Source organism: Molothrus aeneus, chromosome 17 (assembly GCF_037042795.1).
Source record: "Molothrus aeneus isolate 106 chromosome 17, BPBGC_Maene_1.0, whole genome shotgun sequence".
Classification (NCBI taxonomy): domain Eukaryota; kingdom Metazoa; phylum Chordata; class Aves; order Passeriformes; family Icteridae; genus Molothrus; species Molothrus aeneus.
This window is the reverse complement of record NC_089662.1, coordinates 829,335-1,106,751: the sequence shown is the minus strand read 5'-3', so window position 1 is coordinate 1,106,751 and position 277,417 is coordinate 829,335. Positions and strand designations below refer to the sequence as shown.

Genomic DNA, 277,417 nt, shown 5'->3' with positions numbered 1-277,417 from the left:
ACCTGACAAAGAAATTCAGATGGGACTTTGAGGCAGAGCCTGATGACTGTGCCCCTGTGGTGGTCGAGCTGCCTGAGGGTGTGCAGGTGGACTGAGCCAAGGGCCCCTTAGGAGCAAACAGCTTCTAAAATGTCCCTTTCCTTCTCTTCTCCAAGCCTGCCAGCTTCTTGAGGGCTGTGTCTGAAGCTGATCCTCTTTCTGCTGCAGAAGCAGATGTGGAAACCCAGGAGGATGCTGAGCTTTGTGAGGAGCCCAGAGGTGTTGGAGGAGTTTGAGTGGCAGCTTTGGACACGTTGGGGTTCTCCCAGCCCTCCTGCAGTGTCTCCTAGAACACAAGCCACAAACAAAGTCACAGAATCATTCAAGTTCCAAAAGACCTTTTGGATATCATGGAGTTCAACCCTAAACCTGACAGTGCCATGATCCTCCTGCACTCAGCTGTGCTCTCATCCCTGCTCCCCTCTCCTGCTGGGCTGGAGCTGACGCCCTGCTTGGGGAGCACCTCTGCTTTAGGGCTGTGTCTTGGTTTGAACAGACAGGTGTCTGCTGAGGAGGGCAGGAGCCTCCCCTGAAATGGAAAATGTAAACCCCCTCCCTCTGAATTGTCACAATTTTGAAATTAAAGGGCTCTCAGGCAAAGATATGGGAGCAGGAATAACAGTTCTTTATTAGGAAAATTAAAAATACAAATGCAATAGTACAAATAAAGAAAACAAACCCCAGCCAGAGTGAGAGCAGGCCCTGTCCCCTGTGTGTCAGGGGGTGGCACAGCCCCATCCCATGGGGGCTCAGCCCTCCTGCAGTGCCAGCTGTGGCTCTGCTGGAGCAGGGATCCTGCACAAGGGGGGAGTTTTCCTCTGCAGCTCCAGGGCTGCTGCAGATGGGCCTGGGCTCCCTCTGGCCATGCAGGGCAGCAGAAGCTGCTCCTCTGGGAATGCACTGGGCAAAGGCTGCTGTGCTGTGCCAGGCTCACATTGGATCCAGGTAGGAATGCTTGGCTCCTGCCCTGGGCGCAGCATCTCCCCATGGGATGCTGGAATTGGATCAGCCCTGCAGGGACACTCAGTGGCCATGGACAGAAGATAATTAATAATTAATAATTAATGGCTCATGGACAGCAGAGATCTCCTGGAGGGAGGATTGGTTGTGGAGGGGATAAAACTGCCCCATGGACAGAGGATAACTGCCCCAGCTCTGCCAGATGGCAAATGGAGCACACACACATCTCTTACAATCCCGGACAGCATCCAACCCCCAAACTGCTCTTCATTCCTTCTCCCTGCTCCACAGGCTCCCTGGTGTTGGACAGACCAGAGTTTTCAGTCTCAGGGACAGTTTCCTGGTGTGGGGCCATGGATTGCTGCTGCTTGTCTCATCCACCTGCAAATCCAGGCACGAGGAGTGTGCTGCCCTCCTGTCACAGTGTGGCACAACTCCCTTTTTTATTGGTGTGACAGGTGAGCAATGCCATGGCTGACTCTCACAATTAAAAGGCAAATATCCTGTGTATATGTTAAGAAAAGTTTTGTAGATTTATAGTTGTGTTTTACCCCCTTGTGTTGTTATCAGGGGTGACCTGGGTTTGGGACATTTGGGAGGGTCAGTTTGTCACTATGGCATCAGCTGACTTCCAATCAGGATTTAAGGCAGTGAACTCCACCACTGGACAGTGAAGGAGGAGTTGATGGACAGAGCTTTGAGAGGAGCTAAAGGGTTACAAGGTGAAACCCCCATTGTGTGGGTGAGCACATGGTGAGAAAGATCCTCTGCTCCTGGCACTGTAATATTGTCTCCATTCAGTCTTCTGTTGTATTTTTGATAAGGTTTTAATAAACCTTTTAAATGTTTTGAAAGTGAGTATAATTTCTCACATTGGGGAGAAATAAAAAAAAATTAAAGACATATAAAGCTTTGCTCAACCTCATCTGAGGTGTTGCTTGGGCCACTCCCCCATTCTGTTGATGTAGAATGTGTTTCAGAGCATGGTGGGTCCTTTCAACCATTGCCTGACTTGTGGGGGAATAGGGAATTCCAAAAGTGTGGTGAGCACCCCAGTCCATCAGAAATGTGGCCAATTTTTGAGCTGTGTACGTGGGGCCATTGTTACTCCGGTGGTGACTTCCCTGTTACTGCCACCCCCTCCTGCCCCTGCCAGGGCACCAGGGAGGGCACCTCGGTCTCTTTTGGGGGGGGTTGGTGCCCCTGGTTCCACCCTGGCACTGGGACTCTCTCGGGGTGGTTCTGCAGCCCAGGCTGGGTTTGTGCAGCCCCGTGGCAGCTCTGGTTTGTGGGTGTCAGGTGTGAGCCAGGGAGGTTCCTGCTCTCTAAAAACAAAACTGAAGGGGAAGGGAGCAGGTGGGAAGGTGCAGAAAGCTTGGCAGAGCTGTGGTTTGGAATCTGAAGTTAGCTCAGGGTTAAATTTTTTTTGAACCAGCAATTCTTCCTTGGGGAGAATTCTCTTGTCCTGCTTAAGGGTAAGTTGAATTTCGGTTCTTTGCTCAGTGTTTTGCTGTGGCAATCCTGCCTGTCTCTGTCCATTCTGCATCAGTTCCAGTCTTTTTCAGGTTTTATTAGGTTTTTCTGGTTTTTGTTGTTACTGTAACCTTATTTTTCTTCAGAAATAACACAATAGAAATCCATTTGTGCCTCCAACAGCTCCCAGGAGGGAGAGGTTTTCCAGGGTCTCTCAGACACACACCACCTTTGTTTGGAGCACTGTTTATATCTGCTGTGCTTTGGCAGCTGGACAGGGCCTGCCCCAGCTGCTGCAGATGGACTGCCTGGCACCGAGCTCCTGGAATATGGAAAAAGATGGAGTGGAGCTCCTTTCTCTGAGAAGGAAATAATTTACTTCTGGTACTGCTGGAATTGTCCAACAGTCTCAGTGCTCCTTGGGCAGCCCTGCTCCTGCAGAAGGGATGTGCTGGCTCTGGCCATTCCTTCCTGCCCTGCTCTGCTGGATCTGGGAGCTGCCCTGGGGACAAGGGGGCACCAGCCAGGCTGGGGTAAGACAGAGCAGAAATTATCCAGAGTAAAAATCTATTTTGATTTAGGTGCAATGTACATCTTTGAGTTAAGTCTGTAGCTTGCAAACAGCTCTTTAGTCCGACTGCCTGTCCTCATAAAAAGCTTATGCTGGGAGAAACTGCTTCAGCTGAAGGACAGAAATAAGGGGGGGCAGACAGAGAGACTGCTATGGAGAGCAGGGCAAAATGGCCCAGGAATTCTTTCTGATAAAGAAGAATTAGCGGCAAATGTCACGCAAAGTCAGTAGAATGAATATGTGTGAACCTATTGTGAAATTGCATGAATCTGTGTTTGAGAGGGAGCTAAAAGGAGATCTGGAGTTCCCAGAGGCACCCATGTCATTTTAGCAGAACGATTCCCACCTGTGTCCAGTGCTGTCATAAACACACCGGCTTTACAACTGTCACAAATGGTGGAGTTTGTTTGCTTCAGCAAATCACGGCTGGGGATGCTCCACAGAGCCCAGGAGGCTTCACTGCAGGGCCCTCATTAGGACAGCGCTAATGAGCTGCAAGGCTGCCTCCATGCAAATGAGCCCCATGTGGGTCAATCAATGGCAGGAAAAATCCCTGGGGCTGCTCTGGGTGCCCTGGTCCTGCCCTGCCAGGGGGGCTCCAGTGGAGCTGCAGCACGAATGCCCTGGGTGAAAAACGCCAATCACTTGTTTGTAAAATTTTAAAAGTTTAATCGTAATAAAATGGTTATAAAAGTAGCAATGTAATTAGAGTAATATTTTGGACAATTTGAGTTAGGACAATATGAGACAATAAAAATTTTGGACTATATGGATTAGGACAATACGAGACAACAGAAACAAAGAGTTACAGATGTCCAGGTACATTTTCTGGGCAGCACGAGCCCGAAAAAGGTACCCAGGTTAACAGAGGATTAACCCTTAAAAACAGCAGCCTGTTGCATATTCATACACCTCATACAGGATGCATAAATTCCATTCAAACACAGGATTCTGTCTGCTCTTCCTCTGTGTCAGCTTCTTCCTCTGAATCCTATCAGTGTCTTCAGGGCTGAGCAATGTGGGAAGAAATTCATTTCTTCTGATAAGGGAGCAAAATTAATTTTCTCTGAAAGATTTCGGTGTCCTGTGGCTGCTCTCTGGTGCCAGTACCTCATTCCTTTCTTAAAAAAAATCCCACTTACATAGTCCCTATTTTAACTACAAAACTTACCTTTTAACTACAAAACTACATCTACCATACTATTAAAATGTTAATACAGCACTACCAATCAATGCAACACAAGAGATAAAGTAAATATCTGCATGGAGCCATTTAATATGCTCTTCTCACACCCTGCATCCTGCAGGGCTGGCACCTTCCCTGGAGCTGAGCCCCAGCTGGCCTTGGGCACTGCAGCTCCACTGTTCCCATGGACTGGGCAGCAAACCCTGAGCCACAGCCCCTGCCTGGCAGGAAGGGACAGGGGACAGAAGGAGGCTCCCTTCCCTGCCTCCATCCCGGGCAGTGCCCCCCATCACTGCCATATTTGATAAAAAATCCCTTCAGCAGGATTTTCCTCCTGAGAAGCTGAGAAGCCTCAGAAAAGAAATATAAACAATAATTATCTGATTGCTTGGAATGGGGTTTGGAGGTTGCTCACCAGCAGGTGCAGCTTTGATTTGTTCCATGTGAATTGTTTTAACTCAATGACCAATCCCAGTCCAGGTGTGTTGGACTCTCTGGTCAGTCACAGGGTTTTTATTATTCATTCTTGTCTAGCCTTCTGATGTCTCCTTTCTCTTTCTTTAGTAATATAATATAATATAATATAATATAATATAATATAATATAATATAATATAATATAATATAATATAATATAATATAATATAATATAATATAATATAATATAATATAAATAATACAGTCTTCTGAGAACTTGGAGTCAATTCTCATCTCTCACCTCGTCCTGGGGACCCTCTCATCAACACCACAACAATTGGTGACCACACCCCGGTGTCCTGCACAAGCTGGAATGTGTCCCACGCTGCTGGGAACGCTCCCAGCCCCAGAGCCCTGAGGGCACAGCCTGGAATGTTCTGCTGGGTGAGGGAGCTGCAGCTCTCCCAGTGCCAGGCAAGGCTGCCCTGGCAGGAGGGAGGTGCCCGCAGCTCCGGTGCCCTCTGCCATTTGCTGACGTGTCTGCCTGGACAGATGATGTCTCCTTCCAGCACAGCCATCAAATAATTGAGGAAATCAGCTGGTGTTTGTAAAGCAGGGTTAGTGAAGAGTGGGAAGATGAGGGAGGGGGCCTGGAGCCCCTCAAACCCCTGGGCTGGGGTTGTGGGGCACTGGTTGCCCCTGGCACATGTGGGGCTCCCAGAAGGGGTGTAGTTCTATCCTATGCTAAAGGATTTTTAGCACTTTTTAGTGTTTTTTCCTCCTCCCAAGGGCAGGTTTAGCAACATTTGTTGTTTTTTAATAGCAAAAGCTGCTTCTCCCCCAGCTGTGATGGCTGTGCCTGCACACTTTTGGGGGAGGGCAGCATAGAGAGGATTGCTGTGATTTTTATACATTACAGTAAATACAAAAGTAGGTTTCAAGCTTCTAAATAAATAAAATAAAAGGAAGATGTCTTTGGTTTTTATTCAAAAATCCCTAATTTCTCTCTCAGCTGAGGAGCAGCTGGAAGTGCAAGGAACAGCCTGGAGCACCCAGGAAAGCTTAACCTGGGTGTAGCTGTGAGCACACAGGAGGCTGAAGAGGTTTGGAAAAGAGTTATGTCATGGATATTATTGAAAAAGCTGGGTTTGGAAGAGACATCCCTTCCCAGCAGACGTGGATTTGTGGAGGTTTCAGATGATGCACAAAGCAAGAGCTGGACAGAATTGGGGATTGCACTTGAGCAAGCAAAAAGGTGGCCATGTCTGTTGGGAAAGGATCTCTGGGGCACAGGAATTTCCTTGAGAATCTGACCTGTTTCATCCTGACAAGATTTTTTTTTTTAAATGAAATTATCTTTGTTTAAACAAAGGCATGAAGTGACAGGACAAGGGGGGATGATTTCCCACTGCCAGGGAGCAGGGATGGATGGGATACTGGGCAGGAATTGTTCCCTGTGAGGGTGGGCAGGCCCTGGCACAGGTGCCCAGAGCAGCTGGGGCTGCCCCTGGATCCCTGGCAGTGCCCAAGGCCAGGCTGGACAGGGCTGGAGCAGCCTGGGACAGTGGGAGGTGTCCCTGCCATGGCAGGTTTGATCTTTAAGGTCCCTCCAACCCGAACCATTCTGGGATTCTAAACAGTGGGAATTCCCAGAGATTGTTCCTCAGGAGTCAGTGTTGGGTGCCCTGGCCCGGCCAGGACAGGAATTCCCCTGGGATTCTGCCCTTCTTGTGCCATTTGCTCATCCCCTCCCTGGCCTGGCTAGAAGCTCAAATGTCCCAGGAGCAGTGCTGTCAGTGGGGAGAGTTCCTCTTCCTTCCCAAAAAATCCCTTTCCATGTGTGCTGGGAGGGAGGGAGGGGCTGCCTGTGCTGCCTTTTTGGGAGGGTTCTCATGAGCAGCATCCTCAGGGGCTTCAGATCCAACTTGGCTGCTAAAATTGGGCTGCGGAGAGGCCGAGCTGCTGTGGCAGAGCAGGAGAGCGACCTCTGGGTGGCTCCATCCTCACAGGTTTGGATGTTGGGATTTGTGAATCTGTGCTGCAGGAACGTCTCCGTGCTCCTGGTCTGTCCCTGTCCCCGTGTTCAGCAGGGAATCTGGCGCTGCCCAGCACAGCTAGCAGGACACAGCCCCTCTGCAGGGCGGCAGCAGCTCTCTGGCCACAGAGACAAACAGAAAACATTCCCAGAACCGTGCCAGGGAGGGGCTGGGAGAAGATCAGAGAAAAGAATGAGAAACAATTCTTATCTTAATCTGCTGCACCTGCTATTGTGAACATGTGGTGGAATGTGTTATGGAGATTTGTTTACCAAAGGATGGTTTCTTAATTAACCAATGGTGATGGTGTTTTAATTAAAGGACCAATCAGGTCCACCTGTAGCAAACTAAAGTATAAAAGTATGGGGTTTCTTAATAAAGGTAATACATGGAGTCTATATCAATTATTACCCAGCCAAGGGCCTGATTGCTGTTTCACTGCAGCCATTCCAAGGAATTGTTATCCCAGGGTTATTCTGGGAGTGCTGTGACACATCCTGGGCTGTCCTGGCTATCCCAGCTGGGAGCTGGTGCTTCCCACATGCCCCAATTCCTGCTGGTGTGGAAGGAATCCACCAGGTCTGCCTGGCCCATGGAGCACCAGGGTGTTGGGTCACACCTGAGATCATAAGACAGTGTCATCAATGGAGCTCAAAATGCTGGGTTGGAAATTTCAACATAAAAATACAAACAATCTCATCCTTCTCATGAGACTAAAAATAGAATAAAAATTTTTAGACACCCCTCAGTTTTTAGACCTCTCATCTCTGGGTCAGCAAAGAGAATAATCCATCAGCAGGGCAGGCTTTGCACCACAGCCCTGGCAGAGCCTGATTTTGGGTCAGCTGCTCCCTCCAGGCAGAGCCCGACTGCTCCCAGTGACAGAAGTGAATTATCCTTTAATAAGGTTTGATGGAGGATTTTATGGGGCCACATTAATATGTATTCACTCAGTGCTGAAATCCTTCTCTGGGAAGGTTCTCAGGCCCTTCAGAGTGGTGTGAGCTGCTCACACACATCCATGGGATGGGATCCCTGCTCTGCCACCTGTGGCCAGCAGCTCCAGGGCAGGGCAGTGCCACAGGGACTGCCTGAGCACCCCTGGGAGAGACACAAATGGCCCTGGGGTGAATTCCTGGCACCTGGGCAGCAGGGGCTGGAGCAGGATGAGCTGGCAGAGGAGGGGAGAGGGAGAGGGGTCAGGCAGAATTGCTGGACACCCCCGTGGGCTCCATTTTCCCTTTGTGTGAAGCACAGCCTCCTGTCTGGGGGTATTTTTGTTTTGTTTGTCAGACAGCCACTTCAGGATGTAAAAAGCATCACTTGAGAGTCTGCTGAGCTCCACAGACTCTGAGAGACCTTGGCAGGCAGTCAGTGCAGCAGGGAGCAGTTAAACATGTCACCCAGCTGTGCTGCTGGTCACTTGGGGGCTCTAATGGCTTTATTTCATGAGCACCAGCTCACTGGGGAGGGCTCTGCGTGCTCAGCACTGCTGAAACTCCTCACTGCCCAGGAGTGTTCATTTAATGCACTGAATTTCTTAACAAGCCCCATAACCAGTGTACCTAATGTTCCTTCCGGGGCTCTCGCTCGTTTCATTCCTCAGCAGAATCGGGGAGGTCAAGAGCTCTCCTGCATCAGCAAAAGATGTTCCACCTTCCTTATTATCCACTGTTCCCTGCAAAGATTCTTTTAAACTTCCAAGGGAAAAGCCACCTTTGATTTACATTTTTTTTTTCTTCCTCTCCCTTCTTCAGTGGCAAAACATTTATTGCTGCTTCAAAGGATGAGACAACTCCTCTGATTGTGGCTGGGGTCCTCACCCAGGCCTAGTGAGGCTCAATCATCAGCCTCCCCACACCTGAGGAGTGGGAGGACATGGAAGGAGATGGAAGGAGATGGAAGGAGATGGAAGGTTTTGTCGTGCACCAGCAGTAAACCATTTTTTTTCCCATGGTCACCACCCAGTTGTCACCAAAGCTGCAGGAAAAACAAAATCTCTCCAACATTTTCAGTGTAAGAGAATCAAGGCATTACTTCATTCTGGCCAGGATGTGCAACAGAAATCATTGCATCCACACATTGCCCAGGTGTGCAGGGGATATCATTCCATCACATATAAACTTTCCCAGAATTTTTACATACACTGTCACAACCCATAGAAATTCATTGGTTCAATGTTCATTGGTCCCACGTTGCTCAGTTCTCAGTATTTGGTTTCCTATTGCTTATCAATCTCTTCACTTTCAATGTTAACTAGGTTCTCTTTTTTATCTCTTTTCCCAGGCCAGGTATCTCTGACCAAGCCAGGGGGGATGTTTGGTGTTGATGGTCATTAATGGCTGTTAATGGTCATTAATGGCTGTTAATGGTCATTATCTTTTGTGTACCTTCTGTGCCACTCCCAGTCTGTTGAGTTTTAAGCTCATCAGACCTTGCTGGACCAATCCCCTGAAAAGAAATTCCCTTCCCCCATACCAAGGGCAAACAAAACTGACTAAAGCTATAAAATAAAACAATTTAAACTTGGTATATTTTCCAAAACAGTGAAAGCATCTTTTGGTGTGCACCCAGGAGGGTCCCTCAGAGCTGAAGCCCAAGGTGCTCAGTGCCAGGAAAATTAATCCACAAACATCAGAGGTTTATGTCCAAAACAGAGACAGAGGAGTCCTTTTACTTTATTCAAATAAAGGGAGAGGCCATGGGGCATTCCCCTGGGATCTCTCAAACTTTTGGAGGACGCAGCCTCCTTTTTATCCCAATTTCCAGCCACATTTCCCTTCTCTCTTTCCCCATTGGCTGAGGTACTTGGGAGGTTCAGACTCCCTAATGTGCCTGATACCAAAGATTTTCCTCTAATTTATAACCCTCCCTTTTAATTCTTATGGAATTTAGGGGTTTTCCCCATTGTTTCTTTCATCTTTCATATCCAATTTCATTTATCAGCAAACCTAGAGTTTGTTTGTAAAGGCAAATATCTTTTTCCATTCATCAATCAGTGCAATCCTTCCCGTTGTTTATCTCCCAGTGCAGTTTTATCTACCAGCAGACCCACAGACTGATTGTAAAAGACAAACCTGTCATTCCTCTCATCAGGAAGGGCAGCTCCTCTGTGTGCATCGCTCAGCTGAGGGCTTGGGCAGGCAGTGGGGTTTGGGCTCAGCTTCTACCCCTGGTTCTGCCCAGTGCCCTCAGAACCTCCCTGTTCCTCCTGTACTGGAATTAAATACCAAAATAACCGGGTGGAACGTGCCTGGGCTCGTCTGGCCCTTGCTGCTTGACCAAGGGTGGCAGCTGTGGTGTTTCACCTCAGAGACACCTTTGGCTAAACTGGATGTGTGGTGTTTCACCTCAGAGACACCTTTGGCTAAGCTGGATGTGTGGTGGTTTCACCTCAGAGACACCTTTGGCTGGCTGGATGCTGCAGCTGGCACTTGGGACAAGCCCAGGCATGCAGGAGCTCAGGTTTACCTCTGGAGGAAAGGCTTTAGGTGAGCTGAAGGCAAAAGGACTCAGGTTCTGCTGGAGGCTTTAGACCCAGAGCTTTATTCCTGGCCCACAGGCCTCTGAATGCAGCACCAGCTCCAACAGAACCACAGCGTGGCTGCTGTGTCTTTGAACCCCAGGGAGAGGGAGGGAAGGGGTAGGGATGCCACCAACCAGGTAAGGGGGGGCAGTCTCAGGGGACAATGACACCTGGATGGATGGCCCAATGTCCCCAGGGCTGAGAGGCAGCTTTTGAACTTTGCCAATCACTCGACGCCCTTGCTGGAATGCCAAGATTGATGGGCAGCACTCAGCAGGGGCAAGGGAGGGGAAGGGAGAGGTGATTGCACACCTGGGGAAAGAACTGGGATGACTGAGACAGGCTAACACATCACACTGCAACACTGCTGTGCCCCCATCCCCTGGGGCTGCCCCGCTTCCAAAGCTGCTCCTCCTCCTCCCCACGGCCCTGGCTTCTCTCTCTGCTGCTCATCCCGGCCTCTGCTGCTCTGTGCCCCATGGGAGATGCAGGGCTGGGGAGCTCTGCGTGCCCTCCTGCCCCTGGTGTGACAGGTGAGCAATGCCACGGCTGACTCTCACAATTAAAGGGCAAATATCCTGTATGTATGTTATGTTTTGTAGATTTATAGTTATGCTTTACCCCCTTGTGTTGTTATCAGGGGTGCCCTGGGTTTGGGACATTTGGGAGGCTGGGATTGTTACTATGGCAGCATCTGAGTTCCAATCAGGATTTAAGGAAGAGATCTCCAGCACTGGACAGTGAAGGAGGAGTTGATGGACAGAACTTTAGAAGGGGCTAAAGGATTGTAGATATGAAACCTCCATAGTGCGGGTGAGCACATGGTGAGAAAGATCCTCTGCTCCTGGCACTGTAATATTTTCTCCATTCAGTCTTCTGTTGTGATTTTTGATTAGGTTTTAATAAACTTTTTAAATTCTTGGAAGTGAGGATCATTTTTCTCCCACTGGCCTGGCTTCCTCCCCAAGGGAATGGGAATGAGAGTGGAGGCTGCCCAAGGTACCTGCCCTCGTCCACTGGCCCTGCTGGTGTGGTGCTCTTGGATTTGTGGGGTTCCCAAACTGTGGAATGATGAATCTGACTCCATGTTCTTAGAAGGTTAGTTTATTATTTTAAGATACTATATCATGTAAAAGAATACTGTCCTAAACTATACTAAAGAACACAGAAAGGATACTTACACAATGCTAAAAAGATAATAATGAAAACTCCTGACTCTTTCCAGAGTCCTGACACAGCTTGGCCCTGATTGGCCAAAGAGTGAGAACAACTCACATGAAACCAATGAAACAATCACCTGTGGGTAAACAATCTCCAAACACATTCCAAAGCAGCAAAACACAGGAGAAGCAAATGAGATAAGAATTTTTTTCCTTTTTCTCTGAGGCTTCTCAGCTTCCCAGGAGAGGAATCCTGGGCAAGGGGATTTTTCCAGAAAATATGACAGTGACATGGTGGCTGCAGAGACCTGGCCCCAGCACACTCCTGGTGCCAGGAGCCTGTCCTGTGAGATGGGACACAGATGTGTGACCAGGATGGTGCCACAGCATCCCTGGAAGGGCCCTTTGCCCTGGAGAACCTGCAGAGGCCAAGGCAGGGATGGGGGCACACATCAGAGCTGGCTCGCTGTGGGGTCAGTGTGGGGAGTGCTGAGCACCAGAGGCACCAGGGCTGGCCTGAGGAGGTGCTTGGAGGTGTTTTGCTCCCTCCCAACCCTGTGTGGCACCAGTAGCCCAAGAAAACACCCAGTGGGATGTCCAAGAGAGCAGAGCCCCTGCAGGTCTGGGGAGCAGAGCAGTCTCTGGAGACCTTCCCAGATGGGGATGGTGGCACCAGGACATGGGGCAGGAGCAGGTTGGAGGAGGTTTGAGGAATGCAGATGCCTGGATTTAGCAAGAGGACATGAGGAAGGCAGTTTTGGGGGATGTCTGAGGGGGTGAGGTGGGATGGGGACCTGTGTGGGCAGTGGGATCTGGGGGAGGTCAGACAGGGGTGTCTGGAATGAGAAAGGACAGCAAAACCTGACAGGGCTGAACAAGGGGATCTCTGCCTCCAACTCCACAGCTCTTCCTCCCTGGGATGTGCTGGGACAGGCTCAGCACCAGGGCTGGGAGCAGCCAGGGAAAGGTCTCTGCAGCAGGGCCAGTAGCCAGGGGAGGCCCCAGCTCCACACTGGGGATGAGAAATGTGCTGGTGGGGAGAGGCACACAGGGTGAGGGGGGGTGGGAGCCCGTGCCAGGGCTGGGGCAGGGCCACAGGGACATCCCCCTGCCAGCTGGGTGTGCTGGGAGCTGGAGTGACACGTGTGTAAGGAGTGACCCTGCCCATGTGTCTTGGTTTGGAAAGACAGGAGTCTGCTAAGGAAGGCAGGAGCCTCCCCTGAGATGGAGAATGTAAACCCTCCCCACCCCTCTCAATTGCTATCAATTTTAAATTAAGGGGCTCTCAGGCAAAAATATGGGAGCAGGAAATGACAGTTCTTTAATAGGGAAAGGAGAAAAATAAAAGGATACAATAAACAATGCAATACACGAGAACAACACTGCCAGAGTCAGAACCCAACCTGACACCCTGTGGGTCAGGCTGTTGGTGGCAGTCCCATTGGAAATGTGGCTGCAGTCCTCCTGAAGTATCAGGTATGGGTCTGTTGGAGCAGGGGGGTCCTGTAGAGAAGGATGGATTCTTGCTCTGACGATCCAGTGGAAGAAGAGGCAGCTGCTGTTCCTCTGGGGAATCCCATGGAGAAAGCTGTGCTGGTGTCTCCAAAACCTCTGGATTATATCCGGGTAGGAATGCTTGGCTCCTCCCTCTGGGCTCACATCTCCCAATGGGATGCTGTAGTTCTTATCAGCCATGCAGGGACATTCAATAGCTGTTATCAGCAGTGTCCCCTCCCAGGGAGGTGTGAATGTGGTCACTCAAAGAGAGAGATCAGGCAAACTGCCCACTTGACAAAGGTAATCTGCCCTACAGATGGGAATTGAAAACATCTTGCATTGCAATCTTCAGCACTAGGGGACACCTCCTGCTGCCCTGGACTCTGCGTTGGGCAGGAATTGGGTGCAGAGCAGGGGCAGCCCAGCAGTGCCACAGGCTGGGCTGGGTCTGGGGGCCCCTCCTGGCAGGACATGGGGGCATTGCTGCTTCCCTGTGCCCTCCTGTGGGCAGCAGAGGCCTCAGGCAGTGCAGTCCATGTGCTGGGAAGACTCCAGCCCTTCAGCAAGGAGAGCTCCTGGAGAGGACAACAGGAGGAGCTTTTCCTTGAGGTGACCTTTCCTGGAGTGCTTCTGCTTTCCTTCCATCCTGCCTGGACAACATCTGGTGGATTTTCTGTCTCTCCCAGCAGTGCCTGAAGCTGCTCCCAGAGGAGCCCTGAGCTCTGGTGATGCTGACTGAAGGCAGCCCTGATGTTTGAATGTGAGCTGTGCTGGGTGCTGTCCTCAGCCCTGAGCCCTCCCCAGAGGACAGCCTGGCTCGTGCCCAGCCCTGTGGTGGATTTCTCTCAGCTCTCCAGAGGAAAGAATTCTAAGCTGTTTCCAAAATATTGGGCCCCAAATCTCACCACACTTTGTGGGTGAGGGATATTTGTGGGATATTGCCCACAGGGATGCCCAGGATTTCTTTGGACTTATCTCAGGCTTTTTATCATGGTCTTATTAACCCAGCTAGTGGGAGCAGGCTTGCTATATCTGACAGAGAATGCCTCTACTATTTTAGGAAAGCTGCAATGGGAGTTTCTCCCAGTCCTTTTCTCCTCCATCCGTTCTCTCCTGCCCTTGCAGCTGAAATCAGCAGCAGCCTCTTTCATGGTGGGACTTTTGCTGATATGGATGAGCTCCTCCTCTGTCACCCAAACACTCCTCACCTTAACACAATGAACCACTCTGTGCAATTTCCTTCAAGAACCAGGAGCACCAATCAGCATGGATAAATCAACTCCTTTGCTGAGAACAAGCATCTGATTCTGGATACAGGATCATCACCTGGAGGCTGAACCACGGACTAATCTAAGAGCTGTAATAGAGAAAATTAAAGCAATGAAACTATTAAAGGAATGAAGATTAAAGGAATGCTTCCCCATTCGCAGCCCTTCAGCAGTTCCCTCATTTCCCTGAGCCCCGGGGCCCGGCAGGGCAGGACCCAGCGCTGCTGAGCTGGGGGAGGTGGGGCCACCACAGCAGGGCTGGGACAGGGATGAAACAGGGGTGGGACAGGGGTGGGACAAGGGTGGGATAGGGATGGGACAGGAATGGGACTGGGGTGGGTCAGGGATGGGACAGGGATGGGATAGGGGTGGGATAGGGATGGGACTGGGCTGGGACAGGGTTGGGACAGAGCTGGGACAGGAATGGGACAGGGCTCCTGTGGGGCTGGGACTGGGCTCCTGCAGGGCCACCAGCGGCCCCAGGGCTCTGCTCAGAGCAGGGACCTTGCAGCTGTCCCTGCCTGTTGGGAAGGATGAAAGCTTGACAAGAAAGTCTCACAGATATGTGTGCTTGGCAGAAAGATTTTGGAATGTAGAGTCTGAAGAAGGAATAGAGATGGAAGCAAGTTTTGATATAGAAGAAAAGAATTGCTGAGCCAGTCTGACTGGATAACCAAGGAGGCAAAGGGTGTGTTAGTTAGAAGGGGTTTAATGACTTTGAGCAAAGGATAAACCCACCCCAAACAAGAAGATGTTTTTACCAAGCAGGAAGAGAGAACAGGCAAACAAGGCAGCAAATGTTGCAAGTAGAAAAAAGGTCTCAGAATTTTCCACTGCAAGAAAACTGAAAACCAACTTCTAGCTTAAACTGTAATGTACTAGCTTTTAGTGGCTGGAGAACAGTAACATGAATATGGTAATTACAGTAGTTATGATAAGCTATAGATGATAGTTAAGGTACAGATTGGTTCCACTGTATTAAGATGCTAAGCAAAGAAAAGTCTATAATGCAGTGTAACCAAAACCAAAGGGTCTCCAGGCCTGCCTGCAGCTGGAGCTGACAGCTGTAGGCACAGCTCTGTCACCCACAACCCTGGGCTGCTGTAACCTCTTGGATGGAATAAACTGCATTTTGGATACAATAAACTGCATTTTGGAGAGCCCTGGAGTCTCACATCTCTCATTTCAGCTCTTACACCTGGGAAGTGTGGTGGAGTGTCCCCTGCACTAAAGGCTCTGTTTGTCTGCAGCTGGCAGTGAGTTACACCTGCATTTCTCTGGGGACATGGGGTGACACCATCTCAGCTTGCACAGAATGCCACAGAGCCAGGAGGAGCCCTGAGGCTCCTTCCAGCATCCTCCCAGCTCCTCCTGCCTCTCTCCCAGCACTGCCCCAGGCAGGCTGTGTCTGACTGCTGGGCGCCTCTGGCACCCTCTGGGTGCCACACCCCAGTGCCCCACTCAGGGTAGGGGTGGCCATGGTGCTGCAGGTGCCCTGTGGCCCAGCAGTGAAGCTGCTGCTCGCTTCCCGACCCCTCAGTGTCACACGGGTCCCAGAGGAGCCTGTGGCCCTGGCTGAGCTGTGCTGCCAGCCTGGCACTCTGCAGGCTGGGAGTGTCCCCTGCCCACGTGTGGCAGCCCCGGCTGCGGGGGAGCCGGCGAGTCAGCAATTGCTGTGTTCCAAAAGGAGAAATAAATAAAGAGCCTTTGCAAGGAGTGTCATCTCCTGGGGAAGAAATTGCAGCTCTGCTCCACCCACACCGTGCATGAGTGGCCTTGGAGCACTGACTCATTCCTCCTTTGGGGACCGTGGGCAGGGCTGGGGGCAGCACGGCCACCACCAGGGCTCTGTGTCCCTGTGTCCCCAGGCTGCAGGGACAGCAGGGCACCCGTGGGGCCTGCAGGGGGACTGTGGCCCTCCAGGAGCTGCCATGGCCACACCTGGCCAGGTAACCCAGCTGGCCTGGACAGTGCCCTCAGTGCTGTCAGCCTGTCTGTGTCCCCTTGGGTACTCCATGTGTGCCAGTGTCCTGTGTGTGCCAGTGTCCCGTGTGTGCCAGTGTCCTGTGTGTGCCAGTGTCCCATGTATGCCAGTGTCCTGTGTGTGCCAATGTCCCGTGTGTGCCAGTGTCCCGGGTGTGCCAGTGTCCCGTGTGTGCCACTGTCCTATGTGTGCCAATGTCCTGTGTGTGCCAGTGTCCTGTGTGTGCCAATGTCCTGTGTGTGCCACTGTCCCGTGTGTGCCAGTGTCCCGGGTGTGCCAGTGTCCCGTGTGTGCCAGTGTCCTGTGTGTGCCAATGTCCTGTGTGTGCCACTGTCCCGTGTGTGCCAATGTCCCGTGTGTGCCAGTGTCCCGTGTGTGCCAGTGTCCCTGCTGCTCTGCAGTGACTGTGGGGCTGTGGGGGGACAGGGGGATTTTGGGGATGCAGGGAGTGTGCCTGTGTCCCAGGCACCACAGGCACTGCTGAGACTGAGAGAGCAGAGAGTGTTGTGGTGTTGTGAGGGTCCCAGGACGAGGTGAGAGATGAGAATTGACTACATGTTCTCAGAAGGCTGATTTATTATTTTATGATATATATTATATTATATTATATTATATTATATTATATTATATTATATTATATTATATTATATTATATTATATTATATTATATTATATTATATTATATTATATTATATTATATTATATTATATTATATTATATTATATCATATCATATATCATCTCATATGAAAATGCTATACTAAAACTATACTAAAGAAAGAGAAAGGATACATCAGAAAGCTAGAAAGGAATGATAATAAAAACAAACCCGTGACACACTCAGAGAATCCGACACAGCTGGCTGTGATTGGTCATTAATTAAAAACAATTCACATGCTGGGTAAACAATTCTCCAACTCACATTCCAGAGGAGCAAAACATGGAGAAGCTGAAGCTTCCCAGCTTCCCAGGAGAAGGGATTTTCCAGAAAATATCACGGAAACCAGAGAGCTGTGGAGGAGAGGTGGGATCCAGGACAGCTTCCATTGAGCTGCTGGCAGCACCTGATGGCCTCAGAGCCTCCCTCCAGCAGCCCCAGGTGTGCCTGGGAAGCTCCTCACAGGATGGGGTACAGACCTGAGCTATGGGAGAGAAAACCTCCAAGAGCTTTGGGCAAACATCTGTGGCTGAGGGAACCCCCAGATGTGGCCGGCTGGGGAGAGAGAGAGCAACATCTGCCTTGTTCTGCTGCTGGGGGGTCTGTGGCTCTGGAGATGGCCCTGGTGAGTCCTTGTGCCCCCTGCTCTGTGCTCGAGCAGCTGCAGCACCAGGAGGGCAGCCTGGAAGGTGCCTTCTCTGTCCCACACAAGGCTCCTCTCTTCCCTCCCTGGATATTCAGGCTGGGAACTGTTCCTTGGCTAAAGGGCTTGTGCTCCCAGTGTGGCCCCTGGCAATGCCCTGGGCATTTGGGCTGAGGCTCCTGCCATGGCCTGTCCCTGCTCAGAACTGGCACCCTGCAGCTCCCCAGCCCTGCATCCCTTCTGGCTCAGCCCAGGTCAGGAGAGGAGCGAGCTGCAGGGCCCTGCTGTGGCACCTGGCCCTGGCAGGCTGGGCAGGGGCTCCAGGGGCTGGGGAGCACTGGGACATCCCAGGGCTGCTCTGCTCCATGTGCGACAAGTCCTGGTTCTGGCAGCCTCCAGTTACACCAGGGGAGGTTTAGATTGGACAGCAGGGGAAATTTCTCTGTGGAAAAGGTGGTCAGGCATTGGAACAGACTGCTCAGGGCAGTGGTGGAGTCACCATCCCTGGAAGTGTTGAAGAAAGGTGTGGATGTGGCACCTGGGGACACAGCTGAGTGGTGGCACTGGCAGTGCTGCTGGAACTGTTGGATTCCACGATCCTGGAGGGCTTTTCCAGCCTGACCAATTCAGCGGCACCTCCCAGGTGCCCCTCAGGGACACAGTCCCAGGGATGGCAGGAAGGGGAAGGGGCAGAATTCCCTTTGCTGCTCCTGCTGCTGGGCAGCAGAGCCATGGAGCAGAGCAGCAGTGCCCAGAGCCCTGCCCAGGGAAATGCCCGATGCGGCCGGGCAGGGGAGCCCCAGGGAGCCCCAGGGCACGCAGCCCTTCCCCCTGTGCAGGGCAGGGCGCTGGGAGCACGGGGAGGGGCAGACAGGAATACAGGAATGGGTAATGGCAGCAGGACGTGCTCTGGGCTCGTAGCAGCAGTGACAGACACGGCAGCATTCGAGGAGCAGAGCATCCCATGAGGGGAAAAAATCGAGAGGGAGATGTGGGGAGGAGACAGGGAGGGCTGGATGTGGCTGTGGTGGGATTGGTGTCTCCAGGTCAGGGCCAGGGACTGATCCAGCCCGGGGAGAGGAGGGGCGGGCAGGAGGCTCCTCCCTTCACCAGCCTCACCCGGGCACACCTGGAGCTCTGCCCCGGCTCTGGGCCCGGGCACAGGGTGCCCATGGGGCTGCCCCAGCCCTGGCAGTGCCCCAGGCCAGGCTGGACGGGGCTGGGAGCAGCCTGGGACAGTGCCAGGTGTCCCTGCCATGGCAGGGGTGGGACGAGTGACCCTTGAGGTCTCTCCAGCCCAGAGCATTCTGTGTTCCCACGGCTGCGGGCCCCTCCCTTTGGCTCCTCTGTCCCACGGCACGGAGGGGACAGTGCTGCTGTCCCTCCTGTCACACCCTGCTCACCACTGCCAGCACGGCTTGGCTCCCCAGGCCAGACTGTTTCCATGACTGCTTTGAGCTTTGTGCTTTCAGCAGAATAAACCCTTGGGTGTGCAGCCCTGCTCTGCCAGCAGGTTACTGGTGCCCCTGGTGCCCCTGGTGCCCCTGGTGCCCCTGTGCCCGGGGATGTTGGCTGGCAGGAGCAGCAGGGCTGGGGATGCCACACACAAATGCCCAGGGTGCAGACCTGACCCAGGCAGACAATGAGCACCAGGAGTGCCCCTGGGGCTGCTGCAGGCTCCTTTCCTCCCCTCCTTTCCTCCCCTTGTTTCCTTCCAGGCACCACTGCGTCACTTTTTAATTTTTTTTTTAATTAAAAGTGTATATCACATAATAGAAAACTTAAGTTTAAAGTTTTAAAATATAGCAATATATAAAAAACAAAATAGAAGTTTTAAGATAAAAACTAATCCTTCTTCTTAACCGTCTTCATAAGTTTAAGTAGTATTATATAATTAAATTTAAAAATCCACATTACAGAACACAAATAATTAGTTATTAAGTTAAAAATAAAAATAATTTAAATATAATTTCTTAATTAAACAATTCACCCTTAAAAAACCTTACAAAAAAGATGTCTCCCTTTTTACCTTATTAGAATAAAATACCATGAAACTCACAACTTCAAAATTATAATATAGTATAATATTATATATATCACTGTATATAATATTATAATATAATATAATATAATATAATATAATATAATATAATATAATATAATATAATATAATATAATATAATATAATATAATATTATAATATAATGTAATATATTATGTTATAATATTATATATAGTGATACATAATATTATAATATTATCATATAAATTATGGGCAGGAGCCCATCTATTATATACTAAAATAATATAATATGTAATGTATTACTAATATATAATAAAATATAAATAATATAAATAATATAACATTAAAAAAAATTTAAAAATTAATATAAATATACAAATATAAATAAATAAAATATAAATAAATAAAATTATAATATAATATAATAATAGCATAAATAAAAATATTTCTACTATAAAATAATATAAATAAAAACTAATAAACATCTAAATGTAAACAAAAATACCATCTCACAATTTAATCCCAACCTTAACAAAACAAACAAACAAAAAAACCCCATTAGTGGTCCCATCCCGTGTGAGGGATGAAGGCACCTCTGTTCAGCCCCTGGCTGCTCCCCAGGGCTGCAGGAGCTCAGCACAGCCCCTGGACTCCCTGCCCTGCCTCTCCTCCTGGCACTGGGGGTGATTTTCACAGCAGTGCCTTTGGGACTGTATTTTCTCTTTTCCTGTAGTCCCAGCTGCTCCTGGTGCCCCTTTCCCCCCGTGGTGTGGGCACCCCTGTGGCTCCTGCACTGTGCAGGCTGGGCTGGCACAGCAGCACCAGCGGGGCTGGGTGGCTCCTGCAGGAGGCTCCGTGCCCAGGTTTGGCACCATCCCTGGGCTGCAGCCCTGAGCTCACCCCAGAGGAGCTGAACCCTGGCCATGGAGCCCGGGTCTGACCCCAGAGCTGTGCCACCAAGGGCACAGTGCCCTCCTTTTGGTTGGAAAAGCCTTTAAGATCCTGGAGTTCAGCTGTTCCCCCAGCACTGCCAAGGGCACCACTGACCCCTGTCCCCCAGTGCCACAGCCACCCCCCAAGGATGGTGACTCCACCGTGCCCTGGGCAGCTGTGCCAGTGCCTGACCACCCTTTCTGGGAAGAACTTGTCCCAAATTTCCAGCCTAGATTTCCCCTGCTGCAACTTGAGGCTGTTTCTCTTGTCCTCTCACTCGTTACTGGGAGAGCCCCGAGCCCCATCTGTCTAAAACCTCCCTTTTTTACTTCAAATTGTGCCCACTGTTGGAGGCAAAAACATCTGAGAGCATCTCCAGGGAGCCTGGAACTCTGAGCAGCCACAGCCTCAGGGGCTGAGCCCCTGCTGCACCTGAGAGCAGCAGCCAGGACTGTGGGAAACATTCCCAAACATCCCCCTTGTGAAAAATGGGTATTTTATGATTGGCTTTTCACAAATATTAAAATGAATATTATATGTGTTATGTTAGAAAGTTATGCTGGATTAATTTTCTTAAGTAGTGTGTTAAATATAGTTTTAGGTTATGACAAAATGTTAAAATGGAAACGATGCTATGTAGGATACTTTTTTAAAGAGAGGACTTGCACTGAGATAGCAGCCACAGGACACCGAAATCTTTCAGAGAAAGAGGATTTATTGCTCTCCTATGAGAAGAAATTAACTTCTTCCTGCCTCACTTGGCCATGAAGGTGCCATCAGGGTTCAGAGGAAGAAGCTGACACTGCCCAGACAGAAACCTGTGTTTGAATGGAATTTATGCATCATGTATGAAATGTATGAATATGCAACAGGCTGTTGCTTTTAAGGGTTAATTCTCTGTTAATGGGGGTCCTTTTTCGGGCTTGTGTTGCCCAGAAAAGGTACCCAGACTGTCCATGACTCTTTGTTTTTATTGTCTTGTATTGTCCTAATCCTACTTGTCCAAATTTTTATTACTCTAATTATGTTGCTATTTTTATAACCATTTTATTATCATTAAACTTTTAAAATATTAAAAACAAGTGATTGGCATTTTTCACACCCTCATCCCCGGGGCTGGGGGCTCCCAGCAGGGACAGGTGGCACCCACTGTGGCACCCACTGTGGCACCCACCATGGCACCCACCGTGGCACCCACTGTGGCACCCTGGGCTCTGGGAGGGGCTGGCAGGGAGGGACTGGGGGATGAGGGCAGGAGCCCATCCCAGGCTGGCAGTGCCAGGTTTTGTCAGACCTGCACAGAGCCCCAGGCTGGGCTGTAGCAGGGCCCTGTGAGCAGAGCAAGGCTTTGCCTCTGGATTCCAGGTGCACAATTGTGTCCCCTTGGCACCCCTGCTCTGACTTTCCCTGTCCTTTCCTCTGCAGACACCTCAGCCTTTTTTCCTAGGAATTCTTGAATTGTTTAACCAGGGCAAACCTTCCAATTTTAGGGCTGGGAGGCAGGGCCTGCTTTCCTCCCTAATGGCTGCACTTGAGCAATCCTTCCTCCCAGAACCTGGGAGACTGGATGGAGGCCATCAGCCCCTAATGCAGCTTTCCTGTCCTCTGCTAATGCTTCCCAGGGAGGAGGGGAGCTCCAGCTCCTGCCAGCCAAGCCCTGCACTTGTCATTAAAGCCCTGAAGCAGCAAAATGCTGAAGAATATCTCTGAGGTGCTTTCCAGAGGGGGAGTGAGAGCTCACAGCTGCAGCACAAGATGCCTGGAGGAGCTCCCGTCCCCAGCAGATGGGACAGGCAGGCCCTGGACAGACAGGGACAAGCACAGTGCCTGCTTCCCCTGGGGCCAGGGCTGCTCACAGGGACAGGACAGTCCCTGGAGGGCCCTTGGCACCGCCTGGGGAGGTGTCTGTGTGCCACCATCAGTTTGTGCTGCCCTGCCAAAGCCGACTTGGGCTTCTCCATTGGTGTCCTGAAGTTCTGAACCAGGCTGGGGGACACGTCTGGAGTGTGATGGTGCTGCTGGGGTCCCTTGCAGAGAATTCTTACCTTTCCCTGAGGAAATAAGGATGGTCACTGTGCAGGATGTCTGTGGGATGTGTTGGGCTCCTGCCTCACATTCCTGCCGGGTTTGGAGCTCCCTGGGGCTCGAGAGCCAGAGCAGGGCTGGGCCAGGGGCTGTGGCTGCTGTGCTGGGGGGGCTGCACCAACCCTGGTGGGAGCAGCTCAGGGGCCCCCACCTGTAGCCATGAGATTTTATGAAAAATCCTTTCCTTAGGATTTTTCCTCCTGAGAAGCTGAGAAGCCTCAGGAACAAAATGTACCCAATGGTTATCTGCTGCTGTGGAATGCAACAGGTGCATCTGGGATTGGTCTCGTGTGGTTGTTTCTAATTAATGGCCAATCACAGTCAGCTGGCTCGGACTCTCTGTCCAAGACACAAGCTTTTGTTATTGATTCTTTCTTTTTCTATTCTTAGCCAGCCTTCTGATGAAATCCTTTCTTCTATTCTTTTAGTATAGTTTTAATATAATATATATCATAAAATAATAAATCAAGCTTTCTGAAACATGGAGTCAGATCCTCGTCTCTCCCCTCATCCTCGGACCCCTGTGAACACGGTCACACCCACCCAGGGCTGTCCCACCCCCGGGCACCCCCTGTCCCCAGGGCTGTGCTCAGGGCAGGAGGGGAGCAGGGCTGGGGCGGCCGTGCCAGGCACCGCCCGTGCCTCGCTGCATCGCTCATCCTCTCCTCCCTGCTGCTGCCCTCGTTTGGCTGCGTGCTGGAGATGAAAAGTGGCCTCTAAAATCTAGGACAAGGTCACGCTGCCCTCCCCGGGCGGGCGGCAGCCCCTGCACAGAGCCTGGAGCCCACACAGCGCTGCAGCCGCTGCCCGGGGGCGCCGGGCTGGGCACGGACACACGGACACGGCCCCGGAGCAGCTGGGCTTGGCCTGCCAGGGACCCTGGAGACCATCCCAGGTCACCCTGCCATGGCAGGGACTCCTGCCCCCTGACCAGGCTGCTCCCAGCCCCAGCCAGCCTGGCCTGGGACACTGCCAGGGATCCAGGGGCAGCCCCAGCTGCTCTGGGCACCCTGTGCCAGGGCCTGCCCACCCTCACAGGGAACAATTCCTCCCCAGTATCTTACCTAAACTACTCTCTTTCCATCTGAAGCCATTGCCCTTGTAAAATCCCTGTGTCTCTTTCTAATGAGCCCCTTAGCCCTGGGAGGGGATCCAAGGGGTGCCAGCTCCCCCCAGGATCTCCCCTGAGCCATGGCACTGGGGCAGTGGCTCTGCAGCACCCCTGGCCCAGCCTGAGCAGCTGCAGAGCAGAGTTTGTTCTCACATGAGCAGGAGATGTTCCTCCTGCTCCTGCTGCTGCTGCCAGGCTTTCCTTCCCTGGTGTGAGCTGTGGCACAGCAGGAGCCCAGCGGGGCTGCTGGAGCAGTGCCGTGCCAGAGGGGCACTCGAGGGTGCTGTCACCTGCATCAGGGGGGCCTGAGTCCATTTTATTGCACCCCCTGCTCCTTGCCCTGCCACAGACGCTGTGGTCTGACCACCTAAACCCTCCTGGTCCAGGAGCCAGCCAAGGCCAAATGTGCAAATGAACTTCCTGGGGAAGCTCCAGTGTCCTGTGCCCTCCTTCCAAGCATCAAGATATGGAATATAAAGGGTTTATTATTTCAAGGGGACCCAGGGGTCTAAGGCAAAGCCTCCCAGGAGCAAATGCTGAGCAGCAGCAGCCCTTCTTGATGAGAAACGTCCTCCTGGCCGTCCCTGATGGCTTTCCAGGTGGATGCCAGCACTCCCATAGTGCTTTTTGCTAATGGAGAAAGATAATCCTGATGTCCTGGCCAGCACTGTGTCTGTGCAGTGCCCAGGGCTGTCCAAGCTGCTGATGACTGTTCTGTTCCTTTGGCTGCTGTGTCCTGCCAGGATCTGCTCCCTGGCTGCAGCCCCTGGTGCCCCAGGAGAGGACAAAGTGCCCCCCCAGGCCTGGGGCCCATCCTGGTCTCAGGGGTGCCCCAGTGAGCAGGGGGGGCTGAGCCAGAGGTGAGGGGGCAGGAGGCCAAGGGCAGCCCTTGCCAGGGGGCTGGCAGCTCCCTCCTACCTGCAGCCCTTCCATGCCAACCTCCTGGCACAGCACTGCTGTCGCTGGAGAGAGGAGGCAGGTGCTCAACCCAAAATAACCAGATGGTGCTGGGCCTCTGAATGTAGGACAGGGGCACCTGTGGCTCCCTCTGCTCTTGGGCAGTGTCTGAAGGGCTCAGAGATCTGAACAGAAGTGCAGGAGCTGGCCTGGGGCTCCAGAGAGGGTCCAGGGGAGCACAGGGACCCACAGCCACGCTGGGGACACCGGTGCAGCCCCAGGACTGAGCTCAGCCAGCACCAAGGAGCTGTTCCTGCACAGAGCACAGCAGGGATGGCTTTGCCCTGGGCTGGGATCATTTCCACTCTGATTTCTGAGGGATGGAGCTGCATCCATGCCCTCACATCCCAGAGCCTGGGGAGACAGGGGAGGTGGGCACCACGGGCTGTGAGTGCTGGTGGCACTGCCAAGCTGTGGGCAGCTCCCTCCTGCCCGTGCCAGGTGAGCTGTGACACCCGTGTGGGTGTCCCTGTCACTGACCTGCACCCTCCAGGGGAGCCAGTGAGGCCCTGGCTGATCACTCCTCAGCAAGGACCCCCTGCCTCTGGCTGGCACTCAGATGCTCCCAGTCCATCTGGGAGATGCTGGCACAGTCCTGGGTGACTGCCCATGTCTAAGAGGTGTCTACCTGGTTCTTTGCCTCATGCCATTCTCAGGATGCCTTTGGTCCTGCAGCCCAGAGGCATTTGCCATGGACACCTCTCAAAGCCAAGAGTTCTGAATTCCAGACCTGTAACTCCAGTGGAATGTTCTGTTTGCAGCCTTGCTCCTTTCCTCTCAGGAGATGAACCCGTGGGGAAATGTGTCCCTAAGCAACTGTGGGTCTGTTCTGTGCCCTGGCATTGCACAGAGAGGTAGAGCAGTGCTCCTGCTGTGTCCCCCAGCTGGGGAAGGGAAACCATTGCCTTGCCCTTCCCCTCCCTCCTGCCACCTGCCTTGATCCATCTCAGCTTGGAAGGGACCAGGCTGGTGCCACACCTGAGCCCTGGGTGGGGTTTGTCACCTCAGTACCTTCCAGTCTCCTGAACAGACTGAGAGCCCCTCTGGCTCCCAGACCTTCCTGGGGGCTCTCAGATCTCAGCCAAGAGGTGCCCAGGGACCTTCTCCTCCTCAGATGCCATCAGCCTGGGGGTCTGCCATGCCCCAGTGAGAGCCCCAGCCGTGGTGGGACAGGCTCCAGCCCCACTCTGGGTGTGCTGGGAGCAGCCCTGGGGTGTGCCCATGGATGGGCTGGAGCCTGAGCCACTCTGAGGCTGCTGGGAGGGGGCTCCTGAGCCCCGGAGGGGCTCCAGGCTGCCTGGAGAAGTCTGCAGCTCCAGGCTGGGCAGGTTTGCAGCTCCAGGCTGGGCAGGTTTGCAGCTCCAGGCTGGGGTTTGCATGTCCAGGATGGGGTTTGCAGCTCCAGGCTGGGGGTTACAGCTCCAGGATGGGGTTTGCAGCTCCAGGCTGCCAGGTTTGCAGCTCCAGGCTGCCAGGTTTGCAGCTCCAGGCTGGGGTTTGCAGCTCCAGGCTGGGGTTTACAGCTCCAGGCTGGGGTTTGCAGCTCCAGGATGGGGTTTACAGCTCCAGGATGGGGAGGTTTGCAGCTCCAGGATGGAGTTTGCAGCTCCAGGCTGGGGTTTACAGCTCCAGGATGGGGTTTACAGCTCCAGGATGGGGTTTGCAGCTCCAGGCTGCCAGGTTTGCAGCTCCAGGCTGCCAGGTTTGCAGCTCCAGGCTGGGGTTTACAGCTCCAGGCTGGGCAGGTTTGCAGCTCCAGGATGGGCAGGTTTGCAGCTCCAGGATGGGGTTTGCAGCTCCAGGCTGGGGTTTGCAGCTCCAGGCTGGGGTTTGCAGCTCCAGGATGGGGTTTGCAGCTCCAGGATGGGGTTTGCAGCTCCAGGATGGGGTTTGCAGCTCCAGGCTGGGGTTTACAGCTCCAGGATGGGGTTTACAGCTCCAGGCTGGGGTTTGCAGCTCCAGGATGGGGTTTGCAGTTCCAGGCTGGGGTTTACAGCTCCAGGATGGGGTTTGCAGCTCCAGGCTGGGGTTTGCAGCTCCAGGATGGGGTTTGCAGCTCCAGGCTGGGGTTTACAGCTCCAGGATGGGGTTTGCAGTTCCAGGCTGGGGTTTACAGCTCCAGGATGGGGTTTGCAGCTCCAGGCTGGGCAGGTTTGCAGCTGAGCCTGGAGCCAGCTCAGGGCAGGGTCCCTGTGCTGGGGCTTTGCTGGGCAGTGCCAGGTGCTGACACCTGCCCTGGGTGCAGCAGGTTGGGCTCCCTGGGAGCACTGGCACACCTGGGCAGGACCACACTGGGCTCCTGTCCAGCTCTGTTGGCTCTCCCCAGCAGACTCCTCCTGGGGTGTAGGGACAGCATTTCCCTGGCTCTCTAACCCAGAGCAGCTCAGTTCAGAGCAAAACCCGACTGTAAAACCCAGAGCACAGCTTTTCACCATGCTGACTCATTTGCACAAAATACCCAGGAGTGCCCAGGGTTTCCTCTGCTGTCTCAGGAGCACAGCAGCCACGTGGCTCACCAGGCCTTGTTCCTCATGCTGACAGATCAAGTGGAAGAGGCAGTGGGGACCAGAGCAGCCTCCTCCAGGGAGTCTGCCAAGGAACTCTGCTGTGAAGTTCAGGCACCATCAGCCTTTATTAAACAGCATTAAAGTTGTCCCTGCAGACTGACAACATGAAAATTTCATGTGGCTTTTAAGTAAGGCTGGGTGGAGCTCTTTAAACATCGACATCTGGGGAACAGTGAAGAAGAAATCAGTGCCAGGCTGGGGTCTGGGGAAGGACCCCCCTGGAATGCAGCAGGAGGAGCTCAGGGTGGGAGGGGAGCTGCAGGGCACTGCCCATGGCTCAACCAAAACCAGTTCCTCTCTTCAGCACTGCCTGATTTTGGGGCAGGGGTTGGAGGCAGCAGCTGATCTCTTGTTGCAGATCTCTTGTTGCAGATCTCTTGTTGCTGATCTCTTGTTGCAGATCTCTTGTTGCAGATCTCTTGTTGCAGATCTCTTGTTGCAGATCTTTTTGCCTTGGAGTGAGTCCAGAGGAGATCACAAAGATGCTCCCAGGGCTGGAGCCCCTCTGCCCTGGGACAGGCTGGGAGAGCTGGGGGTGCTCACCTGGAGGAGGCTCCAGAGAGAGCTCAGAGCCCCTTGCAGTGCCCAAAGGGGCTCCAGGAGAGCTGGAGAGGGACTGGGGACAAGGCATGGAGGGACAGGACACAGGGAATGGCTCCCAGTGCCAGAGGGCAGGGATGGATGAGATATTGGGAATTGGGAATTGTTCCCTGGGAGGGTGGGCAGGCCCTGGCACAGGGTGCCCAGAGCAGCTGGGGCTGCCCCTGGATCCCTGGCAGTGCCCAAGGCCAGGCTGGACACTGGGGCTGGGAGCACCTGGGACAGTGGGAGGGGTCCCTGCCATGGCAGAGGGGGCACTGGATGAGGTTTATATTCCCTTCCAGCCCAAACTATGCTGTGCTCCAATGATTCTGTGATCTTGGAATCTCTGACTCAAGAAGATCCTTTTGTTCCTGTACCTGTAAGGTGGGGAATGAATGTAAAGGGTTTAAAGGACACTTGTTGTCCTGGTCCCAGTGCTGCTGACAGGAACAGGAGCCAGTCCATTGCAGAGGGAGTTCTGACCCTGTGGGCAGGTGAAGGCCCTGGTCCCTCTCCATCCTGTGTCAGTGGCTGTTGACTCCATGGAACAGGACAGACCAAACCTCAGAGCAGAGCAGAGCTCCTGTCACTCAGCATGAGCTCTGTTCTGCCTTCTGTGAGAGCTCCAGGGCTGGAAGGGATTTGCCCAGACTCCTGCTCTGGTTTTGCAGCTCCCACTGGCATTGCCAGCCCTGAGCCTTTACTGGAGAAAGAGCCCAAAGCTGCCATCCCTCAGAGGGGCCAAGCCCAGGTAAAACACCTGAGCTAAGGTGGAGGGGCTCACAGCCAGGCAGGGCTGCAGGGGAAGGGGAAGCCATGGGGGGCTCACTCACAGCAGCACAGTGGGAACTGTGGCAGCAGCTCTCTGGCTTTCCCAGGCCTTTCTGGGAAAAGTCTGTGAGAAGAGCAGAAAAAAATCATTAGAAACGATTCTTATCTTTTCTTGCTGCACCTGCTATTGTGCACATGTGGAATGTATTATGGAGATTTGTTTACCAAAGGGTGGTTTCTTAATTAGCCAATGGTGATGGGGTTTGGATTGGAGGACCAATTAGTCCACCTGTGCCATAACTGTCTATAAAATAACAATGGGTTCCTTAATAAAGATTATTATTGATCAGCCTTCTGTAATACATGGAGTCTCTGTCAGTTTTTACCCAGCCAGGGCCCCGTGGCTGTGACAGGAGCGTGGCCCAGGCCATGCCCAGGATCTCCTTGGCTCTGGCAGCCTCAGCCAAGGCAGCTGCTCCATCCTGACCCCTCCTCATCACTCCAAGGCCTCCTCAGTTTGGGAGGACCTGCTGCTTTGGGCCTGCTCATGCTGGCCCTGGTCCCCTCTGTGGGGACAGTTCCCCCCAGCCTGTGTGGCCTCATCTCCTCCAGGGCTGGCACGTGCTGGGCTCTCCCCAGGGCTCGGCACAGGAGGGAAGTGGGAAGGAAAAGAGAAGCTGCCTGGCCCTGGTGGCCTGTGGCAAATGGCCCCAGTGTTCAGTGCCCTCAGGCTGCACAGGTCCTGCAGAGCCCAGGGAGGAGGAGGGGACAGGGCCCACCCTGCCACACATCCCCAGGGAGCTCTGGGAACGTCCTGGGGTGACTCCAGGGGAGTTCCTGGGGTGGGAGCCAACTCCAGTGGAAGTTCTGCTGAGTGCCAGAGATTGGGGTTGAGCTGCCACCTGTCAATAATTAATGCAGCACTTCCTTTAATGAGTGCCCCTAATTGCAGCAGCTCAGCCCCCGTGTGTCACTGCAGCCCTGCAGTGACCCAGGTTCCCCAGGTGGCACTGGTGACACTGCCCTGTCACACAGAGGGTCCCACACTGCTGGAGCAGCTGGTGCTGATCTCTGCAAGCACATTTGGCCTCTCCATGCCCCTTGTGGCAGAAGCTCTCTGGCCACAGAGAGAAACACAACATTCCCAGGCATCATTCTGGGAAAGGCTGAGAGAAAATCAGAGAAAAGAATGAGAAACAATTCTTATCTTCACTTGTTGCACCTGGTATTGTGCACATGTGGAATGTGTTATGGAGATTTGTTTACCAAAGGGTGGTTTCTTAATTAACCAATGGTGATGGTGTTTTAGTAAAGGACCAATCAAGTCCACCTGTAGTGAAGTAGGGTATAAAAGCATGGGTTTCTTAACAAAGATTATTATTAGCCTTCTGAAATAGGAAATATATGGAGCCTGTGTCACTTGTTACTCAGCCCTGGCCCTGAGTCCTTACTGGGGCTCTCTGGGGTCCTCCCCCTCCTGGGCCACAATTCCCAGGTGTGGCACAAATGCCCCCACATGGGGGACAGAGCAGGTTCTGGCATTTCAGGGACAGAAACAAGTTCCCCTTTAGGGCACAGGAAATAGGGGTGAGACCCTCTGAGCACAGTGGGATCACTAAAGAACCCAGAGGAGCAGGGAGAAGCCTGGGAACAAGAGGAGAGCCTCTTGCAGATGTGCCTTCCTTTCACTCCCTCTGACCCTACCTGGATGCTCCTCCTGGCCTGTGGAAAGCTCTCCAGAAGGTTAAAATCATCATTTTTTGGTTTTTCCAGCTTGAGCTCTAAACAAATAGTTAAATAAATATTCCTGGTGCGGCAGTTGTTTCCAACAAAGGCAGCACACAGTTCCTGAGGCCCTGCCATGGGGTGGGGATGCGTGGAGGGCAGGATCCCTCACTGCCTCCAGTGTCCTTGCCCCTCTGGCTGAGCTCAGATCCCCGTTTCTTCCAGGCCAAAGCTGCACATGGCTGTTAACAGCCCTTGGCCTGAGCAGGACCTTGCTGTGCCCCCAGCCCTCTGCTCCTCTCAGGCTGGCACTGGGGTGGGCACAGCTCCCGGGCTGGGAGAGATGGGAAGGAGGAAAGCTCCAAGGAGGGCACCCCAAGGAGGGGCTGAGGGCTGTGAGCCCCCAGCTCTCTGCACCCCTTGCTGTGGCCATCAGCTTCCTTCCCTGCCCATGCTGGGGTGGCACCTGCCTGGCCCTGTGCCCTCCTGGGGGCTGCCATGCCAGGGCCCGTCTCCTCCTGTACTTCCCTGGCTGGAATGCCCTCCATTCCAGGCATTTGGAAATCCTGGCCCTGGCCTGTTCCTGCTGCCACCTGCCTCCCCCTTGTCCCCTGGGGTCCCTCGTACCCTGGCTCCAGCACTGGTGGCTTTTCATGTCCTCTGCAGAGCGGGTTCAGGAACTGCCCCTCAGAGGGACACAGGGAGGGACCCACGGTGCCCCTGGGGATCCATCAGGTTCCTGAGCCCAGGACTGGAGGGTGGCAGGGGAAGCCATCAGACCCCCCAGTGCTGCTGGAGCCCAGTGGGATGGACAGACCCCAGCACTGTGGGGGTGGGCACAGGGCGTTCCTTGGGAACCTCCTGTCCCTGTCCCCCTCCCTGGGACCCGGCACCCCCAGCCCAGGGCAGCCCCGGTGCCTGGAGCCCCCACAGGAGCACGGCTGGGCTGGGGGGGCTCAGAACCCCCTGGCTCCTCCTGCCTGCTCAGCCACAACAGCCCCAGACACGGACACGCTGCTGCCTCTGCCTCCCCTTCCTCCCCTGGCCTCGGGGGCTGCTGCTCCCCTCACCTGCCAGGGGCTGCTCACAGGCGGTGCCAGCCACTGCCAGCCCTGCCCTGGCTCCTGCAGCCTGTGCCCAGGGGAGGCACTGCCAGAAGGGCACTGTGCCCAGGGGGGCACTGCCTGGGCTGGACACGCAGCCTCTGCCCTGTGCCACTGTGCCCAGCCACGGGCAGGGCTGTCCCCACTGCTGGCAGGGACACCAGGGCCAGGTGACAGCGGGCTCGGAAAGGTCCTGTACCCCTGCAGCAGCTCTGCCCTCCTGCTCCCAGCCTGGCAGAGGGGGATCCCACCCCAAAGGATGCTCCTCACCCAGGAGTGGGGCTGCCACTGTCCTGCCTGCCCAGCACACAGCTGGGGACATGTGAGGTGAGGGAATAGTTCCCTTGGAGGTGACAGCAATGCCAATACCACCAGTGAGAGGTGATGGAAACCCTGTCTGTGCCTGGCAGGGGGTGCCAGCTCCCTGGCAGCCTCCCTGCCTCAGTTTCCCCAGTTGTGCCATCCCTGGCTTTGCTTTAGGGACCCACAATAATGTGAATTTTCCAAACCTGGGAGCAGATGTGATGCGAGCCCCCATTCCTCTCCTCAGCCTCCTGCCAGCTCTCCAGTTCTGTGCTCCCATGGCAAACCCAAAAGCTTCCTCCTCCTCCTCCTCCTCCTCTTCACTCTTCTCGCAGCTGCCAGAAGAGCACAGGGCCCTGATCCAGGACTCAGCAAGCTGGATCTGAGCTGGGCCTCATCCGTGCTGGGGCTGGTGCTGTGCTGCTCCTGCAGCTCCTGGGTGTGGGGGCCAAGGCCCCTGCCGGCCCTCCCCTGGGGCGAGGCTGTTTTCTCACCACATCTCACTTGTGCTGAGCACCTCCCTCTATTCGTGGACCTTCTGAGCATCATTTGCTTCCCAGGCATTCTACCCCCACCCCCTTTATTTTTAAATTAAAAAGAAAAAAAGCCATGTTTCCATAGGAACTTGGAGAGAGGCTGATCCCGACCTCATTATTTGCTCAGTGAAAGGAACTTTATTTTTATCTGTTTGTGTACATTGTCAGATTTTGGCTAAACCTACTTTCCTGACTTTGTACAGTGAGTTCTTTTAATCTTCATTTCAGATGCATTCATCCCGGGGCTTAATTTATCCTGTATTGTGATCAAATTTAGCTGAAAGCGATCTGCTTTGCCAATGCTGAATATTCATCAGCTGCCTCATTCATTCAGAGCAGCGGGCGGGGCTGCCCCAGGTGCTGCCCGAGTGTCGGGCCCAGGACATTGCTCTGGCTGCCCTGGGTGATGAGAGACCCTGGCAGGGGCTCAGAGACCTCGGCACAGAGTCAAAAACACCTGTGCCTTTGGTTTTAGCCCATGGAAACAATTCCCAACTTTGTGTGAAGAGTTACAAGCCACAAGAGTTTGAGTAGAATGATAGTTAATGTGTCAGAGGGTGAAAAAGTAGAATTTTGGGGTTTTAGAGTGGGGGTTCAAGAGGCAAAATGGAGGAATCTGTGCATGTCCTGTCCTTCTTCTTCTTCTTGTCCTCCATCTTCTGCTGTGATGGTGGCACTTCTGGATTGGTTTAGAGTAGAGACAGACTGTCTAACATAGGTGATAGGTATTGGAAAACTATTGTAAATAAAGCACACACAGTTCTTAGTATAAAAAGCCAACACCACCCCAAGGGCAGGGACTGTGCCACAACCCGACCTGCTGGACAGATCTCAGCAGGTCAGAGAAAGAATGGAATAGATAAGAGAAAATAAACAACCTTGAGAACCAGAGCCAAGGAATCCTGAATTCTTCTTTGGTCTCGGGGCTGGGGAAAAAAACTCTTTAATACCTCGGGAGCCATTTCAGCAACAGGAAACCCGAGAGCCAAACTGCCCTCCCTGCTCTGGGAGCTGCTCCTGTCCTGTCCCCACTCGGGACTGCCCTGCCCGCCACTGCCACCGCTGGAGGTGGCCCTGAAGGAGCAGGGACACACAGGGACAGCCACAGGGACACACAGGAGGGAGGATGGATCATGGAACCCAGAGTGGTTTGCGTTGGAAGGGATCTTAAAACTCCCCTGGTTCCAAGAGAGCTCTGAGGTATCCCTGGAGCCTTCTTCTCTCCAGGCCCAGCTCTCTGAGCCTTGGAGGCAAGGCTGGGAGAGGTGCCCCAGGGCCTCAAGGGGCTCAAGGAGAGCTGGAGAGGGACTGGGGACAAGGGATGGAGGGACAGGACAAGGGACACTGCCAGAGGGCAGGGTTGGATGGGATATTGGGAAGGGATTGTTCCCTGTGACAGTGGTGAGGCCCTGGCACAGGGTGCCCAGAGCAGCTGGGGCTGCCCCTGGATCCCTGGCAGTGCCCAAGGCCAGGCTGGGCAGGGCTTGGAGTGCCCTGGCCAAAGGGATCCACCAGTGCCAGGGGCAGCACCTGGCAGGGGAGCCGAGCACTGCTGCATCCCCCTGCCTCTGAAAAGGGCTGGGGTGAGGTGTCTGGAGTGAGCCAAAGCAGAAATTCGTGCCTAATGCTGCCTCCAAGCCTGCCATGTAATCCATCCCTCTGTATTAATGCCACTTGGCAGCTCTTCTCCTGGAGACTGCAGACATTACTGGCAGGGAAGCCCTGGTGCTGTGTCCCTGGTGCTGTGTCCCAGCCCTGGGCCACCTCCACCCCCCAAGCAGCTGTACCTAATCTGGTTTAGCCAATCCAGCCCAGCAAAGCCCCTAAGTGGATTGGCTTATCTCTCCTCACTAACCCAATCTGCCAATTGGATCTGGCTGGGTTTGCCTGGTCTACAAGTCTGGCCTGGATTTATCCAGGAGATCTGCCCAGATGCTGCCTTGGAGGCTCAGTGCCCTCCCTGAGCCCTCTGGTTGCAGTCCCCTGATGCCACCACCAGTGCCAGTCCTGGGCTGCAGGGCACGGGGCCATGGTTCTGTGTGCCCATCCCTGCAGAGCCACAGCACCTCCCACCCTTCTCCCTTGGCTGGCACAGCCATGGCAGCAGCAGGACGAGCCCCTGGAGGGTTCATTCCTGTCTCTGCAGCCTTGTCCAGGCCCACAAGCCTTCAGAGCCTGGGAATGCTGCAGGAGCAGCTGGGCTCTGCCCTGGATGGGGGGAGAGGGAGGGGTCAGCAGGGTCACTGCAAGGTGGCTGGGGACACTGCTCTGGGTAGCAGAGCCCACGAGTCTGTCCTTGGGATGTCCTGCTGGGATGTCCCTGTCCTGCTGGGATGTCCCTGTCCTTCTGAGAAGCTCCAGCCTCTCCCACCCTTTGAGGGGCAGGGCTGGCAGGGAGCACAGCCATGGATGCTCCCAGCCCTGGGGACAAGCACCCAGCCCTGCCCCAGCCTCCCTTTGCTCTGGCAGCCCCAGGTTGCTGGGATGGAGGACAGGGGACAAGGGCTCCATTTGGGCCAGAGAGCCCAGGCTGGGCCCTGCAGAGGCACAGCTGAGGCACAGCACTGTCCCCACAGCCCTGCAGGGCCCTGGCAAGGACACAGTGACACGGAGCCACCTGCCACCACGGCTGCAGGCACGGCCCAGCAGCAGCACTGTCACAGAGCCAGACTGATACAAAACATCCTGCACAGAAAGCCAGGGCTGATGAAGAAAAGTGGCTGCAGCTCAAAGCATTCTCCCTCCCAGGGGCAATGGGGAAGGAGGGCCCCAAAGCCCCCAGAGTCCCAGCCCACCCCATCCCTGTTCTGGCAGGGACAGGGATGCTCTCCCTGCTGTGTGCCCGTGGTCAGGGACACTCTGGGACCCCTGCAGGCCTTTCTGATCCCTGGGCTCACTCCTCAGCAATCCCTGCTGGCTTTTTGATTTCCCAGGCTGTTTGCTGGGCAGGAGCACACAGCTCACTGGAATCAAGTGAGTTGGGTTTGTTCCTACTGCACAGACCCTTTCTTGGGTGTCTTAAAAGAAAAAGCTTGCAGAAACAGGTTAAAGATTGCTCAGCCCCTCAAGTGTCAGAACTCAGTGCATCCCTCTGGGTGTCCAGAGTTGCTGGGACCCCGCTGGGGAGCTCAGAGACCCTGGCACACAGCCCAGAACACCTGGGGATTTGATTAGGACCCGTGGAGGAAATTACCAGCTTTGTATGAGGACCTGAAAGTCACAGAGGTTTCAATAGTGTAATAATAAAATTATCACAAGGTGAAAATGTAGATGTTAGGGTTTTTGGTATGCGGGTTATGGGGACAAGATGGAGGAACATGGGCCTTTGTCTGGCCTTTCTCCTTCTTCTTCTTCTTCTTGTTCTCCATTTTCTGTAGTGATGTTGGCACTTTGGGATTGTTTTAGAGTAGAAGTTCACTGTCTAACATAGGTGATAGGTATTGGGAATTAAGTGTAAATATGTTATAAGTAGTTTGTAGTATAAAAAGACAACACCACCTCAGAGGCGGTCAGAGTGCTTGTGGCTGCCCTGCTGAGCAGATCTTGGCTGGGCAGGAAGAAAATTTTATAGATAAGAATTAATAAACAACCTCAAGACCAAAAACTGAAGAGCTCTGACTCGTTCTTTGGAGACACAGGCTGAAACAGAGACATCCTGCACATCTTGGGGCTGCAATTAACAACCAAACTCTGAGACTCAAAGCTCCAATTTAGATCAAGACTCTCTTGCTCTGAAGGGAAAGGTCAGAAGGGAATAAATTCTGGCCAGCTCCCTCAGTTCCTGTGAGGGCTGGGCTGCAGGTGCAGCCCCCCAGGTGCTCTGAGCACAGGGGGCTGCAGCAGAGGGGTCTCAGCCCTGCTTTTCTCCCAGCAGCACCAGAGCCTGTCCAGAGCCCTGCTCTGGGGGCTGCTGCTCTGAGCTGGGCTGTAGGAGTGATGAGGGCAGGATGGTCAGGATGGATGGAGACAGAGATCTCTGCAGCCAGGGCTGGAACTTGGGGTTTATTGCAAAGGGCCTGGGGGCAGGGCCCTGCTGGGAGCTGCCAGGCACAGCTCAGAGCAGGACTGAGAGGAGCCCAAAAGGGAGAGAGAGAGAGAGAGAGAGGAATAAAAGCAAGAGGGAAAGAGAGCAAAGTTCCCTTTACAATACAATAAATCTAATTATGTGCTGAATATTCTGATTCTCCCTAACCAATCTAGTACAAGACACAAATCCTACAGCATTTCCATACAGCCTATAAGAATCACTACATCAGCATACTGTGTTACATTTAAACCCTAAAAACTCCTCTTTGGGCCCTTCTGCCAAGCTGGCAGGGTCTGCTCTGACCCTTGGGCCTGTCTGCAAGCAGAAGGTGTTGTTCCATCAAAAGGGGATCACCTTCAGTGGCCACACCATTGTTTTCCAGTTGTTCAGTAACTGAGGTATCTCAAAGCTTGCTTTCATTTCAATCTCGCTTATAGTTTCTATATTCTCAAAATCTTTTGCCAGACAATCATATTGATAAGGCTTTCCTGTTTCATCTTCCCCAACACTGGGCATTCAGAGCTGACACAGCTCCCCCCTGAGACGCCCTGGTGTCCCCTGCAGCACTGCTGCTGTCCCTGCTGCCATCACTGCTGTCCCTGCTGCCACCACTGTCCCTGCTGCCACCACTGCTGCCAGCACTGCTCCCGTTGCTGTCCAGCCGAGCCTGAAAGCAGGGCTGACACCTCTGGGGCCCAGCAGCCTCTTCTGCAGCCAGCCAGGGCTGGGGCAGAGCTCAGCTCTGGCTCCTGGGGCCACTTGGGACCTTTGCAGCTCCTGGCAGGGGCTGAGGTGCCCTCGTGCCCGTGTGCTCGGTGCTGCCTGTGCCAACAGCAGGGCACCGCTGCCCTGACGTGATGCTCCCTGGCAGAATGAGGCAAGAGCTGTGCTGGGCAGGACCTCACCTGCCTTCCTCAGCAGTGCTGCGAGGAGGAGGAGGCACAGCAGGGGCAGGAGGAGGCACAGGGGGTGCAGGAGGAAGCCTGCTCCAGGCTGGGTACCCTCCCTGGCTCTTCTGGGGGAAGCAGGAGGGAAGGGAGCCTGTGGCACACTGGTGGTGACAGGGGTTTGATGCATCATGGACAATGTCACTATAGGACACGAGATAACACAATGTGGACACACTGCTCTTTTCAAGGTAAAAGAGTTTTTAAATTTCTGACTCCAACATTTATAGATTTCCAAAAGTGACAGTGGATTGGAGGGTGACAGTGCCACCTCTCCAATGACACTGGACAAACCAACAGTCCATAAATTTCTCCTCCATAAAAGAATGCAAAACAATGAGTTATTTACATAAAGTGTGAGAGAAAGTTTGTTACAAGAATGTAAACATCAGATGGCTTAGAAAATCTTAAAAAATCAGGGCAACATGACAACTCATCACAGCAACTCCCAGTATCTGGTGATTTCCAGGGATTTGGGTGACCTTGCAGAAGGAGGGCACAGGAGGGTCCCAGGGCTCAGCCTGGAGCTGGTGCTGTGTCCCCTGGGGGAGCCAGTGCTGGGCAGGACTGTGGGGCTGTGATGGCTCTGAGAGCTCCTGCCCTGTCCCTGCACAGTGAGTGCCATGTGCCCTGGCCACGCTGGCAGCAGCTGCTCCTCAGCAGGGCAGGGACAGGTGACCTGTGTCCTCAAAGCACCCACATCAGCCTCACCCCACACTGCTGGGCACTCTGTGCCCGTGCTGGCTCTGGGGCACGGGCATCAGTCACTGCCAGCTGGTGAAGGACAGGGAGGTTTGGAGCAGGCCCCATGAATCCCAGGGGTGAAGTGGTGTTGAAGATTGCAATGCAAGATGTTTTCAATTCCCATCTGTAGGGCAGATTACCTTTGTCAAGTGGGCAGTTTGCCTGATCTCTCTCTTTGAGTGACCACATTCACACCTCCCTGGGAGGGGACATCTGCTGATAACAGCCATTGAATGTCCCTGCATGGCTGATAAGAACTACAGCATCCCATTGGGAGATGTGAGCCCAGAGGGAGGAGCCAAGCATTCCTACCCGGATATAATCCAGAGGTTTTGGAGACACCAGCACAGCTTTCTCCATGGGATTCCCCAGAGGAACAGCAGCTGCCTCTTCTTCCACTGGATCGTCAGAGCAAGAATACATCCTTCTCTACAGGACCCCCTTGCTCCAACAGAACCACACCTGATACTTCAGGAGGGCTGCAGCCACATTTCCAATGGGACTGCCACCAACACCCTGACCCACAGGGTGTCAGGTTGGGTTCTGACTCTGACAGTGTTGTTCTCGTGTATTGCATTGTTTATTGTATCCTTTTATTTTTCTCCTTTCCCTATTAAAGAACTGTCATTTCCTGCTCCCATATTTTTGCCTGAGAGCCCCTTAATTTAAAATTGATAGCAATTGAGAGGGGTGGGGAGGGTTTATATTCTCCATCTCAGGGGAGGCTCCTGCCTTCCTTAGCAGACTCCTGTCTTTCCAAACCAAGGCAAGTGGCCACCTGAGCCCCCAGTGAGTGCTGTGGGATGGGCCATTTGTGCCATTGCTCTGCTCGGGGGGGCTGTCCTGGTGCTCAGAGCTCAGGGGCTGTTCTGGGGCCGTGGGGATGGAGCAGCTCAGAGCAGCCCTGGCTGAGGCTGCAGGGAGGGACCCCGTGCCAAAGGCTTTGCTGGCCCTGTCCCCACCCTGGCTGCCCACAGGGCATCCACTGCCTGCTGTGGGGCTCCAGGGCTCTGCAAAGGCACCCCCAGTGCAGCAGGGCCCAGGGGGCCTCCCCTCAGCCACCCCAAACCTGCTGTGCTCCTGCAGGGCACTGCAGGGACCCCAACGGGGGGCTGAGCCCCAAATTGGGGGCTGACTCCAAAGCAGGGCTGACCCCAAAGCAGGGGCTGAGCCATAAAGCAGGGGCTGACCCCAAAGCAGGGCTGACCCCAAAGCAGGGGCTGAGCCATAAAGCAGGGGCTGACCCCAAAGAGGGGGCTGAGCCACAAAGTAGGGGCTGTCCCCAGATCAGGAGCTGTCCCCAAAGCAGGACTGTCCCCAGATCAGGAGCTGTCCCCAAATGGGTTCTGTCCCCAAAGCAGGAGCTGTCCCCAAATGGGAGCTGTCCCCCAGGACTGAGCAGGGCCAGGCTGCAGGGCTGTGCCCAGCCCGCTGCCAGGGGGTGATGCCAGGGCTCCCCCAGGGGCTGCAGGGGTGCCAGGGGGAGGAGGCCAGCAAGGAGCTGCACAGGGCTGGCCAGGGCACAGCCCCTCAGGGGGAGCTGGATCTGGGTCGCTGCCAGCTAGGGAAGGTGAGGGAAGGTGAGGGAAGGATGAGGAAGGAGCTCCTCACCTCCTTCGTGGAGCCCAGGATGTTTGTGGTGCTCTCCATCAATGGAGGCAGAGGAAGATGATGATCACGGGGAATGGTGGGAAACTGGGGAGCTCTGTGCCCCTCAGAAAACCCAAGAAGCTGAGCAGCACCTTGGCCTGAGTGCAGAAATCAGCACAGAGGATTTGTGGCTCTTGTGAGTCTGAAGAGGAAACGCTGCCAGGGCTGATGGATTCCTCAGAAGAGATGAGGCCTTTCAGCAATTCAGAGATGAGGAAAAACTCAAACAGCCACCAGAAGGACACAGAATGAACTCAAAACGATCAGGATTCAGTCCCCAAAGGTAAACACAAAGACTGGCTCATGGAGCATGAGCTGCCCTGGTGCTCTTGACCTGGCAGAGGCTCTGTTTGTGCCAGGGAAGGACACGAGGTTTGCAAAGAGCAGCACGTGGGGCTGCAGGGCTGCAGACACGGTGATGGATGGGAGCTGACTGGGAGGGGGGAGAGCCCTGAGGGGCTTCACGTGAAGTGGAGCATTCAGGAGGGCAGGACAGAGCCCAGGGGCTCCACTGGGGCCTTTTCATCCAAAGGCAGCCAGCAGAGACACCACAGAGCTTTGGGAACCATCAGGAGGTGAAGCAATGAAAAGGATGGAGCCAGTGAATAACAGGTCTGGGGTGATGCTGCACAGTGAGGAGCCAGGCTTGGCTCTGAGCAGTCACCTACACACACCAGTGACACCAGCGACACCAGTGACACCAGGGACACCAGCGACACCAGGGACACTAGTGACACCTGTGACACCAGTGACACCAGGGACACCAGCGACACCAGTGACACCAGGGACACTAGTGACACCTGTGACACCAGTGACACCAGTGACACCAGGGACACCAGTGACACCAGGGACACTAGTGACACCTGTGACACCAGTGACACCAGTGACACCAGGGACACCAGCAACACCAGCGACACCAGGGGCACCAGGGACACCAGGGACACCAGTGACACCAGGGACACCAGAGACACCTGTGACACCAGTGATATCAGTGACACCAGGGACACCAGGGACACCAGCAACACCAGCGACACCAGGGGCACCAGGGACACCAGGGACACCAGGGACACCAGAGACACCTGTGACACCAGTGACACCAGTGACATCGGCAACACCAGCGACACCAGGGACACCAGTGGCACCTGTGACACCAGTGGCACCAGGGACACCAGTGGCACCAGTGACATCGGTGACACCAGGGACACTAGGGACACCAGCGACACCAGGGACACCAGGGACACCAGTGACACTTGTGACACCAGTGACACCAGGGACACCAGGGGCACCAGGGACACCAGTGACACCTGTGACACCAGTGACACCAGGGACACCAGCAACACCAGCGACACCAGGGGCACCAGGGACACTAGTGACACCTGTGACACCAGTGACACCAGCAACACCGGTGACACCAGTGACACCAGGGACACCAGTGACACCAGGGACACCTGTGACACCAGTGACACCAGGGACACCAGCAACACCAGCGACACCAGGGGCACCAGGGACACCAGAGACACCTGTGACACCAGGGACACCAGCGACACCAGGGACACCAGTGACACCAGGGACACCAGGGACACCAGTGACATCGGCGACACCAGGGACACCAGGGACACCAGTGACACTTGTGATACCAGGGACACCAGGGACACCAGTGACACCAGTGGCACCTGTGACACCAGTGGCACCAGGGACACCAGCGACACCAGTGACACCAGTGGCACCAGAGACACCAGTGGCACCAGTGACATCGGTGACACCAGGGACACCAGGGACACCAGCGACACCAGGGACACCAGTGACACTTGTGACACCGGTGACACCAGGGACACCAGCGACACCAGTGACACTTGTGACACCGGTGACACCAGGGACACCAGCGACACCAGAGACACCAGTGACACCAGTGACACCAGGGACACCGGGGACACTAGGGACACCAGTGGCACCAGGGACACCAGTGACACCAGGGACACCAGTGGCATCAGTGACACAAATGACACCAGGGACACTGGGGACACTAGGGACACCAGTGGCACCAGGGACACCAGTGGCACCAGGGACACCAGCACAGGGAGATCTGGCCCTGGCAGAGCGGGCAGGTTCACCCTGGGCTGTGAGGGTGGGGACCTGAGGGCTGTCCCCCCTCGTGTCCTGCACCTCTCCTGGCTGGTGCTTGCTGGGAGCTGGATCAAGGGTGGAGTCAGAAAGGACAGGACAGAGCCAGGGCACCAACCCTGAGCTCTGTGCATTTCCAAATGTGCCCCCACTGTGCCAGCAGCACCCCCGGAGTCGCCTCTGGGGTGCCAGTGCTGGGGGCTGTCCCTGCCCTTACCCTGGCACTTCACTGGGGTGGCTTCACACCAAGGTTCTGCTGCTCCCCAGGAGCTGCTGCTGCCAGAGAGGTGAGCACAGGCAATGTCAGTGCCCTGGACGTGCTCTGGGCAGGGGAAGGGGCTGGGGGTGACCTGGGCAGGGCAGGTTCCTGCAGGAGCCTGTGCCACACCCTCGTGTCCCAGCTGCACTGCAGGCTGCTCCTTGGGCTCTGTGCTGGGGGAGCCCCAGTCCCCCCTCCCGGCATGGGCAGGGTCCTGCTCTGCCCCAGCTCCTCCCTGTGATCCTGAGCCAGCCCTGCTGCTGCTGCCCAGCCCCTCCCTGTGGGTCCTGCCCCATCCCTGTGATCCTGCCCCATCCCTGTGGGTCCTGCCCCATCCCTGTGATCCTGCCCCATCCCTGTGGGTCCTGCCCCAGCCCTGTGATCCTGTCCCATCCCTGTGGATCCTGCCCCATCCCTGGGATCCTGCCCAGCCCATCCCTGTGGATCCTGCCCCATCCCTGTGGATCCTGCCCCATCCCTGTGGATCCTGCCCAGCCCCTCCCTGTGATCCTGCCCCATCCCTGTGGGTCCTGCCCCAGCCCTGCTGCTGCTGCCCTCGAGCAGGACCCTGCTGCCCCATCTGTGCCTCCTCCACCACTGCAGTGCTCAGATGTCTCAGGGGAGGTTTGTGGTCAGCAGTTTCATTTCATTTGGGGCTTTTTATATCCAAACTTTGGTATCCCAGGGGCACAAATACAAACAACAGAGTTTGGTGGGAGTTTCTTGGAAGGTCCCAAGGAAGACAAACCCACATTTTTGTGTTTTCTTGTGCTTTGAGGAAGACTGAGTCCTGTCCTGGAGGAGTCCCCAGGCTCATTAGTGCCATACCTGTACCACAGAGGGGTGATATCAGTCCTTGGAGCTGGGGGTTGTGACAGCAGGGTCCCCCACCCCAAGGGACAGTGCTGGATGCACTTTGAGGACTCAGGTTCCCATCCAAGCCCAGCCCAGCTCTGTGATTTGGGGATGAGCCATGACTTGCACTGCAGCCAGCCTGGCCCAGCTGCCTCCCAGGTGGCTCCTGCAGGTGTTCCTCAGTGCTCCTTTTACCCCCAGCACATCCCCTGGGCTGCAGCTACTGCAAAACACAATGAACAGCCAGGTCCTGGGCAGTGTTTATCTCTGGGGCACTTCAGCCAGCAGGGTCCCAGGCCTGGGACAGGCAGGGTGGGCTGGGAGGGGCTCTGCACCCCCTGCCATCAGCACTCCCCAGCTCCCCTGGCACGCTCCTGTTCCCTACCGGGCTCTGGAGGTTTCCTGGGAGCAGCTCAGGGACATTTCCAGGTCGTTCCATGGGGACAGCCAGGTGCACTGCTGTGTTTGTGTGATGGGCAGCCTCACCCCAGCCCACCAAGGCTGCCAGGGGCTGTGTGACCCCAGAGCTGAGGGACTTTGTCCCTGGGTGCTGGCAGTGCCTGTGCCAGTGCCCCTGCCAGGCTGAGTCGTGTTCTGGCACCCAGCAGCCACAGGGTGGTCCCAGAGCATCCCCCACAGGAGCTCCCCTGGTGAGGCTCCAGGGTGTCCCTGTCCCTTGGGGCCCTGGGTGCAGGCCCAGGGCTCTGCAGGGCTTTGCTGAGGGCTGATCCCCTCTGTGGCACCGTGCCCTGCCCTGCACCCAGGGCCTGCCTGGCTCCTGGGCCCCTGCCCTGCCTGGGTTGGCTCCTGGGCACTGGGCTGAGCCCAGCCTGGGCCTGCTCCCGGGCTCACCTGGGCCCTGGAGCTGTGCCTGCACCAGGAACTTGTCTGATCACTGTCCTGGTTTAGGGCAAATTTGGGAGAAAACCTCCAAAAGGGGCCCCTCCAGAAAGCAAACCCACACAGCCCCTCCTCCCAACCAGGAGGGGAGGGATTCCTTGGAGAGAAGTGGAAAGAACCTGTTTATTTACCAGGCACAGCACCTCCAGCACACAGAATGAACAATACCAGGGGACACCACTCTGTCACTGCTCTGAAAAAGATGACAACTTCAGAAAGTCTCTCTGGGGGTGGTCACTCTGTTCTCAGTCCCTCCTGTGCTGGGTCAGCTGCTGCAGCCACAAGGTGCAAACTCTCGGTGTTTCCCTGCTCCCAGTCCGGAGCAGGTTTGAGTAGGTCCAAAAAAGGGAAAGGAGAAACAGTCCAGGGAAAATTTGGGCTGCTTAGCTAAACTAACTAATGAGCAGAAGCAAAAAGCAAGAGCAAAGCAGGAGCAAAGCAGAAGCAAGAGCAAAGGGAAAAGCAAAGCAAAAAGCAAAAGCAGCACCATGCACTGCCCTGTCTGTGTGTCCTGCCAGCCGTGGGGGAGCGGCTGAGAGCAAAACCAAAACAAAACATTCGCTCTTAACAGCCAGTCTGGAAGGCACAGAACATGATATCCAGCATGAACAGAACACAGGAATGGGGATACAGCATCAGAACCTCACCCTAGGACAGTCACCCATGGAATCATTAGGGACAGAACAACCTCTGAGATCAGTGAGTGCAGCCAGGACCCCACAGCACCCCCTGCTCAGTACTAACCCTGGTCAACACTAACCCATGTTCAGCACTAACCCTGGTGAGCACTAACCCATGCTCAGCACTAACCCTGGTGAGCACTAACCCTGCTCAGCACTAACCCTGGTGAGCACTAACCCTGCTCAGCACTAACCCTGCTCAGCACAAACTCATGGTCAGCACTAACCCTGCTCAGCACTAACCCTGGTCAGCACTAACCCTGCTCAGCACTAACCCTGCTCAGCACTAACCCTGCTCAGCACTAACCCATGTTCAGCACTAACCCTGCTCAGCACTAACCCTGGTCAACACTAACCCATGCTCAGCACTAACCCTGCTCAGCACAAACTCATGGTCAGCACTAACCCTGCTCAGCACTAACCCTGGTGAGCACTAACCCTGCTCAGCACTAACCCTGGTGAGCACTAACCCTGCTCAGCACTAACCCTGCTCAGCACAAACTCATGGTCAGCACTAACCCTGCTCAGCACTAACCCATGTTCAGCACTAACCCTGCTCAGCACTAACCCTGGTCAACACTAACCCATGCTCAGCACTAACCCTGCTCAGCACTAACTCATGGTCAGCACTAACCCTGCTCAGCACTGACCCTGCTCAGCACTAACCCTGCTCAGCACTAACTCATGCTCAGCACTAACCCTGCTCAGCACTAACCCTGCTCAGCACTAACCCTGCTCAGCACTAACTCATGCTCAGCACTAACCCTGCTCAGCACTAACCCTGCTCAGCACTAACCCTGGTCAGCACTAACTCATGCTCAGCACTAACCCTGCTCAGCACTAACCCTGCTCAGCACTAACTCATGCTCAGCACTAACCCTGCTCAGCACTAACCCTGCTCAGCACTAACCCATGTTCAGCACTGACCCTGCTCAGCACTAACCCTGCTCAGCACTAACCCTGCTCAGCAGAAACTCATGCTCAGCACTAACCCTGCTCAGCACTAACCCTGCTCAGCACTAACTCATGCTCAGCACTAACCCTGCTCAGCACAAACTCATGGTCAGCACTAACCCATGTTCAGCACTAACCCTGCTCAGCACTAACCCTGCTCAGCACTAACCCTGCTCAGCACTAACCCATGTTCAGCACTAACTCATGCTCAGCACTAACCCTGCTCAGCACTAACCCTGCTCAGCACTAACCCTGGTCAGCACTAACCCTGCTCAGCACTAACCCTGCTCAGCACTAACCCTGCTCAGCACTAACTCATGCTCAGCACTAACCCTGCTCAGCACTAACCCTGCTCAGCACTAACTCATGCTCAGCACTAACCCTGCTCAGCACTAACCCTGCTCAGCACTAACTCATGCTCAGCACTAACCCTGCTCAGCACAAACTCATGCTCAGCACTAACCCTGCTCAGCACTAACCCATGTTCAGCACTAACCCTGCTCAGCACTAACCCATGTTCAGCACTAACTCATGCTCAGCACTAACCCTGCTCAGCACTAACCCTGCTCAGCACTAACCCCTGTCCCCAGGGCCACATCCACACATGCTTTGAACACCGCCAGGGCTGGTGACTCCACCACTGCCCTGGGCACCCTTTCCCTGCAGAAACTCTCTCTGATGTGCCCTGCAGAGCTCCCCTGGCACAGCCTGAGGCCATCTCCTCTTGCTGTGGTGTTGGTGGCTCTGGGCTGAACCTGCCCTGCTGCCCTGCCTGGGTACCCTGGGACAGACCCTGGTGACAAACAAGGCCCTGCCCCGCTGGCCATGTCCCCCAGCCCTGGCTGTGCCCCAGCAGGCAGTGCCACGCTGAAAGGGCTCTTCTCCTTTGATCTGTGGTGCAGAATGGGCAGAGCAGTGAGGCCAAACCCTGCTTTATGTACCTGAGGTGAATGAAACATGGCTTTGTGCTCCTGGCTGACAATTCCTGCTCTGCCTCTGCCTGGATCAGCAGCCAGGGCAGGCACGCTTGGGCAAGCATGGCCATGCCTCACACCTCTCTGTCAAAGATCAGAGACAGAGAGGGGCACAGGGACACCCTGCACAAAATCCAACCCTGTCCCAGGCTGTGGGCTGGGTTCCACACCCTGAGCCCACTTCCCATCCCTGGAGGTGCTCCAGGGCAGCTTGGATGGAGCAGCCTGGTCTAGTGGGAGGTGCCCTGCCCATGGCACAGGGGGAAACTGAGATGAGCTTTAAGGTCCTTTGCAACCCAAACCGTTCTGGGATTCTGGGACAGATTTGCTGTAAAAGGAGCTGCTCCAGAGGATGGAGGTGGCAATGCCAGGGTGTTTGAGGTACTGAGGAAAGGAACCTCCAGACTTTGCTGCCATGAGAGTCTGTGGCCAGCGGAGGATGCTGAGGGAGAAGGGCTGGGACCATGAAAAGCAAACTACAGCTGCCTCCTTGAGGTGCCACTGCTGGGCCAGAGACTGCTGGGACTGTGTGCACACCATCACCCTGGGTGTTTGACTTCCCCCACCCCAAATCCCCTCATTCTCCATAATTCCCACACATGTTTGTGGGCAGATCCTGCTTTTTGCACGTTTCAAACCCTGTGTGTGGCAGCACCTGTGCTGCATTAACTCCTGTGCTGAGACAGTGAACAGCCAGTGCTGCCTGTGTCCTGTCCCCTCACCTCCCCTCCATGCCCCAAGGACCCTGCAGGAGCCACCACAGCCTGGGCCTTTCCTGATGGCACAATTCCCTGCCACTCTTGCTTCTCCCCCCAGCACAAAGCCTTTGCATTGCTGCCTCTGTGAGCATGCCCAGGAGCAGGGCCCATGGTCTGGTTGACGCCCTCCCCAAGGGGGTGCCAGGGTCATGCCAGCCCTTCCCTGCCCTCCTCCCCATGCCCCCAGCCCCTTCTCCCTGGTCCAGGCCTGGATTATCCCACAGCTGAGTGGCCAAACCCTATGGAAGGGGCTGGAGGGAGCAGGGAGGCAGAGCCCAGGCTGAGGAGTTGCTTCGAGCTGCCTCCTGCAGCAGCAGAGAGCCCAAAGCCAGGATGGGGATGGAGCTGAGAATGGAACTGAGAATGGAGCTGGGTGTCTGGGTGAGCACAGAGATGGAGCTGGGTCAGCACAGGGATGGAGCTGGGTGTCTGGGTGAGCACAGAGATGGAGCTGGGTCAGCACAGGGATGGAGCTGGGTGAGCACAGGGATGGAGCTGGGTGTCTCAGTGAGCACAGGGATGGAGCTGGGTCAGCACAGGAATGGAGCTGGGTCAGCACAGGGATGGAGCTGGGTGTCTGGGTGAGCACAGAGATGGAGCTGGGTCAGCACAGGAATGGAGTTGGGTCAGCACAGGGATGGAGCTGGGTGTCTCAGTGAGCACAGGGATGGAGCTGGGTGTCTGGGTGAGCACAGGGATGGAGCTGGGTGTCTCAGTGAGCACAGGGATGGAGCTGGGTCAGCACAGGAATGGAGCTGGGTCAGCACAGGGATGGAGCTGGGTGTCTCAGTGAGCACAGGGATGGAGCTGGGTGAGCACAGGGATGGAGCTGGGTGTCTCAGTGAGCACAGGGATGGAGCTGGGTCAGCACAGGGATGGAGCTGGGTGTCTCAGTGAGCACAGGGATGGAGCTGGGTGTCTGGGTGAGCACAGGGATGGAGCTGGGTGTCTCAGTGTGCTTTGTGTGCCATGCACACCCTCACACTGAGGGGCCATGCCCAGTTCAGGCTTAGGGAACCCAGCGAGGTGAATCACTGGGATCACAGGCTGGATGAACACGGGGGCAGGGGCTGAGCACGGCCTGAAAGAGCCTTTCAAAGCCTCTCATGGTTCAGCTTGTGAAAAACACGTTCACTCTCCTGTGAAAATGTCAAAAGTTCAAGAAAGGACAATGGGAGACCAGGAGCACAGAGCAAAGGTTATCAGGGCCAGGTGCATCTGGGCACTCAGCCAGGAGCACACTGCTCTCTTCGGGGATCCCCCTGAAATACCTTGAATTACCTTGAATCAGCCTGTTGCATATTCATAGCTCCTTATGCATATCCATAAAGTAGTTTGCATATTCAGGACTATTTTACATGGCCTCTCCTCGTTTCTGTCTTTTCAGAGCATGTGTGTTTCTTGGCTGTGGTTTTGGCTCCTTCTCTTTATCATTTCCAGGTTTTGGGCCCTGGCCCACACTACCTTCAGAGGGTGAGTGCTGATGGTTGGCAGGTCTGTCCAGGTGTGCTCATCCTGTGTGCATTGGGTTTTATCTCATCCAAGCAGGCAGTTTAACACAAGCACACTGATATCAGCTATTTCACTATTATGTCTTAAGCTTAATTAACAGTATAAATAAAAACTATATACCAAAGTTACTTTAACACCACACATATAGAATCCATGTTAATATTTGCAAAAAGCCAATATTATAATGTGTATCTATAACAAGCTGGAGTGCAAAACCCGAGCCTGTCCCTGACAGGGCACGTGTCTGTCTGCAGGAGCTCAGGGATGCACATCCCACATTAACCCAGCCACACTTTGTGCCCCAGAGCAGCAGCACCAACCCTGAGCCAGGTGGGCAGGGGGGGAACAGCTCAGTTCTGCACTGCCCAAATTTCTGCCCTGCTCCTCCACATCTGAGATTTCTGCTCTTAAAGTTGAGCCTTTCTCTGAGAGTCACAAAATGGATATTTTCAGGCTGAGGACAATTTAAATCATGCTTAAAATTCTTCTTAAAATTCCTTTTCTATACTTTTTCCCTGGGATTAGAGAAACTGGCAATTTTTAGTGAAAATATTTGTAGGATTTTGCAAATATGTTGTGGAAACAGGATTGTTGTGTTCCTAACAGGGATGAAGAGCCTGGCAAAGACCATCTCCCTGTTCCACTGCACACTGGGCACTCCAAGTGGAAAAAAGGGACTTTTACAGGTATAAAGCAAGCAGAGAAATGAACATAAAGGAAAAAGGGACAGGTGAGGGACAGAAAAGGGGAGAAATAGGGTGGAATTCAGGCAAAGTGTAAAAAATTTGAACTGGGGAAACAACAATTACACTCAAAATGAATTTCAATTTCAAGCCTCTAATTTTCACTGTTGTTATTATTTTGATACTGGACCAGCACACAGATCCCACCCAAAGCCTCATCCCGGTGTGTACAAGCACTGCTGGTAAATCCTGATGGAATTGTTCTGTAGGGAAATGTTTTGACACTTTGAACAAGATGGGAAGACAAGCACACAGCAAGTTAATGAGAGGACCAGCAGCTCTCAATACATTCAATAATGATTTCCAACAAACGCAGAGCTATTGTGTCAAAGTATTTCATTAAAGCACAAAGCAGCACTTTGATCTGGAAAATAAGATGCTTCAATCAACACTGAGTAAAAGCTGTTCTGAATACTGTAAAACAAATACAGCTATAGGAATAAATTAATGGAAGAGCAGGAATCCTCTGCCCCACCATGTACCTGGTGCATGTTACACAGCACTGCTGGGTGAGAGAAATGGAAAGAAATACCACTTGCATCCCTGGGAAAGGGATGGAGTCAGCATTTTATTCTAAATGTTGTGCATTTTATTTTAAAACTCAATTTGCACTTTTGCTTTCCCAGTTAAATCCATTTTGGAAATGCCCTCTTTAGTGAAGAGTTTCCCCCTCGGCTGGGATCGATGCAGGTTCCAGGTGGTGACAGTTTTTTATGAGATGCAGTTTCCAAGGCTCAGCCCCTGCCAGGTGCAGGTGGGTGCCACCCTTTGGCTGTGCATTGCTGTCCCCATGGGCTGGTGGCCAGGGGAGCTGGGGATGTCCCCTCCTGCCAGCTCTGCTGTGACACCGACCCTGGGCACTGCCCCGTGACTGTGACACACACAGAGACTCTAAAAGCCAAAGACAAAGTGAGTTATAAAGTAGGAATGTACTTTGGGCTGGGCTCAGGCAGGATACCTCCCCAAAGACATGTGCATCTCCCCATTCTCAGCATTCTTTTTTATCTTCTAAAATGTTATATATACATTAGGTTTTGCAATACATCAATGCATATTTATTTCCTGGCTCCACCTTGTCCCGCTTCATATGTTAATTATCTTATCAGTTAATTACCTTATCAGTCCCCTGTGCCTGCATACTTGTCTCTGGTGGTCATCTGGGGATCCTTGGAGGTCACAGGGGGATGAAGTAAGTACTCTTCATCAGAGCTGACCTCTTCACCTCATCTTCTTGCACATGCTTACTGATTCTTTGGTCACAGTCCAAACCACAAGGATGGTTTGATCTAGTTGGGGGTCCAGAGAAGCCTTGTTATCTTGGTAGCCTTGTAATTTTGTCCTGTTTGATGAATATCATCCTTCCCTTATCACACATCCCTGCATTCTTTGATGTTGCTCTCCCACATATACCTGGTCCCCCATATCCTTGTCTTCCCTTTACAGGCAGCTAGCACAGTAAAATGCAGCGAATATTAATCAATATTTCATCTAAATATCCATTTCTAATCAATACCCCTCCAATTCCTAGCCCCATGTCTCAGCTGTGCCCAGCTGTTCCCCCTCACCCCTGCCCCAGAGGGGCTGCACAGAGGGTCCCACCTCCCTCCTCTTGCAAGGGTGGGAGCACAAGGGGGTGGAGCAGGGGCTGTTCCACATTCCAGGCTCCTGTCCCAGCCCTGGGGTGGCTCCTGCAGCCAGAGCAGTTTGGGAATGCTGGGATTCCCCACACACCGTGGTGGAAAACAGCATCCAAGGCGCCTTGCCCAACCTGTGCCATCCCCTCTGGCCCTAACTCTGTTCCTGGCTCCAGAGCCCAGGCCCAGCTCCACCAGGAGCCCGTGGTGCCATCCTGGAGCTGCTGGGAGCAGGAGGGAGCATCATGTCCCTCCTGCCACACGAGGACCTGCTGCCCTCCCTGTGTTCTGAGGAGCAGGAGGCAGCTGGGGCCCTGGTGTGGCATTAACTCACTCCTGGCTGCTCTGGTGCCTCCTGGAGAGCCAGAAAATCTCCTGCCAGAGCAGCTGTGCCTGCCCTGTCCCTGGAGTGTCCAAGGCCAGGCTGGACAGGGTTTGGAGCACCCTGGGGAAGTGTCCCTGCCCAGGGCAGGGGCTGGAACAGGATGAGCTTTAAGGTCCCTTTCAATAGAAGCCATTCTGGGCTTCTGGGGCTCCAGGCTGCAGGGTCACAGGTCCCTGTGCCCTTGTTTTGCCCCAAGCCTCTGTCACTGTCTCCATCCTGGCCACTGCTCCTGTCCCAACACGTGCAGCAGCTCTGACAGGCCCTCACCTGTGGGCTCTGCACCCAAAATGTCCAGGCCTGGCATTCCCTGTTCCACCAGGGCTCCCTGGACGTGCTGAGCAGGTGATGCTGGCAGGGGGACAGAGCCCATCCATCCCCACCTGCTGGGGTCTGCCACTGCCTCCTCCTGCTTGGCAGGGCTGTGCCAGAGCCTGCTGGTGCCACCAGAGGCCACAAAGGTGTCAGAGGAGAGCTCTGGTGGCCAGAGCTGCACACAGGGAGGCAGAGCTGCCCCTCCTGCACGTGAGCCCAGCCAGGCCCCTCTCCGCCCTCCCTGGCTGGGTGCCAGCCTGGGCACTGCCTCTGCCCTCTCCTGTCTCTCCCAGATCCCAGCAGAAGGACCCACAGAGGTGCCAGCCTGACCTTCCCTGCCCACACTGGCCTGGCTGCTCAGGGAGCTCCCACAGAGGCAGCTGAGGGCTCCCAGGGCACAGGGACACCTGGGCAGCCCCCTGGCAGTGTGGCACTTGAGGGGATGCTGAAATAACCTTTCCACCTGGGCAAGAGTGTCTTCAGGGTCCCTGTCACTGCACAGATGCCCATGCAGGGCAGCAGCAATCCCTGTGCCCATGGAATGCCACCCCTGGCTCCATCTGCAGCAGATGGGGACAGGAGGGTGCAGCAGGCAGGCTCCCAGCTGGAGTGGCTGTGTCCCAGCTCCAGGGGAGTCCTGTGGGTGCTGTAGTGCCCTTGGAGGATGGGGACACCTCAGCTGTGGGTGCTGTAGTGCCCTTGGAGGATGGGGACACCTCAGGCTGTGCCCAAAGGTGCCTGGCTGGGTGCCCCAGTGCAAAGTGCTTTTGGCCCTGCTGCTCCCAAGGTCTCTCCTGCCTCACTGCTCATCCCCAGAGCCACCTCTGAACTTCCCTGGACCTTGGGCCAGGCTCTGCTTCTCCACAGGGAGCTCAGGAGAGGCTCTGGGATGTGCTGAGCTTCTGCCATTGATGCACCCAGGGAGCAGCAGCCAGCAGGAAATGCATGGAATATCAGTAAAGGAGAACAAGTGGCTGGCAGGGAAGAAGTGTATCTGGCACTAAAAATGGCAAGGTCATGAAGGGAAATCTCCTTTGTGTCCTTTGGCTGTAGGATCTTGTCGGTGTCAATGCCTTGAACACAGAATGGGGATTTCACAGAACAATAAAATCACAGAAGTTTTGGGTTGGAAGAGACCTTAAAGCTCATCCAGTCCCCTTCAGCTCATGGACTTCACAACACAGACTTGGTCTCTGGATATTCAAGACCAGGATTTAATTTATTGTCTGTGAATTTAATTTATTTCCATTTATTCACTTTTTACTCTTGTGTTGTGCTGTCACTAATTTCTCTTTCAGGCTGTTCTGCCTCTGTTCCTGTTCACTCTTGGCACCTTCACACCCTGTGCCAGGGGTGCCACAGCTCTGCCCCTCAGCCCAGCCTTGGGCTGAACCTTGCTGCTGTTGGGTCCAGGATCTGGACTGGGAAGGTGTCCTGGGCTGTAAGAGATGTGTGTGTGCTCCATTTGCCATCTGGCAGAGCTGGGGCAGTTATCCTCTGTCCATGGGGCAGTTTTCTTTATCTCTCCCACAACCAATCCTCCCTCCAGGAGATCTCTGCTGTCCATGGGCCATTAATTATTAATTATTAATTATCTGCTGTCCATGGCCACTGAGTGTCCCTGCAGGGCTGATCCAATTCCAGCATCCCATGGGGAGATGCTGTGCCCAGGGCAGGAGCCAAGCATTCCTACCTGGATCCAATGTGAGCCTGGCACAGCACAGCAGCCTTTGCCCAGTGCATTGCCAGAGGAGCAGCTTCTGCTGCCCTGCATGGCCAGAGGGAGCCCAGGCCCATCTCCAGCAGCCCTGGAGCTGCAGAGGAAAACTCCCCCCTTGTGCAGGATCCCTGCTCCAGCAGAGCCACAGCTGGCACTGCAGGAGGGCTGAGCCCCCATGGGATGGGGCTGTGCCACCCCCTGACACACAGGGGACAGGGCCTGCTCTCACTCTGGCTGGGGTTTGTTTTCTTTATTTGTACTATTGCATTTGTATTTTTAATTTTCCTAATAAAGAACTGTTATTCCTGCTCCCATATCTTTGCCTGAGAGCCTTTTAATTTCAAAATTATAATAATTCAGAGGGAGGGGGGGGTTTACATTTTCCATTTCAGGGGAGGCTCCTGCCTTCCTCAGCAGACACCTGGCTGTTCAAACCAAGACAGAAGGGCAGCAAGGAGCTGGACACTGGGCCAGGAGTCAGCCCCAAGCTCCTGGGACAGCACAGCTTTCCTTTTCCCCTGCTTGGCCTTCCTATTTCATCCCCAAAATGTGCCTTGTGTGCTTTCTCTGCCTGAAAAATACAAAAAAATAAACAAACCCAAAAAACCCCATGGCATCTCCACACTGCAGGGAGATAATTAGACTAATAATGATCCGTGTTGTAAGTGATTTTAAAAACAAAGCACAGCTATTTCTATTTCTATTAGGCTTTTATAAAGCCTTTATAGGCTTTTATGAAGCTTATAGTTGGCTTTTTTGGATAATTAACTCCAGGCCTGTGGGATGCTGATGCTGCACCTCTGAACAGCCCTATCCCCCATCCCATCCTGCCAGGGGACACCCCAGCATCCCAACCCCAAATCCTCAGGAATAATGCTCTCACATTTCCCCTGCACTGGGGTAGGGCCAATTGCTCTGGGGTAGCCCAGTGACCCCACAGGTTGTGTTTGCTCCTTACAGCCTCTGGAAATTCAACTTCTCTTGAGGGAACTCCAGCCTGACACCTGGAATCTGCATATTTCCTCTCTCCAGCTAAAGGTTTGGTCTTTGCCCAGCTTTCTTTTCCCAAAGAACCCTGCAAAACAAGGAGCAAATGCTGCTTTGTCTGTGCTTCAGCCTGGAATTGGATTTTGAGACAGAATTTGGAGATTTTAGAAAGGCCAGGAAGCGCTGAAGGATGAGAGTGGAGCAAACCCAGGATTAACTAAACCTGACTAACTAGGTTTGTCCATTATGCACATGATGGAAAAAAGATTCCTCTGTTAATTATTGAACACTTTGGCCTCACTAATTAAAGGATTATTTTATGGCATAGGGGATGTAAGACCTTGAGGGAGAAGAAAAGTTCTTGGTCTATTTATGACAGAATCCAGACTGGTTTGGGTTGGAAAAGAACATAAACCCCAGGGATTTCTGGGGCAGGGACACCTGCAGTAGCCCAGGCTGCCCAGTGAAACATCTCCCACCCTCCCCAGCCCAGGGCTCTGCTTTCCACCTGAGGGAAATCAGGCAGTGAGGTCCTTTGGATAAGAAAGCCTTTTCCAAGGAAACTGGGAAAACTTCAAAGCAAATGTGTTTGGCATGACCTGCCAATCAAATGTCTCCTGAGATCAGCTGCAAGGAGACAAGGGAGGCAGAGGATGGAGAGATGAGCCTGGTACCAGGCTGATCTGACAGGGTAAAGCCCCCTGGAGGGGCAGAGCCCCTGGCCAGGCTGTGCCCTGGGGCTGCTCCAGTGCCCATCTCCTCTGGGTGCCCCCCATGGGCACTGGGCACACTGGGGCTTCCTCCAGTCTGAACTGGGTAAACCAGCACCCCCAGCCACCATGCAGCTGGAGCTGCCTGCCCACCCCTGCCTGGCTCCATGGATGACAGTTTCATCATTTTTTTTGAGCATTTTGGTTTGAATTCAGTCAGGTTGTAAAAATATTCATTTTATCCCTAGCTCAGATGTGGAAATTGAATGTCACTTGGAAGCAGAAACCCAGAATTATTCCGTGAGAAAATGCTAAAAAGAGGTTCTGCAAACTTCAAAAAATAAACTGCCTTCCCCAGTGAGGCTGTTTGCTTCTGTGAGCCCCGTGCTGGCCATGGCCTGCTTGGCAGGGGGCTGGACTGGGGCTCCCAGTGCCTTTCCTCCCTCTCCCTGTCATTCTCATGGAGCAAGAGCATAGAAATACAAATGCTAAAGGTTCAGATACCAGAGCCAACATTTGAATTTTTAATCTCCCCAAATCTGCAATCCAATGACATGGATTTAAAAAACGAATTTCTTTTACTGCACTTTTCAGTGGGTTGAGTTTTTCATGCTCCGACTTTACCATGGAGTTACCTTCTCCTTCCTGGAGCCACAGGGGCTGGATTTGCTGTGGCCCTGCCCAGAGCAGAGCCAGGGACCAGGTGCCCTGGACAGGTCACCCCAGCTGAGACCCAGCTCCCAGCACTGCAAACACCACTTCCCACAAGGAGCACCACCTGGGCAGGGCTGCATGGGACATTGGGAGGGAATTCTCCCCTCTGAGGGTGGGCAGGCCCTGGCACAGGGTGCCCACAGCAGCTGTGGCTGCCCCTGGGTCCATGGCAGTGCCCAAGATCAGGATGGACAGGGCTGGAGCAGCCTGGGGCAGTGGAAGGTGTCCCTGCCATGGCAGGGGTGGCACTGGATGAGCTTTAAGGTCCCTTCCTGTGCAAAATATTCTGAGGTTTGGTGATTTCCAGGCATCACTGCCCAGCACAGGGGCCCAGGGGACACAGGGGTCCCCAAGGAGGGACTGTGGCCAGGCTGGCCCAGGGTGCTGGCACTGCCCTGGCACAGGGGCTGCCCACTGCTCAGTGCCCTCACTCCCACACCAGGCCCCAGCACTGCCCTGTGCCATGGATTCCCACCCCACTGCCCTGCTTTCTGTGCCTGGCACCCTGGCACCCTGCCATGTGCTCCAGGGGAGCTTTCCTCACTCCTGTTTCTGGGTCACATCTTCCATCTCCCTTCTTTTCAGCTGGCATCTGCCTTTTTTAGCTGGGTGCCTCCTGCTCAGGCCCTCCTGTGCCTCCCTGGCTCCTCCCTGGCACAAGCCCGGCTCATGCCCAGGTGCTGGCACACTGTGGGATATTGCCATGCCCCCCAGCTGAGAACAGGGTACAAAATCCCAGGCTTTGGGGGGGCTGTGCAGGTTTTGGGTGCATGGTTTTAATTAGAAATTGACATTTCTAAGCCTGTGGCTGCCAAGCAACGAGCATCCAGCAGCTGATCTCTGCTGTGAGATGGTGGGACCCGTGTTCCCAGCCTGGGGAAGGGCCAGCCTGCCCCTCCTGCTCGGGCACTCAGCCCTGGGGACATGGGCAGGGGCACTGGGTGGCACCCAAGGCACAGGGTGACCCAGGGCTCCATCACCCCAGAGCTGCAGAACTCTGTGTTCAGTAGGGTGGGGGTGAAATTCCCCCCCAGAGGAGCTGGGATGCTCTGAGCCTGCAGCCTGATCCCCCCATGAAGGAGCCCAGGATTCCCAGAGCTGAGGATCTGACCTGGTTCAGGGGGCAAACAGGAGTGGGTGGGCTGAGCTGCCACACCTGGAGCCGTGGGGACAGGGCAGGAGTCGGGGCACAGGGAGGTTTGTGCATCCTGCTCTGGCCTCATCCTTACACAACAACCACCTTCCTGCTCCTTTTCTCCTTCCAGAAGGGATTCCTGCCTCCCTTCAGCCACTGGCTCACTGCACTCCTGGCACTGCCCTGCCCTGGCACCTCCCCAGGCTGGCAGCACAGGGGAGCACCTTGAGCTGGGCTCCAGGGGCAAAGCCCTGTGAAGCTGTGGTGCTCAGGGCCATGCTGCAGGTGCTGATGGGCACAGCAGGACCCCCTGCCCTGCCTGGTGCCCCTGCCCTGCCCTGGCACGGAAGGGAAGGGGCTGCAGCTCCTCAGGGCAGCTGCTCCCCAGCCTGCTGTGAGTGGGGCAGCACTGTCAGCTCCTGAGCTGTGCAGGGAACACTGGAGCTGCCCTATTCATGTCCTCCTTCTGTTCTGGTACAGGCTCATTTCTCACAGGTCTCACTCAGAGCTGTGCAGATGCCACATGCACTGGACAGTGGCCAGCTGTGTCCTCATGCCCAGGCCATGGTTTCCTGCTGTAAAAACCTTCAAACATCCCACTGGAGCAGACTGGTGCCCTGTCTGCATGTCCAGCAGTGGCAAACAGTCCAAAGGAAGTCCTTAAATACACCTAAAGCTCTTCCCCCAGAGGGTGCTGGCACTGCCCAGGCTCCCCAGGGCATGGGCACAGCCCCAAGGCTGCCAGAGCTGCAGGAGGGTTTGGACACTGCTCCCAGGGATTGCTGGGTGTCTGTGCAGGGCCAGGAGTTGGGCTGATGGCTCTGGTGGGTTCCTTGCAGGACATTCCTGACTCTGGGCTGCAGCCCTGCCCTGAGGAGAGCTCCTGGCTGCAGCAGGAGAGCTGCAATCCCTTCTGTGCTTCCTCCCGGGGCCTGAGGAGGCTGCAGATGCTCCTCTGCTCCCTAAGCACCTAATCTTCCTCCTGAGCCCTCCTGAGCCCTTCCCTGCAGCTCTATCCCATTACTGCTCAGTGCTCCTCCCTAAGCAGAGACACTCCAGCCCTGCTGTGCTCGCTCCTTGGCTCATCCTGGGTGGAACTGAACATTTCACATGGGACAGCTGGACTGCCTTCCATTCAGTCTCTCACCCTGCTGGGTATTCAGCCCTTGCTGTGCCTATTTTGTGTGTGCTCCAAGAACAGGGCACAGGACATTTTTCATTCCAAGATCTCATTGAATGGAGATGATGCATTTTGTCTGCATGGAACATGTCTGTCCTCAGTAGGGCTGGTGGCCTCCAGATAGGGCAAGACCCCCTTGATCTGCCCAGAGCTGCCCACAGAACAAACTCCCATCTGTGCTCAGAGAGAATTTCAAACCTTCAGCAGAGCCACATGGCCTGGAATGAGCCACTACCTGCTCAGGAGGAATTCTGGGACAAAGGGTAGCACAGGCTGCTGTGGCAGAGGTTCCTTCATGTGGACCAGGCTTTGGAGGGGCTGCCACATCAGAGCAAGGCAGGGGCAGGGGGACACTGAGGTTCTGGGCACCAGGCTGCCTCAACAGGCTGCTGCTCACCAGTGTTTGACTGCAGTGAGGAGCAGAAAGGGCAAGATTTGACTTGTGAGAGATTTATGGGCAGGAGAGCAAAGCAAAGCAGGGCAGTGCTCTGCCTGGTGGGGAGGAGGGGGATATCTGCACCCACCAGGCACATCCCTCATCTCTTACAGCCCACCTCAGATTTCCTACCCTTCCACCCCTCAGTGGTCTCCAGAGGTACCTGCAGCACCCTGAAGTGCAGAAGGTTGCAGGATCTCCCTGGAGGGGCTCAGAGCTTGCTGAGTCTGGGGGAGCCAAGTGCTCAGTGCCCATCCCTGTTCCTGCCCCTCTGTGGGGGTGGGAGCTCTGCACCCTGCTCACCTGCAGTGCCTCCCCTGCCTTCACTTACCTGCTCTTGTCCCCAGCTCCTGGGCCAGCCCTGGCTGTTTGTCCCACAGCCCCAGCAGTGCCTGCTCATGCTCAGCACTGTGTCCATCCCTGGGCACTGCCTCCTTCTCCTCTCACCTTCCACTCCACACATTTTCCCCCAGTGCCTCTCCAGCTTCCTGGAGGGATCCAGACCCATCATTTTCTCCTGCTGGCATTGAAGATCTGGCCCATTATAACTGAACTGGCCATTGTCACATTTCACCCGCTCTGTCACCCCTGGGGACAGCAGCAATGCAGTGCCAGGGGAGCTGTTCCTGCCTCAGAGCAGAGTGACACCCCCAGCCTGTCCTGTGGGCTGCAGAGCCACCACCAGCTGAACCCTGCCATGCCAAAACTTGAAACAGAAGGGCCTTGGTGTGACCTGGGGGGTCACACACTCCCTGTGCCCATGGGGCAAACCATAGCACAAGATCCCAACCTGAGCCAACTCCTCAGCTCCTCACAGCTCCTCTGGATTTGCTCCCATCTCCTCCTCCCTAAAGGACCCTGCTCCTCTCAGCCCTCCCACACAGCATCCTCCATAAGGGATGCAAGGGCCTCACCCTCCTGTGCTGTGCCCTGCTGCTGTGCTGGGACTCTTCTGGATCCCTCTGTTTGTCCTGGCAGCACCCTCAGCTCCCAGCCACGGGCACAGCCTGATCACACCTCCCCCTGCTCTGCTGTCCCCATAAGCAGTGCCAGGGCCCCTCAGGTTTGCAGCACAAACATCTCTAAGCCTGGAGAAGTCCCCTTGGATTGCTTGGATTGCTGCCCCATCTCCCAGGCCTTCTCTTCTCCACCCCACACTCACACTGTCCCTGCCTTCTGTCCCCCCTGCCCAGCTGAGTCCTGACCCTGTGTTTCTCACAAAGGTTTCAAAGCTCTCTGATTTTTCTCCTGCTCTCCACACATTCAGCCATGCTCAGAAAGGCTCAGAAAGCCTCTCTGATGCCCTTCCCTTGTTTCCTACGTGCCTCTGTCATCCATGCCTGCCTCTGGCCTGGCTCCCTGTCCTGCTGGCTGCCCAGAGCCCTGCCTGTCTCCTCTCCCAGCCATGGCTGGTGATCCCCAGCACCCACCTGCTCCAGCCACATCACTATGGTGACTCTCAGCTCCCCCGTGCTGTGCCAGCCTCGTCTCTTGCCCTGACACCCAGCCAGCCTGGCTGCCATTGCTGCAGGGACAGCCCCTGGGCCCCGCCTGAGCACAGAGTCACCCACCCTGTGCCCTGCGAGGACACGGCCCCTGTTCTCTGTGTCCCCTCATGAGGGACAGCCCTGGAGCCCAGAGGGACACACGGTGCTCAGGATGCTGAGTCTGGCCTAGTGCTGAGCCCAGCGAGCTGAGAGGTACGGGATGGACCCGGGGTGGCTTTGGGATGGCCCCGGGGTGGCTTTGGGGTGGACCCGGGGTGGCTTTGGGGTGGACCCGGGGTGGCTTTGGGGTGGACCCGGGGTGGCTTTGGGATGGCCCCGGGGTGGCTTTGGGATGGCCCTGAGGTGGCTTTGGGAGGGCCCCGGGGTGGCTTTGGGATGGCCCCAGAGTGGCTTTGGGATGGCCCCAGGGTGGCTTTGGGATGGCCCCAGAGTGGCTTTGGGATGGCCCTGGGTGGCTTTGGGATGGCCCTGGGTGGCTTTGGCACTCCCAAGGGGCCCGGGGGGCACAGCCCCGGCTCTGTGCGTGTGCCCAAGGGGCAGTGGAGCTCTTGCGGGAGCAGCCTGGGGAAGGGAAGCTGGAGGGTGATTCAATGACAACCCTCCCTCCGTCTCCTGGCGAATCCTGCGCCACGCCCCACAAAATAAAGTTATGAAATCTGCTGCCCATTGCCCATCCCTGCTGTGCAGACACTGCTCTGCTCCCCCTGGAGCCCAGGCATGCCTGAGTCCCTCCTGTTGTGCCATCAGTGCTCCAGGTGTGTCAGTGCCTCAGGACAGCACTGCCCTGCTCAGGGACATTGCCATTGCACTGGGGCTGCCCTGGCCTGGCAGTGAACCAGGGCTCACCACACCAGCTCCTGCAGAGATCATTTCCCCTCTGCCTTGAACTGTGTCACCCTCCATTCTCCTTCCTGGATCACCAGGAATGAGAACCATTTGTCTTCACTTGGAGAAGCCTCTGGAGCTGCCTAAGCCCCCTCTTCACTCTGGTATAGCTGAGAAATGAGGCTTTGGGCTCTTTCACAGGACAACCTCTCCAGCTGCCCTTCATTCATAGAATCCCAGAATTCCAGAATGGTTTGGGCTGGAAGAGATCTCAAAGAACATCTTTGTTACAACCCCCCTGCCCTGGGCAGGGAGACCTTCCACTATCCCAGGCTGCTCCCAGCCCCATCCAGCCTGGCCTTGGGCACTTCCAGGGATACAGGGGCAGCCACAGCTTCTCTGGGAACCCTGTGCCAGGGCCTGTCCACTTTCACAGGGAGGAATTTCTTCTTAAATATTATAAAATAATGTATTCCTAAATGTCTTCCTAAATTCCCTTCTTCTCTTTTCCTCCACACAGCCTTTGCTGGGCTGCTGACTGAAAGCCCAGCAGGGGCTCCTGCAGCCTGCCAGGGCTGCTCCATGCCCCTGGCACTGCACCTGGCCTGGCCAGCTCAGGACACTGAGTGACTTTCTTGAGCAGCACCCGGACACTCACTGTGAAATCAGCAGCAAACATCATCCCTTGTGCCTTCCTTTCATGTCCTTCCAGCCACTTGGAGTGGCCATGAGGCTCAGGAATAGGCAGAAGGATGTCAGAGGCATTGCTCCTCACAGCCAGAAGGTTCTGGGCTGCCTGGTGCCAGCCCTCCATGCCCTTGGCATGGCTGGAATGCCCTGTCCCCCTGGGGTGCCCTCCAGCACCCACCCAGCTCCTGCTCTGGCTGTGCCAGTGCCTCTGCCCCCCAGGCTCCATCATGGACAAATAACCTGGAAAATTACAGTTTAAGGGGAAAAAACTATACATTTGGAAGCTGATAGCTTTTCAGAGAGGGGGGTTGGAAGCATGAGGAAAACCTTCACTGCCCTGCAAAGGGAGCCAGGCACCCCTGGAATTTGGGAGAGGAAAATTCCAGGGTTGAGAAAGACTTTGGAGGGTGCAGAGAGCACTGTGGGGCTCGTTGTTCCTCTCTGCTGGGCCATTTCCCCTTAGGGATGAACTGAATGGTCAATTCTGTATTCAGGACTGGGAAGGCAGCTGCACTTTTGCTGAATCTGCTACAGGAAGGAAAAAAAAAATCTGTATATTTCCATTTTCCTTAGAGAATGAAGCCTCTTCCCCAGAAAGCCAGCTCTCCATTTGCAAAAGCACCAGGGCAAAGGGATGGGAAAATCCCCATGGTTGCTGCTCCCACACGGTGCTCACCCCCAGGCCAGGCTTTAAGCAGGTGCAGGGACTGCAGAGGTGTTTCACAGAACTGAGCAGTCCTGGCTCTGAGCCCTCACTCCCACGGGGCAGCCCTGGCCAGGCATCCCAAACCAGCAAAATCCACGGGTTTGGAATCACCTCTGAAACCACCAACACCTGGATCAATACCTGGATTGCCCGAGGTCAGGCTGGGATCCCTGGCAGAGGGAAATCCAGGAGCTCTTGCTCTGTCCTGCCTGGACCCATGAAGGCTCCTCACCTGCCCTGCACACACCTCCAAGGGCAGCCAGAGGGACAGGCTGGTCCCCAAAGAGGCTCCTCAGCCCTCCCGCGGGCAGAGCTCTGTGCCCTGGGCATGGGAATGCCATCAGGGCATGGGAATGCCATGGCTGCATAGGAATGCCATCCTGGCATGGGAATGCCATGGCTGCATGGGAATGACATCCTGGCATGGGAATGCCATGGCTGCATAGGAATGCCATGGCTGCATGGGAATGACATCCTGGCATGGGAATGACATCCTGGCATGGGAATGCCATGGCTGCATAGGAATGCCATGGCTGCATGGGAATGCCATCCTGGCATGGGAATGCCATGGCTGCATGGGAATGACATCCTGGCATGGGAATGCCATCCTGGCATGGGAATGCCATGGCTGCATGGGAATGCCATCCTGGCATGGGAATGCCATCCCACCAGGAGAAAGCAGCCCGAGATCTCAGAGCATGTCAGGAACAGGCACTGCCCTGCAGCCCAGTCCGGGCAAGGTCACCTCCACTCCATGGCAAGGTCACACCCAGCCCAGGGCAAGGACATCACAGGGCAAGGACATCACAGCCCATGGCAGAGTCACCCCCAGTCCATGGCAAAGCTGGGCATGAGAATGCCATCCTGGCATGGGAATGGAGAAAGCACCCTGAGATCCAAGAGTGTGTCAGGAGCAGGCACTGCCCTGCAGCCCAGCGCTGGCAAAGTCACCTCCAGTCCACATCAAGGACATCCCAGTCCACGGCAAGGACATCCCAGTCCATGGTAAGGTCACCCCCAGTCCATGGGAAGGGAGACACACGTGCACCAGAGCGACCAAAAGCCCTGAGCAGAAGAGGAGCAGGAAGTGAACAGTTGAGCCTAATTTGTGCGAGGCTGTAAATGAATTTCACTGTGGCAGATGGTCAGTGGATTATTTTCCAGAGGGTTAGGCAAGACCCAGATTAGGAAAAACTGAGAAATTTTGATGTGGCGTGCAGGACGTTATCCTGGGGCTCAGGACCCTGGTGCGTGTGAGGGGCTCCTGACTGTGTGTGAGGGTCAAGGGGGCCCATCTGAGCACAGCTGGGCTCTGCAAAAATGCAGGTGTGGGCCAAGCGTGCAGCCCCCATACACCAGGTTGGCAACACCACCAAAAGGTGCCCCCCAAGCTTTCCATGCCCTTAAAGCAAAGCTCCTGGCTGGGGAGGTTGGTGTCCCCCACCTGGGTCAGCCCGGTCTCAGGGGGGACATCTGGGTTGGGCAGGGGGGCCGTGCCCTGCCCTGGCCCCGCTCGGGGCCGTGCCCACCGCCCGCAGCCCCCAGCCCCTGGCTCGGCACCGCCGGGAGCGGGGCTGGGGCTGCCGTGCCGAGCTGGGCGGGGGGTGCTGCGCCGGCCCCGCTCCGCTCCCTGCCCTGATTTCCTGGTGGAAATCCCAGAGTCTTCTCCAGATCCAGCTCTGGTTTTGGGGGCAGCCATCTCCCTCTCCCTCTTTCCTCTTCCCTCCTTCTGCTCTCCTTCCTCCTCCTCTCCCTCCCTCCTCTCCGCACTGTGCTCTCCGGGGGCTCTGGGTACCGCTGCAGCATCGCCAGCCCCCTCCATGCAGGCGGCTGGGGCGCGGGGCGGAAGGGGAGGGCTGCGGGGGCCAAGCTGAATGAATGGGCATCGCCTCGGTGCCGCTCGAGCCTCCGCATAGGGGCGAGGCGGCCGCACCGCGCCGCGGGCAGGGGGGCAGCGGGGCCGGCCAGCGGCCGGGGCCGGGGCCGCGGCCGGGCCGGGCCGGGCCGAGCCGAGCCGGGCCCCCCGCCCAGCCCGCCGGGGCGCTGCGAGCAGCGGGCGCTGCCCCGCCGCGGGACCCGCACAGCCGGGCCAGGTGAGGAGGGGCTGCGGGGGGCCGGGGGCGCCGGGAGCGGGGCGGGAGCGCGGGGCGGGGATGGACGGTGCGGGGCCAGGGCACGGACGGTGCGGGGAACGGCTCGGCCGGTGCGGGATGGAGAGATGGACGGTGCGGGTGAAGGTCTGAGAGGTGCGGGAAGGAGCTGGCCGGTGCGGGAAGGGGCCGGCCGGTGCGGCAGGGGTGGCCGGACGGTGCGGGAGGGATGGCGGGACGGAGCGGGGTGTGTGGCCGGACGGAGCGGGGTGTGTGGCCGGACAGAGCGGGGTGTGTGGCCGGACGGAGCGGGGTGTGTGGCCGGACGGTGCGGCAGGGATGGCCGGACAGAGCGGGGTGTGTGGCCGGACGGTGCGGGAAGGGGCTGGCTGGTGCAGGGCTGGGCTGGCTGGTGCGGGAACGAGCAACAAAGAGTTAAGTGGCTGCGGAGCAACCGGGCTCAGAGCGTGTGTGAGTGTGAATGTGTGTGTGTGTGTGTGTCTGTGTGTGAGAGAGACATCCCGCACCCCGGGGGCGTGGCCCAGCCCACCCCACGCGTGTCCGTGCGGGGCAGAGGGCGGCCGGCTGCCGCTGCGGGCTGCGGCGTGGCGGGGCCGCGGCTGCGCAGGGGTGCGGGAGCCACGGCAGAGCCCGGCCCCGCCGCTGCCTCGCTGCTTCCCGCATCACCAATATCACAAATATGTGCGTGTGCGGGAGCCCCGGCCCGGCGCGTGTGCGGGGACCCGCTGCGGAGCCGTGCCGGCTGCGGGAGCCACCCCGCGGGGCCGGGGTTGAGCTGCGGGGCTGAGGGTGGCCCCGATTCCCGGTGCGTGCCCTCCGCAGCGAGCCGGGGCGGGGGAGCGGCCCCAGCCTGACCATGCGGGTGTGCGCGGCCCGCGCCTGCGTGTGCTCCCATCGGCGAGCGTGTGTTCCCCTTGGATATGTGTGTGCTCCGCTCTGGGTGCGTGTGCACTTCTTGGGTGTGCGTATGTTCCCCGTGGATGTGCGTGTATTCCCCTTGGATGTGCGTGTGCTCCCCTAGGATATGTGTGTGCTTCACTTGGATGTGCGTGTATTCCCCTTGGATGTGTGTGTGCTTCCCTTGGATGTGCGTGTATTCCCCTTGGATGTGCGTGTGTTCCCCTTGGATGTGCATGTGTTCCTCTTGGATGTGCGTGTGTTCCCCTAGGATATGTGTGTGCTTCCCTTGGATGTGCATGTGTTCCCCTAGGATATGTGTGGGCTCCCCTTGGGTGTGCGTGTGTTCCCCTTGGGTGTGTGTGTGTTCCCCTAGGATATGTGTGTGCTCCCCTCGGGTGTGCATGTGTTCCCCTAGGATATGTGTGTGCTCCCCTCTGGTGTGTTTGTGTGTCCCTCTGGGGTTCGTGTGTCCCTCTGGGGGTGTGTGTCACACACACGCGTGTGCAGCGGTCGCTGGTGATGTCCCTGTGGGTGTGCAGGGCACAAGGCTGGAGCTGTGTGCCAGGGAACGCTCAGGGGTGATGGAGGCAGCAGGCACGTGTGGGGAGCTGTGTGAGCACACCTGTGCCCAGGCCCCAGCCTGGCTGCAGCCTTGGTGGTCTCTGGGCACCTGTCCCCATGTCACGAGTGGCCACTGGCACTGAGCATGGCCTTGGCCTGTGTTTGCCGTGCCTGGGATGTGCCCTGTCCTTCCCCTGGCGGGGATGGTTTGCAGTGTGTGGGCAGTGGCTGCGGGCAGAGCTCCCTGACCTTCACCCTGTGCTCGACCCTCACCCTTCTCCCAGTGGATTTCCTGTGTAAAGGTGCTCCAGGCTGCCCAGAGCTGGTGGGGCTGTGGGCAGCAGTGGAGCCCATGGGGAATGGAGCTGGCTGGCAGTGAGTGGCAGCGCCTGGCAGGTCAGTGCCTGCTGTCCCTGTCCCCGTGTGCCCCCCCCAGTGCCGCTCCAGCTGCACCAAGGGCCGGGATCAGTCCCAGGATTGTGGTTGGGTTGTTGCACTATCATTAGGCTTTTGGAGGGGCAGACAAATGTCCCCTCCTCGTGCCAGTCCCCTGCAGGAGAGAGGTACCACATAACAAACTCTGCTCTGGGCCTTTGCCGTGACGCACTCTGGAAGCTCAGGGCCAGGATGAGGCCCAGGCAGGAATGGGATTCAGAGCCTTGTTGCCATCGTTTCCATTGGAGCTTGGCACCAGCATGCCTTTGAGAAGCAGAGCCCTGCTGACCTTCCTGACCCCATGCCTGGTGTGGGGCTGGCACCTGCAGTGCCAGGGGCAGCCGTGTCCGTGGGGCTGGCATTCCACAGGACCCAGGCAGCTTGGAGCATTTCCTGCAAAATGGACTCTCGGAGCCTCGTGAATCCACCTCCACTGCTTCTCCTCCGAGGAAGCAGAGCACAGAGCCAGCCCAGGGGCTTCTCACAGGAAGCTGTCACCTGGTAGGAGCTGCCACTCCTGCTCTGGGACGTGGGGCTGCCGCCTGTGCTGGCAGGAAAATGGGGCTTTTCCAGCTGTGGGCTTGGCAGATGTGGCTCCGTGTCTGCAGCAGCCCGGCTCCCTCGCTCCTCTCCGTGTCCGTGACGCACGGTACGGTTGGAAGCATGGCTGTGAGTGGTGAGGAACAGAGCAGCTCCAGGGAAACGTGCCACTCTGCAGCAGGGGACTCCTGCACCTTCCCACACCCTCGTGCTGGGCCCAATTTCACCCTCGGAGCATCAACATCTGGTGAGCCAGAAAAAAATGTAAATCGAATAACCATCAGGAGTAATTGGAGACCCGTTTGGAAATTGGTTTGCTACCTGCATGCCTCCCAGGCAAGCTTTTCCCTGTTAACCATTGTGCATCTTTGCATGAAAAACGAGGCTTTATTTCCAGCCTGGGTAGCGGCAGCGCAGCAGGATCGGGATGAGCACGCTGTGTCCCCTCTAATCTGCCCACAATCAGCACCGAGCGCTGCTGCCACGCCGCAGAGATGGAGAGCCCTGGATCCAGATGGCAGCTGCCTCCCCGCATCCTCCCGGTGCCATCCGCAGCGCAGGGCACAGCGCAGGGCAGCAGCCAGGACTGGCCCTGGCAGGGCTCTGGCCTCGACAGCCACCTGCGTCCCCCGTTTGCTGCCCAGCCCAGGCCAGGGCCGCCAGCCCCGGGCAGTGCTGGCTGCCAGGAGCTGGGCTGGCTCCCATTTGCTCCTGGATGGGCTTCAAGGAGCTCATTCCGAGCTCGTGGGGTTTTTCTTGCCCTGTTTCCAGGGGGAATCCTGCCCAGGATCCACAGCTGGCTGTGCTTGGCCCAGCCATGCTGGGGTGGGCAGCCCCCAGCTGCAGCCCCCCTGCCCCTCTGTGCTGGGCACCCAGGGCAGGCTGAGCACTGCCCACCACCCACCAGGAGCCTGTTGGAGGCGGCCTCTGGTCACACTCACTGAGGCAAAGGGGCTGCAGGAGATCTCAGTCTGTCACTGGGGGGCTCAGGGGCAGTAATTTTGGGCACTGAGGCTGCTTTGTTGTTCTCATTTCAGGGGTGTGTTTAGCTCTGTGCAGAATAAACAGAGGTGAAGGTTCTGCTCAGGTCTGTGAGGGAAGCCCTTGGCTCAGGGTTTGAGGTGCTGCAATCTGGGTCCCCTACAGCAGAGTTTTGCTGAAGCCACACTCCAGGGGTTGGCACCAAGCTCCTGCAGCCCAGGCTGGGCCTGTGCTGCTCTCCATGGCAGGGTTTGCAGATGTCTGTGTTCCTCACCTTGTAGCTGCCCACAGCTCTGCTCTGGGAGGTCCCTTGGGTCCATCTGTGGGCACAGACTGTGGCTACAGCAACCATGCAGCTCCCAGTGGGCACTGCTGTGGGCTCTGTGTGACCCCCGGTTTGGGTGTGCAGGAGAAGGTCCTGAGCCTCTTCCTGCTGTAGAGATGTTGTAGAGAGAAGGTTCCCACCATGCAGAGCCCTCCTGTGCCAGCTCTGGCTCTGCTCAGGAAGGCTCCCATGTATGTCAGCCTTTCCTGTGCTTGTCTGGTAGCTCTGGACCATGGGCTGTCAGGAAAATTGTCTTTCCTGAGAGCTTTGCCTGGCTGCAGCTCTTGGCCAGGAAAGCAAAGCTGCTGCAAGGAGGCACAGCACAACTTCCAGAGCTGTTGTGGAGATCTCGTGGGCAAGGGTTGGAACTAGATGATATTTAAGGTCCCTTCCAACCCAAACCAGTCCCTGATCCCATGGTTCTGTGGTCTTCTGTGGGTTTATGCCCTCTGGGGTTGAATGGGATGGAGGCAAAGAGACAGACAGCCCCAAACCCACGCTGTGCTGGCTGTGGGATGGTTTAGATATTCCTGGGCCTGGCTTCTGCAGTCCCTGGGATGTGTGGACCCTTCTGCACATCTCTTGATCGACTCCCACAGGGAAGGACCCCATTTCCTCAGGCCTCCAACAGCTGCCTTTGGGTTTGGTGTCCCCTGCATTCTCCCGTGCTGTCCATAGGGCTGCTGCTGAGGACTCAGAGCAGCTGAGCTCTCTGCAGGAGCTCTGAAGTGACACTTGTGCTGAGGAGGAGTGGTGAGGCCTGTGGTGAGCATCATGAGAGTCTCCTTACGTCAAGTATTTAATATCCCAGCCCCTGAGCTGTTTGTCTCGTGTGTCTCCACAGGACTGGGACCACCCACACCATTTTCCCTGGCAGGTGACAGACGGGTGACAGCACCAGGCTCCAGCCATTCCAGGGGGGGCTGGACAGTCTGCCTGGGGGTGGGGAGGCTTGGGTCCCTCCCCACTGCTTCCCTCTTATCTGGGCTGAAGGGTTTTCTTCACCCAGTGTCTCAGGGCCTTGGTAGAGGAGCAGGTGCTGGAGGTGTCACTGATTCCTCATGTTGGTCCTGGGCTTGCCCAGCTGATGGCCAGGAGTGTGCAGGGAGCAGCTTCCCTCCGCTGGGAGAGCTGCAAAATGCCTGCAGCAAGTGTCCCTGGGGTGTTCAGGGCATCCTCTGGTGCCCTGAGGAGCCTCTCTTGGTGCCTGCTGTGGTGTGAGAGCCCTTCTGTGCCTGGGGTCCCCCTGGGGAGGCAGAGATGAGCTGGTTCTGTGCCAGACCAGAGTCCTCGGCTGCAGCCACAGGGACCCTCAGGATGTGCTTTGGGAACCCCCTCATTCCCTTACCCCTGTGCTCCTCAGCTCACTCTATGCCCCCAGGTCCTGCCCAGCTCTTGCCCTGTGCCCACTGCCCGCAGTCTGGGCTGGCACAGCCCTGCCATGCTGTCCCTGACCCTCAGGCTGAGCCCTCCTGGGGTGGGCAGGGCCATCAGCACAGCAGCACCCCAGGGTATTTATAGATAATGGTATATTTATATAACATTATTTATATATTTATAGATAATGTTATTCCCTGCCAAACTCCCGGAAATGGCTCAGTGTGTGTCAGAGAGAGAGGATTCGAATGGCTCCGCTCTCACTGCGGGAGCGAAGGTGACGCTCCCTCGCTGCTCGCCTGACCGACTCATCCTCCCCATGCCGGAGGTGGGATGGTGGCTGGGTGGCTGCTCTGGGGCTGCAGCTGGGCCACGTTGGCTTGGGCAAGTCCTGGACACGGGCACCACAGCCAGGTGGGACAGGGACCTACTGCCTTGCACCAGGATCACCTCCCTCCTGGGCAGAGCTGCTGGGGCAGCCAGGGCTCGGGGCTGGGGTTAGGACTGACCCAGTTGATGGACAAGGCCCTTTGTCCAGTGATTTTCTTGTTCTGAACAGTTTGAGGCAATTTTCTGAACAATCGGAAAGGGCTGGTTTGGCATTTTCTAAATATCCCACCCTCCTTCAGTCTCAGCTGGGCACTGCTGCTGGTTTGGGCAGAGCTCAAGGCCCAGTGACAGTGTTAGATGTTTCAGCTGGCTGGAGAACGGAGGAGCAGTTCTCAGCTGTCCCCTCACAGCCACTGGAACCATTCCCTGCCTGCCCTGCCTGTTGTGTGGAAAGCCTCTGGGATGGGAACACGGATTTCATGGCAAGCCAAGGTTGGGGTTGTGCTTTCCAAGCAGGATATATGGGAGGGACATGGACAGCCAGACCTTCACAACACAGAGGTGTGTCCTGCCCTGCTCAGCATGGAGTGACACTCCCTGAGGGAGAGGTGCTCATGGAAGGGATGATGCTCCCAGAAGTTGCATGCCCTCCATGACGAGAGAAGGGATGGGCAGGGATGGGGCACCCAAGCTCCCCATGAGCTCCTCGGTCCTTTCCTGGCCCTGGGCAGGCTCAGGAGTCCTGTCCCCAGCCTGGACTGGGGCTGTGAGCAGGGGACAGCAGCCCCCCTGCCCCCAGAGGAGCGGTGGAGGCCCGGCTGGGCTCAGAGCCCCCCATGTCACCTGGGGACAGGAGGCTGCTGCACTCTGGGGCTCCCCAGCTTCAGGGCCCCAAGGAATGGAGCGAGGCCTCAGAGCTGCAGGAGCCTCTGCCCATGTGCCCCCGTCACCCTCATGTCTCCCAGGCTCTGCTTGGAGCTGTGGCCTGGGATAACCTGCCCCTCCTGTGGCACTGCCCCCTGAGGAGCAGGCAGCTCCTGGGGCTGCTGCCCAGCCAGGGCCGGTGCCCGGGGGTCGGTGGCTCCCTGCAGCCCCCGGCCGTGCTTTGCCCACAGGCACAGCAGCCAGGCCCTGCAGAGGCAGCTCGGAACGGGGACCGCCTGATGTGGAGAAAAACCCCCTTCCCACACAGCCCAGCCTGTCCTCCCCTCCCCTGCCCTGCCGTGCTGCTGTGAGGAGCTGCCGCTCCCTGCCGGGGCTGCTGCCCTGCGGGCTGGGCACTCCTGAGCTCCAGAGGGTGCCGAGGGTGTCCCTGGGCCCATAGGTCCCCTTTCCCTCCCGCCCTGGGGGCGAGGCCGCTGCGATGGGCCTGAGGCAGCGGGGCCGAGCTCCTGCCCCCACGGCACGGCTCCCAGCCCGGCTGCCGGCCCTCGGCCCTTCCAGCCCGGCACTGCCCCGCCACTGCCCCGGCACTGCTTCCCCTCCTGGGTGGCTGCTGAGCCGAGATCAGCGCTGAGGCTCTCCTCCTCCTCCTCCTTCTCCTCCTTCTCCTCCTCCTCCTCCTCCTTGCTGCACTGTCCCTCAGGACGGACCGTTCAGCCTGCTCCTCCTCCTCCTTTTCCACTTCATTAGTGAGTCTCTCTGCACTAAGAAGTCGTGATAGCTGCCGGGGGAGCTGGCAGGTCTGTGGAGAGCAGCAGGGAGGCCACCGGCCCCGCTGCCGGGCTTTGGGATGCCGACACTGGGGTTGGGATGCTGTGGGGCCGCCTGGGTGCTGGCTGAGCCCTGGCACAGCTCAGCAGGGCTGGGGGAAGAGGGAGGGAACAGTCGGGGCTCTTTTGCCCACGTGCAGTGGCAGGAGGCAGAGAAAGCAGCTTGGGGCAGCTCCAGCTGCTCTGCCGTGGTTCTGTCCCATTTCTGCCATCCGTGGTGCTCCTCCTTTGGGGCTGCCATGAGCAAGGGGTAGCCACTGATGCTCCCACAGAGGCCTGGGCATCTCACAGGAGATTTGCACTGGCCCTGGTGGCCTTCAGGTCCCGAGGGCTGCACGTGGCAGAGCGCAGGGTCCTGGGCAGCCCCTGCCCGCACCCAGCGCCCGTGCCCAGCACGTGCCCGCTGCCAGCAGCAGTGTGACACCTACACGTGGTGCCTCACCAAAGAAGCTGGACTTTGCAAACACGTTCTGTGGGCATTGCTTTAATTTCCCAGTGTCTCAACACTCTCCCAAAGCTGAGAAGCTGAGATGGTTTCTCCTCTGCGGAGAGGGAGGCTCCTGTTGTCGCACTCTCACATACGCACGCATCACACACTCACAGGGACTCTGATTCCTCTCCCTTCCCACTTTCCTCCTCCAAATGACTTCAAACACTTTATGAAAATGTTATTTTCTCCCAAACTGTTGCCTTTCTGCCTTGCTCTCCTGAGAAGCCTGTTGGCTTTCCCTGGGCTCCCAGTCTGCAGGGGTAGGGATGTCCCTGCAGAAGAGGGAAGTTACTGGGGGGCTGAGCTGTGCTGGGGGGACTGAGCTGTGCTGGGAGGCTGAGCTGTGCTGGGGGGGAACACCAAACCTTCCTATACTTCTAGTGGGGCTCATCTTATCCTTCCAAGTCACTCTGATTGAATCACTAAATCCCAGAATGGGATTGAAAGGGTTGAAAGGACCTCACAGACTATCCAACCCCATCTGCCTGCCACGGGCAGGGACATCTTCCAGTAGATCAGGTTCGTCCAAGCCCTGTCCATCCTGATCTTGGACAATTCCAGGGATCCATGGACAGCCACAGCTGCTCTGGGCACCCTGTGTCAGGGCCTGCCCACCCTCACAGGGAAGATTTTTTTCCAAAAATCCAATGCAATAGAGCAAAACCCTCCTTCAGGGCAGTGCAGTGAGGACACGGCTCAGAGGTGCTCTCCACGCTGCTGTGGGGATCTCATTCTCCAGGAGCACGTGGGCAGATGGGGCCAGCCCCATGGCAGCCCGAATTGTCCAGGCAGGCCCTGTTCCCATGTCCATGGCAGGCCCTGTTCCCATGTCCATGGCAGTACCTGTTCCCGTGCCCATGGCAGGCCCTGTTCCCCTGTCCATGGCAGGCCCTGTTCCCGTATCCATGGCAGGAACCATTCCCATGTCCATGGCAGGACCATTCCCATGTCCATGGCAGGACCATTCCCATGTCCATGGCAGGCCCTGTTCCCGTGTCCATGGCAGGCCCTGTTCCCATGTCCATGGCAGGGCCATTCCTGTGTCCATGGCAGGCCCTGTTCCCCTGTCCATGGCAGGCCCTGTTCCCCTGTCCATGGCAGGACCATTCCCATGTCCATGGCAGGACCATTCCCGTGTCCATGGCAGGACCATTCCCATGTCCATGGCAGGGCCATTCCCGTGTCCATGGCAGGACCATTCCCATGTCCATGGCAGGACCGTTCCCATGTCCATGGCAGGCCCTGTTCCCGTGCCCATGGCAGGGCCTGTTCCCCTGTCCATGGCAGGCCCTGTTCCTGTGTCCATGGCAGGACCATTCCCATGTCCATGGCAGGCCCTGTTCCCCTGTCCTTGGCAGGCCCTGTTCCCATGCCCATGGCAGGGCCATTCCCGTGTCCATGGCAGGACCATTCCCATGCCCATGGCAGGACCATTCCCATGTCCATGGCAGGCCCTGTTCCCCTGTCCTTGGCAGGCCCTGTTCCCCTGTCCTTGGCAGGCCCTGTTCCCATGCCCATGGCAGGGCCATTCCCGTGTCCATGGCAGGACCATTCCCATGCCCATGGCAGGGCCATTCCCGTGCCCATGGCAGGGCCATTCCCGTGCCCATGGCAGGACCATTCCCGTGTCCATGGCAGGCCCTGTTCCTGTGTCCATGGCAGGACCATTCCCATGTTCATGGCAGGCCCTGTTCCCGTGCCCATGGCAGGACCATTCCCGTGCCCATGGCAGGCCCTGCTGTCAGAGCAGCCCTGGGCACGCCAGGCCCGGGCCAGGCTGGAGCTGGAGTGAACCCTCTGCTGCTGGTGGCAGGGGCTGACTCACGGCGCTCTCCAGTCACAAGCAGATGGATGATTTGATCACCTAGCAACCAAAATAAGTCTCGGATTAAACCATCATCCCCCTGGGTGGCAGGGGCCAGGCAGCCCCCAGCCGCTCCCCAGCCCCTGGGCTTCCCTGAGAGGGGCTCAGGGCTGTCCAGTTTGCAAAGTGGGGAGCAGGACCGTGCCTGCCACCCACACACCAGCAGCAGGGGGTCAGCGCAGGGCTCAGCTGGGTGCAGGGAGGGAGGGGTCCTGCACCTGGTCCTGGTCCCCCAGGAGCAGCTCCCAGGGAGGTCCAAGGGGCATCTCCAAGCATGCACAGAGGGACCAGGTCTCTGGCACCCCTTGGACAGGCTGCTGGCAGTGGGGAGCACCCAGAGATCCTCTGTCAGGAGAGAGAGGCTTGTGCCAGGACCTCCAGAGGGAAGTTTCTGGGAGACTGAACACAGAGAACTTTGGATGGGATCCGCTGACCTCTTGTCACCCCCTCCACCAGCAACTCTGAGCGTTCTTGGCTCCAGCCTGGTCCCTTGCCTGCTGCTGTCCGAGCCAGAGAATGATTCCAGCATAGCGTGTTCATTGCAGTTGTTCCATCAGGGGCAGGAGGGGTTTGCTCCTGGCAGAGCCCTGCTGCTGCCTGAGGTGCCATTTACCTCCTGATGGCTCCAGCCACCTCCAGAGGATCTTGGCACAGGGCTGCTATCCATGCCCCATCCCTGGCAGTGCCCAAGGCCAGGTTGGATGGGGCTTGGAGCAGCCTGGGACAGTGGAAGGTGTCCCTGCCATGGCAGGGGGTGGCACTGGATGGGCTTTAAGGTCCCTTCCAACCCAAACCATTCTGGGATTCTGTGATCCTACCACAGCCCTGAGGGGGATGGGCTCTCCTGGGGCACAGGCTGAGCTGAGCTGGAAAGCGAGTGCTGGACTGGGAGAGGGGCAGGAGGAGGTGTGAGGGCACTGTCAGGTTTGGAGTGCCCATGGCACCCATTTGGAGCCAGGGCAGTCCCTGCAGAGCCCTTTGTGGCTTCGTGGCTCCAGTGTCCTGTGGGAGGTGGGGCAGTGGGGACACAAACTGCAGTGTCCTGTGGGAGGTGGGGACACAAACTGCAGTGTCCTGTGGGAGGGCACGGTTGGGCTGGCTCCTGTGCCCATGGCACCGCTCTGGTGTTTGCACCTTGTGGCACTGTGGGATCACTCACAGCCTGTGGGGAGCCCAGTGTGAGCCAGGCCAGGCTGTCCCGGGTGCGGAGCTGTGCCAGGGCTGGTGCCAGCGCGGCGCTGCCGGCCCAGAGGAGGGCTCAGGAAATAGGGCAGCCCAGTGGCAGCTGCTCTTTGTGGGACACACTGATATAATTAGATGGGACGCCCTGTTCCGTGCCCGCAGCCCTACTTTGGTGGCACTGCTGGTCCCAGGGAAGGTGAGCCACTTCCAGTGGGAGCGCTGACTGCTGGGCTCCTCCCTCACTCTCTCCTGCCTGGGGGCCACGTGTCCTCTCCTTGCTGGGCTTTGGTGGCTTTGGGAGACCCTGTGACCTGCAGGAAAGGGTCAGGGAGGGGGTGGTGGGAGCTGGGTCAGCCCCTCATCCCACCTGGGCTCATCCCACCTCCCTGCCAGGATTGAAAGGGTTGAAAGGACCTCACAGACCACCCAGCCCCATCTGCCTGCCCTGGGCAGGGACACCTTCCAGCAGATCAGGCTCCTCTAAGACCTGTCCATCCTGATTTTGGGCACCTCCAGGGATCCAGGGGCAGCCACAGCTGCTCTGGGCATGCTGTGCCAGGGCCTCAGCACCCTCACAGGGAAGAATTTTTTCCAAAAATCCAATGCAATAGAGCAAAGCCCTCCTGCAGGGCAGGGCAGTGAGGATACAGCTCAGAGGTGCTCCAAATCCAGTGCCTGCCACAGCTGCAGGACATGGGACTGGTCTTGGAGCCAAAGTCCCACAGGCAAACAGAGGTTGGAGGGGTCACTCTGAGTCAGGCTTTAACCTCAATACACCCCAAACTGCATCTGCTCTGCCTCTGGAGAGCCCTGAACACCCATCCTGGTCTTCAGAAGTGCCCATGCCTGAGGCACCCAGTGTGGCTGAGCATCTCTGCTCCAGAGTATCCCACACATCCCAGGCTGGACCCTCCAGGACTGCTCATCCCCATGAGGATGAGTTTTAGCTATTAGGGAAATACCAGCTGGAGCTGTCAGGGAGGGTTGGGGTGGATATAAAGGAAAGGCTCTTCCCCAGAGGGTGCTGGCATTGCCCAGGCTCCCCAGGGAATGGGCACAGCCCCGAGGCTGCCAGAGCTCCAGGAGAGGTTGGGCAGCACTGCCAGGGATGCCCAGGGTGGGGTTGCTGGGGTGTCTGTGCAGGGCCAGGGGCTGGGCTTATGATCCTCGTGGGTCCCTTCCCACTCAGGATATTCCATGGTTGTGTAGGAACTCCTGCTTTGTGTGTCATCAGATCAAACTCCGCCATTTTTCCCCCTGCCAAGAAGGCAGGAATGTGTTTGGCATCCCCATTCCTCCAGCCACCTCCACAAGGATGGGCTCAGACCAAGCCAGGATCCCTCTGCCAGATTCCATCGTGGTCTAGGGTGGGTCTGTGGGTGCTCCAGGAGATCCCATGGCCCATGGCAGGAGCAGCCAAGGCTCTGTGGACAGAGGCAAATGTCAGAGCAAGCCAAGAGGAATTTCATTTCCACAAGCATCTGTTTACACTGAGCTATTGGTTTCCACTGGGGCTGGGAAGCTGCTGTGACCTTCCTGCCTCAGAGGGGTGTGAGGGGACATTCCCTGTGCCTTGGGCTCAGGGCTGCTCTGGCAGGGAGAGGGGCAGCAGGGAGAGGGGCAGCTGCTTTGACATCTGCCCCTGTGGGCGGGGAGTCACTCCCTGAGGGCTGCCTGGGCTGGGGGCACGTGGGGACATTCTCCATGAGGAGAAGTCACAGCACACGGTGGCCTTTGGGGAGTTTGGTGGCAGGAGGAGCCCTGGGTGCTGGCCCTGAGCAGTGCCCGGAGCTCTGGGGTGCACGTGGGGCTGTCCTGCCTCAGTGCTGGCGCAGGGGGGGCCCTGTAGCAGCCTGTGGTGAGGCCCCAGGGTAGGAGGGTGTTGGGAACCTCCCAGGTTTTCCTGAGACCCACCAGGCTGTGACAGAGCTGTGGGAACAGTGCCAGAGGAGCAGGGGAGGCAGCAAGGCGGGTGCTGCTGGGGGCTCCCATGGCACAGGCACCTCCTGCCCTGGCAGTGCTGCCAGAGGCTGGGGCAGGCTGGAGGGAGAGGCAATTCTGGTTGGAAAGACAGAATGGTGGAGAGCAAAGCACCAGTGTGGCTGGAGAGGACTCAGCTCTGCCCTGGACCCAGCTCAGGCACCCCTCAAAGGGGTCTCAGTGGGGGCTTTGGGGGCAGGGAGAGCCCCAGGCCATCCCTCACCCAGGGATCCTTCATCCAGGGATCTCTCACCCAGGGATCCCTCACCCAAAGATCTTCACCCAGGGATCTCTCATCCAGGGATCCTTCATCCAGAGATCCCTCATCCAGGGATCCCTCACCCAGGGATCCCTCATCTGGGGATCCCTCATCCGGGGATCCCTCATCCAGGGATCCTTCATCCAGAGATCCCTCATCCAGGGATCCCTCACCCAGGGATCTCTCACCCAGGGATCCTTCACCCAGGGATCTCTCACCCAGGGATCTCTCATCCAGGGATCCCTCACCCAGGGATCCTTCATCCAGGGATCCCTCACCCAGGGATCCCTCACCCAGGGATCTCTCATCCAGGGATCCTTCATCCAGAGATCCCTCATCCAGGGATCCTTCACCCAGGGATCCTTCATCCAGGGATCCCTCATCCGGGGATCTCTCACCCAGGGATCTCTCATCCAGGGATCCTTCACCCAGGGATCTCTCACCCAGGGATCTCTCACCCAGGGATCCCTCACCCAGGGATCCCTCACCCAGGGATCTCTCACCCAGGGATCTCTCATCCAGGCCATCCCTCACCCAGGGATCCCTCACCCAGGCCGTGACAGGAGCCCTCAGAGCCCCTGCCTGCCTCTCCTGGAGGAAATCTGTCCTGTCCCTAGGCATGTTTGAGCCTCCAGTGCCATTCCTGCTCCTGCCTGGCTCTGCAGGCGGGATGGGAAGGTTTCTGCTCAGCTGGAGGTTTTTGGGGAGGTGGCTCTGTGTGTGTCCTCCCCTGCAGGAAGGAAGGAGCAGCTCCCCAAGGGGCTGCTGGCACTGACACCTGGCTGGCATTGCTGGAAGGGCACAGGAATTCCACAGGATTCCCAAGGAGGAGGGAGGAACGAATCCAGACCTGTGTGTTTGAGGAGGTCATGCCAGGTTTAAATCCAGCTCCAACTCTCCTGTTTTCCCCAGTGCTGGGAAAGGTGAAACTGGAAAGGAGCCAGAGAATCAAATCCAGGCACTCTGTCCAGGAGTAACAGGAGATTGGGAAAATGATCCTTAGCTGGCAAAGCAGGCAGGGACCTGCTGGGGGCTGGAGGCAGCCCCAGCACAGCTCCTGCTGTGAGAGCCTGGCTGGCACCATGGGCTGGGATGGGAGCAGGGGGCACAGGGAGAGCCCAGGGCCAGGGGGCTGTGGTGGGCAGGGGCTTCTCAGCACCCCCTGAGCACCTCCTTCTGCCAGCACCATCTCCTCCCCAGCTGAGAAAAGACAGTATGTGTTTTTTCACTGAAACTCACTGTTTTTCTAACTTTTATCATAATGGGAACATAGGATCTCACTTTTCCTGGAAGGCCATGGATCTCCACATGTAACTGGCACAGTGGAGGGTCTGCAGTCTGCCCAGGGATGTTCTTCTTCCAGCTGCTTTGCTGGGAAATAGGTGGCTGCAAAAACCATGCTCAAATGCTGTAAAAAATGTGGCTGCAGGTCCTGTTCTCTCTCAGCTCATATGTTTATGGGCTTAAAGAGCTTTTAAAGGTAGATTAACTTCATTAAAATGGAAAGCATCCATTAATGGCACTGTAACTCCTCTGGTGATGGCTGGGCCAGGCTTTGTGCTGAAGCTTTTCCTCTCTGGGTGCCTGTGCCTGCACCTGAGGCTTCCCCCTTCCCTCTGCCTTCCAATGGCTTTGCAATCCTGTGCTGGGTGATGCTGTGCCAGGGCTGTGCCAGGGCTGGCCCAGTGCCCAGGGGCAGCAGGCTGGGAGAACCCAAGGGGTCCCAGTGGGCTGGAGGGCAGGGGGATCCCTGCCCTGGTGCCCTGGGGATGTGGTTTGTGCTGCTGGCTCTGGACTCTGTCCCGTGGGAGCTGAGCCTCCTGTGCCCAGCCCTGGGGTGGCTTTGGAAGGGCTCTGATGCTGGGGGATGGATGAGTTTTGGGAAGGCCAAGGCTGTAGAGCTTGGTGTTCCTGGGTCCCCCAAGCTCCTGCCTGACCCAGAGTAGGTTTCTCACCAAGGAGAGAGGAGCCTGGTCCTGTAGGAGCTACAGGGGACACAGGGGCCCTGCCAGGGACAGCGAGGGCTCTCCTGGCTGGGGCAGTGTCCCATGGCTGGGCACTGCCTGAAGGAGGGGTCCAGAGCAGCCCCCACACACCTGGCATCACCCAAACCCCACAGGCGGCTGCCCCCGTGCCAGCAGGCGGGCACAGGGCTGGGGGCTGCTCTCAGAGCCGTGGCCATGCCTGGCACCATGACCCAGGGCTCTCAGGGAGCCCAGCCCAGCACGGAGCTTTGCTCCTGGAGTGGTGCCCAGGCAGAGCCAGCCTCTGTCACACAGCAGGCCAGGGTGCCAGGGAGCTGCGGGGCTTGTGCTGCTGCCCAGCCCGGGGAAGGAGGCTCCGTGTGCCCCCACGGCCGCTGGGGTGGCTCCAGCCCGGTGCCAGCAGCAGCGGCAGATCCGATTTGCCTGCCCTGCCTTCGCCGGCCCCACTAAGCAGGGTTTAATTTTGTTAAATAAATACAGAGTAATGGCAGCGGGGCTGGGAGCCAAATGGCCTGGGGACATCCTCGGGAGCCGGGGGGGCTCTGCAGCGGGGCAGGAGCAGCTCTGGGAGCGGGGATGGGGTCGGGCAGAGCTGCTGGCAGCAGGGCTGCCCCTGGGGGTGGTCCCGGGGCGCTGCCGGGCTCGCTGCTGGAGCAGATGTGGCCGCTCACCGTGCGGTGCTCGCGGCCACGCTGCCTTCCCAGCCATTGCTAAATGGCTGCTAAACAGCACTGTCAGAGGCACACTCATCTTCCCGTCCTAATTAGTGGATCAGACAGTAATTTGTAATCCGTTTGGATAGGAGGATCGGAGCGTCTCGCCCTGGAGCCTGGGCAGGACGTGGGGGTGGCAGCATGGAGCAGGGCAGGGATGAGGGCTGTGCCCAGGGTCCTCCTGGCGCCTGCAGGACTTGCTCTGCCCTCTCAGGCTCCATGAGCCTTCTGCTTTCTTTGGAGTTTTGGCATTTTCATTTCTCTTTGTGGTACCCAGCACGGCATCCCCAGCAGCAGGGTCACCTCCTGCTGTCCCCACAGTGGTGGCAGTGGCAGGGCACTGTACCTGGTCACCAGGGCCCTTTGCAGCACCAGCTGGGCATGGCCACACCGGGGCTGGGATGGGCTGGGGCCAGGGTAACCCCCCAGGGCAAAGGCATCCCGGCAGGGCTCTGCTCTCAGGTGTGCTCGTGTTTGTGTTCTCAGTGCTGAGGATACAATGAGAGCTGGAACAGAGGCATGGAAAAAAGCCAAAAGGTTGAAAAACAAGACGTGAAAGAAGAGGGATTGAGGGTGTGAGGTGAGCAGACAAGGCAGAGAGCAGCAGCAGCCCTGAGTGGGATGGGCAGGGAGAGGCTGAGCTGGGCTGGCCCAGCAATGTGTGGAGCAGGAGTTTGGTGTGAGGCCACAGCTGAACCGTATCAGAGCCTCTGGGTGGGCCTGGGACAGAGCTCAGGAGCAAGGCAGGGCTGGGGAGGGATCTGGGCTCAGGGCTGGGCATGGAACTGGGCTCAAGGCTGGGCATGGAGCAGCACTCCCAGGGCTGGGCATGGAGCTCCCAGGGCTGAGGATGGAGCTGGGCTCAGGGCTGGGCATGGAGCAGCACTCCCAGGGCTGGGCATGGAGCTCCCAGGGCTGGGGATGGAGCTGGGCTCAGGGCTGGGCATGGAGCTGGGTTCAAGGCTGGGCATGGAGCAGCACTCCCAGGGCTGGGCATGGAGCTCCCAGGGCTGAGGATGGAGCTGGGCTCAGGGCTGGGCATGGAGCAGCACTCCCAGGGCTGGGCATGGAGCTCCCAGGGCTGGGGATGGAGCTGGGCTCAGGGCTGGGCATGGAGCTGGGCTCAAGGCTGGGCATGGAGCAGCACTCCCAGGGCTGGGCATGGAGCTCCCAGGGCTGAGGATGGAGCTGGGCTCAGGGCTGAGGATGGAGCAGCACTCCCAGGGCTGAGGATGGAGCAGCACTCCCAGGGCTGGGCATGGAGCAGCACTCCCAGGGCTGAGGATGGAGCAGCACTCCCAGGGCTGGGCATGGAGCAGCACTCCCAGGGCTGGGCATGGAGCAGCACTCCCAGGGCTGGGGATGGAGCTGGGCTCAGGGCTGGGCATGGAGCAGCACTCCCAGGGCTGGGCATGGAGCAGCACTCCCAGGGCTGAGGATGGAGCAGCACTCCCAGGGCTGGGCATGGAGCAGCACTCCCAGGGCTGAGGATGGAGCAGCACTCCCAGGGCTGGGCATGGAGCAGCACTCCCAGGGCTGAGGATGGAGCAGCACTCCCAGGGCTGGGCATGGAGCAGCACTCCCAGGGCTGGGCATGGAGCAGCACTCCCAGGGCTGGGCATGGAGCAGCACTCCCAGGGCTGGGCATGGAGCAGCACTCCCAGGGCTGAGGATGGAGCAGCACTCCCAGGGCTGAGGATGGAGCAGCACTCCCAGGGCTGGGCATGGAGCTCCCAGGGCTGAGGATGGAGCTGGGCTCAGGGCTGAGGATGGAGCAGCACTCCCAGGGCTGGGGATGGAGCTCCCAGGGCTGAGGATGGAGCTGGGCTCAGGGCTGGGCATGGAGCAGCACTCCCAGGGCTCCCAGCAGCTCCCCTGCACTGCAGGAGCAGTGGACAGGACAGTGGCCATGGCGAGGAGTGGGCTGAGCCCGGGGAAGGGGACAGGCAGTGGTGACAGGGTGGCCTCGGGTGCTGGGCTCACAGATAGCTCTGGGTTCCTGGGCAGGGGTGACAGGCAGGGTCAGGCTGTGACAGAGCCGGGGTAGCAGCAGTGGGACAGGGTCACAGTGCCCTCGCCAGGGTGGCACCGAGCAGCTCCGTGCCGGCCGTGTCTTTAGCGCCAGTGAGCTGGGGAAAAGCACAAGTGTCCTGCATGCATTGACCTTAGAAACGCCGCGGGCCAGGAGCAGCCGGGCAGCTCAGGGGAGCGGGGCGGGCACGGGTAGGGTGTCAGCGCTGGGGACACGGCCTTGGGGACACCACCCGCGGGCAGGCGGGGCACAGAGCCGTCCCGGGGGGCAGTGCAGAGATGCCGGGGAAGGCAGGAGCTCAGGCAGTGACTCCGAGGAGCTGCCCTCTCCTGCTGCATTTCCCTGCCTTCAGCAGTGTGATAATGGCAGCAGTGACTCACCGCGCTTTACTCACCGCTAATGACGAGCGGGGCTCCGCTGACTCCGGCTTAGCCAAACCCAGCCTCTCTCCCACATTGCCATTAGCAGGGCAGGGCCGTCCGGGGCGTTCCGAGAGGGCAGCTGAGACAACATCGTCCTGGCCGTGCTCCCCCCAGACCCCCGCAGCTCCCCCGATGCTGAGGATCTGCTCCAGAGCCAGAGGGAGGAGAAAGGGGAAAGGAGATAGGAGAAAGGAAGTGATTTTGTGGGGAGGCTGCAGTCACTGGAGGCTTCAGGAGCCACATGCTCCAGTTTTGGAGCTTGTTCTGGTAACCCAGCTATAGCTGCACCCCAGGACAGGGGAGAGTGAGAGCCCCCAGCTCCTGGAGGAACAGCAGGAGGTGTCTGTGGGATGGAGGGGCAGCATGGCCAGAGTAGGGAGTGAGGAGCCTCAGGAGCTGCTCTCACTGCAGTCCCTGCTCCTACAGAAAGTTGTGGGTCAGGAGAGGAGAGCTCCTTTGGGGGTGAACTGGAAGATGAGCCTCAAGCCAGGCCTGGCTGTGGGTGGCTTGCAGGGGACAAAGCAGAGGAGCAGGGTCACCGTGTGGAGCAGGGCCACCATGGAATAAGGTCAATATCCAGAGCAGGGTCATCATGGAGCAGGTCTCTGTCCAAGGAGCAGGGTCACCACAGGGAGCAGGGTCACAGTGTCACATCACCCCAGAGCAGGGTCACAGTGTGGGACAGGGTCACAGTGTGGGACAGGGTCACAGTGTGGGACAGGGTCACTGTGTGGGACAGGGTCACCCTGTGGGACAGGGTCACTGTGTGGGACAGGGTCACTGTGTGGAACGGGGTCACCATGTGGGACAGGGTCACTGTGGGACAGGGTCACTGTGTGGGACAGGGTCACTGTGTGGAATAGGGTCACTGTGTGGGACAGGGTCACTGTGGGACAGGGTCACTGTGTGGAACGGGGTCACCATGTGGGACAGGGTCACTGTGGGACAGGGTCACTGTGTGGGACAGGGTCACTGTGGGACAGGGTCACTGTGTGGAACGGGGTCACCCTGTGGGACAGGGTCACCCTGTGGGACAGGGTCACCCTGTGGGACAGGGTCACTGTGGGACAGGGTCACTGTGTGGAACGGGGTCACTGTGTGGGACAGGGTCACTGTGTGGGACAGGGTCACTGTGGGACAGGGTCACTGTGTGGAACGGGGTCACTGTGTGGAACGGGGTCACTGTGTGGGACAGGGTCACTGTGTGGGACAGGGTCACCCTGTGGGACACCACCGGGACCTGCTGTTCGCTGCCTGCTGGTGGCAGAAGGTCCCAGCCTGACCCCCGTGCTTGGGTGAGTGTCCCCCACACCCCACACACCCCCCAGCCCCTCCTGCACTGCCAGGGCTGTGAGTCATGGAGCCGGGATGAGCAAGAGCCTGAGGCAGTCACACGGAGCCTCATCACTGCCGTGGGCTTCCTGCCAGCCTGCCACACTTGTCACGCTCCCTGGGGACGAGTTGGTGGCCCCAAGCATCACTGGCAGCTTTAGGCAAAGCAGGGACTGGCCCAGCAGGACTGGTCCTGCCTTCCCTCCTGGCACTCTGGGTGCAGTGGCAATGGGGCAATGGTGGCAGCAGCAGTGGCAATGGTGGCACCAGCAGTGGGGATGGTGACACAAGCAGTGGCGATGGTGGCAGCAGCAGTGGCGATGGTGGCAGCAGCAGTGGCGATGGTGGCACCAGCAGTGGGGATGGTGGCACCAGCAGTGGCAATGGTGACACCAGCAGTGGCAATGGTGGCACTGGGTTGGATGGGCCGGGGTTGGTGGGGTCAGCCCCTGCTCCTCCATGTGCTGGCAGCACACACAGCTCTGGTCCTGCAGAGGGGGCTGGGGGTGGAAGGGTCAGGGATGTGCTGGGTTGGTTGTGGAGCCATTGCAGGAGCAGGATGTGAGGATGGAAAGGAAACGGTGCTGGGCTCTGAGAGGAGGGGAGGGGAAGGACAGGAGCTTTGCCTGCTTTCCTGGTGCTGCTCCCTGCAGGGCTGGGGGGCTGGAGGGGCTCCTCACCCAGCTGGGCTGCTCTGTCCATCCTCCAGGCTCATAGGGTGCCCTGTCTGCAGCAGGGTGTGACCCTGCTGGCACCCAGGGGAGACCCAGGGCTGTGGGAACAGAATTCTGTGTGTGCCCATCAATCTTTGGGTGCTGGATACATCCAAAGCCTTCCTAGGATGGCTCCTGCCTGTGCTCATCCCAAGCTCTGAGGGATTGGAGGGGGCAGCACTTGGTCCCTGGGGCTGGGGAGGTTTCCTGGGGCCGGGGGCTGGAGCCAGGGCTGCTCCCAGGCTGGCAGGGCAGGGCAGGAGCTCATCCTCCATCCTGCCCAGGAATGTGTTGGCTCACTTGGATCAGAGAAACCCCTCCTCAGGCAGAGGGAGCAGTGGAAGGTTCTGGGAGCCCCACAGGCACTGGAGCAGGGCTGGAGAGGGATGTGGCCTGTGGGGGTGCCAGGCTCATCAGGACAGCCCTGGCACCTGCCCTGCCAGCGGGTGGGGGCTTCCTGCAAATCCACCCTCATACTGCCTTAGGCCAAACCTGGGGTGGAGCTGCTTGGGTTGCTGTAAGGGGGCACTTGGCAGCTGCCCCACCCCCTGCCCAGGCTGCAAGGTGGCACTTTTGGGCACAGAGACCTGCCAGGGCTGCCCCCAGGGCGCAGTAGGGTGGGGGTCAGTGGGACCCTGTACATCCTTGGCTCAGCCACTTGGGAAGCCCAGCTTGTGTGCTGGACAGCAAGAATTCATGTGAAGATGTGTTTTTGCCCCTTTTCTCCCTGAATTAGCAGATGTGGGGCAGAGCTGGCTGTTGGTGTTTGTCACACAGGCACACAGGGCTGTCTGTACATTAGCCTGACATCACAGGGCTGTGTGACGTGTCTCTGGTGGCACAGGCAGGAGGGAACACGGGCTTTGGGAGAGAGGAGGGTGTTATCCAAGGCTTACTGACAGCTCCTGGAAAGGAGAATGAGGAATGAGGATGGAGAGCACAGAGCTGGAGCAACAGTGAGGTGCTAGAGAAGCAAATTTTTCCCTTGTCTTTTCCCTCTATTGCAGCAGGGCAGGAGTGAGCCCCTCACAGCAGGGCCTTGGTTGTTTTAAGGCAAAGGGATGTGCAGATGTGAAAGCTGGAGGGAGATGGGGGCTGTTTGGGGAGGAGACTGAAGGAAACCCCCCCACACAAACACAGCTGTGCCACGGTGGCTCGAGGTGAAGGCAGCAGCCAGGCAGGAGGAGCTGCTGAGCTCCTGGGAGTGGGGACACACCCAGTGTGTCACCTGTGTGTCACTGCCCGAGCCCCGGGGGAGTCCAGCACCTCCACACCGAGGTGTTTGGAGGGGGCATTTCCCCAGGTGCCACAGGAGCCTGTGCAGCTGCTGAGCCTTTGGCAGCCAGGTCAGGACAGGAAGGTGTGAAACACCTGGCCAGGCACTGCCCTGGCCCTGCCCCAGCTCCTAAGGATGGGCAGCACCCAGGACCTCGTTCCCTGGAGTCCCTCAGCATGTCCAGCCCCCAGCACTGCCTGTCCTGCCCTCCCTCCCAGCAGGGCAGGGGCCAAGGTGCCAGAGGTGTCCCCACGATGCCCAGCTCCTTCCCACACGTGTCCCATCACTGCCCATGACCTCAGCTGGCCCCTGTCCCTCCCTGGGGCCAGCCAGCCCTGCCTCCAGCCCCAGGCTGTGCCTGGCAGCCATGTGCCAGCTGACAGCTCCCTCCCATCCCGGGGAGCTTGGGGCTGTTCTGTCAGATGTCCCCAGGGGCTGCCATCCCAGAGAGCTTCTGTGTCTGCCTCCTCTCTGCTTCACCTCTCCCCATGCCAGGGAAGACAGGCTGTGACAGTGGCAGCGATGCCACCCCCAGGTGGCTCCCTAAAGGACCCCAGACCCAGCCCTTGCTCCTCCCGAAGCTCTCTACACTGAGCCCCCTCTCCATGGCACAGCTGGCAGGGGATGCAGCCAGACCTGGCTCAGGGCAGCGCTGCCACAAAACCGGGACAGGAAACTGTGGGAGAAAGATCTCCAAACCTGAAAGTGGGAATTTCTGCAGGGAGGCAGTGCTGGGGGTCCTGGGGGAGGTGACAGTGACCCCCAGCACGGGAGGGAGCCACAGGTTGGTGCCCCCGAGCAGGGAGAGCAGAGCTGGCAGCAGGGCTGGAAGGGCTCCTGTGGCTGGGAAGGCTCCTGGGGCTGGAAGGGCTCTGGGGCTGGAAGTGTTACTGGGGCTGGAAGGGCTCTTGGGGCTGGAAGGGCTCCTGGGCTGGAAGTGTTCCTGGGGCTGGAAGTGTTCCTGGGGCTGGAAGGGCTCTGGGGCTGGAAGGGCTCCTGGGGCTGGAAGTGTTCCTGGGGCTGGAAGTGTTCCTGGGGCTGGAAGTGCTCCTGGGCTGGGAGGGCTCCTGGGGCTGGAAGTGTTCCTGGGGCTGGAAGTGTTCCTGGGGCTGGAAGTGCTCCTGGGCTGGGAGGGCTCCTGGGGCTGGAATTGTTCCTGGGGCTGGGAGGGCTCCTGGGGCTGGAAGGGCTCCTGGGGCTGGAAGGGCTCCTGGGGCTGGAAGTGTTCCTGGGGCTGGGAGGCCTCCTGGGGCTGGAAGTGCTCCTGGGGCTGGGAGGCCTCCTGGGGCTGGAAGTGTTCCTGGGGCTGGAAGGGCTCCTGGGGCTGGAAGGGCTCCTGGGGCTGGAAGTGTTCCTGGGGCTGGGAGGGCTCCTGGGCTGGGAGGGCTCCTCGTCCCCCCTGCTGGAGGATCCTTGTCTGCCTCGGGGGAAGCCCGGGAGGCAGAGAGGCTCCTGCTGTCCTCTGAGCAGCCAAGGTCGTTTCTGGAGCCGGTGCAGAAGCCAGCTGCCACATGGCCCATGCCCGCAGGAGTGGGGGTAATTAGCTGGAAAGACGGTCAGGCAGCACGGGAAATGGGAAATGGGAAATGGGAAATGGGAAACGGGCAAGGAGAAGAGGGAACGGCAGAGCCGTGCCTGGACCGGCGGCTCTCTGCTCCAGGGATGCCTCTCCGTGCCCAGGCCTTCCCCCCGCGCTGTGGGGAGGTGTGGGCACAGCTGAGGTGTGGCTGGGGGCTGGCACTGGGTGCCCACAGCACCCCATGTGTCCCCACAGCACCCCATGTGTCCCCACACCCTGCCTGTGTCCCTACACCCTGCCTGTCCCCACACCCTGCCCGTGTCCCCCACACCCTGCCCGTGTCCCCCACACCCTGCCTGTGTCCCCACACCCTGCCCATGTCCCCACACCCTGCCCATGTCCCCACACCCTGCCTGTGTCCCCACACCCTGCCTGGCTCCCTGGCCAGGTGGGTTTGTTCCAGCTTGGTGCCCTCAGTGCTGGAGAGAGGAAGAGCCGATCTGACCCGACTGGGAACAGGGAACAGCCACGCTGAGGGAGGAACAGCCTGGCAGGGCAGGCAGGCATGGCAGTGCCCTCTGCAGTGCCAGTGCCCCAGGGCCATGGCAGTGTCCCTGCAGTGCCAGTGCCCCATGGCCACAGCAGTGCCCTGCAGCAATGGCAGCATCCCTCAGCAAGTACAGTGCCCATGGTGATGGCAGTGTCCCTCAGTGATGGCAGTGTCCCTTGGCAGTGGCAGTGTCCCACAGCAGTGGCAGTGTCCCATGGTGATGGCAGTGTCCCTCCCTCAGCAGTAGCAGTGTCCCTGGGCAGTGGCAGTGTCCCAGGGCAGTGGCAGTGTCCCACAGCAGTGGCAGTGTCCCAGGGCAGTGGCAGTGTCCCTGGGCAGTGGCAGTGTCCCTGAGCAGTGGCAGTGTCCCGTGGCAGTGGCAGTGTCCCTCGTCAGTGGCAGTGTCCCTGGACAGTGGCAGTGTCCCTCGGCAGTGGCAGTGTCCCTTGGCAGTTGCAGTGTCCCGTGGCAGTGGCAGTGTCCCTGGGCAGTGGCAGTGTCCCATGGCAGTAGCAGTGTCCCGTGGCAGTGGCAGTGTCCCTGGCAGTGGCAGTGTCCCAGGGCAGTGGCAGTGTCCCTGGGCAGTGGCAGTGTCCCTTGGCAGTGCCAGTGTCCCTGGCAGTGGCAGTGTCCCGTGGCAGTTGCAGTGTCCCTTGGCAGTGGCAGTGTCCCTGGGCAGTGGCAGTGTCCCGTGGCAGTGGCAGTGTCCCTCGGCAGTGGCAGTGTCCCATGGCAGTGGCAGTGTCCCTGAGCAGTGGCAGTGTCCCAGGGCAGTTGCAGTGTCCCTGGCAGTGGCAGTGTCCCAGGGCAGTGGCAGTGTCCCGTGGCAGTGGCAGTGTCCCTCGGCAGTGGCAGTGTTCCTCGGCAGTGGCAATGTCCCAGGGCAGTTGCAGTGTCCCATGGCAGTAGCAGTGTCCCATGGCAGTAGCAGTGTCCCTCAGCAGTTGCAGTGTCCCTGGGCAGTGGCAGTGTCCCAGGGCAGTTGCAGTGTCCCTGGGCAGTGGCAGTGTCCCATGGCAGTGGCAGAAGTGGCAGAGCTGCTCCCTGGTGTGGTGCCACCTCCGCCCTGGCTGTGCCCGGTGGTTCCTGCCTTGCTGCTCCTCCAGCTCTGGAGTTGTCCTGCCCTGGGGACTGGAGCTGCCCGGGGTGTGCAGGGCTGGCTGTGCCCTGCCCCCTCTCCTGGTTACATTTCTGTCGGGTTCAAGGGGAACCTGGTCCAGGGTGCTCCACTGCCCTGGGGCTGGGGCAGGGGCTGTGTCTGCCCTGTGACTCAGACCCCAGGGCAGTGTCCCCAGGCTGGGCACACCTGGTGCTCTGTGCTGGCTGCCTGGACTCCTGCAATATTCCAGCCTGGACTGTCGGTGCTCCAGGGGTGCTTTCGGAGATCCTGGGCATGCTGATCCTGGAGCTCTGCTCCACGGCTGGCTGGGGGCTGCTGCCCCTCTGCTCTGTGCTCTCGCTGCCCAGATGTGCTGCCCCTCTGCTCTGTGCCTCTCACTGCCCAGATGTGCTGCCCCTCTGCTCTGTGCTCTCACTGCCCAGATGTGCTGCCCCTCTGCTCTGTGCCTCTCACTGCCCAGATGTGCTGCCCCTCTGCTCTGTGCTCTCACTGCCCAGATGTGCTGCCCCTCTGCTCTGTGCCTCTCACTGCCCAGATGTGCTGCCCCTCTGCTCTGTGCCTCTCACTGCCCACAGGGTGCTGGGCATGGCCCAGGGCGTTTCTCCAGGCAGTGATGTCCCAGCCTGAGTGCTGCCATAGCCCTGTACCCCTCCCTGGGAGATGGAGGCTCCTGGGCTGCTCCATCTCCTTGTCCTCATGTGTGGGATCAAGGGCCATGAGCCAGGGCTTTGGGAGAGCCAGGCACCATCCCTGGCTCTTCTCTTGGCTCTCTGGGATCTCTTTGGCACAGCCTTGCCCCTCCATGCCCCATGATGTCCAGCTGCAGGCAGAGGTGGGGCTCACTGGCCATGCTGGGGAAGGGCTTGGTGCTGATGCCGTGCACTGCTGGGACCTGCAGCATGTGGGGACAATCACAGTGTGTGGGACAGCCTCATGCCACTGTCCCCAGAGTGCCCACTGAGATCAGTCTGCTTGTGGTTATCAGTCTGGGAAACCTCCTGGAGAATGCTTTGGGGCCTCCTGGGGCGTCCAGGGCACTGGAGCAAACCAAGGAAACCAAGTGGGACAGTGAGCTGCTGGGGCCTGCTGAGTGTCAGAGCTGGCAGGGAATGGTTTGGGAGGCTCTGGTTGCTGTCCAGGGATGGGGAACAGGAATTGCAGCCTCTTGGAGATGCCTGGATCCTGAAAGAAAAGGCAGCAGAGTGTGGGGAGATGGGCCCTGGGCTGTGCTGGGAGGGTGTGGAGGTGTCCTGGTGGTGGCCTCATCCTGGCAGAGAGGGTGGCACAGCACTCTGTGCCTTGTGATGAGCTCCAGTGACAGCTGTGGTGAGGCTGCAGGGGCAGGGTCACAGAGGGGAGGTTGGGGTGCTGGGGCTGTGATGTCCTCCTCTGACACGTCTGACCCTGCTCAGGTGGGCTCACCTTGGCTCCTCTGCTCTCCCCCAGCATGGATGGGACCCATCCCAGGGCTCTGCCTGGAGGAGTAGCCCCTGCTTTGGGGGGGGGGCTGGGTCTGCTCAGCCCCTCCTGCAGACCAAGCAATTGGGAGTTCTTCTGTCTTACAAATTCAATTTACTTTTCTCTGACCCAAATGTCTTTCCTACCTTGCCAAGGAAGCATCTGATCAGCAGCAATTAGCAAAGCAAGCTGCAGAGCCTCAGGGAACACTTGGCAGATGTTTGGAGCTCTGCGGGGGTAGGGGCAGGCCCTGGCAGGGCAGGGGAAGAGGCATCTCCGGGGAGGCAGCACTGGCACCTGGGCACCTCTCCACAGGCACAGCCTCTGCAGCCAGGGCAGGGGATGAGCCTGGGAAGGGTCCAGAAGCAGCTGAGGGAGCTGGAAAGGGGCTCAGCCTGGAGAAAAGGAGGCTCAGGGGGCACCTTCTGGCTCTGCACAACTCCTGACAGGAGGGGACAGCTGGGGGGGTCAGGCTCTGCTCCAGGGAACAGGGACAGGAGGAGATGAAATGGCCTCCAGTTGCACCAGGGGAGGTTTAGATTGGATAATATGGAAAATTTCTTCATGGGAAGGATGCTCAGGCACTGGCACAGCTGCCCAGGGTAGTGATGGAGTCACCATCCCTGGGAAGTGTTCAAAAAAGGTGTGGCTGTGGCACCTGGGGCCATGGGTTAGTGGTGGCCTTGGCAGTGCTGGGTTAAGGGCTGGATTCAATGACCTTAGAGGGATTTTCCAACCTTTATTTATCTGTGATTCCAAGCCCCCATGGCTGCCCAGGTTTCTGCCATGGTTTGATCTCAGCTCACCTTGCCTTGCTGCTGCTCACCAGAGCATCCAGGGAGAAGCTGGACTCAGGCACTGCCTTCCCATCCATCATCAGTGATGCTCTTTTCATTTACTTTTTGGGCTTCACCTTTTTAATCCAGCTGTCTCCTGTCTTACAAATGTTCTTCCCTCAATTACTTACACCAGGCTGCAGGGCTGGTTCCATCCATCTGTGGCTGAGTTGGCAGAGCACAGGAGGGGCCACCCCAGCCACTGTCCCCTCCTCCCCAGCCCCCACTGGTGCCCAGCTGTCCTGCCCCTGGCAGGGGAGGCCTTCCCTGAGCTCTCAGCACTGAGCCCATCCCGGGGGGCTCCTGCAGGGGGTGGGAGCAGGCAGCTCCCCTCCTCCTTCCCGGGGATGCAGGGGGAGCCTTCCCCTTCCCTGTGCCCCAGTGCTGCTGTGGGGATTCTCTCTACATGCACACGAGGAAGGTGCCTGCGTCTTCCAAAGAGCGAGCTGGAGAGCAGGCAGCTTCTTCCTGCCCTGTGGAGCAGCTCCTGTCCCATCCATCCCCGGGCACGGGCTGGGCTGGAGGTCACCAGGAGAGGATGGCTCTGGGGGAGGAGCAGAGCCCTGCCATGAGCGCTGTGCCTCCCAGCCCACGCTCCAGGGAGGGACTTCCAGAGAAGGGATCCCGTGGCTGCTTGGGGCTGAGGTGCACTCGAGGCTGGTCCCCTCGTGGAAGGAGGGGCTGGAGGACACATCCCACCTGCCCCGAGGTGTCCCACTGAGCACAGTGCTGTCCTTCCCACTTGGCATTCCAGCTCCTGCCGTTTGCAGCAGTGCTCTGTGTGCTGTGCCCTGTCCTGCAGCCATGCAGAGCTGCTCAGGTGTGGCAGGACCCTCCCAGTGCCAGGGCATGGCACAGCCATCTCTCCCTCTGCCAAATCCCAGAAAAGGGACCAACCCCACCATTCCTGCACCAAGACTGCTTCATCCCCTCCTAATGCTCTTATCTTGAAGGCTCCTCTCAGATTAAAGGCCCAGCAGCCAGTTCCCTCCCTGGATTTATTGCAATGCCGTTTTCTTCCCCTAATCCGATCCGGGTGTAAGCTGCTCTTTGGGAAGTGCATGGGGAGGACAGATGTGCCTGTCCCTGCTGCAGCAGCCAGGGTGGCAGAGGGCAGTGGGGAGGTGCCCTGCCCTTCTTGGTGCCATCTCTGACTCTTCTCAAGCCTTGAACCCCATTGCTCCTCAAACTGCTGAGAGCAGCTCTGTGGAGCCCCAGGTTGGTTTGGGCTCCTCACAATCAGAGTCCAGAGAAGGGAATGGGGCTGGGGAAGGAGCTGGAGCACCAGGAGCAGCTGAGGGAGCTGGAAAGGGGCTCAGCCTGGAGAAAAGGAGGCTCAGGGGAGCCCTTCTGGCTCTGCACAGCTCCTGACAGGAGGGGACAGCCAGGTGGGGTTTGGGTTGTGCTCCCAGGGAACAGGGACAGGATGAGAGGAAATGGCCTCAAGCTGTGCCAGGGGACGTTTAGTTTGGGTATTTAGGAAAATTTCTTCATGGGAAGGGTGCTCAGGCACTGGCACAGCTGCCCAGGGCAGTGGTGGAGTCACTGTCCTCGGAAGTGCTCAAAAGGCGAGTGGCACCTGGGGACAGGGGTGAACATGGTGGCAGTGCTGGCTGGATTTAGTGATCCAGCAGGTCCTTCCCACCTTAACAGCTCTGTGCTCTGAGGCAGGGCAGAGCCTGGGGTGCACCCACAGCTCCCTGGGCTCACGTGTGCATTGTCCCTCCTCAGCCCGAGCTGCCACCACCCACAGCCGGCACATGGGCCACCAGCGTCCCCCCGCCCGCCGCGGATGACGGCAGCGTCCTGCAGCAGCTGTGCCACCCAGGAGAGCTGTGCCACCCAGGAGAGCTGTGCCACCTGCAGCAGCTGTGCCACCCAGGAGAGCCACGCCCAGCCCGTGAGTGCTCGGGGCAGGATTTGGGGACACGGGGTGGCTCCGGGGGTTCTGTGGGTGAGGGGCACAAGGAGGCTGTGGACGCTGGGGGTTGTGTCCTCTCGTGGGGTGCTGCTCTCTGCCCAGTGTGGCAGCAGAGGTGCTGCTGGCAGAGCAGGGGCACGGGGCTGCTAAGGGGACAGGGCTGAGCTGCTGTGAGGGGCTGGCAATGCCCCAGCATGGGGACACAGGGTGGCTGGAGGACACTGCTGTGGACACTGCAGGGCACTGTTGCAGGTGTCCCTGGGGCAGGGAGGGCTGTGAGCAATGCCAGAGCCCGGGAGCAGCGGGGGCAGAGCCCACAGGGAGCCCCAGCCAGGTGGGGAGCAGACCCACAGCCCAGCATGGGCTCCCTGGGGCTGCCCTGGCCGTGCTTTGCCCTGGGCTCTGCACCCTCAGCCTGGGATGTGCTCCCCAGGCTCTGGGCTCGCTGTGGGCACGCTGGGCACGAGCAGGGTGCAGGGGCTCAGCACCATGACTGGCCAGGGAAGGAGGCTCCTGCAGGGAACGTGCCAGCCCAAGGGAAGCCTGTGCTCCCCCTCAGGAAAGGACAGGGCTCTGGGCTTGGGCAGAGCTGTGGCAGCTGCTGGCCCCTGGGGAAGGGACGTGTTCTGAAAGCACAGGCAGGGTGAACACACAGGCCAGACCTGCAGAGGAATGAATCCCATGGCTTTCCCACATCAGCAAAGATTTCCTGGTGTGTTCCAGAAGTGACACCAGCTCCATCAGCCCAGCCCACCCAAACACTCAAAGAGTCTGGGTTTGGCCTCCCAAGGGGAGAAGATGGGCAGAAAACCCAGTGAGCTTCCAAAGCATGTCAGGGGATTGTCCTTCACAGCCTGGCAGCAGCTGTGGGAGCCCAAGGGCTGGGAGTGCTGCAGGGGCTGCTGTGGGTGCCCTGTCCTGCCCTGGGTGCCCTGTCCTGCCCTGGGTGCCCTGTCCTGCTGTGCCACCAGCCAGAAGTAAAGCACAGCTTCCCCAGAGAGCTCAGTGTGGGGAGCTCAGGCGCTCCCAGCACGGCTCTTCCTCACTGCAGCTGCTGCTGTGAGTGTGTCACAGGATAATCCATGGGGGGTTTGGCCAAGCTGATCTCTTTGCCCCTCTTTGGGCCAATCCAAGGGGTCTTTGCAGCCTTCTGGGCCATTCTGGAAGAAGAGCTCTGCAGGCTGGATTCTGGAGGGCTCTCCCAATATCAAGGCTCTGGCAGTGGTGCAGGGATGTGAAGGAGATTTGGGGATGAGGATGGAGGTCAGACACCCACTCATGGGGTGGCTGCTGTGCTGGGATGAGGATTCAGGCCCTGCCCAACCCAATCACAGCCCCTCTGTATGGCAGGGAAGCCTTCCTCAGCCCTCCTCTTCCTCCCAGCAGTGTCAGCTGGGCAGTGCCTGGTGAAGGCTGGGACCCAGCCACACTCTGGGCAGCACCAGGGACAGGGACAAGGACAGGAGGTCGGGTGGGTTTGGGTGTTCCCTGGAGGTGACATCAAGAGGAAGCGTGAGACAAAACTTACTTTGGGATTTGGGAAGGAAGACCTGGGATCAAATCGTCCCAGTTCCCATGGGGCACAATGGTGAAAGGTTCACAGGACAGTGAGGTCCTTAGGGTGGGAGAAACCTCTGGGAATGCCCCTGGGTATTGGGGCGTCCCCAGACCCCCTGGGTGGGACTCCCCTCCCCTGGGGGACCCGAACACCATGGTGGGAGCAGCAGCAGCCCCAGTGCCCTGCCCCCAGCAGTCATCAGCTGCCTCCTTCCCTTCACTGCAGCTGCTGGATTTCTCTCTGGGCTGTTTTTTTAATGTATGTGACACATGTTTGGTTCAAAGCGCTTAATTGCCTCTTGGGATGCATTTCATTTATTCTTATTATTATTAAGAGAGAAATTGGAGTTGTTGGGTTTGCTTTATTTTGCTATTTTTTTCCTTCTTTTTTTTTTCTTTTCTCTATCCTGTAAGGAAAGGGTGAGGGAAAAAACTCCACATATGCCTCCAGCATGTGTGTGCCCAGCCTCTTTCCTCTGTGCCCCCCAGCCTCTCTCCTCAATTCCTTTCATCCTCTCCTGCTGCTCCTGACCAGGAGTGGTGATCCCTCTCCAATCCCTCTCCAATCCCTCTCCACCTGGGACGAGAGGGTACAAGAGCCCTGGGATGTCTTTGCTTGTGTTGCTCAAGGGTCAGGTCAGGGCTGTGTGCATGGGATGTGCTCCTGCCCTGCCCGTGCCACTGGGATACCCCTGGGTGGGAATGGTGGCATTTCCTGCTTTGGGGACGGGGAAAGGCCAGGATGGATGTTAAAGGTTGGTGTCTGTGGCCTGGGCCACGCTTTCAGAGCAGGGTCTGTGCAAGCAAAGCTCTGCAGATCCATCTCCTGGCTGAAGCCAAAGCTGGAGTCACACACCTGGGAAAAACCCCTGGGCACTTGGGAGGGGATAAATGGAGATTCTCTGGGATAGGCAGAGATCCAGACAGGCAATGGATTTGGGTTGTGTGGAGATAAAAGAGGAAACTGGACAGAGAGATGGCTGGAGGACAGAGGCAGGCAGGGATGGATGGATGGATGGATGGATGGATGGATGGATGGATGGATGATGGATGGATGATGGATGGATGGATGGATGATGGATGGATGGATGGATGGATGGATGAATGGATGGATGATGGATGATGGATGGATGGATGGATGATGGATGGATGGATGGATGGATGGATGGATGGATGGATGGATGGATGGATGGATGGATGGATGGATGATGGATGGAGGGATGGATGATGGATGGATCATGGATGGATCATGGATGAATGATGGATGGATGATGGATGGATGGATGGATGGATGGATGGATGGATGGATGGATGGATGGATGGATGGATGGATGATGGATGGATGGATGGATGATGGATGGATGATGGATGGATGGATGGATGATGGATGGATGGATGGATGGATGGATGGATGGATGGATGGATGGATGGATGGATGGATGGATGGATGATGGATGGATGGATGATGGATGGATGATGGATGGATGATGGATGGATGGATGATGGATGGATGGATGGATGGATGGATGGATGGATGGATGGATGGATGGATGGATGATGGATGGATGATGGATGGAGGGATGGATGATGGATGGAGGGATGGATGATGGATGGATCATGGATGGATCATGGATGAATGATGGATGGATGATGGATGGATGGATGGATGATGGATGGATGATGGATGGATGGATGGATGATGGATGGATGGATGGATGGATGGATGGATGGATGGATGGATGGATGGATGGATGATGGATGGAGGGATGGATGATGGATGGATCATGGATGGATCATGGATGAATGATGGATGGATGATGGATGGATGGATGGATGGATGGATGGATGGATGGATGGATGGATGGATGATGGATGGATGGATGGATGATGGATGGATGATGGATGGATGGATGGATGATGGATGGATGGATGGATGGATGGATGGATGGATGGATGGATGGATGGATGGATGGATGATGGATGGATGGATGATGGATGGATGATGGATGGATGATGGATGGATGGATGATGGATGGATGGATGGATGGATGGATGGATGGATGGATGGATGGATGGATGGATGGATGATGAATGGATGGATGATGAATGGATGGATGATGGATGGATGGATGGATGGATGCATGATGGATGGATGATGGATGGATGGATGGATGGATGGATGGATGGATGGATGGATGGATGATGGATGGATGGATGATGGATGGATGGATGATGAATGGATGGATGATGGATGGATGATGGATGGATGGATGGATGATGGATGGATGGATGGATGGATGGATGGATGGATGGATGGATGGATGATGGATGGATGGATGATGGATGGATGGATGGATGATGGATGGAGGGATGGATGATGGATGGATGGATGATGGATGGATCATGGATGGATCATGGATGGATCATGGATGGATGGATGATGGATGGATGATGGATGGATGGATAGATGGATGGATGATGGATGGATGGATGGATGGATGGATGGATGGATGGATGGATGATGGATGGATGGATGGATGGATGATGGATGGATGGATGGATGATGGATGGAGGGATGGATGATGGATGGATGGATCATGGATGGATCATGGATGGATCATGGATGGATGGATGATGGATGGATGGATGGAGGGATTTATCCTAAAGAGCTGCCTGAATCCAGAAAGGTGTGGTGGTGGATGCTGCGGTGGGAAGATGGGGCAGAGCCAGACCCACAGGCTCCACTGAGGGCAGGTGGATCCAACCCCACGCATCCCTCAGGGCTTCATCCCAGGGGCTTTGGTGCCTGGAATCCTCCCCAGGACCCTGCCCCAGACACGTCTCTGCCACCAGGGTTTGCTGTCCCTTGTTGTTAGGGTTTGATGTTTTAGTCTTCCTCCTCCTCAGCCCTCATCAGCATGAGCATTCCCATTAGGAATGGGTGAGCTGGGCCAAGCCTACAGGAATTTTCTGTCCCTTGTGAGAGGCACCCCCCTTCCTCCCTGCATCCCCTTTGCTCAGTCCCAGTGCCCAGAGCAGGAAGAGCCATGGATTTTAGGGGCAGATCTCCTCCTGAGGGGCTCCCTGCATTTCCTGAATCTGGGTTCCACAGTGCTCCTGCCCTGGGCTGAATCCCCTGAAATCTTGTTCCCTGGAAAGGAGGTTGCTGTCCCTGGATTCCTCCATCCACCAGTCCCTGAGGAACTCAAATCCAGTCTCTGTCTTCCTGGAGAGTTGTGCCAAACATTTGGGTGGCTCCCAAACCCCTGGTAATGAGGGATCTCATGCACCAGCAGATGTGGGGGTTGTTTCTCTGTGGGTCTGGGAAGATCTCCCCAGCCCAGCAGTGCCATGAGTCTGGGAGCAGAATGAGTTGCCAGGGTCTGGCAGTGTGGGGATGCATCAGCAGGCTGGGATTGGCAGTGGATGGCTTCCAGCATGGAATCACAGCTCTGGGAGGGGGCAGCCCTGCTCCTGGGGCTCAGCACCAACCCTGCTCTGTGCAGGTGAGCAGCTTGCCCAACAGCAGATGCCACATGGAACAGATCCCTCCACCCCCAGTCCAGCTTCCCCCAGACCTGGATCAGTGTCCCCATGGCCCAGAGCCCCCACAGCACCTGGCCTGTGCTCCCAGGGATGCTCTGCCCTTCGCAAAGCCCTTGTCCTGCTTCCAGCCAGCTGCCGCAGACCAGCGAGCCTTCTTCCCTCTGCCTTCTCCTCCTCCTCCTCCTCCCACTTCCCAGGTCTGGAGGGAGAGCTCAGCTGGGGCTGTCTGTGCCAGAGACAAGCACAGGGAAATGGGAACGGCTGGTGCTGCTCCCGCCAGGCTGCCTGCCAGGGAAGCTTTGGCTTTATCTCCCGAGCCAGGCACCCTGGGAAGGGAACCAAGGCCTGCCTGGGGCAGGAGGAGGTGCTGGTGCTGCTCCAGACCCCTGGGCTCGCTCCAGAGGGGTTGTTTTCCTCCCAAGCAGCACTGCAGCACTCACACAGAAGGATTTGCAATGCAGAGGAAACCTCCCACCCGCCACGCGGCAGCGTGGGCAGCGAGCGGAGCCGGCAGCGGCTGCACTCCCACAGGCTGGGCCCCACACCCTGCCCTGCCCCGGCCCACCCTGGGCCAGTCCTGCCTCTGGCACCCCCTCCCTGCCAGGAGGGACCATGGAGACCCTCTGGGTACCGTGCCCCAGGACAGGGCTCTGCCCTGGGACCACAGAGGTGATGCTCTGCTCCCTGCTGCTTTGGAGCTTCTGTCTCCTTCCAGCACTGCATTCCCTCAGCCACTGAGCAGGGACAGGGTGGCTGGCACAGCTGGCATGGCTGGCATCACTGAGTGCCTTTCTTGGCATCCTGGGCATGGGGAGGCAGTGCAGGTGTAGGACAGGGAGTCTGGGGTCTGGGATCCAGCAGATCTGTGTGTGATCCATGAGTGGGTGTTTGGCAGGAGGAAGGACCCCAAGGTGTCACAGGTCAGTCCCACATCCAAAGGCAGGACACGGCTCATGGTGCCCTCAGGTCTTGCTGGGAGAGTGAGGGTGGCTGGTGGAGGTTGGTTTTGGAGGGACAGTGTATGTCTGGTCCTTAGTGAACCAGGAATTCCCACAGGCTGGGTGGGAGAGAGAACCATCCCTGGGTTTGGGGATGTTGGTCATATCCTTTCCTGGGAAGGCCACCACGCTCTGCTCCCTGCAGAAGCTTCAGTGTCACCCATGGGGAGAAGAACACCCCTGCCAGGCCCAGAGCAGCTGTTTGTGCCCTCCTCAGTCCCTCCATGGGACTGGGAAGGTTTGGGTGATCTCAAGGTCACCCCTTTGCTCAGGCTGGGCTGAAGGACATCACAGTGCTTTGGGCTGCTGATCCTGGGGAAATGGGCTGTGGTGGCTCCCATTGCTTCCCCCTGAGCTGAGGGGGGTGTGGGGTGATCTGGAGGGAATGCCTTGGGATTTCTGGGCTCTGGCAGGACATTCAGGGTTGACCCAGGCAGGACATTCAGGGTTGAACAAGGAGTCCAGAGCACAGCCCCATCTCCTCCCACCCTCGTTGCCCCCACACCCTGCTGAGCAGGAGGCCTGAGCCCCATCCTGGGCAGTGGAGGATGCCCTGCTCTGTCCTGAGCTGGCACCTGTGCTGTCACCTGTGCTGTCACCTGGCTGAGTCAGGGTGGGAGCTGCAGGGACCTGTGCTGGAGCACTGGATTCCACTGCTGGGGACACTGCAGGACACATTTCCATGGAAGCCCAGGAAGGTGAAGGGGCTTTCCCTGCTCTCCTGGTTTGCCAGCACTGCTGGGCTGCTGTTGTCCCTCTGGACTGGATGCACATGGCAGGGGCTGGAGCTAGATAAGCTTTAAGGTCTCTCCCAAGCCAAAATATTCTGTGATTCTACATCAGGAGCTCTGCTCCCTCTCAAAGGGTGGGTTGGCAGGAGGGGAGGAATTTCTCCAGCTTCTGAGAGGAGGCAGAGCTCCCCCTTGGAGAGCCCTGGGGAGTGGGACCCCCGGGATGCTCGGCAGGGCTGTGTTTTCCTGTTCAGAGCACAACTGTCAATGGCAAAGTCTCGGCACAGACTTCAGTGCTGAGAAACACTGTGGGCTGGGACATTTTGGAAAAGATTTTTAGCTGCAGCAAAGAAATTTGGCAGCTTGGAAGCAATCTAATCATCCTCCTCCCATATGCTTGGTGCTATTTAAAAGGGAGCATGTACCCAATTCCTTCCGACCAGCACGCTGACATTTCCACAGTGCGTTTGGAAATAAATTTGGCATCCGCTGTCAGAATCTCAGACTGAGCCCAGAGTGGCTAATTTGGGCTCTGAGTGCCTCTGCAGAGCACCTTTCCCTGCTGGCAATGCCCAAGGAGCCACAGCAGGGTCTGCTTCCCACGGGCACTGCCAGCCTTGGGGACTGGGGGAGGCAGAGCCTGGGGCCTGGCTGGTGGCTCCAGCCCTTCCCAGCAGCCCCTCAAGCTGAGGAGGCTTCAGGGTGGGGCTGTGCTGGCTCTCCTGAGGCACAGCACAGAGACACAGGGAACCCTGAATGCCTGGGCTCATCCTGAGCCAGGGCTCTGTCCTGCTCCGGGCCCTGGGCTCGCCAGAAATCTCCCTGAAACCTCTCTGAAACCTCCCTGAAACCTCTCCAGAAACCCCTCTGAAACCTCTCTGAAACCTCCCTGAAACCTCTCCTGCCCAACGCCCAGGGCTGGCAGGCCGTGGAGGGGCACTTGGGGGGCATTTAGGGTCCCCCCAGCTCCCCTCTGCTGTCAGACAGCTGGAGAGCCGGGGGGATGCCCAAGGAGTGTGGGGGTGGCAGCGCTGGGCTCTGTGCTCTGCATCAGCTGCACCCGGGAAAGGGGCAGGAAAGGGGGGCTGCTGCCACCTGCCTTGGGGGGACACGTGTGGGGACCTGGGCACGACTGTCCCCATCCCGCAGGTGTGACAGCGAGGGTGGCTCCTGTCCCCATCCCGCAGGTGTGACAGGGAGGTGTGGTTCATGTCCCCATCCCGCAGGTGTGACAGCGAGGTGTGGTTCCTGTCCCCATCCCGCAGGTGTGACAGCGAGGGTGGCTCCTGTCCCCATCCCTCAGATGTGACAGGGAGGTGTGGTTCCTGTCCCCATCCCTCAGGTGTGACAGCGAGGATGGCTCCTGTCCCCATCCTGCAGGTGTGACAGGGAGGTGTGGTTCCTGTCCCCATCCCTCAGGTGTGACAGCGAGGATGGCTCCTGTCCCCATCCAGCAGGTGTGACAGCGAGGTGTGGTTCCTGTCCCCATCCCTCAGGTGTGACAGCGAGGATGGCTCCTGTCCCCATCCTGCAGGTGTGACAGGGAGGTGTGGTTCCTGTCCCCATCCCTCAGGTGTGACAGCGAGGGTGGCTCCTGTCCCCATCCCGCAGGTGTGACAGGGAGGTGTGGTTCATGTCCCCATCCCGCAGGTGTGACAGCGAGGTGTGGTTCCTGTCCCCATCCCGCAGGTGTGACAGCGAGGGTGGCTCCTGTCCCCATCCCTCAGATGTGACAGCGAGGTGTGGTTCCTGTCCCCATCCCTCAGGTGTGACAGCGAGGATGGCTCCAGGCACACGGGATGTTTGGAATGTTTGGAGGCTGTGTCTGGTGTCCCCTGCCCGCCTGTCCATGCTTGGGCCGGGGTCAATGGGCTGTCCCTGGAGATGACACCGGGTGCCACCTCCCTCAGCGGGATCTGTCCCCTCCCCTCATCCGCAATCCCAGCTTCCCTCGGGTCCCCAGCCCCGCCGAGCCCTGGCCACAGCCGGGACTCAGGGGACGCAGGGCTCTGAGCCCAGCCAGCCCGGGGGACAGCCTTCCTCCCCTCCTCTTCCTCCCAGTGCTGCTGTGCTGGGGTGAGGGAGGAAGAGGAGGGCAGGTTGGGAACACTGGTGGGCTGGATGGGGAATCCGTGCCCGGGAGCATCCCCGTGTCCCCCCTGTGCCATTGGCCTCGCTGGCGCCGCTGCAGCGGGATCAGAGCCGGTGAGCCGTGAGCTGAGCCCGCCAGAGCCGCTCCCAAGGATTCGCGTGAATTATGGAGATGGGAATCACGCAGCAATCCAGGCATGGCCAATGTCCTGAGGGGGCGGCAGGGCTGGAGCTTCGCCGTCCGGGAGGTTTCCTGGGATCTAATTAGTGCTCAAACAGCCCCTCCTGGATGGGCTCCATGCCCGCCCTCAGCGCCCACCTCCGGCTCTGGCCGTGGGGACAGGGGACACGGGCTGGCACAGGGGACACAGGGTGGCACAGGGGACACAGGGTGGCACAGGGTCGGGGGCCATGGACACAGCCAGGGAAAGACATTGGGGCAGGAAAAGAACAGATCCCTCTGGCCCCAGGTAGGAGGTGGGAGCTGATGTCTCCCCTGCCCAGGCTGAGCACTGGAGCACAGGGACATGCTCAGGACAGGCTGGGACAGGCTGGGGACAGGTTGGGGACAGGTTGGGACAGGCTGGGGACAGGCTGGGATAGGTTGGGACATGCTGGGACAGGCTGGGACATGCTGGGACAGGCTGGGGACAGGTTGGGGACAGGCTGGGGACAGGCTGGGGACAGGCTGGGGATAGGCTGGGACAGGCTGGGACAGGCTGGGGACAGGCTGGGACATGCTGGGACAGGCTGGGGACAGGCTGGGACAGGTTGGGGACAGGCTGTTCCCCTGTTCAGTGCCTGGCAGCCCCTGGGATGGGCCATGTGCTGCACTGGGAGCAGCACTTCTGCTCTGCAGCAGAGCTGTGAGTGGGGCAGTCCTGCCCTGGAGCCCCTGGAAGGGCTCCTCCTTGTCACCTGAGGGTGACAAAGGCTGGATCCTTCATGGAGGGAAGAGCTGGAGCTTCCTCCATGGGCCTGATGCAGAGGCAGCAGCTGGTGCAGGCCTTGGGGCCTTGGTGGCCCAGCCCAGCCCCTCAGGGCTGGCTCCCAGGGCCCAGGGCAGGCTGGCACAGAGTTCTGGGCCTGGATCTCTCCTGGAGCTCCTCTCCCTCCCTCTGCTCTGCAGGGACATGCAGTGTGGCATGTGCTGGCTCAGGAGCAGTCCCAGCAGTGCCCTGACCCCATGCCAGGGCCCAGGGGCGCCTCAGCAGGGCCAGCACCCCTGGGTGCTCTGTGCAGGGGATCCCTGCAGGTGCTGGGGAGGCTCCCCCAGGGCTGGGGCTGCAGCTCAATCCCTGCCAGGAGCCAAAGCCAGTCTGGGCTGCAATGGGAGGATCCTGATCCTGGCCACTCTAGCGTGTCCTTGGCTGAGGAGCCTCTGCCAGGCACAGCCAAGGGCTTTGCCCCTGCCTCAGGACAGGCCTGGGAGCAGGACAAGTCCTTCCTGCTCCAGGGGGCATCTGGGCAGGGATTCAGCCCTGGAGGAGCCATGGCTGCTCCTCTGGGCTGGTGTCTGCTGGGGAAAAGCAGCTGGAGAAAACCCCCTGGAGGGGCTCCCTGGGGCTGATCCCTTTGTCCTGCATCAGCCCTGTGTGGGGGGACACCCCTGAGCACCCACCCCTCACCCTCCACGGCTGGCCCTGAGCCCTGGGGGTGTCCCAGTGCCACCAGGCACGGCCCCACCTCCCCCAGCAGGCACAGCCACAGCCCTGGCACAGCACAGGGGGCTGCAGAACCCTGGGGTCACTCACTCCCCTCTGTTCTCAGCTTGGCTGAAAGAGGTAAAGCTGTGGAGGAGTGATGAAGGAAGGTGGAGAGTCAGTGAATTATGGAATCCCCAAATGGTTTGGGTTGGGAGGGACATTAAAGCTCATCCAGTCCCACCCCCTGCCATGGCAGGGACACCTCCCACTGTCCCAGGCTGCTCCAAGCCCCCTCCAGCCTGGCCTTGGGCACTGCCAGGGATCCAGGGGCAGCCACAGCTGCTCTGGGCACCCTGTGCCAGGGCCTGCCCACCCTCACAGGGAACAATTCCTGCCCAGTATCCCATCCATCCCTGTCCTCTGGCAGTGGGAAGCCATTCCCTGTGTCCTGTCCCTCCATCCCTTGTCCCCAGTCCCTCTCCAGCTCTCCTGGAGCCCCTTTGGGCACTGGAAGGGGCTCTGAGCTCTCCCTGGATCCTTCTTGTCCCCAGTCTGACCATCCTCAGCTCTCCCAGCCTGGCTCCATAGTGAGGGACTCTGAGCTGGCTCTGGGAATGACGTGGTGAAGCCCTTCATGTGCAACCAAGAGAAACATTGTGGGTGCAGTGATCCCCAATGGACCCACACTGGGGGTGGTTCCTCATTTTCCCCTGCCCCTAGACCCTCTGCAGAGACCTTGGAAGAGCCTCCTGCTCAGGTGGCCTCACACCAGCCCTGCAGGGCTGTGCTGAGCAGGGCTGGCTGCCCTGGGCAGGGCAGGAGCTGTGCCCAGCTGGTGAGGCCCTGGCACAGGGTGCCCAGAGCAGCTGGGGCTGCCCCTGGATCCCTGGCAGTGCCCAAGGCCAGGCTGGGTGGGGCTCCAGGACCCCTGCAGCCTGGTGGGAGGTGTCTGTGCCCTGGCAGGGGTGGAACAAGATGATTTTTAAATCCCTTCCCACCCAAAGCATTCTGGGCTGCCGTGGTTCTGTAGTGCCCAGCAGGTGCTGCCCTGACTGTTCCCAGGAGCCCAGAGAGGGCAGGGCAGGGAGGGCAGGGAGGGCACAGCTCTGAGTCCTGGGGCCACTGGGCCTGAGGGGAGCCTGGACACACAGACACAGACAGGACACACAGACAGGACACACGGACACAGACAGGACACACTGACAGGACACACAGACAGGACACACAGACACAGACAGGACACACGGACACAGACAGGACACACAGACACAGGCACACAGACAGGACACACACACACAGAGACAGGACACACAGACATGGACAGGACACACAGACACAGATGGGACACACACACACAGACAGGGCACACAGACACAGACAGGATACACAGACACAGACAGGACACACGGACACAGACACAGACAGGATACACAGGGCACACACACACACAGACAGGACACACAGACACAGACAGGACACACAGACACAGATGGGACACACAGACACAGACAGGGCACACAGACACAGACACACAGACATGGACAGGACACACAGACACAGACAGGACACATGGACACAGACACAGACAGGATACACAGGGCTCACACACACAGACAGGACACACAGACACAGACACTGACAGGACACACAGACACAGACAGGACACACAGACACAGATGGGACACACAGACACAGACAGGGCACACAGACAGGACACACAGACGGCCCTTCCCAGCTGTGATATCCACACTGCACAGGATGGATGTGCCAGGATTCAGTGAGCAGTGACACCTGCCCTGTGTCCTTCTGTTGTCACTGCTGTTCTCTTCAGCAGTTTGGGGAGCTCTCTGCCCTGCCCAGGCCCTGGGGTGCTCCCCCTTCCCTGGCTGCAGGCAAAGGAGCCACCCCAGCTGCTCTTTGGGGGTACAGTGGCACCAAAGCAGAGGGGAGGGTGAAATCTGGGGTGGGCACACAGCCCAGTGGGAAGGCTGGGGTGACCTGAGTTCTTTACCAGGCCTGGGGAGAAGTGAGTGACAGATGTGACAGATGTGGTTCCCATGACGACCCACAGCTGGCTGGGCAGGAGTTCCAGGGCAGGCAGCACCGTTTACCTCCTCCAGGGAGCCTGGCTCGTTACAGATGCACTCGGAAATGGCCATAGCCAGACGTGCTGGTGTTTTCCAACCTCTGGAGATAAAAGCATAGGGGATAATCATCCCAAAGGCTGCTCTGCTGGAGCTCCTGCCCCTGGCAATGTGTGCCCATGGTCCCCCAGAGCTGGGCTGGTGGGTGGGGATGGAGGAGGAAGAGGGCAAGGAGAAGGAGACAGAGACTGAGAAGGAGGAGGAGGAGGAGGAGGAGGAGGAGGAAGAGGAAGGGCTTCCAGTGCCAGCACATACACATCCTATGGTTTGTGCTGTGTTGTTGCAAACTGGGGGATCAGGAACATGCACTGGGCTCAGAGCCAGCTAAACAGCTGGGAATCCTAGGGAAATCCTAAAATGGTTTGGGTTGGGAGGGACATTAAAGCTCAGCCAGTGCCACTCCTGCCATGGCAGGGACACCTTCCACTGTCCCAAACTGCTCCAAGCCCCAGTGTCCAACCTGGCCCTGGGCACTGCCAGGGATCCAGGGGCAGCCACAGCTGCTCTGGGCACCCTGTGCCAGGGCCTGCCCACCCTCACAGGGGAGAATTCCCTCCCAAAATCCCATCCATCCCTGCCCTCTGGCAGTGGGAAGCCATTCCCCTTGTCCTGGCATTCCAGGCCCTTGTCCCCAGTCCCTCTCCAGCTCTCCTGGAGCCCCTTTGGGCCCTGGAAGGGGCTCTGAGCTCTCCCTGGCTCTTTCCTTTCTTCAAGCTGAACACCCCCCACCATGCTCCTCAGGAGCACCATCTCCTGGTGGAGCTCTGCTCCATGGCTGCCTTCCTGCTGGAGCCTGAGGGATTCCTGAGCCCAGAATCCTTCCCGAGCTCTGCTGAGCCCTGGGGCAGCTGCACAGAACCTGCCCCACCTTCCCTGGGGAGGGAAGGGGCCCAGCAGCGAGGGGAGGAACACACAGGGCCAGCCTCTGCAACCCCCCGTGCCTGTTATTGCTATAATAAGTCTCAGTCATGTGTCTGGAAGGGCTGAAGGGAAAATCTATTTTTCTCCTGTTTCCCGGCTCTGCCTGTGACAGGGGCTCTGCGGGCACGGGCTCTGCAGAGCCGGCGCCGGCTTTTCCTGGTGTTTGTGTGGGTTTGCACATGGCAACGGCACAGAGAAAAACCTTCTTTTATTTTTTTTTTTTTATTTTGAAGAAGAAAAAGCAAATGTGATTGTGAAAAGCAGCTCGAATTTGCAGGGAAGAGCCGGGAGAGGGGCAGGAATGCAGACAGGGATGGGAGCGCGCTCCATTCTGGCACTGCTGTGGTTCCTGCTCATCCCACACAGCCCAGCCTGGGGGCTGTGCTCCAAGGACACCCCAAACCAGTCTGGGCAGGTTCCTCATGGCCAAGGGGAAGCAGGTCAGCCTCAGGCTGGAATTCTGCAGGGAATTTCTGTGCTAGAAAGGATTCGGGGTGAATTTTTGGAGCATTTTCAATGCCTCAGTCTTCAGGTTGTGCCAGGGAAGGTTTGGATTCAGTATTAGGGAAAATTTCTTCATAGAAAAGCACTGGCACAGCTGCCCAGGGCAGTGGTGGAGTCACCATCCTGGAAGTGTTCAAAAACCGTGCGGATGTGGCACCTGGGGACACGGCTTAGTGGTGGCCTTGGCAGTGCTGGGTTAAGGATTGAATTCAATGGTCTCAGAGGGCTTCTCCAGCCTTAATGACTCCATCCTTTGGGAAGCTGTGGTGGCAGAGGGAATGGAGAGGTCAGGCTCTGCCAGGGCACCTGGAGCTCTGTGCTGAGGCAGCAGGAACAGCACCTCCGAGATCTGGTCAGCCCTGGTCACTGCTGGGGCTGTGGGGACAGTGGGCTGTGGGGACAGTGGGCTGTGGGGACAGTGCCACCTCGGCCTCCCAGCTGTGCCAGGCTCACCAGCTGCTCGTGCCAGGCTGTTTCCTCCGGATCCTCCTGCCCTGGAGCCCCCGCAGCCCTGGGGGCTCCTGCTCTGCCCGCCCGGCTGCAGCAGCCGCCGCTCCTCGGGAAGCGTTCCCGGCTCCGGCCCATCGCGTCCCTCCCACGGCTGCTGCATGCGTCACTTTTTTCCCCTTCCTCACACAAGTGCCCTTTAGATATTTATACAGTGTTATCCTGTTCCCCTGCAGCGCTGCCTTTCTAGGCCATACAAATGAGATTCCCTCAGTCTCTGCTGTAACTCATCCTCCCAGCCCTGCCTCCCTCCGGCTTTTTGCTTTTTCCTTCTCCTGCCTGATGTCTCTGTCCCTGTAAGAGCCTCCCTGGGAATTGTAGGGCACGCTCCTACCACGGCATAAAAATAGGATTAGGAGCTGTTTTGTCCTGTGAAGGATTGTTCTGGGCTCCCAGCTGCAAACCCTTCTGTGCCCTGTTCCCACACGGGTGCCCAGCTCAGCCCCACCTCCTGCAGCAGCTCCTGGCACTGGGGGTTCTGTGGGACACCCCCAGCTCTGTCCCTGTCACTGAGCCTCCATAAGCAGCTGGACAGGGACACATCCTGCCTGCCCCACCTGTGCCTCCAGTGCCCCACACCATTCCTGGGGTGGCCCCTGCCCCATGCCAGACCCCAGAACAGCCCCCGAGCCTGGCTGTGGCTCTTGCGTCCTCCAAGTGCACCCTGACCCCTAGATATGAGTCACAAAACCCCTCTGCCCCACATCTGAGGGTGATGGTGTCCCTTCAACCCTCACCTATGGGCCCCTGCAGCCCTCAGTCCCACACCTATGGAGCCCAAAGCCCCCCTGACTCCTCTCTGTGTGTCCTTGTTCCCCCTTAACCTCACATCTATGGGTCCAAACACCCCCCCAGACCCAGTCTGAGGGGCCCAATGCACCCCTGACCCCCATCTGTGAGGTTCACACCCCATCTAAAGATCCAAACTCTCCTCAACTCCCCACTTATGGATCCCAACACCCTCTGACCCCCATCTGTGAGGTTCACACCCCATCTAAAGATCCAAACTCTCCTCAACTCCCCACTTATGGATCCCAACACTCCCTGACCCCCATATGTGAATACAAACAACTCCCCAAAGCCCATTTATGGGGCCCAAACACCCATTTATGTGTCTAGCACCCCCTAAATCCCCACTTGTGTGTCCTGACCCCCCATCCATGCCATACTTATGGCTCAGGGTCACCCAGGCCGTGTGGTCCCACAGGTGACACCCCATTACTCAATTGTGTTGGGCTGTCTCAGGGACTTCATCTCCTTGTTGATGTCCTGGCACTTCTCTGGGACAGCGCTGAGGGACACAGGGAGGGAAGATGTGGGGCCTGGGTGTGGTACCAGTGCTGGTGTGCAGCCATCAGGAATTCCTGCCTGCATCTCCCAGGGTGCCCTCCTGGCTTGAGGCAGCCCCAGGTGGCTCTGGGGCAGTCCCTCCCCTGAGCTGTGACCAGGTGTGCCAGCGTCCCCCAGGCAGTGCCTGGCACCAGGGGCACAGCAGAGGCTCCTCCCTGGTGCCAGACCCTGGGCCTGGGGACTCAGGGGGGGTTGGGGCATCCTGGAGTTCCAGACAGTTTGCTTGGAGAGAGAAGAGAAAGGAGAAGAGAAGAGAAGAGAAGAGAAGAGAAGAGAAGAGAAGAGAAGAGAAGAGAAGAGAAGAGAAGAGAAGAGAAGAGAAGAGAAGAGAAGAGAAGAGAAGAGAAGAGAAGAGAAGAGAAGAGAGAGAGAGAAGAGAAGAGAAGAGAAGAGAAGAGAAGAGAAGAGAAGAGAAGAGAAGAGAAGAGAAGAGAAGAGAAGAGAAGAGAAGAGAAGAGAAGAGAAGAGAAGAGAAGAGAAGAGAAGAGAAGAGCTTGTAGGAGACAGGGCTGCAAGAGGCCAGCTGTGCTGTGGTGTGTCCTTGTCCCTGATCCCTCCCTGGAATGCAGGGATCCAATCCCTGCCCTCCCTGCTCCAGGCTCTGCCCCACGCTGCCAGTCTGGGGCAGTGGCAGGAGGGGAGCACAGAAACATCAGCAGCTCCATGGTGTGACAGAGGTCACAGAGCCCAGGCAGGGCTCCCCAGGGGCTGCAGCCATTCCCACAGCAGCCACGTTCCATTTGATTCCCATTATCCCTGGAAACACAGATTCCATCTGCAGTTGCTGCTGCTGCTTTCCCCTGGCTCTGGAGCTGAGTGCCCTGTGCTTGTGGGGTGCCCGTGGCAGAGCTGGCAGAGCCCCTGCCTGGCACAGACCCCAGCTCCCACCACTGCTCTGGTGACCAGAGTGACCTCTTGGGAGAAATTTGGGCATTCCCATCAATCAAAAAGGTTTCTGTAATTCTTGCATCCATCATTCCTGGGGTTTGTCCATGGATTCTGCCAGGCTGTGATTTCACCCAGGTGTGCTCCTGTGTTGGCTGGTGTTGTGGACAAGGGGATGAGCTGGGGTTTGACCCCACTCAGGGACAGGGTTTGTCCCTGTCCCTCCCCTGCAGGATTCTGTTCTCCTGTGATGTCTCCTTGTCCTTTCCTGACCCTTCCCTGTGTGTGAGCTCAGGTGTCTCATGGCTGTTGCCTGCAGGGTGTCCAGGCTCTGCAGGGAGCTCTGGGGGATGCCCCACCCTTCAGCACCCTGCAGCATTGCTCTGTGAGCAGTGTCCCCCCTCCTGGCACTGTGGGGCTGCCGTGGTCACACGGACAGGACAGCCCCAGGCAAGGGGAGGATGTGTGGTCCCAGTGCTGTGGGGCCTCAGGAGTCCCAGTCCCAGCTTCTGGGGACTCGTTCCAAGGGTCCCCCAGCTCCCAGCAGGCAGAGAGGGCTCACCAGCACTCAGGCCCTGTCACACCTCAGGATGCCCATGTCCAGCACTCCTGGTCCTGCCAGCACCTGCCCAGCTTGGCAGAGGCAGCCCTGGACTCAGCACCAGCCTGGAGGAAGGGCTTGGTACCCCCCACCCCAGCACTGAACACCCTGCAGTGCCCTGGGCTACCACAGCCATCCCCACCTTCCCATCCCACCTTACCCTGGGCTCCCAAACATTCCCACTGCCCCCATGCCATGCCATGCCATGCCATGCCCATGCCATGCATCCCATCCCATCCCATCCCATCCCATCCCATCCCATCCCATCCCTCCCCATCCCTCTCCCTGCCCAGCAGCTCTCAGGGGTCTCTGGTGTTCAGTCCCCTGAAATGCCACCATGTCACTGTTTCTCATCCCTGGCACATCCCTCTGTTCCAGCTGGGAAGGGGGGAGATGAAGAGCCTCCCCTGAGGATGAGGAGGACTGCAGAGGCTGGGTGAAGCCTGCAGCTCCCTGTGCAGCCCCCCTTGGAGCCACATTGGACTGGGCTGAGCTGCCCAAGCTGGTGGGGACACCAGGGGCACACGCAGGGCAGCTCCTGGGGCTTGGACACTTTACCAGAACCTTGGGGGCAGTTAAGTGCTGATTATCTGAGACGCTCCAAAGTGTCCCTGTCACAACAGCCTCTGGCCCAGAGCCTGCCTGGCTTATATTCCCTAAATTCACTCACTATCCAGGCAGCTGCTCCATGATCCACAGGCTGGTGTTGTGCATCCTGCCCAAGGGCTGATGGATCCCACGGGATCGTGTGGATTTGGGGGGGCTGCAGTGGGTTTGGCACTGGAGGGTTGGTTGAGCTGAGTGGGAGGGCACTGGGGGGATGCCAGGGCAGGACCTGGCTGTCCGTGGGGACACCAAACACAGCCTGTCCCCTGTGGGTGCCTCAGCCTGATCCAGCAGGGTCCCCTCCCATGCAGGGTGTGGCTCTAGGGTGTCCCTGGGGACAGACTTTGTGTTGTCCTTTGTGCCCCCAGCCCCACCTCACTCCTGCTGCTCTCTGCCTGTTCAGACCCCTGGCACCCTCGTGCTTCCATCCTTGTTTCCCTTGAAGGAGAAATCTCTGAAGGATTTGTCCTCTTTAAATCTGACAGAGGCTCTGCTGGGACTTGGAATGTCTCTGCCTTCCCCTGGCTCTGACAGGGCCTTTGATGTCTCTGTTTAATTCCCTCAGTGATGCCGGGGAGGTTCCTGCCTGCTGGAGAGGGAAGGGTTAACCCCCTTGATGGCCCTGTAAGCCTTTGGGAAGCCTTTGGAGCTGGGGACATTAATCCTGAAATGAAAAACCTGCATGGACAGGGCTGGCTGGGAAAGGAAACCACTGAACTGCTGGGAAGGCAGCGGAGCTGGGGGAGCACCTGTGGGGCTGGGAGCCCAAGGACAGCACAAAGGGGATAGGATGTGTTTTCAAACTCCCTGATTGTGATCTCAGTGTAGGATTTCACTGGCAGTGAGGCTCCTGGGTGATCCCTGCCATGCCAGACCTGAATCCCTCTGGATTTCCACGTTGTGGTTCAGATTTCTTTCCCCGGCGCTTGTGTGTTTCTGCTCCAGGGATAAGAGCAAAATGAAATCCTGCTTCCCCAGCTCTGGCAAAGCTGTCAGCAGCAATGGGAAAAGCACAGTGTGAGGGCAAGGAGCAGGAGCCTGGAGACCTGGATTCCCAGTGGAGCAGTGCTCAGGCTGGCAGGGCACAACAGGGCTCTGTGGGGCAGCCTGGGACAGCACAGGGACAGATCCTGTCTGTCAGGAACAGCCCAAGTGGGACAGTGGCTCTCCATCCCTTTGGCAGCACAGTTTCTCCATCCTTGACTTTTTTTGGACACAAAGCATTGCTCCCAGCAGGGGAGAGCTGGAGCCCATCACTCCACACACATGGGCAAAAGGATTTTCTGCAAGGCTGGCGTGGGATAACAAACAGTTCAGTCATTATAAACTGATCTGTGCCCCTGGGCCCTCCCCAGCAGGGTCAGTGTCCATGGGGGTTTGTGCCTGTCCCCTCACCATGGTGGCACCACAGCATCCCACCACAGACAGTGGGGTTTTCCAGATGTCTGCAGCAGGCTCCTCTGCCCAGGAGGGACATCACCCTGGGCAGGAGGGACACAGCCAGGGAAGGGCCAAGCCAGGCTCAGGCCTGGGGACAGGAGGGGTTTCAGTCAGGAATGGGGACTAGGAGAGGGCCAAAGGCTGTCCATGAAAAACCTCAGAGAAGTCAGGGACATGTGGCAGGGGCAGGGTCCTCCAGAGGCTGGTGAGGACCTGACCCATCCCTCAGGTGGTGGGAGAGGAGCTGGGGTTGGGCTGTGGAGCTGGGCTGGGCAGCTCTGTGCTCCCCCACACTGATCAACCTCTCTGTGCTTCCAGGACGTGGGGAAGGGGCTGCCAGGCTGGGCACAGCTGGTGGCACAGGCACAGCAGCCTGAGCTGACCCCTGGGCAGCACTGGCAGTGCTGGAGGGGACAGCTCTCCAAAGGCTGAGGGCTGGTCAGAGAAACCCTTCTCCTTGTCAGAGACAGGAACTGCCCTGCACTAAGGCCAATTAAATTTTACAGGCATCTAAAAATTTAATTTGAGTATAATCTCCTTCGCCAGAGCCACAAGTCCCTGATAAATATTTTATTTTCCTCCAAGTAAAGAAGCTTTGGGATAATTAAAGCAAACAATGAGTCCTCCTCTCCTGTGAGCAGGGGCAAGGCCATGGCTTGTTCCCGGTGTTCCAGGGCAGGAGGAGCTCCCTGCACTCCCTGTGCTGTGTGGAGCACTGGGAACAGCTCCCAGGGAAACACGAGAGTTCTGCAGCAGCAGGAGGAGAGCAATGAGTGGCAGGCAGGTGGGGAGGTCTCAGCCTCCACTTTTGAGGATCCATTTTTCCCTCAAGGGAAGAAGTTGCTGCTTTCTCGGCCCCGTCCTGCGTCCTTCCTTGGTGCTGCTCGCTGTTGCCACATTTCCCTTCACAGAGAAAAGCAAGGCACAATTCTTCCAAGGATTTCTGAGATTCACATTCTCTGAACCGCAGAGAAAGGGAAAACACAATTCTTATCACTTGCTGTGCCTGTGTGGTGCCAAAGTAGAAAGCAATATGGAGATTGTTTACCCACAGTGAGGATGTTTTGTTTCCTTGGCCTATCAGAGCCAGGTGTGTGTGTGTGTGTCAGCTGACAGTCACAAGATTCAGGGCAGTGTGTGCAGTGTGTGCAGGGTTAAATACTTAGCAGATTCAGATATATAAAATATCAGCAGATTTAGATATATAAAATAATATAGTATAATAATATAAACTAATATAGTATAATAAAGTAATTAATTAACCTTCTGATATCCATGGAGTCAAATACATCATTCTGTCCCCTTCATCAGAGTCATCTTTAATTTACAACAGCTCACTCTCCTCCCAGTGGGACATTTAAAAAACCTTCAGCTCCAAGCTCGTTGTGGTGGGAAATGCAGCAGCAGTTGGAGATGCCATAGGTGGCACTTCAGACAAGGAAAGCTCTTCCCACCTGGCTGAGGCTGGAAGGGTTTTCTGTGCACTCACAGCCAGGGTTCTGTGCCAGGTAACCAAGCAGCAGTAGCTGCAGGAAGATGGATGTGGGAGAAGCAGGTGTTCCAAAGGATTCGTGTTCCTGGCCTTGGCACAGCTGGGCTCAGTGCAATGGTTCTGTCACAAACTGAGTGGCTGCACTGAGCAGAGAAATGGGGCTGGCAGGAAACACCATCAGGAGCCAGGCTGGGAGAGTTGGGAGTGTTCCCCTGGATGGGAGAAGGATCCAGGAAACCCCAGAGCCTCTTCTAGTGCCTAAAAGGGGCTCCAAGAGAGCTGGAGAGGGACTTTGGACAAGGGTCTAGAGGGACAGGACACAGGGAATGGCTTCCCACTACCAGAGGGCAGGGATGGATGGGATATTGGGCAGGAATTGTTCCCTGTGAGGGTGGGCAGGCCCTGGCACAGGGTGCCCAGAGCAGCTGTGGCTGCCCCTGGATCCCTGGAAGTGTCCAAGGCCAGGCTGGATGGGGCTGGGAGCAGTTTGGGACAGTGGGAGGTGTCCCTGCCATGGCAGGGGGTGGGACAAGATGAGCTTTAATGTCCCTTCCATGAATCATTCCATGAATCTGTGATTCCATGAAAATCTTCCACTCACCCAGGTGTCTGACTGTGCCAGAGAGGGTCAGAGTAGGATAACAGGCATGGATGGATGGATGGATGGATGGATGGATGGATGGATGGATGGATGGATGGATGGATGGATGGATGGATGATGGATGGATGGATGGATGATGGATGGATGGATGGATGGGTGGATGGATGATGGATGATGGATGGATGGATGGATGGGTGGATGGATGGATGGATGGATGGATGGATGGATGGATGGATGGATGGATGGATGGATGATGGATCCATGGATGGGTGAGTTGGTGTCAGGGATGGCCAGATGGCCCCCACTGTCCCCTCCCCCTACATCAGCCAAACTCAGGACATGGAGTACAGGCCAGGACCCCGCAGACCATGCAGGCAAACCAGGCAAGCAGCCCCCAGCTTCCTCCAGACCTTCCTTTCTTCCCACCTGCCCCTCTCAGCACCCATCCAGTGACATCCCCAGAGCTGTCCAGCTCCCAGTCCCCATGGAGGGGCTGTGATGGGGACAGAGCCCTGGCACTGTCCCCCAGGGCAGGGCTGAGGGTGGCACACCCTGGTCTGCGGCTGTGCAGAGCCAGATCTGTGCACTGTGATGGGGCTTTCTCTTTCAACTTTTTTTTTTTTTGGCTCTCTAGGATCCTGCTTGTAAAAACAGCCATAAAGAAGTTAAAAAGCAATGTGCTGGCTCAGAGGAGTCGTTCAATATCCTTATTAAAGATCCGCAGTGCTGGAGCTGGAACAGCTCCTGGCGCTCTGAGAACACCTTTCATCTCACGAGTTCCAGGCACTTTACAAGCACTAATGAATTAAACTTCATAACAGCCCTGTGCACAGAGCCCCACACACCAATTATTCATCTGGGGACACAATGCGGGCATTAAATAAAAATAATAAGCTGGTTAATTCTGCCTCTGCTCCGGCCTGGGGATTGTCTCCAAGCTGATTTCAATTCTTTCCCATTCATCCAGTGCTAATGGTCCCTGGCTCTCCTGTGCAGGGGAGGTGAGCAGGAGCTACAGCAGGTTTGGCACTCGGGCTCTGAGCAGGGGCATGGTCTGGGGTCTGCTCTGCTCCAGCCAAGCACCAAACCTCAGCTCCTCACCCTGGCCCAGGACAGCTCTCAGCAGGTGAATCACTTCATGTGAGTCCTGGGGGTGTCCTGTGCAGGGCCAGGAGCTGGACTCGATGGCCCTTGTGGGTCCCTTCCAGCTCAGGAGTTTCTGTCATTCTGTGAGTTTGTGATTCTGTGATTCTTCCCTCTTGCATTGGAGCAGATTCCCTGGGGCAGTGCTGAGAGGGGCAGGGGGAGCTGGTTTGGTTTGGTTTGGTTTGGTTTGGTTTAGTTTGGCTTGGTTTGGTTTGGTTGGTTTGGTTTGGTTTGGTTTGGTTGGTTTGGTTTGGTTGGTTTGGTTTGGTTTGGTTTGGTTTGGTTGGTTGGTTTAGGTTTGGCTTGGTTTGGTTTGTTTAGGTTTGGTTGGTATGGTTTGGTTTGGTTTGGTTGGTATGGTTTGGTTGATTTGGTTTGGTTTGGTTGGTTTGGTTTGGTTTGGTCTGGTTTGTTTAGGTTTGTTTTGGTTTGGTTTTGTCTGGTTTGGTTTGGTTAGGTTTGGTTTGGGTTGGTTTGGTTTGATTTCATTTGGTTTGGTTTGGTTTGGTTTGGTTTGATTTGGTTGATTTGTTTAGGTTTGGTCTGGTTTGGTTTGGTTTGGTTGGTATGGTTTGGTTTGGTTGGTTTGTTTAGGTTTGGTATGGTTTGGTTTGGTTTGGTTGGTTTGTTTAGGTTTGGTTTGGTTTGGTTTGGTTGGTTTGTTTAGGTTTGGTCTGGTTTGGTTTGGTCTGGTTGGTTTGGTTTGGTTTGGCTGGTTTGGTTTGTTTAGGTTTGGTTTGGTTGGTTTGGTTGGTTTGGTTGGTTTGGTTTGGTATGGTTGGTTTGGTTTGGTTGGTTTGGTTGGTTTGGTTTGGTTGGTATGGTTTGGTTTGGTTTGGCAGTGGTAGGGCAGGCAGCTGGTGGGGCTGGTCCTTGTCCCAGCTCCTGAGCTCCAGGAGGGAGGTGCTGGCTCTGGGAGGGGGGAGCTGAAGGCTGAACACAGTGGGGACATGACTGGGCAGCTCTTACAGAAAATCTCACAGAATCATGGAACCATTAGGGTTGGAAAAGCCCCCTAAGATCATTGAGTCCAACTATCACCCAGCACTGACCACATCCCCAAGTGCCACATCCCCACATCTGTTAAATGCCCCCAGGGACAGTGACTCCCCCTTGCCCTGGGCAGCTCATTCCAATGCCTGGACCCCTTTCCATGAGCAATCTCCCCAGCTCCTACAAAGAATCCATGAGCTGTCACTGGTCCAGCTGAGGGTGACAGTAATAGCTGGGCAGCTGCCCCAGCAGTGCTCTGCTGAGGTGTCCCCTGTCCTGTGTCCATGTCCAGCCAGTGGAGAACCAGGGAGTGATGGCAGCGGGCACAGATGGCACCTGGCACCAAGGGCACCTGGCACCAAGGGCACAGCAGGTCAGTGCCAGCCCCAGGGGCTGTGCCACCCTGGGAAACAGTTGGTGCCTGCCCAGGCCCCTGTTCCTGTCAGGCTGTGCTGGAAGCTGGGATGGATGAGCCACAGCTGGGAGGTTGCTGGGACACCTGTCCTTGCTGGTTGGCACGGGGAGGTGGGGAGTGTGGACATCAGGGATGTGTGCTGTGCAGGCAGGGGCTGGTGGATGTGCCCAGGGAGGGCAGAGCAGCATGGGTCACAGTCAGAGCCACCATGAAGGGATGAGAGCACACAGAGCTCTGACAGCCCGGGCCAGGCTCAGGCTGTGCCCTCAGGGAAGGTGTCCCTGCCCATGGCAGGTTGCTGGAATGAGATGAGCCTGAGTGTCCCTTCCAAGCCAAACCATCCTGGGATTCTGTGACACATGGATGTGCTCCGTGGTGGCCTCTTGGTGTCCACGGAGATGTGAGAGGTGTCCCTGCTCCATCCCCTGTGGCAGCACCTCCGTGGGGTCAGGGTGTGATCCCAAAGCAGCAATGGCAGCTGCGGGGACACAATTGCCCTGTCCCAGGAGGATGGGCAGCCCAGCCTGGCAGTGGGGTGGCAGGACCAGCCCTCTGCAGCCAGGGGCTGCCTCCTCACAGCCAGACACACCCTGGGTCCCACTCTCAGAGCCACTGGGGTGATTCCTGGCGACACTGGGAGTGCTCCTTCCCATGCCTTCCTGAGCATCCCCCCTTTCTCCTGGTTTCCATGGCGAGGTTTTGGGCAGTAATTACAAGAGGAGGATGCTGAAGTCAGCGCTGTGTTCACTTGTGCCAAGGACGCCGTCCTCACACTGGCCATCACTGTAGCAATGAACAGCCAATAAAATAAATCTCCAGTTGGAGCCTCAGTCTGAGGACTTGGAAGGGACAAAATTAGAGGCAGAAGATCCCAGGAGCTGTCTGTTTTGCAGGGATGTGGGGTACAGAAATGCTTTGCCTGGTATTTGCCATCTCGCTGTGAGCTGGAGGATGCAAGTGTCAGATTCCTGAGCAGGAAGGAGGGGCACGGCAGGGTTTGGACTGCCGGGGGGGTTTGGACTGCCGGGGGTTCCCACTGCCCAGGCAGCCAGGAAGCACATCCCAGAGGGATGCTGAGCTCCACCCCAGAGGCAGGAGCAGGAGCAGCAGCCCTGAGACACCGAGAGCCAGCAGCTGCCTTGGGATGGAGCAGCCGTGTGTTCCTGGGCTGCTGTGGGGCCAGGCACGTGGAGGGAGGTGTGACATCGCTGTCACAGGGCTGTGCTGGCCCACGGGCAGCGCGGGCTGGGGCTGGGGCTGGGGCTGGACGCCTCTGCTCTGCCCCAAAGGATTTAAGGAATGCTGGGGAGCAGAGCCCCCACATTACATCCTTTTTTCCTGGTCATTTCCATGTGACTGACCAGAAACCAAAATTATTTCTGTGCCATTCTGACCATAAAGAAGTGTCTGGGAGCCAGGAGCAGAGTGGGAGCAGAGGGTGAGTGAGAGCGTGTGGAAATAGCGTGAGATTAATTACAGGAGCAACAACTACGAGTGTTGATAAATCCCTCCCGTCAGGAGCATGCCCGTGGTCCTGTAACTATCTGCCATTCTCAAGCTGGGATGAATGAAGCAGCTAATTGTTCACTGTGCTGAGAGCAATCCTCAGGGAGCAGCACATGCCATGGAATGAGTCAGCTCCATGCTGGCAGGGCTGTTATCAAATATTAGAATATTTAGCTGGGCGATCTCTACCCGGGCTCGGCAGCCTCAGAGAAGGGTGTTGTTTTCGTCAGCGTGTAAAGCAAGCAAGACATCAGATACTGCTTGTTTCCTGAGGAATGGAGATCTGGCAAAAAGCAGGATCGTTTCACTCGTTAGTGCACTTGTGAAATGAGTCATGTGTGCTTCAGCACCGCTTCCAGAAACTTAATTGAAAGTTCTGGTGTCTGTTGTTGTACGGGGAGAACCATATGCTAGTGAAAGACAGGGCTTGTTTTTTATAGTCCAGAACGATTAGAACTGCATCAAAATCCCAACTGTCGTGGCAAGGTGTGGGGAGAGCAGGGATAAATCTGAGAGGTTCTGCTGGAAGGATATCAAAAACCTGAACACAGCAACACAAGAGAGCCTGTTTGTGAGAGCCCAGCTTTGCTGGGAGTGTCGTGCTGGGAATGGGCAGTGCCAAATGCCCTGTGCAGGGGCTGGGACACTGCCCCAGGCTGCCCAGAGCAGCTGTGGCTGCCCCATGCCTGGAAATGCCCAAGGCCAGGTTGGACAGGGTTTGGAGCAGCCTGGGATAGTGGAAGGTGTCCCTGCCCGTGGCATGGGGTGAGTCTGGATGGGCTTTAAGGTCGCTTCCAACCCCAACCATTCCCTGGCTCAGTGATTCAGGGCAGCCCCTCCAGCAGAGGATGGGATGTGGGACACAGCCCTGTTTACCAGGTGCTTGTGCTGCCAGCAGCCCAGGTGCTGGCCCATCTTCCACAGTCCTGGTTAATCATCCCATGCCATCCCATTCATCCTCTTTTATGACTACTTGCAAAGCTCTTTTGGCTGGAGGATGGAGTCAGTGAATAACAAACAGCCCTGGTGCCGCCAGGCTGCAGCCAGCCACGGCTCTGCGGAGCGTGGCGCTGGGAACACTGCTCCCCAGGAACCCATGGAAAAGCTTCCTGCAGAGGAGCTGGGCTGCCTCTGGGACCATCTCATCCCAGGCTGTCCGCAGTGTCCCCACAGAGCCTTGCAAGCAGCCCCTGCACCCTGATCCCGTGGTGGCACCAGGAAATCCTGGCCCTGCCCGTGGGGTGTGAATGTTCCGGCCCTGCCGTGCGTGGGGTGGGTGAGGACAGCGAGGGGGGCAGGGGGGATTTGTGCAGACCCAGCCCCCTCCCATCTCCGGGGTGGCCACAGGGACACAGCCTGCCAAGCATAAGGGTCACAAGGAGCTCATTCATCTGGCTGGGAAGGAGGTTCACAGAGGGTTACTGACGTTTGATTCTTGGAGGTTTTCCCTGAAAGTCTTCAAGGGCAGGTGGGACAGGGCTTGGAGCAACCTGGTGTCCTGCCCATGGCAGGGGCTTTGGAACAAGAGGAACGTTAAAGTGTGTGTGATTTAGTTGGGATTTCAGCCTGGGGCCTGATGACAGCTCCATCACTGCCACCATGACCCCAGCACATCCCACAGCTCTCCCATGTCCCCTCCACCCACTATTCCATGTTTAGTCCCTTCCACCTGCAAGTCACCTTCAGCAAAGCTCTGACAGGTGCAGGATCTCAGGTCTCTGCTGAAGCCCCGAAACAGCAGCACACCCCACACACAGTGTCCTGGGAAAGGACATTCCCAGAGGGCTTCCCAGAGCAGGAGTGGCTGCAGGACCTGTCTGCAGGATGTGGTAGAGGGGAGAGTCTTTGCAAAGCCCTACAGTGCATCCAGGAGCAGGAACAGCCCTGGCAGCAGAGGTGACCTGCAGGAGCTCAGCCTTCCCCTAATTCTGCATTTCCCTATTTGTCCATAAGCTGCATTTGCCTGTATCAGACAGAAATCCATGTGGCATAACAATTTATGACATATAACTTGAGCACAGGGTCCCTATGGTGAGAGATTTCTTCTTATTTCTTTCTCTTTCTTTTCCTCCTTTTCAATGTTCATCCAACCCAAAATCCTCACTTCCCACAAAGAGCCAAGCTTTCATTGAAAAATTATCCAAGAAATTAATACAATGAGTGAAACTGGGGAAACCTGGCCAAAGGGGGGGTGTTTTATCACCCTCTGTTTTATCACAGAGGGTGATAAAACAGAATTCACTGCTTCTTTCAGCAGGCACAAATGACAGACATCCTCAAGACACAAACCCCATGGAAAGATAAATGGATCTCAGCACTTCTTTTATTTTGGGAGGATGTTTCTGACCCTCAGAGACTGTTTCACCTGGTTCTGAGGTCATTTTAGGTACAGTTCACCTGTCACCTTAACACCCCTCTGAGATCTTATGGGAACTAAAAGGCTGCTGCTATTTCTGGAGCTGGAATAGGACACCCAGCTACCCAGCTGGGAGGGGAAAAGCTGGGAGGTTCTACAAGTTTTTGTCTCAGGCAGAGGAGTAAAATGTCACCTCTGAAGGAGGGACTTTGTACCCCTGTGCTCTGTGAAGGTGAGGGGCCTCAGGTAGAAGAAAGAGTAACAAAAGCCAGGTCTGGCCCCAAGGGACAGGGCTGTGACCCTGCAGGCTGCTCTCAAGGCAGGAGAGGTTCTACTGGCCCTGAAAGCCCCAGATAGAGCCCCGAAGTACAGCCTTGGGAGCCATTGACTCCCATGCTCTGCTCCTGATCCCATCCCTGTCACCCACAGTGGCCACCCCTGGCAGGGCCCCAGCTGCCATGCTGTCCCCCAGGCTGTCAGAGGTCCTCACAAATCCATCATTCTCCTTGGAAATCAAGCTTTTCCTCTTCTCATGCTGCCATAGCAGGGCTGGGAGAACTCATCTGCTGCCCCTGCCCCTGTGAGAGCAGTGGGAGCACCAGCAGGCCCAGAGCTGGGTGAGGAAAGCAGGGTTGTAATGACCTGAGCAGGCTGTGGTTCCAAATTTATATGTATGAATATATATTAGTGCCATCCTGAGCCATGGCAGTGCTCTGGGACCTCAGGAGGCCAGGGAAGAGACTGTCTGACCACCTGGCAATTTGGAGATCTCCCCCTGGGCCAGCTCTGAGCTGCTGCTGACCCAAAGGATCACAGGAGTTTGGGGGGCTCAGAGGGCGTGGGCTGGATATCAGGAAATCTTCCCCCAGAGGGTGCTGGGCACTGCCCAGGGAATGGGCACAGCCCCAAAGCTGCCAGAGCTCCAGGAGGGTTTGGACAGCACTGCCAGGGATGCCCAGGGTGGGGTTGTTGGGGTGTCTGTGCAGGGCCAGGAGCTGGGCTGGGTGATCCCTGTGGGGATCACCAACTCAGGATATTCTGTATTCTGTGATTCAGTCTGTGCTCCTCTGGAAGCACACAGAGGAGTGAGACCTCTTCAGGAGAGGTGCCAGTGACATCTGGCAGCTCTGGAGGTTCCAAACGCTGCCAGGACTCCCATGGAGGGAGGGAATTGTGTCCAGCAGAGCCATCAGTGCCTGCCTGAGGAGCACAGATCTGATCAGGAGAGGCTGAGGGAGCTGGGAAAGGGGCTCAGCCTGGAGAAAAGGAGGCTCAGGGGGCACCTTCTTGCTCTCTCCAAGTCCCTGTGACAGGAAGCTGCAGCCAGGTGAGGGTCAGGCTCTGCTCCCAGGGAACAAGGGACGGGAGAAGAGGAAACAGCCCCAAGCTGTGGCAGGGGAGGTTTAGGTTGGATATTATGGAAAATTTCTTCATGGAAAGGGTGGTCAGGCACTGGAAGGCGCTGCCAGGACAGTGCTGGGCTGAGCAGTGCTTTGCCCACGTGCCAGGGCTCGTTCCCTCACTGCTTGGTTCATGCTTGTGTCTTACAGTGGTTAGAAGGGAAAGATGAGCCCAAGTCCATCAGGAAATGGGTGAGGTGAGACTTGTGAAGGCCACAGGTGATCATTTCCTTTGCTGTTTACCAGCTGTGCCTTTCCCCCAGAGCTTTAAGACAATGTTCTTGTCCTTCATCTCTTTTGTGGTGAAACACTGAGAAATCAAACACTCCAGAGTCTCCTTGCTCTCACTAAACCTTCCCTGCTGTGGCTGGTGCACACACAGCCCAGGGCAGAGGTTTATTGGCCATTTGCTGCAGGATCTATGGCCACAGTGATCTCTGGGTCTTGCTGACACAATTGCTTGGTGGATTTGTGGAGGAGACCTAAGAAAGTGAAGTCCTTGGGAGAAATCACCTGGAATGAAATTCCTGCTCATAGGCAGCAAGGCAAAACTGCATTTTTAGAGTGGGTGGGGCAGGGATTGATGAGGAATTGTGTAAGGAAACACATTTGTTGTTCAATGATCAGCAGTGATGGCACCTGCCATTGATCCTATTGATCCCACTGATCCCATTGATCCCACTGATGCCATTGATCCCACAGTGTTGTCCAGATGCAAAAACACTGAGTCCCTTCAGCAAGGTGTCTGTGCTGGGAACCCAACCTGGGAGCCCTGAGAGGGCTCTGTGCCCACCTCCAGCCCCCAGAGGGCTGGGACAGAGCATGGGACACGATGCCATGGGGTGGGCTGGCTCTGGGGACACCTGGGCCCTGGCCAGCTGCAAGCACGAGGCTGAGGGTTCTCTTCACTGCAGGGACTTTCCAGGGGTTATGGAACTGCAGAGACCCAGGCACAGCTTCCATCACCTCCCTCATTAGAGGGAGGTCAAGCCAGAGCCTGAGCAACACTCAAGCAGCTCCATCCTCCCTGCAGGGAGGGGAGGGTGGCCGTGGTGGGCAGGGGCACTGGTGGCACTCACAGCCTGCTCTGGGGACACCTGGGTGTCTTGCTGGCTGTTTCTATGAGCACTGCCAAGCCCTGATCAGCAGGATCTCGTGGGGATTGAGTCTTGCAGGGGAGCTCTGGAGTTCTCCCCACAAACAGGACAGTGCAGGGCTCTCCCAGTGCTGCCCAAGCTCCACCCCTGGGTGTTTGCTTGTGTTCGCTACTGGCTCCTGCAGTGGTTTGAGCCCTCAGCAGGCCTGGCACCAGGTGGAGGTGTTGTGGTGTCAGCTGGAGGACCAGGGTGGTTGTTTTTAGCTCTGTGGAGTGGCTGCTGTCACAGCCCTGTGCCCCCCGGCTGGCAGGGGAAGGGAGGCTCCGCTCCAGGCTGGGCAGGGGCTGAGCTGGAGCCCAGTGCTGGCTCTCAGGCCCCTGTGTCGCCCAGCACTGCTGGCTCCGCTGCAACAGTGCCTTCTGCTCACGCTGGAGCGGACAGGGGAGGGCATTCCCGATGGGACAGCCAGGGTACACCTGTGCCAGCGGGGTGGGTCACTGGGAACAGCCAGGGAGCCGCTCCCTGTCGGTCACCGCTGGGAATGAGGAGTGACTGCAGCTAAGTGTGGGGGTTTCTTCCCGTTTGTGAGAATAAACAGAAGTCCCTGAGCTCCCTGCTGCAAACTGTGCAAATGTAGACCTCGTGCATCAGAGCCTGTGTCTCTGAATGTCAGCAGATGTCCCTGGAGCTGCTGCGGGATCAGAGGCTCGGGAGCCTGCGGCACCTCCTGCCCCCGGAGCCGCGCAGTCCCTGCCTGCCCCCGCAGCTCGGGAAGGTGACATTGAGCGCGCTGTGACCCGCGCAGCTGGCACGGGCGCTGTGGCATCCCGGGCACTCAGCAGGCAGGACCCTGGGGCGGGCAGCTGGCCACGGTCCCGAACAAAGGCAGCCGAGCAGGGAGCTGGAGCTGACAGGGGCTGCGGGGCCGCGAGCAGCCCCTCAGCCATGCAGGGAGCTGTCACCAGCCCGGTGGCCTCTGGGGACTCCAGGGCAGCTCCCTCCATGTGCAATGAGTCCCCAGCCATGCCCTCCCCTCCGGCTGCTCCTGGCACGTTCTGCCCTGGGCAGTCCTGACTTTTGTCCCAGTGCTGGCACTCAGCCCATACCAGCTGGGGAGCGCTGGGCACCAGGGATGGAGCAGCCAGAGGTGAGTAGGAAGAGCCATGACAACGTGAAGGAGAACTGGGTAGGGCACATCTGGAAGGGAGCCCTTGTTTCTGCTCCAGGAACGTCAGGGAGCTCAGCCCTCTTCTTCTGGAGCTGTTACTCCAGGGAATGAGCAAAAGCAGGAATTATGAGGAGAGGCCAGTCCTCAGGACCAGCTGAGTGGGACTGGAAAGGAATCATCACCAGCCACGGGACAATTTGTAGCCAAAGCCTCAGCAGCTCAAAGCCACCCCCTCAGCAGGCACTGGGTCTGAGGGGGCTGGAGGGGCTGCTCCCATTCCTGGCAGTGGGTGGTGGCACAGAGCAGTGCCCATGGCACCAGGGCAGAGCCCATGGCACTGCAGGATGCCAGAGATCCCGGGGCAGGAGGTGAGCTGAGCACTGCTGCAAGGGACAGCAGGGGTGCAGGACTGGGGCAGGGCTGCAGGATCAGTGCAGGGATTCAGGATCAGTGCAGGGATTCAGGATCAGTGCAGGGCTGCAGGATCAGTGCAGGGATTCGGGATCAGTGCAGGGTTCAGGATCCATGCAGGGATTCAGGATCAGTGCAGGAATTCAGGAGCTGTGCAGGGTTCAGGATCAGTGCAGGGATTCAGGATCAGTGCAGGGATCCAGAATCAATGCAGGGTTCAGGATCAGTGCAGGGATTCAGGATCAGTGCAGGAATTCAGGATCAGTGCAGGATTCAGGATCAGTGCAGGGATCCAGGATCAGTGCAGGGATTCAGGATCAGTGCAGGGTTTAGGATCAGTGCAGGGCTGCAGTATCAGTGCAGGAATTCAGGATCCATGCAGGGATTCAGGATCAGTGCAGGGTTCAGGATCCATGCAGGGATTCAGGATCAGTGCAGGGATTCAGGATCCATGCAGGGATTCAGGATCAGTGCAGGGATTCAGGATCAGTGCAGGGATTCAGGATCCATGCAGGGATTCAGGATCAGTGCAGGGATCCAGGATCAGTGCAGGGTTCAGGATCAGTGCAGGGTTCAGGATCAGTGCAGGGCTCCAGGTCACTGCAGGGCTGAGAGCATCCCCTGCACCCTCCCCGTGCAGGTCCTGCAGGTCCAGGCGGGGTTGGCAGCTCTGGGACAGGCCCAGCCCTGGCTGGGCGGGGGGAGGACAGGGCAGGGCCTCACAGGGAACAGCGGCAGCCAGGGAGCTTTGTCACCTCTGCGGGCTCAGGAATGGCTGCTGAGGGACTGAGAGAAGCCCAGGGAGCTGTGCCCCTCTCTCTCCTGTGCCAGGCAGCAGAGGAGGCTGTGCCATCCCCAGCACAGAGCAAGCCATGGCAGACAGGGGTGCATCCCAGCCAGAGAGCTCTCACCCAGACCCTCAGTGTCCTCTGGAATTCCCAGCTGGCCTCCCAGGCTGGAGAGCTGCTGGAGCTTCCTGAGGGACACCACCCTCCCACCTGCACTGCTCCTCTCCAAGAGCTGTGCATTTTAACAGGGAGCAGGGGCATTTGGTGTGAGGAAAGTATTTTCTATAGGAAAGGGCTTGTAAAGTACTTCAAGAGTGAGGGTTGTTGAGCCCTGGCAAAGCCACAAACCTGCTCTGTGCTTTCCTGTATGAACAGGGCACAGAGAGCCCCAGGAGGCTGCTCTGTGCTGCAGCTGGGGCTGCACACCCTCCCCACCCTGCTGCCACTTGACCATTGCCATGCCTCTCCTCCTGGATCTCAGCAGGCACAAGCAGGGATCCCACAGAGGCAGAAGCAGACCCTGGAGCCATCCCTTGCTGTGCTCTTTGGGATGCTGATCCCTTTTCCTCAGCTGAGCCAAGGCTGCCCTGCATTGCTCACCTCCCTGCCAGCCAGGTGTGTTGTGGTGCTGCTGGCTGGAGCCCACCTGTGCCACAACAGCCCTGGGAGCCCAGGAGCAGGAGCAGCCTCGGTGCTTCCCCACACAGCTCTGTTCTGCTCACTCAGCCCACAGTGACAGGGACAGCCTGGGCTGGGCCATGTCCCCAGCCCTGGCAGAGAGGAGGCCATGGGCTGGGCAGTGTGAGGCTGGCAGGGCTCACAGAGAGCCTGGAGGTGCCAGACTTTGTCTGCAGGAGGAGAAAAAGGCCCTGCCTGGGCCATGTGCTGGAGAGGCTGGAGGCAGAGCTGGGGCTGATGGAGGGACTGGGCCTGACAGCAGGGACAGGGCTGGTGGCAGGGCTGGTGGCAGGGCTGGTGGCAGTGACCCCAGTGATTTCTTTCCTGGGTCCATGTGCCTTCTGGGGCAGTAAGGGACCCCAGAGGTGCCAGCAAACCTGGTGTCCTGGAGGGTCCCAGCACAGTGCCAGCCCAGGTGTGTGTGTGCTGCTTGGGCTGGGACAGATGAGCACTGCAGGGTCAGCTCCAGATCAGGACCATTTGCTGGGGCTCCCATGACAAACCAGGTTCCTGCAGGTGCTGGGTGATGCAGTGAATTAAACGCAGGTTGAGCTGAGGTTCTACAGGAGAATTATCTTCCAAAACCAGGGCTCTGTTATTTGGAGAGGGGGAGGTGTTTACTCTCCTCCCACCTCTTCTGGCTCAGGCACAGAGGCACAGTAACCCTCAATGCCCTGCCCTCAGGAGATGCTGCTGGGGGGCACGGATGGCTCTTCAGGGGGCCCAAACTGCAAATTCAAACCCTGCTCCCAGTCCTGGAAACTGGGCAACTGCAGGAGAGGCACGTCCCAAGGGATGCTGAGCCTCCAGGCACATCCCAAGGGATGCTGATGCCCTTCAGCTCCCCAAGGAGGCAGAGGCTTGCTGGGCACTAGAGCTCTGAGCTGAGGGTGGCTGCTGCTCTGCAGAGACCACAAAGCAGAGGAAAATTTAATGTAAGAATTGGGGTTCCAGAAGCTCCTGAGTCATGGTGACACCAAGCCCAGGGCCAGCTGTGTCCCCCCAGGCCCCGGCTATGTCAGATGTGGCCCCGGTGTCTCTCTGGGATGGGGCCCTGCGTGGGAGCTGTGTGGAGCTGGACTCAGAGGGAGGCAGTGCTGCCTCTCCAGGAATGGTGCTCTCAGGCTGCCACTGAGTTCAGCCCTGTCGCTTCTCTGCCTCCAGTTCCAACATCAGCTTCTTCAAAACCCCCCAGCTGATGGGGGTCACAGAGGGCCCCAGCCACAGCCCTTGGAGCTGGGGACTGGGTGCTGCTGCTGGGGAGGCAGAGGGAGGTGAGTGACTGCGTGTCCTTGCCCTTGCACTTTTGCACACTCGTGGTGCTTTGCACCGCCTGTAGCCATGCCTGGCGCTGGCAGCTGTTCCTGGATAGCCCCAGATGGCCGGGAAGCTGAGGCTGCTGCCAGCACAGACATCCCAGCTCTGCCCAGTGCTGCTGTTCCCTGGTCCTGCTCTCCATCCCAGCTGAGCTAGAGGAGACCAGGCAGCCCTGATGAAATGGCCCCCCTGCCAAAAATCTACTTCATACTCTTGGTGGGAAAATAATTCTTCCAAAGAGTCAGGCAGTGTTTAGAGTGGGATGCAGTGACAGGGTGAACAACTGGGGACACAGCCTGTCCCGTGTCCTGGGGATGGAGCACACGTGTCCCTTGTGGAGGGAGGGGGTGGCTCTGTCTCGCTCATCCTGCAGATGGTTTGTTCTGGGATTTTTGCTGATCAGTCACTCCTGACCGTGTGTTTCTGCAGAGGAGCTGCATTCACAAGTGCCACAGCCATTGCCTGTGTCCCCATGGGCTGTGAGAGTGTTCAGCAGGAGCCCAGGCTGCAGCAGGTCTGGAAAGAGACACTTTGATATCTGTGGGTCACAAAAGGAAACAGAAAAAGGAAGAAAGGACAGCTGGAGAGCTGCTTCTGAGTGGGCGAGGGCTGAAACGTCGTCCCCTGCCCTGAGCATGGCCTCCCTCTCATCTTTGCTGTGCTGCTCCTTCTTGGCACAGGTCCCTCTCCTGGCCCTCTGAGGGGAATGATGGCTCCATACTCAGCACAGGCCCCTCTTCCAGCCCTCTGAGGGGGATGCTGGCCCCCCATGCCTGCTCTGGCCCGGGCTCGTGCTCGCAGCTCCCTGGCCCAGGCTGTGGGAGCCCACAGTGTCACTGCCCATCTAGCCATGCTGGTGTCACTGTGGCTGCTGTACCGCTGGCACTGTGGCTGCAATGCCGGTGGCACTGTGGCTGCTGTACCGGTGACACTGTGGCTCCTGTGCCAGTGGCACTGTGGCTGCTGTGCCCACGCTGCAGGAGCCGTTCTCAGCTGCCTGGCAGTGCTGCTGTCTGGCAGATGCAGGCACAGACACCCAGCACTGCCAGGAGCACATGGAGCACTGCAGGGAGGTGCAGCTTCCACCCTCCCAGCCCCACAGCAGCCCTGGGACAGCTCCAGGCTGGGGCAGGGGCTGCACCTGGGTATGGGGACCTGAATTTGCCCTCCCAAGTCCACCGGGTGCTTCCTGCAGGATCCCAAATGGGATTAGCACTGGCTCCTAAACCTGGGCAAAGGGAGGGTGGAGCCTCCTGCCCTGTGGGGGAGCTGGGAAAGGAAGATCCTGGGTAGCAGCATGTGATGAGATGTCCCATCAGCTCCCACAGGGACCTGCTGGCTCTGATCATCTCCATGTGTGCAGGGGGCAAGGAGGACACAGTCAGGAGCCGTTTCCAGCTGGTGCTCTGTGGCATCCCAATGTTGGCCTGGCTCTGGAGGTGTTCTTGGTGAGGTCAGCTCACCCTGCCCTGCACTCCCAGCCAGCAGCATGAGCTGCCCTGATGACAAATGGTCCCAAAGACAGGACTAAGGAGAGCTCAATAAATTCTCATCTCACATTCACTCATCACTTCGAGCAGCAGCTTGCCTGGCCTGGTCACAGGGCTGCTGTGCCAGTGGGACAGTGACACCCCTGAGCTGCAGGACTCTCCCACAGCCAGCCCAGCACTGATGGGCTTCTCAGCCTCTCCTGTCCTAGGGGTCATTCCTGAGCTTGTCCTTGGCCAGGACTGTTCAGAGCAGTTCAGTGCTGTGGGCTGAAGGGCCCAGGGATGTGGTTGAGATAAGGAATCTCTTCCCAGCGCTGTGGCCAGGTCCCTGCTGGGCACACACCCACAGCCAGGGCAGGAAGCAGACAGAGGCACCAGGAACAGGCCCATCCTGCTCCTGAAGCTCACAGCTCAGGGACAAAGCCCCCTGAGCCTCCTTGGAATCTGCTCCCAGACCCTCAGTCTCCCAGGGTCTGACTCCAGCACAGCCTGCTGCACTCACAGGCCACGCTGGAGTTTGTGAACATCTCCAGTGACCACATGGGATGGACCAGACAGGAAAATAAGAAGGCAGGACAGCCTGAATGCTTGTTCCTCCCTTTCTACCAAGATCCTTCCCTTTCCACAGCTGTAACAAGTTTTGCACAATCCCCAGATTTCCCCAGGAGACACTTGGTGCAGCAGCCCCCTTACCCTGCTCACCCTTTGGAGAGTTTCTGCTGCTCCCCCAGGGGTGCAGTGCAAAGGGGTAAATGTTCAGCTGTGATGATTTAGAGGTTTTTAGGTCTGAGGGGGTGTTTTAGGGCTGCCTGAGGGGCAGCTGAGGCCAGCAGCACCTTGTTTCCTCAGGCTGCTCTCTGGTTATTCACATCCTTACACAGCTTTCCCTGGAGGACAGGCACAGGGACACAGCAAGGGAAGTGTGACAGGAGGGTGTTTTTAGGTGACCATCCTTCTCATTTGAGGTGTTGTACTTCTCCACAATGTAAATATGTGTGAATACAGGAGCACTGTAGCCCCCCTGCCTTGGAAGGGAGTTTTTCACCCATCCAGACTCCTTATTAAGAGTCTGTTGTCAGATAATGGCACGAGGTAAATTGGTGTCTGTGGCTGCCTGAGCTGAGCCCACCACCCCCGTTACATGGGAATGGATCAAAATGACAAAGAGGCCTTGGAAGGGTCACCCCTGCTCCCCTGCCAGCTCCAAGCACAGCAGCACACAGCATCAGGCTCTGCTTGCCACACACAGCACAGTGAGCACGTTAGTCCCTAATGAGGCCGGGCCCCACTGTGCCAGGCAGACAGAAATCCACATCCACAGGCTTTTCCAGCCCTGCAGGGCTTAGGAGCTCTCCTGCTAAGCCAGGCAGAGGAAATGGGATAAGCCTCGCTTTACCGATGAGGAATTGAGGTACCAAAAGGTTTAAGTGACTTAAAAGGGATTTGGAGAAGGACATCTTCAGAGCCCAGGTGCAGAAGCATCCCTGGAAGAAGGTGTGGCCTTTCAGTGTCCCCTCATTAAAAACACCGGGTGGAACAAGCAGGAGGTGGCCTCAGAGGAGAATTGCAGCTGCCAGCCCTGCTCCAGGTGCCCCCAGCTCCTCCATGAGCCCCCAGCTCCTCTGTGTGCCCCCAAATCCTTCAGCTGCCCCCAGCTCCTCCAGGAGCCCCCAGCCCCCCCGTGCCACGAGGCTGGTGGGCTGCAGGCAGCCCCTGGGACCTGGCCAGGCAGCAGCAGCCGTGTCCCCTCCTGCTCTGCTCAGCTGTCCCTGCCTGTGCAGGGCCACGCAGGGGGGCAGCAGTGCTGCCTGTGCCAAGGTTGGGAAGGCCACCGTCCTGCTGCCATCAGTGGCTCAGGGGGAGCAGCCCAGCCACCCCAGAGCAGCTCCAGGAGCCACTGGAATGTGGAGGAGAGCTCTGGAGAGGGAGCCAGGCGATCCCAGGGCGCCTGTCTGCCCGGGGCTCTGTCATCCTGCATGTCCCCCGCCTGCTGCTGGCACCTGAGCTCTCCTGGGCACATGCCAAGGGGTTTGTCTCCCTCTCCTTTGCTCCCCCTTCTCGTGGGCACTGTGGTGGCTCTGGCTCGTTGTCACAGCCCGGGGAATTGTGTCAGCACGTGCCCGGTGTGCGTGCCCATGTCAGCAGGGTTGCGTGGGCATGGGCACACGGGGACAGCCCTGGATGCCCAGCAGCATCCCTGCAGGGTATGGCAGGGGCTGGGGGTGAGAGGGGCTCACCTGGAGCAGGGTGAGTGCTGCCAGCCCGAGCACAGGCTGTGCTCACCCAGGATCCATCCCTGCCGACATCCAGGGCAGGGCTGTGTCCCCAGGGACTGGCCATGCCATGCAGGTGGCCCTGGCTCTGTCCTCCTGGCACAGCCCAGCCCTGGGCCCAGCTCTCCCGTGCTCTGGGGAGTCAGGAGTTGCTCTGCAGAGGGGCACTGAGGTGGGTTTGGAAATGGGCACAGGACAAGCATTGCTGGGTGCTGAGGTGTCACATTCGGCCTTCCAGAGAGCCAGAGAGGGAGGAATTTGTAAACACCTCATGTCGAGGTTTATTTGCTGCATTCTGACTTTCCAAGCTGTTTGGCACCCCGTGGGAATGCTGAGATCAGGAGGCCAGAGCTTTGCTGATTAAATACAGGACAGCAGGCTGGGGTGACCCCAGGAGCTGGGCATGGGGACCCCTCACTGAGTGTTCATGCACCAGAAAGTGCTGTGGGGAGGAGTAACCTGAGCTCTGAGCTGCAGAAAAGGTTTGGTAATTTCCTGTGGAAGTGCAAAGAGGCCCTGCAGTGTGTGGAGCTTGGCTGGAGAGAGGCTCCTGGCTGCCCTCAGAGATGTGGAGGGTGCTGTGCCCTCCACGGGGGTTTCTGGATGAACTCAGGGTATGGGGGGGATGCTCTCCCACCCAGAGGGGCTCTTGGCTGGGCTTAGGGTGTGGGGGCATTGCTGTGGTGCCCCAGAGGGGCTCCTGCACCCTTGAGTCTGAATTGCTGTGTGACAGAACAGCCCCTCTGCTTCACCCCCGCCCAGGCTGGGCCATCTGGAGGGGTCTCAAGGCCCAACAGCATCAGGCCAAGGCCAGGTACCCCCTCCCCTGTGGAGCAGTGCTCAGCTTTGCAAACCAGCATTTGCAAGCCAAAAAATAGAATTCTGGTGCTGTTTTCTTCCTTTCCTTTTATCTGAAGGCCAGGTGGAAGGTGCTGTAGCGATGGTGGGGACAGGAGGAGCGGGGGAGTTGCTGAGAGCAGGTGTGCCAGTGTAGGCTGGGGCTGTGAATCCTGGTTCTGAGACACTGTTGGAGGGATTTGAGGCACATCTGTTGCATATTTTGGGGTGAAAGGCTTTGGTTGTTTATAACCTGCCTGTCCTGTGAGCAGTCAGTGTCTCAGGTGTGTCCCTGCCCTGTTGGGGTGAGCCCAGGGCTGTTTCTGACCTCCCTGTCCCTGGACCCAGTGGATGTGTGCCTGTGGCTCTCCATGGTCACCCACTGGGCTTTGGGGCTGGCCCGGAGCCTCCCCCAACCCCTGCCTGATGTCCTGGTGTTCCATGGCAGCAGAACCTCGGGACACTGCCCAGTGTTTGAGGAGGGGACCCCAGCAGAGCTCTGAGCCCCAGGCACCAGGGAGGATCCACCTGAGCAGAGGAGGTTCCACAGGGAGCTGGGCACGGGTGCGGGGTGCCCACAGAGGAGCAGCAGTGCCAGGGAGCCCTTCTGCCACCTCAGCTGCATCCTGGGACTCAGAGTCACTGTGCCAGGACTGTGCCAAGCACTGGGAGAGGAGAACCTCCCCCAGCTCCTGGGACAGGCTGGGGATGAGGGCTCACATGAATTCCCTGTGATTTCTGGAGCTGTGTGCGTGCTGAGACAGCTGCATCCCTCCTGCATCCCACAGCCTGTCCTCCCACTGCACCTCAGCCCCGTCTGCCTCGCCCCGTGCTGCAGGAAAGCCCCTGTGGCTGTTCCCAGGCTGCTGGTGCCCACCAGTGGCTGCCATCGGCCTGTCCTGGTCACCAGGGCTGCATTCCCTGGGCTGGGTGCCACCAGCACTGCCATGAGCACTGCCACCAGCGCTGCCACCAGCACTGCCATCAGCACTGCCATCAGCCCTGCCATCAGCCCTGCCATCAGCACTGCCACCAGCCCTGCCATCAGCCCTGCCATCAGCCCTGCCACCAGCACTGCCATGAGCACTGCCACCAGCGCTGCCACCAGCCCTGCCATCAGCACTGCCATCAGCCCTGCCACCAGCCCTGCCATCAGCACTGCCACCAGCCCTGCCATGAGCACTGCCATCAGCCCTGCCATCAGCCCTGCCATCAGCCCTGCCACCAGCACTGCCATGAGCACTGCCATCAGCCCTGCCACCAGCACTGCCATCAGCCCTGCCACCAGCCCTGCCATCAGCCCTGCCATCAGCCCTGCCACCAGCACTGCCATGAGCACTGCCATCAGCACTGCCACCAGCCCTGCCACCAGCCCTGCCATCAGCCTTGCCATCAGCACTGCCACCAGCACTGCCACCAGCCCTGCCACCAGCCCTGCCACCAGCACTGCCATCAGCCCTGCCACCAGCCCTGCCATCAGCACTGCCATCAGCACTGCCACCAGCCCTGCCATCAGCACTGCCACCAGCCCTGCCATCAGCCCTGCCACCAGCCCTGCCACCAGCCCTGCCATCAGCACTGCCACCAGCACTGCCACCAGCCCTGCCACCAGCACTGCCATCAGCACTGCCACCAGCACTGCCACCAGCCCTGCCATCAGCACTGCCACCAGCATTGCCACCAGCCCTGCCATCAGCACTGCCATCAGCACTGCCATCAGCACTGCCATGAGCACTGCCATCAGCCCTGCCACCAGCCCTGCCATCAGCACTGCCACCAGCACTGCCATCAGCCCTGCCACCAGCACTGCCATCAGCACTGCCATCAGCACTGCCACCAGCACTGCCATCAGCCCTGCCACCAGCACTGCCATCAGCCCTGCCATCAGCCCTGCCATCAGCCTGTCCTGGCCACCAGGGCTACATTCCCTGGGCTCTGGCAGGGTGTGAGCCTGGGGGCTGGGGCTGCTGATGGCCCTGGGGCTGTGACCTGTGCAGACAGGCAGCAGTGGGAGCAGGTGACCCCGGGGCACACAGCCTGCCCTCTTTTGTGCTCTGGAACAAGGAAAGCTGTGGCCCAGAAGGGGCTGGTTGAGGCTCAGGGGTAGCTGTGTCACCTGTGGGCCTGCTGGCAGATCTGTGACATCTGCAGTGTCATGGGAGCTCCTCTGGCTCCAGCTGTCTCCTGATCCCCAAACTGGAGCAGAGGAGCAGGCTGGAGCCACCTGGGCACCCCAGACCTCGGCAATGTGGGCTGCAAACCTGGGGATGGGGGCTCCAATGCTCAACCCATGTTCCCAGAGCATGCAGAGGCTGCTGGTGTCCCCAAATATATTTTAGGACAGGAAGAAACGGCCTCAAATTGTGCCAGGGAAGGTTTAGGTTGAATATTATGGAAAATTTCTTCATGGAAAGGGTGGTCAGGCAGTGGAGTAGTGTGCCCAGGGCAGTGGTGGAGTCACCATTCCTGGGTGTGGATGTGGCACCTGGGGACATGGGCTAATGGTGGGCTTAGAAGAATGGTTGGATTTGATGACCTTAGAGAGCTTTTCCAACCCTAGTGGTTTTCTGATTCTGTGACTCCATCCCCTCCCCAGATCACTCTCCTGGAGTGGGAAACTCAGATCTTTCTCAGCTGCAGAACCCTGGGCTTTGCTCAGCCTCCCACCTTTGGCCTCAGCTCTGCTCCAGCCTGAGCTGCAGACACTGAATGCCCACAGCTGCATTCCCCATCACGTGCCATAGAAGAGACTGAAACTGAGACTTCTGCCATCCTGGGCTGGCAGGACAGAGGCACTGAGGGAGCTGGGGAGCTGCACAGCTGCATGCAGCACTGCAGACCTGTCTGGGTGTGCTGCCTGCCTCAGTTTCCCCCTGGGTGGTGAGGGGACAGCTGTTCCCAGCTGTTTGCAGGAGGCATTGCTGCCACACAGGCACTGGAGCAGGGGCTGAGCTGAACAGAGGAGATCACAGAGTGGTTTGGGTGGGGAAGGATCTTAAAACCATCCATGGGCACGGGCAGGGCACTTTCCACTGCCCAGGGTGCTCCAAGCCCTGTCCAACCCGGCCTTGGACAGGATCCAGGGGCAGCCACAGCTTCTCTGGGAGGTTGTGTAAGAGTGAGTGGGTGACTTTAGTACTCAAAGTCCTTGATAGAGGCCCATGACCACCCTGGGAAAGGCTCTTCTTTTCCTGTGTCCCCTCCCAGATGGGACAGGGGTGGTGTGGGAGCAGGGGGGAGCCCCAGCACTGCTCTGCTGCAGAGCCCCTGTCCAGGCTGGGCACAGAGGGGCTGCCCTGGCTCTGCCTGGTGCCTGTGGCTGCTGGGGTGGGTGTGCTTTGGGGCAGGACATGGCAAGAATGGGATCAAGCTGCTAAAAAACGTCCTGTGAGAGAGAAAGGAGAGCCCACAGCTCCCTCAGAGGGGCCTCAGGCACCTGGAGCCTGTGTGCTGGCAGCCAGGGGCAGTCACCCTTCCTGGCTGGGTTTTACTTTGGAAACATCAGGGTTTGGGGTTTCATCCCTCTGTTTGGGGAGGATTTTGGAGGTTCAGCGTTACCAGCCTGGGCAGAGGGCTGTCCTGCCACCCCTGCACATGTCACCTTCCCTTTCCCCACTGGGGTTCTGAGCTGCACCAGACCAGCAGCCTCATGGGGAAACACCAGCAGAGCAAATTCTTCTGTGGTTCTGGGGAACAGTGAGGTGTCCCTGGGCAGGGGCAGCTGAGCAGAAACCCTCAAGGAGCTTTTTCCCTGGGGAAGGTTGGGGCAAGAGGGAGGAATTATCCCAGAATCTGCCTCTGTATGCTGGGGAACCAGAGCAAAGCACATCCCCTTCTGCCAAGTGTGTGTGTCTGAGTGAGGTGGGGCTCCAGGCCCAGCCCAAAATCCAGCCAGTGCCATGGCAGGTTTCTGCCAGGGTTTTCCATCTCCAGAAAAACCCCCCAAGGGGACTGAGACCCAAGGCTGTGTCTCTGCAGAGCTGGGCAGTGACTGGGAGGAGCCCCTGGTCTCTGGTTTTGGCCTTCCCATGCTGCTGAGTTTAAAAATTCAGCAGCTCTGATTTCAGGCACAGCAGGCAAATCTCTCCTGGAAACAATTGGACTGGACCAGTTGAACTCAGCTCCCAGGAAAGCAGCAGGACCTTGGCTGGGCTTTGGGGATCCCACTGTGCTGGGGATCCGTGGAACAGGCAGGCTGGAGAGGCCCAGGAGGTCCCAGGGCTGTGGGCAGGTCCCCAAGCAGCCCCAGCAGCACTGGAGGGGTTCCCTGGCTGGAGCTGCATCCCTTGGCACAGGGATTTGCCTGCAGCCAGGGTCCTTCCCAAGAGCTGGCTGGGGGAGCCTGGATGCAGGGCACGCCCTGGGGAGCACAGAGTGGATCCTGGCACGCAGGGAGCTCCAGGAGGGTTTAGGGATGGAGGCAAGGAAGCACAAATGCAGGATTCCAGAGAGGCCAATCCAGAGGGATCAGAGCCAGGCTGCCAATCCTGGGGATGCCTGGCTTGTGTGAAAGGAAGGGGCTGCAGCAGCTGCCTCCTGATGCATTCCTGGGTAAACACGGGGGTGGAGAAGAAAGAGCTCAGCTAAAGGACACAAGAACTGGTGCAGTGTTTGGGGATGTTCAGGCTGGAAACCAATGGTTTGATTTTTCAGATCCTCTGGGGAGCTCACCTGCCAAACTGAGCAAGTCAAAATCCTTTTTTTTTTAAAGTCCAAGTGCTTCCTCTCAATACTTCCCTCCAGGATGCCTCAGCAGCAGTGTCAGGGTTTCCTTCCATTTCAGCTAATTTCATGATACTTACAAAATTCCATCAAAGCTGGAATTGGAAACAGAATGTCTGTCTGTCTGTCTGTCTGTCTGTCTGTCTGTCTGTCTGTGAGGACAACAGGGCTCATCTTCTTCCTCCCATTCTCATTTTGTTTTACCATCTCTCATATTTCTGCCACAGTCCCTGCTCTGCCCTGCACCCCTCTCCTCCATGGCTGTGCCCCCTCCATCCCAGAGCACAGGAGGATTCCTGGCACGTCCCCTGCCTGCCCAGCCCTGCCAGGAGCAGCAGGAAGAGCAGAGCAACTCCTGTGACCTGCAGGTTTTGCCTGTCTGGCATCTCCTCCAGCCTCCCTTTGTGTTTATCAGGTGTCTAGAACAGAGCCTAGAACAGAGCCCTGTCGATGTCTCTCCCTCCCGAGAGTGTTGGGAGGATTAAGGAGTTGATGTTTGCGTAGTGCTTTGAAGGGAAGAGCCAGGTGGGAGGGTGGTAGGAGCAGAACTGGATTCCTGCATCCCATCTCCTTCCTCCCCTCACTGAGGGTGGCAGCCCCTGTGCCCTCCCTGTGCCAGCTCACCTGGGGGGACAGGGCTGCTCCAGGTGCAGGCCAGGGGAGGGGACAGCCTGAGAGGGAAATCACTGATGGGAAAGAGAATCATGGAAAGTTTGGATTGAAAGGGACTTGAAGCTCATCTCATTCCACCCCTGCCATGGCAGGGACACCTCCCACTGTCCCAGGCTGCTCCAAGCCCCATCCAGCCTGGCCAGGGATCCAGGGGCAGCCACAGCTGCTCTGGGCACCCTATGCCAGGGCCTGCCCACCCTCACAGGGAAGAAATTTTTCCCTATCCCCTATTTGATCTGTCCCTGCCCTCTGGCAGTAGGAAGCCATTCCTTTTGTCCTGTCCCTCCAGGCTCTTGTCCAAAGTCCTTCTTCAGCTCTCCTGGAGCCCCTTTAGGCCCTGGAAGGGGCTCAGGGGTCCCCCTGGATCCTTCTGCCCTCCAGGCTGAACACCCCCAGCTCTCCCAGCCTTTCCTCATGAGTGAGGTTCCATCCCTCTAATCTAATATTTCACCCACAGGACTTTCTTTTCTTCTTTATTCCAATCTATTCAAAAGGAAAACAAACTCCAGTTGTGTCACCAACTTCCTTCCAGTCGTGTGTGCCAGCTGCCCCCAAAGCAGCTGGTTCTGGGGAGATCCAGCAGCTCTCCCCATGCTGGAGCAGAGCTTTCCTGTCTGAGCAGGGCAGGATCAGCCTGTTGGACAGCAGGGCTGGAATTTCCAGCTGGAGAATTCCCAGCAGCCAGGGCCAGCCCTGGCTCCATGTCACTGTACATAGGCAGGGGCTGGGGCTGGGCTGGGCAGTACGTGTCGGAGCTGGTGACGCTAATTAAGAGGTAACGAGCCTGATGGAGATTTATTTGCAGGCTGTGTACTTGGAACTGATTATGCACAACTGGGAAATGGAAAATTGACCTCCTGCTCATTTCCTGTCTTCTTCACAGCAACAGTTAATTATTGTGGTGGGCAACACTGCCCTGGACAGGCCTGGCAGGGAGCAGCTCTCCAGCCCAGCCCTGGAACCTGGGCCTCACCTCCTTCCCTCCATCCCACACCCTGATCCAGGCAATCTTCCCCTTCCTGGTCCCTTCCCCAGTCCCAGCCTGTGCAGCCTCAGGGAGAGGGAGGCTGATCATGGGTGTGGAGATGTTTAAGCCTGGAAAAGGAGGGCTGTGCTCAGCCTGGCAGGCAGGCTGGGCAGCTCTGGGCTCAGCTCTGGGCACTGGGTGTGCAGTGCTGCCTCCCTGGGATCTCCTTCCCCAGCTGGACCACGGGGGCAGGTCCTGGCAGGGTTCAGAAGGCTGGAGCTCTCTCCCTGTATCCAGGCTGATCTGCCCCATCCTATGCCTCAGTTTCCCCTCTATCAGTGAGGGTGATATTTTGAGTGGGGGTGATAATTTGAGTGAGGCTGGTGGGTTTTGCATTTGCCAGAGTTCATTCCTCTGCTGCAGCACTCTCTCCAGAACCAGTGGCTGCAGTGGGTACAGGGTGCTCTGGTTTTCCACATCTGTGCAATGTGAGCCATTCCTTGTCATGTTTTCCTCCATCAGCCTCGCTCCCCATCTCCCTGCCTTGTGCAGCAGCCTGGAGCCACTGGCTGCCTGCATGGAGCAAACTGGGCTGTGCTGGGAACTGCCCTGGGCTGGGGGCTCTCTGCACCCCACACTGCTCTCTGCAAGGATGCCGGAGGGGTCCAGGCCCTGGGGATCCAGCAGCTGCCTGGACAGGCAGGGAAGGGCTCTCCAGCCTGGCTGGCAGTGCCTGGGGGCTCCATCTGTGCCCAGCCTCAGCCAGAGCAGACCAGGAGGAGAACGGGCAGCACGGGGGGGCAGCTTTAACCCTTGAGTTCCAGGTGACTGCAAACACAGCCCCACACAGCCCTCAGGTAGTGCCAGAGCCCAGCACAGCAGGCACCCCTAATGCTTTTATAATCTGCTTTCTTGTCCGTGACTGTTCTCCCAGGAAAGGAGGGGGAGGCATGATTAATTTTCATTAGCCTGGTAAATAATAAGCTTGTTTCCGCTAGTCTTGCCCTGTAATTAGGGCTCTGGTGCCAGGGCCCTGAGAAGGAAGCTGGGATTTGCTGGTGACTCATGGGAAGCTGGGCCAGTCTGGACATCCTGCCCTGGGCAGGAAAAGGGAAGAGGCTGGGGCCCCTCGGAGAGACAGAGCTTCCAGAGGGCAAAGGAGCGAGGGACAGGGTCCTCTGAAGGCAGAGGGAAAAGACCACCTTGGGAGAGGGAAAAACCCACCCAGGGAGAGGGAAAAACCCAGCCAGGGAGAAGAGAAAACCCACCTAAGGAGAGGGAAAAACCCACTCAGGGAGAGGGAAAAACCCACTCAGGGAGAGGGAAAAACCCAGCCAGGGAGAGGGAAAAACCCAGCCAGGGAGAGGAGAAAACCCACCCAAGGAGAGGGAAAAGCCTATCCAGGGAGAGGGAAAACCCATCCAAAAGGAGGCTATTATTCAAGGGAAAGTGGAAGCAAATCTTTTGGCCCAAGAGCTGGATCTTGACATGGATGTAGGATGAGCTCAGGAGGAGTTCAGTGATGCGGAGTTGAGGAGGGGAAGGAGCACTGGGGTGTTGGCTCTGAATGTGGGGCTGGGTGACCCACAGGCAGCAGTGCCCAGCTGTGCAGAGCAGCAGGGAAACACCTGCACCATGAGCAAACCTCTGCAGGTGAGGGCACCTCTGTGTCTGTCAGAGGGGCTGGAGCTGGGAAACAGAGCCTGGCCCACAGGGAGCAGCTGCTGTGGGGACTCTGTTCCCCACCAGGGGACAAAGCATCCCAAGGGACCAAGCTGGGATCCTCTTCCACAGGCAGAATTCCCCTGGGGAACTTGCTGCCCTGAGATACCAGAGTCACAGAGCTAAGGGAGTTTCAAAGGAGAAATGGCAAAGGCCAAAAGGGGTGTGGATGAGGAGGACGGCCCTGCCTGCAGGAGGGGCTCTGGAAAAAGCAACGTCCAGGATGCCACCAGCACGGGGCACCTCCAGGAATGGCTCCATCCCGGCAACAAGGGGCTTCCCAAGGACGAGCAGGACCTGTGCCATGCTCTGCACGTGAGCCCAGACCCAGAGCCTGCACAGGAGGAAGCTCCTGCCAAAGAATGAGCGCACAGCCCCATCAGGGAGCAGTGTTTTCCCAACCCAGCAGATGCAGCGAAAACCCTCATTGAAAGAGCTGTTTGCTAAGGAAAAAACAACTGGCACGCTAATTAAAAGCGACTGATTAAAGGACTGAAAGGGAATTACTCATCGTAATCGTTAAAGGCAGCACCTGCAGAGCTCTCCCTGCTCTCAGAACACGAGCATCCTCCACACTGCCGAGGGGACACGGCAGGGACACGGCAGAGACACGGCAGGGACACGGCAGCTCCGCGGTGACAGAGCTGGGGCAGCCCCAATGGGCACGGCACGTCCCCTCCTCCGGCAGCCACCAGTGCTGCCCTGTGGCCACCAGCCCGACCCTGTGGCCACCAGTGCTGCCCTGTGGCCACCAGTGCTGCCCTGTGGCCACCAGCCCGACCCTGTGGCCACCAGCCCCGCGCCTCCCGCGCACTGCCATGAATTGGTGGCCGGCAGGCGGTGACATCGCTGTGACAGCAGCCAGAGCAGAGAGCCCAGCCCCAGAGCCCAGCCCAGCCCGGGGCCGGCCCTGCCCTGCCTCTCCTCGCTCCATCCTTTGTGCCCAAGGTGCTGCTGTGGCCACCTCAGTGCGGGGCTTGGGCCAGCACAGAGCAGGGACCTGCTCCAGGCCAGGCCGGGTGTTTGCAGCTTCTCCCAGGAGTCACACCAGGAGCTTCTTTGTCCCTTCCCTGCCAGAGGCAGAGCAAGAGCAAAGCTGAGGCTTCTCAGCAGGACTGCACGAGCTTTCTGGCACCTGTGTGGTGTCTCTGACCCGGTTTAGGGGGTTTTTGCTGAATTTGGTGTGGCCATGTCAGGTTGTACCCAGCCTCAATGAGAGATGCTGCCCTTTGTCCCTGGTCAGCAGACAGGCAGTGTCAGGGACAGGGAGCAGGACAGTTCCTTCCTGCACAGGAGAGCAGGGCAGCTCCCGGCAGGGCCAGGATGTGGGACATGGGCTGGGCTCTGTCCCCTGACCCCAGGCATGAGCAGGACCCAGGGTTCCCCGGTGGGGACAGGCTGGGGACAGGCTGGGTGCCACAGGAGGTGGCTCTGAGGCAGCACCTCTGGCCTTCTCCTCCCTCTGCAGCCCCATTGCAGCCTGGGCTGGCTGTCCCAGCCCGCTGTGCCCTGGCTGTGCTGCTCAGCCCAGGGCTGCACAAGGAGCCAGCAGCACCAGGGACAGTCCCTGGCTGGGTGTAGGGGCAGTTGTAGCACTGGAAATAAGCCTTCCTCTGGCTTTGGGGCAGTGTGCCTCCATTCTTTTCCACAGTCACTCAGACTGGATATTAGGGGAAATTTCTTAACAGCGAGGGTGCTGAGGCACTGGCACAGCTGCCCAGGGCACTGGGGAAGCCGCCATCCCTGGAAGTGTTAAAAAAAGGTGGGGATGTGGCACCTGGGGACATGGGTTAGTGGTGGACCTGGCAGTGCTGGGTTAAGGGTTGCACTTGGGGATCTCAGAGGGCTTTTCTGGTTTTACTGACTCCCTGATTCTGTGACCATCCTCCCAGACACCCAGCTGTCATAAACTGACTCCCTGTTCCAGTAGGGCACTGTGGGTGCCACACAGGCCCTGCTCCTCTGCCTTCCCTGGCTGAGGCAGGGTCTCACCTTAGCCAGGATTCTGTGCAGATGTGTCCAGCTGTTGAGCCACCGTGTCCTGCACATCCCTGCTGGGCTCACCCTGGGATGCAGGCTCAGCACTGGTCTCTCCCATAGCAAGGGAACCTGTTTCCCCTGCAGATCACAGAGCTGCTGGCAGAGCAGCTGCCAGCCTGGGGAGGGCCCTGTGCATTCTTGCACCTTCTTCTCCTCTGCTGGAGCAGATCTGAGAGCTTTGCAGGTGGGTATGACTCAAACTGCTGACCTTGCCTGCGTGACATCTGATGCCCCTTTGCGCCCTCATTCCTCCCTCAAGTTGTTGATTTTAGCATTTGCTGGTTTTAACACTCCAATTATGTGACGCTCCCAGCCAGGTTTCAGGAGCACAACTAGGTCAGATCCTTGTCCATATGTGAGCAGAGTGTTTTATCAGGCTCCCTGGCATTGGTGGGAAGGCACTTAGGGAATTTCTTCTGTCCAAGTCCCTCGTCTGGACCAATTTTATTCTCCACATCATGATGTCACACAGGTGAGGGCTCCCAGTCCCTCCTGTTTGTTCTTCTCCCTCACTATTTCCTGTCCTGTGGTCTGTCCCACACCCCCATGCCCTCAGGAAGCCTCTCCCAGGTCCCTGCAGTCCCCAGCCTCAGGTGTGCCCTGCCTCTCCTGGGAGCTCCTGTCCCTGGGCTGTGGCCCCAGTGCAGAATCCCTGCTCACAATTCCAGGCTGCCCAGCTTTACAGACATGCCCTGATGGGCCCTGGGGAGGGGATGTGCCACCCCCCTGGGGTCCCTCAGCAGGAGCATTGTCCTCCCTGCTGGGGGCACAGGTCTCTCCACTGCCTGGAGGGAGAGGCTCAGCTCTGCTCCTTCCAGCTCCTTCCCCCATTCCTGCCTTGGGATCTCAGGGCTGTTTGCTGCTGTTCCCATGCCAAGGACAGGTAACCCCTGCCCTCAGTGCCCTCCCCTGCCCTCCAGGGCTGCTGGCCTGGCCGTGCTCCCTTCTCACAGAATCCTCAACTTGGAAGGGACTTTCAAGATCACCAAGTCCAGCCATCAAGATCACCAGTCCCACCATAGCCACCCCTAAACCACATCCCTGTGTGCCACATCCCAGTGGCTCCTGAACACTTCCACACCTCCTCCCTGGGCAGCTCATTCCTGTGCCTGGCCGCTCTTTCAGTGAAACTGTTTTGTCTAATACCTAATCTGAACCAGTTGAGTAGAGCAGAGCTTATCTCGGTGTTTATTTAGTAAATTGGTGCCAGCAAATTTAATATAAGACCTCAGCAGAAGGGAGGGTGATGTTTCTTTCAAATCAAACAGATTTCAGGCACTCAAAGTCACTCTTCTTCCTTTAGGAGGTGTCTCCAAGGTCTGGTAGTCCCCCCTGTGTATAAAGGAGTGCTACTGTCAGGTCCCCACTCTGTCCCCAAGGACACTGAGAGGAATCACTGTTGACATTGATGTGGGGTTTGACCTGTAGGAGTTGTCAGGGTGGATCTTTTGCCTCAGCTTCTCACTGACTTCAACTTCCATCTTCAGCAGGATCAGTGTGTGTTGTCCTTGTGCTCAGGACACCCTCCTGTCAGGAGAGCAGGGACAGGAGCAGGAACAGCCCGTTCCATGTGCTGTAACCTCATTTCCCTGCTGCCCTGCCCCAACAGGACCCTGCTGACGAGGCATCTGCGTGGGAACCTTCTGGGCTTGGGGAGGGGAGCACCTTCCTCAGAGCTCAGCAGGACTTCCCACCCTTCCCACCTTTGCTCCATTGTTCCCTCTGGTGTTTTCACACACATATTTTTCCTTCCATGCCTCCTCAGAAGGATCTTAATCCTGCCTACAAATCTCCTGCCTTATGCTCAGCCATACCTCACCTGTGCTCTCCCCTCTCTCCAAGCAGCCTCTTGTCCTTCCCTGGAGGTGCTGCCCCCAGCTCAGCCCCAAACATCCTCCCTGGTGATTCTTTCTGGGATGCCCAAAGGAGCTCAATGCATTTGTTTTACCCAGAGAAGTGGTGCAGAGATTACAAGAGCCCATGTATATTTATTTTCATTAGTTCTCTTGCTGGATTTGCACACAATGGTGTTGTGGCCACTTTCAGAAAGGTTGGCAATGTCTGTCCCTGATCTTACAGTCTGTAAATCCAAGTGTTAGAGGGGGTTCAGTCTGGGGACAGCAGCAGGAGGGGTGGCAGCAGGAGGAAGGGGCCCTTGTTCAGCCCCTTGCCATTGCTGGGCACCTGCCTGTGGGGCTGTGCCCTGCTCCTCACCCTTTCCTCCCTGCCCCTGTGCCAGGCCTGCTCATCCCCCAGCCCTGCAGCTTCCCTGCTGTGCTCATGGGATCCCACAGGGACTCTCAGCCTTTTCACAGAGCTCTGGGTCCAGCTCTGGGCTGGCTGCCAGGTCACTGTGCCTGTTCCCTGGCATGGAGGCTTCATCTCCTCTCAGGTTTACCAAAAGCAGCTGTGGGTGGTTTGCTGAGGCTCTTCCAAATCTGGAGGAGAACAGGAAGGAGCAGGAAGTGACAGCCCAGCCTGGGAGGGTCCTCTCTTCTCACAGGGACCATCCCAAGATGCTGCTGTTTGAGCTGTAACATTCCACAGGATTTCCCTAGAATTAGATCCCAGCACCACCTGCACCTGCCCAGCTCTGCTGGCCTTGCTGTGCCCTGGCTGTGACCACACCAGTGTGGCCCTGGAGTGGCAGAAGGGGAAGGACCACCCTGCCCTCCTCATCTGCTCACTGGGCTGAAACTCCATTGCCTTCCTCAGGAGGCCCCAGCAGGCATTGATGCTTCATATTTCATCACCAACCTGCAGCCACCTCTGAGGTGGGACCAGGAGCACCAGATCCATCCCTTCAAGGCCTTCTCCAGCCACACAGAACCACCCAGGCTGCAGCAGGGCAGGCTGTGCCCTCCTCCCTTAGACCAATAATCACCAGCTGATTCTCCAGTGACGCTTGGCTGCAGAGCATCTGAGACCCCATTCACCAAAATTGTCTTGAAGGGGCATCAGTTCATCAGCAAGGCACCCCTGAGCAGAGCAGGGTCCTGGATGGATCCTTGACTGCTTCCTCTGGCATCCTGTGCCCTCATTGCCTGGAAAAGCAGGGCCCCAGCTGGGCCCCTGCTCCCCCTCCCCTTCCCTGGGCTTCCAGCCCCTCTCCTGTCCTTCCACACAGCAGCTTCCATCCCACCCCTCACACCCAGCTGAGAGCACCCTGCTGTGAGCACGGCAGGGACAGGGGGACAGTGGAGGCAGGGACAGGGGGACAATGGAGGCAGGGACAGGGGGACAGTGGAGGCAGGGACAGGGGGGACAATGGAGGCAGGGACAGAGGGACAGTGGAGGAAGGGACAGGGGGACAATGGAAGCAGGGACAGGGGGACAATGGAGGCAGGGACAGAGGGACAGTGGAGGAAGGGACAGGGGGGACAATGGAGGCAGGGACAGAGGGACAGTGGAGGAAGGGACAGGGGGACAGTGGAGGCAGGGACAGAGGGACAGTGGAGGCAGGGACAGGGGGACAATGGAGGCAGGGACAGAGGGACAGTGGAGGAAGGGACAGGGGGACAATGGAGGCAGGGACAGAGGGACAGTGGAGGCAGGGACAGGGGGATAATGGAGGCAGGGACAGGGGGACAGTGGAGGCAGGGACAGGGGGACAATGGACGTGTCTGGGTGGAGGGAGGAGGAAAGGGGCACTGGAGGTGTCTGGCTGGTTGGTAACATCAGGTGGTTGGGCTGCTGACACAATTGCTCATTTGCATTTTCTTGGGCGTTGATGCTGATATTAATTAAAAGCAATTATGGTGCCATTTTCTCTGTGCAAGAACAGCATGCAAAGGGAAAAACAGTGTTCCACACCAAAATGCTTCTTGCTCCAGAGCTTCAATGACCTTGTTTAGTTGGAGGAACCTGCTGGGTGAGGGGAGGCCTGGCACCCAGGCCCTGCTTCTCCCACCTGTTGGATGTGCCAGGGGGTGCCAGGATTGGCTGTTCCTGGGGGCCTGAGGCACCCTGAGAGTGCTGGTGACACACACAGACGTGATGGGGGGTGCCAGCTCTGGACAGGCACTTCCATCCCAATGGCCACCACTGCTGCTACAGGATGCTGGGTGCTGGTGCTGGTGCCTGTGCAGCCAGGAGGGTGCTGGGGTGTCCCTAGAAGGCGCTGCTGGCTCCATGGTGGCCATCAGTGGCTCTGGTGCTGCTGCCCTCCATCCCAGCACTGGTGGCACTAGAGCAGGGCACTGTCACACAGTGGGTCACAGAGACAGCTGGGTGCTGACACTGGGGGCAGCACTGGCCATGGATCCTGGCTGTGCTGGTGGCTCTGCTGTCTGCACCATGGGCTCAGACTCAGCACAGCTGCCAGTGCTGGAATTCCCTTTGCCGTGGAGAAGCTGTGAGAGGGCCAGGCAGTGCCAGTGCAGTGACTGTGCAGTGCAGCCCGTGGCACCTGGCCCTGCCACAGCTCATCCTGGCACACACAGTGTGCTGACAGCCACCTCAGGGACACCCCTGAGCCCAGGAATGTCTGCCTTTGGGCTGGGGAGGTGTCCCTTGGGCCACAGCAGAGGCCTCCTGGGCTGGGTGAAGCCACTTGTGCCTCACTCTGTCTCAGCCTCGGGCTCTGACCTCACAGCCCAGCAGCAGCAAGAAAGTCAGGGGAGAGAGGGGGGTGTTGGTGTAGGAGGCAGGGGAGCTTTGGGGACAGATGCAAATGCCCTGCTCGGCTGTCCCAGCACACATCCCTTTGCTTTAGCATTTCCCTCTGCAGTGCTGGGCCACAGTGGGGAGGTGATGAGGGTTTGTACCCACTTTAGGAGGCCAGTCTGCTGATCTGCCCAGGCTTCCCATTCTTCTGTCTGTTGGGATATCCCCTCTGAGGGCCTTGGAGTGAGCACAGTCCTCTGTTCTCTGCCTGCACTGTGCCTCTCCATCTCCCCAGGCTTTGCTTCCTTGGCACAGGTTCCAGGAGGCTGCTGGGCCTGTCTGAGGAGAGCACGGTGCCCCAGCCAGGCACCCGGGCTGGGTGTGCCCCAGGCAGGAGAAGCCCCTCTGGCTGGGTGTGGCAGGGGCACAGTAGGGCCTCAGAAGCACTGCAGTGCCCATCTCTCCATTCTGGGGACAAAGAGCTGCTGCCTCATCTCTGGGTTTGCTCCTCTTCTGCATCACCGGGGGGGGGAGTCAAGCCCAGCACCTGGATCTGGCTTTCCTAGAAAAATTGCTGAAAATTGTGTCCTTGTCCCAGCCTTCCATCCGAGCCAAGAAACTGGGGTTCACCTATTTTCACCCCTCTTTGAGCTTTCACAGACCTTCTCAAACCTAGATGGCCTCCTCCATTCAAGTGGGAATGAAAAAGCTGTCCTAGGAAGGTTAACTCCTGTTTTGGTTCCCATGCCATTTCCAACCCCTCCTTCCCTGCAGCAGGAGCTGCCCAGTTTGCCCCAGCAGCTCCCAGTGCAGGGCAGACAGGCTGTGGGTGCTCATCAAGGCAAACCCCAACACCACTGAGTGGATAACTCAGGCTGCGTTCTCTGTGGGGCAGTGGGGTTTTGGGGACACAAGAAACATGGGGGGGTTTCCCAGATTTATTTAGCTGGTTTTTCACAGAGGGAGCATTTTTGCCATGGTTTGCAGCGTGGTTGGGTGGCAGGGAAGGAGGAAGCAGCAGGCTTTAGCTGCAGCACAGTAGCACCTAGTGACCAGATGGGAGAGGCTGAGTGGGAGCTGCCGTGAGCAGCTGGAGGTGACAGTCAGAACAGGTTCTGCTGTGCTGGGACACAGCAAGGGGAGCACCAGAGGTGCCATCTGCCACCCCAGGCAGGGGGATTGTCCCCAGGATTGTCCCTCCTGCCTCCCTGGGCTCGGCTCAAAGGGGACAGCCCAGAGGCTGAGGCACAGAGGGTGACAGGATCCTCCTGCCCAGCTCAGTGGCTCCTGGCATCGCCACGGACTGCAGGGGCTGAGTCCATGATAAACAAACAAGGGAAGGGAAGACAAAGAGCACTTTCCCACAAAGGGGCTCTGCCCAGGCCTGAGCCCCCAGCAAGGAGCATTTTGGATGTTCTCCTCCCCACCTGGCTGATCTCCAGCTCAGCCTCTCAGTCCATGTGACACCAGAGTGACACAGGACTCACTCCCACATCTTTCCCCATCCTGTGGGCACTGCCTCTGCCTCCCCCTCTGCCATTTGCCCTTTGCTGGACACAGCCTGGGTATCAGGCAGAGCAGTCGAGTGTTTGCAGCATTGGGCGGTGGGATGTTTGTCAGGGAGTTGAACTCTGATCACAGGGATCACAGACACCTCTCTGATCCCTGGGAGGACACGGCCCCTTTTCTCTCTGCCCTGCAGGTCTTCATGAGGGACAGCCCTGGAGCCCAGAGGGACACACGGTGCTCAGGATGCTGAGTCTGGCCTAGTGCTGAGCCCAGCGAGCTGAGAGGTACGGGATGGCCCCGGGGTGGCTTTGGGATGGCCCCGGGGTGGCTTTGGGGTGGACCCGGGGTGGCTTTGGGATGGCCCTGGGGTGGCTTTGGGATGGCCCCGGGGTGGCTTTGGGATGGCCCAGGGTGGCTTTGGGATGGCCCCAGGGTGGCTTTGGGATGGCCCCGGGGTGGCTTTGGGATGGCCCCGGGGTGGCTTTGGGATGGCCCTGGGGTGGCTTTGGGATGGCCCCGGGGTGGCTTTGGGATGGCCCAGGGTGGCTTTGGGATGGCCCCAGGGTGGCTTTGGGATGGCCCTGGGTGGCTTTGGCACTCCCAAGGGGCCCGGGGGGCACAGCCCCGGCTCTGTGCGTGTGCCCAAGGGGCAGTGGAGCTCCTGCGGGAGCAGCCTGGGGAAGGGAAGCTGGAGGGTGATTCAATGACAACCCTCCCTCCGTCTCCTGGCGAATCCTGCGCCACGCCCCACAAAATAAAGTTATGAAATCTGCTGCCCATTGCCATGGTAACGTCACGCCTCCGCCTGACCCACTTTGAGACAAAGGAAATGTTCCGAGCTCCGAGCTCTGCGCACGGGCCCAGCCCGGCTCCGAAGGGAGGGCACAGGGAGCTGCTGCCTCTTCCTCCTGCTCCTCTTCATCCCAGGACCCTCAGGCTACAGGAGCTGCTTTGTTTGAGGCCCTGAGCAAAGCCAGTGCCAAAAGCATCTCCAGGCTGCATCCCAAATGCAGGCAGGGCCCTGCCTGCCTTCGTGTGGAGATTTAGGGAGCGAGAACCTCTGCCCTGGAGCACAGGAAGGTCCTTGCTCAGCTGGTGGTGCAGCAGTGACAGACACGGCCTTTCAGAGCATCCTGTAACAACTCTGCCACCCACATTAAGGGCAACGACACAGAGAATCATGGAATGAGCTGAGTTGGAAGGGACCCACAAGGATCATCGATCCTACTCTGACCCTGCACAGCCACCCCAACAGTCCCAGCCTGTGCCTGGCAGCACTGTCCAAACACTCCTTGGGGAGCAGCCTCAGGGCCGTGCCCATTCCCTGGGGAGCCTGGGCAGTGCCAGCACCCTCTGGATGAGGAACCTTTCCCTGGTATCCAGCCTGAGCCTGCCCTGGCCCAGCTCCAGCCATTCCCTGTCCTGTCACTGGTCACACAGAGCAGAGCTCAGCACCTTCCCCCTGTGAAGACTCCAATGAAGTTTGACCTCAGTCTCCTCCTCTCCAGGCTGAAGTTCCTCCTCCTCAAAGACTCCAATGGAGTTTGACCTCAGTCTCCTCCTCTCCAGGCTGAAGTTCCTCCTCCTCAGTGTGGTCTTTGTGCCCTGGGAGGGGCACTGGGGCCGTGGCCCTGGGGCTGCTGATGGCTCTGGCAGCACAGAGAGGCAGGAGGGCTCAGATGGGGTCAGGGCAGGCTGGCAGCACAGGAGGCCAAGCAGAGTCTCTGCCTTGCCTGGGTCCCAAGGTCTCAGTGCAAGGCTGGACACGTCCACCCCTGGGAGCAGGACAGAGGCAGCTCAAGGGCAGCCATGGTCAGGGCTTTGCATTGAGGGCTTTGCATCCCACACTCGCTCCCTGGAGGCTGTGCAGACACCCCCTCACCCCCTCCAGACCCCTTGAACACCAACCTTGAACACCACTGGCCAGAACAGGTTGGCTTTGGGCCAGGATGTTCTTTCTCATTAGCTGCTCTTCCAGCCAAGCTGGAACATGCCCCATGTGGTCGCCAGCCTGTGCCCCGAGTGCTCTGCAAGGCAGCAGAGGCTGCAGGTGGGTTTCAAAGGCAACAATCCAGCTCCTGCCCTGGTCCTTCCCCTCCAGCCACCTCATCAGCTGTCCTGCTCCCTTCCTGAAAATTCCCTTTCTTATCTGTCTCATTTGTCTCATTTGACCTACTTAATGCTTTGCATTTCCTGATTCAGAGCAAATCCCATCTCACAGAGAACTTTGAGAAACTTCTATTTAGGGACAGACAAATAGGTTGCAGAATTTCTGGGGTTTTGTTCCCTGGAGAGTTGGTTATATTTCCAGTGACATCTGTATGGAAATAAGTTCTCTGTCTCTCTCAGGAGTTCATCTGCTCCTGCAGCTTAGACAACACCTGAAGTCAAAAATCTTTGGCATATCACAGCCTTTGACTTTCACAGCATTTGGTTTTGCTGGTAGATTAAAAACAAAAAACAAACAAACAAACAAACAAACAAAAAAAGATAGTAGTTAGAGTTTAGTAGTTAGAGTTCTTAAGATAAATTACTCTTTGTCATTTTGGGATGGTGCCAGTCAGATCCCATCCTTCTCATCACCCACTGGTGTTCAGCTGTTATGGGGCCTCTGGAGCTGTGTGTAGATGCCTCATTCAAAGGGCACCAGCCATGTATTCCCTCATGAGGAGGGATGTGGGGAAATCCTTGCCCAGGGATGCAGCTGAGGGATCAGACTGCCGAGCTCAGGCTGGCATTGGCTGCATTTCACCTGCCTGGCAGGGTGAGGATGGGCAGGGTGAGCCCTGGACACCCTTAGGCACTAGGAAGACCCACTGAGGACTCCCTGTCCCCTAAGCAGGGATCCCAAAAGGTGACATACTTGGCTTGCTGGAAGCCGCTGTCCCCCCAATTGCTGTGCTTGGCTCCCTGGTGGCACTGTCACGGTGGGTGGCATTAACTCCTCCTCAGGAGCCCCTGCCTCCATCCCAGGAAGGGCAGTGCTCTCTGCTGCCCATCCCTGGGCACGGCTCTGCCCAGCATCCCGGGAGCAGCGTGGCGGGAGGGGGCTCTGTTGTGTAAGGAATTGTTCCAGCTATTTTTATCGGCCACGATCAGATTGTGAACTCTGAATCATCATTAATGCAGGGCTCTGGCAGGCAGCGGCCCCAGCAGCACATCCAGAGCTCCTGCTAATTCAGGGAACGCTGGGCTCCGCGTGGGCAGGCCCACGTCACCTGCAGCACAGCTCGCAGATCCTTTCAGCTTCCCACAGCAGGAGAGGGAGGCATTTTCCCCCTGCAGGTGGCAAATCACCTCCCCGGATTGCAGCCCGTGTTTATCGAGCTGCTGGCTCCAGGTACAAAAGGCACCTCTGTGTTTGCAGCCAGCCTGGATGGCTGGGCCGGGGGATGTGCAGCCCTGGAGGAGCTGATGGGCAGAGGGCAGGACAGGCTGACCCCAAGGGTGCCCTCAGCCCCATCAGCCCGGGGTGGCTTCCTCCTAGAGGATGTATGCTCTGGGCAGTCCAGTTTCACAGGCTGCTGCATCTCCTGATGTGCTGCCAGCCCCTCCTGAGCATCACCCAAGTGGCTCCCAGCCCTTTCTGGCCAGCCCTGCCTCAGTACTACATGGAACCAGGAAACCAGAGAATTCTGGAATGGTTTGGGTAGGAAGGGACCTTGAAGCCATCCAGTCCCACCCCCTGCCATGGCAGGGACACTTCCCACTGTCCCAGGCTGCTCCAAGCCCCATCCAACCTGGCCTTGGACATTCCAGGGATCCAGAGGCAGCCACAGCTGCTCTGGGCACCCTGTGCCAGGGCCTCAGCTCCATGTGGGGAGCTCTTCAAGTGCCCTTTTCTGGGCCAAGGCATGGCTCAGCTGTGGCAGCCATGGCTGCATCAGCAGAGCGCGGTGGCCAGGGAGGGGACAGGGAGTCCTTGTGTGGCACTTGTGTGCCAAGGGCAGGGGCAAAGGCAGCAGGGAGGCAGCACAGAGCTGCCCTGGAGGGTGAAATGAGCCCCCAGCCCAGCGCTCCCTGGTTCTGCAGGAGCCCTGAAACACCCAGGGCACCCCAGTCACAGATGCACCCCCTCACAGCCCGTACACCTGGGCAGCCATGATGTGTCACACACAGCACTGTGTCACACACAGCACTGTGTCACACACACCCCACAGCCACATGGAGCTGGATGTGCCCCCATGGAACCAGTGAGGTTGGAAAAGGCCTCCATGGACTCTGACCATTGACCGAGCACTGCCACCTTCACCACTACACCGTGTCCCCAAGTGCCACATCCACACACCTGTGGAACACTTCTGGCTACAACATGCACATACAAGGGGCAGAAATCTGGGTGAGTGTGGAGTGCTCTCAGAGCTCCCTGGGATCTGGCAGGCTTGCTGAGAAGGACTGAGCCCTGCCCAGGGCCACTGCCATGGTTTGGGCTGCAAATGCCAGCCAGCTGCAAAGAGAGATCCTGGAGCAGAGAGCAGTGGGGTGAGGCTGTGAGAGGGCAGGGAGTCTCCCCATTCTCTGCCTTCTCTGTGCCCTCAGGTAAGCTGGTCTAAGGTGGATTTGCAACACTGAAGACAATAGAAATAGAGCAGCATCTTCTGAAAGCCACGTCCACCCCAGGAGTTGAGGAGGGGCATGGTGGGCAGTGGCATTGCCCAATTCCCCTGTGGTGCAGAGCCCCAGCCAGAAGCTGATCACAGCCTGTGGTGCCTCACTGCCTGGAGACCCATCCCTGGAAGTGTCCAAGGCCAGGTTGGTTGGGGCTTGGAGCAACCTTCCAGGTCTAGTGCAAAGTGTCCCTGCCCATGGACTTTAAGGTCCCTCCACCCCAAGCCACTCAGGAATTCTGTTCTGTGGTTCCAGGCCCTGCCTGGTGTCTGGAGCTGCTGGAGGTGCTGCTGGAGGTGGGTTGGGTGCAGCCCACCCAAACCTGCAGGCTGTGAACCAGGCCCTGAAGCTGCCTCTGGCTGGGGTCAGGTACACACACACAAAAGTGCCATAAATCAGCTCAGGTCAGGTCAGTGCATCCCCTCTGAGCATCAGCAAAGCCACTGGGAAGAGCAAGGGCAGTCCTGAGGAAACAGACTGAGGGGAACAGAGGTAAGGGGTGAAACCAGTCCCTTCCATGGGCTCAGGGGTCCTGTCCTGGCCCTGGCAGCCCCTCTGGGACCCTCTGCTGGACAGGTCTTCTCCTGCAGTGACCCTGGTGTCCCCTCTGTGGTGCGGGGCTGACCACCTCTGCTTGGGCGCCTGGCTCAGGGCAGGGTGACACAGCAGGGACACTGGGCTGACACCTGTCCCAGGAGACAGCCCTTGACAGTTTGTGAGCTGCAGGATCTTGGATTTGGGAGATTTAGTTTCAAGCTTTTTCCATTCTTCCAAATCCAAAAAACGGTGGGGAAGATCTTACTGGACTTTTCCTTTCCCTGTCCCCATGTCTCAACAAAGTGCCAAGGATTGCAGAGGGTAATTGAAATGTAGGAAAACAGTTTAATCCATCTTAGAGGGAGGCCAGCTGCCAGAGGAGGCAGCAAAGACACCATGGTGGGCACTAGGATGTGCCCCCAGCAGGGATGCACCTCACACCTCCCTTGCTGCCAAGGGAAGGGATCCTGGAGCAGGCAGGACAGGCTGCAGGATCACACCTGGGGCAGCCCCACAGCAGAAGGGAGCAGTGAACTCTGCCACACAGCAGTGAGTGCCCACCCTTGGCAGGGGGAAACCAGTCTGGGAGAGAGGGAGCTCCCCGCCCTCCCCTGCTCCCACCTTCCCACCCCTTCTGCTCCTGCCCTTCCAAAACCTTCTCTTCTCTCCTTTCCCACTCATCCCCCAGCCCCTCAGGGTTTCCTCCCTGCCCCTCTGCCTCTCCAGCACCTGGAACCAGCCTGGCCTTGGCTCTTCTCCTCCTCCTGTGCACACCAGACCTTCACTGCACAGCATTGATCTGCATTGCTTCATTCCATTTCATGTCCCTACTTCCTTTGATTCTTAAGGCAGTTTGAGTTTATCTGGAGCCCAGTGAGCACAAGGCAGTCATGGGCTGCCTTTGGAGGAGATTCCTGCTTCAAAGATCACCTGCTCTCAGAAGGCAAAGATGTATTTACTATCAATATCCAGAGACATCCCTTTGTAATCAAATCAGGGTGTGAAGTCTCCTCAGGGAGCCTGGTTCCTGTGGTGGTTCCAGTGAGCCTGGTTCCACAGCATCTCTTGGAGCAGGAGGGCCCTGGGACAAGGGAAGAATTTTACTGGGATTTACTGGGGGAAGGAGGGGAGGGAGAGTGGCTGTGGCAGGCAGAGCTGAGCCTGGGTGGTGTTCAGGGAGGATTTGAGCTTCTGCCTCCTGCAGGGCTTCTCTCCAAGGTGTGCAGGTGGAGCTTGGCCATCCAAAGCCACCTGGAATTCAGATCAATAGCTCAGCCTGGAGCCTGTCCTACACCCCATCCTTCCCTTCTGCCTGGAGGGTTTCCTCTGGGAACATCACCTGGGACTCTCTGTCCCTGCTCTGTGGGCACTGTGGGTGCCAGCTGGCACAGCCTGAGCCTCCCTGCTGGCACCCCCCAGCCAGCACCACCCCAGATCCACCAGCCCAGTGGGTCCCATGGGCAGGGGACTCCAGGGGGCTGATGCTGCTGGAGAGCACAGCGGGAATTAGGATCACACCTGCAGGGGAATTAGGATCGCACCCACAGGGGAATTACAGGGGCATTAGGATTGCACCCACAGGGACCAGAAGCAGCTGGGCCCCAGTCAAGGCTAAGGCTGCATTTGGTGTTTGGGCAGAAAGTTCAGGTTTGGTGTCAACTCTTCCCAGCTCAGGCCATGTCCCCATCCCCAAATGCCTGGGCACTGTCTGTGTGGGGCAGAGGGGCCAATCTTCACTCTCAGAGCAGCACAGCCCAGCAGGGGCAGGGCACAGCTTGGAGGTGGAGGCTGCTGGAGCAGCTCAGCAGGAGGAAAGGAGCAGCCACTGCATGGGGCCGTGCAGCCTCTGCAGGGCCCGGGTCAGGACCAGCCCCATGGGCCCGGGATGCCCAGGGATGCCCAGTGCTGGGTAGTTGCCATGGGTGCAGGGAGCAGTGGGCAGTGCCCAGAGCAGGTGGGCTGAGGTCAGCCTGGGCAGGACCCTCTGAGCAGGGCTCAGGGGAGGGGGACTGGGGTCTCCATTGGAGCAGGGTGGGAAGCACAGGCTGTGCTTGCTGCAGCTTTACAAAGCCCAGCTTGGCTCTGCCAACCCACTGGGAGTGACAGAGTTAAATGGAGACTGCAAAGCCCATTAAGCCATGGAATAAATTCTACTTCTTTTTCTTTCGTGCTTCCAAACAATTATTTAAAGCTCTGGCTGCTTTTCATTATTAATATATTTTTGCCTGAGTGAGGAAGACGAGCCTGTCGATTCCTGCCACCCTGCAGTGGTCACTCCACTCCCACACCCCTTTGCTGGCCTCGCTGCACGTGGGGGACAAGTTCCTGGAGGAGACTGGAGACGCATTCATGGCTGAAAGGGAGAAGCCAGGAGCACAGACTGCCACCTGTGCTCCTCACAGGGACATACCATCTGCATCTCTTAAAAGCCACTCTCTCTTTTTTGAGCAACACTCAAACTAAACCAAAAAGGAACTAAGAAACTAAACTAAAATGTAACAGGAAATAAGAGTTCATTTATACACTCTGTGATTTTAAGTTTTGAGTATGGAAAATCAACTTGTTGATTGACAGCTCAACTCATATAAATGTTCATTGATTTTTCTTTTAAGCAAACCCAAAAGGTTTGTCATTTTTCCCTGTATAACACAGTAAAGATGAGGATCCCTCTGAACCAAGCAGGATGGGGCAAGACCACTGGGGAGATATTCAGTGAGGATCCCTCAGGGGATCCAGCTGCCTTTCCACCACCCACAGGGATTCTGTACCTGCTGAAAGGAAGGACCCACCCCAGCCCCTCACTGTGGCAGAGGGGACAGAGGGGCTGGCTGGGAGGGTGGAACCGGTGACACAGCTCCTAAGGAGTGGTGCAGCCCAGCAGGAATAATCATCTGAGCAGCCAACAGCTTCTCAGGTCAGGCTCTGAGTGCTCAGAAACACCTCAGCTCTTATGGAGCTACTGACACGCTGTGCTCCAGGGCAGAACCTGCCAGGAAGGCAGCAGAGGTGTTTGCAATGGTGTCACATTAGCACAGCTGTGGGAGCTGTGCCAGCCCTGGGATCCATCACCTGGGAACACCAGGCACCCTGCAAAGCTGGGGTGCTCAGCTCCAGACTGGCTGGGCTCAGCAGGACCTGCTGGGCTTTGACAGCAGGCTTTCCTCCCAGCTGAGCAGATGGACAGAGCAGGACCTGCTGGCAGTGCCTCTGTCACGCTGTTCAATCCCACGTGCAGCAGCAGAGCAGCAGCAGCAGAGCAGCAGCAGCAGTGTTGCTGAGCAGCCTGTGGCTGGGCACTGAGGCACACGAGCGCTGCAGCTGCAGTGGGAACGTGAATCCTGCCCCTCCTCTGCTGGGCCTGCTCTCTCCAGCCCCTGGTCTCACACCCCTTCTCCTCCCCTCCTGCCTCTGCCATCCTGCTTCTCTCCTTTGTCCCTTAACCGTGGTGGCATTTGCTTTCAGAGGGGGACAGGGATGTGCCCCCAGTGAGGAGTGGGCTGCCAGAGGGGTTCACAGTGGTCTCTTAACATCTGGTCTCTTCCTCCAGCTGCAGGGAGGTCTGCGAGGGCTCTGCCACACCGTCCCTGAGCCATGGTCTAGGAAGCACCGGGACCATGAAGGGCTTAGGAGACAACAGAAGCCGCCATCTCTCCGAAAACCTGGACTCCCCTCAAGACTCTCTTTATGCCCCCCAGGACAGGAACCCTTATCTCCTCAGCCCCACCGACTCCTTCACCATGGATCCCCGATTCCCGGCCCAGAACACCGTACACGGCGACTGTCTCCTGCCGCTCAACAACCAGATCTCCAACAGCAGCACTTTCCCCCGCATCCATTACAACTCCCACTTCGAGGTCCCGGATGAAAACCCTTTTCCGAGCCACGCCCAAGCCACAAAGATCAACCGCCTGCCTGCCAACCTCCTCGACCAGTTTGAGAAGCAGCTGCCCATCCACAGGGATGGCTTCAGCACGCTGCAGTTCCAGCGGAGCGACGCCAAGCACCGGAGCGAGAGCCCGGGCCGCATCCGGCACCTGGTGCACTCCGTGCAGAAGCTCTTTGCCAAGTCCCAGTCCCTGGAGGGCCCCGCCAAGGGCAACGTGAACGGGAAGAAGGGGGCAGATGACACCAAGCAAAACCGGAGGAGCAAGAGCAAGGACCGGGCAAAGACCTCCGAGCCCAAGCGCAGGACCAGGTCCAACATCTCGGGCTGGTGGAGCTCCGATGACAACCTGGACAGCGACACCTGCAGCTACCGCAACCCCATGGGGCTGATGACGCTGGGCCGGCAGCCCGACCACAGCCAGCCAAAGTACTTCATGCACGCCTACAACACCATCAGCGAGCACATGCTGAAATCCTCCAAGAGCAATAACGACCTCAAGGTCACCCCTTGCACCAATATCCCCATCAACAACGACTCCAACTACATCAAGCGGGGCTCCTGGTCCACGCTGACGCTCAGCCATGCCCGGGAGGTGTGCCAGAAGGCCTCCGCCACCATCGACAAAGCCTTGCTCAAATCCAAGTCCTGCCACCAGGACCTGGCCTACCACTACCTGCAGGTGGGTGCCACGGGGGAATCTGGGGTGCTCCGTGCAGGGAGAGCACAGGAGCTCAGGGACATCCTCTTGGTGGGCACCCATGTGACCTTATCCAACATCTCCAGATGGTTCAGCTGCCAGCTTGGGTCACACTGCCAGGAGAGGGCTGGGGAGGGCCGTGGGAACAGGCCCCTACTCCTCCTGTGGGGACACTGATGCTAATGGGGTCCATCTCCCACAGCTGCGGCGCAGTCCCAGCGCCTCCAGTCCCTGTGGAGGGGACATGCCACCCCACCTCCTCTGCTGGGTGTGACCCCATTCCCTGCAGGGCTCCCACGTGTCCCCACTGCCTGCCCAGGCCCTGCAGTTGCTGGGGAACACTCCTGGGCAGTGGGGACGTAGCTGCCCCATGTGGCTGTTTGCCCTGAGTGCCCACACAGCCGGGAACACTCAGGGGCCACATCTCACCAGACACAGCCCCCAGGCCCCACGGAGCCCCCTGTGCCTGAAGGTCAGCAGCCCTGACTAACGCTCCCCCCCTTATCTCCACGCATCCCAGGACGCGCCGGCGTGCCCGGCCAGCCCTGCCCTGCCCAGCTTCCCCGGAGCACTGGTAGGAGCCCAGCGGGCAGGGTGGGGCAGCAGGGCAGTGCCAGCCCCGCTTGCATGGCCTGCATGGCTGATGCTGGTTTGAAAGCCTGGCACCTGCAGCTCCAGGTCTGCAGCAGGCTCCAAAAGCGGCGCTGGAGCGGCGTGAACCTGGTTGTGCCCAGAGAGAGGAATGAAGACAAATAAGCCAGGCCTGGGTGGGGGGAGGAGGGGACCAGCCTGTGCATGTAAATCTCTAGCATCCTTTTAATGCAGAGGTGCCAGGGGCTTTCCTGGCTGTGCCCAGCCAGGTTAGAGGCTTTAAAAACTGATGAATTATTGAAGCACACTCAGCTCCCAATACCTCGCTGGCCATGGCTGCAAATCAAATTTCCAAGGGACTGAACTGACTGCATCAGGAACACCAGCAGGGAAAATGATCTTGGCCTGGTTTCTTTTTCTTTCCCCCTGCTCCTTCCCATTAAGCATTTGAGGTTAAAGAGCTGCAGGCAAGCTCTCCGAGGGCCCTGTTCCCTCAGGCTGCAGCACCGAGCCCAGCAGGCAGCCCCGACAGCCCCTGGGCTCTGGGGTGCAAGGCTGCCCTGCTCCTTCCCCCCATGTAATGAGCCTCCGTTTCTCGACAGCCTGACGCAGGGCTGTGGGCACAGCTGGGTGGCACGGGCCTGGCCAGCAGCTGGGCAGCGCCACCGCTCGGCTGGGAGGACGCGGCTGCCCCGCAGAGCTGGGACCAGCCCCTCAGCCCCGCGCCGACCGACGCAGGCAGCGCCCAGGTAGGGATCTTGTTTGGAGCAGGAGCTTTTGCCCAGTTCCTCCTGCTCTGATCCTCCTGGGACCGCTGGCCAGGGACTCAGCCTGCGCCACCGGACTTGGAGCGGGCAGGGAGCAGCCAAGAGCCACTACTGGCATGGCAGGAGGGACACAGGGGACACCAGGGTGTGACCAACATCCCCAGTGCCTGGGGCAGGCCCTGTGCTTGGTTCACCAGTGCTTCACCACCAGAGACAAGACCTCGGGCACCCAGTCCCAAAACCACGGTGCCTGGTGCCCCCCCAAGCTGCTTGGGCTCACCTTGTCCCCAGGTGTCCAATGTCAGCCCCAAAGATCAGGACACAGGGCTCAGGGACCTCACGGGAGCATGGGGTCACTGTATCCCTGCCCCTCCTTGGCACAGGAGAGGCGATGGAGAAGTGACCTCTGGAGCCTGTGTGTGGGGAATGTCCTTTTGCAAGGCCAAATGTCCCCTGTCACACCTGGGGACAGAGCGAGCCCACTCCCTCCATGTGCCAGGGGGAGGAACAGCAAGGATCTGCTTTCCCAGTGCCTGGGGACACGGGGCCCTGTCCTGCTGCAGAGGGCGCTGCTGCCAGGCAGAAATGCCCAGTGGGTGCCAGAGGTGCAGGGACACAGGGGAGGGCAGGAATGGGATGGGGACAAACAGGACAGCCCAGGCCCCAAGGCTATTCACCTCTCCTGCCCCATTTGAAAGGTCCTTTGGGGGTATTTTGGGGATTCATCAGCAACTATTAGGAGTCCATGTGATGTTTCCAGGCCCTGGAAACATCCATAGCCAGATGTTGTAGCTGGTGATGGCCCAGCCCCAGGTCCAGCCCTGTCCCATCAGGATAGGGAACTCTCAGATCAGTCCCTAGGATGACACAGCTCCATCCTTAGAGCACAGTCTCCAAGGAGGGAGGCTGTGCTCCACATCCCCGGTCCCCCTGTCCCCATGGGCCCCTTGGGCAGCTGAGAGTACAAGGAAAGAGGCTGAGGAGCTCCTTGGAGTGGGAGATACCCCAGGCAGGAGTGAGCAGGAGCTGTGGATCCACAGACAGCACCGAAGTGAGGCAGTGTGGTGGCTCAGAGGGGACAGTCACCATTGACCTGATGCATCATCCAGACCAGCCTCCCCAACCCCACCTACAGCCAGACCACCCCAGAGCTTCCTTAACCCCCAGGAGCCCTGAAAATAATTCATCATCCAGAGTGAGTGGCCTGACCAGTGCCAGCCACTCCACGGTGCTGAGTGCCTCACGCCAGCCCCACCAAGCTGCCACAGAGCAGGAGCACAGCCCAGGTCCTTCCCAGAGGGTGCCCTCCAGAGGGACAGCCTGGCTGCAGCTTGCTTCTCGAGGACATGGCTGAGCCCGTGGGACAGCACAAGGGACAGGGAGCAGTGCTGTGCCCCCAGCAGTGCAGCCCGTGCATGGCCCTGCAGCAGTGCAGCCCGTGCATGGCCCTGCAGCCCTGCTGCACTCAGCAGGGCCTTCTGTGCTGCATGTCCGTGTGTGCATGGCAGAGCTGGCACTTGTGTGATGGAAACCCTGTTTGCTTTTCCAGTCTCTTCCCCCTGACCTGCCCCGAGTGGAGGGAGCACTGCAGCTCCTGCCAGAGCCCAGCAGAGCAGCTCCCCTTCCCCCTGCCCCTGCTCTGTCAGGGCTCCAGGGACTGGGGGACAGAAGAGCAGGACAGGCAGACAGTGCTGCTGGCTGGGGACTGTACAGCACCTGGTGACAGTGCAGTGTGGTGGCAGCACCTGGTGACAGCTCAGTGTTGTGGCAGCAGTGGAGCCCAGCTCCAGGGGTGGACACGTGCCTGGATCCCACACCCCTGCACCACATGGCACCACACGGACCATGACTGAGCACAAGGAAGGACCCACATCCTGCAGCCCCCAAGTCCCCATAAAGTGTCTCTGGACCTGGGATCCTCTTGCTCCCCACTCTTTCAGCAGCCAAAGCACAACGGGCAGAGCCAAGGCCACACCTGGCAGAGCAGCAGGAAGGGCAGCAGGGCCCCACCACCTGTGAGGAACTGCTCTGTGCCTGCCTGGGTGCCCTCATCCCACTTGGGCATGACACACAGTCAGTGCTCAGAGCCCCGGGTGTCACCTGCCAGGAGCTCTGCTGCCACCGAGGGGCTGCACTGGCCACTGTCACGTCTGTCCTTGATCACAGCAGCTGCTCTGGCTGTCACCCCCATGGCAGAGCTGCAGACTGCAGGACAGGCTCCTCACATCCTCCTGCACAGAAGCACCCAGAGGACCCCAAACAGCACCCAAAGGACCTGCACTGCTTTTGCAGGGCCCCGAGGGCACCTGCTTGTCTCTGCAGGTGTGACACTTAGGAAACACTTGTCCTGCTCTCTGTCCCACGGGAGCTGTGATACCTGTGAACCCTGTGCAGGCAGAGGTGGGACATGCTCCAAAGTGGGGCAGTGGATTCAGGGGTGTCCTCCCAAGCACCTTCCTTTCCTTGAGTGCTGAGCTGGAATGCAGAGCACCTTGAGAGCAGCTCTGTGCCCTGCTGCCTTGCCAAGGCACAGAGCAGAGGAGAGGCAGGGAAATCAGGATTAAGGCAGCTTGGTGAGGGCCAGGTACCACTGGAACTGCCTTTGTGCTCCTGTGCCCAGGGAGCCCAAGGCTAGGGGGCAAATGGAGCAGCCATGGCAGAACTGAGCAGCCCCCAGCCCGTGCCCTTGAGCAGTGGCAGCAGAGCAGCTGTAGAACCCTGAGATCTGAAAGCCCCCACTCTCCTGGGCTGGGCTCAGCACCCCACACTGCCCCACACCATCCAGCGCTGGCCCGGCACAGAGACAGCCAGGCAGCCCCTGTCCTTCATGGCACACTTGGCTGCTGCCTGACCCTGCCCTCCTCAGCCAGGGGCTGCAGCCAGCCCTGCCTGCCCTCACCAGCTCTTCCTGCCCTCACCAGCTCTTCCTGCCCTCACCAGCTCTTCCTGCCCCTCACCAGCCCTTCCTGCCCCTCTCCAGCCCTGCCTGCTCTCACCAACCCTTCCTGCCCTCTCCAGCCCTGCCTGCCCTCACCAGCCCTTCCTGCCCTCACCAGCCCTTCCTGCCCTCACCAGCCCTGCCTGCTCTCACCAACCCTTCCTGCCCCTCACCAACCCTGCCTGCCCTCACCAGCCCTGCCGGCTCTCACCAGCCCTGCCTGCCCTCACCAGCCCTTTCTGCCCTCACCAGCCCTGCCTGCCCTCACCAGCCCTTTCTGCCCTCACCAACCCTGCCTGCCCTCACCAACCCTGCCTGCCCTCTCCAGCCCTTCCTGCCCCTCTCCAGCCCTTCCTGCCCTCACCAGCCCTTCCTGCCCTCACCAACCCTTCCTGCCCCTCACCAACCCTTCCTCCCCTCTCCAGCCCTTCCTGCCCTCATCAACCCTGCCTGCTCTCACCAGCCCTGCCTGCCCTCACCAACCCTGCCTGCCCTCTCCAGCCCTTCCTGCCCCTCTCCAGCCCTTCCTGCCCTCACCAGCCCTTCCTGCCCTCACCAACCCTTCCTCCCCTCTCCAGCCCTTCCTGCCCTCACCAACCCTTCCTGCCCTCACCAGCCCTTCCTGCCCTCTTCAGCCCTTCCTGCCCCTCACCAGCCATTCCTGCCCTCACCAGCCCTTCCTGCCCTCTCCAGCCCCATGCTGGCCCAGACCCCACAGGCAGGAGGTACAGCTCAGCCTGAGTAGAAGGCAGGCAGCAAAATGCAGTCTGCAGTCAGAGCTGATGGTGATCGATATAAAAGTGATTCTCAGGGTCCTTGTCTCCTCTGGAAAGGGTCAGAGCCAGGCATCCCAGTGACCTGTGGGATCCTCCCAGTGGCAGGACTCAGCTGGAGCCAGTGGGGTCCCTCCTGGCCTCAAGGCCACCAGTACAGACAGAGGCAGCACTCCTACCCAGCAGGGAAAGGGTTCTCAGCTCTTGCATTTATCAGGACCTGAGATTTGACAGCCACAGCCCCTGAGCTGGACAGTGGTGTGAGCTTGGCCTGGGAGCCATGGCTAAGCATAAAGATGGCAGGAGCAGAGTGGAAAGAGCTGGGAGATTCCACACCAGCAGCAGTGGGCCCAGGGAGGCCTGGCCAGTGTGTGTGTCTCATGTGGGAGACTCGCTCCACTTGGGTCCCAGCTGGATCTCACACACCTGGATCAGCCCTGCCTCTGTTCCACACCCCCAGGAATGTGGGTGCTGAGTCATGGGTGCACTCCAGGCAGGGGCCTGTCCCCAAAGCAGCCCCAGGGGTTGTTTGGGGTCTGTTCCAGAGTGGGCACATGGAGCAGGCTGGCAGGACACGGGCTGAGTCCCTGCTCCTTCGGGCAGGAACAAACCCTCAGCTGTGAGCTGTGGATTGAGCCTGCACCTGGACACAGCCAGCAGATCTGAGCCTCACCTGGAGGTGCTCCAACCCAACACCATCAGACACAGCCTCAGACTGGCTCTGGCTCCCAGGGAAGCCCTGCTGGGAGCAGGGATGGGAACAGTCAATTCAGGGCTGGCTCCTCACAGCTCCAGCACAGCCCTGCATCCCCAGAGCACCGTGTGAGCTATGGCTGCTCAGCCCCACGGCTCCCTGGGCAGCAGGGCAGGTCCAGCAGCTCCATCCAGCAGAGCCAAGGTGGAATCTCCTGTCAGCACAAGCTGTGCTCAGCACAAGGGCTGACACTGCTCCCCATGGTATCCCAGCTGCTGCCCTAGTCTGGGCTGCCCTGGCACTGGTGTGGCATGGACATGGCTGTATCCTCACATCTGGCCTGGCTGCTCCTTGGCCATGTCCTCGAGGGCAGGACAAAGGTCAGCAGCAATCCAAGTGAGCCACAAAGCCAAGGCTTGCTCCTGGAAGCCTGGGCTTCCCCATCTTTCTCCTGACTTGTCCCCCACCACATGTGACTCATCCTGGTCAGTCCTGGGTGCCCTGGCTCTGCTTCTGGTCCCCCCCACAGGATGGGCAGGCGGGGTGGAGGCTGCTGTGGCTGCTCAGTGCTTCAGGCCTCCTGTGGCACCAACAGCTCACTCCTGTCTAGTGAGGGAACAAGAGACTGTGTCTGCCATAAATTAATTGTGGAGTTGTCATCTTGCTGGGGTTAGAAGTGCTCTTCATGCCCAAGGTGCCACTCATCTCTCAGCAGAGAGGCCAGAACAAGGTCTGTGTGCCCAAGCTGCTCTAGAGGGACTTGTGAGCCTGACTTGTTTCAGGAAGTAATTTCAGCCACTCAGAGTCACATTCAACTCAAAACCTTAAAGAGCCCATGAAGGTCTGGGCTCTGAGCCCCAAGCCCTGCTCCACAGCAGCACTTTTATGTTCAGTGATGTGGTCTGTGTGATGAACAGCCAGGTCCAGCCCTTTCCCAATGCCCCACAGAGGCCCAGTGAGACTGTCCCCTCCTCCCCCTGTGACGCCTGGAATTGTGCAGCTTGTCCTGGCTGTGTGAGCATGTCTGGGATGGAGGTGTCCAGCGGCAGGGAATGGCTGTGATGTGCTAAAACAGAGGCCACCAAAGCAAGGGCTGCCTGGCATGAGCTGCTAAGGGAGGGTTGTGAAGGAATTGTGTTGCTTTTTCCCACTACACCACAGCAGAAGCACAGCAATCTCCCCAGCTCCCCACGATCCTGCTGGTCCCAGGATGGTGGGCTGTGCCCTCCCTCACATCTGCTGATGCTGCCCTTCCTCCTGCAGGTGCCCCACGGGGAGTGGAACAGCACGCTGTCCCGGGACAAGGACAGCGAGATCCCGTGCCGGCGCATGCGCAGCGGGAGCTACATCAAAGCCATGGGGGATGATGACAGCGAGGACTCAGAAACCAGCCCCAAACCATCCCCAAAAACTGCAGCTCGGAGGCAGAGTTACCTCAAGGCCACACAACAGTCCCTGAGTGAGCAGAGCACCACACAAAGGTAACGCTGGAGCTCCTCTGGGAGCTCTGCACAGGCCCTCAGGGCCACCCCTGGAGCAGTCCTTGGGTTGCAGCACCCCACAGAGTGTGGCATCAGAGCCCAGCAGGGCTCCTGCACCCCAGCTCTAACAGAGATGAGGAGACAGCAGGACAGGAGAAGATGAGGCACCCCATCCTGGTGATTCCCAGTAGCCCTGGCGTTAGGAGCTGCTTTAGGTCTCTGTCCCCTCAGTCATGGGGGGAGCACTCCTCTGATGGAGCTGTGGGGATTTCCTCTTCAAGCATCCTCTGCTCTGGGGGAATGCAGAGATCCCAACCCCAAGAGGCCTCTTGGCCATGGAAGCTGCTCACCTGGCATGGCTGAAGACACTCAGCCTGCTGGGACTGTGCCTGGAGCTGCTCTGCTCCAGAGGTGTGCAGGTGTTCCAGCTGTTCCACCTCTGGAACAGAAAGGTGGCACACTGGGCTGGAGGATATCCTGAAGGGCTGAGAGGTTTTTGAAGGAGGAAGACCCACAGTGGTTTGAGCCAGACAAAGCCAGGGGAGCAGAGCAGGAGCTTTGCTGGGCCAGAGGCTGGTCCTGAAGGAGGGGCTCTGCATGAGCTGGGCAGTGATGCCGTGCAGAGTCCTCAGCACCTGCTCCACATCCCGGGACAAGGCACCTGGGGGCTCTCAGTGCTCCGGGTGCTGCAGCTGGGGCAGCTGTGGCTGCTACAGAGGAGCTGCTGGGGATGAACTGCTGAGGGTCAGCAGGCAGAGGGAAGTGGGGTGCAGGCAGCGCGGGGGCACCTCACAGAGCCTTCGCATCAAGACCAGGTGCTGCTTTCTGCTGGGAGACGGTGACAAAATCAGCTGTGGGGAGCCCTGGAAATGCCTGCTCTGGATCCATCCCTGTTCTGAGCCCTCACATTCGCCTCAGGGGAGCAGGGTGGGGTCCTGGAGTCTCCGGTGAAAAATACCCACCTAGAGAGGCTGGGGCTCCTTGTGCCCATGCAGCCTGTCCCTCGGGATGTGGCCTGCCCTGAGCGCTGGGCTCAGCCAGGGCCGGGCCAGGCCTGGGGAAGCTCTGGGGAGCGCGGACAGAGGGATCGGCTGCGAGGGCTCCGAGCCCTACAGGAGCTCTGCGGGGCAGGACCCGGCAGAGCCTGGCCGGGAACGGAGCCGGGAACAGAGCTGGAGCTGGAGATAGAGCCGGGGCTGAGACCAGGGATAGAGCCAAGAATGTAGAGGGGACTGGGGCTGGAACCGGGAATAGAGCCGGGGCCGGAGCCGGGAATAGAACCGGGGATGGGGCCGGGCCCCGGCCGGAGCCGGGAGCGGAGCGCGGCCGCCACCTGGTGCCCGGCCCTCGCCGTCCAGCGCAGCCCCGAGCCCCGGCAGCCGAGGGACCCCGGGCCGGGGCTGGGACAGGGGGGCCGCAGGGCCAGCCAGAGCCAGGGCAAGGCACAGGGCCGTCCCTCTGCGATGGTCTCTGCCCCTCCAAGGGCTGCTGGCCGCTCGGTGGCTCGGTTTCCTCGCGGGCAGGCGGGGGGAAGGCCAGAGGGGTGGCACAGGGACGCTGCCCACGCCAGGACGCGGCTGGCTCATGGCATAAAAACCTCAGCATGAGGGAAAGCCAGCAGTCAGCAGAGAGCCCAACGCTGGGGGAGTCGCAAGGCCCTTGGTCCCCAAGACCCTCCAAGGGGTGTCTCCTCCATCTCTCCTGGCAGAGGGGACAATTCCTCGCTCCCATCCCACCCTGGGATGGACACCTCCGAGTCCCTGTGGGATGCCCACAGGCTGCACAGGGCCTGCCGTGCCCCCAGCTCTGCTGTCCCCAGGCAGGTCACAATCAAAGCTCTGTACCCACGGCCCTGGCAGACATTGGGGAGGCAACCATGAGGGCCTGTGTTGGGATCACAGGCCATTCCAGAGGGAGAGGCCCCACAGCTGTCCTGGGCCACTGTGGCTGGCAATGTCCCCCTCCGTGTGCACCCAGCCTGTGCCCAGGACTCCTTCACACATGGTCTTGTAGTGGAACAGAGCCCCAGGGGAGCCCCATCCTTCCCCATCCCTCCCTGCCCCATCCTTCCCCATCCCTCCCTGCCCCCATGTGCCTGGGTTTCAGTTGAGATCTGGGCTGGGTCAGGTTCAGTGAGAGCCCTGCTCTCCTGTGCACAGCCTGCAGCTCTGCCCCAGGACATAGTGGCAGTTTCTCCCAGCAAAGCTGTACTGGAAATACTGATCCACTGCTCGTGCAGCATTGTCATTCCAGCTAGGTTCCCACTGGACTTCTTCCAGATAATCTATACAAATGTAAATATATATATCTTGCAGTTGTTTCAAATTGCAAAGTCCACAAAATACAAATTAAAAGTCATTTCTCACCTTGCCTCTCCCCCCTTTTCTAGCAATCCAGGCAGTGCTGTGGCTGGAGGCTGGCACAGATCACACATGGTCCCCGGGGCTCTGCTGGACTAACTTGGCATCTGCAGTGCTTTCCTGGGGCAGCAGGACCCAAAATCTTGCCCTTCTCCTTCCACTGCACCCCACAACCATTTCCCTGTGTGCCATTCCCAGCCAGGGGCTGGCAGGGCGAGGAAGAGCTGCCTTCTCCACAGCCGAGCAGTGGGCACAGTGCCCAGCATCACCTCAGCGCTGCCACACGTGCCTGAGCCTGTGCCCATGCCCGTGCCTGGCACAGGGCCCGTGGGCAGGGGGGTCTGGCTGTGGGCTGGGGGGTCTGGCCATGGGCAGGGGGGTCTGGCTGTGGGCAGGGGGGTCTGGCTCTGCCCCAGCACTGCCCCTGCCATGGGGACACCCTCACACCCTCTCTCTGCCAGCAGGAGCCTAGACCGCCTGGACTCTGTCGAGATCCTCCTACCTCCGAAGTTCCCTACCTGGGAGGAAGAATACAACCAGATCTCTGACAGTGCCAACGAGTCCAGCTGCATCAACCAGGTGAGATGCTGGCACAGGCAGTGAGGAGGCCAGCTCAGGAGGGAAGGAGCATCTTCTTCCCTCTTCAAAGCAAGGCACTGGCTGTGCTCCAGGAGATGCACAGGCTGTTCCCTGGCAGCTTTACCAGTGTCGTAGCCAGCTCTTTAATCAGGATTCCTATTAGACCTCCTTCCTGCAGCTTTGCCTCCTCTCACACTGCTGGTGCAGCCAAAACCCCTCTGCCACAGATATGGTAACCCAGAGGATGCCCCACAGTGCTGGGTGAAGCTCATGGCTGCTCTAGGTGCAGGGTCTCACTGTGTCACCCCCAGAACCATCCACAAGGCTGTTCAACCTTGCTGCAAGCCCCTCATGCCCACTGGGTTGGTCCAGAGCCGACCTCATCTGGTGATGTCCAGCCTGGGACCCTGCAGGGTCACCAGGGACAGTCACCCTGCTCAGCTCAGGACCTCGCCCCTTGTGCAGCAGACTGGCCCCAGGAACAAAGAGCCCACAGCTGGGGAGGCTGTCCTGCCAGCCAGCTGGGCATGTCTCTTTTGGATATTCCTGGGCACCATGGCAAAGCCAAGGATGCCTGTGAGATGCTGGCAGAGGGTGGCAAACCCCTTGCCACAAGGTGAGCTCATGCCCCAACTGCAACATTTGGGATGTAGTTGATGCAAAATGGGTCTAACTTCCCACACTATGGTTATGGGGTTGTTCTGGAGCTCCCTGGGGCTGGGATTGCTCTGAAGCTGCCTCCCAGGCCACAGATAACTGGTGCCAGGATGAGCAGAGGTTCCACGTGCTCATCTCAGCCCTTCCACTGCAGGGCAGCGATGGCCCCACGGCTTTGCCCAGCGAGCCCTGTCACCCCGGGCCTCTGTCCCATCTGTTCCTGTGTGTCTGCATGGGCAGCACCCCCATGCTGCTCTGTGTGTGCAGGGGACCAGAGCAGCAGGGAGCATCAGGAGCCCTGGGGGAGGGGGGACAAGGGCATGTCCTGCCTGTGTTCCCATCCAGGTGTGGGGGGCACTGAGCCCCTTGGCTGGAGTCTGCTGCTGTCCCAGAGCAGTCGGAGCCCTTGGAGGGGAGCTGGGGGAGCAGGGGCATTGCTGGGCATTCCTGTTCCCTGTGGCCAGTCCTGACCCTTGTGCAGCAGCAGCAGCAGCAGCCATGTGCTGGGTGTCTCAGTGCACAGCGGGGTCAGCACCGCCGTGTCCTCGTCCTTTGCGTGTCAGTCCGTGCTGAAGTCCCTGCAGGAGACCATGGCTCTGTGCTCTGTCCATGTCCAGAGCTGCTTCCAGAAGCTGAGTGCAGCAGCCCCACAGAGACATCAGGAGGGTCTTGGAGCTGAAGGGTCTCAGCAGCCCATGATGAGCCAGAAGCTGCACAGGCAGCCAGCCCAGAGCCAGGCTGGTGGCACTGGGATTGCTGGGGACACCCCGACTGCCACAGCACCCGCTCACATGGGGGGCTGCTGCCAACACAGGCACTCTGCCACTGTCCCCTGAAAACCAGAGAGCTCAGCTGCAGCTGGTCAGGATTGAGAGGCCTCCCACAAACTGCATGTCTGTTGGTCCAGAATGGAGCTGGTTCATGGTCAGTGTGTGCTGGTCTCATCCATCTCAGTGCCAGAGGCAGTTCCTGCCCTGCCCTCACTTCAGTGTGACCTCCACCACCTTCCCTGTGTGTCCAGCCAGACCCCAGTGTCTTCCCACATGGAAACACCCCCAACTCTGACAGACAAGTCCCCTCTGCTCGGTCCCACTCAGCTCCACCTCTGGCAGTCCGGGGATCACCAGGTGCATGTGTCAGCACCTCCTGTCACAGCAAGGGGGACAGAGCTGGTGGCCCCAACACTGCCAAGCCCCACCATGAGCTGTGCCCTGTGCAAGAGGGCCAGGCCCATTCCCAGAGCCAAGCCTCTTCCCTCAGGCACACTTTGAGCCTACATTCTCCCCAAGAGGGTCATCCAGGGCAGGCGGTGCCAGGCAAAGCCCTGAGGGTGGAGAGGAGGAGGAGGAGGCAGCCGTGCCCCTGGGCAGTGCAGTGTCTGTCAGGACTCTGTCCATATGTGTGCTGTGGCTTTGCTCTGCTGGGGAGGCAGAACAGCTTCTGTGTGGCTTCTTCTGGCACAGGGGGACAGCAGTGAGGTGGCCAGGCCAGCCCTGCAGGCTGCAGGACAGCTCCCCCCACACGGAGCACTCGGGCTGCTCACGGCTCTGTGGGCTCTGAGGTGTGGCCAGTGCTGGGGGCTACCCAGAGGTGCTCAGTGGGAGCCACGACCACCTTGTGCAGCTGCCCCTGTGTGCAGAGGGCTGTCCCAGCACGGTGTCCCCAGTGTCCCCTGTGGTGTACATGGATATGGTGCACACAGCAGGCTGAATGCTCAGCAGCTTCTCCCGTGGTTGAGGTGTCCTGTGGAGCTTTGCCGTGTCCGTGCCACTGTCTGAGGGGCGTGTGGCCTCGCTTGGCATCTTACGAGCTCTGCAGTTTGTACTGAAGTGTCAGCAGCAGTGGCCCCAGGGGACAGCCCCCTGCTCCCCTTGTGCTCAGTCCCTGTGCAGTCACTGTCTGTGTGAGGGGCTCCCTGTTCTTGGCCTTTAACCATCTCCACCTCTTTCTTCCAGATCTTTGGACCCCCCTCACTTATCCCTCAGATATTTACCCATGGAGAGCAGGTATTGTCCCACTGGCGTTTCTCTCATCCTTCCTCGTGGAGCTTTCTGGGGCCAGCCTGGACACCCATGGCAGGGTGTGAGGTGGGCTCTGGGGTCAGCCCATGCCCAGGCCAGTGGCAGGAGAAGGAAAAGAGGAGGAGAAGGAGACAGCACTCCTTACCCAGGCACTGCAAGGCAGCTGGAGAGCTTGAGTCCTGGGCCCAGCAGGGGCTTAGGGACCCTCAGTTTTAAGGGGAAAGCAGATGAACTTCTTAAGCCAAACCTCATGGAGCTCAGATGCCAGTGCTGGACAGAAACAATGTCCTTGTGTGCCAGGAGAAAGAAAGGGCCAGGAGAGATGGATGTGGGCAACAGGGCCAGTCTCAGCATCTCTCACCTGTATTTCAGACCAGTCTGCTCTGGGCTGGGTCTGGTTTGACCTGGCTGAGCCTCTCCCAAGACCGAGTTTGCCCAGCAGCTGCCATGGGACAGCAAGGCAGGGCTGTGGGCAGGAGGGAGGAAGGGGAGTGCAGTGGGAGAGCTGCCCCTGCCCTGCTCACCCCTGGCCACAGCCAAGCCCTCTCCTGGCCCTCACCAGGGATGGGGCTGGGGTGGATTCCGAGACCCACCCTAGGCAAGTGTGGGGGCTGTCCCCCAGCCCACAGCTCTCCCCTGCTGTCTCCCCACATTCTCCCCCGAGGAGCAAGCATGCCCTGGTGGGCTCTAACATTCAGGCTGAGGTATCCCAGCTGTGCTGGGATGGGGTCGTGGCAGAGTTTGCACTGGGATCTTGGCCACAGGTGCTCTCAGCAGCAGGACTGGGGGTGTTTCACAGGCACTGTGCTGGTAAGTGTCCCCTACTCCACAAGCTGGGACCCTCTCCCCTCCAAGGAGGGGCCCTCTTCCCTCTCTCAGCAGAGAGCCCCGGGCACGCTGTGCCCAGCACCACTGACCACTGACCACTGGACCTGCCGTCCCCCCTGCCCTGAGCGGGACCTGCAGGAGCGGCCGGAGGGCGAGGAGCAGGACGGACGGGACGGGAAGGGAAGGGAAAGGAAACGAAGGGAAAGGAAGGGCGGCCGCAGGCAGGGGCTTACTGTGCTGTCCCCGTGCAGGCGCCCGAGCCGGAGCTGGGGGAGCAGTACGAGCCCGTCTGCGACTCCACCTACAGCGAGGCCGAGTCGGCGGCTGCGGAGGTGCTGGACCTGCCTCTGCCCAGCTACTTCCGATCCCGGAGCCACAGCTACCTCCGTGCCATCCAGGCGGGCTGCTCCCAGGAGGACGACACGGGCTCCGTCCGCTCCATCTCCCCGCCGCCCACGGGCAGCCTCAGCGGCAGCAGGACCCTACCCACCAACAGCAGTGAGTGCCGCGGCGTGCGGGGACAGGGACACGGCTGGCACTGCCTGGGGGCTCTCGGGCATGCGAGGCGCTGGGCTCGGCTACCTGCATCCCCGGCCGTGGCTGACCGTGACTTTTGGGGCGTGTTGGGGCTTGCTGTGTGCCCGAGAGGATGGGCAGCAGCTGGATGTGGGTGCTGGAATGGCAGACGGGCTCTGGGCTCTGTGTCAAAGGAGGTGTGACCAGCAGGTCAAGGGAGGAGATTCCTCCTGTTCTACTCTGCTCTCATGAGACCCCTCCTGCAGAGCTGACTCCAGCTCTGGGGCCCTTGACACAAGATAGATGTGGAGCTGCTGGAGCAACTCCAGAGGATACCATGGAGATGATGCTCTAAGGGATGGAGCCCCTCTGCTCTGGAGATAGGCTGAGGGGGTGGGAATGTTCAACCTGGAAAAGAGAAGGCTCCAGGAAAGTCTTAGAGGTTAGTGAGGTGCTTGCACAGGTTGCCCAGAGCAGCTGTGGCTGCCCCATCCCTGGAAGTGTCCGAGGCTGGACAAAGCTGATCCAAGGTTGGACAGGGCTTGGATCAACCTGGTCTAGTGGAAGGTGTTCCTGCCCAGGACAAGGGTGGGACTGGATGAGCTTTAAGCTCCTTTCAACCCAAACCATTCTGTGACTCTGTGATGACACATAGAGAGAACCCAACATCCCTGGCTGTGGAGTACAAACAGATCTTGCACTGAGTTTTAAGGCACCAACAAGCGTTCCCAAGCCCCAGAGCCCAGCATCCCTGTGCTGAGCCATGGCAGCATTTCCATAATGCTCCAAGTCACTTGATCTGCATCACTTTGCATCAATTTTTCCAAGGCAACCTGTGCCCTTCCCAGCTCTGGCCAGCCCCGGTGCTCCAGATGGGGCTCAGGTGTAGCACAAGGTGTGAGGAGCTGAGAGGTTCCATCCTGGGGATAATTTTGGGAACTGGTTAGCAAAGGTGATGCCTTGGTGTTCCTGAACATGGTGGCGCCTGTTCATGGTGCAAGGCAGATGGCAGAGCAGGCAGGAGGAATGCAGAACCTCCCCAGGGCTGTCTGTGGAGGCAGCACATCCCATCCCCATGGGTCCCCAGCAGGATGGGGCCTCTCAGCACCAGCCCTGGCACCAAGGGGGGTTCAGAGCAGCCTCAGCTCATCTGCTGTAGGCAAAGCTGCCACAGGACTGGGATGGGATGGGTGGGATGGGATGGGATGGGATAGGATGGGATGGGATAGGATGGGATGGGATGGGATGGGATGGGATGGGATAGGATGGGATGGGATAGGATGGGATGGGATGGGATGGGATGGGATGGGATGGGATGGGATGGGATGGGATGGGATGGGATGGGATGGGATGGGATGGGATGGGATGGGATGGGATGGGCTGTCAGTGGGAGACAGCACATCCCAGCTCTGGGTAGAGTGGGGAATGGGGAGGAGACACTGCAGCCTTCCTGCCTGGCTGCAGGCCTTCCTCCCCAGGGATATGGGCATGGAACATCTCTCTTCAGTGGTCTGAGCTGCAGAGCCATCCCAGTCAAGGTCCCCAGGATGAGGCAGGAACTGGAGGACATCCCTGGGAGGGATGGGCTGTTTGCTCAGCCCTGTCCCTCCTTCCTGCCACCCTCTCTGCTCTGCTCTGTCCCACTCCCCACACCTGGCTGCCCCTGTCCCACAGCCCTCTCCTTGCTCTCAGTGCTGCTGGGCTCAGTGCTGCCACAGGTCCAGGCTGGCACCGGGCAGCAGCAGCAGGCACAGCACAGAGGGGGCTTCCAAAATGCCTGGGTGCCACCTCTCTCTGACATGACCCAGCACAGTTCTGCTGGTTCCCAGAGCATCCCCCAGCCCTTCACATTGGCTGCTGGGCCTTGGGGAGGAAAAGGGTTTTGGTGGAGGATTGAGGAGCAGAGAGGAGCATCTGTGGTTGTGCATGCACAGGATGTGGGAGGCAGGAGACACATCTGGACAGCACTCACACCTCTAATCAGCCATCTGGGTTCAGTTCCCTTGCAAATCATGGAATTATTTTGATTGGAAAAGCCCTTTAGGATCGAGTCCAACTGTTAACCCAGCACTGCCAAGGCCACCACAAACCCATGTCCCCAAGTGCCACATCCACAAGTTTTTTGAACACTTCCAGAGATGTGTTCCACCACTGCCCTGGGCAGCCTGTGCCAGTGCCTGAGCTGACCCTTTCCATGAAGAGCTTTCCCTAATACCCAACCTAAACCTCCCCTGGTGCATCTTGAGGCCATTTCCTCTCATCCTGCCACTTATTACTTGGGAGAAGAGCCTGATCCCCACCTGGCTGCACCCTCCTCTCAGGGAGTTGCAGAGAGTGAGGTCCCCCCTGAGCCTCCTTTATTGCAGGGTGAGCCCCTCAGCTTCCTCAGCTGCTCCTGGGGCTCCAGCCCCTTTCCCAGCTCCATTTCCTTCCCTGGATACATTCCAGCCCCTCAATGTCTTTCTTGTCACAGGGGCTCAAATGGACACAGCACATGAGGTGCCTCACCAGTGCTCAGCACAGGGGACAGTCACAGGGGACAGCCACCCCATGGCTGGTACAGGCCAGGTGTCATTGGCCTCTTGCCCACCTGGGCACACCTGGCTCATGTTCAGCTGCTGTCAACCAGTACCCCCAGGGCCTTTTCTGTGCATCCCCGAGGCTCTAAGTGGCTGGTGGTGTAGGGGAGGGGCCTCCCAAGCAGCGGGTGGCAGCTTGGTGGCATCAGCCTGGACACACGGGGAGGGGTGGGTGCACTGTCACCTGCAGGTGTAATGGTCACTCGAGGCCTCTGCTCCACGCAGGGCTCTGGGATGACACCATTAAGAGCCCTGATCCCCACCTGGCTGACACATCCCAGGGACACTTTCCTTCATCCAGCATCTGTGCACCAGCCCAGAGCAATGGGGACCACCATGCTTTTGTCTGTGCAGGGACACATCCTAAAGAGGCACCAGCAGCAGCAGTTCTGGGGCCAACACAGGCTTCTTGTTCCTTGAGGGCCATGTGGGGGTTGGATGCTGAAGCAGAGGGATTTGGGCACCGTCTGAGGGCAGGAGGAGGGGCAGGAAGCTGCATGCGCAGTGTGTGGGGAGCACGGGGGAGAGCCCTGACAGCTGTCACACCCCTGCCACGCCAGTTCCTCCCACTAATGCCTGTGTCATCGGCACATTACAGGGCAATTAGCTCCCGTTTGACAGCCAGCGAGACAGATGATGAGCTGCCCTTGATCAGCCTTAAACAAAGCTTTGTGCCTCGCACAGCCGGAGACTCAAAAGCCCCAGTGGAACCCATTCCTCTAATTGCCAGGCGTGCAGTGACAGCCGCGCCCGCTCCCAGCACCACAAAGGGCTCCCCAGCCCCGGCTCCTGCTTATTAGAGGCAGCTCTGGGAATTACTTGTTTAATAGACTGCTTGCAATGCAGAGCAGAGTATTTGATGTCCAGGGGAAACAGGAAAGCAGAGGTGAGCAAGCAAATACAGCAGGGAAAGCTCACACCAAGCCAGTTGTACTCGAGCTCTTCCCAGTCCTCCTTGTGCCATCTGGTAACACCACCCTTGCTCAGAGCATCCTGCCCTGGGATTCAGCAGCCTGCTCCCAAAAAGCTCAGGTGTCCAGCTCCTTATCCTGTGTCCAGATCTCCTGCAGGGAGGCCAGGGCTGCATGCACCTTGTGCCCTCCATGTACCAGAACTTTTCCAAGCCCAGGCTGGGCAGGAGAGCACTGCCTGGGAGAGATACTCCCAAAGGTCAGGACAGAACAACTGCCCTCTGTCTCCCACCCCCACCTGTTTCCTGTCTTCTTTGTATTGCTTTTGTTTCCCTGTTTGTGACTAAATTAGAGAGCTGGCTTCAGGGCCCATGGTTGTGCTGGGGGAAGGCACACAGGACCCTGGCATTGGTGCTCTTGCAGGGGCTGCAGGGCTGTGCTTAGGAGGAAGGACAAAGTGCCTAAGTGCCTGCACCCTCCAAGGGCTGGCTCACTGTGGGACGAGTTTCCACAGCTTCTGGGAAAGTCGTGTATCTTCCTCCTCCTTCTCCTCCTCGGTGTGCCGTGATCCCGGGCTCTGTGTGGGCAGGCAGTTTCTGTTGCACTCCTTTTGGCTGTCATGGCCTTCTCTCCTGTGTGGGGAAGCAGCAGCGGTGGGAAGGCACAGGGAGCTCACACCAGGCCAGGAGCCATGGCTGGGCCGCGGCTGAAGCACCACTGCGGCCCCTCACTAATCCCCTCAGCCTGAGCTGACCCCACACGGCCTTTGGGAGGGACTGCTATCATTCCCTTCAGATTTTCTCCTTCTTTTTGACCTAGATTTCACGTTCCAGAAATAGCTTTCTCTGACATACAAGCAGGAAAGGGATTAGAGGGAGAGCGTGTGTGTGTGTATGTGTGTGTGCCAGGGAAAGATTTCTGTTGCATGCTCCATCAGTGTTTGCAGAGGAAAAAAGGGCACGCACACACGTTCTGTGATGTATTCATGTGTCTGTGGGACAAAAAGAAATTCATGACAGCTGTTTCTGTCCACATTTGTCAATTCAATTTTCACCTCTGATCTTTGCCTTGTTATTATGGAAACTCCAGCACCGCCCTGTGCCCAGCCAGTGCTCCCTTTTCCCCCGGAAGCCACGGCCACAGCCCCGCTCTCGGCTCCACCCCCAGCCCAAACCATCCTGTCTTTATGTGCCCGGTGCTCTTTGCTGCCAGGTTTCAGCACTCCCACAGGCAGCACCAAGGGCTCTGAGCCCGCTGCCTGCTGCAGGCACGTGGCTGGCACACAGAACCAGCTGCAGTGGGTTTGAGCCCGCAGAAATGCCCAGGTCCCCGGGAAGGGGGGGCTGCAGCCACGCTGTGGGATGCTATGCTGGCACAGATGGGAGGTGAGCACGGCTCCAAGGTCCTGGCCCAGCCTGCCTTCTCCCAGCAGGGATCATCTACAAAGGAGTAGAAACAAAGGCAGCTGCCAGCATTTCCCTTTGCTGACATGGTCAGAAAGACAAGTCCTTCTTGTTGCTTGCTTTTATCAGCTTTGATAGCAGGAAAGGGAGTTGGTGCTGTCCTCGTGGGAGAGGAGAAGCCAAAGCACCAAGGGGTGCCTCAGCTCACTCAGAGCCTCTGGGAGGGCAGCACCAGGAGTCCGTGCACAGTGCTGTGCTCTGCCCGTGAGGAGAGCTGGCTGGAGGGCAGTGTGTCAGGCACACAGACTCCTGAGGTCTCTCCTCAGGCCAAGGGGCCTGGTGGCATCCCCACGTGCTGGCCATCCTTGTGACCCAGGTGAGCAGAGAGCTGCCCTGACACCACACAGTCACAGGTGTCCCTTTGTGTCCCCTCTGTTGGTGATGCTCAGCCCCTCTGTGGCTCCCCAGGGCCACAAGGCTTGTGCCATCTCTGGAGAAGTCCCTGCAGCAGCCAAGGACAGCCTTAGCTGAGACAGACACACATGTGCCAGGAGAGCAGGGCTGGGTGGGGTTGAGTGAGGCTCTGCAAACAGCCTGGAGCATTTTCAGGATGTCAGACAGTGCAGGCAAATGAGGGTTTCTTTGTGTATGTCTTGGTTTGGGTTGTTTTCTTCTCCTTCACACTTTCCCATTATCTTTTCCATCTACTGAGCCATGACCTGGGTATTTCTGAAGGTTCAGGAAGAGACTGGCAGTTCAGAGCTACGTGGGAGACCCTGAACTGAAAACAAGTTTCCTTTTTTCCTTGGTAGGCAGCGGAGTGGGGAGGCCCTAGGCTGAGGGTCCCAAGGCTCAGGACTGACTCTGTGACCAAATTCTCCTTCAGCCCCATTGTGCTGCTGCTCCCAAGAGCGGAAGCAGCAAATCCGTAGCGATTCTGTTGCTGAACGCCGAGGGCGGCGGCGGCTCGGTCCTGCCTGCGGAGCCGGCAGCGCTTGAGCTCAGCGCGCTGTTTCCCACGGCGCTTTGATCGCTCCTTGCTGCACACCAGCCCTTCTCCGAGTGCTGGGAGCCCAGCGAGCCATCAATAAATCCCAGCACCGAGGAGTGATGGTAGCAGCGAGGGGCCAGGGCAGGACACGTTCTGCTGGCAGGGGCCACGAGGCAGCACCGGGGCTCGCACGGCCCGGCCCTGCCCAGGGCCCAGCACCGCCAGTGCTGCCCGTCTCGATCAGACGCCACACAGAGCGACTCCGGCCTCGCAGAGCTGTCCCGGGCCAGGGGAGCCTTGTGCTCATGAGCTCCATGTGTCAGGGCAGGATCTGAGGGATAGAGCTGGATGCTCCTGCAGCACCCAGCGTGGCTGTGCCCGGGGCACAGAGCCGGGTGGCTCTGCCCAGCAGGTTCTTCCTGAAGCCCGCACGCTGTGCCAGCCCTGCTCCCCTCCACACCTCTATCCTCCATCAGCCCTGCTTTGGCAGCCCCAGGGGAGGCTCAAAGCACAGCCCCAACACACCGCCCGCACCCGCTGAGCCTCCGATCCCTCTCCCCACGCCCAGCGGGGAAGAACTCCACCAGCAAATCTAGGACCAGGGGAAAACACCCACAAAGGAAACCTCCTCGTCCCACTTGTTCATTTTCCATGTGTTTCCCTCTGCACAGGAGGGTTCCTCTCGGCGATGCTGCAGGAGGTGCGTGGCGGCAGCGCCGCGCCCCTGCACCGCCGCCCACGGGGGTCCCACCGAGCCCGCTCCGCGGCTGGAGCGGGGAAAACGGGAGGGTTCCTTCAGCCAAACCCGCGTTTGCGCGTGGGTGGGACCGCGGCCGCGCTGGGGAAGATGTCACCGAGACAAGGAGACAAAGCTCCCGCGTGGGGTGGGAGCGGCGCCCGCTTTGTTCAGCAGCGCTCGGCTCCCCCCGCGGCAGCGGCGCTGAGGCAGCGGCCGCCGCCGCCCGTGTCCCCTCTCGGTACTGCCGGGGGTCCCGCCGCGTGTCCGGCGGGACGGAGGGACCCGCGCGGCCGTGGGAGCGCGGCGGGGCGGGCGCGGGGCGGTGCCGTGCCCGGGCGCGGGGCGGTGCCGGGGCGGTCCCGGGGCGGGGCGGCCGTTTAATGCGCGGCCCCGCCCGGGCGCGCGGCCGGAGCGGCGGGCGGGCGCGGTGAGTGCGGCGGCGGCTCCGCGCGTCTCCTCCCTTCTCCAGCGGCGGCCGTACGAGCAGCCGGAGCGGCCCCGGACCGCGAGCGGCCCCGCCGGCGGCTCGTCCTCCTCTTCCTCCCCTCCGCGGGACCCAGGCCGGGCCGAGCGCCCTCGCCCCGCGCCCCCCCCGTCTTTCTGGTCCCCTCCGCCCCTCTTTGTGTCTCCCATGGCTTTGTGTCTGGAGCTCCTCAGGCAATGTGAGTGACCGCGCGAGCGGGGCGCCGAGCCGGGCCCTGCATGGCTGCGGGCGGGGGTGCCGCCCCCTCCCTCCCTCCTTCCCTCGCTGCTGCCGCTGCTCCGCCGCTTGCCGGGCCCGCCGCCCCTTCCGCTTCCCACGCGCGTCCCGGGCCTCCGTGGGAGCGCCGGGGCCGCCCCGCTCGGTTCCGGGCCGGGCTGGGCTCCGGGGGCCGCTCCATCATCCTCCTCCTCCTCCCCCGCATGCCGCCTGCGCCGCGGGAGCCGGGCCGGGCGGGGGTGGGCGCTGCCCGCTGCCAGCCCCGCCGGAGCCGTCCCCGGGGGCCGCGCGGGGTCAGGCCGGTGCCCGGCCCGGGGCTTCGGGCCCTTACGGAGGCTCTGGGTGCCGCAGGGAGGGAAGCGGCGCTTCACGAAATGGGTTCCCCGCCGGGGGACACGGGCCCTTTCTTTGGAGAGGCGTTCGGATTCTTCCTCCCCTGGAGAAGAAAAGAGAATTGTCTGGGCGAGGCACGGAGCTGAAGGCTGACATTTCGCAGCGCAGCGAGCTGGCACCTCCCGCCCAGAGCTGGCTCTGAAAAGTCTCTTTTTTTAGCCTGGGAGAACAGGTCCTGGCTGAAGGTACCTGGTGTGGCAGCCCAGGCTCGCCCTGTGCAGGAGTTGAGGCTGAACCCCTGGGGACTTAACTGCAGGTGCAACCCGGCTTTAGTGTGCCTTGCAGGACGGTGAGGATGTTGCGGTTGGTTGTGAGCAGTCAGGGGATGTAGCTCTTAATTTCTACTCCAGGCTTGATGAAGAGGCTCAAAAAGGAGGATTGTTTGCAGGATGCTGTTGGTAGTGCTAATATCACTTATTCTGCCAAGACCTTGACCCCAGGGTGGGCAGGAAATGTCTTTGAGATGAGAATGGAATTAGGACCTCTGAATCCTAGGCTGTAGCTTGTCACTTGGGAGAGGAAAAGAAGAAAAGGGAGGAAAAAAAAAACCCACAGCATGTGGCATTGAATCCTAAAATAAATTCCAATCATGTGGGATGATAACAAGCCAGATTGCCAAGTCGTGTAAGTTGGCAGACTTGATTCCAGAGGGTCCAAATTACTTTGCTGGTAATTGCTCTTCCAACAGGCATTTGGTGCTATGAAGTTGCATGTGCTTGAAGGCATGGAGAAAACTGTAACTATTGATCAAATTCAGTCTCTTTGGCTTTCAGATAACTATTGATGTGTGTCTGCGCCCAGATACTTGGAGGAGGGTTATCTGCAGAATTTGTCTGTTGTTGGCAGGTGTGGAAAACCTAAAACCTCATCTTTAAGGTGCAAATGCCGAACTGCCGCATGCTAATTTTGCATCTAGCTTGCTACTTCGTCCCACTTCTGTCATGGCAGTGTAACTTTGGGGTGCAGCTGAGGGCCCCAGGATCTGGGGAAGTGCTGGAGTGTAACTACTGTGCACTGTGCCAGCCTGGAAAGGACAAGGAGACCCTGGGTAGCAAAGGTGATAAGGGAAGAACTTGGTTTCTGTGAAGTGTGGGTTGTCTGTCTGTACAGTCCAGTGGGATCAGCGAAGCACAGTATGCTGCGAGCCCCACAGGTCCCTGTAGCCGGTGTCACAGCACACGTTGTCAGCTTGCTTTGCTCACAGCTCTGTATGTCAGTGGTTGGGTGCTTGATCTGTGTGTGGTGTGCAGTTTGGGTTTGTGGACACTTCTGACTGCTCAGCTCGAGGTTATTCTGCTGCCCCAGCTGATGCACAGGAGACCTGCTGCTCTGTGAGCATGTTCCCAGCCGTGTGTGCTGCCAGAGCAAGAGAACTGTGAAAGCTTTCATGGGTAACTAATGACAGCCGGGCATTTACAAACAGCTGGGTGTCAGGTCTTGTCTCCTGTATGGATTTTCTTGTTGTTTGAGCCCAGACTGGGATGGTCTGGAGTGAGCTAGTCACTGGATTGTGTGAAAGTCACCGTGACACTTTAATTTTTCTCATAACCCACTTCATGCCCACCTGCAGAGCCATGGTACAGCAGGGCCTGGTTGTGCCTCTTCAGCTGATACTCTTGCTATGTGCAACCTGCACAACAGCCTCAAATATTTTTAATGGATTGAAGAGGCATAATTGGATTCAGAGCAGTGCAAGTTACAGGGACATATGTGAGTTGGAAGGATTAAGGCTGTGCAGGCGGGTGGCCTTGTTCAAGAAAAATCCCCTGTAATTTCTGCAGTGAAAAGTTGTCAGTGTGTTTTCTATCAGAGCAGATTTAAAAGGGAGGGGAGCAGTGCTAAGTATGATTGCTGTTCGCTGTGAAAGGCGATTAGAGTTCAGGCGTTGGATAAAGTTCTGTGAGAGCTGCAGTTGGGAGTGGTGAATTTGGGTCTCTCCAGAAGCACTCATGGAAAAATGAGTTTCTTTCCCTTCTCTCCTGGTCTCCCACCTAGACAGAAGAAGTGGGGTGCAGAATGATACCAGGGTTTAACATAAGCTGCCTTTAAACAGGCAAAAGTTAAACTATTTGCAGATGGGCCAGTTTAGGAGAGGAGAAAATATTCAGAAATTCGGTCCACTTCAATTTATCTTGCAGAATTAATTAATTGCTGGCCCTTTGGTGCAGATCGGTGCATTAAGTACCAACCTTCTGTCCCCTGGAGAAGCAAGAGGAAACAACTTCTGCTCTGCTAGGGTCTGGCTGGTGAATGCAAAAGGCACAATTGAAAAGTATTTGTGATTTTCACTGAAAACAGCGAGGTAAGTGCTCAGATCCATCTGCCCACATGAGTCTGGTCTCTAATTAAATAAATGGGCAGCATTAGGTAGGCCAGTCCCAGTGCCGACATAGCTCAATGTGGCTGCTGATCTGCTGTCACAGAAGGTGACAAGCATTGCTGAGGGAGTTAATGGTCCCCCAGGTCTGGAGACTGCTCCATTTCTGTAGAGGACAGGGCTGTGGGTTATGCACTGCCAGGCCTCTTCCCAAATTTCTGTATATCTAAGAAAGCAGCTGAGTTCTGATTCTCTCCTCCTTCCTTCCTCCTTAGCCTTGCAGTGTGAATTGCCAGTAAAGGCAGAGGGGCACATGCACCTGCTGGCACCCAGGCAGGGTGCTTGATGCCTGCACAGGTGCTGCAGCATCCCCTGAGCAGACCGTGCATGCAGAACTGGGTTATCCCCTCTGCTCTGCAGGGTCTAGGGGGGTGAAATTTCTCAGTTTCTCTGGGAACACCAAGAACATGAAACCAGTCTCTAAGGAGACTCACCCGAGTCTCTTGGTGCATCAGACAGCAGTACTTGAAAAGGAATGTGCATAAGTTTTAAACCTTAGCACTAGTATTTACATCAAGGGTGTGTTGACAGTCAGTCTTGTGTATCCCATTTAGTGCTCTTCATTAAGATATCCAGGTTTCACTGCAGTGAAAATCTTTTCACTGTGGTGGCATCTTTTCTGAACCTAGTTCCAAGAGATCAAAGCTTAAGCTGCTGTTTTGTCTCTTCAGTTTGAAGTTTGACCAAGAAACTTGAGTGGTGAATGTTTCAAAGGTAAATTCTTACCTGTGGTGCTGGTCTGTCAGAGCTGGAATTGGAGATCAGAAGTTGCTTATGCCTTTCTGCTGATGCACTGTCATAGTGCAACGTGATGTTTGATGAAAGCTGAAAGCTATTTAAGAGTTCATAAAAGGGAATTTTTATTACAAGTTCTTTTCATAAGATTAGTCAAACTTCTAAGTATTATTTGTCTTGTTTTGTTTCTGTTCTGGGAGTGGTTAAGATCTACCTGAACGGGGCCCAGCCAGGCATCTGCTGCATGCAGGAGGGATCTCCAAGCCTAAACTTCATACCCAGAGTGGGCATATCTAGAGCTGCATTGAATTAGAAGTTAAAATTCAGAGGTTGAAGTGTAAATGCTGCATCCCTCTTAGGCCTTACACATAAGCCAGCTACCTGTATCTGAAGCCAGAGAAGGTGTCCCAAAGGTTGCTGTGGGGTTGTCCCTGAGGGAGTGCCTGGACCCTGCTGCAGGCCCTCGTTAGGAGCTGTGTCTGTGCTTGGCTGCCAGCCTGGTCAGTGCTGCTCTGTGGAGAACAATGTGTGCAGGACAGGTCCTGGGCCCTGCCAGGGCTCTCAGGTCACTGCAGTGGCTGCTTTGTTGGGAGCCCTCCTTTCCCTTGTTTGAACCCTGAGGCTTTTCAGTCCCTCAGCGTGCCCCAAACATTTCTGTGCAGGAACTCTTCCAGGCTTTGGTGTGCTCCGTTGAGCAGCTGCCAGTGCTGCCAGTCTGAGCTGCCCCTCCAGCAGCAGGCCCAGACTGGGAATTCTGGCCTCTCAGCACAGCAAGCTCCCTGGCAGTGCCGGACTGCTGTAATGCCCAGCCTTATACTGCCTGGGCTGGTGCTTTCCTGGGGAGAAGGTGGCTCTGGGGAGATGGATGCTGGTGGAATGGAGCTGGAAAACTTCTTCCAGTGCCTGAAACAGTGTTTAGTCTGATCCCTTGGAAGTATGAGGGTGTTGGGACAGTGCTTGCACCTTCTGAGCTTCTGGTTCTGGACAAAGCAGCTACTTTATTTCCAAAGTATTGGGTTTCAGTGATGCTTAGGTTTTCAGCGTGCCAAGCGCCAGGCCTTGAGCAGGGAATCCTGGATGCTGGGAAGCAGAGCCCTGCTCACCAGCAGCCTGTTGCCTTGGCCACGGTGCTGCTGCTGTTGGCCTTTGTTCTTGGCACAGGTTCAGTGTCAGCGTTGCTGTCACCCTGCAATCTTCTCGCTGCTGCACGACCAGCAGTGTGGTGCCACACATTAACTTTTATCGCTGCTCCTTTGAGGGCCCTGCTGGAGATGAGTGCTGCAGAGCACCCAGGTGCTGAGGAGACGCTGCCAGAGCAGCCCTCCAGGCCCTGCTCCCTCCCAGGAGCTCTTCTCACACGAGTCAAGCACTGAACCAGGCTGGCTGGGGGAATCAGGGCTTTGGGGAGGGCAGCCAAAAGGCCTGATGGAGCTGTGGCTGCTGTCACCGTGCCCAGGTGGCTGCTGCTGTGGCTGCTGCTTGCTGTCCCAGCCGTGTGAGGCTTTGCTGGACACACAGCTCTGACAGTCACACGTTCCCTCTGACACACTGGGGCCCTGTGTGCGCCCCAGCCAGAAGGGATCCCTGCCTTTTGGGTGTTCATCTGTGGATGCTTTAATTCCTCTTTGTAGTGCATCAGGACTGATGAAATGTGCAGGTTAAGAGATACAAGGGAGAACATCTTGAGTGGTGTCCTCAGGGCAGCGACCAGCCTCTGCTCCCAGGCAGCCTGCAACAGGATGAGAGGACACTGTCCTTAAGCTGTTTAGGTTGGACATTAGGAGGAATTTCTTCACGGACAGGGTGGTCAGGCACTGGCCCAGGGACATGGTGGAGTCCCCTTCCCTGGAAGTGTCCAGGGAAGGACTGGATGTGGCACTGGGTGCTCTGGGCCGGTGACAAGGTGAGGACAGATCACAGGTTAGACCCAGTGGTCTCAGAGGTGTTTTCCAGCCCAAGTGATTCAGTGACAGCAGGAGCCGCCTGGGCCCCGGGAGCTGGAGCTGGGAGCTGCCCGGTGCCTGCTGGCGAGACGGACCCAGGGCGCATTTCGCACGGGGGCGGTGTGCTGCTCCGGGGGCCGCAGCGGGAGCGGCCGGGGCAGCCCCGGGCGCTGCGGGCCGGGCGAGGGGGGGAGGATTGATCCCGGAGCCGGGGGGGGAGATCCCGGGCCGGGGGGGGGGGCGGTCCCAGGGCCGGGGGGTCCCGCTCGGCCCCGGCCCCGGGCGCTGCCTGCCCTGCCCTGGCCGCCGCCGGGCGCGCTTTGCGGCCGCCGCGCTTTGCAGCAGGGCCGTAGGGCGAGCTGAGCGCCGGCCGGGCCGGGCCGCTGCTGAGGCGCTGCCCGCGGGGCCGGGGCCGGGGCCGGGCCGGGTGAGCTCCGAGTGCCGCTCCGAGAGTGCGCAGGGACACAGTCCCGTTGTCCAGGGAAGGGAATGGGGCACCCGGAGCAGCCTGGAGAGGAGGCGGCTCAGGAGGCTCAGCCGTGGTTTAGTTGACAGGATGATGTTCGGTCACAGGTTGGACTCAGTCTCAGAGGAGGCGGCTCAGGAGGCTCAGTCCTGGTTTAGGTGGCAGGATGATGTTCGGTCATAGACTGGACTCAGTCTCAGGGATCTTTTCCAATCTCATTGATTCTGTACCTGTGTGCTCTCCAAGGGGATGGAAGCTTCTTTCCCCCGGGACCACAGTGCCCGCCTGGCACTGTGTGCAGTGCCCAGCACACTGGGCTGGCTGCCCTGAGCTCACTGTGGCACAGCAAAGCAGAGCCCAGGCTGAGGAGGCTGCCTGAATGGAGCAGAAGCAGGCCAGCCATCGCTGTTGGTGGCAGCAGTAACTTTGAAGCACTGTTTGCCTGCTCCTGGCAGTGCTATTTGTGCACTTACCTTTGATTTATATTTTTTTTGAACGGCTCTGAATATCTTGGGTGTTGGGGGAGGCAGCTCTAAAAATAACTTTAGAGGCTGGTTATTTCCAAAGCCGTTTTTTCTGCCTCTGCCTGTTTCTTTCCCTTCTGTAGTTGATGCTTTTTCTACTGCTGCAAGGCCTGGTTCACAGAGAAAATCATGTTTTCTGCTCTGTGCTAGTTCTTGCTCTGTTAGCAAACATGCTCTGGGTGTGGGTGATGGTGTGTGCAGGCAGCAGGTGCATGTGATTGCAGATCTGGGTGAAGGAGCTGGTAAAGCAGAAACACAGGGTCCAGAATGTACTAAAACATGAACACAAACCCTTTGAAGGGTCTCTGCCGTTTGGAAATTGGAGCTACTCAGGTGCAGCTCTACAGAAGCTGTGTGCCAAAAGCTGTGCTTGAACCAGCTGTGTTCAGAGGTGACAGTGGCTTGAGGAAGTGCCATTGTCCCATTTCTCAGCCGTGTGCCACAGGATGGCTCATTTTTAATGGTGAATCCCAGCAAGAACCCCAGTCACCGTTAGTGCCTTACTTCAGGTTCTGCTGCTGCATGTGAAATAACCTCACCTGACAGATGCAGGGGCTGGTACAAGGGTTATGTACAAAGACTCACTTGAATGGATTAGGACCAAAAAATGCTTCTGCAGAGGTTGAGGGCACCTGTTAAATCTAATTTATCCTAATTCTTATGGTGCTTTTCAGCATCTTTTTTTTTTTCTAAGGCAACTCAGTTTTGGGCAGCTGTGCCTCTTATCACAGAGCAGCTGCCAAGCAGATTGCTGCCCTGCCTCCTCATGCCATGGGGGTGCCAGGACCAGGGACCTGTGTGCTCTGCCTGCCCTGGCAGCATTGCATGCCTCGCTTTCCCATGGAATTGCAGGAGAGGAGCACAACAGGGCTGCTCCCAGGAGCTGTGGGAGGCAGCGTTTCCCGTGCAGGTTTAACCTCCAGTGTGTGCAGAGTTGCTGTGCTTCAGTGGCTTTGTTGGCTGCTCTCCTTGCTCCAGGTGCCCTGACTTTGTGCTGTGCCTCACACCTTCAATCTTCCTTTCTTGGGAAGTTTGTGCTCAGCTTGTTCCCTCCTGCTGCAGCTTTTAGACTTGGTTGAGAAAAGAAAAATCCGGTGAGTGTACAGCATGTCACTGGTGTTTAATGGGCTGAATGCATAGCCACAGTGGAGGTGCCTCAGGCTGAGAGCCTGGCTGTGGAACACTCCAAGCAGCTGCTCTCCCTGGGGAGTTCCTGGAGTTGTGTGTTGCTTCTGGGCACTCTGGAGCAATGGAGCAGCTGTCTCATCTGTGGGACTGCAGCAAGTGCTTCCTGACCAACCTGCGCCGTAGGATGGGAAGCACAGATCAGCTGGAGTCGGACTTGGCACTGTCGTGGTGCTGCTGGCTCTGGCTGAGATGGCTTGTGTGTGTCTCTCATTTGGAGGTTGAAAATAAATCAGAATAGATATTTAGAGGGTCCAGATCTTGTTCATGTCATCCATTCCAAACCCGGAGTGTGCTTCATCCCTGAGGGTGGAGCCTTTGCTGGCTGAGTCACTGTGCATTGGCGGCCTGGGCTTGGATTCTTTTGTGTGTGCCCCCGCACACGTGTGTGTGCTAATTGTGGAGGCTGAAAGGCACCTCAGCTTGGGTGCTCTGCTCGAGCTCAAGGGCTGAGCAGCCTCCTGAGTGTGTGAGCAAGCTCCAGGGGAGAGGAGAACTTGACAGAGGGGAGATGAAAAGTGATCTCTTAGATCCAGGCGTTCTGAGGATCTGGGAATGCAGCTAGTGGTATCATGGGTTTCCTGGTTTAGAAGGGATTTTACATACAGATATGGTTTGGGATTCACCTAGCAAGCTAAAAGCAAGCTTTTTATTGTTACAACCATGTCTTTTTTATAACAGCTTCTCTTATTTCTGCTCATTACTATGGTTCCAGCCACAAAAGAGCTTTCTTGTTCTAATTGGCCTCCTCCTGTTTCAATTCAGTTGTGTTGCTGTGTCACCATGGAGACAGTCGTGATGTCACAAGATGTGGCATCACTGAGAAGTGGCTGGGAGGCAGTGGCTCATGTTCCCCCTCACCCCATCCATCCCAGTAATCAATAGCTGGAGCAGAAAGCAGAACAGCTCAATAGACTTCAGGGAAGATATGGAGCTTTGAAATGAGCCTGAATTACAGCTGTGATTTTAAGGCTGTTACCAGAGCAGTGGTGGCAGAAAAGATCTCATATACTCTCCTTCTCAAAACTGTCTCCCTCTCCTCGTGTGTTGTTGAGCTCACTTAAGTTAATGCCAGGAAGTCCCAAATGTTCAGCAGTTGCTATGCTGTGGGCTCTGTTGTCAAATGCTTGTGGTGCTAAAAACCCAGGCCCCCACTGGGTCACATCCTGGGCATGGTGCTGCTGGGCTGGGGGACAGGTACACCGAGCTGTGTCAGCTCTGACATCAGTCAGAAAAGCTGGTGTTTCACCAGGGTGTGACTTGGAAGAGCTTTTTTGGGGCCTCCTGCCTTTCCAGCACTCCTGAGACAGCTGCCTCCTCTGTGGAAAGCACCCAGTGGGGTGAGCTGGGTGATGAGACCAGGAGAGCCAGCACGGTCTATGTGAGCTCAGCAGAGGCAGGGATTAGCAGAGAACTGGGCTTATTTCATGGCTTAATTCTACTCTGCCAAAACCGGGGAACTTCCTGTTTCCTGAAATACCATGATTTGTCACCAAAACACTGTGAGGATGTATTCTGCCCTGTACAGTCTTTGCTGTGCATTTGTCTCCAGCTTTATCTTGTTTTAACTGTTTTGTGAGGAGTCTGGTTGAGAGCATGGCACGGTGTACTCGATCCTCTGCCTTGAGCTGTAATAGCCTACTCAAATATTAACTAACTTCCTCCTGATTAATGGGAGACAGGCTGGTGTCAGTGCCTGGCCTGGCAAGCAGGGAGCTGATGCTTTCCAGTTATTTCTTGGTTTTGTTAGAGGGCTTTGTCGTACAAAGAAGCACAACACACAGAAGCTTGTTACCTGTAACTGTTCTGTTTGTAATGTTTGATATTGGGGGATGGACAAGCAGATTTCCCCTGTTTGTGGGGTGTCTTTGGGTGAGGTTGGGGTGCTGTGTGCTGGTCCCACTGCTCAGCAGGGACCTGTGCATGGCACCTGCACAGTTTGGCTGGGGCTGCTCCGGGTTGTCATCTCTCAGGGTTGACACTTCCTTGGCAAGTGTATCAGCTCCCTTGAGCTTTGCTTGCTTTAAGCAACCTTGTATTCAGGCAAAAAGGACAAAACTTTGTGTAATGTGGAAGCTCAAACGCGTTGACTTCTTCAGTGTGAGAGAAATTTTTGGCTGTTTTCCTGAAAAGATCAGAACTGTTTTCCAGCAGTTCTGCTGACAGTCTCATCCTTTTTTCTTTTCCTAGTTTTTCTTCTGGGTTGCTGGGTCTTCAGGATTAAAGGCTACAACAGCTCTTAGCATGAAGACAAAGGTTTTTCTTACCTTGTCTGTTCCCCTGAAACATTTGATACATGTCCTGTTTAGGGGAAAAATGACTGAAAGGCCAATTGCATTTGAATCATATTAATTTATACTGCTGCTGTTTTTAAAGTAGCTGCTGTCTGGCTAAAGATGCTAAAATCTGCTTTTTAACCAGCACTGCTTAGAAAAACAGAGGGCAGGAGATGTTTTCCTTCTCTCCTGACACTGGTCACATCTGTCCTGGTGGCTGCAAGGCCATTCCAAGGCTACTTGACTCTGACTTCCAGCACTCAGGTTCCTGTAGAGGAGAAAATAACAGCATGAAGGTCTGGGATTGACATTGTTTATGGCTGCAGTGGGCAGACAGAGGCTGTTCAGGAAAGGAGTTAAAAACTCACCTACAAACTGCACGCTTTGTAGGTTTAGCTATATTGTAGCATGTTTAACATTTTCAGTGTGTGCATGTTTAACATTTTCAGCCACAGGGAAGGGTGATGAAGTTTCCCTTAATACAGCAAAACAACTACTTCCCAAGTATTTGGAGATTTCCATGAAAGGCTATGAGTAGGTTGCTTCCTGGAAGAGTAGGTTGATTCTGTCCTTACTCATGGGCTTGTCTAAATAGTTAACTCATCAAATTCCTTTATTGCATGAGTAAGTCACTGGGAAATGGTTTATTCTCTCAGAATAGGACTGTGTGGAGTTCCTTATCCCCTAGATTTGAGCCCTAGAGGATTAGCTGTTATCTGCTTTTCCTTGCAGGGCTGCACAGACCCCCCTGGGCTGCAGTGCAAGGGTTTTACCCTTGCAAATGCATTGGGTGATGTTCTTTCCCCTGTGCCAACCCCCTTCTCTCAGGACCTGCAGGTTCCTCAAGCCCCTCAGGTGAGCTCAGTTGGCCTCTGAAAAAGGAAAAGAGGGAAAACCTGAGGTGCCAACCAAGGCAGGCTGAGTGCTTGAGGATGGGAACAGAATCATAAAACCTAATATTCTGCAAATCTGAACTTCAGACCAGTGTTCAAACAACTTTTAAAATGTCTTTGTAGAAGAGGGTCACCTACAGGGTAGTAAACAGTGTCTAGACTTAAAAGGGAAGAGTGAGTGGACACTGACAGTGTTTACAGAATAACTGCAAAAATATCCAAGATACAGGGAAATGGTGTTCTTGCCTGAAAGATAAATTAGTGAAAATTGCTACAAGTCTCTCTGGGCATCTCCCCAGCACTGAAGTTTCCTTCATTCCTGCAGCAGGAGCTGGTTCAGGGTTGTGACACTGAGTGCTTGTTCAGATTGCAAGTCAAGAGATTGCTTGTCTCCAGGTCCTGGCTTGCAGCAGGCATCAAATTGTTGTGTGTGATCTCTGATAAAGGCTGTGAAACCAGAGCTGCCTGATCCTGTTGCAGCCATGGCCTTGTGTACTCATATACAGGTGATGGCTCCTGCAAGCATCACCCAGAGATGGAGGTTAACAAATATGGGTTTGTGCTCAAAGCAAACAGAAGAAGAGGCTGCAGAGCTGGCAGATGAGTAGAAAAGTGAAGTTACTGAATGTGGTGAAGCCTCAGGTTCCCATCTGGACAAGCTGCCACACAGAGCAGGATTTTTCCCTTGGTGTCCCTTTGCCTCTTGGTAACTGGTCAGTGAGTGGTTAAAGAGAAGAGAATCCTTCCTGCTGCTTTGGAGAGAAATGCATTTGCTTTTTCATTGTCTGTGCTTCTCTAAGCCCTCAGCAGAAGGAAGATAGCTCAGTGAGCCAAGGTACCTGTGCCTGAGCTCTGTGTACTGGTGGGGCAAGCCCAGAATGGGCAAGGGTGGCACATGGTTGCTCTTCAGTCTTAAAGATCTCCTTGTCCAGCCAGGCTGTGAATCACTTGTGTGTCAGTAATATTTGCATATTTTAGGCAGACTTGCTGCACTGTGTGTTGTGCAACACTGTGAGAAACTTTGGAGTTTGGAGGGAAGCACAGCTGGCAGTGCTGTCAGACACCTCTGTGCTCCTGGTGCTGAAAGCTGAGCTGACAGTTTAACTCTCTTTGGGCTGACGGGTGCTTAATCCTCTTGGCAGGATTGCCAGAAACTTGGGAATGGCTGGTAAACTGGGAAGCCTGCACACCTGGCCACAGGGACAGGGCAGCCTGGGCTAGTGGAAGGTGTGTGGGACTGGATGACCTTCTGGGTTCCTTCCAGCCAGAGCTTCCTGGGATTCTCAGTAAACTCCAGAGGCCATAACCCCATGCCCAGGTTTTCCAAGTCCTTTGAGGTTTTCCTGGAGAGGGGATGGATTCAGGAGGAGGCTGGTCTGTGCTGGTTTGGGAATACCTGTGTGTGCTGTGCTGCACCGTGGGCACACCTGAGCTCAGCTGTTCTGCACATTCTCTCTGTGCACTTGGCTTCAAGTTACCAGCAGATTTCTTTATTTGAAGGGGTCGTGGCTGCTGTTCAATTGGCCTCTTGTGCTGAGGTTCTCTGAGCCATCCATTTGCATCACAGCTGATTCCTGCCAGACCTGGCCCTGCTCTTGGACCATGGTACTTCTGGCTGCCTGGATTTGGAACTGGCCGTGTGTAACACGTCGAGGTCCAGTGCACAGGCTTGGAAGGCTGCCAGTGGAGTTCTCTTGCTGGCAAGCACTGACTGCAGTTCTGAACTCTTGGTTGCTGTTTTCCTCCATCTCTAAGTGGGGAAGGTCAGAGTTGGGGTTTTCAAGTAGCTACAGTCAGAATTGTAGGAAGGAAATAGTCCAGCACAGAGCTGCTGAAGGGGGAACTCTGCATGTTCTGCAGTGAAACTTGTGCATATGGCAACTCTGGTCTCTGCACAATTTCTGCATGTTCCAGTAACTAAAAACTGAAGGTAGAACTCATTTTTCCTCTTGCAGGTGAGATTTATTAATAAAACTTCTTAGCTGGCTTTATGATGAACTCTCACAGGTAAGACAAGCAAGTGAATTTCCTTAGTAAGGAGTTTCTGCTTGGGAGGTCTGATTTTTCTGGTATTGATAAAGCATAGTGCTTAACACCTCTGAACTGCTACCTGATATCCTGTTAGGCACCAAGGCATGAAAATCTGGGCCCATGTTCTCCTATGGGAAATGACTCTTCAAGTGCTGTGGTTCCAGCTCTGCACCTGCTCCTCAGAGTGCGGCTGCTTTACGGTGTGTGCTGGTGTTGTGGTTGTTTCTAGTCTTGAGGGGCAGCAGGTGCTTGTTGCTCACCTTGGTGGGCTGCACAGAGATCCCCACAGTACTTACTGGCTGGAAGGGGAGCAGGGATGGGTCATCTTAATGGAGGGAAACCTACACTTAGTAGTGGTTTGGGAATTTTTGTGGTGTGCTCTCTCTCCAGAGTTTCAGGTTGAGCCTTCTTGTTTGCTCAGTTTGTCTTCTTGTTCCCTGGTACCTTCAGGAAGCCAGCAGGTCAACATCCCTCATCCAGGGGGATCCCAGTGGGACATGGCAGGACAAAGTCTGACTGAAACCTGCCACAGCCAGGCTGAGAGCTTCCACACTGCAGAAGCAATTATTGTTCCTTGGCATTGCTCTTTGCACTTTATGGCTCTTACACCTAACAGTAACTAAGGATTGTTCTGACCCTTACAGAGAACATATGGTATATGGGGAAATCTAAATAACTTGAGGGTTTTGAAACTCCTGGCATCTGGTGTGCAAGAACCAAAGCCTAAAGCACAGTGCTTCATTCTGGCAGGGGCTGCTGAATCAAACCATAAAGCAGTTCTCTGCTTAGATTCCTGAGAGCATTATTTCTCTGATAACAGCCTGGATGAGGAAGTGCAGGATCATTTGCTCACAAGAGCCCCTCTCTAGCTTTAGGAAGTGCTGTTGTGCCTTCCTCTGTGTTCAGAGTGCTCCATGTATTGAGGAGGTAGGGCACAGGTGTCCTGTGATGCAGCTGAAGGAAGAAAAGGCAGCCTGCTAAGGCAAGGCTTCCAGCCAGCACGTGAATTCAGACCCTGTTAAAATTGTTTGTTAAAATCATGTTTGTGCTACAAAATCACAGCAGAAGTGAGCAAAGAGAAAGCTCAGACTGAAGTCTGTAAGACAATTCCAGAGTGCTGTTAGTTTAGAAGGGGGTACTCAGTGTCCAGTCCATTCTTGGCCACTCCCTGAAATGCTGTGTGCATATCTGTGCCTGCAGAACTGGCGTGCACTGGTGCTCCTGTGGGAGATTTACCAGCTTGGCCAAAACTCCCAGCAGAGTTGTATTGAGATGTTTCCTTCAGCCCTGCCATAGCACTGAACTGTGTCCCTGAGTTCTGAACAGGGAGCTCTTCTGAAACACTCCAGCTGAACAGTCCTGGGGAAGACTCTGTTGTGCCAGGCACATGTCCTGCCAGACAGCAGCCTGAGAGGCTGTGCTGGATTTGGGATGCCACCCTGGCTTTCAGGACAGCTGGTACTTAACACAGTACTGATATTTGTATTTTAAATTGGAGCATGCTTGGTTGGGTTCCAGACCTAGAGAAACCAGAAGTTACCTGGATCTTCTGTCCCTCATGAGTGGGATGTTAACAGAGCTCAGACCTGAGCCCCCCACGGCCCCACAGTGGGATGGGGTTGTGTGTCCATCTGGCACCTGGGCGTGGGCAGGGGCTGCTCAGCACTGAGGGGAGTCAGGTGCACGTGGGAGCAAAAGGGCCCTGGCTCTGCTGTTCCCAGCTCTGCTGCTGTCCCTGTGGCTGTGACACTGTGTGGCAGAGCAGAGTGCAAGCACAGTTCTATGTTCTGTGTTGTGCCACCCCAATCCTGGGCTATTTTGTCCATTTTTCCTTTGAGCTCAGTGGTTCTGGCTGCTGTCCTCTGTCCATGGATGCCATCACAGGAATGCTGGCTGTGTTACCTTGTGCAGAACACCTGTGTTGGTGCTGGAGCCCTGCCAGCACTGCCTGCCTGCTGGGAGCTGCCAGGGCAGACACATCCTCCTGCAGTCAGGACGCTGTGCTGGCACCAGTTGTGGTGGCCTGCTGTGGCTGAGGTGACTCACTGCTGTCACACCCTGTCCCCATGGATAAGGCATTCCTGCTACAGGGAGAAGGAGGCCCAGCTTCCACCAGGCTCTAGAGCAGCTGAGTCAGACATCTTGCCAATTAATGTAATTAGCAATTAGCTGAGGAAATACCTCCTGTAACTGTCTCCTCAGTTGTGTCTGTAAGTGGCCAGAGTAGGAGGGGACGGTCCTGTGGTACCCAAGGGAGGTGGCACCTCACACATTCTCCCAGGCATGTTGCAGCAAAGCTGCTGACATTGCAGTCCATGGAAATTTCCTGATGGAGATGATGCAAACTGCTGTGAGCTTGCAGTGAAATAACCCTGCAAGTGCTCTGCTGCTCCCTCCAAGCCTACTCCCGTCCATGTTCCCACAATTAGATAACTGGCCACACATCTGTTTACAAAGCAGTATCCAAAATAATGTGTTGCTGTTCTGTTTCCTCAGCTGGGCTGTGTGTCATAGTTACAGCTAAAGACTAGTATTGAATCTCTTGCTAAAAGGGGGTTGTTGGGTTTTTTTGCCTGTGGCTGCTTTAATGCAGAGCTGTCTTCTCCATCTCAAGCCTTGGGCTTGTAGGTATGAAGCTTGTCTGCTGTCATCTCATAGGCATCCTGTATCTGCTGCATGTCTGGGACAGGAATAGAAACACCCCTGAGAACAGGATTTGTTGGTGTGATGGTGCTGCTGGGGGCACCAGCCATAGCATCTGGAGAATGGCCACTGTGGGAAGGGCTGGCAAAGCTGCTGTGCCTCCCTGAAAGGCCACAAGAGGCTAATCCCAGAGCAGCTGGCACCTCCAGTGGGTTTGGGATGCCCCTGGAGCAGGTGGAGCCCCACCCAGCAGCAGTGTGGGGGCCCTGTGGGGCAGCAGGGCTTTGGGCCCCACATGTTTCTGGGGTGCACCAGCCCCCTCTGACTGGGGTCCAAGATCTGCCAGCTCTTCACCAGCTCTGTGCCATTGGAAACAAGAGATGTCAGATGTGAAAATTAATGCTCTTATTCATTGATGTCCCACTTCTTTGCCGCCTTCAGTTTACCATTGATTTATCTTCAAAAGCATTTGTGGCTGGTTTTGGCTTTGGAAAGGATGTTGGATAAAGGACTTTTCTCACTTGCTATCATACAGTGACAGAGCTGAGAGCAGACTTTTTTAGGTGTATTGAGGAGGACAGTTAGTCCTGCAGTATGAGCTGCAGGTCTCCAGTAACCTGGGCTGCAGTGAGAGTTTAACCCCTCTCTCTTTCCAGCACTGGACTTCTCCCTGCTGGATCAGTCTCTTGCTGACAGCAAGTTCACAGTGTTGGTCCTGCCTGGCTGCCAGAGCCCTACAGAGGAGTTGTCTGGTGGAGTCATCCTGTTCCACTGACCTTCATCTTCAGTCAGTATCTGCTGTGCCTGTCTTGAGGCTTCTGCAGGGCCCAGATCCAAGAAACTTGACTGGGCAGCTCTTCCTCTGAAACTGGGCCTCTGCTACATAAACAACCCGATGTTTCCTTGAAAGTGCTTTCCAGGAAAATGTAGCAGCAGGGATACAGTGGGTTTGTTTCCCAATGTGGTGTCCCAGACATTAGAAGTGACTCCAAGCCCTTGTACAGGTGACACTGGGACCCACTGTGTGTGCTGAGGGTCCTGCCTGGATATGCTCTGTGCTTCCCCCTGCAGTGACAAGGGCAGAGCAGTGTCCTTCTGTCCTTCCCAGCCATGTGCCCCCACAGTGGCACCATGTTCTGGAGCATTTTGCCATAGTCTGATGGAGGATTCCTCCTGGCAAACAAGCCCCTTGAGCAGGCAGTTGGAGACCTGCTCCTTGCGGCCACCCTCGTATCCCACAAGCTCAGTGCTGCTCTGGGGCTCTGTTGGTGCTCACTGTTGGGTTATTTTTGGCTGGTGGCTCTTATTTCACGAGGCCACTTCAGGTGAAAGCACTTGCTGGACTCACCCCAAGTAGCTGACACAGTCAGTCTGTCCTGGGAGGCCACAGGAGCTGTTCTCAGCAATGCCTTGGAGCTGAGCACAGCAGAGGCCGAGCTGGTGGCTGCCCTGGAAAGCCCTGCATCCAAAGATTGGCATGTCACTGTTCCTAGGAATTTCATCCTCCAGCTGGTCTGGGGGTTGGACAACTGGCATGACAAGGAGTGGCTGCTTGAATGCAGTAATGCATTCCAAGTCTAAAATTGTTCCCAGGCCAAGTGTGGGGAGATGGCCAAGTGGAGGAATAACTGCAGCCTTGGGCAATCTTTGCAGTTTGGCTGGGATTTTCAGAGAAGTGTAGAGATGGGATTTTTCCTGGAGAACTGATGGCACCATCTTTTCCTTGGTGTGTCAGCTCTTAGTAGTCAAGTTTTAGAAATCTTGAGCTGGTTCTTTCCAAAACCATTATGGCCTTGGTTGGGTGAGGAGGTGTCTGCAAGGAGCAGTTTGATTTGTTGCCTCCATCTGCCCTTGCAGGAGGAACTTGCCCTGTGTGCTTTGGAGCAGGAGCTGCCTGGGACCTGGGCTGGGAGCAGGGGAAGGGATGGGTATGGACATGGTTAGAACATCACCAGCCTGCTGAACCTCTCAGTGCCTTCAAAGGCTGGCAGACAGCTCTTGGCAGGGCTGTAACTCTGCAGACCTGTAAGCAGAGCCCCATAAATTCCTATCTGGAATGTCCCTTGGACTGATGTTTTCTGTTAAACTGAGTCCAGCAGATCCCACATTTTTGCTGTGGCCCCACTGTGCTTCCTGGTTAGGTCACTTCAGAACTGCCAAAGCAGGGGCTTTGCCTTCCTGAGAACCCCAGTGCTCCTTGTGGTGCCTGCTGTGGGTGCAGATGCCTCAGAGCACCTGGAACATGCTGGGAGGGAGTGCTGAAGATGAGCAGGAAGAGGGCATTGTGGATAGGCTTCTTTCAAGGCTGCTCTTGATCTGTTTAGAGCTCCTTGGACTATGGAATAGCTGGGCTGGTGTGTTTTCCTTCAGGCTCTGGGAGACCAAGTGAGCACTGTTTTGTGGGAAGGTCCCATTGCTGTGCTTGAGCAAGGAGTGGCTTCTTCCAAAGACACCTCTGGTTAACTGTCTCTTTCAGGAGCACCTTCAAAACATGATCTGTCTGGATCATTCTCATCACCTTCCTTAAGCCACTCTAAATCACTTGTTACATGTTCTCTATCCTGCCATTCACCCTCTACCAGTGCTGAGCCACTGATTAGGAAAAGCCAAAATGCCTCTCTTCACCTGCTGGTTGGTACTTGGTGTTTATAGGTGAAGGGAGGAAGGAGAAAAGCTTCCTGGGAGGAAGCTTTTTGGAATATCCTGCAGAACACCCTGAGATTTCTGAATTTGGTGTGGATGGTTTTTATTTTGTAGCTGGAGTTACACAACTCCTAAGTTGAAAGGAGTGGAGGGAGAGGAGATCACTCATTTGGAAACAGGAATAAATATAAGCAAGGTGGGAAATGAAGCCAAGAAGCCTTTTGGCAATAACTGCCAAGGCAGGAGAATGGTCTGTTCCACAGTGAGCAGGTTCCTGAAAGCAGCAGGGAGTGCTCTGGTGATGTTTAATGCTGTTGCTGGAGGCTGGGCTTTACTGATAACCCTCCTTGGAAGGCCAGGGAGTCATTATCACATCCTGAATTCCAGACAGGGGACAGAAGGGAGTAGGTCCCAGTGCCACGGGAACAGCATGACTAAGGCAGTGCCTTCAGCTCTGTGGGCTAGAACTGAGTCTGTTCCCTGGATGTGCTGGGCAGAGCTGGGCTCTGGCCTCTCCCTTGTGTCCCTTTCCTAGCAAAGTCTCAGATCCTTGGCATTCCTTCATGGCAGGTTCTGCAGGCTGGAGGGGCCAGGCTGTGGGCAAACAGGTCCTGCACCCTGAATCCAGACCTGCTACCCATGCTTGTGGCTAAGTGGTGGTCTGGGCTCTGAACTTGAAAGCTTCTGGGGACTCTTGAGGCCTGTGAACCAGGAATGTGGTGCTTTGGAGCCTGCAGGAAAAGCAGAGCGAGCTGTGAAGATGAGGACCTGGTGGTGGCTGGGAGCTTTGTAGGTCACAGGTACTGGAGCCCCAGAAGAAGGCTCTGTGTGCAGGCCTGGGGTCTGTTGTGCTCTCTGATTTCAGAGCTGGGGTTGCACAGTGGCTCCTCTTGTCAATCCTGCTCAATTCCTGAAATGAGCTATTGCAGAAAGTGCTGGGTTTGCTCCAGATACCCCCTCCCTTGGGGCATCCATTGTTCAGGGACTGCTTGTGACACTTGGAATTCTCAGGTACTCAGAGCTGGGGACTCTTGGCCTCTGGGAGAGCAGTATGAGCAGTGGCACTGGGGACACATGGCTCTGCTCCTGTGTGCCTCTGTCACCAGGGAGGACAGCTCTGTGCTCTGCAGGGTCCACGGTTAGTTCAGCTGGGAGCCCTGGGCAATCCAAGCAATGAGCACAGCTTTCCAAAGCTTCCTAGCACCCTACCCAAAGGGAATAAAAGGTTGGAATATTTGCTTGTCTGCTCCAAGTCTGAGGACTTCCCTTCCTCTCCAGATCAGACCAGACTGTGCTGCAACAGCTGAACCACTGTCAAATTTAATGCTAATGGAGAGGGAGCAGCCTGCTACAGTCTTTTCTGTGCTTGTTCATGTGATTTTTTTTTTAATCTTATGGATAATGCCATGTTAAACAATGAAATAGAATATGGAGTAGCTTTCTCTAACATGCAAAGCTTGTCCTGTGCCTCAGCCAACAGAAGTTTCCCAGCAATTTTGACTTTGATTCTTCACTATTAGCATAATGTTGCCACATCTTGGTTTGTACATACTTAAGGGAGGAAATAGCTTCAACTGAATCTGGCTATTAAAGCCTCTTGATGATTGTAGCTTAGAAGATGTAAATCTTGGGTGCTGGCTGCCTGACAGCCACTGTCCAAGTGGAAAGAGTGTTGACTAAAGGCTGGAATTTTGCACTGTGAGATGAGTCCAGCCTGATGCCTTCCCATGTCCCAGGTGCAGAGTTTGTTCAGTGCTGTCTCCTCAGCTGCTGACACGTGTGCTTTCCCTGGCCCTATGGCTACAGGGTGGGGTTTGTTTTCAGCTTGCAAAGAATCCCTCGTCATCTGGGTGTGGGGAGGGAAGGTTTTTCATAATGTCCTGGGAAAACCACCTCTGCTGCTCCTCTGGTGGCATCACTAAATGCTTGTCCTTGCCTAAAACAGTGGAATATCTTCCTGTGAGCAAGGGAGAGTAGCAGATTTCCTGCATCAGGAAAAATTTGGGATACAGTAACTGAAAACGGTGATAAAAGCCCTGATGCTGAACAAAGTGATGGAGAAATTAATTCTTACCTTGAGGGTGGTTTTGTGATGGTGGCAATTTCTCAGAATTTTAGGTGGGCTGCAGGATTGTTGGTTACTTATGTTCTGGGGGATGCAGCAATTCCCTGGGAGCCCCATTTGTGCTGGGGAGCTCAGTGATTGCTGCCATCAGCACAGGCCTGTTCCTGTTATCACACTCTGTGCTGACAAGCTGCTGGCTGCCATCAGTGTTTTCAGCACCCTCTTGGCCAGCTCTTCTGTGAACAGTGTTTAGTGGCACACTTCAAATGATGGTGACCGCTCCACCCTGCTTCCAGGACTGTCCATAAGTGGGAATGTGCCAATAATGCCTCAGCAGTGGGGCAGTGTTTGCAAAACCTTCTGTGGACCCCTCTGTGGGCTTGGTTGTCCCACAGCTTTGGGGGTGATTCTGCTGTAGGGGAGCAACTCCTGTTCCTGGAGCTGTCACAAAGTCCTGGGCAGAGGTTCCTGGTGGGCTGGGGGAGGTGCCTGGGCTGAGAGGGAGGCGTGTGGGGAGTCTCAGTGCTGTTCAGCCATGCTGGACTGGCACACTCACCTTTCTGAGATGGCAGCACCTGGGATATTGCACTTATTGTTGTGCTCAAGGTGCATCTTGCTGCCTGTGCATGGAGAGCTTGAGATGTGTCTGCTGTGACACGTGAGCAGATGCTTGGGAGTGACTGGATTTGGGCTTCAGCAATCAGCATAACCTAAAATAGCTTGTTTCAACTGCTGAGCTCTGACACAGATAAGAAGAGATTTGGTTTGCCATGGTTTCCAGCCATTTCTGGCCATATGGATTTTGACTGGCTGTGACTTTGAGGAGGTGTGTTGAGATTCCCTGGACTTCTGCAGTGGCAGGGAAGTGAGTTAAAAGCATCCACATATGCCATCCTCCAAGTGATGTGGCAGTGCTTGAAGTGAAGTGATGGTGAAGGGAGAGGATATTTCATGCAGTGCATCATTAGCTGGTGGAATTTACTTCTGCAGGAGATTCTAGAAACTGCTAGCTTAGAGAAAAACTAACAAGACCTCCCTAATTGCACTAAACATGGATGATTAATGCTGATACCCTTGGTGCACCTAGGAGTGGCTGCAGTACTGGGTGCATGGAGGATTTGCCATCATTCCTTACATGGACCCTCCCAAAGCATCCCCTCCTCCCTGCAGTTTGCTGCTTTGCAGAGCAGCTGGAAACCATCCCACGTGGAGGAGGGATAGGGGAGCAGCCTGTGACCTGGTGACACTGGCTAATTCCTGTCTGGTTCACATTTATGCCCTAATTCCATGTCTGTGCTGGATAACCTTGAGCAAACCTTGCAGAAAGGGCAGCATTAAACAAGGGAGAGGGACACAGGGACTGGTCACTGCTGTGGGACAGGAATCCTGTGGCACCCAGTTCCCTTCCCCTCTCTGCCTGGTTCCATGGTCTGGCACATCCTAGAGACATTCAAGCCTGCAGAGCCCAAACCAGCCCAGACACAAAGCTCAGAGTGCAGTTGGCAGAACAGACCCTGCAGCTCCAGAGTGACAGAATCGACATTTTGGGACTGCCACTCAATGTTTAGAAAGTGTTTAAAAGCAAGGAGGGATGGAGCCTGCCTGCAATAAGTGCCACTCCTGGGAAATACTCTCTGGAATGCAAATCTCTACATATCTTCAGTTGTGTTTTCCCTCTCTTGTTGTGCTAGCAGGTCCCTCTTGTCTCTGAGCTGCTGGCCCATGCTGTTAGAGCTGCCCTGGGCACTGTGTGCTTGTGCTGCTGCACTGACCACCTGTGTGTGTGCTTGAGTCCAGTGGACACTTCCTTGTGCTGCTGCTGAGCTTTATTTGCCACATCTGGATGAGATGCTGCAGGCACAGGACCCTGCATCAGGCAGGTCAAGTGGATGATGCTTCAGTGCATCAGCAGAAAGGATTGCTCTTGTTGTGGCAGCACCTTTCAGCACAGCTTGTCTCACTGTCTGAGGAGCTTGTGGCTGACACGTGGTCCCTAAGCTGTGCTCCATGTAGGTCTGGTATCTCCTGGGAGTGGTGGGTGCTGAGCTGCTGGGCAGGCTCTGTGAGGTGCTGTGTGCTCCAGTCTGTCCAGTCCTGCATTCTCTTACCTGCCCCTGGCTGCAGGAAGGTCCATGTGCCCTGTTCCAGTGCCAGGGGCTGATGGAAGTGCCTGCTCTCTCTGGAAATGCTCTGTGGCACAGATGGTTCAGAGCTGAGCCCTTCCTGATGGCCCTCTGAAGAGGACTGCTGAGGCTGTTCAGTGCAGATGTGTAGGCAGGGTGTCTGCAGGGCTTCCTTGCCTTCTGCAGAGGCAGGAAAAGCAGCAGTGTGGGTTCTCTCTGTTCTCCCATGTTCCAGTTGTGTGCACAGAAAGGTTCCAACCCCTCCATCCTGGCATCCCCACTGCTGCAGCCAGGGACCTGCTCCTTCCCCCTGTGCTGCCAGGGCTCAGAGCCCTCTGGAGCTGTGAGTGAGGAAGGCCTGGAGTGAGGAGGAGGAGTCTGTAGCAAACAAACAGGCTGTGGGTGATGCAGCAAGTCCTGGGTCTCACAACTTGGTACTCCTTAATACTATGGGACCCCATTTCTGCATCCTCTGCACAAAGGCCAGCAGGGAGGAATGGGGTGGCCTTAAAGCCCAGCTGAGCTCCTGTTGCCTGGAGCTTTGTGCTCCTACAAAACCTGCATGAGATCAGAATTCCACTGGCCCTGCTCCCATGGCCTCTGCCCACCCTGCTGTGCTGCAGGGTGCCCGTGTGCAGGGCTGTGCCTGGCCACCAGGACTGAGCTCCAGGCCTGCCTGGCTGGGCTCTCAGCTCCTCTGGCAGCCCTGGCTGTGCTGGAGGAGCCAGGCAGGATGTGGCAGCAGGAGGAGGCACTGGTGACTCTCTTGTGCCCACCTGGACAGTGCAGGTGCTGCAGGACAGGGCAGGGTCCTGGGCTGGGTGCACAGCAGGAGTGTGGTGCTGATCAGAGATGCCAGGGCTCCACTATCTGTGCTGCTTCACCTCTTTGGTGTGAAAGGCCTCAGCCCTCATTAGTGAGTGTTTTTGAGGGGGATCAGCCCATCCTGGGACCCAGCACAGAGCAGAGGAGCTTCAGAAACCACACCTTATCCCAGCCCCTCTGTGGAAGAAGTGTGTGCCAGCACTAAATGGGCACTGAGCTGGCAGGGCACCCATCTCTGGGATGAGGCACCCCCACCCAGAGATGCAGGCTGCTCCTCCTGGCACCAGCTCATGGCTTTTCTCCTCCCACCTGGTGACTCCTTGAGGCAGAATGGTTGGGCTTGGGGGCCTTGCTGGTTATTGATGAATTCACCCCGGGGCAGGGAGAGGCAGGGAATGCTCCTTTGGGCTGCTGCCCTGTGCTGGCTGGGTTGGAGACCTGTCTGAGCCCGCAGGACAGAAGGGACACTTGCTGGATGTGTGGTTGGAGCAGGGTGGAGCTGCTCACCATGGCTTCAACTCGCTTAAAAACCCCTGACAATGGCTTTGGGGGAGGCTGGGGAGAAATGCCAGTGTCTCCTGTGGCACACACAGCAGCCCCAGTGTCAGCTGCTGCAGCTGCCTGTGGGAGTGCCTGTGCCTGGTGTCCCCTGCAGCATCTGCTGTGTCCCTGCTGACTCTGCAGCAGGCTCTGCTGAAAGGAGGGCTGGCCAGATCTGTCAGGAGCCAGCAGTGAGGTACCTTATTTTTAACCCCAGCATTCTTGGGGTGTGTCTTCTGTTGCTTCATGCCTCTTTTAAATTGGTGACCTTCTACAAGTGGCTTTTTTTATAAAAAAAGCAACCTGCTTTGCCTTCCCAGTGTAATAGCTCTCAGTATATCAGTGCTTATTATCATTTCTGTGCTCAGGAATTCCAAATTGGAGCATCTCCATGATGCTTAATCATTGAAAAATCCAAAGTCCCTCATGTAAAGAGTTCACAGCCCTCAGCCTTTCCTTCTCTGGTGAAATGTTCCCTCCCAAAGTACAGGGACTGGGTCTGTGGTTGGATCTGTGATTGGAGCTGGCTGCTGGGGCTCATGCAGCCCTGAATGTCCCTGTGGCTGCCCCAGGCATCCCTGGGCACCCTGTGGCTCTGAGGTGAGCAGGGCTGCAGCTCTCACTGAGGGCATCTCAGTCACGGCTGATCAGAGAGCACAAATGGTTGTACAGAGCATTTTGTGGTGCATTTCTGGATGAGAGCTCTAGTGCTGGCCTACAAACACAGCTGATGTTCAGAGGGAGCCTTTGCTTCTGCATTTGCTTCTGATTGCAACATTTGAGAGATGCACCCTTGAGTTTGAAGTCCTTTTTCTACAGATATGTCCAGTTCTTTCATTCCAGTGATACACAGGAACGTGCTGTACTTGGAGTGGTCAGGCAAGTGCAGGGCAGTCCCTTTTTTCCTGACACCAGGTGCCAGATGGATACATGGATGATAAAATACTGTCCTGCCAGCAGAGCCTTTGGGGTGTGCAGGAGTGCTGTGGCCAGGACCTGAACAGGAGCAATGGGTAACAAACCTCTCCCAGCCATGGCCATGTGCTTGGCACAGGTCTGACAGTGCTGGGACAGCCTCTCTGCCTGCTCAGGGAGGGCTTGGAGGAGGCCATTTGCTTAAAGCTAACAACTTATTTCTCTGTGTAACAAAATGCCAGATTGCTGAAAGGCAGTGTGCAAGCCTGGTACCAGCTGTGCCAGGGGAGCTGCAGTGTGGGGTACCAGCTGTGCCAGGGGAGCTGCAGTGTGGGGTACCAGCTGTGCCAGGGGAGCTGCAGTGTGGGGTACCAGCTGTGCCAGGGGAGCTGCAGCGTGGGGTACCAGCTGTGCCAGGGGAGCTGCAGCGTGGGGCTGGGTGGAGGCTGCTCCCAGAGGAGCCTCTGTGGGAGCAGGGGTACTCAGGAATGGCATCTCCCCTCTCTGTGCTTTTCCCACCAATGAATTGATGCTGTTCAGGGGGAAATAGGCACTTGCCATGGGTCAGGAAAAGTGTCTGGGGTGTCATTCTGAGTGAGGGCTGCTCATCTTCTGTAGCTGCTGGTGGGAACAGCTGCAGTGGTTGGAGTGACACTCCTGCCTTGGAGGGGCAGGGTGTGACCCCAGCCTGCTGCCCCTCTGCTCTCCTCTGTCCCTGCTGCATCCCTCCTGCCCTCTGCTCTGCTCCCTGACCCTGCTGGGCTTCTCCTGCCTCTGCAGTCCCTGTGGGCTCAGGGTGGCAGAGCCCAGGGCCTGGCCCTGTCCTGGGAACAAGAGGATAACATGGTGGGAGAAGTGACCGGCCTGCAGTGGTCCCCTTGTCCCAGCTGCCATTCCAGCCATGCTGGGGCTGGAAGCTGAGGATGGGAAGTGTTGAGTTTCTCCTCTGACCTCCTTCAGAAGTACTCATGGTGTCTGGGCTGGGTTTATGCAGGGCTGTCACAACAGGTGAGAGGGCTCTTCCCTGGGCAGGAGAGCCCAGAGCCCTGTCCTGGCTCCCACAGCCCCTCGTGTGTGTCTCTTACTCAGTGTAGTATCAAGGTGAGATTTTCAGTTTTTCAAAGATCACTGCTACTGAGATTCACAAAGGGAAAGCACTGAGGTATTTTATAGCATTTCCATAAACTGCCTCTGTAAACAAATGCAGTCACTTGACTTTGTTTTCTGGGAGTTTTAAAAGAAGTTTTATAGTGATTAAACAAATCTCCTCCAGCTCTCTAAAGACATTCATTCTGTCAGAGCAGGAGGTGGCAGTTCACAGGCATTTCCCATTGTGTCTAGATGGAAATACATGGGAGCCATGTGACTTTTCACATGGGCAGATAGTAATAGAACAAGCAGAAATTGTTTTAAAAAGGTGAGATTTAGGTTAGATATTAGGGGAAAAATTATCTTTGTGAGGGTGATGAGGCCCTGGCACAGGGTGCCCAGAGAAGCTGTGGCTGCTCCATCCCTGGCAGTGTTCAAGGCCAGGCTGGAGAGGGCTTGGAGCAACCTGGGACAGTGGAAGGTGTCCCTGCCATAGCAGAGGTAGGAAAAAGATGAGCTTTAAGGTCCCTCCAACCCAAGCCTCTATGATTTCTAACTTGTATTATTTTCCTCTTGACTAACAAAATTTGGGTAGGTTTCTCAGCAGTGCCTCTAACTGGTACAGGTATCTTCACCTGCAGAAGGAGAACAATCAGGTCTGAAGTGATTCTTGTGACCCATAAAATCAATGTGTCCATATTGTCTTGGGTATGAATTGTCCCTGGGGCTCATTTTCTCTTGGACTCTCTACAAAGAAAACATCCTACAGTTCATTACAGCTCCAACCTTGAAGTGTTCCTGAAGCTGATGAAAATCAGAGGTCAGGTCACTTGGAATGCAGCTGTTCCAGTTCCCTTTGCTGTTGGAAAGTGCCTCCCAAAGCAGCTTCTTCCAGCCAGGACACCCTGTGGCACAGGCCAGCCCAAAGCCCTGCAGCTGGGATCTCCAAGGGAATAATGCCACTGATGCCATTTGCTGCAAGATTATTCTATGGCTGTTTTATTTAAAAGGCAAATGAGCTTGCCTTGTAGGAGAGATTATTTCAGTGTTCTGCTTTCTGTGTGAGGAAATGAGGTCGTTCCTCCAGCCCTTCCCGAGGGGAAAGGGGGATGCATGGAGCAGGACAGGGATAGCAGCCAACCCTGATGTTTGAGGGCAGGGGAGCTCCTCAGCTGACTCTGCCTCCTCAGCTGACTCTGGCTGGGGCCTTTGAGGTGATTTAACAAAAATAAAGATGGTTTGAGAAGGTCTTTGAAGTTCCTGGAAGGACTGGAAATGTCACCAGGCTGTACTGAATCAACAATAGCAGCAGAGCACTGGCACTTGAGGCCAGACACACTTGAGGGCAATTGTGGTGCTTAAATCTGAGCCCAAATACCTTGGCTGTGACCCTGGTGGTGCTGCCAGGTACTGAGCAGGTACCAGCCTCGTGGGGGAACTGGGGCTGGATTTCACATTCTCTTGTGACTCTACTTTTAGTCTTCCAAGAAGCAAACACCTCTGGAAGGAGAGGGAGAGGAGCCCAGCATGCCCAGCTGGATTTTGAGGGTGCAGAGGACTCTCCAGTGTAAGGCTCTGCAAACAGCTCCCCTGCCCAGGGCTGCATCTGTGGCCATTGCCCAAGCCCCTGAGGGCAGGTGCAAGGTGCTCATTTGGAAGCATGCTGCTTTCTAAAAGTAATTACAGAAGAAAGATTATAAACAAACATCCTCCTCCCCAAAATCAATCATCCACAGCATGCTGTGAATTCCACCTGCTTGCTGAAATAAGCCTCAGAAGATCCTGTGAGCAGGAAAAGCCTAGTGCTGCAAAACTGGAAGCTTAAGCATGGTTTCCATGTTCTCCTGTTGTTCTACACTTTTTGGAGCAGGGATGATGTTCCCAAGCAAACTGAGCTGATGGTCCTGCTCCAGTGCCCACAGGAATTGTAGTTCTACATTGCAGCACAAGCTGTGAGTAACCTCAGCAAATCCAGAGCAGATCATGGCTGCTGAGCTGTAGCCCTTTGGAGGGGTAAGTCAGCAACTGGAATGCTCCTGACTGGTGGGACTGGCCTCAGAGCCAGGAGGGAATGCTGCCTGCTTCTCCTGTGGAAGCACTGGGATGTTCTTGTCTTCCTCAGGGTTTGTCTCTTCCCACAGATGCAGGAAGCACTGACCCTTAGCTCAGTGTTGTGCTGAGAGCCAAGGACAGACTCTTCTGGATGGGCTTGTTCTGAGTTTGGTTTTCGAAGCCCATTCTAAGGTGTGGTTTCTGAGATTGCTGGGCAGTCAGAAGTCCTGTTTTATATTTGCAGAGGGCTTCAGTGGGGTTAATTTGCAATTGCACTAACTAATGCATGCCCAGTTGTTCAAAGCTCCTGATCCTTTTGTGTTTGTCATTTGCAATATTTCTTAGAGCCTTACTTAGACTTACTTTAGTAGCTCAGGCAGTGAACCCTTTGAGCACACATATATGGACAGGGGTGTGTTTTGTTGCTCCTGGGCCTTTTCCTTCCAGCAAAGCCTGTGCTGCCCTTCAGCCAAGCCAGGTGGCACAAAGGGATCCCATGAACGTGCCAAGGGGGTACTGTGGTTTCCCCCTTTAGCAGAGCAGCACAAAGAGTGTCTGTGCTGTCTGTTGGTAGGTGGACAACGACTCTGGGTCTGGCTGCCTGGCCTTGGACACCACTGATCTGCCCCAGAAGCTCTGTGCTGCTGTGCCCTCCCCTTGTTCTGCCTGGCCAGGCTGTTCTATGGCAAAGAGCCATCAGTGTCCTGTCCCCAGCCCTGGCAGTGCCCACAGCAGCTGGGCAGCTGTGCTGGGCTCCTGTGGCTGTGCCAGCCAAGCCACCAAGGGCTGTCCAAGCAGGAGAGTGGCACAGGGGCTGTGGGTCGCAGGGCACCCTGGGCACTGTGCCTGGAGCAGAGCAGGGCCATGTGGAGGGATTTAACTGAAGGGACATGTGCCATGCTTTCAGCTCTGCCAGCTGGGGTGGCTCTGGCTTGCCCTGGCCAGTGGCTGCTGTAGCCCTGGTGCAGTAACAGAGTAACCTGTTGTTTTGGGGTGTAGGCACAGCTGATCCAGGGAGTGCCCCCTGCCATGGCTCTGGTCAGGCTGCTCCTACACTGCTCTGTTGAGATGGGCTGTGTGAGTCAGGCCGTGAGACTGGGCCAAGGAATTGCTGCTGGAGGTGATGCTCCACGTCAGGCAGCTCTGGCAGGGGGACTGTGGTTACCCCTCACCCCTGTGAGGCAGAGGGTGGTGGGTTCTGCCATCAGGGCACTGCTCAGTTTGTGCTGGACTTGGTGTAGTGGCTTGAGGAAACTGGGATGCATTAGGTGCTTTCTGAGCTCCTGTGCAGATGCAGGCTGGAGACAGCTGGGTTGGCAGCCCTGCACAGGCCTCTCACTTTTCCTCTGCCAGCAGCACCATTGTGGTGCTGCTCAGCATCTCTGGGCACAGAAATGCTGCTGGAAACACAGATCTCCTCCTCTGTGATTCCTCCCTTTTAGGTCCTCCTTTGAAGTGGAGCTTTAGCTCTTAATATGGTAGATAGTGGGATGTGTAAGTGCAGGCATGTCCACGTAGTGTCAGTAAGGCTCCTGGGGCAGCTCTGATTGCCCCACAGGGAATGTGGCTCCCAGGGATGCTCAGAACTGGCTCTGGCTCTGCTGGAAACGGTGAGGCAGGTGTGGAGTGGGGAGTAACTGCAGATCTCTGGGACTAAGGAGACTGCTGGCAAGGGCTGGGATGTGTTATGGGGTGCGGGTGAAAACCAGTTTGGGATTGCACAGGACTTAATAGCAGGAGGGATAAGAAGAGGGAGTCTAGTGGTAGGATAGAGGTGGAGGTAGGATTAGAAAGGGAGTCTAGTGACTTGGGGAGGACTGAGAGTGCATGGATAGGAGGGGAAAGGGGATCAGGTGTGTGTAGGAAGGTGGCTGCTCAATGTGTTTGGCCATGCCCTGCCCAGTGCAGCTGTCCTGCATGCACAGCACCTGGGGTGGGACTTTGGCCTCAGGGGCTTGTATATCCTGGTCAGACTGAGAGCCTAAACATGGCTGCTGCAGCATCCACATGGATTTTACTTGTATTTTACATGTATTTTCACTGGTGGACTTCCATCCTGGCTAGCCAGAGACAGGAGCAGGTTGGGGCTGTGGCTGCTGTCTGGGTTTGTGCAGCCAGCCACGTATCTATCCCTACAGGTGGGATATGTGTGTTCTGTGTCTGCTGGGCACACGTCTCCAGCCTTGCTGCCACTTGGATCTGGGGCCATGGAGTAGCAGCCTCACCACTCTTGGGCTGTTGCATCCAGATAATGCCTTTTCTTCTGGCATGGAGCAGCTGGGCTTGTCAGGGGCTTCAAATGTGTGTTCCTGCCATCAACATCTAACAATTTTTATGGCTTCTTTCCATTTTTATAGGAAAAAACATCACCCTGATCCAGACATTGAAACTCGTCAACTGATGGGACAAAGAGCTGAGACACTTGGCTGTACTAGGACACTAAAACATAGGGTTTAGCCAAAGAATATTTCCCCACTGTGGAAGCTTACACCTGCCAAACCCTGTAGCATTCTTGGGAGGCTTTTCTATCCCTCTTCTCCATTTCCAGATTTCCACACATCATGGTATTCCTTTTGACTTCTTTTGCAAGCTAGCTCTGGCTCTGCCTTCGCTTCCCCTATGCTTTGGTGTGGGTCCCCAGCGTGAGCTGCTGCCTGTGGGCTGGTTCTGCACCTCTGCCTCCAGCTGCTGCTCGGAGGCTCCTCTTGGATGTTGTGACTGACCTGCTTTTTCTCTCTCTTCCACTGTATCTCCTTCCCTCCAATCTGTCTCCTGCGTTCTCCGTTGTCCCCCTCCGTCCCTGCAGGTTCATCATGCCTAGTGGCATATAAAAAGACTCCACCTCCCGTCCCACCTCGGACCACGTCCAAGCCCTTCATCTCTGTCACTGTGCAGAGCAGCACTGAGTCAGCCCAGGACACCTACCTGGACAGCCAGGACCACAAGAGTGAGGTCACCAGCCAGTCGGGGCTCAGCAATTCCTCAGACAGCTTGGACAGCACCAGGACGCCCAGCGTCACCAGGGGCAGCGTCGTGACTCCAGCCAGAGACACTCCAGAGTTACCTCAGAAAAATGCAACTTTGAAAAGTGACAAAGGGACTCTGACTAACGAAGAGCCTAAAGTGGAGAATATCCCCAAACGAAAGCTATCATCTATAGGAATACAAGTATGGAATAGTTTGTTCTCCTTTGTCCCAAGAAATGTCCTTGCCCCATCCATTTAGCATGTGCCTTTGCTTGACCAGGTGTGCATCTGAGCTCACTTAGAATAGCAAGGGACATTCACTGCCTTGCCTGTGTTCCCAGGGTGAGAGACAGCAGCACTTTCCCTTAACAGCCCCAAAAGGATTAAGCTCTTTCAGTACAAATTTGAAATGTTTTCTAGAGCAGAGGAGCCATGTTAACTGGGTGAGTCCCTCTGAAGAGGCCTTTCGCTGCTGCTCTGCCTGTGCCCTGTACTCTGTGTTGCTTCTAATCAGTCTGCTTCTTGTCCATCATGGTTGTAGGGACAATTCTCCCCTGAGAGGTGGGCCCTTCTCCTTGATGTCCATGTGGGAAGGGCTGCTGCAGTGCCAAATGGTCCCAGGGCTGCAGGCAGGAGGGTGCAATTCCTTGCTACCCCATGTTCCCAGCAGGTTGATGCTTCCCTTGCTGGAAGCATTTAACTGTGGGAATAGATGGAAAAGAGTTGTGGATAAAGCAGTGAAATGAGAGCCCAGTGAGTAGTGAAAATTGGTGCTTTAGTCAGCAGAATGCATCCTCTGGGACGGGTTTCTCAGTCACAGGTGGCTGTGAGCTCTAGTTCTGTCCCAGGTGCTGGTTACCAGCAGAGGGGAGCTTGGGCAGCTCCAAGTGCAGGGTCTGAGCTTTGAGCTGTTCTGTGTGTGCTGAACGAGTTCTCCATCTGCTTTACAGCAAGGCCAGCTCAGTACAGGTGACAGTGAGGGGCTCTCAGCAAAGCTGGTGGGACAGAACACCTGAAAGGGCAGCGAGGGGAGGGAATCCACTGGAGAGGCTGACTGCCTTCCACTGCTTTTCCTTTTCTGAGCTGGTTCTTAAGTCACCTGGATTTCTTTCCTAAAACCTTCTAACCCTCTTATCCAGAGCCATGGAGGGTGTCAATCCCTGGGAGAGAGGCTTTGCTGTCAGTCTCAATCACCTTGCTGTCCTCCCTTGGATGCCATGGTGCCTGACTATGTGGAATGCCACAGGCACAGCCCAGGGCTCCTGGCACAGGTGGTGGCAGCAGCCTGGCAGGACACAGCCCTGCTCCTGAGGTGGGAGCAGAGCTGAGCAGGAGCCTCGTGCCTGTCCTTAGCCAGCCCTCCTGTGTGGTGTCAGCATGCTCTGTGTGTGCACACTCCTGGTCTATCTACTAACGTGGATTCCAGCCACAAGTTCTTCTGTCTGTTTTTGTCTGTATTTTTTTTGTTCAATAAGGTTGACTGCCTTCAGCCAGTGGCAAAAGAGGAGCCTCCTCCACCAGCCACCAAATTCCAGTCCATCGGGGTACAGGTAGAGGACGAGTGGCGGTAAGTGAGACGCAACTTGTGCAGTTTCCTTTTCTTTTAAATGGTGCCTCCCCCACTTGTGCTTAGACCTTCTGCCCTGCTTTGTGCCAGTGAGTGGTGTTGAATGGGGCCCACGGAGAACTCTTCCTCCACAGTGCACACCTGCTGCAAAAAGCATTTGTTCTCTAACAGCCAAATCAATGGGAGGTTGAAATTAAATCAAAAATTAAAAAATTCCGAGCTGTAATTATAGTCATGCGTCAGCCTCTCGTCTGAACGGCCGGCTGCAGTAAGCAGGCAACCTTGTAATTGTGAGTGTGTGGTGTGTCTGTGTGTGAGGAGGGGCAGGGGGGGCTCTGCTGTGCCCATGGATTTTGCTGTCGGTGTGGAAGGCCAGCCAGGCTGAGCCCTATTGAACGATGGCTTTTGATCCCTGCAGAAACAGCCACTCTCGCAGCATGTCCTCCAAACAGGACACAGACTCTGACACACAGGAGCCCAATAACTCCAGCTGTAAATCATCTGAGAGAAGCCTCGCTGAGTGCCCCCAGCACAACAACTCTGTTGGTGTTGATGCCTCCACCAGGCAACCAGCCAAGCCCTCACAGATTAAGAGAAACCTCTCCTATGGAGAAAACAACGACCCGGCCCTGGAGCCTTCTTCTCTCCCTCCTCCTGACCCCTGGCTCGAGAGCTCCTCCACGTCGCCGTCGGAGCCGGCGCAGGCGGGGCCCTGCCGGCGGGACGGCTTCTGGTTCCTGAAGCTGCTGCAGGCAGAGACCGAGCGCCTGGAGGGCTGGTGCCGCCAGATGGACCAGGAGACCAAAGAGAACAATCTCTCTGAGGAAGGTGGGTGGGGAACCCGCCCAGCAGCTCCTCCCTCAAGAAGGAGTTGGAGCTGAGGATTGGGTCGGTTAAATTGTGGCTGGCCCATCCCTGAAAGTGTCCGAGGCCAGGTTGGACAGGGCTTGGAGCAGCCTGGTCTAGTGAAAGGTGTCCCTGCCCATGGAATGAGATGAGCTCTAAGGTCCCTTCCCTCCCAAACCATTCTGTGAAATTGCTGACAGCCCACAGAGCCAGAGCATGGAGATGAGGATGAGATGAGGAATGCTTTTTCCTTGGAAAGGGTAATGTAGTTCCTGTGGCAAATGGAGTACAACATAATGCTGTGATGCAGCATGAAAGATGTACAGGGCATGGTGTGACTTCTGACCACTCAAAACTGCTAAAAGCTTAAATTGGTTTAATCTTAAAAAAGGTCAAATGGAAAAAGCTTTTAGGGAGGCTGTGGGATATCTCCCTGCCTCACCCATTACCCTCAAACAGGCAGGGGAGACCTTAGCTGGCAGTGGGGCAGAAGGAGCACAACTCTGGAGCTTGTTTGCTCAGTTCAGTTGGTGAACTGGTCTTTAAAGCAAAGAAGAGGTTTCCTCACATGGGAAAGCATCACTGAATTTATGCTGGGTACACCAAAAGCATGGAACAGGGAGCAAGAGACCAGTTGATTTTATGGGGTTCAGTCCCAGCTAGGCTTGTTCCTCTATTTTCAAATGCCTTGGCAAAACCCCTGGGCTTTTTGCAGTGGGAATCATGCCTCTGGTGCATACAGAGTGACAGGAGTGGGAGTCAAGGCTGCAAAAGGCAGGATCTTTGTGTGGAGCCTGGTTTTGATGTTTTTAAAACCTGAGAAAGGTGAAACAAAGGTGAGGCTCAGTTTTAGCTCACTGTCACTGTTGGGTATCCAGGAGCTAATCCCTAATCTGATTCCCTGAGGTGCTGCCTGGCAGGGAATCTCCCTGCCTTGGGGCTGGCCTGGCTTGACCTGTGGCAAGGAAAGACAGTGAGACTTGCATGGCATTGTTCTGTGTGCCAGGAGCAGGCTGCTTGGTTGTGTAACCACAGCCCTGGTGGGTGGGAGAGCCCAGGGTGTGCTCATCCAGCCAGGATCTGCTGAGCAGGCTCAGGGGCAGCAGCAGAGCAGGAGCAGGACTCAGTGGTCCCTGTTGGTGATGCACCTTGCAGGCTTGGGACTCTGAACCTGCCTCTGGGAGGGAAAAGCCCAGGCTGTATTTCCTCTAATGAGCAGAGGAACGTGTCCATGCCCAGAGGCTGCTTGGAAAACCCATTAAGAGCAGCATAAAGTCCTGAGTGTTAAAAGTCCTGGCCTGGGTGTTAATCCCTGCTGGTACAGGGAGGCTGGAGAGTGGTCCCTGTGTCACCTTTGTCACCTTTCCCCTGGGCAGGGCTGGGAGAGCAGGCTGGGATCTCTAAGCAGGTGCCAGCAGACTTTGCTGAGGTGGTGCTGGTGCTTCTCTGAGGGGCTGAGGGCAGTTTGAGGAGCTCCCTGCCAGCTTGGATATTGTAATGTCCTCAGCCAGGTCTGTGTTTGGCCTGCCAGAAGGAGCAGTGGCAGACAAATGTAGTTGCAAATGTAGTTCGTGAGAGCAGTTGGTGCCTTGAGGATCTCTGAAATTCCTTTTCTGATGACTCCAGTGTTTGCTCCAGAAATGCTGGACCTCATTGCTACAATTAATAGTCTATTCAATTCAGGTCTTTTTATTTCCTCTTTTTTTTTTTTGTCCCTCACAGTCTTAGGAAAAGTCCTGAGTGCAGTGGGCAGTGCACAGTTACTAATGTCACAGAAGTTCCAGCAATTCCATGGCCTCTGTGAGCAAAACTTGGTGAGTCTGGATCTCTTTTCCTGATTTCTGAGAGGATGCCTCTCTTTGAACAGCACGACAAGGAGTTGGTCACTGTTAACAGGCTGCAGTCCCTGTGAAAACAAAGCCACAGCCTGCAGTGCCAGCTGGGGGAAGGCTGGGTTAGCACAGAGGGGCCTCCTGCTTCTGAAGGGCTTTTTGAGGCAAACCCCTGAGGCTGGCTGGATAGGGGGGCCTGTTTGAAAGGTCTGCTCTTGACCACACATGCTCCCTTTGCGTGTGTGGCTGGTGACACTGTCCCCAGGCCACTGGAATTGATCTCTGAAAGGGAATGCAAGGCTTTGCCCTTGCTCAGAGCTGACCTGGCTAATGGGGATTGATGGAATCTGTGGTTTAGTTTTCCCCTCAAGCTTTATGGTAATATGGATTTTGCAAACTTCCTCAGGGGTGAATTCCTCTTTAGATGTAAAATAATCTTGGAGAGACTTAAGGACCAGGAGGGGGTATAGTGCTGATCCCAGCTGAGCAGCAGCACCAGCAGAGCTTTGTATGAGCTGCTTGGATCTGATCCCATGCTTTCCAGGGTCTGTGGTGGTGGTTCAGCTGTCTGGGAACTGGGAAAATTCTATTCTTGGAAGAAACTTAAGCTACTTAAAATTTTTCAACCCAGCCTGAGAAGTACTGATGCTTTCAGGTTGTTTTGGGCAGAAATGTAGCAAAATAATTTTGCTCATGAAAGCTCAGTTTGGCTCCTTAGAGTGCTGCACATCCAGGCATCAGAGCTGGGTATCCATTTCCATTATTCCCCCCCCTGAAATGGCAGTCTCTGTGTAAGAAGCCAGTGTTGTCACTCTGATTGCCACGCTGGGCACCTACTGTTGGAGGTTCCTGCTGTGGGGTTAGTGCCAGCACTGGGTGTCTGGTTCAGGATTACTCTGCTGTAAGGAGGAGTGCTTACAAGGAGTCAGGACTTGCTTCCTGAGCTTGGCAGAAATTATTTGGGCTGTAAATGATGGCTTTGTGTGTCCATGCTCAGGGCCGCTGTCTCCTGTGGCTTCTCACTGAGTTTGGCTGCAGGCAGACATAAAAGGGGTGAAGGTGCTATTCATGCTGCTCTGCTGGGTGTGTTCTCTCTGAAATGGCGTTTTTAATGCTTCTCCCTTTCTAGAACCCTAATGCCAATCCCAGACCCACAGCCCAGGACTTGGCTGGATTTTGGGATCTCCTCCAGCTGTCCATCGAAGACATCAGCATGAAGTTTGACGAGCTGTACCACCTCAAAGCTAATAGCTGGCAATTGGCAGAGACACCGGAGAGAAAGGTGAGTGAGGGGCCCTGGGGAGTGGCCACAGCACCTTGTTGTACACATTTGGGGTACCTGAGGTCTGGTTTTGTCTGCAAACAGATGCTCCCAAGGGCTTTTGCCATCCTGCACTGGTCATCTCATAGCCTCGTAAGGCACCAAGGCCATTCCTCTTGAGTAATAGTGGGAACAGTTTTGTGCAAGGGGAAAAGGTGTTGGATGGAGAGAGCCCAGAGTGGTGGGCAGTGGTGCAGGGGCCTCAACTATTCCTAGCACTGTGTAGATGGATTTAACTATCCCTTGTGCTCAAGTAATGTGAAAAACAAGTTGAACCTTTGAAAAATGCAGGAGAGGTTAGGTCCTGGCTCTGCCAGTAAGGGTAGGGAGGACTGTGACTCAGGGCACGGTGGCTTATTAAAATTTTGCAGTTCCACGTGAAGTTGTGTCTTCGTGCTGCCTGTGCTGTGCTCTGAGCTGCAGCTGAACCAGACAATTTCTGAGCTCCAGGCCATTCCAGAAGAATCCTGTACCATGGAAGCTGCATGGAGGGGAGGGTTAGGCTGGATAACAGGAAAAGATTCTCCCCCAGAGGGTGCTGGGCAGTGCCCAGGCTCCCCGGGGAATGGGCACGGCCCCGAGGTTGCCAGAGCTCCAGGAGTGTTTGGACACTGTTCTCAGGCACAGGGTGTCTGTCCTGCAGGTGTCCATGCAGGGGTTGGACTTGATCATCCTGGTTGTGGATCATCAGCCCCTGGATTGTGGACTTCCATCCCAGGAAATGTCCAAGGTCAGGTTGGACAGGGTCTAGAGGAAGGTGTCCCTGCCATGGCAGGGGGTGGAACTGAGTGATCTTCCAACCCAGACCATTTTGTGATTCCATGATTGTTGTGGGTCCCTTCCCATGCAGGACATTTTGTGATTCTGTGAAATGCAAAATGGCTCCTTATAGAAACAGGGGCAGTTGATTTGAGGGGTGTCTGGCTGCAGAGCTGCTCTCCCCAGCACCATGCCAGTCCCTCCGGGGCTGAGCCGGCGCCCAGCTGCGCACATTTGTATCAGTTGTGGGTTTTTCCTTACTGTCTCCCTAAAGGAAGAGAAGAAGCCACCCCCTCCAGTGCCAAAGAAGCCAGCCAAGTCCAAATCGCAGCTGAGCCGGGACAAAGGCTCCGACTCGGACAAGCAGCGGCAGGAGGCGCGGAAGCGGCTGATGGCGGCCAAGCGCGCGGCCTCCGTGCGGCAGAACTCGGCCACCGAGAGCGCCGACAGCATCGAGATCTACGTCCCCGAGGCCCAGACCCGCCTCTGAGCCCAGCCACGGCCAGCCCGCGGCTTTTATAAGTCATTAAATGGGAAAAAAAAGGTTCTCTCGAAACTAGTGTGATTTATTCAGTCTAGAGACAATGAGCCATCCTTGAAAAGGGCTCCTGAGTTGGCTTTTTTCTCTCTCAGCTTTAAGTAATGAAGATTTTAACAAAAAAAAATACAAACAAAAAAAATTTAAAAAAAAAAGAAAAAATGCCCCTCGTTTTCTCCCCAGCTGTGGTGTTGCTGAATGGACTGGACAGACTCCTGGGAACTCCAGCCCCTCGACTTGGAACTTCAGTCTTTTTACTTGTTCTATCTCATGAGAATTATTAGCTTGTTTACAAGAAGAGGACAAGAAAAAACGAAGCCTTGAGCACTTGCCATGCTGTGTTCTTCCTCCTCCTCAGATCTGTTCTGCCCTTCTCATCCTTTATTTTTCCCTCCTCCTGCTCCCGTTTCTCCCACCCTTTGCATGGTTTCGGTTCCCGTGTCCGGACCCCCCTGTCCCTGCAGAGAACACCTGTGGTGTGTCATTCCTGCTGCCCTCTCCAGCCAGCAGCCTGCTGGGCTTTGTGTTCTTGGGATGGGGATGCTGGGGTGGGGAGGCTGGGCACAGGGGGCCCTATCTTCAGCTTGTTGGAGGGAGAGGACGCTGGGGCTGTGGAATGTGGGGTTGAAATGCAGCCCAGAAGCAAAATGTGCAATAAACCTGGCGCAGGGGACCCCGAGAGCCGGAACCCGCTCCGGGCCGGAGCTGAAGGAGCACAGAGCACGAGCACATCACTATGGTTTCCCTCCTCTTCCCATTCCCACACCGTTGTCCTTGGCTGGCTGGTGGAGAGAGGAGCTGCTGCAGCGGGGGCTGTGGGGTCAGCGTGTCCAGGAGGAGACAGGAGGGTGTACATATGCACATATACACTTAGTAGTACCTGTATAGTAATTCCTACACACGGATCCTGCCCACGCCACCGCGGGGGTGGGCAGATGTATAGCATATATTTTTACATGTACTATATCTAGATGTGTGTCCAAGTGTGTGTAAAAATATATACCCTGTGTGTAAGCAGATGACTATTTTTTCCTTATCTCCCTGCTCTCTGGGTAGAGGAAGGATTGCTAAATATTTTTTAGCCCATTTTTTCTTCCCCTTTGTAGGTCTCCTTTCCGGTCTGGCTCCTCAGAGCCAGAGCTGCCACCCCCTGATTCTTTGCCACCCTCTCACACAGAAGGTTTTTGTCCCATCCTGAGGGATCTTGCTGGGGATTTTTTTGTTTTCCTCTTCACACGTTTGAACAAGTTGGGAGATTGTGTGCTACTGTCATGGGGGTGGAGGTGGAATCCCAGTGGTTTCAGTGAGAGTGTTGGTGATCCAGAAGGCAAAAAATAAATAAAAGTGAAATCCTGAACGATGCCTGCTGCCCATTGTGTGCTGTCTGGGGCTGTCCATGAACACTGCTCTGAGGTCTCTGCCCCAGCCATAGAATTCCCAAAGCTTGGCTGTGCTGGGGTTCAAATTGGGCTGGAGTTGGGGATGAGGCTCTGCTCTCAGGGGACAAGTGCAAGCAGCCTCAGGTTGCTCCAGGGGAGGTTTACATTGGATACTGAGGGAAAGTCCTTCATGGAAAATGTGGTCAGGGCTGCCCAGGGCAGGGGGAGAGTCCCCAGCCCTGGGGGTGTTGGAAGGGTCTGTGCAGGTGGCACCTGGTGGTGCGTGGGCATGGCAGGGTTTGGCAGCAGCTGGGACTCCTCTTGGAGGCCTTTCTCAAACCTAAAGATTCTGTGGGGGCAGAGACTTTGTTGGGTTGCACTGTCTGGTTTTGGGGCGGATGCAGCTTTAGGAATCACTGGCAGAGAAATGGAACACCAAGGGGATGTGGGAGTTCATTTATTTATTTTATCATTTACTCTTCCCTGCTGCTGTTCATGGAGTGGTCAAGCTCTCCTTGCTGCCCTGGGCTGGGCTTGCTCATAATATTTATGTTCTTATATAATATGGATTTGTGTTTTTATATATATATATATATATATATATATATATATATATATATATGCATATATTTTAACATGTAAGTGAATTTATAAAGATACAAAAATTAATTAATTTTAATATGGTTTTGTATCTTATAATTAATACAATACTTCAAATTCCCCTACATGTATTAAAATGCATACACAAATACAGAGGTAGAGTTACATACTTCTATATACATATACATATAAATATGTGTAAGACGTGTACAAAAACGTGTTATACGTATTTAGACACACCTCTTATAAATCTGAGAATTATTTGTTGCAGATATTTAACACCCCTTTTATAAATAATTTCATGCCTACTCCTTGAATCCACCTGTTTTGAGCCCAAAGGACAGGTGCAGCCAATCACGGGGCTGCCTAAGATCACGTGGGGATGGTGGTGTCACGAGATGGCTGCCTGCCAATCACAGCACAGTGTGACGTTTAACAAAATGGCTGCGCCCTCCCATAAGATGGCGGGTGAAACAAAATGGCCGCCCCCAGTGGATACAAGGGGTGAGGCCCTGTGTCACAGTACTTCCGGGCCCTATCAACCAATCACAGCACAGAACGTACTGCTGCGGCGAATGGCCGTGAGGCTGCTGGGAGGGGGCGGGGCTCGAGGGGGCGGTGGGCGTGGTCTCCTCTTGTTCCGTGCCGTGCTCGGGCCAGGAGGGCGCGGTGCCCGCCTGTGTCCCTCTTCGTGTCTGGGATCCGTGTCCCTGTCCCGTGTCTCTGTCCGCTGTCCGTGTCCGTGTCCCCGTCCCCGTCTCGGCCGGGCGCTGCAGCCCCGCGCTCTCCGGCTCCTGGAGCCGCTCTCGGCTCTTCCCGAGGCTTCCCCGGGCCCAGCCCCTGCCGCGCGAGGCCCATTCTCCGGGAATCCCCAGGAATGCCCCGTGGCGCCGGCTCGGCTCGCTCTGCCCGGCTCGGCTCGGTCCCCGCCCGGAGCGGGACAGCGCCTGTCCCCGGGGCCACCCCAGGACGGCTCCCGGCTCCGTCCATGCGCGGGGATCGCGTTGCCTCCGGCACAACCGCGGGGCTGGGGACCCTCGGGGGTGCACAGCGGTCCGGGACCCTCGGGGGTGCACAGCGGTCCGGGGCCCTCGGGGGTGCACAGCGGTCCGGGACCCTCTGGGGTGCACAGCGGTCCGGGACCCTCGGGGGTGCACAGCGGTCCCGGAACCCTCGGGGGTGCACAGCGGTCCGGGACCCTCGGGGGTGCACAGCGCTCCCCGCTTCCTGCGCTGTTCTGGGCACAGCCCCGGCCCAGCCATGGGGGAGCACTGCCAGGGAGGGTCCCGGAGCCTCACCCACTCGTGGGGAGTTTTGGGGCAGGGCTGGCAGTGGCGGAGTAGTTGGAGAAGTGGGAAAGGCTGGGAGAGCTGAGAGTGTTCAGCCTGGAGAAGGGAACACTCTGCGGAGACCTCAGAGACCTTTCTTGGACCTAAAGGAGCTCCAGGAGAGCTGGAGGGGGACTTGGGACAAGGGATGGGAATGGCTTCACATTATCAGAGATCAAGGATATTGGGAAGAAATTCCTCCCTGTGCGGGTGGGGAGGCCCTGGCACAGGTTACCCAGAGAAGATGTGGTTGCCCCATCCCTAGAAGAATCAAAGGCCAGGCTGGACAGGGCTTGGAGCACCCTGGGATAGTGGAAAAGCTGTCCCTGCCCATGGCAGGGGGCTGTGCCTAAATGGTCTTTACAGTCTTTCCAACCCAAACCACCCTGGGAAGTATGAGAGTGTCACATGAATGGGGCTGTTGTGTGTGCCTGGGTCAGAGCCCGGGGCCTGGGGGGCTGCAGGGCTGGGGGCCCTCCTGGAGGACCCTCCCAGCCCCAGCTGCTGCCCGGGGAGGTGGTGCAGGTGGGTGTGGGGCAGGTCAGAGCGGCGCCTCCCCCTGTGCCCCATGCTGTCCCTCGGCACCTCCACCCAGCTCACTGTCCCCGAGCCCCCGGGAGCTGCTGCTCTCTGCTGGAGCTGCCTGGGGGTCCCCAGGCCCTGCCGGAGGCGCAGAGCCCCGTGTGCAGCTCAGGAACCACGAGGTCTGCCTGGGGCCACAGGAGGGGCAGCAGAGCTGTGGTGTCCCCAGCTGTGACCCCCTGTCACAGTGCAGACCCCCGAGCTGGGCTGGCAGACCCTGCCCTGGCTCCAGCTCCCCACTCCCCATGGGAATGTGCCCCATCCCACATCTCTCACCCCGAGCACAAAGCCCATGGACAGTGGGGGACACCTGGGTGCTGTTCCAGGGTGGCCCAGGGGTTTATCTGGGGGTGGAGAACCAGGTGAGGCACCCACAAAATGACAAATCTCGCTCCAACACACAGCTCATATTTAAAAATAACAACCAAAACTAAAAAAACTTTTATTTGACAATAGAAAAAAAACCAAAAAGATATTTACAGTAGTTTGTTATTTCTCCATAAATTTAATTCCAATAACTCCTGCCTCTGGTCCGTCCCAGGGCAGCAGCACCAGCCCCTGGCACAGGCACTGCTCGGGGGAAGGAAACCACTTGGGTTTGACTGGGGCAAGAGAGCAGGAGGCCAAAGAGCCTCTCCCTCCCCCAGGACAAGGGACAGAGCTGCAGGGGGGTGACGAGGTGAGAGTCCCAAAGCAGAGGACTTTCCCTGGGGAGGAGACAAAGGGCAAACGAAGGCTGGACATAGAAATGGAGGTGGGGGTGAGAGGCACACGATGGGCACCCACCCACCCCGGTGTCCCCCAGCACTGCACAGGGCACCTGCCCAGGTGATGCTGTTGGGAAACCTTCCCACAGCAGCCCCTCCCTGGCACTCTGAAGAAATTGGGGGTGGGAACACACCAGTCCCCCAAATCAGTGCTTTTCCCTTCCAGCCCTGTTCCCTCCGGTGCTCTCCCCCTGCCCCGCAGAGCTCCCAGTCCTGCGGCTTTACCCCCTCCAGCCATCACCTCATCTGGCTCGGTGATTACCGAGGGGATTGGCGCTGCCATGGCCAGGGTACAGTCACTGAACAACCCACAGGGCCCGGCACAGCGCCCGGGGACAGCGAGCGACACCCAGCCAGGAGCTGCCCCGGAGCCCCTCAGGCCCGGCCATCCCAGCTCACGCCAGTTTGTCACTAGAGGTCCCCAGCGCCGCACAGCCACGCTGCGAGGGGAGGGGACAAGGAGCGACATCTCCATCCTCCGCCCGCCCCGCGCTGCCTCCCAGGAGCCCCGCGCTGCACTTGCAGGACGCACATGGCCGTGCCCGCACCACGCCTCCTTCCAAAGGTTTTATGGAAAAAAAAATAAAAAATAAAATATAAAAGGAAATGAAATCGGGTACAAAATTCACAGTCTCAGCTCTGCCCGGGCTTGGCCCCGCGCTCAGTGCTCCGGGCACAGCGGGCACACATTCGGCATGAACTCGAGGGGAGCGCGGGGAGGGTGTGGAAATGCTTACAGATTTAAAAAAAAAAAAAAAAAAAAAGTAATAATCATGGAATAAATCACAATTAAAGGGAAAATGTTTCAACAAAAAACTTGCTAAACAGCACCATAGAGATTTCTACTGGCAGCATCCAGAACAACCTAAAAAGGAAGAGGAGGATCCTATTTTTTCCATGATAAAATGCCACAGACTCCATGTTTCCAGTTCATCTGTCCTTTGCCCTTCCCTGGGCAAGGCAGGCCCCCTGGCCAGCACCGGGAAACAAAAAAGCCCCCAAAAACAAAAGGGGCGCCAGGGGGGAAGGGTGGCAGGGAGAAAGGATCAGAGATATGGGAGACAAAGCTCTTCAGCCACAGTCCTTACACTGGCATTAAAAAGCCAGGTTCTCTCTGTCTCCCTGAAGAAACGGTGCTGGCTGGACCCTTGTTTGCAGGAGAGGAGGAGATCAGCAGGTTTTCCAGGGGAGCTCCCGTGCCCGCTCCAGCCGTGCGGCAGGGACAGGGCACTGCCAGCGCTGGGCTCGGGCACACACCGGGGCACCGTGCTCGGCAGCCGGGGCATCTCCGGGGAGGATGGCGGGGTGGGACCGGCCTTCCTCTGCCGCCTCGGCTGCCGAGAGACACCGGAGCCCCCGGGGGCAGGAGCCGCTCCTGGATGGGCCATGGGGGTGAGGGAGGGTCGGAGCCCCGGGAAGGGCACCCTGCGGGACCCGGCCCGGGGCTATTTGGAGGCTCCCGGGGGCTCGGCGTGCGGAGCCAGGGGCAGCTGCCCCCCCTGCCGCTGCCGCTCCAGCTCGGCCGCCTTCTGCAGGGCCACCTCCACCAGCAGCTGGAAGCTGCTGAAGTCGTCCCCGAAGAGCTCGGGGGGCGTGGGGGGCGGCGTGTTGAAGAGTCCGGGTGTGGGGCTGCCCGCCTCGGCCCGCGCCAGCAGGGTCAGGGTGCTGCTGCCGGGGCCCGCCCTGGCCTCGGGCCCGGGGGGCTTCTCCCACTCGGGGCTGTGGGCGCTCACCACGGCCAGCGCCCGCGCCGGCTGGCACAGTACCTGCGGGCACACCGACATCGACAGCACCTTGGAGGCGCCCGCGGGAGGCACCACGAGCACCCCGGGGCCGGCGGCAGCGCCCCGCGGCACGGCCGCGTCGCCGGCTTTGCCCCCGCGGCGGGAGATGGTGAACTGGTTGGGGTCCTTGCCGTCCTTGCGCAGCATGTCGGGGAGCAGCCGCCGCCGCGCGTTGATGAACCAGTTACAGATCTGCGGGGAGAGAGGGCGCGGCGGGGTCAGCCGGGGGTGCAGCCCCGGCTCAGAGCAGCAGCAGCTCCTCCAGAGCAGGCGAGCGGCTCCCACACGGCCGGATCCCACAGGTCCCCCTCAGCCCTGCACCCCCTTCCCGTGCGGCTCCGGAGAGGCACAGCTAGCGCTGGCACCCACGGAAACCCCGGCACCGGCTGCTTCCTGCACGGCACCGCCTGCCCGGGGCAGCCCCTTCCTCCCCGGCCCTGCCAGCGCCCCTCGGGCCCGTGCCCGCGGCTCCTGCTCTCCATCGCAGCCCAGGACGGGCACAGCCCGCGCTGCCTCGGGCCGAGCCGCCCCCAGGCACAGCAGCCGTGCCCGGGGCCCCGGGAGCTGGGGCGGTTCTCAGCAGAGCTGCCCCCGGGGCAGGAGGGGCTCAGTGCTGTGCCACAGGCCCCGGCTGCAGGCACAGCACAGCTCCTGCCATGCCCCAGCCAGAGCCCAGGGCATTGCACCCAGGGCATTGCACAGAGCCAGCCCAGAGCCCACCCTGCAGGTCCCCAACCTGGGGACAGGCTTTCCTTCTCCAGGTGACCCATCCTGGAGCTCAGCCCTGTTTCCACACTGCTGCCAACCCAAACAGGAGCACCGAGGCTGCCAGAGCAGATGGATGGCAGGAGAGCAGCACAGATGGAAAACCCTAGAAGCCATCAGGTGATGGAGCTGCAGCCCCTCAGCCCCTAATAGGGCCGGGGATGGGACAGCAGAGACACCTTCCTGTGCCTCTGCCCACGAGCAGGGTCACAACTCATGCTAAAGGCTCTCCCAAACTGCACAGCATGGAGGCTGCACGTCTGGCAGCCCTTTGCCATTATTGAGCCCTGGCCATGAATTGTTTCAGCATCTTTATATAAAATGCTGCATTTAAATAACTGCCTTCTTCCTAGAAAACAATTAGAAGAGAATAAATCAAGGGGAAAAAAAAAAGTCTGATCTTTCCTAAATCAACAGCTATGGAAAATATTTCCCCCAAGGAGAGAGAACTTGCCACAACTTCAACCACAGCAAGATCTCAGTTGTCGTTTTTTTTTTTATGACAATATTTGGCATTAAAACTCTCAAACACACCAGTCTTACTCCCTTTTCTGTTCCAAACCCCCTCCCTTGCAGGCCTTGGCTGGGTCCCCTTGACATGATCCTGGCCATCCACCACTGTGATCCCCAACTAGAGAGATGGACTCCCATCGAAAAGCCCAACTCCTCAGGGCTGAGAACCCCCAAAATCCAGCCTGTCCCCACCACCATGCTCCTTCCAGCATTCAATTCCCATTGGAGAACGGGGCACGGAGATGGGGGGACACAGCCACTGTGACAGCAGGCACTGTCACAGAGCTGGGACACGCTCTGGCTCTGAAGCAGTTTATTGGGTTCAGTCCATCCCTTTTCCTCCCACCAGCACACCCTGCTCTGTCCCTTTGGGCAGTGTCTGTCCCCTGCACTGTGAGAGCAGCATCTCCTCCACAGGGAGGAAAAGCCCATCCAGGGCACAGGCTGGGAAAGCTGCTGCTGTCCAGGAAGCCTCAGGGGGAGCAGGTGCCACTTTCCTAGTGCTGGAATTCCTGCAAGGGAGGCACAGGGCTTCCTGCTCCCCCTGATCCCTGGCTGCCGTGCACAGCTCCAGCTCCCCAGGCCATGGAGCAGCCAGGTGGGGGCATAAAGAAACAACTGTGGGGGGGTTGGCCAGTGGCTGTGGCAGAGCCCTGCATTCCAGAGGATTTTTGGAGGGGCCAGATCAGCATCACAGACTGAACCCCACAGCCAGACCATGGGGTGTCCCACACCTCCCCCAGCAGGCAGAGGGAACCCCAGGGGTTCCTGCTGCAGCCCCTCAGGCTGGCACTGGGGATGCCCTCGGGCTGGGACCCCCTGCACAGCGGGTACAGGGGGCACATGCTGGCTCTGGGCTCACCTGGAGCAAGCAGCAGCTGGCATGCAGCAGGGCCATACCTCAACAGAGCCCACCCGTGTGCCAACCCCTGCCAGGTCCCACGGGGCTCAGGCACCGAGAGCCGGGCACCTGCCAGTGCCCCCGAGGCCTGGGGCAACCCCCGTGTGCCAGGCACTGCCAGGCCAACCCGGGCCAGCACCAGCCCAGCTCCCACAGGCCAGGCCTGTCCCTGCTCCCCTGACTCAGCCTCAAGCCCAGCCAGGGGCTCCAGGCTGTCCCCGAGCAGCTGCTGGACACGGCTCTGTGGCACAGCCAGCACTCACAGAAACACACTAAAGTGAAAGAGCAGGTTTGCCCTGCTGCCCAGGGAGAGGGCAAGCAGACAGCCCTGCCCACACTCTGTGTCTGGGCTGGGACAGCTGGCCAGGACTGTGCTGAGCCACGGGGAGAGGAGCCAGAGGTACAGAGGAAGCTCCAGGAGAGGAGCAAACCCACCAGCCCCTGCCTTCTGCCTGCACCCCCCACCCTGTCAGGTTGGGAGAGGGGGATGGGGCCCAGGGCACCAGGCCTGAGCACAGAGCACAGGGCCAGCAGCTGGGCAGGCCCTCCCAGCCACCGCAAACACAGCAGGGACCACACCAGAGTGGGAAGGACAAATGCTTCTCACCCCCACTGCTGCCCAGGGCTCCTGCCTGGGCACCCACCCTGGTACCACATGGAGAACATCAGCCCACAGCTGGGAGCAGGACAGGGAGACTCCTGGACAAGGCTCCCCTTTAATGCAGCTGGTGTAACTGGGACCAGATGGGCCAGCCAGCCCAGGGCACTCCAAGCACACCCCAGCCTCTCCCTTCTGGCTAAAATCACAGAATATCCTCAGCTGGAAGGGATCCACAGAGATCATCAAGTCCAACTCCTGGCCTTGCCCACTCCAGGGCTGTTCTCTGCCCAGCTCTGTGTGCAGGGGGTGCTCATCCTGCTGGGGGTGTCCAGGGGAACCGGATAAAGAGGCATCCCCCAAAACCCTCCCACCTGTGCAGCTTTTACTGACAACATCCAGCCTGTCCCCACTCCAGTCCCTCCACCTTCCAGCTCCAGCAGAGCTGGTCCCCAGGGCTCAGACCTCTCCCACGAAAGACCCTCCCTTCACACAGGTGCCTTTCCTTCCCAAACATCCCTTCCCTTGCTTCCTTTCTGCCCTGCCCGTGGTGAATGATCCCAGCCTGCCCAGACCTTTGGGATCCTCGGTAGGGTTCTCCTGTCCCACACCGCATGGCAGTGTCCCCAGCATGGCAGTGTCCCCAGCCGTGTCCCCAGCGGGTGGGGCCGGCTCCTACCTGCAGCACGGAGAGGCTGGTCTGCCCCGAGAGGCTGAGCTTCTCCTGCTCCGAGGGGTAGGCGTTGAAGCGGTGCTCGTACAGCCAGTCCCGCAGGATCTTCACCGACTCCTTGGGAAGGTTGCCCCTTCTCTTCCTCTTGCACTGCGAGGGGTCGGGGGATGTGGCGCCGTCCTCGTCCCCCGGGTCACTGTCCGACATGGTGGAGCTGCCCGCGGGACCCCCCTGGCTGAAGCCTGGCGAGGGGAACCAAAGGGAGCTTCAGGCGGTGTCCGGTCGGGGGAGGGGAAGGGGCCTCCCACCGACCTCCCCCCGCCTCCAACGGGGGTCTCACCCCCTCCGGGCCCGCCTGAGGGGGAATCCCGAGGCAGAGACCCCCGGGGGCGGGACACAAACAACCGGCACCGGCGGGACAACGGGGGCACCGAACAGAGCCCCGGGGGTGCGGGGGATCTCAGCGCACGCACGGGGCTCGGGGGCACTCGGGCTTCGGGGGGCACCGCAACGGGGGAAAAAAAAAATCAAGCGTGGGGTAGAGTGGAGGAGGGGAAGTTAAAAACAAAAACAATCTCAGCAGGAGAAAGAGGCCGGAGCTGGAGAGTGGGAGAGGAACCACGCGGGGTCATTGTGCGGCGGGGATGGAGGCGGGGGCGGCTGTCACGGGCCGGGGGCTCGGCGGAGCGGGACTCTGAGGCCGGGCCCCGCCGCCCCTCCGGCCGCAACAGGCGGTGAGGGGCCGGGGCCGCCCACACAAAGCGGGGCAGCGGCGGCCGCGGCCCTCCCGGGCGGCGGGGGCACAGAGGGGCCGGAGAGCGGCCGGAGAGCGGCCCCCGCGCTCCGCCGCCGGCCCCGAGTCGTCCCCGGGCGGGCAAACTCCGCCGTGACTCCGAGCGGCGGCGGGGCCGGGCGGGACCCCCGGCCGCAGCTCCCGCAAACTTCGGGAAGCGCCGGCGCGGCCCGTCCCGCTCCGTCCCGCACAAAGGCGCGGGGCCGCCCCGCTCCCCCCGCGCCCCCCGGGATCCATCTTTGCGCTCACCCCCGGGCCGCCGCCGCCGCCTGGGCGCTCGCATGGGCCGCGCCGGGGTCTCGGTGCCGGGGCCGGTGCGGGGCCGTCCCGCGGCGGCGGGCGGGCAGCCGGGCGCGGCGGAAAGTTTTGGGTGGGCGGCGGTGACAGATGCCGAGACAGAGTTCCCTTTGTTCCCGAGGAGGCAGGAACTCGCCGGGCCCCCCGCCCCCGGCCCCGGCCCCGGCCCGCCCGCCCCCGGCTGTCACCGGGCACCGGGGCCCCCCCGCCCCGCCGAGCCCCCCCCGCCCCGCCGAGCCCCGGCCGGTACCTGGCGCCGGCGCAGCCCCGGGCTCGGCCCCGCTGCCGGACACGGCCCCCGGCGGGAGGGGGCAGGGACAGAGGGAGCCCCGGAGCCCCCGCAGCCGCCCGGCCCCGCGGAGCTGCGCCCGCACGGGGGCCCAGCCACGGCACCCACGTGGGGACAGCCAAGCCTGGGGACACCCAGCAGGGACACCCTCTTTGGAACTCCCACCCAGGGACACCCACGCAGGGGTGCCCCACAAGGCACTGCACAAGTTCCTTCCTCTGGCTGAATGCTGTAGCTGGGCCCCAGGGGTCACCGGTGTCTGTGGGCAGGGGACAGGGACAAGGACAGGAGCTGCAGGGACAGGTGTGGGTGACGACCCTGGGGACCTCTGGGCACCTTGAAATTCCACCAGTGCCTCGCTTTTTCTTTACCAGATGGGAAATCAGAAGCCCAGCACATCACTGCTCCCATGACAGAGGAAGGTGTTTTCAAGCAAAGGTGGTGACTGAGAAGGATCCAGGTGGAGCCCTTGCTGTGCCATGGCCATCAGGCTGGCCAAGGTCTCTGGAAGCCTTTCTGCTCTCCCTGTGCCTCTCCCTGACCACAGCAGAGCCCAAGGTCACCTTTGGAGTTTTGGAGACCAAATTGCTCCGTTTATGTGCTGCTGGTCCAGGGTGTGACGAGCATGAGATTTCCCCAGCACAGCTGTGTGCCCCTGTGTGCTGTGGGGCTGGGTTGCATTGCCACCCCCTGCCAGGTGCTCCGTGGAGCCCAAGGGGATGGGTCCATCAGGGGTCCCCTGGAGCGGCGCCTTTGTCAGTGGGAAGGAAGAAGAGAGAGGAGCTGCTCTGAGCAGTGGTGCCACATCCCAGCGCCTGTGATGGACAAAGTGCCACCATGGGAACCCTGTCCTGCAGCCAGCCCAGAGCCCCCTGTCCTGGGGGGCATCTCCTGGGGATGTCCTTTTTGGGATGTCCCTCCCCTGTCTTGGGCACAAGCACAGTGTGGGCACCCCCCAGGACCTGTGTGCTGCTGGGGCACAGCCCCCAAGCCTCACCAGGTCCTGCTCCACCTCTCCCCACCAACCCCTGGCTTGATGTCACCCTGCCCCAGGGGCAGCTCTCCCCTCCCTCCCCTCTTTGCTGCTTGCAGACTAAAAGATGGGATCCCTTCATGTGTTGAAAAAAGCTACAAACCCCCTTCTTTTATGCGCTATTTTTGGTCTGAGAAGAGCAGGATATGTGGTGCAATAAGGGATTAAATAGCAAAAAAAAAGGAGAACTCCTTAAATCACTTATTTTGTTGCTTCTAAATCTTCCATGACCTGAGTGGAACTGTGTCCCAACCTGCTATGGCTGCATTAATGCCAAGGCAGCAGGGCTGGTGAAGCGCAGGTGGGTGTGGGGAGCCCTGGCAGCACCTCCCACCCTGTGCAGGGTCCCCCCGGGCAGGGAGCACCCCCGGGCTGGTCCTGCCCGCTGTGAGCCACGGCCGGGAGGGATGGGCTCCTCCTGCCCCTCTGCTCCCTCTGCAGCCGGGTCCGGGACCCCCCGACACCCCCGGACTGCCCGGGCTGGGTCAGTGCCCAAGCAGGACCGTCCTGAGCAGGCTGCTCGTGCTCCCACCTTTTGGGAAATGCTAGTTCAGTCTTCCACCGAATTGAGACAACCGGGACCCGGTCCCTGAGCTCAACCACCCCCCAGGCTGGGCCATGAGCCACCCCCGGGTCCCTCCACCTGCCTTTGCTCCCCGGACCGGTAGTGTGGAAGCAACTTTGGAAAAATCCCATCGGGTGCCTGATGGGAGGAGCCCGAATCCCTGGGCAAGCCCAGCCTGGCATCCCAGAGAGCTCCCGGCTGATGGGGACTAGGGAGCCTCGGGGATGAGGGGCCAGGGAAGGGGCTGAGGTGCATCTCCCTGTCCTTCCCACTCCGAGCTTGTCCGTGCTGAGCCCTGCCCGGGCCCATTGACATGATAATACTGCTAAACTTCAGCAATTTGAACAACAATCAGCCAACGAGAGCCTGAGGGGGAATGCTGGAAACCCAGAGGGATTCTGGGAACCCCAGGGTGATGCTGGAAATCCCGGGGAAGCTGGAACTCCCAGGGGAAGCTGGAATTCCCAGGGGGATGTTTGGCACCCCAGGGGGATGCTGGAATCCCCAGCCAGCCTCCCAGGTATGGACACTTCCCAGAGCGGACTCTCTCCATCCTCTGCCCACTCTCTGATCTTCAATCTGCATTTTTAGCAAGGCAAATTGGATTTGTGGTTGGCTGTGCTGGCTGTTTGCTGCCACCCTGCCCTTGGGGCCACTGCTCCAGCAGCAGGCCCTGCTCCCTGCTCAGGGCCACTGGACCTGCTGCAGGCTGGGATTCCCCCAGCAGGAAAAACCCCTGGTCCTGGGAGCTGGGATGCAGCTGGAGCCCCTCTCCTGGGCACTGCAGCCCCTCCATCTCCTCCTGCCCCTTCCCACGGGGAAGCTCTGCTCTGATTCCTTCCTGGAGGCCGTAGGGCAGGACAGACCCTCTCAGCAGGCACTGCTGTACCCTCTTCCTCTCTGATGTTCTTCAATCTACATCTCTGGACACGGCAAGAGGAGTGTGGGGACTGCAGTGAGCTCACAGCACTGCTGAGAGCACTGAGAAAAGCAAACACTGGGGTCGGGGGGTCCTGGCCTGCACTGGGAGCTGTGTCACAGCTGGCAGAGGGAGGGGATCCTTTCCCTCTGCTCCACACCAGTGAGGCCAGCCCTGGAGTGCTGGGCCCAGAGCTGGGCTGCCCAGGATGGGACACAGGGACAGACTGGACAGAGTCCAGCACAGGGCCATGAAGCTGATGGAGGGACTGGAGCGTCTCTGGCATGAGCAGAGGCTGAGAGAGCTGGCACTGCCCAGCCTGGAGCAGAGCAGGCTCAGGGCATCTCATCCCTGTGGATGAAAAGCCAGGGGGAGGCTGCAGAGGGGACAGGGCCAGGGACAGCCCCGGGGGCCTCGGGCACAAAGTGACCCACAGGAGGGGCCCTGCGAGCTCAGGAGACACTTCTGCACTGGGAGCAGCTCTGCAGCTCTTCTAGACTGACCAAAAGGTTCACATGACTTGGTGTCCCCCTGCCCCAAGTGAACATTTCTGAAATGAATGTCTTTATTTTGCTGCTATTTGATACCTTTGAAACAAGTCAGGTCAGGTCCAGCTGCTGCCTCTGCTGTTTCTGATGCAGCCCAAGGACAGGTGACTTCCTGGGCTGCCAGTGCCCATGGCCAGGTCACATCCAGTTTGTCACCAGCAGCACCCCCAAGTCCTTCTCCCAGGGCTGCTCCCCACCCAGCCAGCCCCAGCCTGTGCTGGTGCTGCCCTGACCCAGGTGCAGGACCTTGCCCTTGGCCTGGCTGAGCTCCATGAGGTTCACCTGTGCCCAGGTAGTTCTGGAGTTTCATACATTCATCAAATCCCAGAATGGTTTGGGTTGGAGGGGACCTTAAAGCTCGTCTCATTCCTCCCCCTGCCATGGGCAGGGACACCTTCCCTATGCCAGGGTGCTCCAAGCCCTGTCTAACCTGGCCTTGAACACTTCCAGGGGTGGGGCAGCCACAGCTGCTCTGGGAAACCTGTGCCAGTGGAGTAAGTTTATTTACTCTTCCCATAAATACCTCAGTGTCCAATAACCAATTTGTTCTGCTTTGCTGCATCAGGGTTGAAAGTCCCACGGTGCCACCACAGCCTTACCAGTGAAGAGGCAGCTCAGACCCAGCAGTTTTGGCAGCTGCTTGAGGCAGTAGCTCTGACAGCCCCGGGCTGGAGCTGTGGCAGCTCCCAGCTGGAGCAGCAGTGAGTCCATCCCACCCCTGCACTGCCAGGACCTGGGCTGCTCACCCAGGGGGATCCCTGGGGTCAGAGGGGCTGAGCAGCACTCCCACATGCAGCTGCCCTGGGAGCCCATCTGGCCCCAGCTCCAGCACCAGCTCCTCTGCCCCAAAGTGATGTCTGTGGATGTTCACTCTGCTGGGTGTCGCAGTGAAGGTTTTATAAATCATCCAGGCCTCCAGAAGCCTTCAGGCCTGGGAATTCTCTCTGGCTGTGGGAGAACTGTAGTTTTTCCCTGGCACAGCAGTGAATTAAGGAACAAGCTTGGTACCCATGAGGCTGGAGGTTGGCTGGTTTGGGGCTGCTTCTGCAGAGCACAAGCCCTGACCCTGGGGAACTCCCTGGAGACCGCAGGTCACCCTTTCACATCTGACAATTTACTTCCTTTTTCCTGGTGTTGGTAGTGCCTGCAAAATTGGAGCACTGAGACCAAGGAGAAGCTTTTCATTCATGGATCATCTCCCAGGGGAGAGAGCATCACCTGGGGCCTGAAGTGTCTCTGATGCCTCTGAGCCCAGCATATGCCCCTGGAGCTCCCACAGACCCTACCCAAGCTTTCCCAGCACTGGTAGCATCTCTGCCATGCACTATGCCCTCACCAGGCTTTGTAGGTTTGTCCTCCCATTTTAAATAAAGAATTGCTGGAAACTCTTGCCTCCCTCCAGGGCAGCCTTCAAGCAGCATTTTAAGACCACAGCTTCACAAGGTGGGAGCACCCCATGCTCCCACACCCCTGTCAGGGAGGTGACAAATAACCAAACCAAGGGGACAAAGCTCCTCCCCATTTCTTATCCTCTCTGTTTCTTGCTCCCCCACCCGTGCAGGGTGACACAGAAGGTGGCCAAGCCCCTGGGACCCTGGGCCAGCTGATGTGGGGAGCATGGCTGGCACTTGCCCATCCTGACACAGGGACTGAGCAGAACAACCTTCAGCCCACCAGCTAAAGCAGAAAATTATGCTTAAGCTGATTTTACATCATTTGAGAGCAATTTGGCTTCAAAACCAGGCTGCCGCATTGCCAGGGGCCCTGGGTGACAAGGGCAGCAGGGTGAGGAGCTGCAGTGCCCAAAGCCACCTTCCCAAAGCCCCGGGCACAGCACGGGGGCACGAGGCAGCCACACACAGCACACGTCTGTCACACCCATCAGCCTTTATACACCCCTCCAGCTTCCTGAATCCCTCAGATCTCAGGCTCTAAAGCCATACAACAGCCAGGGAGGAGGAACAAAGTGGGGGTTCTTTCCTGAAGGGGGAGTGTGGGAGGAGAGGGAGAGAGGCTTTTCCTCTGCGCTGTGGCCCTGAATGGGCTCGCTCAGGCTGGACCCAGACAAATCCCTGCAGGTCAGCAGGGGATGCTCACCCCAGCCCCGGGACCAGTGGCATGGTGGCTTTGAGGGGGAGGTCACAGCAAGGCTGGGGCACCCAGTGTGTGGGAGAGGTGATGGGAGGGGAAGGCTGGATGGGCACACGGCAGCACAGTGATGGGAGTGCGTCCCCTCCAAGCGTGTCCTGGTGCAGGGTGATGGTCCTGGGAGGTGCTTCCCGTGGGAGGAGTCTGCTGTGGGGCAGCAAGGGGGGCCAGGGGGCGGGGGATGTGCAGGGGATGGGCAGAAGGGGTCGGTGGCCGAGGGCTCTAATCGTCCTTGTCCTTGGCCCCGTGCTTCAGGATGCGGGTGAACTCCACGTAGTTGAAGTTGCCCTTTTTGTCGATGGGCGCCTCCCGGTACATCTCATCCACCTCCTCGTCAGTGAACCTGTCCCCCATGGTGGTCAGCAGCTCACGCAGGTGGTCCTCGTGGATGAAGCCTGCAAGGAGGGCGGGGGGCAGCGTTAGCAGGGGGCACCAGGAGGGCTGGGCACAGCTCTGGAGCTGCCTGGGGACTGTCCCTGCAGTGCTGTGGCCCAGCCCCGTGCTGGCTGTGGCAGAGGGGCTGGGCTCTACCTGAGGCCTCCTCGTCGAAGCAGGCGAAGGCGTTGCGGATCACGTCCTCGGGGTCGGTGCCGTTCAGCTTCTCCCCGAACATGGTGAGGAACATGGTGAAGTTGATGGGCCCTGGTGCCTCGCTCATCATCCCCTCCAGGTACTCATCAGTGGGGTTCTTCCCTGGGGACACAGGCAGCGGGTGGATGCAGGGCCCTGCTCCCCAGCTCCCATGCAAACAGCTGGAATGGCTTTTATCCATTGCAGATTGATCTGCTGGTTCTTGTTCACCCACCCCACCAACATGGGAAGGGAGTTTCTGCCGTGCCCACTGCTGCCCCCTCAGCACCTCTCCTGATGCTTTCATCTGCACCTGGGAACAAGTTCTGCCTTGGGGAAAGTGCAGTAATTAATTTGGGGGTTACTGGAATGAAACCCATGGCTATTCCCATCCCCTGACAGCTCCGAGGAGAGGGGCAGCAGTGTCCTCACACAAGCCTCGTGCTGCTGATGTCCCCAGCACTGCTTCCCCCGTGGGTGCACCGGGGATGGCTCAGCTGCTCTGCTGAGGTCCTGCCCCCAGCACTGGCCCCTCTCTGCTCCCTGAGCTCCAGCTCCCTGGGAGGAGGGAGATCCCTCCCGTGGCCAGGCAGGACCTCCAGAACAGGTTTGGCTGCCAGGTCAATCATTGACAGACCTCCCAAAGCGCAGTGGAAGTACCACGGGGGTGGGAGGAGGGAGCCATGGTCTGCAGCAAAGGAGAATGGCTCAGGGCAGGGAGTGGGTACAGACCTGCAAGTCTCAACCAGCCCAGGTATCACACCAGCACGGGCACCTGCCTTTGTCACCCCAGCTGAGAGCAACGGGAGGGCTTTGTTCCACATGGGACAGCCCCAGAGACATGCTGGGGTGAGACTACTCAAACACTCCATAGCTGCAGCTGGTGGTTGCTCCCAGGGCAGAGCTTCTCCAGCTCCAAGGGTCTCTTCCCTTCTGGTGAGTGCACCTGTGAGCAGCACACAGAGCTGCTGCACTCAGACACCTCACAAACACCCCTTCTGTCAGCTGGTGGAGCAGAGAAATCCCACCCTGGGCTCTGAGGCATCCCAGGATAGGCAGTGTGGGCACGAGGTCACCCTGGTATGGGCACAAGGTCACCCTGCAGCTCTCCCTGCTCCTGAGCTGGTGCTGGGGGCAGAGGGACCTGCGGGGGCACGGGGCAGGGTGTCCTCACCCAGGGAAGCCAGCATGTCGTGCAGATCCTCCTTGTCAATGAAGCCATCCCTGTTCTGGTCGATCATGTTGAAAGCCTCCTTGAACTCCTGGATCTGCGACTGGTCGAACATGGCGAAGACGTTGGAGGTGGCGCGCTGGGGGCGCTTCTTGGTGGTCTTGGCCTTGGCACGTTTGCTGGACATCTTGGTGGCTGGGGGAGTACCTGGGGGCAGGAGCATCAGGAGGGCTGGAAACAGGCTGAGCAAGGGGGCCAGAGCAGGGACACACTGCCCGTGGCACCTGCGGTGCTGTGCCTCAGTTTCCCTAGCTGTCACATACTTGGGCAACAGAGGGAGATGAGACAGACACAGGGTCAGACGTGGGGATGGGCAGGACTTGAGCTCTGATGAGTCACAGAGCAGGCATTGCTCACTGCAGCTCCCCAGGACCATCCCCCAGGGCTGCAGGCAGCCCCCAAACCCCCTCACTGCCTGTCCTCTCTGCATATCCAGGCACAGGGAGAGACACCCGGCCCAGCACCCACCTGGGTGCCAGTCCTGGGGCCATGGGCATGGAGGTTTCAGCACCTCAGTCACCGTGGCCGTGCCTCTCCACCTCCCCCTGCTCTGGCAGGCTCTCCAGACCCAGCCCAGCTGCCAAGGTCACCCTCATGCCCTCTGTGTCACAGTGCCAAAGCAGCCCCAGCAACCAGTACAAGGGGGTTATCTGCTGTGAGCACACTGCTTCTCATGTCCCTCCCTCCATCCATCATCCATCCATCCATCCATCCATCCATCCATCCATCCATCCATCCATCCATCCATCCATCCATCCATCATCCATCCATCCATCATCCATCCATCATCCATCCATCCATCATCCATCCATCCATCCATCCATCCATCCATCCATCCATCCATCCATCCATCATCCATCCATCCATCCATCCATCCATCCATCCATCCATCCATCCATCATCCATCCATCCATCATCCATCCATCATCCATCCATCATCCATCCATCCATCATCCATCCATCCATCCATCCATCCATCATCCATCCATCCATCCATCCATCCATCCATCCATCCATCATCCATCCATCCATCCATCCATCCATCATCCATCCATCCATCCATCCATCCATCCATCCATCCATCCATCCATCCATCCATCATCCATCCATCCATCATCCATCCATCATCCATCCATCATCCATCCATCCATCATCCATCCATCCATCCATCCATCCATCCATCCATCCATCCATCCATCCATCCATCCATCCCTCCCACCCTTGGTGGGTTGAAGGCCTCTTGCTGCTGCCCTCCCTGTCCCAGTGACCCCCACCCTGTCCAGGGAGCCCACAGGAAGAGGCAGAGGAGAGAGGGGACCATTGACCTCAGAGGGCTGCAGAGGCAGGAGAGGAGCCAAGAGCCCAGGGTGCTGAGGATGGTGCTGTTGTTACAGGTAATGAATTCCAGGAGAAGGATGGGCAGCAGTGGGACAGACCCATCTGTGGGGACACAGCTGGGGCAGTGTGTGTCCCATGGGGAATGGCACAGGGACCATGGAGACCCCAAGCACCACTGAGGCAGGATGACAGCAGGAAAACCTGGTCCTTCCAAGGTGAGGGTTGCTGTGCCCAGCTGGAACTGGGGCCCCCAGCAGGAACAGGGCTGGAGCAGAGCCCACTCCCAGCCCAGGATTGCATCCAGGCCCCCTCGGGCTCCCAGCATGGGGCTGGTGGTGTCCCCACACTGCCAGACTGAGGGATGCACCCAGGGTTTGGAGCACCCTGCTCCTCTGACTCTGCCTGAGAGGATGCTCAAGTTCCTCCCAGGGGAATCCTGCCAGGCTCAGCCCAGCAGGATGGCAGCAAAGCCCAGCTTGGCCTGTGGGACAGGCTGGGATGGTCCTGTGGGACACTGTGGGACAGGCTGGGATGGTCCTGTGGGACAGCTTGGCCCAAGGCCAGCCCAGGGAAGGGACAGTGCTCTGAGCCCTCGTGTTTGTGCTGCAGCCATTCCTCCCTCACACACAGCCCTGGCTCTCCTGGCCAGGGTCTGGCTTGGGCAGCAGCTGCTGGGGCAATAGCAAATGAATGGATCATGAAGGGGTTCCACAGTGGAAGAGCAGAGAATCACTCCTGTGCTCTGAGTGCCCCATGCCTGGTGGGCAGCAGGACCTGGGCTCCCCATCAGTGCCCAGGGATGGAGCAATTCAGGAGCCACATCCTCTCTCACGGAGACACAGCCCAGTGAGTGCAGCAGGACTGTCCCTGCTGGGCTGGACACCCTGAGGGGGCTGCCCTGGGATCGGCTCTGGGAGCTGCTTCCCAGCTGGGTCCTTAGTGCTGACCCCAGGGGGACCACAGGGACCTGGGGAACATCCCCTGGTGCTGGCATGGACCAGAGCAGAGCAAACAACCTCCAGAGAGACTCCCCCTGCCCTCCCCACACCAGACCCACTCTCCAGGTCTCTCCTTCCCCTCCTGCTATCACTTTCTCAAGGGGTAGCAGAGGTAAGGGCTGGGACAGAGGACCACCAGCCAGGTCCTCAGCCTGCTGTGGTCCCCAGGTTCCCACAGCTGGGCTGTGCTGGAAGGACATTCCAAGGGCATCAGGCAGTGCCAGGTCACAGCCCAACACACCATGGTGACCAGCCAAGCTCAGAAGGGGCTGGGCACTCTTCCCACATCTTGACAAGGCTCCCATTCCACTGTGGAAGCACCCAGAGAACCCAGGTGGGACCCTTCATCTGCAGGGAACATGGTCCAGGAGTCCTCCCTCATCCCCCCTGTGCCTCCCATTCCAGGATGGAATCCACAGCTCCCTCAGCCCCTCCCTTGTGCTGATCTCACCACCTGACAGCAGCCACCAAACCACCCCAAATCCCCTGAACTCTCCCTCCTTTCCCAGTGCCCACCTGGAAAGAGATGTTTGTCACCAGCCAGCCAAGGGGGGCAGCAGGACCGGGAGCCCAGCTGTGCCCACACTGGGTTAGCAGAGACCTCATCCCCCAGTCCGCCTCTGCCTGCTGCTTCCTCCAGCCCCACAGAGCTCTTTGCAGGAGGTCAGCCCCTCTCTGCATGCCCTGCCAGGCACCACCAAGCACCAGTGACACCCCCAGGTGGCACCAGTGACACCCCCAGGTGGAAAGGGCCGGTGACATCCCATGGCAGCAGCATGAGAAGCTCAGTTCAACACCACAACACCACCAGGCCGAGTCAGAGCCAGAAATAAAAGCTCTGCTGCTGGCCCATGGCACTGGGCTCAGCTTTCAAAACACATCCAATAATTAGCAGAATTATTAGCAGAAGACTATAGAAATAAGCAGGAGTTTTGCTCTCACCACATGAATTAATATTATCCAAATATTTACCCTGCCCTGACTGTGACCAGCAGCAGCACAGCTTGGCACCATCTCCACAGAGACAGTGCTCTTCAGCAGGATGAAGTACAATTTTGACAGCACATGGATCTGCAGTTTGATCCAAAATGTGCCCAGGAAAGATGCTCAGTCCCAAGGTCCAGCTCAGTCATTCTATCTCTGCTGTTTGACAGCTGCCTTGGGCTGGCTGGGACTTGAGAAGAGATTTTTGGGTCAGTGTGGGGGGAGGTTCCTGTGCATGGATTCTGTGTGGGGATCTGCAGCCAGACCTGATTCAGCTGGAGCAGTCCCTGCTGTGCACAAGGGCTTGATGGCCACGCTCCCCTGGTAGCCATGCTGTCTGGGATTCCCAAAAACCCAGTTCCAGGAGCATTGCAGGGAACGCCTGGCCATGATGCCCTGCAAGCTGGGCTGGCCTCAGCTCAGACAAATGGTGCAGCCACCAAATCTCCAGCGTCCCCTCAGCAGGAGGGACACACATGGACACAGGTCCTGCTCCCATCCCAGCACTGCCCCAGCCCAGGAACTGTGGATCCTGGGCAGCAGAGCCAAGGAGGTCAGTGCTGGGTGACAGCCACATGCTGATCTGGTCCCCAGCTCACCCTGTCACAGCTGCCCTTGTCCCCTTGTCCCTCTGCCACTGCTCCTGCCAAAACAATTTCCCAGCCTCCTGCAGTGGAGGCAAAATGATCTCCTGCCAGGCTTGTGCCTCCCCACCTGAGAGCCAGACCCAAGGGACCATGGGCTGACCTAAAGAGCTCATAAATTAGTAAATAGTTTAGTTTGAAAGAGGAAAGGACCCACAGTTATCAGAAATATAAACTGCCATGTGTTTCCTCCTTGGTAGAAACCAAGCAAGCAACTCCATCCTGGTGCTGCTTCCTGGCTGTGCTGGGGAGGGTGGGACAAGCCAAAGGGACACCAAAGGGCAGTGCCACCAGGGCAGGCAGCCTGTCCCAGCCCCATCCTTCCCCTCCTGCCTGCTTCCACCCTCCCCTGTAGCTCCTGCCGTGCTGCGTGTCCCGGCAGGAGCTCATGCTGGGCTGAGGGTGCTGTGACAGCCCGGGGGGCACAAAGGAGGAGCGGCAGGCAGGGGACCGGGCAGAGGTGGCAGCAGCCTGTCCCCAGTCCCTGGGGTGTTCACATGGATCCTGAAGCTGTGATCTCCCAGGATATGCTGCTAAGGTTTCTCATGGGGGGCTGCTCAGAAGCTGCTCCAGCAGGAGCCACCTCTGGACGTGCTGAGGGGGCTGCAGTGGGACTGCCCTGCCGTCCCTGTCACAGCCAGGCAGGGACATCTGCTCCAGGGACCTCTGCTCCAGCAGCTCCTCCCCAGGATCCTGGCAACATGTGCCTCCCCTGGGTGCTTTGGGTCAGGAAGGCAAAGAGCGATTCCAGCAGCCTAGGCTGTCCCTAGGGACTCTCCTGCAGGGCAAACATCGGCTCCTCAGGGGGGGCTGTGCTCCAGCCTCTACCCAGGGCCGCTCCCCAAGGAGAGCTGTGAGTACCAGCGAGCCACGAGCAGCCACGTTCACTGCTGGGCAGGTGCTGGCCCCCACCACGTGCAGCCTCCGGCAGGTCAGCAGCTCCCACCCTGCTCCAGGGTGGCACAGGGCTGGCAGGGTCAGCTGGGGACTTGTGCATGCCCCTGGTACAGGATGGGGGAATATCGGGGTGAGCTGGTGCCCTGTGCATGCCCCTGGCACAGGAGGGGGAATATCGGGGTGAGCCGGTGCCCTGTGCATGTCCCTGGCACAGGAGGGGGGAACATCCTTCCACCCTAAAGCTTTGCCAGCGCAGGCACCTCTCACAGCCCCGGGGCTGCTCACCGGGTGTCACACTGGGGGAGGGAGCAGGGAGCAGCTCATCTTCCCTGCTTCTTTTGTTGTTAAACCAGCCCTTTCCTCCAGCACAGCCCTGCTCAGGATGCCTGTGGGATGTGGCATTGCTCAGCTTCACCAAAGAGGGCTTCTGGTGCTGGGGGAGCCCCACTGCCAGCCAGAGGCACCGGGAGCTGCGGGAGGACTCCTCAGCCCACTGGACACTGCAGGAATGCAGGCAGCTGCCATTCTGCTCCTTTTATGGCCTTATTAGAGATGTGGGAAAGGGAGCCTGGAGGTGAGAGGAAAGCAGACCCTGAGCCCTGGGCTGGGTCTCCAGTCCAGCCACAGCCATCGGCCCTGATGCCAGGGAGGAAGGGCCAGGGCAGCATCAGTCAGAGCAAAGTGTGCAGCGGCCCCCGGGGAGCCGAGCTCATCCCAGCCCTCCCCAGCTCCCACCAGGCACTGGGGACCTGGCCAGGTCCAGGCACAGCTGTGGGGCTCAGCTGCAAGTTCAGCAGATGGTTTCTGTACTAGTTGCTTCCCACCAAGTGCAGGAGACAAGGAACGCACCGTGTGACACACACATCCTTCCAAAGCACAGGTTCTGCGGCCCCCAGGAGAAGCCCTGGCACAGACACCCTCGGTGTGCAAAGCACCCAGCCCCTCCCCATGCCCGGGGAGGCCGGGAAAGGGACCACGGGCACAAGGTCCCCATGGCCTCGGGCAGTCAGCAGAACGTGTCCTGGCCGGAGTTCGCTATTTTCCCAGGGGAATTAAGGGGCTCACCTCGGCGGGGGAATGTGGCCGCAGCGCCTCGGAGGGGGGAGGTGACCGCAAACTCCTCCTACAACCGCACAGAGCCTGCCAGGGAGAGAGGGAAAAAATTCCAGCGACTGAAGGAACCCAACCATCTTTGGTCAGCAGCAGTGGTTGTTAACACTTGGGGATGTTCCACTCCAAAGAATTCAGCTCCGGCCGCCCCCTTCTCCTACACATCCATGTTTTAGAGCTTGCCTGGCTTTTATCACAGTCGAAACATTTTGTACCAAAAGGGCATGCTGGGAGGGAAGCCAGGAGGGCTTCAAGTTTTCATGGGAAAGACTAAACAAAACACAACATCCCTCTGCACTTAAGGCTGAAGGAAATGAGCTAAATAAAGCTTTTCTGCCTTAAAGAAGTTTATTGCCTGAAGTGGCTCCCAGGCCACTGGGGAGATATCTGGAGCATCACTCATGCATCTGGATCTTGGCCCTGGTCATCAGCAAAAGGACTTGGAGGAAAAGCAGATGTTCCAGACTGGAACAGTCTCAGAGATCAGGAGGTGGGTGAAGGCACGGGCAGCAGGATCTGCTCCTGCAGCTCTGCCATCCCGGGGAAGCCGGGGTATCCCAGCTCCAAGGCACTGCAGACAGTTACCCTCAGCTCGGCTCGGGACCCATCCCCACCTGCCCTTGCCGGGACATTTCTGCCGGGCCTGGCAAGAGGCTGCCCGGGTACAGGATACCCGGCAGGGCACACCGGGGATCGTCCTGCCGCCTCGACCCGTCCCAGGGCTGACCTCGGCACCAGCTCCAGCACCGCAGAGGTGGAGGAAGGCCGGGGCTGCCTCCCTCTGCTCCCCGAGGCGGACGGGCCAGCTGCCCCTGCTCTCCCGAGACGGCTGGGGCTGCTTCCCCTGATCCCCCCGGCTCCGTCCCTCCCGCTGCATCGCTCCAGCTCCATCCCTCCCGCTCCGTCCCTCCCGCTCCGTCCCTCCCGCTCCATCGCTCCAGCTCCATCCCTCCCGCTCCATCCCTCCCGTTCCATCCCGCCCCTCTCTCTCCGCCGCGGCCGCTCGTTCCCATCCCGGGACCGCTCGTTCCCATCCCGGGACCGCTCGTTCCCGTCCCGGTGCCGCTCGTTCCCATCCCGGAGCCGCTCGTTCCTATCCCGGAGCCGCTCGTTCCCATCCCGGGACCGCTCGTTCCCGTCCCGGTGCCGCTCGTTCCCATCCCGGAGCCGCTCGTTCCCGTCCCGGGGCGGTCCCGTTCCCGTTCCCGTCCCCGTCCCCTCACCTGTCCCTCACGGGAGCGGCGGGCGCTGCCGGAGCTGGGGCCGTGCGGGTTCTGCTCTGCGGCTCTGCGGACGCGGCTCCGCGGGGCGGGCGGGCCCAGGGTCCCGGCCCGGCCCGGCCCATACAAGGCAGAAGAATGCGGCGGGGCCGGGGCCGCGGGGCCGGGACGCCCTTATATAGACGAAAGCGGCGGCCCACGCGTGCCCCGTGCCGCGGGGGATGCGCAGCGCCGGACGGCACCGGGCACCGCCGAGCCGCGCTCCCGCCCGGGGACACGGGGGGACCACGCCCCGAGGGTGGCACTGCCGGGGGCACACGGGCCGGGGCTCCCTGAGCTCCCTGGGGCAGCTCTGGCTGAGGCAGGGCAGGTCCCCGCTGCTGGGACCGGAGCGCCCTGGGGTCCCTAGAAAGGCCAGGGAGTGTCCACAGGCTGCACCGTGGGCCGCCACACAAAGGGAACGGCGGCCAGAAGGGTCAAGCGGCCCCTCAAAGGTCTCTAACAAGTGGCCTGGGGCGGAGAACAGCTGGGGAACTGCCCCATTCCCAAGCAGGGATGCAGAGCCTGGAGAAACAGGGATGGGGAGCTCCTCCACCCGAGGCAGGACTCACGCTGATCCTGGGGCACCTCTCCAGGACAGCAGCTCTTGCTCACTGTTTCCTTCCCATCAGCAACTCTGAGCCTCATCACAGTCCTGCAGTCACCAAGAGGAGCTCCTAGTCCTGGGGGATCCCCCTTGGGAGGGTGATGCCCCTCCAGACATCATCCCAGAGGAGGTTTATCTCTGTTTTGTGGGGTCCCACAACAGCAGGGGCAGAATTAAGCCTGCAGAGGAGCAGGAAGGTGGAAGAGGGACACACAAGGAGTACTTCTGAGAGGGACTGTTCTTCTGGGGACCCAGCCCTGAGTGGGCAGCCAGGGCAGGACTGCCCAGCTTCAGCATTCCCAGGAGCTCCATCTGCCCATGGAGATGTGGGAACTTGAGGTTGAGGACCAGACCCTGATCAGAGGGGACAGCATGGAGCACACAGACTGCACTTGCAGTGGCACAGATGAACAGAAATGAGCAGTGGCACAAATTAATCAGCTGCCATTCTCCTGCAGGGCATCACTGCAAACAACAGCTAAAAAGTCCAAAAACCTGTTTCAGCCCTGATATAAAAGCAGTGGTGTGTTCTCTGGCAGGCTGGCCAGACCCTGCCCCAGGCATGGAGCTTGCTCCCACTGGCTCAGAAGGCTGGTGACCTGCTCTGCCAAGAGCCTGCCTGACTTGGGGACACCCTGCCCGTGTCCCTGTGCTGCTTGGATGAAATCTGCAACGGGGGGAGAGCCACAGAGGTTCCTGACCCTTGGCTGGAAGCAGGGATCCTGCCTGCAGCCCCTCTGAAGGACAGACTGTGGGCTCAGAAGCCCGCAGAATGCAGGAGTAGAGTTGGAAATGCTGCTGGATGCTATGCCAGGGTGGACACAAGCCAGGGAAAGCACAGAACCTTTGCCATGCTCGTGAGCTGGACAGGGAGGCCCCAGAAGGTTTGTCTTTTTAATAAAAAATATAAGAAAAGGGGACACACACACACACACACACACACACAAATAAAATAAAAAAAAAAAAAAAGAAAAAAAAAGAAAAAGAAAAAACACCAAAAAGCCCCTGTCGGGAGTCAGCCAGCCTGAACTGCCACCCCGTGGCTGGTCCCAGAGTTTTCCGTGCTGGAGAAGCCCAGCCTCAGCAGGGTCCAGGTGTTCCCAGGAGCCCAGCAGGAGCAGGACCCACCTGCAGCCCCTCTGGGGTGGCTGCAGTCCCTCACTGAGCTCTGCTTTCTCTGGGCAAGTGTGCAGCCAGCCCCTGCGGGGGGAGCTGCTGAAGGGGGGCTGCAGGCACATGGCAGCTCCTCCAGCTTTGCAGCCCCTGCAGCTGGGTCACTTCTGCTGTCCCCTCAGCCCTTCCTGCCTTCCCTGTCTGTGCCCAGGGCTGCCCATATCATACTTGGTCCCTGCTTCTATGTGTCTGCCAACACACATCCCTTACCAGGGCCTGTTTGTGCCCTCTGGCACCTCTCCTGTCTCTCTGTGGCTCTTTCAAGCCCAAATTCAATTTGTTTCTCTCTCACTTTCAGCATCAGGCAATGGAAATGGAGTAAAACAAGCCATTTTTTTAAAGAGTGTGAATTTTAGGTCAGTTCCCTGACCCAGGTATTGTAATCACCATGAAGACATTTCCATCCCTGTGAAGTGGGGACAAGGACAGGGACACTGTTTCCACTCTCCCCAAGCACCTGAGGAGTGTCTGGGGAGCAGGGCTGGAGCCTGGACACGTCTGGCCTGGCCCTGCCGTGGGGGTCAGAGGCAAAGGAGCTGCCAAAGACACAGGCATGACCCCACACTGGCCCCTTCCTGGCCATGCTGCCAGGCTGCCTTGGCTTGGAGCAGCCTCTGGCTTCTGGCAAACGCCCAAGGGGCTGGAGGTGATCAGGGCCTGATGGCTTTGCAGGAGCAGGGCAAGATACTTCTCCATAAGTCCATTAGTATATTGCATTATCTGTATTTAAATTACACTCCCCAGCTGGAAGTGATCAGAGCTCTGGGACAAGGACCCCACACAGCCCACGCAGGCCCAGCCTGCACCCACGGCCTCCAGTCCGGCTGGCAGCAAAGCAGCAGCTGCTGGAGCCTTTGGAGCTGCAGCCAGGCTCTGGGGATGCTCAGCACATCGTATTTGCAGGCCTGCAGGACAACAAGAAATGCAGCACCTTGGGCCTGGGGCTTGTTACTGGGAAAAAGGAACAGCAGGGCTCATGGTGTGCCAGTGCCAGGGGGATGTGTACAGCAGGGGAGGGAGGAACGGCTCCACACAGGGCACCAGTGAGGATCCCCACAGGATCCAGGGCTTCCAGCAGTGCTCAGAGTGGCCCCAGCAGCACCAATCAGCTGCCAGGGACACCTGGAATATTGTCACTAAGGCTCCTCTCCACCCACACAATCCTGTGCTGAGGAGGTAACAGAGTGAGAGCCAGGCTTCTCCAGGAGTGCAACTGGTCTGAGTGCCACTGCTCCTGGAAGGCAAGAACATGAAAAAGAGACAAATCTTTAGGGCTGCACTGGTGATAACTCTCCCCATATCCCCCACACGTTTGGCTGCTCTAAGGTCAGGTGAACAACCACGTAAGGAGCTGCATGACCCTGTGTATCCTACAGATACACCCAAATCGTGTGGAGCCTCCTCAGCCTGGCTGAGCACCGGCATCCCCCGGGGCGGCCTGTTTGATGGCTTGGTGACCCTGCAGGGCTGCCAAGGGCTGTGCCACTCCCAGCCAGCAACACCGGCACTGCTGGCTGGGCCTTCCGCTGGGGAATGGCCCTTCCGCTGGGGAATGACCCTGCCAGGCCGAGACTTGACTTGACTTGACTTGACTTGACTTGACTTGACTTGACTTGACTTGATTTGACTTGACTTGACTTGACTTGACTTCCCTTCCCTTCCCCTCTCGGCCCCTCTCGGCCGCCGTAGGGCGCGGCCCCGCCCGTGTCACGTGCGGCGGGGCCGCGCGGCGATTGGCGGCGCGCGCGGGCCGGGCCGGTTCCGGGCCGGGCGGGCGGATCCCGGCGCAGGATCCCGGCGGATCCCGGCGGAGCGGGATGAGCGGCGGGCGGCGCCGGGACGAGCCGCCGCACCCGCAGCACCACGCGGTGGCCAACGGCGGTGCGGCCGGGCGCGGCTCCGTGTGGGGCAAAGCGCTGCGCAGCGACTCCGCCTGGCACGACAAGGTGGGACCGGGGCGGCGGGACCGGAGGGGGCCCTGAGGGGGGGCCGGGACCCGCCCGGCGCGGCGGCTCCGTCCCGCGGGGGTGCCGGAGGAGCCGCCGTCCCCGAGCACGGTTGAAGCCACTGCGGGGACCGGCGGGCTGAGGCGGTGCCGGGGCCGTGCCGGGGCCGTGCCGGGGCTCGGCAGCGCCCCGTGCCCGCAGCCCGGAGCGGCGGGGGCGGCTGTGCGGTGAGTGCTCGCGGAGCGGAGCCGTGTTTGCCGATCCCCCGTGCCGGCCCATGGCCCGGCTCTTTGCTCTTTGGGCGTGGAGCCAAGGGAAACACGGTGTTGAGACACCGCCGTTACTTTTGTCTTGTGGTTTAACACTCTTCTCGGATAAAATAAAAATGTCCCTTGTATGGTTCAAGAAACGGCAGCCTGAGCTTTCCGAAGTTTCCCCGTGGCCGTGTGCCGTATGCTCCTGCGGCGCCTGTCCTGTGCCGCCTCCCAGCAGCACGGCCGCCCGGTGCCCGGAGCTGCCGCTGCAGCCCTGCCGTGCCCGGGCACAGCGCAGGTTCGGCCTCTGCTCCCCGCTGCTGGCTTTGCTTTTGGCCGGGGCAAGGGGCACGCTCCGTTTCCGTGGGGCTCAGACAGCAATCTGTGTCGCTTTTTCCTTACCTGTGGCTCCCCGGACTGGTGGGGCTCGTGTATCCCTGCCCCCTCGCCTCTGGCAGATAGAGCTGGAATTTCAGAGTCAGCAGGGGAACAGGGACGGCTGTGCCAATGTTTTGATACAGTAGGAGGTGAACCGAAGGCTGAGCTGCCTGTCAAGAGCAGTGACCAGAAGAGATGTCTGTATCTTACATGGATTCCCATCTTCTGTGAGGAGCTGAACAGCTGGCACATGCCACAGGCTTTGGGGGATCACAAAGGCTTTGGTGTTTGGGGGGATGCTGGGACAATCCCAGTTCTGGGGAGGCTGAGAAAAGAGATGTGAGCTGAAGTGAATCTTTTTGAAGTGTGAGCCCTGCTGCTAGGCTACAGTAGCTACTGGAGTGTGGCCCTTGGACAGAGGGATGAGCAGAGCCCTGCTGCTCAGGAAGCACAGGAGTCCTCATGGCACGAGTGAGGTACAGCTGTGCTTTGGAGCTGCCCTGAGCCCCGAAAGCAGGAGGTGCAGGAGGGCCTGGGCCAACGTGGGTAGAGCATTCTCAAAGAATAAACAGTTCTTTAAACTTTTATTCCAGGAGATTATTATTGCACCTTTAGTAAATAAGGGGACTAGAGACTTTTTAGCCTCTGCAGTTGGCCCATGGGAGGACAGAGCTGTGTGTTTAATGTGGAAGCAGAGAAGTCCAGGGTGCACAATGCCTCACACTGCTTTATCTGTTCTGAGTGCAATATTTTATACTCTGAGTGGGGAACTAAGTGTTCAGTATGCTGAATTTTCACCTGTTAATTGTGTGGTGCTTTAAAAAAAAGAAACTTAATAAATGCCAACATTTTTCTTGTGCTTTGTCTCCTCAGGACGAGTTTTTAGATGTGATCTACTGGTTCCGGCAGATCATTGCGGTTATTTTGGGAATCATCTGGGGAGTAGTTCCACTGAAGGGATTCGTGGGAATAGCAGTGTAAGGTTCATTTCCTTTTCTGTCTCGTGTACGTTTGCACGTTTGGGTTGGCCTGGGAGCCTGTTTGAGGCTGTGCTGTGAACAGTGGGCTGGCTAAAGGCGGGCTCTGCCTGCTCTGTGTCTCACAGCCAGCCTTTCATTCCACTGCTGCTTGCCATGAAATTCACCCAAATCATAACATGGCCATCAGTCTCTTTCTCCTCAGCCTGATTAATACTTCTAAACATTATTATTTGTTTTGCTATTAAAAGGGGCAATGGCAGAAGAAGGGAGCTAGCATTTCAATTGCCTTGGAGTGTGTCCTGCACATGTGGGGGGGGCTGGCAGTGTGGTGCCTGCTGTGATCACCCAGGAAGGAGCATCCATGGGGAAGGTGTGCTTGTCCTGGTCTTTGAGCCCTGCTCAGACAGGAGGCTCTCTCAGCAGACAGGGGCAGCTGCTCTGAGAAGAAGAAAAGGTTTGCTCAGAACATGAGAGGCTGGAGGTCCCAAGCAGGCACAGTGGCACCAGCAGAGCTTGGCGGCACTCCTGGCTTCCTGACATGGCCCTTTCAGCCATGGGGTGGGGAAGGCAGTGCCTGAAGGGGGTGTGTGTGCATGGAATCCCTGGGAGCCAGGTCACCTCCCCAGAGGTGTCTGAAGGCTGCAGTGAGTTATGAAGAGAAAATCTGTTTGGGCCTGACATGTGCCTGGAAGTGTTCAAGTGCAGAGGTGGGGACACAGTCCTGCTCTCTGCACATCTGCTCTGGGAAGATGCTGGATCTGCTCTGGGGAGCCTCTGTTTGCAAATATCTCTGCCTAGCCAAGGTCTCAATGGTCAAGCTCCAGCATCACAGCTTTTCTTAGGCAAAATTCAGTTGTCATCTTGTCCCTCGTCCCAAGTGTTCTGGTTTTGGCAAGAAAGGGGAGGGGTGATGCTCCAGCAGGGACCAGGTTAGCTACAACAAACAGTTCAATCTGAAGTGCCCCCAGGAACAGTTCCTTGTTCTTACTTAGTCACCATGAATTGACAAGGCACCTTCAGGCACCTAAGCCCATTCCTGTGCTAAACGTAGACAGGAAGGATTTGATGTACAGTGGAAAACCAAAAGTTTCTGGAAGTGTCTGTGTGGTTTCTCTGTGCTGTGCAGTGACACAGCTGCTCCAGCCTGCTGCTGGTCACCCACTTTGTGTATGTGTTGTCATCCCACCCTTCCCACACAACCTTTCTTGCAGGACACAGACCTGTCCCAGCCCCAGGCTGGGCTGGTGTAAAGCCAAACCTGCCTTAGGACAAACAGAAGGTCGTGTTTGTTCTCTCGGCTCAGCACAGACTGGAGAGCACTGAGGTATCTCAGACTGAACTCTAGTGCTGGGGCTCCAGGGCACTATTGAGTCTCTGTGGCCCTTATTTCTTCCCTGTTTGGTCCTGGGATGCTCACAGAGATCTAACCCTGAGCATGGAGGTGACAGTTTTCCCTCTCAGCTGCCTGAGAATCAGGAAGCACACACAGGTTCTCTGTGGAGGCAGAGCTGCTGTCAATCTGCAGGACAGGAGAACCTGCAGATTTTACATCTGAGGATACCTCCAGCTTTTGACTTCTGCCTCTTGAGCCCTACTAGGAGTAGGTTGTGCCCTGTCAAGTGAACTTCATCCCAACCTAGCAAGCTCCCCTGGAGGGGCTCTTTTGAGGAAGTGTCTGAGCTGCCTGGGAAGCATTGCAGGAAAAGAATTCCTCTTTGCTTCCTCTCTGTTGTGGATGGAAGATATTTCACTGTATGGCACGTGGGATACCTACAGCCTGTATCACTGCAATGATGGTTCCTAACCTCTCCCTGCAGATTCTGCCTGATCAATGCTGGTGTTCTGTACCTCTACTTCAGCAGCTTCCAGCAGATAGATGAGGAGGAATATGGTGGGACGTGGGAGCTAACGAAGGAGGGATTCATGACATCTTTTGCACTGTTTCTGGTAATGCCTATTGCTGTCTTTAAGATGATTTGTGAATTGTGTTGGTGCACTTTCCGAAGACCTGGGAAGAGAGCAGGGGATGTGGTGAGAGAAGGCAGATGTGTTAGCACCAAGTGCCAATGATGGGGATTGCTGCCTGTGAAACACAGTGCTGACACCTGGGGTTTCTCTGTAGTAATGGATGCATCAACCACTCCCTCCTCTGTCCCAGATACCCTGTTGGAGTTCCATTCCATCTCGAACTAGTTACACCTGGACTGGTGTTTTGGGTGTTGTTTTTCCCTTACTCCTCCCCCAAGTATCTGATCACAGCACTTGATTAGCTAGTGCCTCTAAATCCCTGGAGGGGCTGTGGTGGGATTTTAATGTGGAGAGGCTGGCAGACAAGTTGAATGCCACCATTTGGGGCAAGTGCTGATCCTAAGATCTCCCCAAGATCACCTCCAAGCTGGAATTCAGTCCCCTGTTGAGAGCAGGGCCTGAGGCTTGTTTGCTGTGTCTGACACCTCTCCAGAAGCATCCAAATAACCTTCCCTTCCTTTCCTCCCCACAGGTGGTTTGGATAATCTTCTATACTGCCATCCACTATGATTGACACAGTCTGCAGCATTTGCCTGTTAAATCAGTTGTCAATAAATAGAGAAGGTTTTAATAAATCCTAGTCTTTAGTGGACTGGTGGCAAAGTGGGGAAGTCAAACCAGCTCTCCTATGTACCAGTGGTCTGGGTAGCCTGGAGGAGCCCCAACTCTTCTTTCTGCTGGAGAAGCCTGTCTCTGTTTTATATACCCGTGAATTATTGGAACTATTAAAAAGCCATTGGAATTTTTGGAAGTGGTTCAAGACTGTTCAAATTTGGAACTTTCTGTGACTCTAGCCAGTAACTCTTATCCAACTCCTGTGCCGAAGGTTGAATCTGTTAATTTAATGTATGTATGCCCTCTGTTTGAAATCTGTCATTAAACTCTGACTTGTCTTCCATGGTTGTCCTTTAGACAAACAGTGTTTCAAAAGCAGTTGTAGGTATGTGGGCAGAAGGCACAGCAGCACCCAGGACGTGAGCTGGTGGCTGTCCTTAGCATGTTTTTGTAGTAACCAGATCTGATTTGATTAAACAGACTGTGTTGTTACCATTTCTATTTTTTTTTTGGTTTTGTTTTACTTGCAAATCAGTTGTCGATCTGAATTTTTAAATGCTTTTTGCTGAAGACAAATTTTTAAGTGATTTTGCTAGGAAGAACTGATTCATTTGGTGAACCAAGATGTATTCAGGAGGCTTAGAAAAGCTCCACTGCACTCTGCCAGCCTGACTACCAAGTTGCCATCACATACCTCAGAGCTTCGTAGTCTCGAAGGAGTCATTCTGGAGATACCCTGTTAAATGTTAGTGTTTCAATTTGGTTTTAAGCTCTTGAATTCAACTGCTCTTTGTTCATAAATGCAGGACACTAAAACACAATCGAGGCAGCTATTATCTTAAATGCAGAAGTACCAACTTGCCAACTGGGCAGAGTATACAACCTGTGGTTTGGGAGGTGCTTGATCACTTCATAGCTCAGTCCCTCCCTAGTCATGCCCTTTTTGTGCATCGATGGGGAGTCTCTGCTTTAAGGTATTTTTTAAGATCGTGTCTTTCAGAAATAGTTCTTGGGAAACACGCACAGTCCTTGTTATTGTCACAGGACCTTGTAGTCTTGTTGCCATGTGGTCCTTGCTTCTCTAAACAGCTCAGGCACCCAAAAAGAGTCCTGACCTAACGCTGCCTTATAGTGAGGGGTTGGTAGTTTAGTGTGCTCTTGCTGCAAGCCTGCATTGCCTCCTCTCTGGTGGAAGTGCCACAGCCTGGCTCTCACTGGGAGTGCAAAGCCAGGGATCTCAATCTCCAAGTGCTGAGCCTGGGCGAGCCTCCATTCTTACCAGGGAAAATCTGCCTGTTCTTGGTGAAGAAACAGCCCTGGTTATTTTAGGTCCTTGGGATGCCAAGGGAAGAGTGCAATAGCAGACAGCTTCTGCTACTTGTGAGTGGCCAATTTAAGTAAATTATCTCCAAAAAACTTCTTTATTTTCTCCTCCCTATCCCCAAACTTGCCCAAACTTTTAGTCTGCTACTTTCTCTTCCCCTCCTATTAGCTGAAATCATTAATTTCCTATGACAATTGCATAGCCTGCTAGTGCTAGGTCACCCTTTCTTGCTGGCATCTGTCTGCATCTTAGCTGCTTACAGCCATCAGTAAAACCATTGTATACTTGAAATGCTCCAATAAATGTTGCCTGAATAATCCACTGTGCAGCTTCTGTGTCCTCTGGTCTTTGATGTTTTGTAAAATGGTGGGAGTGTGGGATTCCTTTCAGAGTTGGATTTTTTGGTAAAGTTTTTGGGATTCTTGGATCTCTTGTGCTGCACTTTGAGAAGAGGCCAGAAGCATTTGCAGTGGTAGCTAATGCTTAGATCCATGCTTCAGCTAAGCAGGCTAAGCCGTGTTGCCTGTTCAAGCTGTTCTTTTAGTGACTGTTCCTGCCCTGTGACACCGAGCCAGTGCTCCTTCCAGAGTGCTCAGGTGTGGTCTGGAGCAGGACCTGGAGCACTGCTGCACCACGTGCAGAGAGAGTGCAGAGCTGCTTCCCTGACCCTCTGCTCTATTCCTTGCTTGCCTGTGCTCCCACCAGCTCAGTTCCTTGGACAGCTCAGTGCAGTTCCAGTGGCTGGAAGCTGAACCTGAGCCAAGGAGGATCATGACCGTGAACAGACATTGGCCTCTGGTATCTTTAAGGCTCCTTGCAGAGAATTTACTGATTACTGTTGTCCAGCTGCAGGTTTTTCTCTCTTCAGGTTCCTGTTTTAAGGGGTGCCTCAGGGGCTAGGAGCTGGTACCCCCTGTGCTGGTCAGCAGGAGAACTAAATCTTTGGTGCCTGCTCATGAAGGGGGGGGTTAATTTTAAGCTCAAGGCAATGTGGCAGCCAGCAGAAGGGAGTTGAGCATCTTGCCAACGATGAGAACTGTAAATACAGGGAGCACTTGCAGGGATTTAAGAGGTTGACACGGGAATGGTGTAGCGGAGAGCGTGGTTTGGTGCTGGGAAGACAGGAGAGCCTTGGCTGACAGGAGCAGGGAATGCTGTGGGAGAGCAGGGCCTGGGCAGCACCCCTGCCTCACAGTTCTGCACTGGCACAGGCTTGCTCTGCACTCTGCACTCCTTGGTGGGAAAGAGCCAATGGCTGGTGGGGCTCAGTGCTACCACAGAGCCTCAGCTCGGGGAGAACAATGTCCTTCCTGCTCTGGAGAGCTGGGCTGTGGGAGCCCCAGCTGCTGGGACACAGTTCCAGCAGCAGCTGTATCCTCATGGAGCTGACACGGAGGCTGCACTGCCCACAGTGCAGCTCCCTGCTAAGCTGCAGACCTGCAGAACATCACCTTGGCTTTCAGCAAAGAGCAGCCAGTCCCTGGCAGGAGAGAGAGAGATTCCCTGGCCTAACCTTGTTGAGAGGTGAGCAGCAAGTGTTTTGTGTGGTGGAACTGGTAAAGGAGTTTCTGGTGTCCTTGGCCTCCGGGCACATAATGTGCTGAAATTAATGCAAGTCACTGTGGGTCTTAAAGGGAGAAAACTGGGGTGGGTGCCAAGGGGTGTTGGAGGGTGGCTGTGCCCCCAGGCATCTCAAGTCCTGCTGATCCCAGCTGTCAGAGCCCAGCTAGACCTGGCACCGAGCAGTGCCTGTTGGGGTGGCAGCACCCCCCAAGGAGCCTCTGTCCTCTTCATGGGGTGTCACCATCTCTGCAGTTCCCCAGGTTGATTCCCAAGCTTGCAAAGATTGCTCACAGCTATTGGCTTTCCGCTGCCTACAGGTGTCACAAAGCTTGTAACATTGAGACAATATATTCAAATAAACTTCTTTTATAAACCAATTAAACTAGATAAATCAATTAAACCTCAGCCAACATATGAATACAGATTCGTGCTGTGAAGTAGAATTGGAACCACCTGACTGTACAAATTCTCAAGATTTCAGAAGGGTCCCCTGGAATGCACAATCCCTATGCAATGAGCTGAGGGCTCTCAGCCTCGTGGAGCTTCGTGCTGACCCTCAGGGAGAGTCCCCAACTGCTGACCCACAGCTCTGAGGAGCAACTCCACTGTCCCCGAGCGTGGCTCCTTCCAGAGCCTGTGGGATCGGATCTGGGGTAGGCCAGAGCCACATTAACCTTCCCTGACCAGGGCTCTGACCTTCTGCCCCACCACAGCCCCAGGGGCTGGTCAGGCTGGAGCCAGCTGTGACACAAGGGGGGTGGCACCTCACCAGCCAGAGGGGCTGAGGTGGCTGCTCCTGTCACAGCCAATTGGTTTGGGCTTGTCTTAAACACCAGAGAGGCAGAAGCTGGGCTGGTGGGTTGATCCTCTGCCAGGCAGTGGGTGGAAGAGGATGCAGTATGGACATAGCTCCTGGTCTTGTTGAACATGCAGTGGTGGGGAAGAAACCCCTCCAGCTGCTGGGGATGGGGAGACTGGACAGATGCCTGAAAGTGGAGCAGACTGAGACTGGTTTGCAAAAGCCAAACTATCCTACTCCTGTCCCTAGTCCTATTTATTTATTTACTATAGCTAGCAATGGTCATGATGCCCTCGGGCTGCTGGAGGCACAACCAAAACCTTACCAGTGCCTCAGCAAAGGAAGATTTACAAATCCCTGCATTGAGAAGCACCGAGCCAGTGGAGCTGCTCATGCAGGGGATTAGCTGGCTCATTGGAGGATGAGAAAGTAGGACATGTACCTGTCAGGTGACCTCCCCAGATCCAAACAGCACTTCACATGCTCTGCCTCCCAAAACAACAGATGTCCAGGATACATTGGGGCAGTAGATGGATTTTTCAGATCTGGCAGCCAAAGAGACAAGTTTGTGTGCCAAGTCGAGAGAGGCCAGTGTTGTTGCAGGGATAAGGAATTTTCACAAACTTGGACCACGGAGAGAAACAACATCTTCCATCTTACAGTTATTTTACTGGCGGTTTTTAGGTCAATCTCTGGAAGAAGTGCAGGGGAAAATTTAAATGTTTCAGCCAATTTGATCTCAGAAACATCCATGTAATCCAGGCCCCTCAACGCATATAAGTCCACCACAACTCTGCCAAATGGGAGCTGTTGGTAACCACAGCTCAGGCCTGCCCCAGGCTTAACTGGCCCTGTGCCCCCATTTGGCTCCCCCCGGCTTTGTGCTGGTTCCCTGTGCTGCCCAGCAGCCTCAGCCCCTCCTGACACCTGTGCCGGTGCTGCCGGAGCCAGGAGCAGGGAGCCACCAGTGCCAGGTGAGCCTGGCCAGCTGCACCTGCAAACGGCAACCCAAACCCCCTGTGCTGCAGAGGGAACGGCGGTGTCCAGCTCTCATCCACACGCACGAGCAGGCAGCGATGGAAGGCAGGCTGTGGCAGAGCAGACACCCGGCCGCTCTGGGCCAATGTCACAGCATCTCTTGCTGATGGTCCCACTGGGCGCTGGTGACCCCTTGCCCCATGACAAGGGGTGACATGCGAGCCCTCTGCTACGGGCTGGCTGTGGCAGCGACATAATGTCCGTGCACATCCCCTGGAAAACTCTTCCAGCCTTCTGGAGACGGACGTAGGAATCTCGGATCCAGCTCCCCGGAGGCCTGGCCCGAAACCCGCCTGGTGCGGCGTGGCCGGGGCAGATCCCCCTGTGTGGGTCAGGGGCGCAGAGGAGCTCGGGCCATGGAGCAGCCCCGGCTGGAGCGGGGTCCGGGCCCTCCCCGCCGGCCGGTGCTGGCTGACGGAGCGGCCCGGAGCGCCCCCAGCCCCGGGAGGAGCCGCCCCTGAGCCCGGCCCCTTCCGGCTGCCCCGCCCGGCCGGCGCGGGGCGGCTCCGTTTGACCGGGAGCGGTGGGCCCGGCCCGGCGCCGCTGTGGGTCCCGGCTCGGCTCGGGTGTCCCGGCTCGGCGTGACCCGGTTCGGGGTGAGCCGGCGATGGCAGTGCCGGAGGCGGTGCCGGGCCGGCAGCGGGCCCTGGCCGCCGGCTCGCCCGTGGATTACATGAGCATCACCAGCTTCCCGCGGCTGCCCGAGGAGGAGCCGAGCGGCGCGGCCGAGAGCGGCCTCCGCGCCCGCAAGGAGGAGGACGCGTTCCTGGGCGAGCAGGACACGGGTGAGGGGCGGCGGCAGAGCCCGCCCGCGGCCCCCGGCACCCCCGGCCCTCGGCCCCGCGCCCGGAGCGGGGCTCCCCGGCTCCCGCCGTCCCTGCGCCCCGGCCCCGCCTTCACCCTGAGGGACGGAAGGCAGCCAGAGATCCGGGGCTTCGGCACAGAGCCTCCCAGGGCAGCCTGGAATGTGCTCTCCCACAGCCTGCTCGGCCTGGACCACTTGTGCATGGCCTTCTTGCATGCTCCTTGAGCGTCTCTCCGCCTGGGATGCTCCTTGAGCATCCCCCCACCCTAGGGTGCTCCTTGCACATCCCTCAGTTCGGGATGCTTCATCCCTCCGGTGCTCAGCTGGAATAAAGTCAGGTGATCGTTTGATCTATGAGAAAATCCTCTGCCTATTTTTAACTGATTGCTTCCTCCTCCATAGTTGAGAGAAATGCTGTTTCTCCCCCATGTCATGTTTCTTTTGGCGGTATTGCCCTTCCCCCTGGGGCTGGTTCCCAGTCCGGGTGCCTGTCAGCCCCCAAGCCCATGTTTGCACAGCCCCAGGCTCCCCTTGCCCTCTGCCCTGTCCCACCATGCCCACGGGTGAAGCTCCCATTGCCCGTTCCCACCCTGTGCTCTTCTGACCGTCGAGGCAAAGCTGCTGCCAGCAGGAGTGTGGGAGCAGCTCTCCTGGCAGCACAAGGCCTCTTGTCACACAGCCAGAATCTGGTGGACTTTTGGCAGTGCCAGCACCTGCAGGCGGGGTTGCTGGAGAAGAGAGCTACTGCTCTCCTGACACTTGTTGCAGGAGCACCTGCAGAGCCCACCAGCAGCTCCAGTCTCTGCTGTCTCCTCTGCAGTAGCTCCAGACCTGAGGTAGCCCTGGTTCTCCAAAGCATTGGCTCCCACTTAAAGCTACAACTCCTTCACGGCCCCACAGAAGCCAAGTGGGATTTGGTAGCTTCTTTTTCAAAGCATGCACATTGGTGTTGGGATGGGGCAGCTGTGCATTGACTACGCAGGCTGCTTCTGATCCCAAGTGACCCCTTCCAGCTGCTCCCATCCCCACACCGCAGCTCTGCTGTCCCTATGCAACACCGTGGGCACAGAGACTAAAAATAGGATGTCTGTGGCAGAGAATGGAGATGCTGCATGGTGGGAGGGCTGTGGTCTGCCCTCTTCTACAGTTGCTTCCTAGGTATTCATGTCCCCTCATGCTGGGCTGGCCTGTCACCAGAGCAGAGGGATGGTGTCCTGGAGTCCAGCTCACTCCCCACTGTTTCCCTGCAGGTGGGACTGGGGCCTCACTCGTGTGTGCCAGGGGCTGTATGTGACATCCCACCCCAATGGCAGCCCCTGCCAGGCCAGTTGTGGCCCCCACTGAAGCCACCAGCCAGTCCTCCCGCTCAGTCCAGCTCGCCTAGACCAGAAAACCCCATGAGGGGCTCAGTGTGTGCTCAGAGGCTCAGGCTGCAAAAGCTGAGCCTTTCCCAGTCCCACTCCTAAACCACCACAGCACAAATGAGATTAAATTCCCTCTGAGGGGATTTCCTGGCTGTGGAAGTTTACTCCTGGTTGCAGCATCACTGAAATTAAAATTCCTTCCCTCCCTGGCCTGAGGAGAGCTGCAGCCAGGTCAGGTTAATGCCATGACAAGGACTGGGCTGGCAGTGCCCAGGGTGATACCCAGCACCCGCCAGAGCAGACAGGCAGGCAGTTGATGGGGGATGTGGGCTTTCCTGCTTGCTCCCCTCTCCTTTTCCAAGCCCAAGAAACATCTGTACGGAGGGACAATCTTGTCTTTTCCACTTGGTGCCTCTTCTTCCACTATGGATGCACAGAGTACTGCAGCCCCTGAAAAAATTCCTCCAGGAGCCCTGGATGATGCCCTGAGCTACTTGATCCCCTTCAGAGCCCATGAGGGATGGGCACAACCTCACAGCTGCCCCAGTAGCTCTGTGTGCCTGGCAGCACCAGGACAGGCAAGGCATCCTTAGCCGGTGTCCTCCCAGCACAAGGGCAGCAGCTGACACTCACAGAGATTCAAGGCATCTTTCCGAGCAAAAAAGAGACTTTTTCATCCTGCTGAGGCCCAACAAACTCCTGCCCCACTGCTTTGCCATCTTGGAGCTGGGTGTCCAGTGTGTGGCTTCATTTCACAGTGGGCCTCATCTGCCAGAGGAAGCAAGGAATTAAAGCAGAGTCCTTCCTGCAGAGGAGCCAGTGGATGTTCCAAGGCCTCCGGTTTGCAGGTTTGCTCCTCCCTGCCCTCGCTTCCCTAGAGGGATTTTCTCTTCCCAGGCCAAATGTTTTGCTTTACCTCTGTTTTGCTCAGGTGCTTTAGCTCAATCACAGCTCCAAGTAAAGCTGCTGCATCTTTTTTCATATCTTAATTTCCTCTTCTTCAGTCCTGCTGCATTTCAAAGACCTGTTTGCTGTGTTAAGAACCCCTCCAAATGGAGCATAAGAGTGGGCCTGTCACTGAAGGCTGATGAATGGACTGAAATGGAGTAAAAATTCAAGGGTTTCTTGTCTCTTAATCTCCAGGGAAGTCAGCTTGGAATAACCAGAGCTGAAAAAAAGGATCAGTAAAATGACTCAAAGCAGTATCTGAGCCAGAAAGGCTCCTGAGGGCTGGGATCAATGGGGAAGGTGATAGCCGTGCTGGAAGGGGCTCAGTGTAATGTTAGTGCTGGGTAAACACTGCAATAAGAGCCCCAAGTTGCTCAATAACTCACACCTGTTTTCTCCCTGTTGCCCACAAAGACCCAGACTCCTTCCTGAAGTCTGCGCGTCTCCAGCGCCTGCCCTCGTCCTCCTCAGAGATGGGGAGCCAGGATGTGTCCCCTCTGCAGGAGACCAGCAAGGACCCCTTCTCAGGAGACTGCAGCTGCCGGCAGGACGGGCTGACCGTCATCATCACCGCCTGCCTGACCTTCGCCACGGGCGTCACCGTGGCCCTCATCATGCAGATCTATTTTGGGGACCCTCAGGTAAGACAAAACCGTGGCTTTATGGTTGGGCTTTGGCTCCAAAGATGGGAGAGCTCCCTGACTTTCCTCCTGGTCAGAAGTTCAGCAAGGGAAGCACTGGGGAGCCATGGCTGGTGTCAGTGAGGCCCTGGGTGCCAGTCTCCCCCTGGTTCCACCCCAAATTGGCTTGAAAGCCTTTTCCTGCACCTGGAGGTTGTACTTGGAGAGCCGAGCCAGACTCTCAGAGCTTGTCCCATGTCCAGGTGTGGGGGGCTGTGTCAGGCAGGTTTGGAGGTGCTGCCGGGGGGGAACAGAAAACCCCACTGCTGTGACTGCAGCTGTGGTTTGAACTAGATGGGAATGCTTTCAGAAAATAATTCTTAGTGAAACAGTAGGCATCTTGTCCACATGGACAGAGTTTTATGGATTATGGGCATACATGCCCAGATTCACCTCTGGAAGATTCATCCAGGACTAAGTAGAGAAATAACTGAAAACAGAGGTGAACCTCCTGCTAATCTGTCCCACGGCCCAGTGCTAGATTGCACAGCCAAGGCAGTATGGCCACAGGATTGGACCCTGCAGAACCTCTGCCAGGGTCACAGTCAGCCAGGAGTCACCATCATCATCTCCACATGTAGCCATGGCCCTTCTGTCTTTTCATGTCCCCAGGCCAGCCTGGCTTTTGTTAAGATGCTGCAATTTGTGCCATAGGGACAAAATCAACTCTTTAAAATATCATGGAACAGCATTAACACAGCTCTGGCACAAGGATGAGAACATGCTGTGGTCCTGGGGCCCTGCTGCATTCTTTACAGCTGTATCCCCATTCCTGGTGACTGCCTGGCTGCAGCACAGGGACAGCTCTGGGCTGGTGAGGGGCAGAGGGAGATGTGGCCCCCCAGCCTGGCACACCAAGCATGGAAAGCTGTCTGAACTGGTGGCCGTGGCTGCCTGCAGCTGCCCTGGAGCGGGGATGTGCCAAGGGACGCACGGTGCCCACTGGCATTGGTTGGATCGGCACTGGCCCCAGGCCTCAGGTGGCACACGGGTGGGTGTGCACAGAGCCGGGCAGGAGCAGCAGTGCCCAGGGTGCCCTCTGTGTCCCGCAGCTGTTCCACCGCGGCGCCGTGGTGACGGACGCTGCGCGCTGCACGGCGCTGGGCACACACGTGCTGGCCCGGCACGGCTCCTCGGTGGACGCCGCCATCGCCTCGGCCCTGTGCGCCGGCATCGTCAACCCCCACACCTCGGGCCTGGGAGGGTAAGTGTGGGGCACTCGCCCTCTGCTCCTGGCTTCGGCTGTCCCCAAGGGAGTGGTTTCATGGAATCCCAGAATGGTTTGGGTTGGAGAGGCCTTAAAGCCCATCCAGTGCCACCCCCTGCCATGGGCAGGGACACCTTCCACTATCCCAGGGTGCTCCAAGCCCCATCCAGCCTGGCCTTGGACACTTCCAGGGATGAGGCAGCCTGCACCAGTGCCTGGTTCCCCTACCTCCTCCTCAGACAGAGGAATATTTCCTCCAAATACCTGATGTAAACCTGCCCTCTGTCAGTGTAAAGCCATTCCCCCTTGTTCTGTCACCATCTGCCCTTGTAAAAAGTCCCTCTTCACCTGAGAAATGCCTCCGTGGCAGTGCCAGGCTCAGGGTGTGGTGCCAGGGCTCTGACATCAGGCAGTGGATGTGTCCACATCTGTCACAGTGACCCTTCCCGTGCTCCATGCTGTCAGCACAGGACAGAAACCCCAGGCAGGGAATTGTTTCTGCTGAAGTTGGTGCAGGAAGCATCCAAGCCCCAGGCTCGAGAGGGCTATTGAGGGGCAGAGGGAGACATGGCCCCCCAGCCATGGGAGCTGTGCCAGGAGTTACAAACACCCTGGGCTCAGCCCCAGTGCTTTCAGAGCCCGAGTTCTGCCTTCCACAAGCTCTGCTCCCGAGGCTAAGGTCTGAGCCCAGCTCCAGGAAGCTGCCAGGGAGGGGTGTCCTTCTCCAGCCCTCATTCCCAGGGTGGCATCCACGTGAGCCCGGTGCTCCTGGCTCTGCAGGAGGGCTCAGCAGCGTTGTATAAACCCAAGCCACCTGATCACTGCTCCAGCTGCACCACCCATTGCCGCTGTAAGCAAACACCGTCTTTTGTTGCAAAACTGTTCAGATTAGAAAGAAAATCCCAGATGGTCCCAGCCTGGCAGTGGAACAGAGCCAGTGGCTCCATGACCAGGCAGGCAGGGACTGCTCCAGCCTCACCAGGCTCAGCACAGGGCTGCCTGCGTCCCACACCAACCCTGCCTTGGCTGTCCTGGTGTGTGCCCTAGGCAAGGACAGCAGCATTCGCTGTTACTCCGGCCACCTGGTGGCCCTGCTGGGGCCGGTGACCTGGCACAGCGCCCCTTGTCTCACCGGGCCGCCCTGGCCTCAGCGCCCCCCGAGCCGCACGGCCGCGGTGCTGCTGGAGCGGCCGCGCCACGCCCTGACCCTGTCTCGCCGCAGGGGCGGGGTGATGCTGGTCCACGACATCCGCAAGAACAGGAGCTGGGTGATCGACTTCCGTGAGGTGGCTCCCCTGGGCATCCCGCTGGAAGGGGACCCGCAGCAGGACACCAAGGTGAGAACCCGGCCCACAGCCATTGTCTCCAGCTCTCCTCTCTCCAACTTTCAGGCTGAGGGGCAGATGTCCAACAAAGCTGCAAGAGGTCTCTCTCATCATGGGAGATTCTGGGCCCTGCAGACATGAGGAATCTAGGGAAAAAACTTCTTTATCAGCCCCGAAATACCTGCAGAGCTTTGGGGAATAAAGAGGTACATCTCTGTGGCACCAGGGTGCTGGGAGGACAAGAGTCCCAGGAAGGAGCATAATCCCAGGTTGTTCTGCTGAGTTCTCTCTCCTGACCAAACTGGGTTGAGAACAAGATTGAATTTGCCTCTCTCCTTCCAAAACCTTTTATTCCATAGTAAAGTGTGTTGCTACAGACTCTTCCCCTCTCCTAACTATGCAGATAATTCCAAAGTAAGCATGATTTGCACCTCCCCTTGCAGTTGGGGACGGTGTCCCATGTCCTCATGGAAAGGAGACTACTCTTCCTTTTTGTCCTTCCTGTTTTACAGCCAGGTCTGCTCGTAGGGGTGCCAGGCATGATCCTAGGAATGCACCAGGCACACCAGTTACATGGCAGGTAAGACATGAGGCTGGCACAGGCTGTGCCCTGGGGTCCCTGTGGGAAGCTGGGAGCACATGAGCCCTTGCCATCAGACCATGTTCTCAGCCACCAGTCAAAACCATCAGCAAAGAGGTACTTAGAGGCTTGTGTTGAAAGAGATTATTATTTTTTTGCTATTTCATGTACCAAAGAAAAAATTCAGCTTGGTCATGTTTTCTGCAAAGTGAACTGTTGGCTAAGAAGATGTACAATGAATGTTCTGTTAGAGCTGCAGCACATGGCCCTGCGTGTCTGTGCATTTTCATTGTCTCTTTAGCTGCACCCTAAGAGATGTGCCTGTCCTTGGTGCTCTGTTGGGATACAGAGGGATCTGAATGACTTGCTCACCACCAGAGCCTGGCTTGAGCTCTTGCTGCTGGCACAGCCCTTCCCCCATCCATGCACGGCCATTTCTCTCTGGGACACATCCTGGAGCACTGACATGATCCTGTTGAGGAGAAACACTGAAAGCTCAGTGCTCCTTTTGGCCACTGCTGGCCCCACAGCCTGGTGTCCCAGGAGCCCTGACTGCAGAGCCAAGCCCTGTGCTAGCTCCCCACCACCCTGCCCCACTGCAGCCCTCCAAGGCCCATTTCTCCTTGTCCTCTCTCCCTTGCCAGGCTCCCCTGGTCCGAGCTGCTGGGCCTCACGGCCGATGTTGCCCAGAATGGCTTTAATGTCACACATGACCTGGGTGAGTACCTGATGGGCAGCTCAGGGCAGTTCACTGTGCAAGGCAGCTGGGGATGCAGGGGGTTAGTCATGGGAAATCAGGGCTTTGTGGACATGGAGATTGGGTGCTGTTGGGAGCTGAGCAATGTGTCAGCCACAGTCTGCCAGGGACAGCGTGGTGGCAGCCAAACGGGAGCCCTTTGCCATGTCTGGGCAGAGCCAGGGCAGACAAACCACACTGGGCAGTGCCCAGGGCCAGGCAGGGAAGGGTTCTGGGGTTTCTTTGGGTTTCTTTCCCAGTTCCAAAGGACCAGTGGTCCAGCTCCTCTCTAGTTTTGCAATAGGACCAGAGGCAGCAGCAGGTCTCCAACATCCCCATCAGGTGCACAGTGACTCCAGGTCCTTTGTGCCTTCCTGACCCCTGCTTTTTCTGGATGTCCTTCCCCTTCTCACCTGCAGCCAAAGCCCTGAGTGAGCTGAAGGACCTGAACTACTCTGAGCGATTCCAGGAGCTCTTCCTGCCGGGTGGGCAGCCCCTGCTGCCTGGGATGTTCGTCCGGCGCCTGGACCTGGCGGCCATGCTGCAGCTGCTGGGGGCAGAAGGGGTGGCAGCCTTCTACAGCGGGAACTTGACCCAGGAGATGATCTCTGAGGTGAGCCAGGACTGCCCCTGGCACCTGCCAGCCTGGGGCTGCCACCTGCTTAAGGTGACAAACTGCAGATAAGCCAAGTGCCAGCACAATGATGGGGACAGATGCCTCCCTTTTCTTTCCTGTCCCTGCAGTGGTGGGAGTACTGACACACAGGCCAATCCCACAGTCTACAGAAGTGAAACCTCCATTTCCTCTATAACCAGGACAGTCTGGAAGGGAAACAAAAATCATTTTGGGCTCTAGGCTCTGTTCACTTGGATGACAAAGCCTTTTCCTCCAGGATGAGAGGCTGTTGAGAAACAAGTTGTTGTGGTTAATGGGACTGTAGGATACAGACTCCAGGAAGATGGTTTAAAAAAAAACTTGAGTCTTATGAGCAGAGGATTAGAAAGGCTTGGTCCCACTTGGGGTTGCCCTAGTTTAACTCCTGTTAGAGGTGCTCTGGAAAAAATATCAGAACAGACAAAGTAATTCTGGTGAAAAAAAGCCCCCAACAAACCATAGCAACTTTTATATCTCTGTGGCTGCAGTCAGGGTAGTTGGAGCACCATTTTATTGTGCCACCGTGGCTCAAGTGGTGCTCCTTCAATAGCTCATCAAGAATCTGGAATGTGTTCATTCCACTCAAGACTCAGACATCTGTGGGCTCTGTGTTTGGAAATCTACAGTTCACCTGAACTACAGCAGAGGTGAAGGATGAGGAGCAGGAGGAGTCCCAAGCATCTCCACAGCTAAACCCTGCTTTGTCACTGTGTTTCCCTGACCTGGGGGCTGCCACAGGGAAGCACAAATTCCCTGTGGAGGAACAAGGCCCAGGGTTGGCACATCAAAGACCTGACAAGCTCTGGGATCCAGTGCACAATTCCAGCTTTGATTTCAGAGCAAAGTGCTGCCTTCACAAAGTGGTTATTGTTCCAGCACAGGGAGGGCATCCATCTGGTGAAATCAACAGCTCCAAAACACCCACTCTTTGCTTCCAGGCACAGGTGCAAAATAGTGCTCTCTTGGGAATTTGGGATGTCTGCAGTGTGTGGCTGACTGGGGCTTCTTGCCCTTTCTCTGCTCCTTGTGCCCCATTCCCCACTGGCTGGGTCTGGGGAGCCAGGTCCTGGCTCAGCACAGCCCTGGGGTCCAACCAGCCTTTTCTCTGGGAAGGAAACAGGGATCCCAGGTAGGAGAGACACCTTTAGCAGCTTTGGGGTTGCTTGACATTCTGGCCCCACAGCATGCCCTGCATTAGCTGTCCTGCTCCAGTGATTCATTCAGTTTTGCCAGGGGAGTTTTCCTGCCAAGGAAGCCAGCTGGGTTAGAGCTCAGAGCATGCAGGCATCCCAACAATCCCACCCTCTCCCTAAGAGCATTGTCCAGACACTCCTGGAGCTCTGGCAGCCTTGGGGCCATGCCCATTCCCTGGGGAGCCTGGGCAGTGCCCCACCACCCTCTGATAGTCCTCCCTCATCTCCATCATGACTCAGCCACAGAAGACCTGCAATGGAGAGAATGGCCCATCTTTCCTGTACCAACCCTGGTACATTGTACCTCTGACAGGAATCTTACAGGAAGACCAAGGCTGCAGCAGACCCACTATCAGATGAAATCATTTCAGATAGGGTGAGAACAGTGATTTTTTTAGTTGATGTTTCTAGTGATGGCCACCTGCTATACCCAAGCTCCTTGTCTCCTGGACCCATAATCCTGGCAGTATTCAATGCCCCTTATCACACTCCTGTTTGCCAGCCAGGGCAGGGAGGCTGCAGGGCAGGGCCAATTCCCATCTTCCTGGGCAGACAGAATGTCCTGGGAGCACCCTTGGGGTGGGTGAGCTTTAGGAGGGGAGTGCAGAGCATCCTGATGTGCTGAACAGTGAGCCAGGTGCCCAGGGCTGTGAAAGCACAGATGTCCAGGGTACCCTAAGGAACCTGGTACCTGCTCAGGGATCTCAGTGGAGTGTGTTTGAAGTGAGGGTGTGTTGCACACAGAGCCTTGGCCCAGGCTGCTCAGGGTGCACTGCTTTGCTCTCGTGCAGGTCCACAGCTACGGAGGAGTCTTGGTGGAGGAGGATTTCAGCAATTACAGTGTCACTGTGGAGGACCCTGTGCACACAACCTATCGAGGTACACCCTCCCCCTGGAGCCATGCAGCTCCAGGGGAAGCTTTTCTTCACCTTGCAAGGGGTGGCAACAGCATTGAGCAAGAGTTGAAGTCAAAACCGTGCTGAAATGTCTGCAGAAAGGCCTTCCAGTTTCCTGCTATTTCCTGCTGACACTGATGCATCATGGGTGGCTCAGGAGATTTTCAGTACTTTGAAATGTTTTTTTTCCCTTGGAAGTTTAAAGATGCAACATGTTCATATCTTGATGCAACATCTCAACAGAAGCTGGACCTACAGCTGAAGACAGTTCCCAAAGGGACATGCAATGTCAATGTTTTCTAGCAGTCCCTGTATTTACCCTCTTTATAGCTGTAATGTTGCAAATTTTTTAGGTAGCCTTCCAGTATGTAAAAGAGTTTTATAAAAAAAATGAGGGAAAGTGACTTTTAGCATGGGCAGAGAGTGATAGGACAAGAGGAATGATTTCAGACTAAAAGAGAAGAGATTTAGAATAGATGTTAGGAAGCAATCTCTCCCTGTGAGGGAGGTGAAGCCCTGGCACAGGGCCCAGAGAAGCTGTGGCTGCCCCTGGATCCCTGGAAGTGCCCAAAGCCAGGTTGGACGAGGCTTGGAGCAGCCTGAGATAGTGAAAGGTGTCCCTGCCCAGGGCAGGGGGTGCCACTGGATGGGATTTAAGGTCCCTTCCCACCCAAACCATTCTGGTTTTCTACAATTCCATCTCCATTCTTCCATACTGCAGTCTAGAAACCAGCAGCCAACCAATGAGAACTGAATTGCAGAAGTAAAAAAGCATTCCTGTTTGGGCTTCCTTCATCCTTCATGAAGAAACAGAAAGATACAACAGGAATGTTCTGGGAAATCCTTCTCAAATCATGTTGCTTTCTATTGTTTCCTCTTGAATCAGGAAGGGTTTCCCTGTCCTCATGGATGAGTGGTCTCACTGGATGGTGTCTGACAAAAGCAGCTTCATTCCTCTTCTCTTCCCTCCACAGGGCACCTTGTTTTCACCCCCCCACCTCCACATGCAGGTCCTGCACTGATCTCAGCACTGAACATCCTCGAGGGCTTTAACATCACAAGGCAAGGATCCAGAGGGAATATCTTGCACTGGATGGTGGAGGTAAGAGGAAGTTCAACATCTGGCTGAATTGCTTGTGCTGCTAGAGAATGATTTATTTATTTTGTGGTTGTACAAAAATGTTTGTATGTTATTCCCAGAGGTGAATGAGCAAATAGACTGCTAAGGTGTAAAACTGAGCAGTGCTGCTGTCTCAGAGGCTGAGCAGGAGCATCTTAGGAAGAGCTTAGGAAGAGCTTTTTCAGAACAAACCGTGGCTTTGTCCATTTCTTGTATACAGTTATCTCTTCAGAATGACCCCACAGCACCTGAGGGTGGTCCCATCAAGTTCCTCCACCTCTGAGCTCCAGTGGTCCTGGCCACTGCAGAGCACCTGAGGGCACTGCAAGGTGTGCTGCAAGAAAAGCCTCTACACGGTGATGACAAGGAAAACCTACCCAACACTTCACATTTTAAAAAAAGTTTACATTTTTGCCCACCTCCCGATCTCTGAGGTCCAGAATTTTGCCAGTATTTAGGACTCTCCTGCCAAAACCTTGCAGCTTTCCAGGAGGTTGAGTAAGTGTTCTGTCTCCTGCTCTGTAAGCAGAGTTGTGGTCTTAGATGTTCCACAGATGCACAGATAGGGTTTATGAGTTGGGAATTTACAGATACACAGCTGGGCTTTATCAGCTGGAAGTTTTAATTGAGGATTTAACTACACTCTTGTAGCAGACAGGACAATGGGTGCATGGAAGTGTCTCAGCAAAAATGCAGCAGAGATGTCACACACTGTGCAGAGGCACAGGAGATTGACTCACCTGAGTCATTTTTGAGCTCTCTTCAGGAAGCTTTGGGTGAATCTATTTCCTCTGCCAAGAGTTTCACCTGCTGGTTATCCTGGAGCAGCACCCTCCAGCTCCAAGGCAGTCACTTCAGGAGATGTGTAACCCTGATTGCCTGGGTCCCACAGCTCATCATGGGGCTGAGGTTCAGTGCTAGGCCAGCTTCAGGTACCCAGCCCTGGGACAACCAGGAGCAAGGTTAAGAGGTCCTCAGCCTCTGGGGTGAAAGTGCTCTGCTGTTTCCATGGAGCTTTTGCCTGGCCTCCAAGCCCTTGTCCCCCTGAGACAGTGTGGTGGTCAGAACACTGCTCCATGGAAATGCTGCCTTCTCCAGAGCTTTGTCACGTTCTGCTCCCCACACAGCTGGTAACCAAGGAGAAGCTGTTGCTGTGTGGCACATTCCAGACCAGCAGTCACATCTCACTGGCTGCCTGCAGGGGAGTGGGCTGTTCTGGATCCTGAATGACCATGGCCCAGCCTGCAAGCTGAATGCTGAGTGTGTATCTGCTCAGCCTTTCTCTCTCAAGGCTGGCTTGGCTGAGGAGCAGCTCTCTCTCTCCTCATGGCTCTGCCCTGGCTATGCTGTGGTCCCAGGGTTGGATAAACCCTGTCCTTTGAAATTGCATCTTCCCATTTTCAATGGACTGGCTCAGGCAGGATTCTGCATGTCTGAGAAACCAGATCTTTTCCTCCTTTTGCACCATCATTCCCTGATGTGTGCTGGGACTGATGCTTTCTTTTCAAGCCCTTTGGATGGTTTACAGCCAGGAGCTGGGCAGCAGCTGGAGAGCAGAACACTCATTTCTGCTCAGCACTGGTGCTGGGCCAGCAGAGCTGGGGTCCAGAGGCAGCAGCGAGCCCAGCACCTCTGTCCCATTGGGATTCAGTCTGGTGCCTGCTGTTGTGGTGACCATTCAGGAATGGAAAGAGAAGGTAAATGGCATCCTGGAGACCCTGTGTGCCAGATGGCAGTGAGGCTGAACCACTGAGCTGGACATCAGCTCCTGCCAGGGATGTTGCACTTGTAATAGCAAGTGCATTGCCAGAGGGCAGGGTTAGAGGGGATAAAGGGAAGAAATTCTTCCCTGTGAGAATGGTGAGCTGCTGGCAGCAGTTGCCCAGAGAGGCTGTGGCTACCACATCCCTTGTAGCATTCAAGACCAGGTTGGAGAAACATGTGAAGGTGTCCCTGCCCATGGCAGGGGGATGGAATGTGGTGAGCTTTAAGGTCCTTTCCAACTCCAACCATTCTGTGATTCTGTGGTTGTACAAACACTGCTGGATTCACTTGGCTCCTCCAGCACAGTTTGCCATGCTGAACTGAGGTTCCTTGGTTCCCATACCCACATGTGGCAGCCTTTGCACTGAGGTATTCCCAGAACCCAGACTTCTGGTAATTTTTCTTCATAAGGATCAGCCAACACACCAGGACACCAGATACCTCTTCTAGTTTGGAGTATTAGAAGCTGTATTTCCAGGGCCACATAAATGTTTTTCCTTTCCCCTCCCCTCTCCTTTCCTTTCCTCACCTCTTCTCTCTTTTCCTCTCCTTCTCTTCCCCCTCTCTTCCTCTCCACTCTTTTCCTTTCCTTCTCTTCCTCCTCTCCTCCTCTCTTCCTCTCCTCCTCCTCTTTCTTTCCTTTCTTTCTTTAGACACTAAAAATAGCCCTGAGTCTGGCGAGCAACCTGGGAGACCCATCTGGTGACGTGTCTGTCACTCACACAGCAGAAGGCATGGTGAGGTATGTCTGAGGAGGACAGGCAGGTGAAGTTGCAGGATGTGCGGGTTGGATATCATTCCTGGCTGTGCTGTGCCTTTTTCTCCCTGTGTTTTATGAAGGAAAGGTCAGACCCTGAGTGTCCTCCCAGGGCTCATTCTTTTACAAGGATCACAGCTGACCACAGGCACGGGGCTCTGGGGAAGGGTCACAGGATGTCCTCACTCAGAGGTTTCCTGGAGCCAACTTGAATTTGAGGGTTCCTCCCACTTTGCCACAACTCTAAACATTCCCTTTGAGTGGGTCAGACAGACAGCCATCCCTGTGGACATGGCCACACGTGCCACTTCTGCCTCTCCTGGCCCTCTGTGGGGCTCAGGGCCTTGCAGAACACCCAGCTGTGCAGGAGAGGCCAGGCCTGGGGTTTGAGCCCAGCTTCCCACCTCAGAGCCAGGCTGAGCCATGGCTGGTGTTTGGGCTGGGCCTGACTTGTCCTCCTGCTGAAGACTGGCATTCAGCTGGGGTGGTCACCTTGGCCATCGAGGATGGCTTTACTCCTGGTGAGGGCAAACAGGAGTAGACAGAGCCTTTGGAGGCTCATGGCAGACTGAGTGCCACTCTGTGCAGACTGAGCCACCTTGTCACCCCTTCCTTCCTTGGGGTGAACCAAACCAGCCCCCTGTCCTCATGCAGCCCCTCGGGACCCCCAGCCCCAGCTGTGTGAGACACCAGGACACATCCAGCTCCCCAGGCTCACAGCTTGCTTTCCTCTCTCCCTCCCTCCTCGCTGAAGTAAATCAGAAGCCAATTCCCTGCGCCAGCTGATCAATGACTCCCAGTCCTTCCTGTCCACGCCTCCCTCCCCCCTGGAGAGCGGGGCTGCTGCCAGCCAGGTCCTGGTCATGGGCCCCGATGACTTCATCGTTGCCGTGGTGAGGTAAAGGATGGGCCTCTTCCTCCTCTACAGCTGGGGTGGGAGCAGGGAGGAGGGAACAGGACAGGGTGGGAGCAGACCTGGATCAGCCAGGTAAAGGATTGGCCTCTTCCTCCTCTCCAGCTCGGGGTGGGAGCAAGGAGGAGGGAACAGGACAGGGTGGGAACAGGCCTGGATCAGCCAGGCTGCTCTGTCCCAGTCAGTCCTGCAGCAGAGGACTGGGAGAGTGGGGCTGAGATGTGTGCGCTGGTGCTGCTCTGTCCTGTGCAGCCTTAGAGCCCTCTGACAATGGAACGTGGCTGCAGTGGCCTGGACCTGCTCTCTGGGGAGAGGGGGTGACAAATGTAGGAGTGATGGAGGCACATCCATCTCAGCAAGGGGAATCCTCAAACATGGGGAGGGACAGACTGCTGTGGCATAGGTGTGTCCTGCTCCTAAGTGCATTGGTCTCTCCTCAATCTCACCAGCCCTAGACAACCATCAAAGAATCTCTATCAAGACAAGGTGGGACAGAAAATTGGAGCCCTGAAAGCCTCGAGGTGTACAAAAATCTCTGGAGTCATTTGGATGAAATTTCCTGTGTTTCTTTTCAGTTCTTTGAATCGTCCCTTTGGCAGTGGAATAGTAACACCCTCTGGAATCCTCCTGAACAGCCAGATGTTGGACTTCTCCTGGCAAAACAAAACAATGAACCACTCCATCCCCAGGCCGGTAATGAATGGCATGACAAATTCTTTATTTACCTTTTCTTTTCCCAGTTTTATTCTTATCTTCCCAACAGGGGAACTATTTAATGCTTTATTAATAACAGAGACAACAGCCTGTAGAAAGCTGCTATTTTTTATTACATGAGCCACTGAAAGTGAGAAAACAGAGGGCTCCATGTCCATAAGTTATTATTACAATGCAGAATTACCAAACAACACCGTTACCTACTTTCCCTGCAGCCCAGATGCACTTTAAGTAACAATGTGGACTTGTATTAAGCAGTTTCTTCATGAATTGTTGCCCTTCAGGTTAAAAAGTAACAAATAGCAGGAAAAATGTCTTCAGGTCTTGGAAAGAAACAAATGCAGACCTGTGCTGGTGGCTTCCAGGGCTGCCTTATGCATTGTAAAACCTTGTTTGAAGAGGGTGATGAGCTCCATGTCCCTTCTGTGGGAGAGTTGGCTTGTTGACATTTTTTGGTGCAACTTTTCCTCAACTGCAGCCAAACCTGGTTCAGCCCGGGAAGCGGCCACGCTCCTTCCTGCTGCCCACCATTGTCAGGCCCTCGGAGGGGATGTGTGGCACCTACCTGTGCCTGGCAGCCAACCACGGCGACAGAGCCCTGAGCGGCATCGTGCAGGTCAGTGCCCTGTCCTCCCTGCGCAGCTGCTCGCTCAAGGCTGAGGAGGGTCCCCTCCTTTCCTTTCCTAATTGTCCCAGGCTGGGTCAACACTGGTGGCCACAGGTTACTGGTTCAAACTTTGGTGTCACCAGTTCCACACTTGGGTTATTTCAAATCTCTAAGGGTTACCAGTTTACTTTTCTTGCACCTTTCCTGGTGGCACCACTCATAACTGTAGAGGAGAAGCATTTTGGCAAAATCTGTAATGGTTTTTGTCATTCTAATACCTGTTCAAAACTCACCTTAAGGATGATTAAGAAAAAAAGGAGCATTTTTTTATTCAGCAAATTGCAGGAAACTGGCAGCCCTTTAACCCTTTTCCACACGAAAAGCTCCTTTTAAGGCATTCCCAACTGAATTCTTCCAGCTCAACACTGAATATAAATTGGGCAGTTCCTCTTAATTTATGATTTGTAAGGAGGTGAAGTACTTGCCAGTAGCTTGATTGCATGTACAGCAGTAATGGATTGCTGAAAAAAAAAGCCTGAGAAGGGCTCCCAGTTTCCTTACCTTTTGGAAAGCATTCTTCAGAGCAAAACCAAAGCCAAGAACTGCTTCCTAGTGCTTTGTTTGGAGAAGTCACATGCTGAGCTTTTGGCTGTAACAAACACTTCTTTAGAGCTTACATCATGTTCCAGACACACAGCTCTGCTACTTTAGCAGGAACTATGTGACAAAAAGCCCATGCTATCCTGAAAATGTCCTGCTTTACAAGCAACAACATACAAGCCACATTCCAAGGACCTGTTAGTGTGTGCACAGCCCTGCAGCAGTTCATGCAGTTCAGTAAATGGTTCGAAATCTCCTTTGCCTGCTGCACGTGCAGATGTTGGAGCCACCAATTTGGGGCATGCTCAGGAAGTTGGCTTCTCCTATTCTCCTAGCTTTTTTTATTATTGAGGACAATTTATTCTCTTGCAGGTTTTGGTAAATGTTTTAACATTTAACAAGAATCTGAGTGAAAGTTTGTCACTTGGTCGACTTCACCCCCAGCTTCAGTCCAACACCTTGCAGGTTGACAGTGAGTATGGACACTGGGTGGGACACAAATGGACACAAATCCAGCAAGTTTAGGAAAAGAGCAGGATTTCCCTAGCACACGGCAATGGAAGCGCCACAGGTCACCATGTTCTAGGGTCCCCAGGGGTGTGGAGGGTTTTGGGGAAGACAAAAATCAGAATTCAACTTCTTCAAAGCTTGGAGCCTTTGCTGAGCCATGTCCTTTCCCTCTTGTCCTGGAAATGCTTCCTGACCCCTCTGGCACCATCTCTCCAAGCTCTTTCAGGTGCTTCTCCCCAACCCTTCCTCTGTCCCAGCTCATCTCCTGGCAGTGGCCTTGTCCTGTCCTTAAATCCTTCTGGAGATCAGATGCCATGGACAATATCCAACTCAGCAAGACTGCAGCCTCAACTTCACCCAGACATGTGCTCAAAGCTTCCTGCACTTTATTCCCTCTGACATAAATTATATTTCTTCACTTTTCAGTCCATGTCCCTTAATTCCAGCAGCTGGGAAGAAGGCAAGGCTTATGGAAAGGGCTGTAGCTTGACAGTGCTGAAAACACAGCATCAGTGCTGGCCCTCTGCAGTCTGTACTGTCAGCTCTTGTCCTTGTTACTGTCAGTCTTGGTCTATTTGGTGTTTTTCACACTGCCCCAGACTTCACCAGAGCCAACCATAAGTGAAATTTGGTTCTCATTCCACACCAAATAGCCAAAGTTTCTGGGCTTTTCCCATATCAGAGGAAAATCTAAATAAGATCTGTCCTGCGGTGTGCCCTGCAGACTTGGAAGTTAAAATGGAATTAAATCTGAAACTTCACAAGGTCCTAATTTGTGAATTTGGACATTCTGAAGGAGCAGCAGGCAGGTTCCCCCCACTGCAGGCCCCAGCAGTGTTAGACAGACCTTTGCAGCAGAGGCAACACTGGTTTCAGTTACCAACTTTCTTTTCAAATCCCTGCAGGTGAGTTTCCTGAAGAAGATATTGAATTTCTTGTGGCCAGGGGCCATCAGGTGGATAAAGTCCCAGTGGTGTCCCTGGTGCACGGGGCCAGGAGAACCAACAGTTTCATCATTGGCCTGAAGGACCCCAGGAGTGCAGATGCTGCTGGAGCCACAATCTTGTAGCAGCTCCCGGGGCCGTGGGCTGTGCCAAGGCTGACACACAACCCTGTGATGTGCATGTTCTGAAGTGGCCCCTTCCCCAGCCCCCATACTGCTGGGAACGTGTTCTGCACTCCCCACCCTGACAGCACAGAGGAGCCAGCAGCAGCAACATCCAGCTCTCTTTTTATTTTTCAGTCCTTTGGATTGCAAGCAGCCTGGGCCTTGTTACAGGGGTGGCAGGAGCACTTTTCTTTTGGCAGTCTTGGTAATAGTTCAGTCTTTCCAAAGCTCAGTTCTAGCCAGCATCTTACTTTTAGGGATCAGGAACATGGGCAAGGGAAAAAACAGCTGCTGCTGCTGGTGTTATTATTGATGGTAATTATCCTCATCTCCCTGTCTTTCCCAAGCTCCTTCTTTGCTTCCAGTGCAAGCCAGTCATTAATAGAACCTGATGGAATGTTTGTAGGTGCCTGCAGCTGGAATATTGGGGAGTGCTCTAATACTCCATCTGGGCCAGCTGATTTTTGCCAACATGCAGCATCCCAGGGAGGTTCCTGTGCCCACATCACTACCTACCTTGAATTTTGGCACTAAATATTTTGAATCCAGTTGCTGCACAGACTCACTGGCAATCTGATTTTGTAACCAGAGCAATGGTTTTCACCACCTCTAACAACTTCTTCCTCTAACAACTTGTGCACCCCCCAGTAGTTTTCTTACAGAGGTTTAACCTCCTCACTGGTGAATTTCAGATTAATGGTAGCAGGTTTAACTTTCTTAGACACTTTTTTGGAGATATCTTAGCAGTACTCCACAGTGAAAAACCACAGATCACAGACTGAAGACTACATGGAGAGCATTTAGGTGGGTTCAGAGCTTTTCTTCCACTGCATTATCTCAATCTGTTCCAAAAGCCTGGGTCACTCCTACAGAGAAGCTTGGGAATTTCTGCTGACTGAATTAATGGCTGTACCTTAGCTCTGTGTTTTAGTCCTAGTGAATCTACTGGAAAAGCTGAAGAGAGTGAGAGAAAAACCAAACCAAACACTACTGAGATAATTTTCTGTCCACAGCATGTAGTGAAAATAAAAGAATGCTCTTGCATTTTGTGTCTGAAATTGAGAAGGGAAGAATACCCCAGCTGACATCTGCACCAGGTCATTTAGCCCACATTTGGACATTTCCTGTTCCTTTTGCTGGCTATTAGAGACACTTGGCACTGAAAAATCCAGAGTTTGATCATTTTCTGCGGTCTAAAATGTGATGTTTTCCTTCATGGTGCGAATGCACCCATGGCCACTGTACATATTATATATGTGTGTCTGCTTATGGTTGTGTTGCTCTTTGATTTGGTGATGACACCACTCACCCTGACCTCCCTCCCCAGGCACCCTGTGGCTCCCTGTTTGTGCCACCCTCCTGCACTCGAGGGCATGGGCTGATTTTGGGGTGGTTGGGGCCACAGGGCAGATATTGGACTAATTATTCCTGGGAGCTGTGGATCCCAGACCAGCCCAGTGCAGCATGTTGGGCTGAGTGAGAGCAGAGGTGTTTTCATGCTCTGCTGAAGTGCAGCCACCCATGAGGGGAGCAGAGCAGCTCCCACTGACGGCACCATCAGCAGCATTTCCTGATCCAAGTGCATCCATGCCCTCAGCTGGGACAGGGGAAGCACAATGTTGTATCTGTGACGTGCTCTGTGCCACCAAGAGGGGACTTCACCACAGGGACACCAAATCTATTTATTTATTTCTCTGTCATCAGCACTAGAGTTGGTCACTGACCAAGGATGGAGAGATGTAAATGGGTCTTGGAGCAGACCTCTTCAGGCTCCGTTGGAAGGGAAGGAGGCAGTTTTGTGGGTTGAACCTCTCTGGAGATGGTCTGGGGTTTTCTGCTCTGTCCCAGCCCTGATCTGTCCCTTGGGCATGGAGGTTCTCTATGAACAGCTGCAAAATATGTGATCGAGTCATTGTCAGTGCAGAACTTCGCATGAAATGTCACAAAAAACTTTGAAAGATTAAATTCCTCCTTATTAACTGAATTCACCAACTTCTGATGCTGGATACCGTGTATATGTTTGGGAGTAAAAGACTTTGGTCTTGATTCAAAAGGGCACTCCTATGTCCCAAATAACAATTTCACAGCAATTATCCAGAATCTTAAAATAAAGCATGTTCTGAAGTGTTCTGCTCAATCATGGCCTGCATTGCAAAAAAAGAGAAAATTGAAAATAATTGGAAGATGAGACCTATGCCCCTAGGTTTCAGCTAAGAGAAGTAAAGGTATTCCAAATAATTTCCTTTTTTTTTTCTCTGTTTAAAAGCAACATCAGTATAGCACAGATGTATCCAACATGGAGACCTTTAATCTGCTAATTGGCCCAGTGTCTCTAGTATTTTGAGCCCATCTGTTGTGATCTGATGAATTTAACATCTAATGAATTTAAGATCTGATAAATTTAACATGAGGTACCAAGAAATACCTGGTTTTTCCCTTGGTACAGGTGAGATGGGCATTGTGAAATAAAGGGTTGTATTGTAGAGATGTGTGTGTGCAGAGTACCTGTGCTGATTTCAGCCTGGCCCTTGCAGGCATCTGACAGCTCTGAAGCAAAATTTGTCATGAAACTTTGTCATGGAAGTGTCAGTGAGGAGCTCAGAACACAAAATACAAAGGGGCTGGGAAAAACGAAAACGATTTTAAAAGGAACAAAATAAACACAAACAAAGTAACTAAATTTTTTAGAGATGCCTTTATTAAACGTGACAAATTATGATCTGGAATGTGGCCGGCTTGTTTCTGCCCAGGTTTGCAGCGCTCCCCGTCAGTGTGTGCTGCTTTCACACGAGGATGAGCTGGAGCCAGGCTCTGCCATGGAGCTGCAGCAGTTTATTCGTGTTTTCCAAGGGCTGAACGCCCCTCTCGAGCACAGGTGACAAACTGCCCGCTGGCTTTAGGCGCTGCTGCTCACCCGGGCACAGCCCGAGGGGCAGAGCAGGAGCCAGCCCTTCCCTCCTGCGGCAGGGTGACGATGAGGATGAGGATGCTCTGGCCTTTGGGCTGTGCCCTCCTGTTCCCTCAGTGTCCCGCGTGTGGCCCGGCACGGAGCGGGGCCGGAGCCTGCCCTGCTCCCGGCGCTGCGGGCGGGCAGGGGTGCTGGGCTGCCCGGGGTGCCCGGGGTGCCCGGGGTGCCCGGT

General features: G+C 56.9%; 7 protein-coding genes and 1 long non-coding RNA gene across 14 annotated transcripts in view; 6 read left to right on the top strand and 2 right to left on the bottom strand.

Annotated features, from left to right (window-relative positions):
• AAR2 (AAR2 splicing factor) overlaps window positions 1-1,853 on the top strand; it is a 7,361-nt gene extending 5,508 nt beyond the window's left edge. Inside the window, exon 3 of the mRNA XM_066561465.1 lies at window positions 1-1,853. This exon is cut by the window's left edge and continues 73 nt beyond it. Within this exon, the coding sequence (XP_066417562.1) occupies window positions 1-95 (95 nt within the window). The 3' untranslated portion in view covers window positions 96-1,853.
• A 37,629-nt stretch (window positions 1,854-39,482) lies between these two features.
• LOC136564077 (dentin sialophosphoprotein-like) lies at window positions 39,483-50,687 on the top strand. Its single transcript, XM_066561846.1, has 3 exons — window positions 39,483-39,517; window positions 40,356-41,344; window positions 50,680-50,687. Exons 1-3 carry the CDS (start codon window positions 39,483-39,485, stop codon window positions 50,685-50,687), a joined length of 1,032 nt encoding a protein of 343 aa, XP_066417943.1.
• Window positions 50,688-64,200: 13,513 nt separating this feature from the next.
• On the top strand, window positions 64,201-218,997 carry DLGAP4 (DLG associated protein 4). 6 transcript variants are annotated; one of them, XM_066561764.1, is made up of 15 exons: window positions 64,201-64,271; window positions 92,913-93,081; window positions 149,028-149,118; window positions 157,527-158,544; window positions 159,756-159,902; window positions 165,589-165,806; window positions 168,631-168,745; window positions 171,358-171,408; window positions 172,503-172,749; window positions 210,615-210,976; window positions 212,250-212,341; window positions 212,760-213,169; window positions 214,910-215,001; window positions 216,149-216,301; window positions 217,374-218,997. In XM_066561764.1, exons 4-15 carry the CDS (start codon window positions 157,594-157,596, stop codon window positions 217,587-217,589), a joined length of 3,054 nt encoding a protein of 1,017 aa, XP_066417861.1. In that variant the 5' UTR covers window positions 64,201-64,271; window positions 92,913-93,081; window positions 149,028-149,118; window positions 157,527-157,593; the 3' UTR covers window positions 217,590-218,997. The 6 variants fall into 6 exon arrangements, with proteins under 6 accessions (XP_066417861.1, XP_066417864.1, XP_066417863.1 ...); XM_066561767.1 differs by lacking the exon at window positions 159,756-159,902 and adding an exon at window positions 159,083-159,136 and having other exon boundaries at window positions 64,203-64,271; XM_066561766.1 differs by lacking the exon at window positions 171,358-171,408 and having other exon boundaries at window positions 64,203-64,271.
• Window positions 106,992-109,348, top strand: LOC136563825 (uncharacterized). The gene is made up of 2 exons (XR_010784655.1): window positions 106,992-108,647; window positions 108,729-109,348. It is a non-coding gene; the product is annotated as an uncharacterized lncRNA (long non-coding RNA).
• Window positions 218,998-223,201: 4,204 nt separating the features above from the next.
• On the bottom strand, window positions 223,202-228,603 carry TGIF2 (TGFB induced factor homeobox 2). 2 transcript variants are annotated; one of them, XM_066561771.1, is made up of 3 exons: window positions 228,570-228,603; window positions 227,534-227,769; window positions 223,202-224,269 (listed from the first exon to the last, which is right to left on the bottom strand). In XM_066561771.1, the coding sequence occupies exons 1-3, from the start codon at window positions 228,601-228,603 to the stop codon at window positions 223,739-223,741; spliced, it is 801 nt and encodes a 266-aa protein (XP_066417868.1). In that variant the 3' UTR covers window positions 223,202-223,738. The 2 variants fall into 2 exon arrangements, with proteins under 2 accessions (XP_066417868.1, XP_066417869.1); XM_066561772.1 differs by lacking the exon at window positions 228,570-228,603 and having other exon boundaries at window positions 227,534-227,749.
• A 5,236-nt stretch (window positions 228,604-233,839) lies between these two features.
• Window positions 233,840-243,213, bottom strand: MYL9 (myosin light chain 9). Its single transcript, XM_066561480.1, has 5 exons — window positions 243,115-243,213; window positions 241,847-241,921; window positions 235,864-236,067; window positions 234,651-234,812; window positions 233,840-234,514 (listed from the first exon to the last, which is right to left on the bottom strand). The coding sequence occupies exons 3-5, from the start codon at window positions 236,045-236,047 to the stop codon at window positions 234,342-234,344; spliced, it is 519 nt and encodes a 172-aa protein (XP_066417577.1). The 5' UTR covers window positions 236,048-236,067; window positions 241,847-241,921; window positions 243,115-243,213; the 3' UTR covers window positions 233,840-234,341.
• A 3,478-nt stretch (window positions 243,214-246,691) lies between these two features.
• On the top strand, window positions 246,692-252,723 carry RAB5IF (RAB5 interacting factor). The gene is made up of 4 exons (XM_066561380.1): window positions 246,692-246,876; window positions 248,382-248,485; window positions 250,306-250,435; window positions 250,989-252,723. Exons 1-4 carry the CDS (start codon window positions 246,748-246,750, stop codon window positions 251,028-251,030), a joined length of 405 nt encoding a protein of 134 aa, XP_066417477.1. The 5' UTR covers window positions 246,692-246,747; the 3' UTR covers window positions 251,031-252,723.
• Window positions 252,724-256,305: 3,582 nt separating this feature from the next.
• Window positions 256,306-275,546, top strand: GGT7 (gamma-glutamyltransferase 7). The gene is made up of 15 exons (XM_066561531.1): window positions 256,306-256,580; window positions 259,327-259,553; window positions 260,645-260,796; window positions 262,022-262,136; window positions 262,637-262,704; window positions 263,349-263,422; window positions 263,860-264,053; window positions 266,080-266,167; window positions 267,159-267,286; window positions 269,722-269,810; window positions 270,580-270,723; window positions 271,314-271,431; window positions 271,931-272,068; window positions 273,032-273,131; window positions 274,075-275,546. Exons 1-15 carry the CDS (start codon window positions 256,403-256,405, stop codon window positions 274,236-274,238), a joined length of 1,977 nt encoding a protein of 658 aa, XP_066417628.1. The 5' UTR covers window positions 256,306-256,402; the 3' UTR covers window positions 274,239-275,546.
• Window positions 275,547-277,417: the final 1,871 nt, after the last annotated feature.

Bases quoted from the DNA above. Each gene is read 5' to 3' on its own strand.
- LOC136564077 (XM_066561846.1), top strand. From the start codon at position 39,483: ATGGAGGCAGAGGAAGATGATGATCACGGGGAATG. The intron at 39,518-40,355 runs GTGGGAAACTGG...CTGTGACACCAG, and splicing joins GATGATGATCACGGGGAATG to TGACACCAGTGACACCAGGG.
- DLGAP4 (XM_066561764.1), top strand. From the start codon at position 157,594: ATGAAGGGCTTAGGAGACAACAGAAGCCGCCATCTCTCCGAAAACCTG. The intron at 172,750-210,614 runs GTGAGTGCCGCG...CCGTCCCTGCAG, and splicing joins GACCCTACCCACCAACAGCA to GTTCATCATGCCTAGTGGCA. The intron at 215,002-216,148 runs GTGAGTCTGGAT...CTCCCTTTCTAG, and splicing joins GCCTCTGTGAGCAAAACTTG to AACCCTAATGCCAATCCCAG.
- TGIF2 (XM_066561771.1), bottom strand. From the start codon at position 228,603: ATGCGAGCGCCCAGGCGGCGGCGGCGGCCCGGGG. The intron at 227,770-228,569 runs GTGAGCGCAAAG...TCCCCTCGCCAG, and splicing joins GCGGCGGCGGCGGCCCGGGG to GCTTCAGCCAGGGGGGTCCC. The intron at 224,270-227,533 runs GTAGGAGCCGGC...CTCTCCCCGCAG, and splicing joins CCAGCCTCTCCGTGCTGCAG to ATCTGTAACTGGTTCATCAA.
- MYL9 (XM_066561480.1), bottom strand. From the start codon at position 236,047: ATGTCCAGCAAACGTGCCAAGGCCAAGACCACCAAGAAGCGCCCCCAG. The intron at 234,813-235,863 runs GTGAGGACACCC...CTGTGTCCCCAG, and splicing joins CGACATGCTGGCTTCCCTGG to GGAAGAACCCCACTGATGAG. The intron at 234,515-234,650 runs GTAGAGCCCAGC...CCCTCCTTGCAG, and splicing joins CTTCGACGAGGAGGCCTCAG to GCTTCATCCACGAGGACCAC.
- RAB5IF (XM_066561380.1), top strand. From the start codon at position 246,748: ATGAGCGGCGGGCGGCGCCGGGACGAGCCGCCGCACCCGCAGCACCAC. The intron at 246,877-248,381 runs GTGGGACCGGGG...TTGTCTCCTCAG, and splicing joins ACTCCGCCTGGCACGACAAG to GACGAGTTTTTAGATGTGAT. The intron at 248,486-250,305 runs GTAAGGTTCATT...CTCTCCCTGCAG, and splicing joins GGATTCGTGGGAATAGCAGT to ATTCTGCCTGATCAATGCTG.
- GGT7 (XM_066561531.1), top strand. From the start codon at position 256,403: ATGGCAGTGCCGGAGGCGGTGCCGGGCCGGCAGCGGGCCCTGGCCGCC. The intron at 260,797-262,021 runs GTAAGTGTGGGG...GTCTCGCCGCAG, and splicing joins CACACCTCGGGCCTGGGAGG to GGGCGGGGTGATGCTGGTCC. The intron at 273,132-274,074 runs GTGAGTATGGAC...AAATCCCTGCAG, and splicing joins CAACACCTTGCAGGTTGACA to GTGAGTTTCCTGAAGAAGAT.